This window comes from Balaenoptera borealis (assembly GCF_965194805.1).
Source record: "Balaenoptera borealis genome assembly, chromosome: 7".
NCBI classification, from domain to species: Eukaryota; Metazoa; Chordata; class Mammalia; order Artiodactyla; family Balaenopteridae; genus Balaenoptera; species Balaenoptera borealis.
Window position 1 is genome coordinate 95,055,425 of NC_138864.1, and position 288,358 is coordinate 95,343,782.

At 37.1% G+C, this 288,358-nt stretch overlaps 1 protein-coding gene and 1 long non-coding RNA gene across 2 annotated transcripts; one reads left to right on the top strand and one right to left on the bottom strand.

Annotated features, from left to right (window-relative positions):
* Nucleotides 1-7,283: 7,283 nt before the first annotated feature.
* Nucleotides 7,284-120,325, top strand: MDFIC (MyoD family inhibitor domain containing; the record flags this gene model as incomplete). The annotated part of the gene is given in 7 exon segments (XM_082400190.1): nt 7,284-7,336; nt 7,338-7,365; nt 8,426-8,506; nt 8,509-8,614; nt 29,637-29,759; nt 69,006-69,278; nt 105,832-120,325. Coding segments are annotated over 7 exon segments (912 nt in total). The 3' UTR covers nt 106,080-120,325.
* A 44,194-nt stretch (nt 120,326-164,519) lies between these two features.
* Nucleotides 164,520-206,343, bottom strand: LOC309632540. The gene is made up of 2 exons (XR_014246965.1): nt 180,780-206,343; nt 164,520-173,738 (listed from the first exon to the last, which is right to left on the bottom strand). It is a non-coding gene; the product is annotated as an uncharacterized lncRNA (long non-coding RNA).
* Between the last annotated feature and the right edge of the window lie 82,015 nt (nt 206,344-288,358).

The window sequence follows — 288,358 nt, forward strand, 5'->3', positions numbered from 1 at the left end:
CACACCTGCTGTTGACATGAGGGCCTACCTGGATGATCCAGAATGATCTCTTCATTTCAAAATAATTATGTCTGCAAAGGCCCTTTAACCAAGTTAACCAAGTAATGTAACATTCACAGGTTCTGGGGATTAGAATGTGGGCATATCTTTTTAGGGGCCAATACCAGCAGACTACAACAGTCTATATGAGAGTGAGTAAGAAAACATGGCTTTGTATAGATGGGCTGTTGTAACCAAAGTGTTCTGGTGTTGCTGTGTTATCTTTAACACAGATAAATTAGGTAATCACCTCTGTAGTGATTTTAGAGATATATGTAAGATACGCCTCTTTCAATATATATCCTGTAACATCTTCATTTCTTGTCATTTTATTGCATTGCCTGGTAATAAGACTTGCTTGAATTTTTGTTTGGTAGATTATTATTACTTTATTATTTATTTATTAATTAATTATTGGCAGTAATAGTTGTCATGGTTTTGGACCTCTAGTGCAAAGAATTGAGTTTATCAGCCCCTTGGTACATGGCACATTATCATGGTCTGTCCAAGTCCCTTTTCTTGTCTGTATGCTTGTCTGCCTCTATGTGTTCTCTCCGATTCCTATTCTTTTTTTTTTTTTTAACATATTTATTGTAGTATAATTGCTTTACATTGTGTTAATTCCTGCTGTACAACAGAGTGAATCAGCTATACGTATACTTATATCCCCATATCCCCTGATTCCTATTCTTCACTCTTTTCCTTCCTCCCATTACCATTCTAAGATGTTTATGTAAGTCCTTTTTCTTGTGTGTATTCTTATAAACTGTGCTCTGTTGTTTTGTGTGTATATAATTTTAAGTATTAATTGGTGCTGCACTAAAGTCACATTGTTTCTTACTCTTTTCACTAAATACAGTGTTTTAAAGATCCATTTTGTGGCTAACATGTGCATATAATCTGTTTCTTCTAGTAGCTACACAATACAGCATCCTCTGCCTCCACCCCATAAACTTCCTGCTCTCCCAGGGATGGCTGCCCAGGTTGACTCCGACTCCCTGCCACCAAAATAATGTGGCAACAAATAACCTAGGTCCCTTTATGGGCCTGGATACATTTTAGGGGGACTATGGACATGGGAACAGGTTTGTTGCTCCTAGAATTAGGAAGACTATGAGTTACTAATATCTTCGTGTTTAAGGTTGGAAACCTGGGTCAGCAAGAGAATAGAATGGGGATCCAGGTGCCTGGGGAGGAGGAACTGTTCAACGTAAGAGAGAGGAGAATAATGGGAGGTGGGAGGATATTCAAGAAAACTTTGCCTTTTTCCCAGAATAGATTATAGGTCCCAGGATTGAATGAACAATATAATCAATCTGTAATCCTGCATTTTTTATTTAGCATCTATTTCTTAACAGAAAATTTGGAGAAATAGAGGCATTGGTTTAAATCCCAGAGTTGAAAGTTCCTCTCTTTACCTGAGAGTTTTACCTATAAACGAGTTTAGGGACCCTGGTGACAAAAAGAATCCTCATCTTCTACATTATTTCAAATATCTTTGTCTGGATCATCATGCTAAGATTATTTCTAATTGTGATTTTAACACATCAGTCGTCATTTTCAAGGACCTCTTGTATTTACTACTTTTCCACAATACCTTATATATCCAGGTTCACTATCTACGTACCTTCTTGTTGGCTGCATATGATAGAAGCACATTTTCATTTCTACCTTCACTCCAGTTGTTCTCTGACATGTGCCACTGTCTGCCTTAACCTCTCCCTCCCTCCCTTCCTTCAAAACACAAGCAGGAAAGTACAGTGACAGCAAGGAAATACCCGAAGGCCAGGGCCCCAGGCCATAGGAGTCAGACAACCGAAAGGGGCACTAACTGAGAGCTTGGAGGGAAGGACAAGTCAAGCTAATTCAGCAACAGGAGATTCTATGCTGCATTCTTTGGTCACACATTTACAACAGAAAATCGTTGGAACTCGTGAATGGAAGATCAGATATGCCCTAGCTTCACCATCACTTAGAAGTGATGGATTCATTTACGCAGCTTATCCAGATAATCAATCAGAGCAAGAAGCCTGGACGTTTAGAAACTTAGCTCTATAGCAAACCTACAAAAAGGACCTTTGCCGAGTCATTTAACTTCTCTGGGGCTTTCACACTTCTCTGCTTTGTAGGCATTATCTCTTCAGTCTGGAATTCCCTAAGCATTTTGACAAGCAAACTTTTACTCATCAGCAGTACTCAGCTTGGTATCGTCTTCTTTCTGAAACATCCCCTGGCTCTCCCCGCCCACGCTCGAGCAGTTAGGCGCTGCTGCCTTCAAGTTCCTGCTGTACAGTCATTATTGACGTGAATGGCCCTCTCCCACTCTGCCCTGTGCCCATCTCTTCCCTCACACACTCTGAGCTCCCAGTCTTTCCTCTATCTTTGAACTTCTGATGCCCAGCATGTGGTTTGGCATATAGTAGATTCTAAGTATATGTTTGTTGAACCTAATGAATGAACTTTATGTCTTTATATTTCTTTATATGTTAAATGAAGGAGTTGGGCCTTTCGGTAGTTTTCAAATGTTCAGAAAGTGGAAGAACCAGTTTTCTCAGTTAAATTTAAGGGAAGGGCCTATGCATTATGGAGAAAAAGAACAAAGTGCTCTATTTGAAGTAAGGATGGAATTCCAGAAATCTGTCCACTTGACCTCTCCTCTTCAAACAGAGCACCAGGAGGTGGAGAAATACAGTTACAACAAATTGGCCTAGAATCATGATTGCTCATTTCCCTGGCAGCTATAAAAATGTAATCCTGTGAAAGTTATTCTTTCAAGTAGCAACATTTTCTTATGTGAACTTTTTTTTTTTTTGGTGGAATTTTTCCTAAAACGTAAAAATACTGACCTGCCTCCTTAAAAAACAGAATGCAGCGCTAACATAACTGAATCCTTCCTTAATGACTCAGGCCCTCATTAGGAACAGTCCGTTTCACTGAGTTGAATTCACGAAGGCATTGTTATGACGTGTTTATTTCCCTGTATCTTCTCTGTCTGTCAGCTGTCATTTCTTCTGCTGTCACTTTTTTCTGACCTAATAGCTCCCTGAGCTAATCTCTTTTCCTCAAAGCCCCTGCGCCCTAAATCTTCTGTGAGGTAAGACAATAGAAAATAAAGTTTGTTGAAAAGTATATGTGCACCAAAAAAAAAAATGAGTAGAATTTGAGAAAGTCGACGGCCATTGTGTTGGCATTATGTGAAGGTCATGGAGGTTACCTGAGGGTACTAAGAGACTCAGTTTGTATGTTTGTATGTCCTTGGGTTTGGGGATTGCTAAAGTCATGCTTCTACCTAAATGAGGTAGGTATATATGTTTTGTAGAAAAACTAACCTTGGTACAATCTGGGTGAATGTACTGACTGAATGTACCTTAAATGATATAAAGCATTTAAATCATTTTTTAACCAAGTAAGCAGTAAAATACTTTTAAGCGTGAACCCCTAATTTATATTTATTTATAAATTATACATACTTTTGTACTAATACTTTGTATAAGTTTTAAAACATACTTGAGAATTGAAATGACAAATGATGACATAAAAACAAATATAAATACTCATTCTACTGTTTCCTCCTCACATTCCAGAGAATTGTCTTGTCTACTCCCTGGGAAGTATGCACAATAGCACACCCCAGTTGTAGACTTCTGGCTTAGATAACTATGCAAAGATACTAACTTCAACGTTTGCTAGGCAGATAGGTCTCTACCCAACTGAAAAGTAATTTAGCTGCTTTTCAAGACATTAAATCAAACTAAAAAAAAAAATCTCCAGAAACTAACATGTGGCCTAGAATATAATAGGTGCACAATAAATGTTTGAATGTTGACTGAGTGATGAAGATGTGGTAGTCCACAAGGATGCTTTATAAATCCTTTTAATTAGTTCATTTCATTTGCTTAGCTCATGTCAGATCTCTTTCACAACGTGTTTACGTATCATTACATCATCATCAGTGTGTACATCACTAGGCAGGAATGGTTGTAAGGCACATTGGGATTTCAGTGGCAGAGGGCTTTGAGCCAGGGCTAGGGTATTTAATTCTAAAGGAAGGCTGGTCCCCAGGGAAGGTTTCCATCTATCAAGATGACTATAGTTTGAGACATGATCAAATCCGGTTTAATCAGGACCATCAGGTGATACACCTGGGGCATCTGGGCTGGTGGAGGGGCACAGGCAGTAGTAGTACTAAATAATGGTGATTCTCGAAGCTAGTCAGATAAAAGTATTATCGCATTGAGAACGGTGTGGAGAAATGGAGAGGGGCCAGTAAGGACACATTTGGATTGAGTTTCAGGGCATAGCTGTGTTTTAGGCCTTCTGTTCTTACACAGCATGTTCACCTTGGGTACTCATGACCTCCTTGCCAGTAAATACCATCTATGTGCTTGTATTCCAGACACCTATCCAGCAGCCCACTGGATGGTTCCAATTAGCCACTTCACAGGTTTCTCAGACACTACATCATCCACATGACTAACTCAGCAGCTTTTCCCCAAACCTGCTTCTCCTGAACGTTTCCATCTCTGTAGGTAGTATTACCCCCCTCCATCAAGATGCAGAAAACTGGAAGTCACCCTTGATTCCTCTAGCTTCCTTATCCTTTATCTCAGCCTATTTGGCTCCATTCCCACGTCTATCATCATCCCTTGCCTCCTAATCGGACTTCCGAGCTCCAATCTCAGTGCCTCCAAATCATTTTACATATTATACCAGAGTGGCTTTTATAAATAGAAATTTGGAAAATATATCCTCCTTGTTCAAAGTTGCTAAGAACTCTTCTCTTCATCTTCCATCTCTCTCCCCCTTGCATTGGGTTATCCTCTTATACTGAACTTCTTTCAGTTCTTCATTGATGCTAGGCTACCCTCAAACCTCTGCACTTCCACCCACACTGCCTAGACCGGTCTTTTCTCTCATCAATTTCTTCTTCTGCTTCCAGGAGAGACATAACTTTTTCCAGAAACTTTTCCCTGATTCCTAGACCAGACTGTATCTCCCTGCGAAAAAGAATTATCATGGCATTCCAGAACTTTCCCTGCCATCCCATTCAGCAACTGTTGTTAAGTGGTTGTGTGTCCATATTTCCTTCTAGACTGAGTTCCATGAAGGCAATGGCCATGTTGATCATCTTCACTGCTCCATCCCCAGCACCCATGACAGTGCCTCCCACTTCCATACATATTTGTTGAATAGAAGAATGAGAGGATGAGGGCGCTGGAGTGCTCTTCAGGAACCGAGCTAAGTGATGAGTCAGAAAGACTGAAAGACAGCAAGGGATGGGGTAAATGGACCGCCTGGGGAACACTTAGGAGCCCCCACTTAATTGCTGGTGTATCAAATACTAAGCTTATGGACTTCTAGGTGCTCCTAGAAGGAAGACCTGAGTTTACCTAAAGACACAAGATAGGCTTTCAGTCAGACAGACTTGAGCTATAAATCCTAGCAGTGCAATCCTGGCAAGGTACTGGTAGGGCTGATGTCAGAAGTCTTTGAGATAATTTGTGTAAAGTATAGATTGCGCATGTATACCAGGCATGGTTACCTGGTATTTTGATGTGGCCCTTGTGATATAGTCATTATGCCATGTTCAGCACTACCCATCAAAATGCTTCTGCTGAATAATAATAACAGTTAATATTTTTGAGTACCTTTCCTCATAGCTGATATTCTTCTGAAAATTATCTTATTTGGTCCTTATGGGACCCTGTGAAGAGTTTCTTTTATCATTCTCACTTATGAAGCAACCAAGGCATAGAGGGATTGACTGACTTGCTCAAAGTTTTGCTGAGCAAGATAAAGCATTTGACTGTCTTGGTGATTCTACCACACAGACTCTCATTTGTTCCTAATATTTTTATTTGAATCTTATTTCTTCACTGTTAAAGAGTAAGATGTTTACATTTAATTCAAGGAGTATTTATTGAATCACCTACCATGTGTGCAACATTCAGTACTGTGTGAAATTAAATTAACAAATATTTACCACTGACTATGACTTTCTAGAAGAGTGCTGTAATTTCCTAAATATTCGTGGAGTTTAACATCTTAGTGAGGGTACATTTTTTTAAAAGGCAAGGCAATATATAAAATAGGGATAAAATAGTATCTAGGCGTGAAGCTTCCTCAAATGTTTGCTCTCTAATGGTAATGCAGTTGCCCTCAGAATTGATCAGTTTTCATCAAGCAGATTCCAAATAGTTCAGGCCCCCAGACAAGTTTTCAGAGAGTTAAGGCACTTTTATACACCATTCCTGAAATCGCTAAATTAAAAAAAAAAAAAATAAAAGGCATTTGTTAGTCACAGGTCGTTGGGCAAAATGTCATTCGTCTTTTGGGGCAGAACATGGTCTGAATAACTGTCAGCAGAAACTTCAAAGGCTGTGTTTTTCAGGTTTAATTGAAAGTAAGTTTGGTTGCACCAATTCTTTAAAGGTAAGAAATAGGACTTCTCAGTCAATTGGAATCAATTCCAGTTGGTTTTTTGAAGAGATGCAATTCCTGGGATATTATTGATACCCCTAGAAGGAAGATGTATCCAATGTACATTTTCTCCAATTTTGAGAACATTACTGTCATTACTCTTTTTTATTATTTATTTATTTATTTATTTTAATTAATTAATTTATTTATTTTTGGCTGTGTTGGGTCTTCGTTTCTGTGCCAGGGCTTTCTCTAGTTGTGGCAAGTGGGGGCCACTCTTCATCGCGGTGCGCGGGCCCCTCGCTATCGCGGCCTCTCATTGCGGAGCACAGGCTCCAGACGCGCAGGCTCAGTAATTGTGGCTCACGGGCCTAGTTGCTCCGCGGCATGTGGGATCTTCCCAGACCAGGGATGGAACCCGCGTCCCCTGCATTGGCAGGTAGATTCTCAACCACTGCGCAACCAGGGAAGCCCACTGTCATTACCCTTGTCCTAGAAAGTCAGAGAATGAGTTTGTTCTAGCTTTCTACAAATTTTGCATTTCATTCACAATGAAATAAAGAGCAAAAGTTATCTGAAATACTTTACATCTGCAAATTATTTTATACTTGTTATTCTTGGCTCATCAGATTAAATTGCAATCGGAACGTCTCCTTTATAAATGGAGAGTTGATCAGCTTTTTACTTCCCACCACAAGTTTATCTCACCACAGAAGTCATCTGTGGAGGAGGCATTCCGCCTGTAATAGGCTGGGCCTGAGGCCCTGGGCCAGCGCATCCTCAAGGGTGTGACCCTTGCCTGCCTGGACGCCTCCAGGGTCTTCATGCAACTGCAAAAGGTTTTTCCTTATCCGGGATCCTGTTTGACCAATACAAAGAAAGAAAGAACTGAAAAACAGAATAAAGGTTGCTTTAGAGTCAGAGATGAAGAGATTAAACACTGAGCTAGGGGTCAAGGTTTCAAAACCACCCTGACTGTATTCCCCCAGGAAAGTCTGATACTTTTTTCGTTTTGCATTGTTCACCCTAAAGGCTTCTACTTTCCTCAGGGCACCCCCAGAATGTCAGTGGGTCTGAGGCAGGGCTGGGAAGAGGAGTAGGGAGAGGGGATGCGGTGACTCTCTGGGTGGGGGGCACTCTGGGGCAGCCAAGGAAAAGCCAGCTCCCTCCTTTCCCCCCCCCCCCCCCGGGCGGCGTCCCCCCTGCCTCCCATCCTCCCCAGCGCCAGCCCTGTAGGGCTTTGGCCTCCTGACCCAGACAGAGCCGGGCGCTAGGGAGCCTGCGGCCGAGCCCGGGTCGAGCCGCCCCCAGCCTCGGGGCCGAGAGCCAAGAGTTCGAGGCCTCCCCGATCCGGATATGATGAAAAGGAGCCGCAGAGGGAGAAGTGTTTCTGGAGTATAGGCGCGCTGTAAGGGGGAAAGAGAGGCAGAGGGGAAAGAGTCCCCCTCGGAGGGGAGCCAGCGGGGCTGAGCTGGCTGGAAAGAGGAGGCGGAGAGCGCCGAGCGAGAGGAGCGGCGGCCGCCGCCGTTGCCGCCACTGCGGTGTACGCTGAGCGGGCGGGAGGAGGGGAGGGACACCCAGGGGTGGCCGCCGTCGGGCCAGCGCGACCCACGGCCCCTGCCGGAGCCTCGCTAGCTTTCCGAGGCGGAAGAGGAGGAGGAGGAAGGGGCTTTGAGTGAGTTGGGGGGATGCCGAGGTAGGTGGCGGTGCCCGGGGCGGGAGGAGGACGGGTTCTGATCCTAAATCCGATCTCCCTTCCAGCCTCTCCCACTTGGGTCCCCCCGCCCCACTTCGACCCCCTAGGACTCACTGCTGTCAACTTGCTGGGTAACAGTTTTCCTCCCGGGTTTCAAGTCAAAACTTCCCCGGGGTGGGGTTTGGGGGAGGGAAGCAGAGGGGGAGGGAATGTCCTGCAGGGGTGGTGTGCTCTTCTCTCAAAACACTTTTTTTTTTCAATCCCCGCCAGAAGCGGTCAGTTGCCTGCACCCAACATCTCCGAGCCCTTAGTGCGTCCGCCCCTCAGGGCGGCGAGCTAGGCGGAGGCGCGGCGAGGGCTCCGTGAAGCGGCCCATGTCCGGCGCGGGTGAAGCCCCCGCTCCCGGGCCCCAGCTCGGGGCCGAGGCGGGCGGTGGCCGGCTGGGCGCCGCGGCCCAGGGTGAGTGTCGCTTGCAAGTTGCAAGCTCCTTTGTCATTGTTGCATTTTAAAATGTGTTCGCACATTTGCTGCTTGGGGTCTGTGTGTGGGGAATCGGTGCGAGGACCGAGCCAACCTCGTCCTTGTGAACTTTTGCATAGTTAGCATTACTCGAGCAAGTTCTCCAGCATTGCAGCCCTAGATCAACAACCGGATAAGAGGGCGGGATCCGTTGGTCCCTCCACTCCCCCCTTCCTTTGGCTGCGGAGAAACAGGATGACAGGATCGCTTCTTTCTTAAGCATATGCATATCAGGGCCTAAGACCCGACAGTGTGGGCTCTGAAGCACTTCCCCACTACTTCTCTTCAGTTCCGTGCCTTCATCAGATCAAGGACTGCCGCAGCTTTCTGAACAAGCCTGCACTCTCCCTTCATCGTTCTGTTTCTTGTGGGCTCGTCTGCAACTCTGATAATCCAGGTTTCTGTGACCAATTGCTTTGGGATGGCTCATGCATACGTTTTCAATAACTGTTTTTGTTTTGAAATACACAGGCTTCAAAAGAAATGCTTTTCAAGAATGAATTAGCTCTTTGTGTTCTTCCAAAGCGTAAACACATTCAGACTGTAAAGAAAATACTTCTGTTTCTGGGAAAATTCCACAGTAAGCTTATTAACAAGTCAAACAGTGTCTTTTTTCTCTTGAAGGTAACATACTTCAGGTTTTCATTGCTGACAGAGAGCAGGGATCTTAATCTCCTGATGTATTTTCCTCTTAGGGTGGTTCTGATTTAAAGAGTTCTGACACTGATACAAACTAAATAATTTTCCAGGGCTCCAAAACCTATTTTACTTTTTCTCTTGATTTTAAGCCTATCTGATACACGCCCCCCGCCCCCGCCCCCTTTAGCAATAATGCAATGAGCTTCTTGGGATTCTTTTTGTTAAGGCAGTAAAGAGTGGAAAAGAAGAAGTTAATGTCGAACCCACAGTAGGTAAAAGCAGAAAACATCCATGGCTAAATTAAAATGTGGAATTCAAGGGCTGTTAAATTGAATTATCATTGTTTTTTTTTTTGTTTTTTTTGCTTCTAAACAGTGAGTCATTTTTTCTAAACAGAGAAAATCAGAAAATCAGAACTAGAATGATAAACACGTTTTCCCAGAAGCAGCCCATGTTCCTCACACTGTATTGCCAAGGCAATCATTTTCTTGTCATTAGGCATGCCCTCAGTAGTCATATCGACTCCTTGATGGGATGTTTAGGTTCACACTTGAGGTATTCATCACTATTGTTAACAAATGCTTATGTCAAAAATCAACCTCAAACACACTAGAAAAACGATTTAGAACTAGTGATATCTACAATGTCCAACTTTAATAATACACGTTTTTAAAGTCAGTAGAAGCTGCAGTGATAATGCACTGTACAGATGTAATGCTGTAAGGTATCACATGATCTGACTTTAAGAAACCAGCATCTAGAATGGTCTGAAGGAGAATGTGGACTGCATAAAACACATTATCAGTGTGGAAACTCTTGGGTTATGTTTTACCTGAAAATTGACTTAACCTCAGCAACATTTTTTTTTTTTAGTAGTTTAACTTTGACTCACCACATCCTCTAAGTAGGCATCAATTTAATTGTAAATGTAATATAAAGTTAAGTTTTTAAAAAAGAAAATCCTCAGAATCTTGTTAAAAGATTGTGTCTCGAACAAGCAGATTTCATAAGTTGAAAGAAAAAATGTTTTGGAGCAAGTGGGTAGGGAGAAAGCGTCAATATGTAGCTGCCATGGTTAGGGTGGTTTTATTGGTAAAGACGTTAGCGAAGAACCTTTGCCCGCAAGCCACTCTCCTCTTAAGCTGTTCCTCGAGTTCTTTCATCATCATCCTTCTGTCCTTGGGTTATTGATCATCTTTTCAGAATAATAGTTGAATAGTACTCTGGTAAGATAAGGCTGCTTAGTTAATAGAAACCTAATTTTAAAATTTTATATATTAAAATCAGTGAGAAAAATGGAATGTTCTATGAAAGTTAACAGAAAATGTCTTTTCATGAAGGGGAAGGATAAGATCAAGCCTTCCCCTGCGAACAAAGTACAATATATATGTGTATTAATATGTATGTGCATATATATACATATTATATCACATAAAGACATATGATATAATCTATACATATATTACTGTGTTGTGATGCACTATCTGTACTACTAACCAAAGGCATAGAAAGTTAAAGATGAAAGTAATTTTAGGGGGGTCTCTAGTCTGAACTCCCCATCAAATCTAGAATTTCTTTCTACATTCTTTCAGGTGGTTAGATAGACACCTACAGTGTAGTGCATTCTCCTTATCAGCATTCATAGTTATGAAAGTTTTTCATATTGAGAGCATAGCTCTCTCTCTTTACAGCTTCTCCCCTTTGGCTGTGATTCTGCAAGCACAACTCTGTTGCTCTGAAAGCATTAAAAATCTTATTTGTGCATTCTGAAAATTGTTACAGAGCAAGGACTTAAGCTCATATGCCCCAGGCTGTCAGAGGGAACCAGCATGGGTGTGGGAAGGTAGGGAGCAGTGGGGACTGTGGACTACTGTAGAGCTCAGGCCCAGGAGACGGTACTTCTCAGCTCCAGCTCATTGTTGCCATTTGGGTTAATATCTTCCGGTATTTCAAGAGATACTGGAAATACGGATTTTTATGTATCATTGCTCCCTTTTAAAAAGTTGGCAACTAATTAAATTCAATTTTTATCCAGGCCAAACAAAACAACCACACCTGCAGGCTGGAAATGGCCTGTATGCAGCTGATTTGTGATCTCTATTATAGAAAATAGAAAGTAAACCTGTGATTTAAAACTAGTTCCCTGTTTACGACAAGCTTCTGAAAGATTGACTTGATCTGCCTTCTCAAGCAAAGTACCTGTATAAGTGTCTCGATAAGTGAAGGACAATTTGGGCCAAACTTATTTTTGTTTTAAGAGAGAATGGATCTTGTATATGGGGTTCACCTAATTCTCATTTTTTTCTTTTTTGGATCAAGCATCTTAAAATTCATTGTGTTATCAACCCTGATAGGTATTTGCTTTTTTGTGCAAAAGTTATTAGAATCCATGTGGTCGAAAGAGCCTTTTAATTAAATGCTTCCGTATTTGTGACTTGTAACTAGAAGGTTCTTTAGAAATAACTTAGTCTAACTGGCTCACTTTCTGGAAGGGATGTCCAAGGACTTTAAGTGACTTGCCCAAGGTCTCATACACAGTAGAAATCAGGGTGTTTCGTGGTAAATGTGGTTGAAGTAGAGAATGAATACAGCTTTTTTCCTGTGGATGGATGAATTGAAGATAATCAGCTTTGGATACTGCGAATTGCTTGAGCCTGTTCCGGCCCCTGCAGCCCCCCTCCCTCCCCCATTGCATTTGCCAAGATTTAGACTGTTGGACTGTGTGCTGGAATATTCTTTAATGTGATAATGTGTGATTTAATGCACTCTTCTCTCTTGGGAGAGTCCTCTGAGACTATTAGGCGGACTTTTCATAGCAGGATGCAAAATGCCAGTAAAGTTAATTAAAAATAATTTAAAATAGAAGCTAGGGAGAAGATGTTCAAGTTGAAATTACACAAGAAGAGCTTTGACTTAGAAGCTTAGCTGATTTGTCAGGAATTTATAGTGGCTAATCAGGTTTCCTGTATGGGAAGCCTGTTTATTTCAATTATACCATGTACGCTCGTAATATCCATATTCTTCAACTTTTATCATATCGTTTTATCCTTTTGATTAAGAATGGCATTTCTCAAAGTGTGTCATCTTTGGGCAGCTTCTATCTCTGGTCCTCAATCGGGGACGATAGTGCCTTCCAGGAGACATTTGGCAACCTCTCAAGACGTGTTTGGTGGTCGTAACAGGGGTGGGGTGGCTACTCTGGGGATGTAGTGGGTGGAGGCCGGGGATAACGCTAAACATCTGACCGTGCACAGGACAGGGCAGCTCCTCGCAACAAAGAATTATCTGGCCCAGAATGTCGATGGTGTTGACGTGCTATCCTAGTCTCTCAAGGCTACTGACATCTTTGGCTCCACTCCAGGGTTGCAGAATCAGCATCTTGAGAGTAAGACTCAAGAATCTGCATTTTTAACAAGCTCCAGGTGCTCTTTATCTCTAGTTGAGAATCATTGTTTTTAGAGGCTTTTATCTGTAGAAAGACATACTATATATATATATATATATTTGGTAGAAAGCCTTAAAAAAATCTTGAGGAAAGTCCCCTTTTCAAACTCCAAACTTTAAATCATATCACTCCACGTGTACCGTCTCTTAGAGCTCGCCAGCATTTTTATCCCGTATCCCAATTAAGAAAACTAGGCCTGAGTATTCATCCTCAAAAAAGTTTCCTGTCAAGATTATATGTACTATAGTACAAATATATTGTGAATATTAGAAAAGAAATATATGAATAAAAATTTTAAAGGATGAGGTAAAATTAAGTAAATAAATAGACCTTTTAATACTTTCTTCTGCCACCTCAGTAGATATTTTTGTCCCACCACCCTACACTTCTCTTTGGGGATCCCAGCATTATGCAATAATAAGGAAAGAAGTCTCTAATTTGCATGTGAGCTGTATTCACTTGTAAATTGGATTTTTGGAATCTGAATTATCTTTTCTCATAGAAACAGAATGATAAGTTATGTTTACCTCCATAAGCTCAAAAGATTTTTGAAAATTTTATTACATTTTATATATTTACAATGATAAATTATAGAGAACATACTCTTATGATTCTGGCAACCACATACAAATAACCAAGAACAAAATTGAGTGAAACATTTTGAATACAGATGCTTGAGAAAGAACAGGCTTAACTGGAAAACTATAAGGAAACTTGTCTAGATTTGGAAGAGGATTTGGGGGCATTTTCAAGCACCTTGGACTTTATATTCCCAATTCTTTTTTATGCCTAAAGGAACTAATGTTCATTTTACAAGTTTAGTTAGAGAAGTGCAAGCCTTATCAGCTAGGCATAGTCATTTTCCCTCTGCTAAGTAAAAGAATCAAATGCATAAGAGGAGGATGTAACTGGGAAAAAACTAAGAGGGGAGGGAGGAAGGAAGTGGTTAAAAAAAGTACGACTAAAAAGTGTTTGGAGAGGTTGAAGTGTTTGAGTTGAGAACTCAGATTAAAGTTCTAAGGGATAGCATGGTATGAACTGAGCTGGAGGGGACCATGTTAAGAAACAAGATGATGGCACAAAATCTTGAGAGAGGGAGCACTGCTTACCCTGAAGTAGGCCCTAGTATATATTTGTGGAATAAATGATTGGGTAAATGGAGGGCTTGATTGCTGTCCAGAACAAGTGTGAGTCATGGCAGCAAAAGGGAATGAACAGCATCGGTTTGGGGGTAAGGGTGGAGGATGGGACTAGGGAAAGCTTTTATATGTTTGTGTTTATAATTCAGGATACTTGTATAGAGGATAAATTTTTTTTTAAATTATTTATTTATTTATTTTATTTATTTATGGCTGTGTTGGGTCTTCGTTTCTGTGCGAGGGCTTTCTCTAGTTGTGGCAAGTGGGGGCCACTCTTCATCGCGGTGCGCGGGCCTCTCATTATCGCGGCCTCTCTTGTTGCGGAGCACAGGCTCCAGACGCGCAGGCTCAGTAGTTGTGGCTCACGGGCCTAGTTGCTCCGCGGCATGTGGGATCTTCCCGGACCAGGGCTCGAACCTGTGTCCCCTGCATTGGCAGGCAGATTCTCAACCACTGTGCCACCAGGGAAGCCCACTTATTCATTTTTGAATCTCCTAAAACCAGACACAGTGTCCAAATTTTGTTCAATGGAATTGATGTGGTTGGGCAAAATATTTAATATGGGAGAAGGTGGAAAGGTAGAAATTTAAGGTAATCCACAGGTTTGCTTTTTAGCCTGAGTGGAAACATGGGAGGGGCTGCTGAGTCTTCTTTTGATCATGTTGGTTCCATGGAACTCATCCTTAAGCCATGACAGCCAGTAGGCCACTGAAAAAGAGAATTTGTTACTAGGAGAGTGGTGAGGGTCAGGCGCACAGACTGAGAGTTCACCACCAAGTAGCTGATGGATGGGCACAAGAGTGAGAGAGAGAGGACTGAAGACAGATTTGGGAGAATGGCTGCCCTTTTGGGAGGAGAAGGAAAAGAATACAGAAAGAGAGTCCATAAGGATTGGGCACAGAAGTGTTAGGTGTTTAGAGGTCATGGAAGATGAGAAGAGTTCTGGTTTGTTAAGGGAGAAGCAGGGGATATAGAAGGCTCCTTTTGGATGGGCGGATTTTGAGCATGTCCACCACACACTAATGGAAAGAAAGCCAGGGGATAGAGAGAGAAGAGATGAAAGAGCATGGGGTGGGGCCGTGCTGCAGTGGGTGTTTGTAATTGAAAGAGTAACATTGTAGGAAGGAAGGAGATGATGAGATCAGTCTTAGGAAAGTTGGGAATGTTCCCCTTTGAGATGGGGATGGGAGAAAAGGATGAGTGATCATCTAGAGAAAATTTCATGTGAGAAGGAGATTATTGAAGGCCTAGATGTTCTCAGCAAAATAGATGTAACATTTGCTGAGAGCAAGGGGGGGTGTTAGGATGAGTCAGAAAAGATTGGGAAGAATGAAGAATTCAAGAGGGAGTCAATCTGGGGCAAACAAAAGGACTGCTCAGTAACACTGAGGGCTTAACAAAGAATGAACGGCATGAATTTTTAGTGGACACGGTCAGCATGGTTGATTGCCTTTCTCAGCAAGAAGCATTAGGGACCTTGGGAATAGAAGCAGATAGAATGGATTTTTGGAATTAGCATAGGGTTGGAAGTTGGCAGAATGGAAGCAGTGGAGGGCCTGGGGCAAGGGAGGAGGATTAGGCATGTGTGGGAAGAGTGTCTTTGTACCAACTGATCTTGTGTTCCAGGCTGTATGGGGAGCTGGAGAGACCAGCAATGCAATTAGCAGGCTATGATTTCTGGCCAGCAAGAATCATGCCTGTTGGCCTTGTTTGGTCAGTTCACATACAAGGATTTAATATACATAACTGAGTGACCTTTACAGGGCTGCTGGGGAAGCTGTGGTATTTTTGGGTGTGTAAGAGCCTTTCCTGTTTCTTTGAACCTCATTTCCTGGATCTTGGTGAGGTGATTTCATGGAAAGTTCTAATAACAGTGTGCAATTATTTTACTAGCATTATATTTTTATAATAAAAGATTTTGGGGAGAAGGAAACACATAAATTGTCACAGTCTAAAGTTAGGCCATTTGCAAATGGAAAATTAGTTAGAACAACAACAAACAGAGGAGGGAAACAGTTCAACCAAATTGTTTTTCTGAGTCAATGTAATTATTCTACTGTATAAAGGCATGGGATGTGATTTTTATGTTTCTATTCCGAAAAATCTTTACTCAATTTTTATTAAGAGGGGATTGATCCTGCACTGGCTAGAGTCTAGATGTTTGGATAGTTGAACTTTGGTGATTCATTGGAGCAGATAAAGATGCTGCAGCCCTTCCTGCTATCTTAATCAGTCCTGGGTTTTAGATGATTTTCCCTCTCTGTCTTTACCTTTTTCTCTCTGTGTCTCTCTTTTTCCCCCTCCTCTCCCTCTTGCCATTAACCCTTTACTGAAGTTACTTAAACTTTTCATATTTTCTTTTGACATTAGCATACACATCCTGAAGGAGGTAAGCTTTTTTACTGTAAGTTTTTGAAACTGAGTTGTATTTTATAGATTCTAATCACTTAGTTCACTAAGTAGGAACTATGAAGAGTTATCTTAACATTAATTTCGTTTGTGGTTTCTACTTGAAGTCCACTTCTGTTTTCAGATTCACACCCACATGATCTGAAGTAAGATGATTCATATGCATGTGCTTTTATGCCCGATTTTTAAGTAGTTTCAGGAATAAAGTCTGAAATACATTTTCATGCTAGCATATATATTTTATCAAATATATCGACATATTTGAACAGGAAACCCTGTCAACAAATATGTCTTGTGTGGCTACTAGGTAGAAAATCCCGTGACGATTGAAAATGTATAACACATCGTTCTGCCCAGAAGGAATTTGTAAACTAGGTGAGAGAGAGGATGATGTTTACATGTGTGCCAAATTAAATTGTAATCCCTTGTCTAAATATCAATTCAAGATTACGACAAGTACCATGTGACAGATGAGTTTATGGGCAGTTGCCAGCTTACTGGTACAGTTCTGGCTTCTGGAGGTTGAGAGCGAATCTCAGAATAACGAGTCAGTTTTGTCTGGGTTGGGCTGTGAGTGACCCCAGCTGAAGAAGGCACAGTTTGTAGGTCTTCTTGGTTTGGATTATTCAGAGTTGAGCACCAAAAATAAGGTACCTTGTGGTTGAGCAGGTGACAGGCCCTCTGAAGGCAGGTGGCAGAGGGCAAGGGAACCAGCTTCCTCTCCTCACTTTCTCTACTCCAAGAAATGGTCCTCCTACTCTTTTTCATAGGGGATCAGTCTTTAATCTTCTGGGTCTCTACGAATATAGACCTACCCTGTTCTTATTTTTTCCATCACATCATCCAAGCAACCTGTAGGATTTTAGGAAAATTTTCTGAGGGGTTTTACTCTTTATTTCTTACTGAGATACAAGCTGAAATTATGGAGCATGGGAAAGGTGTAGGAGTTTACAACCTTAAAATATGTACAATGTTAAAATAACTATCAGTTTTTCATCCATATGCAAAATGAATTTAATTCTTACTGAGCCAAGGAGTAGCATGTTCAATCTTTATGTTAGAAAAATATTTCTGATTGGAGCAGAAAAAGATGGGAGGCCCTGGTAGTGGGTATGGGCGAGAAAGTATAGATTTAAGAGAAATTGGGATGCTGTAACTAACAGGATCTGGTAATTGATTGTTGGGGCAGGGGAAATAAGGGGAAGATAGAGAGCTAAAAGTGATTCCATGAATACCATTGACCAATATACAGACTACAGTTGGAGAAATAGGCGGGGACTGAAGAGAAGTGGTGATGAATTTTGGGAAATGTTAAGTTTGAATTGCTAAAGATATAGTCGTGTAGAGTTGAAACTCCAAATCTACAGGTCAGGGCAGGAATCAGGGTGAAGGTAATGGATCTACAAGTTATCCTCCTGGAGGTGACTGAAACTGTGGAAGTTAATGAGATTGCAGAGGTTGTAAAGCCAAAATGGGTTGGTGGCCTTAAAGGAGAATTTAAAGTAGGCAGTGCCCCAAAGAGATGGTCCAGAAGGTCAGAGGCTGTGTTGGTGAATGAAATGAGAGGCTCCTGGTTTTGTCCTTTAGGAGAATTACCAGAGAGGAAGCATCCCCTGACTTCTAATTCATATCCGTCATTCTGAAGTCCAAGAAATCAATTTCAATATACTGCAAATTCTCTTATTATCTTATTTGTGGCTTCACCACTATTTGAAATGCTCTTCTCCATCCTCTCTGATTTATTTCAAGATCAGGCTCAAATCATAGCTTTGAAATGCCTTTACAAATTAAACAACTTCCTTTGGTTCACTTTTGACTTCCATTGGCCTTCCTTCTTGTAATAGTGCCAAATAAGGGTTTATTCCTTAACCAGAGAGATTGGGGCAGAAAGTGTTCTTGATAAAATCACTCAGTTTAACTGAGAAGTAACAGAAAAGTTTTAAAAATTGTGGCACTTAGAATAATGATGATGCTAAAAAACTAAAGATGGGTGTGTACCCTTATTTTAAAAAAGGGGAAGAAGGTAATATCCTCAATTCCTTTTTATATTGTAACAGGGTTAATTGACTGCTGAGTAGGGGAACTGCTATAGATATGGTATCTCTGGATTTCAACAGTCAGTAAGGCAAATTCTTTCATGATAGCTTTTTAGATAAGAGTAAGAAGACTATCGTGCTTATAAAAGTGGATAGAATATGGAAGAGGGAAGATTAGGTTTTGATTGCAAAGAGCAAAATATGATGAATCAGTGAAAATTATAAGTAGATTTTAGACAATTGTGGGGAAGTCTTTGAATAATTAAGGCACCCTAAGTTGAAGTAAGCTGTCTTCTGAGGCTGTTTCCCTATCCCTGGAAGTATTCATGCCTACTCTCCTTGGCTTATTCCTGGCGATGCTGGATGTTGATTGTTTTCAACTGAATTCATGTTTTCAGGTTGGGCTAAGAGATCTTTATGAGCCCATGTCACTCCAAATTCCGTGAGCCTATGAGAGTTTGGCTTTAATATGAGTATATTTGCTGGTAGAAAGAACACAATTGAACTTGTATCTGAGGAGGCAGGAGTCAGGGGTCAGTTATCCTGAAAATACATTTTTAGGATGAGGAACTTTAGATTTAGATGTAAGAGGTGCAGGAGATTAAGATGACTGAGATAATGTGTCCTGGTCCCCTGCCTCACCCTGCCTTTATCTAACCTCCCCACTACTTTTTTCTTAATGGAAAGTGTCTAATTCTTTCTCCCCCCATTTATTTAGAGCCCAGATTATTGAGAGATTATTTGCACTACTGCTGCATTTTGCACCTATTCATTTGCGTATCTGTATTCAATTGCATATTCATGTAATTTTTTTGTAATTGTTTTCCACTTTGCTGTGTATAAAACCTGTTGTTCTCTACCCACCCACAACCTGTAAACTAGTTGAGTCAATGTCATTTTTCTCATTCTTTTGAATCGAAACACACCATAAGCTTCTAAATGTGTAAGAAGCCCTTTGAAGGAGTAAATTTAGATTTTGCTCAGAATCTTATTATTTTTCAAAGTAATGGTAATAACAATTAGTTGATTAAATTGATTTAAGCATTTAATTCGTTCAACAAACATAGTATATCTGATTATATAATAACTTATAAAATTACGAAATTTTGTGCATATGCTCATTCATCTGTTAAAGATGCTTTGGTTATCTTAAAATGTTGTTTTGGACAATGAGATTTTAATCTGTGTTAGAACATTAGGCTAAGCAGGTAGGTTTTGTAGTGTTTCTTAAAGGTCATTAAGCTTGAGGGATTTTTTTTTTTTCCTTTTTTTGTATCAGTGAAGAAGTAAAATTCCAGAGCCTCAGGTCTTCCTGAAAGCTGCCTTATCTTTGGTTTTTAAAGGTTACATTTGGGAAACATTTGTAGATTTCCACATTGTTCTTAGCCTCTGGGAAATAGAGACCCAGATTTTTTTTTTTTTTTTTTTTTTTTTACTTTTCCCAGACATTTTAGTCTCAGATTACTTGAGATTTCATAATCCGGAATACACATAGATGATCTGAAATAATGCTGGTATTTGGAAGAGTAAAAATGAAATGGTTTAAAGTTTACAGATAAAGGAGGTATGAATATAGATTGCATAGCAGTAAGAATATACATATTATATAGATTATAAATGATTTATCATAGATTAAAGTCAAATATTTAATTGAAGTAGATCTAACATGCAACAGTCCCAAATTTTAAGCATGAAGAAAGCGGCTAGCGCTCCTTTCTATAAGAACTGAGTGAATTGTATACTGATTAAGTTTTATGAGGTTTTATAAGGATATCTGCCAAGGACCATCATTTATATTAGTTCTTCGCAAAGTAAGCATATAAAGTACGGATAACAAGTAAACCAATGTACTTGATGATTGGCTCGTGCATTTACACCTACCTCTGCCTAGTTCAAAAGAACATTTGAGGTAACTTATAAGAGTACATTTTTAAAAAGAGATTCAAACAGAATAATGGGAAGTATGGGTAGCCCAGGAGATCCAAACCTGAGGGAAAATAGAAATGTACAGGTATAACTGTAGGGTCCAACCCGGTTACTCAATTTTGTCTGCAAATTTGAGGCAAAAAGAAAACATTTTTCCCTCATATGATTTTCATTGTCCATAAGGAAAAAAAAATAACATATAGCTTCTCAGAGGAAGGAATAGTTTTCCTTATATTCAGTCTGGAAACAGATTTCTAGCACAGTTTCTTACATAGGGATTACTGAATAGATAGATACTGTCCTCAACAGTATCCCTAAGGTTTTAAAAAGGTGCTTATTTTAATGACACTTAACGTAATACTAATAGCAAGTGTGAATGAGCCCTTATGGTATACCAGACATTCTGCTTTCCAGGCATGGTTTCGTTTATTTCCGCATCCACCTTCTGATGTAGGTACTGGTGTTATTCCCATTTTAAAGATTAAGAATCTGACAAAGGTTATGTAATTTGCTCAGGATTCACATAGTTAGTGGTGGACCCAGGCACTCTGATTTTAAATCCTGTGCTCTTAACCATTTCTCCAGTAAAAAGTACAGTTTAAGGATAGTATTTCTGTCCCAGAGAACCTAATGAGAGTCTTTTTTTTTATCAGGAAGGATTCAAATATCTGGACTTTTAGGTGACAATACTGTCTCTATTTCTTGGAAAACCATGGCATGATCAGTATTGTACATGTTTTAAAAGTTCATTAGTAACTTTGACAAACTCATTTCATCCTCATACAACATTACTAAATTCTTCTGTTACTCTTATTTGTTAAAACCATTTAACTATTGAGATAATAAATGTGCTTGACTACAAACTGATGGAAAAAAAATCCCTCTTCAATAGTTTGAATGATTGTCTTATAGAAGTAAGTTTAAGTTTATTATTTCTACCTACAGTGGGCAGAACTAGAACTAGTTAAAGATCACCTGTCGGTGTATTTGTGCTCAAAATAAAGAACAACTTACTACTGAATCAAACTGACGAAGAATAGAGTATGTTCCTTTATGGGATATGATTCCTTGAAATTTTGGAGAAAGACTGAGTATTGCAGGGGGCTTTCTATCCTGGGAGGGATATGATATTAGCTGAGCTGCAAGATGCTTTCCAACTCTGCATTTCATCATTCTATTTCCAATTGAATATCTATTTCTGAGACTTACTCTGTAATCTCATCAGTAAAATTGAGCTAACGTTTTCTTTATTGTATGGTCGATGGGTTCTGAAGATCAAATAAATATTATATATTAAAGTCCTTTGAAAATTGCTAATACTGTAACTATAATAATTCATTAATTCTTTCAAGAAAAGGAAGCATTTTTTCTTTTCTTTTTTTCTTATTTAATAATTACATACCAGCTGAGTGGCTGTTATATGGCACATATAATATTTTACATGTATTATTATCCAATTGATTTATTTTTAATACATTTAGATTTTTCTCTCTTGTTAATCACCATTCACTTATTTTATTCCCCAACTGCCTGAGATAAGTGAAACTCAAAGTTTTAAATTTAGATAATGCCAACTAGGTAAAATATTGTACAATTTTAAATCAAATGGAAATTCTGTTTACCTGAATCTGTCTCATTATCCTTTAGCAAGAAAAATCAAGATTGGAGACAGATTGCTTCTCACCATCATGCCCTTCTTTAGAAAAATAGCAAAAAATAAAGATCCTGTAAGATAGACAGTCATTTCTGAGTAGGACATATTATAAATTGATCCTTTAGAACTCTTACTTTTTTCCTTTGACTCTTTGGTGTAATTCATGCTCATCATTTTCTTTGAAAATTAACTCAAATCCAGTGCTTTATAGAGGGTTTTCTAGGTTTTTCTCCACTTCATTCTAAACACCCTACAGTGTGTATATGAAGTTTTGGCTCTGTTGTTTAGCCCTTGCGCAGACTCAGATTTACAGATTTTTAGAGCCAAAAAAGTTCTCTGCAACCATCCAGCTCAGTGCCTTCATTTCTGGATAAAGAGAATGAGACTCAGCCCCAGTCACACAGCTGGTCAGTTTTTGAGCCAGAATTATGACCCAGGGCAGTTTTCATTCCCTTCTGTTTTGTAGTTGTTTGATTGTTTTGTGTGTATGTTTGGTCTCCCCAGCTAGAGGATTCGTTGTCAGGGGCCAAGCTTTTTTCCCCTCTTCCAAAGATTCTTCTGCATTGTCCCTATTCAGTGGACGCGCAATAGAATGCTGGGAAGCTAGCCTTTTGGTAGCAGATGCCAGTGGTATATGACTATCCTTTGCTCTAGTGCTATTTTTAAACTGTCTTCAATTTTTGTATTAATATTGAAAGCATATTTCTTATATGTTTATCTATTAGTGGGACTGTTTAGTGTTATATGTAATTCAGGTTTGGTATTCTCAGAGTTGTCCTGACACAGAGACAGAACTAAATACCTCTGTATTAATTACTGATTAGATAAAATTGTACTTTCTGATAACTTGGAATACTGTGACAAAGGGGATGAGAAGCAAGGTCCGTGTCTCAGTGTTTGATGGGCTCTTCTAAGTTTTCTCTAAGTTGTATAGTACAGAAGAGCTTACCTAGCACAGTGCCCCTCAAACCTGGCCATATATGATGATGACACCCCCCTCCCCCCATACCACCTGAATTGGGACCCCTGAGGTTGGGACTTGTGTATCTTTATGTTTAAAGTGCTCTGTGGTAGAGAACCATTGGCGTGGAAGAACAGCATCATTGAGATAAGGTCCCCTGTTAAGAGAAAGTTGCTAAGTTGGGAAGGAGTGCTTGTATATATATAGTTGGAGAAGAATGGATGTGTATATAGAAATCTTGTAGAAAGATACAGATTGATTTTTTGCATCATTGAAATTACTTGATTGCTTTTGGGATATGTCTTTTGGGCCCACATAGCAGTTGGATTGCAACTACAAACCTTCATAAAGCCAGAAAGGAATTAACTAAATAAGGACTATGACTTCTGCTGCTGCAATTCAGAAGTGATAGACAATCTACACTGATAACAGAAATCTGTTATAAGAAACTGCTATTTTGTCATCTTAATGAGTAGTGGCTAACCCAAACCTATTGAAAGTTGTAGTAAGATTGGTTCTGTGGCTGGACATCATGGGGCCCATTTTACAGTTATCTGTCAATTAAATCTCACTTTCATTGCATTTATTCAATATTAGATATAACTGCACACCATTTATGAGGCTTCCATATTGGTATTCCATTAAATGTTAAAGAGATGTTAATAAAATAAAAATAGATATGTTAGGAAATCACAGAACAGTCAAGTGGTCACAAAAGTTTATAAAAGTGGAGAATTGGCAGGTCAATTTAAACTTGGAGTTTTTTCTGAGCCTTGCTTTGGGCTGGGTTCTATGGATTATAGCAAAAGCCTGAGACCAACTTTTTTTTGTTTTTTAATTTAATTTTATTTATTTTTTTGTACAGCAGGTTCTTATTAGTTATCCATTTTATACATATTAGTGTATATATGTCAATCCCAGTCTCCCAGTTCATCCCACCACCACCACCACTTTCCCCCCGTGATGTCCATACGTTTGTTCTCTGCATCTGTGTTGCTATTTTTGCCCTGTAAACTGGTTCATCTGTACCATTTTTCTAGGTTCCACATATATGCGTTAATATACGACATGTGTTTTTCTCTTTCTGACTTCACTCTGTATGACAGTCTCTAGATCCATCCACGTCTCTACAAATGACCCAATTTCATTCCTTTTTATGGCTGAGTAATATTCCATTGTATATATGTACCACATCTTCTTTATCCATTCGTCTGTTGATGGGCATTTAGGTTGCTTCCATGACCTGGCTATTGTAAATAGTGCTGCAATGAACATTGGGGTGCATGTGTCTTTTTGAATTATGGATTTTTCTGGGTATATGCCCAGTAGTGGGATTGCTGGGTCATATGGTAATTTTATTTTTTAGTTTTTTAAGGAACCTCCATATTGTTCTCCATAATGGCTGTATCAATTTACATTCCCACCAGCAGTGCAAGAGGGTTCCCTTTTTTCCACACCCTCTCCAGCATTTGTTGTTTGTAGATTTTCTGATGATGCCCATTCTAACTGGTGTGAGGTGATACCTCATTGTAGTTTTGATTTGCATTTCTCTAATAATTAGGGATGTTGAGCAGCTTTTCATGTGCTTCTTGGCTACCTGTATGTCTTCTTTGGAGAAATGTCTAGGTCTTCTGCCCATTTTTGGATTAGGTTGTTTGTTTTTTTAATATTGAGCTGCATGAGCTGTTTATATATTTGGGAGATTAATCCTTTGTTAGTTGATTCATTTGCAAATATTTTCTCCCATTCTGAGGGTTGTCTTTTTGTCTTGTTTGTAGTTTCCTTTGCTTTGCAAAAGCTTTTAAGCTTCATTAGGTCCCATTTGTTTATTTTTGTTTTTATTTCCATTACTCTAGGAGGTGAATCAAAAAAGATCTTGCTGTGATTTATGTCAAAGAGTGTTCTTCCTATGTTTTCCTCTAAGAGTTTTATAGTGTCTGGTCTTACATTTAGGTCTCTAATCCATTTTGAGTTTATTTTTGTGTATGGTGTTAGGGAGTATTCTAATTTCATTCTTTTACATATAGCTGTCCAGGTTTCCCAGCACCACTTATTGAAGAGACTGTCTTTTCTCTATGTATATCCTTGCCTCCTTTGTCATAGATTAGTTGACCATAGGTGTGTGGGTGTATCTCTGGGCTTTCTATCCTGTTCCATTGATCTGTATTTCTGTTTTTGTGTCAGTACCATATTGTCTTGATTACTGTAGCTTTGTAGTATAGTCTGAAGTCAGGGTTTCTGATTCCTCCAGCTCCGTTTTTTCCCCTCAAGACTGCTTTGGCTATTCAGGGTCTTTTGTGTCTCCATACAGATTTTAAGATTTTTTGTTCTAGTTCTGTGAAAAATGCCATTGGTAATTTGATAGGGATTGCATGGAATCTGTAGATTGCTTTGGGTAGTATAGTCATTTTCACGATATTGATTCTTCCAATCCAAGAACATGGTATATCTCTCCATCTGTTTGTATCCTCTTTAATTTCTTTCATCAGTGTCTTATAGTTTTCTGCATACAGGTCTTTTGTCTCCCTAGGTAGGTTTATTCCTAGGTATTTTATTCTTTTTGTTGCAATGGTAAATGGGAGTGTTTCCATAATTTCTCTTTCAGAGTTTTCATCATTAGTGTATAGGAATGCAAGAGATTTCTGTGCATTAATTTTGTATCCTGCAACTTTACCAACTCCATTGATTAGCTCCAGTAGTTTTCTGGTGGCATCTTTAGGATTCTCTATGTATAGTATAATGTCATCTGCAAGCAGTGACAATTTTACTTCTTCTTTTCTGATTTGGATTCCTTTTATTTCTTTTTCTTCTCTGATTTCCATGGCTAGGACTTCCAAAACTATGTTGAATAATAGTGGTGAGAGTGGACATCCTTGTCTTGTTCCTGATCTTAAAGGGAATGGTTTCAGTTTTTCACCATTGAGAATGATGTTTGCTCTGGGTTTGTCATATATGGCCTTTATTATGTTGAGGTAGGTTCCCTCTATGCCCACTTTCTGGAGAGTTTTTTTTATCATAAATGGGTGTTGCATATTGTCAGGAGCTTTTTCTGCATCTATTGAGATGATCATATGGTTTTTATTCTTCAATTTGTTAATATGGTGTATCACATTGATTGATTTGCATATATTGAAGAATCCTTGCATCCCTGGGATAAATCCCATTTGATCGTGGTGTATGATCCTTTTAATGTGTTGTTGGATTCTGTTTGCTAGTATTTTGTTGAGGACTTTTGCATCTATATTCATCAGTGATATTGGTCTGTACTTTTCTTTTTTTGTAGTATCTTTGTCTGGTTTTGGTATCAGGGTGATGGTGCCCTCGTAGAATGAGTTTGGGAGTGTTCCTTCCTCTGCAATTTCTTGGAAGAGTTTGAGAAGGATGCGTGTTAGCTCTTCTCTAAATGTTTGATAGAATTCACCTGTGAAGCCATCTGGTCCTGGGCTTTTGTTTGTTGGAAGATTTTTAATCACAGTTTCAATTTCTTGTGATTGGTGAGACTAACTTTTGAGCCAAGACTTTTAGTTTTCAAAGGAGGCAAAGTTGGATAGACATGATTGTGATTTAATAGTAGTTACGTATTTATAATTTCTTGAATATAATGAGACAGAGGATGATAATTTTTCTTTTCTTTTTCAACTTGAGGACTCCTGGGATCATCTAATTCTAGAATTTCATGGATAAGAAAACTTAAAAAAAAATGTGATAACTGTCTCTTAATAAATATTCAGAGCAGGAAGAACTTTATTTTCCTCTTAGTAGTAGGTCACTACTAAGTTATGTGTGTACAGATCACATGGCATTTTCATTTAGTCAATGGAGAGTTGAGAGGGTCTGTGTTTTAGCACTTGAATATTGGACGTGATTCAAATGTGAGTCAAGTGTGTCTAGAGGCTTTATTCCTACGTATTTTCTTTTAGTCAGCAATGCTTCATAATGCCCTGGTTTCATGAATTAATTTTAATGGAATTAAACTTGAACAGCTCAAAATTATATAATTAATTTCATTCAGCTACAATTAGAGTTACTAATTGAATCAAGCCTACTAGCATGACACCTGGCGGCAGTCAGCTACATGACAGTAGCAGCAAGTACGTAGGACTCTGCGGTGAGAGAGTTCCTGTGTACTAGTGAGTTGGTAGAAAAAATCTTTTCTGTTGATCATCTCAGGAAGGCCTTGGGTTGACTGTAGCGGTGGAAAGATTTCTGGAGTTGTTTAAAAAAGTCAAGATTTTAATTGAAAGTAACACATCTCAGGAAGATTACATTTTCTCTAGGATAATGCTGAGTAAATGTTACATAAATCTAGAACATATTGGTTTAGCATGATTCTAATTTATATTTTACTGCTATCTGAATATGGTTTTGCTTTCTAAAAATACTTAGCGTTGAAGACCCTATTTTTTCAGAAATCTTAGCCTCTGGACTTATTCCTGAGTGTCCGTCTATTTTCATGTGTTGAAATGTGTTTTATGGCAGAACTTTTCAATTGTGAAATCCCCATGGTACATGAGAAATTTCTGCATATGCAGAAATTTTTTCCTTCCACTGGAAATGTTAATACAGTTGACTAACAACTTCTGTTTGAATCTCTTTCCTTTCCTTGCTTCCATGGTCTGACATTATCTAGTTTTTCTGCCTTCTCTGACTCCTTTCTAATTGTACAGACCCCCCCTTGATAGTCTTCTTTTAATATACTCACTCTTTTGGTGAGTGTATTCATTTGAATGGCTTCAGCAATCAGGTTTAGGAAGATGACTGTTTCTCGCTATATGTTGTTTGTGACTTGCAGATTCAAATGTTCAACACTAAACTCATCCACTAGACTGTAAACTCCATGAAGGCCTGGGCTGTGTCTTGTAACTGATTGTATCCCCACTGCATAGTATGATGCCCAGACATCTACCATGTACAAATATATATTTTAAAAATTATTCTCCTGGTCTCTAGGTTTTTCCAGTCAACTGCAGACTAAGAGAACTCAGTCAGCTCCAATCCCATCTTCTCTGATAATCTGTGAATCCTCTAGTTATTTTCTCAAAATTACCGCCTCTCCCATTTTTTATCCAGTTGTTGAAACTCTCATCAACTTCTGCCTGGACTGTGCTAAGTTCCCCTTTTAGTTTCCCTTACTCTGCTCTCCCTCTTAGATGCATCCATACTCCAGTGATTCTCAAGGATGTAAGTATAGTAGAATCACCTAAGCCCCCTTCCCCCAAATTAAATTAGAATTTTAGGTCATGGGGCCCAGGAATCTTTTTTAAAAAGTCCCCTGAGGTATATCTACAATCTATCATTCATCTAGCTATCTTGCTGGAAAAGTACATAACAAACTGTTAACAAAAATTATCCATTAGGAGTAGAGTGGGTTGAGAGTAGAAAATAGCAGGACTATTCCTTTTTCTTTGTAATTTTTGTATTTTTGGAAATTTCTCTCATGAATGTATATTTAAATGAATACATAATTTATTAATAATACATTGGTAATACAAGTGATTCTAGAAAGTCTAAATGTTTTATTCATGAATATGTATTTTAAAACAAATGTGTAATACTTTATTAACATCTTCTGTTACTCTATCCATTGAACTTTGAAATAAAACAACATGCAAGTCAGGTTCTCAGCCCTTCAGTAGACAGATGAGGAAACTACAGTGGAGGTACAGAGCTGAGATTCCAAGGGAAATCTATGCAATGCCAAAGTCTGTATGGCTCCCACTTCTCTATGCTGCCAGGCAATAAAAAATGAGTATATTGTAAAAAAAAAAAAAAAAAAAAAAAAAAAAGTCCCCTGAGTGAGTTAAAGTACAGTCAGGATAGAGAACCACTGGTGTGTACAAGTTCGTTAATTTTTCTTATGTGTGGCTTTGATTAGGCAATTCATAAAGATTCCGTGGCTACTGTCACTTATTTATCTCACTTTGAAATAAGGTTCAGATTTTTCACCTTGGTATTCAAATATCCATAGCATGTCCCCATTCAAACTTTTACCATCTTATTTCCTAATATCCCTCTTTAAGTACTTCACAGTGCAGAAAGTTGGAACTTTTGCACAGGTGTCTGCTTTTTGAGTTCACCCATGCTGTTTTTCCACTTGGAATGGCCTTTCTCCCATCTCTACTTTGAGAATTCCTGCTGATCTTAAAGACCATCCAACGTGCACCATTTTCTATAGCGCCTTTCTTGAGCTCTCAATCCTGATGAGTTTCTTTTTCTTCCTTTGAAACTTTTTTTTAAAGTGCTCTAGACCTCTTATAATGTTAATTTTACCTTATGTTATAATCTGCTTTTTGCCTGAGTTATGTTCCTAATAAGACATTACTTTTCCTTACTTCTTGGCTTCCCCCTTGAGAACCCATAAACCCACATATAAATCTCTCATCTTCTTTGATGCTGCCACCCCTGCCCTCTGCATGTATGGACTCACTTCCATCCTTGATGTAACCGTTCCACATTTTTCTATTATGGCAGATCATTTGCTGTTTCAACGACTTCTTTACAATAATCTTAACATAATTTTTACAGTAAAATCTTCAGTGCTAACCATATAGTAGGTGCTCAGTAAATCTCTGCTATTGAGTCAATAACATATGCAACAGTTGCTAGAGATACTAGTTACTAGAGATACTGTTCCCATTTCTTTAAATTATGGCAGATTTAGAAGCATTTAGAAAAAAATCTATAAAATGAAAAAATAGAGAAAAGTATGTAACATTTAATGATAATAAATATATATGTATTTTTTTTATTTAGAAAAATGTGATAAAGAAAATACTGAGAGAGATATAACTCAAGCCACTGATAGCTGCTTCACACATGGAGAGATGCAAGACCAGTCCATTTGGGGAAATTGTTCGAATGACGAACTCATCAGAAGTAAGTATTTTTGGAGAAAATTGGAGTGCTTTGGGGACATGACTATGATAGTATGCTCTCAGTTAATCGTCTGATATAATTCTGCTAGAAATCTGTAAATCAACAGAGTTCATCTGAAAGTGTTTTTCATGAGTCTTTTAAAATGCAGAGCTAAAAGTAGGGTATAAATAATACTATCTGTCAGCTTTCATCCCATCTTTAAAAAGGAAGAATTGACCTATACATTTTGGACTCCATCCTCAGAGAGATTTAAACAAAACTTAATACCTTCTTGAGCAGTGACTAAGTAGAAGTCAGACAGTTCTAAGTATGAACAGACTGTGAAACTAAAAAGATAAAGACGGAGGTAAAGGACAATGAGTAGTACTTTGGTAATGCCATGTGGTCCCTGTTCTTCTGGCCAAATGATTCCAAACTGTTTTTTACAGTTAACACTTTTATCACTACTTGGCTTCTTTTTATTCTCTTTCTCTTCTTAAAATTGCTCTGTAGAATATATAAGAAGCTTTGGTTTAGTTTTGTTTTACTCTGGGAATGCACTGAAATGTCAGTATCTTTTGAGTGCTATTCAGAATGCCTGTCAATGTCAGGTTTTACTTGTTCTGGTCGCTAAATTCCCCCAGGTGGATTCAAGATGAATTTGCCATATAATGAACAATTTTCTGTAGTGAATGTGTAAGTAGAAAGAACACTACTATGCCACACCTGGAAGGGCATAGGAGTACTACATCTTTTGAAATTCTCATTCATGGTAACAGAATTATCGTGTCACTTCTCAGTTTTCCAGAGAAGAGAGAGAAGAAGTTTTATTCTGGGAATCAAGTGTTGTTTTACTTTATGTTTTAAAATTTAATTCTTCAGTTCAGACAACTTCATAATACAGACCCTTTTTTGTGTTACATATTACATTTACTTTGAATCTTGGAATATTGCCTTTACTCTCTAGAATGCCCAGTATCTGTCCCTAACTGAAACCAAACAGAAAAAAAGCAGATAGAAGGAAAAAGGCAACTTTGTAGAAAACAAAAAATAACAATAGAAACAGTACTGAAGGAGACTTCAAGTTTTCAAACGAAAGTTCTAAAAGTGAGTGTGTGTTAGTTTAATTTTAGAACCATTTTGGTTTTTTACACTTTTCTATTTGGGAAGGGAATAGAAAGGAAATGAAACTCAGGAATTTGTGAGGAGCGAGATTTATATAGCTTTCTCCAAAGCATCAAATAAACATTATTTCAAGTAAACATTTATCGCCGAAACATATATTGGTTGTCTTCTATCTAAATATTGGCTCTACTGTTGTGAAACTTAAGGTTTTGTGAGATACTGGCATATTTTATCTGTGATTTCCCAAACAACCAGAGAGTTAGAGCGAGAAGGGGTCTTAGAGACAATTTTAACTTCACCTTTCGGGAGGCATAATTGTTTGCTCATTTTTTTCCCCCATAGTCACAGAATTTTAAGTGTGTGTGTTTCATTTAATTGATTTATTTCCCTAATCTCCCTTCCCAGGGCCCACACTAGGAAAACGTGAGTAAGAACTCTTAGGACAAAACCCAAAATATAAGTACTGTTGTGTAAGGATGTGGCGAGTCATATTAACATGTTAAAAAATTTTTGTGCTATTTGATGAAGCTCATTTTAGTTGCAGAATTCATACCATTAAAGGGAATGGATTTAAAATGAACTCCTCTCTCTGTTGTCTATACTGGTTACATGGACAGCGATAAAAAGAAAATACTGTAAAGCGCAGGAAATAGATTCTTTATTGAGATGACGATGCAGCCTGTACCAGGGGGCACTGGAGAATTTGGGAACAACTGTCTAGTTGCCTACTAACATGCACTGAAGGAATGCAGAGAGAGAGGTTTATGGCCCCCTCTGAGAGGGCTGCTGGGAAAACTGACAGATGAATGGATATCGAAAGATAATGGCCAAAGACAGTACTGCCGCTCTGGCCCAAAACACGTTGCCAAGAATTTCCAGATATTTGTGGGTGACTTTGAACTGTGAATTCTGATGACAGAGTTCAAAAACTACATTTTTGTTATTTTCCTGGTCATACTTTTCTAGACAAAGGCTACTCTGTTGGGTCTACAGAAAAATTTGATATCTCGATTTGCTGGGATGGAGCATTTTATGTCATCTTTAAAACCGACTTAAGTCTGGATAACATTTGCAAGTTTGATAATCTGATAGCCTCTGCTGTTCCAACTCCCCGATACTGAACTCTACAAACCTAGCCTGACTTTCCATCTTTGGCTTTCCCCGTTGAGTCGTTGGCCATCTCTGCGTCATTTAACGTCTGTCTCTCTTAACCCTGCAGTTAGGGAGATGTGTGTTTTCCTCTTGCTTCATCTAGCCCATTTTGGGGGCCCAGTGAGTCTTTTGTAATAACAATAGGCCCTGGAAAGAAGGCGGTGGCTCAGAGCTGCATGGGGGAGGAGGGGAACATCTGTGGTGAGTCAGGACTCGGCTGGCTCCTGTGCCAGAGTCCTGTGTGGCTCGCTGAGCACCGTGGAAGAGGCGGACAGCTTGCTCTCATGGAATTGATTTTACTTTCCCACTGTAGTGCGAGGTTGGCTGGATGGAGACATCATCAGAAAAATGAGGCCGGCTGGGGTGTGGGAACATTTTCAAATGTGCAACCCACTGTTTTTCCAAGCTTCCATGGGACAGTTCAGCTGCACAAGCAAGAAGTGAAGGGGAGTGACTGTTTAATGAGACTTCTTTTTCTTATCTATTCTTGAGAGTGGCGAGTGAGGGCTGGCCGCTAATGTCTCTGTTGTCCCAGATGCCTGCTGCCTCCTTTGTTGGATGTTTAAGGCATAATTTATAGGGGACTGTTAGCTGTCAGTGTGATTAGGCTGTTTTTACTTTTCTGAGAATAACCGGGCTCTGGAAAGTCAAGGGAGTGGCCGCTTTGGAAATTGTATTCTAATTAAAGGGTGTATTCTCAGACCTCATAAACGAGATCCAAGCTGAGAATAATTTCCAAATTATTCTGTGAACTTTAACCCTGACCTCAGTGGACCACCCACTTGTGGCTCAAAGCTGGTGCAGGCTCTACACAGGCCTTCCAGCTTTGTGTGCCTTCTCTGGTCCTTCTAGAAAACATCACAGGTGGCAGACCTGAGGTGTTAGGCTCTCAGGGCCTGGATTTCAAATTGGTTGCCCTTGAGTTGCTGACTTATTAGAATCCTTTCTGGAAGTTATAAATAAAAGAGAAGAAATCCATATGGAATCAAACATTTCAAATAAATAGGCCATACACAATCTGGTCAGGGAATGTGCATTGTGATTCTCTTTCTTATGAAATTTAAATGAAAAAGATGATTCCAACCACTTAAATTTGTTAAAAAAAAAAATCTAAATCCAATCAGTAAAGAATTAAAAACACATGGAGGTTTTGTGAGGAAATTTTATAATTGGAAAGGTTTTATTTACTTTATAAATTTTTATCCTTTTTACAGTTTAAAAGTCATTCGTATTTGGAGAAAATATTGTGGTGTATAATTTAATTTCTGGAATGGGGCTTACATTTTAGAGTTTGTAAGAGTATCTTTCTATGGTTAAGGCTGGCTTTTCCCCTCAATTAGCATATATGGGACAGTATATAATTTGGAGCTAGGCCTTGTTTTAATAATCACTAGTCCTCTGACTTAGTGGAATAAATGTTGCAGTGAAGTGACTTCCTCAATTAATATTAATTTTTCTATTTAACCCATAATATGCATAAACTGATAACAGGCAATAGGCAACATTTCATATTTTAATTAGACTAGAAAAGGAACAGAAGTAACATTTCATCTCAGTCTTTGGGGGGATTTCTAAGGTAGGAAGGAGTGTGTGTTTGTGTGTGTGTGTGTGTGTGTGTGTCTGTGTGTGTGTGCATGTGTGTGTGGGTGTGTTACTGTGCTTATACTCATAGGCATGAGTAAATTTTCCTTTAATTTAGGTCAAATTCTACTATTCTAATTATTTCCTATGGAGAGAGAGCTTACATTTTTCTTTGTTCTTCTTTCTAAAATGCCTCAGGTCTCTCTCTCTCAGTTTTTTCTAGGTCTTTCTGAAAATTCTTACTACTTAACTTTATCCTTGGACATTGCTTTTTACATAAACGCCTCCTAATTCTAAATGTCATTACTTCACCCTAGAAATTTTCCTTAGCTTCTCTTCCGAAATAAATTTCCCATTAAATGAAACTATTTTGCTCAGCCAGTTCTCTCCTTTGTGATTTTGTAGAATTCCCATGATCTGAAGCAAAGTTAGAATGCTCTACTTAAATGGTAATCCCCATTCTATTTAACCCATTTATTCATTTTGAAGAGGCTTTAGCTCTCATAATAGTAAGCACTTAACTGGTAGGAGAATGCAAGCCCTCGTTCTCTAATTCACACTCGCCTCCTCTTTATGGAGCTGGTGCATCATGCTTTCTCACTCATGCTTCTACTTGAAACCTTCCTCTTGGCGTCCTCTGAGTTTCCTCTCAACAGGCTCTGTTGTTAGGAACTCTGTCATTTCTTTTACTAGCCTTTGCCAACTTACTGCTGATCACCCCTTAATGAATACCATTGCATCACATTAGGGAATGCTTCCTCTATGTAAAATACTGAAAGAAAGGCAGAGACTACTCAGGTGTACTATTTATATACTTAGAGCATTTCTCACTTTGACTATAAGGAAAGAACACTGAGAGGTCGGGATTTAAATCTTTTCAGCGGCTCTCATGTTTTAATGCACATCTCAGTAAGTATTATTTGGTTTTCTTTAGAATTCACTTTATATAAAAGAGGCCATAAACAAGCACCCCACCCCCTTTCCCCCCAGGTAAGTACCACCCAGTAGGACTGGGAGATGTGGCTTTCCTGCTATGTTTCTTGGGTAATCTGGGAGTCTTTCCCTCATATCAATACTTCATGCTCATTCATTTGGGAGCAAGTCATGGTGACTTCTATCTTGCTTAGTGTCTAGTCCTCTGTTTGTCTCTCAGAAAAATTCTCTTTTTTAATATGCTGACCAAATGGTGATGTAGCTACAGTTCAGATGCTTTACTTGTTGCTATAGAGAGGAATCTTTAACCATCAATCAATCCAAAACCCAACTCATGGTTTGATTTTAGGGTTGGGTGGATAATCTTAAGCCGTTTTTGATGGCTACCCATACTTAACACATTGGTCAATGATAGCCATTAGGCTGTGTTCTAGAATGGAGCTCAAGTTCCCTGACACACTTTTTCCTCGTGGTGCGTTACCCCATGCTCATCTGGGTTCTGCCCAAAAAGCTCAGGAGAACCATTGTTCATGTTTTGTTTTCAGCATCTTAGATTCAGGGACCTGGAGACCAATGAAAGCTGACTGCCAGGGTTCAGACCTTGGACGCATCATTAGTACTGGTGTTGAGCAAGTTCCCTAAACTCTATGAGATCCAATTTCTCATTTTTAGAATGGAGGTACTATTTCTGTATACCTCATTGTGTTATTTTAAAGGTTATACAGGAAAACGCATTGTATGCTTAATTAGCACAGAGCTAAGTGGGTAAACACTCAAGTGAATTTATCATTTTTTATTATGATTATTCTTGGGCCCAAGTATCAGTTATAAGGCTTTTTTTTTTTTTTTTTTTTTTCTCTCTCTGTGGTTCCAATGGGTTACACGTCCAGACATCCTGGGTACAGAGGCCAGGTCTTTCTGAGACCATTGATATTTACATCCATAACAGTAGCCAGCATAGTGGCTGCTACATGGTTTATGATTAATAAATGCTTGATTACTTAAGTGTATTGAATTAATGAGAGGAAGGAAGAGATTCTTCACCCGTCTTGCTTCTCTCATTTCAGACTTTAAGGTCCTATAATGAACATTCTAAATCACCGCATTTTTCCTCTTAGTCCTTCTAGCCCCCTTCTTTCTCCCACACCTGGTTCATTCATGTCAAGTTCCATATGGAACTTCCAAGTTCCATAGATACTCTAATGATGTAAAGCTATCAAGTCCTAAGTTTGACTGCTGTTCACTGATAAGGCTCTCCTGAAGTGTTTTCAGTGAACTATGGCAGTGCTCTGGATAACGTTTATTGTCTGCGTAGGTGGGTAGGGATGACGCTTTATGTAGGGCCTTTTTTGGTCCCCTATTCCTTATTTTTCTTGCCTACCTACAAGAAAAAAGTTTGAGACTACTTTAGTTCCCTTCCTCCTTCTTTATCCTTCCTTCCCTTGCTTTCTCCCTACCTCCCCACTCTCCTCCCTTCTTTCCCTCCTTTCTTCTTATATCTTTTGCTGCCTTTCTAAGTTAGTTTTTATGTTTTGTATTCTATAAAATACAATATTTTTATTATTGTTCTTATTATTCCTATTAATATTATCATTTAATCTATTACTTTACCTTTCACCTTTATCAAATACCATGACTCATTCAATTTCCAATCTATATCCTACTACACTTTCGTTAAAGATTTTCAAATATTCCTAAAATCTTCTGCTCTTTACTGGGGGAGGTGAGATGGTATTGAAGTACAAGTGGTGGATGAGGGCTCAGAGAGGGAGACGGATTTATTCCTTTCCCATTTGGGAGTTCTTTGAGCCTCAGGGAGGAGCTGAGGCCTGGGAACTAGCTTAGAGGCCACCCTGAAAATGCTAACCACTGAAGAAATAAATAACCTTTAATGATCAGGACCATAAATACTGCGGTCTAGATAATTTTAGTTCTCAAACCTCAAACTTCCTGGATCTGAACACTGTGAATTTACTCATAGATTATTATTTGTAGAACATGTTACTATAATGAACTTTCAGGATTAGGTATCAAAATATAACTTTGAAAACTGAATAAAAAAATCAGTTACATTACGATGGAGTGCTAATAGTGTGCCGACATTGTGTTGTGTTGGATACAGTGATGAATAATACAGGTGCGGTCTCCACATTCAGAATTTACAGTCTGGTGGAAGAGACAGACATTTCATCTTGAAATGATAGCGTGTGTTTTGAATGCTGTGTTGGGGAAGTGTAGGCGGCTGTGTGTTCACATTTGAGAAACACAAATACTCAGGTAGGGGAGAGTCCAAGAGGGCTTTCCAGAGGAAGTGGTGTCTGTTTTGACACCTGAAAGAGTTGGCCAACTCAAGCAGAGCAGGGGAGGGAGTGGAGCCAGAGTGTTCCAGGCCCAAAGAACAGTACACCCACAGGTCTAGAGGCAAGAGAGAACGTGGCCAGCTTGAGGAGAGTTGGAGAAGTTTTGTGTAAGCTGGGATGTAAAATGTGAGATGAGGGGTGGAAAGATGGAGGGAAAGAATCTGTTAACAAGGGTTGAGGGAAGATGGAAGGTATTGAAGGGAGAAGTGACTTAAATTTATATTTTAGTTTGGCTATATTTTAGGATGATTGCTTTTGTAATAGTTAGAAAATAAATAAGAATGGGAAGGACTGAAGGCATTAGGAGATCAACTGAGCCTGTGGTGTTAATCCAACTGAGAAAAGAAGGTGGCTTGGACTGGGGTAGTGGCAGGTGGATTTGCAAGAAGTAGATGGATTCAGCTTTTTATAGGGTACAATCGGTCAGTAAGACCTCTGGGGAAAGGGAATGGCAGGTGCTGGGAAGGAGGCCAAGGTTTTTAGTTTGGACAAATGATAGTTGTGATGAAAGGACAGTGGGGCAAAGGAGTTAAGGACATTGTCCAACTAGGGCTTGAAGTGATGGGCTGTGCATGGCAGATGGGTAGGGAAAGAAGCGAAGACAGGAAGTATCTTACAGATAAGAAAGAAAAACCAGTGAGACTAATGAATCCCTAAAGATTTCTGTTTTGTTTTTTTTTTTAAGAAACTAAACAAAAGAGGTATAGATGCAGTAAGTGAATGGGATAAGTGGAAAGAGAAGATGGATTATGAGAATGGGAAATAGGAATTTAAGACTTCTGAGGTGGAACAATCCCAGGTGAGGACAAGGACCGAAGTGTGACCCTGAGGATGGGTGATGGAAACAGCTTTTCCTAAACCCAGAGTACTCGATTGGGAAGAGGTTTTGGAAGCTTCATAAAAATTGCCGTATTTGGCAGGTGGGGAAACAGAAATCCAGATGTTTCCTCCAATCAACATGGCAAAGCTGGGGCTTTATCTATGTATTTCTTGCACCTCAATCTCTTGAATTCCTCACCAAACCTTAGTGGTTAAGAAGAAGGCAGCCAGTTTCCATGGTTCTTGAGAACGTGTCTCTGGGTCTTTGCTGCTTTGTGCTAAAGTCAGTCACCTGTCGTAGATCAAAGAGACAGTAGTTTGATATTCTCTAAGCTGAGGACCCTGAAATGAGCAAAAAATAATACACATGGTTTGAAGCTGCTGGTTTTCTTTACTGGAAGATTCTAAAGGATCTTCTCCATCTAGTCCAGTAGACATACAAAATAGGGACTTAAAAAAAAGATGAATATCAATCAGTGTGTGCGTATCAAATTATATGTGTGTGTGTATTTTTTTTTTCCTTAATGGAAGATGTCTCCTCACAATAGTTAGCTCTAGGGAGTAATGTGAAATTGAGTGAGGACATACTGGTGAAGAAGACTTCCATTTAATATTCTGTATGCTATCTTCTGCATTGTATTTTTTCCCCCCATGAGGTGAATTATTTTATTGTATGAAAAGCAATAATATTTGAAAAAGAAAATTCTCCCATATAGCAAAAAATGATCAGGGTGAGGGCCTAGCTTCCCAAAGCTGCATTAGAGCCCAGTTACCTGTAGGAAATGCTCAGGTCACAGGTAAGCCAGGAGATTCTGCTTCCTTCAGGTTCTGCAGAAGACAGGACCAGCTCTATCATTTTGGAGGTGGAGAGCAGTGTAAGATGAGAATGCAGGGCCCCTTGCTGGAAACTTATGAATTTCACCGTGGCAACAGCAGAGCGTTAAACCAAATGCACTGGTCCTTTTAAGCTTGGGGCTCAGTGCTCTTGCACGGGTCACATGCCCATGAAGCTGGGCCTGGCTGGAGCCTTGAGAGAGCAGGGATTTCGTTCTGGTAAGCAAAAAAGGTATACCTTGTACACATTTTATAATTTTTTTAGTATGTTCCTGAAATTCAAGAATGAAGGAGTTTTTCTGGGCTTGTCGAATCAGTTGGTATGTTGTTAGTCAGAAGCATGAGTAGCTCCGACAGCTACGTGAAACAGCTGCCATGCGGCAAGCTCTCAAAGGGAGACAGTGGCTCCCAGCTCTTATCCAGCCATGAAGGGGTGAGATCTGCTTCCAGCTTTACCTAGGCTCAGGACTGAGAGTGAGGGGCTGCGTCGGATTGAGGAGCATTGGTGGATTTCCCTCTCCACTCCTTTCAGGAGTTCCATTGCCCTTCAACTTAGCACAGCTAGGAGTCAATACTGTGACTTGTCCCGTGCTTCCTTCAAGGAGTCCTTCAGGACTTGGTGGTAGATCCGAGCTCCACGGTTCTCCACCGGAAGCTGGATTCTTCCCAAGTCCCTGGGTTCTGTAGCAAGAGACACAAAAGTCAGGGAAATCTCTTTTGAAACCCTCAGATGCTGGTTTAGAGGGTGAAATTGCATTAAGTGAACCAGAGAAGAGAGTGGGTGGAGAAATTTGTTCTGCTTTGGCATATTATATTTAATTAGATACATTTTCCATGGTTCTTGAGAACTTGGGTTGGGAGATTTAAGATTCCCACAATCTCGAATTGTCACAAATAATTGATTCATGCTGGTGTGATCATAATAAGACCATACGTCTCATCTTTGGGTGCTGCCCATACGTTACTTGTCTTTATGAAAAAGATATTCACCTGTCATCTATGTAGAGGCCTGTCTTTGCAGGTTATCTTCTCCATATTCCTTCAACATTACCAAGGTGCTGTCATAATCACAAAGGTGAGTGATAACGTAGGTTGCAGCGGTGACAACAACACACCTAGTGAATAGTGTGACCGTGTGTAATTAACATTGTCTCACTAGTCCTCCTAGTTAGGCTTTTCTCATTGCACTTCTCCCATATGCAGTAAACTTTTTAAAGTCTTACCAAATAGCTCTGAATATGAAAATTTACTACTGGGAATGTAAAATTAAACCCACATTCTTACATATTTAGGGCTTCAATATTTTTCACTTTAGCCAATTTAAGAGGGTCGACTTTAGGTCTGGCTTTTTGAAAGAAACAGAACAAAAGCCATTCGGTATTTTTTATTTAGATACGCATGACTTGCCTTTTAATTTTTTAAACAAAAGATTCCTTTTTAATTTATTAAATTTCAAAGATTATACATATAGTGTATATATAAATATACATATGAGTCTGTTTTTATAGAGGGTTGAACAATACTTTTGCCATGAAGTCCAAATCTGTTTGGACTAATTCAAGGCAGGGCGAACAATTAATTTCAGGCTACAAAATCTTCTCATCATTTCTACTTTAAATTTGAGCCTAGTTGCCAATCTGGTACCTGGAAAGTTGATGTGAAGGGGTGTTGGTAATACATTAATTTCCTGTTAACATTGCAAATCAAATGGCAGAACCATAGTCAGTCGTTGTGTGAACTGGTGTTGGGTGTAATATAGCTGTGACTCTTTATTCATGCCGTCAGCTCCACCTTCTAGCATAATCAATTTTATGCTTAACTAGTATCTTGTGTGTCCTCTAAGTCAAGGCTTCCCAGTGTTTGACTGATATAGAGCTTCTTTTAATTTCTTTGAAATCACATCAATTCTTGCCTTCTTTAACTCTAAAGACTTTATGTCTATTTCACTTTAGCCACCTTACAAATATGGACACACCTTGGACCTTGCTATCAATGAGATCTGCTCTATTCTAAGATTTTGAAATCAGAAATTAACTTTCTCATTTCTTCCTGCACTTTACCTTAATAATAATTATGCCTAACCTGCTAACTATGTTCTTTTCCCCCATAGTATCTCATCTCCTCCTTCACTTCACCTACCATTTTTTCATGGCCATCTGGGACCTGCAGATGATCCTTCATTACCCCCTAAATTCTACAACCTTATGCTGTATCTGCCAAGCTTACACTGAAACTAAGGTAGCCGACCATACCATCAGTCTTCTCACTTCACACTCCAGGGGCTGTGGATCATAGACCAAAAAATGTTGTGTAGCGGACGGAGCAGCTCTGGTATAAATACGTGGTCTCTAATCTCAATTAAGGCATCTCTGCTAGTACTAGAGGTACAGTTTCTGGTTGATTTCCACTTGTGGTCCATTCTTGCCTTTCTATTTTATGACATTTTTTAATAAGGACTCAGATTATGTTCTAATTCCTTCATCACGGAGACATGTTATGTTCTATTTAAACGCCAGCTCCTGGTATTCAAAGCCTGTTCTGGTCTGTATAGCTGATACCTTATCCTTTCTTGATCTGTGTTATGGAAGGGTTAAATACAACTAAAATAGGCTTCTTATAGGTCACTTTTCTCAGTCCAATGGCCTCTTCTCAGTCCTCATTTTTTTCTGTAAAATTTGATAGGACATGTTTCCTTCTTGAAATTCTTCCGCTTCTTGCTAATCTTCCCCCTTTCTGCCTCTGTAGCTATAACTGGCTTCCTTTCAGTCCCTCGGATGCCCTGAGTCCCTTTCTGTCTCTGGGCTTTTGCATTCCAGATCTCACCCCGGGCTTAACTGTCACTTCTAAAGGGAGGCTTTCCCAGACCTCTCAATCTAAAATGGGTTTCCCTGTTTCTCATAGCACCTTTTCCTTCCTAGCCCTTGTCACAATTTGTAATTGATTTTTGCTATTACATGTCTAATATCTGCTGGCTTTACGTTGCATTCCTAGCAATTAGCATTACTCTAGGACCACAAGAAACTTTCAGTAAACTATTTTGGATGAATGACTGTGGGAATAAAATAAATTTTACTTTGTCCTCCACTACTTCCTTTCCTGAACTTTTCCCTTAGTTAAAATATGTTCCTTGCTCTTCCCTCTACCTGTAGAGTATTTTCCTTCTCCCAAGCTTCACTTGTGTTACCTGTCTTTCCACATCTCCAGCCAGACAGCTGTGATTTCTCCCTCATTTGGACTTGCAGAGTATTTATCTTCATCTCTCCTCAAGGACTCATTAATTTCAAAGCTGTAGTGCATGTGTGGATGGCCCTCTTCCCTGTCACTGAGCTGAAGGCTCCTTAAAGGCAGTATCGTCATCTCATTCAGTTTTGTATCCCTCACAGTGTCTAGCCCAGGGCCACGCATGAGAGTTTTGTTCCCAATACGTACATGTTAATTGTTGAATAAATGAAAATCGGTACCTTTTGACTGCACTTAGCTTCTCTGTAGGAGTCTGACGGCTTTGAATTGGTTAAGCTGTAGTAATTTGTCTTAAAATGTGGACTGACTTTCTTTGCTTCTCTTAAGGAGCTAATTTTCTGTCTACAGTTCATGCATATCAAAGGATGCTTTTTATTAGTTATATTAACAATGTTATTACTTAGAGCTTTTTATAGTTAATGAAATTTTTCATATTGATGATCTAACTTGGCCTATCAGCAACTTTATCAGGCAGGTGGGGTAAATATTATTATCCATAGATGAGATTGAGCTCAGAAAAGTCAAGCAGTATGCCTAGGGCTGCACAGCTAATATCCCGATTACCTAGCAGTGATTCTCACGGGGGGGTGGGGGGGTGGAACAGAGGAAAGGGTAAGGACTTTGTGCTGTTTGTGGTCCCCTAGAGAATGCATTAAAATCACAGGGGGAGATGACAATTTTCCCAAATTATAAGCATATTCCAAGCTGAAAATTCTGATCCATTTCCTAGTTGGGATTTATTGCCATTCTACCACTATGAATGATATGACTGCATCCTGCCTTTGTCTTAGGTCAGAAAAAAAGTTGGGAAAATTACAATCATACTCCTTTGGAATGTCATCTTTGTCGTGATAAATTCAAGACAATTCCTGGCCTTAATATATACTTGATATCTTAGAAAAAAAGCCTTCTTTACTTTTCAGAACTATTTACTCATTGCTTCCATGAGAACTTGTTCTCATTTCAGGAGATGGGCAAAGAATCTTGGCATCTGCCATTCTTTTTGTGGTATGAAGATAGGCATTTTCATTCTGTAACAAAAAGAGATCTTACTAATGGAAGCTGAAGATCTGGGGGATGGGGATGGGCAGGAGTTTGATTCTATAGTCATACCCCTTTGTGCAAAGCAATTGTTCTCAACTCTTCACATTAGCTTAAAAACAGGCCCTACCCCAGACCAATGACCTCAGAATCATTTAGGAGTAAGGTCTAGGCAATCTTAATTATTAAAAGCTCCCCAGTTAGTTCTGAGGCGCAGCTCAGACTTAGAACGCGTAAAGTTTTTAATCAACTATGTTGCCCTACAACAAATAAGCTTGTATGATAAGCTGACAACTAGTTTTTTATTTGAACATTTAAAGACTTTTTTTTTTTAAATGGTTCCTTAATAGTTGTGACCATAAGACCCAGAGGAACTGATGGATTTGGCTGCCTACTGGGGAGAGCCCAGGTGCTGGCTACCTGTCTTAGCCCTTAGCCTTTGGGGAAGTTGTTTTCTCAAGAGATGTTTACGTTGTTCAGAATGTGTGTTTCTTTTAATTTTGCTATGTAGCACTTTAAGTTTTATTACATTGGTAAAGAATGATTATAATTTGTACCCCTAGCCTTGTTAAATGAAAAGACTTGAACATCTAAAATTTGATGTGACTATAAGGAATTATGGTGTATCTTAGGATCTTGACATTTATGAAGTCAAAATCGAAGTTTGTTACGTAAGTCAAATGTTTCAAGTATGAAAATGCTTTTGCCTGGTTTTTTTCTGAAGAATTACAAATGCTTGCTTCTTTCATCTGCTTTAGACACTGTGTTCCGAACTAGAGTAAGCTGTCTCTTTCCGTTAAAAATTTCTGGAATAAGCAGCCTTCCAAACACTATATCTAAGTGTCTTGTAGATATATTGGAAAGAATATCTCCCTAACTATTAAAGCTAGAGTTTGTTCTTAGAGTAAAGCAAAGTCTCTTATAATAGAGATACAGTTTACCTAAGAGTCATATTAATAAGTAAAAAAAAAAAAATCAGCTTTTTGAATAATATATGAATTCATATGGTATCAGTGGTATCTAGGCATTTGGGACAAAACATAATTAGTTTCAATTCCCTTTGAGAGGGAGATGTGGATGTTAAAATAAATTGCTGATAAAGCATATACTTTGGAGAACAGTGTATTTCAAAACTTTGTGCAATATCAGCTATTTCTTTCAATGGTATGGAAGCATAGCCCAAGACTGAGAAAATTTATTAGGGGCGGTTTTAAACCATTCTTACTATATAGAAGTTCATAGTTTGCTACTTAGAACTGGATACCGAAAAGAAGAATAATAGCAAATATTTATAGGCCTGCTTGGAAAACATTAATTCTATACAACTTCTGGCACCATTGTTTGTAGCCAATAAACCAAATACTAATCACTTGCTTGTATAAGAATAATCAGTATCACAATATGTAAATATTCAAAAGGGCTTGGTTATATAGTTATTACGAGTTACTCCTTTACAAAACACTGAATAATGGACCTACTCCAGAAAAATCAGCACTTACAGAGTAAGAAGACTTAGATTTGTGCAATAAATATATTCTGAGGGAGGAAAGGAGGAATAGAGTTTGGAATCAATTGACTTTATTAAGTAAAAATGAAGAAACTACCTCTATGGAAGGAACTATTTTGCTACCAGGAATAAATATTCCAAACTTGCACAGTAGAAAATCTAATCATTCTAACCTTGAGGGACTTCTTTCAAAGGTTTCAGTTTTATCATGGAAATTAATCAGGCTATGATATATGTAGTATGTGTAGTGTAAGACCCTATGCAAGCGATTTTCCATCGACTCTTAATTTTTTGAGACACATAAACAAAATACTGTACCTTCTCATTTTTTTGCGCAACTCTTTGAAATTTGCACTCTGGGAAATTAGCACAGGTTATCATCCTTATTTTAAACAAGTTCAAGAGTCTTCCTGAGAAATGGAGCCCATTACTTAGCCAAGGATTCATCACTCTGCTCCTCATCTTTTTCAGGTTTGCTTAGTTTGATAAACACTGGATTCATGATCAGCTCCTTGTCCGCATTAAGCCTCCAGAAAATGAGGGGTTTGTTACAACACTCACTGGGAAGAACTTTTCCATTTAGTTTGTTTTTCTGATGACATCTACAGTGTGAAAGTAAAAATATTTAAACGAAACCGTTCACAGAGTGCATACTTAATGTGCTAAAAGCACAAATGTGTGGGAGTATTCATTTTCTTTCTTTTTTTTTTTTTTTTTTTTTACTAAAAACAAACAAACAAAAGCCCAACCACTACTTCTTGGATCTAAAAAATAAAATAGGATAACCCAGCTGACAGAGTAGGAATCTACCATTCTAGGAGGCTGAATAGCTGCGATTATAGCTTGGTCAGTAATAATGACAGATTTTAGTGTCCATTTTAGTGTATGAAACACTAAATTACGAGTTGAAAAACAGGTAGTTTATAGTCCTAGAATAGCATTTCTTGGAGGCTGTGGATGACGTTAAGTCATTTCAGGGTGGTTTTCTTTTTTTCCCTTTTAATTGCAGGTACAGTGTTGTTTTCACTTCTTTGCATATTAATACAAATATGAAAATATTTGTTGATGGTCTGTTTGGAAAAGAGGCTTATTACTATGTACATAGTATTGTACATAGTAATTGTATCCTTATTTTTTTTTTTTTTTTTTTTTTGGCACACAGTATTAAAACTTAGTCCTTTGGAAAATGTCATAAAGAAGTTTCATTATTCAGATAACTTAATTTAATAAGTCTTCATAAGGGCTGCCTCAACCTAGAGAGTTTCCAGTCAGTTGGGCCTGATGCAATCCACTCTAGTATGCCTTGCAAACTAACTGCTGAAATCGCACATACTGTGAATGATTATGTGTGAAGACTCTGGAAGAACTGGAGGTGTCACTGGCGATGGATACAAACATAGCATAATGCTTTTTTAAAGTAGGGGAAGGTATACATGTGGCAAGCCAATTAGCTTGACTCCCAAATTCTAAATAGACAAAGCATTTGGAGGAAAATGGAATAATGGCCAAAAGCTTGACTGACTTGTTTCCCAGCTCCATTTTGACAGGAGTGAGCCTTCTGGTCAGACATAGTAAGGCAGCAGCATGTAACACTGGTGCTTAGAGTAAGGCTGTGTGTATGTAGAGAAGGTAAGGGGTGGAGTCCTATGATTTGGATTCTAATCCTGCCTAAAACTCATTAGCTGTGGGGCACTGGGTAAGTCACTTGTCATCCAGCTTCAACTTCTGCATCTTTAGAATATAGATGGGAAGAGTACCTTCCCTCACTACCTCATGAGGTTGGTGAAGGGTCAAACATGGAAATCTAAGTGGAAATATTTTAAATCTAAGTTTATAGATGGAAATTAGTTATATATAATGATGAGAATAACTAGTACCTGGGTTAAAGGTCGAAGTGCAGGACCACTTTGAGTTATGCCTTGAAAAGAATGAAATCTCTTCCATAATTGCATTTTTAGGCTGATCCAGAGATACTAAGCAGAGAACCAGGGAAGAAAATGGGGTGTGATTCTCTGAATGCTCTCACTGGTTATCCAGAGTTGGGGGAAGAGTCAAGTACACATATCATGGCCTCTTTCATATGATCTTAAAAATAACCACCCAAAACAGATCATCAAAAAATGTGCACTGAATAGGCCCCTCTTTTATTTAAAGCTGAAAATTAATTTTAAAATAAATGAAGTCTCTCAGTCAGATAAAAATATACAACAGAATATTCTTCTACAGAAAGAATACTCTTTTTGTCCTTGATTTCTGGTAATATCCCACTGTATTAGTGTTTTCAGTATAAAATGATGCTTCTACCTAAGTTACTAATCAATAGGAATTTACTTCTGTGTGGATTTATGTGCTTAACAAATGGAATTCTGACTTTTCTTAACACTAAATTAACTACTTTAAAAATGGAAAACAAAGAATATGCAAATACCAATATACCAACCATGCTCAGATTTAACAAATGTCAACATTTTGCCAAATTTTCTTGTTTTTTCAGTTTGTTTTTTAAAAAAAATAAATTATGTTTTGTTCAACATGGAGATTGAACATATATATTCCTTTCTCTTTGGAAATCTCCCTTAAATGATAGTAAATTAATAATATTAAAAAAGACAAATTTAAATAGAGAGAGAGAGAACAGACAAGGACACAACAGTGGATCAGAAATGTTAAGAATTTTCTGGATGATGGAAAGTAGATGGAAAAATAATAACTGAGTTTGTAGCACTGAAAGCCAGAACTGAAGTGTCAGTATAATGCAATATGGTACTTAATACCCCCTAAAAATTCAAGATTTGGAGACACCTGGGATCTTGGAATCTGGGGTGAAATTTGGACTGAGAAGAAGAGGGCAGGTGGAAAGTTTGCATACACAAGGCTTAGACCATCAGATCCCTTCCACCCACTGAATCTGAGCAGCTGTGCTACTCCCACTCCCACTCCAACCCTCACAAGACACAAAAGAGTGAAGCTCTAGAGAATTTAAGCCAGGAAGGCTCCAGACCTTGGACACCTGGAATAGCAGAGCATGGGAGCAAGTGACATACTGATCACAGGGTGCTTGGTGACAGTTAACTCCCTGCATGACAAGACACAGACACAGTCCCAACCTCCTTTCCCCTTAGTCATTGATGGTCATGAACCAAATATCACAAACCAGAGAAAAGTACTTACTTTTATATTTTTCTTGCTCATTAATTTTCCAATTTTGGAAAAAAAAAAAAAAATGGAAGAGATTTCATCTTACCTCTTGTCGGTTACCATAGTCCCTGGTAGCATTCCTGAGCTCCCAACGACTGGCTGAGAGCAGAGGGGCTATGATCCTAGTTAAATTAGTCATTGTTGGCTGTAGGTGGACAGAAAAGTGCTCACTCCTGAAGGAGTGTCACTCCTTCAGGTTAATCTTGCTCCCAGTGAAGCTCCCTCTATTTAAGGTGTCATACCTTCTCCCCGCCTCATACTTCTTTCTCTAGAAAAAGAAGAAAATTTTAATAACTGTGTTAATAGATATTATCCAGGTGGCTTAGATTTTAAATGACAAGGTCCTAATGAGGTGGGTACTTAAACTGATTCTTTTTGGATTGTTTTCTAGATATCATGTCATATATACATTGTTTTTCTACATGTTGACAGTGAATCATGGATCTATACTCTTGTAATATTAAAATTAAGGAAGGTGCCTTAGAGATCAGTGCGTTCCACCTCTCTTTTTTCAGTAAGCAGAAGGAAGTAAACAGTTTGTCCAAAGATATTCAGGTAGTTAGTGGCAGGAGCAGGGCTATAATTTTTGAAAATGGTCTTTGATTATCAATGAGAATATCTAGTTACCCCTTGCAATTTGTAAACCACAGTGTGGGATTTGAAAGGCCATATTAATAGAAAATAATTACTAGAAATTAATAGGAATTTTAAAGTCCCCAGGTAGATAAATTTATTCATTTCACTGTCCAGTTGCCCATTTTGTTCTCCCTTAAGAGTTTACCTTCATGATAAAAATTGCTTTGGTCAGCATTCTACCCACCTGTGGTTCCGGTATTAGAATTCTGATTCTTTCTCCAGTGGAGTGCACAAGGCAAAAGACAAGGAGAATCCCTGGAGGGAGAGTATGTTTTTTGGAACCTCACCAAGATGTTACTAAAGCATGTGTGTTGCTCAAATAAACCCTGTGGAGTTGGAAAAAGGTTGAGACTTACTGCTAGAGTAATGGAATCTGATTTAGGAAATTGGAATAAAATATGAAGATTAGTACAAATCAGAGTGATAGTGTTATTTCTAAAATCTGAGCAGATTCATAAGAATAGTAGCAAGATTCCCTCACAACCATTCATTTTACTCGTAAAGAACATCAAATAATTCATGCTAGTCTCTTTAGCCTCAGAACAGTTTTCACCCAATTTCAATATAAACAGATTTGTGCATTTCAGGGAAATGGATGTATGTGTTTCTTTCTTGGAAGGTAATTAAAGGATAAGATTTCTATAAATGTTTCCTAATATTCCAAATTGTGATTGTATTTTACATTTATATACAGTTGATGGCCCCTTTATGTAACTTCCTAAGAATGCTTTTATTGAGAGTGTCTTGACACACAGTAAGTATTTAAGCCAATTTCTGGTCAGTTATACCGAGAGTGGTCTCATAAGTGAATAATTTTTTATAATAATGGCTTATATAGTAAAGAAGCATAATATCTGGAAAACTATTGTCAGGAATTGTTTATGGAAGCACAGTCTATGATTTTTCTAATATATTTGTTTATAAGTGGAATTAGGCAATAAATATGTGGTCCAAAGGGCTGTGGAATATTCTCCAGCCAAACTGGCTTCTCATCAGTTTAGCAAATGTGCTGAGCCCTCTTCTGCTTCAGGGCTTGTCATGAGTTGTTAACCTGGCCTGAAACCCTGTTACTCCTCTTTGCAAGGCCCCTTCCCCTTCAGATCTCTGTAGAAATGCCATTCCTAGCTATCCAGACCAAAATAGTTTCCCTTGTTATTCTCTCTGGTAGCAGTACTTTTCCTTTATAGTACTTACCATCATTTTAAATTGCATATTCTATTTATTTTTATTTAATGTTTAAAGTCTTTTTTTCACCTCTATTTAGTCTCAGCACTGTGTCTGATACATAGTAGATGTTCAATAAATATTTGGAAAAAGCATGCATAACACATAAAGAAAACATAATTTCATAGATAATGAGCATTTCCACCCACTCTTTTATCTTCAAGTGCTAAGATAACAATCTTAGTTTTTTTCTACTGGCTCCAGTTATTATTTGTGTGTTTTTGTCTACTATTGGAAAACAGAGCATCGTTCTTTTGATTAAATTAATATGGGGTCAGTGGTGATGAATAAACTTGACATTCTCATTTTTCCAATTCTTTTGAATTACAAATAATAATTGGCCGTTTAAATGTGTGGAATAGTTGTGGAGCTTTGGAGGATGAAGATAGTTGCTACGGGTTCTAAAAGTCATCTGGATTAAGTAGAAGAAGTCATTATATAAGGGAGGTATGGGAGAAGGCAATTGTGCTTATGTTTCCCTTGTTTACTTTTCTAGGTATACAGTATGTACTTATTAAGATTTTATTTAAATGGCTGAAATTGGGAGCTGTAAAATGAGCATTATTTTTTCCTTGTGTCATTCCTTCATTTTTTCTAAGTGACCACTGTTCAAAGTGCTGGAGCAGATATTCTGAAGTGATGGGCACTTCAGCACTTAATAAACGCTCATTGAGTGACTATACAAGTGCATGAATGACATGTTTCTTGCTATAGAGGAGCCTGCAGTCTGGTCGAGAGGGCAGACCTTTAAACAAATTTTGCTCTAGGGGCAGAGAGGAAGGAGATTTGGGGTCAGCATGTGATGCAGTGCTAACCAATGAAACTTGAGGGATGTCTCCTGGAGGGTTTCTGGGAATGCTATTTTTATATTCTTAAAAGGGACAGTTGGAAAGAGCTCCCTCTTTTTTTCAAGGACTGTCATCGTCTCTGGATATGGTGCCTGGATCGGTGTCAGGGAGTCTTGTAACCATGAAGGGAACAGTCAGATGGGAAAGTTGACATGCCAAGGATGGCAGTGAAAATATATCGATAGAACCTGTGAAATTAGTAATACTAGAGCTACCGTGTTTGGATTTCTTTTTATGCCAGATAATGTGTATCTGTAAGCTCTGTGAGGGCAAGGTCTTTGTACATTTTGTTCACTGTAAATCCCTTATGCCTAGAACAAAGGCTGGGACTAGAGTATATACTCAACAAATATTTTATAATAACCTATTTAATTTATCAATAGTATGCAGCCAAAGGTACCTTGATGGATTTTGTATGTGTTAATGACAAAATTAGAGGAAGAAATGTTTGTCTAAATGGTCTCAATCATATTCATCTTTAAATGTGGTTAATGAGTTTGTTCCTCTGTGTTTAGTTATTTCCTGGTGCTTATGTTTGGGAAACATTTTATTCTCACAGAGGCCAAAATTGTCTTGATACATTGGTGAGGACAAGAATCTAAAATTCACATTCCTCCAATCAGTCTCCAAAAATTTAAAGCAGCCCTGTAAGGAGGTGGGGGGAGAGCTTTTATCTCAGGAGGAGACAAGATAATGAGAAAATAGTGTTACTTTCACTTATTCACTTGCATATTGAAACCGTTCCAATATGTTTAAGTTTATAATATGTTCTTCACATATAAGAAAGAATTTTAAATTCATATATGTGAATCTACCTCTATAGGTTTAGAAAACTGTATTGCACCATTATTCTGAATATTGTTGTTAGTTAGTTTCTGCGATAAGCAGCTTATTTATTACTTCCTTATGGAGGAAACTCACAGGATCTCCTATTAGGGTTGGACATGACAGTTAGGGCCATCCCAGTCTTAGAGTCAATTCTGAAAACTTTGCTTGGAGACCTATTTTCAAATTATGTCAGAGACAGCATCATCTATAATGAGAACTGCTATCAAAAGTTAAGTACAAAGGTTTCCTTGTCTTGGGCCATATCTTAAAAGAATTTGTTGAAGAGTGAAAAGCCATACTAATAACAAATACTCACCAATGAACTTTGATGGTTATGTGCTCTATTAAAGCCCTGAGGAATTCATAGTAACAGAATTTACTTTTTTTTCTGATTCACTTGTATAAGCTATTGGAAATAAATGGACTTTTTAAACATTCAGTTAGCAATTCATAGTTTCTTCTCCCTAATTTCATATCTCCTAACTGGAACTTCATTTGCATTGCCACTCCTGTAATCTCAAGGAGATACCAGTTTTACTTGTACATTAAGTTGGATTTACTTTTATTACAGGGAGGGGGAAAAACTTTTAGCTCTATAATTTGGTACTGACTTTTCTTAGGCTGTTTTCAAAAAGGTCACTTAACTAGTATTTTTGATGCATTTCCCTACACATAGTTTGATATCTCTAACTGAATCTTCAATTCCCTTGTTATAACAGAGTTTCTTGAATCCTTGCTATAGCTTCACCATCCTTATATTATGCTTTTACAGCAATTCCCCAGACTCATGAAGGTGAAGGATGAAGTTTATAATGGTATTGAATACCAAACTGTTGCTTGATTTATTCAGGAAGGTTGTTATATACTGGGATCAAGTGACAGCTTAAAAGCTAGTATAATTTATCATCATCAGTTAATTTTCACTGGGTGTCCACTGGGTGCTGAACATTGTACAAGGCTTTTTGTCAGCAGGTATGTGCCTGATAAGGTTGATGGAACTCTGAGAAGACGGAATCTTGCCCTTAAGGCACTTGCTGTATAATCAAAGGCAAGTCAGCAAATGCCTAGAGTTGCCAAGCTCTGTGTACAAAACCTATGTAACTGAAAATATTAGGGTTCTTGTCAGCAAATGGAGGTCCCGCTCTCATTAATACCTATACAGCCACCAGAAGAACGGGGGCATTGGGTGGACCAAGAATAGGTATCTAGTATGGTCCAGTCCCTGATTGACTGGCACACATTTCTGTGTGTGTCTACACAGATACATTTTTTCCCCTACATATCATTTCAAAATACTCCTACCTAATGAGATCCAGTTATCTTTTGAACAAACATTATGTACTCTGCCTCTGCCTAATGAGAGACAAATCAAAGTCACATCCCGATGATATATCTAGAGCTAGTGTCATATGGCTATTCCACAGATCTCTGGGTGATCTTTATTCCTCTGGAATGATCCAGAAATCTGATCTCAATCAAATTGGGATGTAGTGACTCATGATCTTGGAAATTATGGCTTAAAACGTATCTGATTGTATAATGGTGAAGGAAGTATAGGATAGCTGCCATGTAAAGTCAGTTACAGTACTGGTCTAAGGAATATCCATATTCCCCTGATTCAGGATAGTCCAGAAGATGCTGTGGCCAGGGACTATCATAGGCATCTCTATTAAGTTTCTTCCCTAACCTTGGGTTCTGTGGCCAGTGGATGTGTTTACCCGAGGATTATCTGCTAAGAAGTTTTCCCTTGTTGGGTCACCTTCATGGCCATCTCTGAGAAGGGCTTTGGGGAGAATTCCCTTGCAGGGGCCTTAGCAGTTTTTTTTCTTGTTGGTAACAAGGACTTAGATTCAGGGATTGCCTTAGGGTGGAACAAGGCACAGGTCTTTATTTGCTAGGCTAGGGAATTTTTTTTTTTTTCTAGCAATATAAATTCTTAAACATCTTTGTTAGGTGCTTATCAATATCCTTTTTTTGGAGGTAGTGGTGGCATACTTCATTTTCTGGTAACTGGCACAAAAGTTGTGTGTCAAATAATGATCTTTGACTCTGGTCCCTTGCCTTGCCACTTCTGTTCCAGAGTTCAGGGATCCCTCTGTCTCCTTTAGTCTTGATCTAATGGCTTCCTGTCACTAGCTCTACTTACGTGCGTGGTGAAGCTTGACCCAGGCTGTATGCTTCCCCAGGCTCCTTCCCCAGGCTGTATCCCTTGTGAATGAGTTACATGAACTACTTAGTGAGTAGGAAAGGCACTTGAGAGAGCCTGGAGTTTCAGGCTTCTGCAGCTCTTGCACCTCCTTAATATCCCCTTATTCCATTTTCCAGCACTTCACATTTACCCAGTCAGCACACTGCATTCAGACTGTAACAAATAATTTGGCTGCTGAAATTCAGGTAACATATCTGAACTTTAGTGGTCCGACATTACTGGCTACCAGGGCTATTTCTTACGGGTTTATATCTGTGAGTTGCACAAAGGCAAGTGGGGGCCAAAATCTAGCTCTTGCTCTACTCACCAAGGTTTGCATTCAGGCAAGGAAGGCTTTTTGAAATTTGTTTCTACAGAGGGCAGTGCCTTTTTCGGTTTACAGAGTAGCAAATTTATTTGGCTGTGTTGCTTGCAGGTAAAAAAAAGCTTTCTTTAATAAAACTGTCCGCATTTTCTAGTCAGCTTTTATGTTGGCCAGTTAGAATGGAGTTTGTTGTTTTATTGTAGCAGCTACTGAAAGCCAGGAGAAATCCAGTATACCAATATACGGGTAGATTTCTGCAGAGTCCCCTAAAGCTCCAGCCTTCCTGTGCATGCAATCTGTGTCCCAAGGACTGATGACTGCTTATTTTAACTAGCTACTTTGCTACTGTTTCATACTGACAGCTTATTTTCCATCTAGGATGGAGTGATCCTCATTTTCCCCAAACTTGTCTTTACTTAGTTTCCCATTTTAATAAGCTACTCCTGATGCAGGTTTTTATATTATATCACAGTCCTTCGTTTCAAGGTTTTTGACTTGTACCTTGCCTTACCAGAGAGCCTTATCATATAGAGAAGGGCTAAAGGCACCCAAAGGCAGGCTGGGTCGAGGACCTACGTCAGAAAGCAGTCTGCACCTATCCAAGTTTGTCAATGTGTATATTAAGTTAAAACCTAAGAGTGCTGCATGCTTCTTAACGGGATGTCTTCTTACGTGCTTTGTGGTCCTCGAAAGCTGTAATCAGTGTGTAAAGACTCTGGGTGAATTCTGAAGTTTCAAGTGTTTGGGATTTTCAGTATTTGCTTTTTTAGTTGCCAACTACCCTAACTTTACTATAGTATACTTAGCTTAATGTTTGTAAATGGTGACTTGGTTAAGCATTTCTGATGTGTTATTTAAAAAGGTTATACTTGAATATGTTCTATCCCATTGTGATAGATGATCAGGTGCTTTTAAAGTGATTACTTCTAAAAACAAATAATAGTTAAAAAAATCTTTTTCTATAAACCTCATGGTGAAACACTAGCAAGGTCAAAGAAATGTTTAACTAATGGTCTGAAAATTGAAGTGAGGTGTAGCTACTTAATACTTCCTGACTTGCTATTGTTTTGAGAATTCTGAGGAGAACTTCTATTTGTTGAAACATAACACAGTAACAGTAGGACTTTTCAAACTTCTGCTTGCCCACTATTGATCTTAAAAACAATAACAACAAAGGAAATGCCTTTTTATACCTAAAAAAAAGTATATGTGATATATATATATTTGTCCTGAATATGCCCATTATTACCTATTAGAAAACTCAGGAGTCATTCTTCAAAAGAACATGAAGGCATTACGTTCCTTTTAAAGTTACCATATTAAAAAATATTTCAGTATGTAAAATAGGTTTTTGGAAGATTGTGTCTTTGTGCTATTTTTTATTAATATATTTTCAGTCATACAAAAAACACTATTGATTTTCTGCAAAATATAAGCACATATACATTTATTTAGATATTTATTATACAATTATAAATAATTGTGCAGAGGTCACTTTATCAGTTGAATCAAATGAGGGAAATACCTATTGAGTCAGTGAACAAAGGAGACCACAACAACCAGAGGTCTCATCTTCACTGAGGGATTAGATGGGAGGACGATACGCTCTTTTAATATATAAATGAAGCTTGTAGACAGCAATCCATAATGAAAGCTGCTAACTTAAACTGAAAATATTCTATTTTCGAATATATGGGTGGTGGGCTCCTATTATCCAGATAAGTTAACTAGAAACTGATATTCAATAGCTGGCGTAAAGTAAGGCCAAATTTGTCATCCATTTGAGGATAAAAACAAGCATGAGAGAAAAGCTCCACTTGGAGGGGATATAATAAAATTTGTGTTATTCATCGATGTACTGTCTGGGGACTTTTCAGTAATACATGCAAATATTAAAAGAAAGTGTAGCTCGCTTTCTTTAATGTTCTTTATTGTTGAATTTATTTTTCTGTTTGTATATTTATTTGAAGCCTGTTTATTTACAAGAAGGTTTGGGGTTGATTTATAGGGCGGGAAAAAAGCACCTGGTAACAGAGAATAAAAAATAAAAGGCAAGTAATAAATCAGAAAGAAATGGCGGGGGAGGGGATTAAGTAGGGGAAAGTGAAGAGGAAGAAATCAATGGGGTGGAACTGGGAAGATGAACCTCCCCAGGCCCATGAAGATCTGTCATTTTGCCAGTGAAGGTCCTACTGCCCAGGGAGATGAAATACCTTTCTCAAGCTCACAGAACCAGGAAATACTGACTCCAGAATTCAAACCCTAGTGGGTCTTTTTTGTCAAAGCTGGCACGCTTCCCACCATCTGTTGTTGGCAGTATCTGGTTGAAGACACTTGTGTACCAATTGCTCCTGATATAAAGGAGACCGGCTGGTCCTAGCTTGCCTGGGACTGTCCTGCTTTTAAAACCACTGTTCTACCTCTCAGCACCTCCCTCAGTCCTGAGCAAACTGTGGTGGATGGTCACCCTGCTGGCTTTCCTTCCAGGCACCATAAAGGAAGAAATTTGACAGAGTTGTATCACTGTCCTCGAATGGCAGCTGAAGGCTGGGGTACTTTTCCTACAGAACTGCATGATGCATGATTATCCCTCAGTGATAGTCGGCTCCTGTGTTATAAAGCTGAGCTGCTGCTTTCTAAGATCCACAAGAGGCTGTGGATTTGGCCGTGGTCTTTCCACTGCCACTAATATATTGTTTTGTTTCTTTCTTGCTAGGGAAGTGTGGTGTCTTTCGGGTCATTTGGGCTAGGGGCAATTTACATATGTTGTATGTTGATATACTATACATAGTTGTTCATAGGCTTTGATAGAAGCTATGAATGTTTTATAATGAGTCCCAGCATTAATTCCATGGCTAATTCAAAGTTTCTTTCTTTTTTTTTTTTTACTTTTAACATCTTTATTGGAGTATAATTGCTTTACAATGGTGTGTTAGTTTCTGCTTTATAACAAAGTGAATCAGCTATATGTATATATATATATCTCCATATGCCCTCCCTCTTGCGTCTCCTTTCCACCCTCCCTATCCCACTGCTCTAGGTGGTCACAAAGCAACAGCTGATCTCCCTGTGCTACGTGGCTACTTCCCACTAGCTAGCTATTTTACATTTGGCAGTGTATATATGTCCACGCCACTCTCTCACTTCGTCCCAGCTTACCCTTCCCCCTCTCCGTATCCTCAAGTCCATTCTCTACGTCTGCGTCTTTATTCCTGTCCTGCACCAGTTTCTTCAGAAACATTTTTGGTTTTTTTTAGATTCCATATGTATGTGTTAGTATACAGTATTTGTTTTTCTCTTTCTGACTTACTTCACTCTGCATGACAGACTCTAGGTCCATCCGCCTCACTACAAACAACTCAATTTCCGTTCTGTTTATGGCGAGTAATATTCCATTGTATATATGTGCCACATCTTCTTTATCCATTCATCTGCTGATGGACACTTAGGTTGCTTCCATGTCCTGGCTGTTGTAAATAGAGCTGCAATGAACATTGTGGCATATGACTCTTTTTGAACTATGGTTTTCTCAGGGTACATACCCAGTAGTGGGATTGCTGGGTCGTATGGTAGTTCTATTTGTAGTTTTTTAAGGAACCTCCATACTGTTCTCCATAGTGGCTGTATCAATTTACATTCCCACCAACAGTGCAAGAGTGTTCCCTTTCCTCCACACCCTCTCCAGCATTTATTGTTTCTAGATTTTTTGATGATGGCCATTCTGACCGGTGTGAGATGATGTCTCATTGTAGTTTTGATTTGCATGTCTCTAATGATTAATGATGTTGAACATTCTTTCATGTGTTTGTTGGCAATCTGTATATCTTCTTTGGAGAAATGTCTATTTAGGCCTTCTGCCCGTTTTCGGATTGGGTTGTTTGTTTTTTTTGATATTGACCTGCATGAGCTGCTTGTATATTTTGGAGATTAATCCTTTGTCAGTTGCTTCGTTTGCAAATATTTTCTCCTGTTCTGAGGGTTGTCTTTTCGTCTTATTTATGTTTTCCTTTGCTGTGCAAAAGCTTTTAAGTTTCATTAGGTCCCATTTGTTTGTTCTTGTTTTTATTTCCATTTCTCTAGGAGGTGGGTCAAAAAGGATCTTGCTGTGACTTATGTCAAAGAGTGTTCTGCCTATATTTTCCTCTAAGACTTTTATAGTGTCTAGCCTTACATTTAGGTCTTTAATCCATTTTGAGTTTATTTTTGTGTATGGTGTTAGGGAGTGTTCTAATTTCATTCTTTTACATGTAGCTGTCCAGTTTTCCCAGCACCACTTATTGAAGAGGTTGTCTTTTCTCCATTGTATATTCTTGCCTCCTTTATCAAAAATAAGGTGACCATATGTGTGTGGGTTTATCTGTGGGCTTTCTATCCTATTCCATTGATCTATATTTCTGTTTTTTGTGCCTGTACCATACTGTCTTGATTACTGTAGTTTTGTAGTATAGTCTGAAGTCCAGGAGCCTGATTCCTCCAGCTCCCTTTTTCTTTCTCAAGATTGTTTTGGCTATTCGGGGTCTTTTGTGTTTCCATACAAATTGTGCAATTTTTTGTTCTAGTTCTGTGAAAAATGCCATTGGTAGTTTGATAGGGATTGCATTGAATCTGTAGATTGCTTTGGGTAGTATAGTCATTTTCACAGTGTTGATTCTTCCAATCCAAGAACATGGTATATCTCTCCATCTGTTTGTATCCTCTTTAATTTCTTTCATCAGTGTCTTGTAGTTTTCTGCATACAGGTCTTTTGTCTCCTTAGGTAGGTTTAATCCTAGATATTTTATTCTTTTTGTTGCAGTGGTAAGTGGGAGTGTTTCCTTAACTTCTCTTTCAGATTTTTCATCATTAGTGTATAGGAATGCAAGAGATTTCTGTGCATTAATCTTGTATCCTGCTACTTTACCAAATTCATTGATTAGCTCTAGTAGTTTTCTGGTGGCATCTTTAGGATTCTTTATGTATAGTATCATGTCATCTGCAAACAGTGACAGCTTTACTTCTTCTTTTCCGATTTGGATTCCTTTTATTTCTTTTTCTTCTCTGATTGCCGTGGCTAGGACTTCCAAAACTATGTTGAATAATAGTGGTGAGAGTGGACAACCTTGTCTTGTTCCTGATCTTAGAGGAAATGTTTTCAGTTTTTTCCCATTGAGAACGATGTTGGCTGTGGGTTTGTCATATATGGCCTTTATTATGTTGAGGTAGGTTCCCTCCATGCCTACTTTCTGGAGGGTTTTTATCACATATAGGTGTTAAATTTTGTCAAAAGCTTTTTCTGCATCTATTGAGATGATCATATGGTTTTTCTCCTTCAGTTTGTAATATGGTGTATCACATTGATTGATTTGCATATATTGAAGAATCCTTGGATTCCTGGGATAAACCCCACTTGATCATGGTGTATGATCCTTTTAATGTGCTGTTGGAATCTGTTTGCTAGTATTTTGTTGAGGATTTTTGCATCTATGTTCATCAGTGATATTGGCCTGTAGTTTTCTTTCTTTGTGACATCTTTGTCTGGTTTTGGCATCAGGGTGATGGTGGCCTCTTGGAATGAGTTTGGGAGTGTTTCTCCCTCTGCTATATTTTGGAAGAGTTTGAGAAAGATAGCTGTTAGCTCTTCTCTAAATGTTTGATAGAATTCGCGTGTGAAGCCATCTGGTCCTGGGCTTTTGTTTGCTGGAAGATTTTTAATCAGTTTCAATTTCAGTGCTTGTGATTGGTCTGTTCATATTTTCTATTTCTTCCTGGTTTAGTCTCAGAAAGTTGTGCTTTCCTAAGAATTTCTTCATTTCTTCCAGATTGTCCATTGTATTGGCATATAGTTGCTTGTAGTAATCTCTCATGATCCTTTGTATTTCTGCAGTGTCAGTTGTTACTTCTCCTTTTTCATTTCTAATTCTGTTGATTTAGTCTTTTCTCTTTTTTTCTTGATGAGTCTGGCTAATGGTTTATCAATTTTGTTTATCTTCTCAAAGAACCAGCTTTTAGTTTTATTGATCATTGCTATCGTTTCCTTCATTTCTTTTTCATTTATTTCTGATCTGATCTTTATGATTTCTTTCCTTCTGCTAACTTTAGGGTTTTTTGTTCTTCTTTCTCTAATTGCTTTAGGTGTAAGGTTAGGTTGTTTTTCTGAGGTGTTTTTTGTTTCTTGAGGTAGGCTTGTATTGCTATAAACGTCCCTCTTAGAACTGCTTTGCTGCACCCCATACGTTTTGGGTCATTGTGTTTTCATTGTCATTTTTTTCTAGGTGTTTTTTGATTTCCTCTTTGATTTCTTCAGTGATCTCTTGGTTATTTAGTAGTGTATTGTTTAGCCTCCATGTGTTTGTAGTTTTTTACAGATTTTTTTCCTGTAATTGGTATCTAGTCTCATAGCATTGTAGTTGGAAAAGATACTTTCTACGAGTTCAATTTTCTTAAATTTACCAAGGCTTGATTTGTGATCCAAGATATGATCTATCCTGGAGAATGTTCCATGAGCACTTGAGAAGAAAGTGTATTCTGTTGTTTTTGGATGGAATGTCCTATAAGTATCAATTAAGTCCATCTGGTTTAATGTATCATTTAAAGCTTGTGTTTCCTTATTTATTTTCATTGTGGATGATCTGTCCATTGGTGAAAGTGGGGTGTTAAAGTCCCCTACTATGATTGTGTTACTGTCAGTTTCCCCTTTTATGGCTGTTAGCATTTGCCTTATGTATTGAGGTGTTCCTATGTTTATGTTGGGTGCATAAATATTTACAGTTGTTATATCTTCTTCTTGGATTGATCCGTTGATCATTATGTAGTGTCCTTCTTTATCTCTTGTAATAGTCTTTATTTTAAAGTCTATTTTGTCTGATATGAGAATTGCTACTCCAGCTTTCTTTTGATTTGATTTGCATGGAATATCCTTTTCTATCCCCTCACTTTCAGTCTGTATGTGTCCCTAGGTCTGAACTGTGTCTTTTGTAGACAGCATATATATGGGTCTTGTTTTTGTATCCATTCAGCTAGTCTATGTCTTTTGGTTGGAGCATTTAATCCATTTACATTAAGGTAGTTGTCGATATGCATGTTCCTATTACCATTTTCTTAATTGTTTTGGGTTTGTTATTGTAGGTCTTTTCCTTCTCTTGTGTTTCCTGCCTAGAGAAGTTCCTTTAGCATTTGTTGTAAAGCTGGTTTGGTGGTGCTGAATTCTCTTAGCTTTTGCTTGTCTGTAAAGGTTTTAATTTCTCCATCAAATCTGAATGAGCTCCTTTCTGGGTAGACTAATCTTGGTTGTAGGTTTTTCCCTTTCATCACTTTAAATATGTCCTGCCACTCCCTTCTGGCTTGCAGTTTCTGCTGAATGATCAGCTGTTAACCTTATGAGGATTCCCTTGTGTGTTATTTGTTGTTTTTCCCTTGCTGCTTTTAATGTGTTTTCTTTGTATTTAATTTTTGATAGTTTGATTAATATGTGTCTTGGTGTGTTTCTCCTTGGATTTATCCTGTATGGGACTCTCTGTGCTTCCTGGACTTGATTAACTATTTCCTTTCCCATATTAGGGAAGTTTTCAACTATAATGTCTTCAAATATTTTCTCTTTCCCTTTCTTTTTCTCTTCTTTTCTGGGACCCCTGTAATTGGAATGTTGGTGTGTTCAGTGTTGTCCGAGAGGTCTCTGAGACTGTCCTCAATTCTTTTCATTCTTTTTTCTTTATTCTGCTCTGCTGTAGTTACTTACACTCTTTTATCTTCTGGGTCACTTATCCATTTTTCTGCCTCAGTTATTCTGCTGTTGATTCCTTCTAGAGAATTTTTAATTTCATTTATTATGTTTTTCATCATTGTTTGTTTGCTCTTTAGTTCTTCTAGGTCCTTGTTAAATGTTTCCTGTATTTTCTCCATTCAATTTCCAAGATTTTGTATCATCTTTACTATCATTACTCTGAATTCTTTTTCAGGTAGACTGCCTATTTCCTCTTCATTTGTTTGGTCTGGTGGGTTTTTACCTTGCTCCTTCATCTGCTGTGTGTTTCTCTGTCTTCTCATTTTGCTTAACTTACTTTGTTTGGGGTCTCCTTTTCACAGGCTGCAGGTTCGTAGTTCCTGTCGTTTTTGGTGTCTGCCCGCAGTGGCTAAGGTTGGTTCAGTGGGTTGTGTTGGCTTCCTTGTGGAGGGGACTGGTGCCTGTGTTCTGGTGGATGAGGCTGGATCTTGTCTTTTTTGTGGGCAGGACCATGTCCAGAGGTGTGTTTTGGGTGTCTGTGACCTTATTATGATTTTAGGCATCCTCTCTGCTAATGGGTGGGGTTGTGTTCCTGTCTTGCTAGTTGTTTGTCATAGGGTGTCCAGCACTGTAGCTTGCTCATTGTTAAGTGGAGCTGGGTCTTAGCATTGAGGTGGAGATCTCTGGGAAAGCTTTTGCTGTTTGGTATTATGTGGAGCTGGGAGGTCTCTGGTGGACCAGTGTCCTAAACTTGGCTCTCCCACCTCAGAGGCACAGGCCTGACACCCAGCCGGAGCACCAAGACCCTGTCAGCCACATGGCTCAGAAGAAAAGGGAGAAAAAAAGAAAGAAAGAGAAATAAAATAAAATAAAGTTATTAAAATAAAAAATTAAAAAATTATTAAAAATTAAAAAGTAATAAAAAAATTAAAAAGAAAGAGAGAAAGAAGCAACCAAACCAAAAAACAAATCCACCAATGATAACAAGCGCTAAAACTATACAAAAAAATGAAACAAACAAACAAACAAAACGGACAGACAGAACCCAAGACAAATGGTAAAAGCAAAGCTATACAGACAAAATCACACAAAGAAGCATACACATACACACTACAAAAAGAGAAAAAGGAAAAAAAATATATATCTTTTGGGAAGTCTGAGGTCTTCTGCCAGCGTTCAGTAGGTGTTCTGTAGGAGTTGTTCCACATGTAGATCTATTTCTGATGTATTTGTGGGGAGGAAAGTGATCTCCACGTCTTACTCCTCTGCCATCTTGAAGGTCTCTTTTCAAATTACAGGTGTAGGGGCAGGTTTTGTTGAGAGACAGGTGGAGAAGCAGGTTGGCATAGAGCAAGCCAGCTTGCTGCTGCCCACAGTCCAGCCCTCGGTTGCCACGGCCGTCTGTCGGTCCCGTGAGCCTTGGAGGGAGGACAAAAGAGGTGTCCCTGTGGCTGGGACAGGCTCTCAGCGAGGCGATGGGAAGGACCCGAGTGAGGAGCTGAGGTGGCTATGGCCGTTCCTGCCGCGGATGCTGCCGATTCCCCCCAGCTGGAGGTGTCGGAGAGGCCGTGTCCTCAACATTGTGGCGCCCAGAGCACAGCGCTCGCCTCAAGGTTTATTTCTTACGTAACAGTATGAGATGAGTATTCCAGGTCACTGAGAGGCTCTCTTCCCTGCTGCCATGCAGATTCCTTCTGTTCGGTTTCTCCAACATCCCTTAAGATATTTCCCTCAGCTGTGGTCAAAGCTGGGTTGCCCAAGTGCAAGAAAAATAGTATAGGGAGGACACACCCAAGTCTTAAGGCCCCGGCCTAGAAGTGGCAAGAATAATTTCTTCTCTCAGTCCTTCAGAGCGAACATGGACACGTGGCTGAACAGAACTGCAAGGGAGGCTGGGAAATGGGTTAGCCCCATGCCCAGGACAGTGGGGAGGATGGATCTGGTGAACAGCTAGCAATCACCCTCTTCCAGGCTCTACTTAAAGATGTTTAAGTACTTCCTTAATGTTCTTTATGAAATGGAGAAAAGTGCTCAATTCTCCAAACTTCTAAAAGTTGTATTCTGTTGTTTTGGGAAGAAGTACATCTAAGCCCTGACATCTGGTGATTTATTTTGCAATACTTAAAAAGGAATTACTGTTAAAAATGCTAACCATTGTGATAGCATCATAAGACAATCCCCTCCATCCTGTGAGGCCTCAGTCATGTAGTCAGAATTTAATTGGGATTCTCAAATGATCAAGGTTCCAAAAAAATTACAGTTCCAAAATATATCTCAATATGTTAGTATACACATTAAATAAAATGAAGATGGAAAATCAGAACGCCCTTGGAGGGGAACTAAGGACACAGAGATAGAAAATGCCAGGAGCTTCCAGAGTGTGTGTTTGTTAGGATGCTGGGTCCACCCAGGGTCTGCACACTGAGAAAGGCTTGCATCAAGCTGATACCTGGTTGTCTAATAGCACATTTATTTTAGTTGATTTTAGCCTAAATTTACATTATAACAATAAAGTAGTATAGTTGTGTCATATTAGTGCATATTGAAGTAAGAAACTTTTAAAGCTATTATTTTATGTAGATGCATATTTTATGTATATATAATAAAACACTATTTTGTTATAGATATGTATAAATAAAATCTACGTGTGTGTGTGTGTGTGTGTGTGTGTCTGTCTGTCTGTCTGTCTGTCTGTCTCATAGTGACCGTGGAGTAGCATAGTATTTGGTACCCAATAAAAGCTTTGTAACTATCCCTAGGAAGAGTAAATTTGGTTTACACCAAGTCAGTTTCCCCCGTCCATATTCTATTCTGTTCATTCTGTTACTGACAATTTTAAATCCTAAGCATTTAATTTAGATTTTTGTTGTATGTGTACAACAACCATTTAAACTGACTAAATGGCATGAGAATTCTTTTGTAATTTTATTAAATCTGACTTGTGTAAAGAGACCAGCGACTGAAGATGATTTGCACATGCTAATAGATTATACGCTATAGCAGAATGTTGCTTTATATTGCTACTCCAGCAGCTGCAGTTTCAAGTATAGTTATTACTAGCTCCAATATCACCCAGTTTTTAAAAAAAAAATTTTATCAAAAGAAGTTCATGCTATTGACTCATTACTCCCATATTTATTATTATTGAAAATCACTAGATCTAATTCTATTGGTTTCCTTCCTGATTGAAAACATTTGAACCTAGAAAGCACAGTATTTCTTAAGACATTTGTAACTATTCATCATGGATATTAAAATTACAATCATGGTGCATTGTGTGAAAAATGATTTAAAAAAAAAAATTCTTTACACATATGGTAAGCGGGTGACCAATGCTATCCAGGTTTGGAGATGTTGAATGTTCATATGACTGGTATTTGAAATTTTGATGTGTATTGCATTTGTTACTGAATATCAAGAATACATTTTTTTGCTCATATAGAGTAAGTTTAAAATGGGGTCTTTTGTAGAAGCACCCATCCTGTTTAGAATGATATAACAGATGCTGAATGTTCACATATCAAACAAAATGCCAGCCTTCTGTAGAAAAGAGGTGTCAAAAAGTTTCTTTGTACCTTTAACGCATGTGATTATGTAGTACAAAATGCAGAGTTTGTAAAATTTCTTGAATATACAGGCAAAAAAATGAATAATTCAAAACAACTCATAAGTTCTACATTCTATTGTCCCTTTATAACGCAGGCAGAAGATAGCAGTGCACTCCCAATAGAGCTGAATTTGCACAAGTTACACCTCTGAAAATGCCAGATGGTCTATGGTCTACTTTTGAGAGCTGTCACATATGTAAAGATTTGAAAAAAGAAAGACAGCTGAATGAGAGCAGTGGATCATTAAAGGGAGAGTGAGGGTCCCTAGGCATCACTTGTGTTTTAAGAAGCATTGTGTCGTTCCCATATTAGTGTGCTTTTTTTTTTTTTAAGCCATACACAACTTTTACACAATAAGGAAAAGAAATCTGCTTAAAGCCAAGTAGTTATGGTTTAATCAGTCAGACGTTTCTGTTCTTTATTCAAGAATAAAATCACATTCCTGATTTGGTTTTAGCTGTAGTTTTACTGTAAGATTTAATTCACATCTATGAAAAATTATCAATGAAGTTAAATGTCTTTTAAGATAATTCACATATCTAGGGTTTATCCAGTTTTGATTTGACTTATATATTGCATGCATCTGACAAAATCATAATGTTAAGAAACTGGAGTGAAGAGATAATACTTGGTTACTTGACCCATAATACAAACTACACTAAAAATAATTAGGTGGCAGTGAGACAAAAATGAATGTACTATCATTTATCTGCCAACAGAAATAGATATCATTTTGAAGATTGAAATGTAGATAAATCATTAAGGATATGTTTAAATATCACTCTGGCCATACCCAGTAATTTGCAAATAGTCAATTGTGATAGTAGGAAAAGGTCAGACCTGTCGGTTTTAGGATTTGGTGGCAAGACCTGATGTCTTTTGCCACCTTTATTTTTATTTATGGAGAATGTTTATTACATAATAATTTTAAATTGATCTTGGATTATAGAATATGACAGGGCCTTTTTGATTGATAAGTCTCCCCAGCATTGGTCAGTAACATTTCAACTTAACCCAGCTCTCAGATTGCTTGAATTATTCTTTTCAGAGAAGAAGTGGCCCAAAACATTCCGTTTATTTGGTGCGATTACTGGAGGGAGCTCTGAAAAGAACACCAAATTAGGTTTAACTGTCTTCTTTGGCATCCCGTTAAATACATATGCATAACTAGCTTTATGTTCAATAGCAGTCATTAGGATGTCATTCTAGTTGATACAAGAAGTTACAGGAGCAGCAAATTAATCTCTGGATCAAATGATTGCACACCCATAAGAAATAGATCTCCTGCACAAGCCTTGATTGTTGATTTCAGTTTTGAGAAGGGCATATATAGCTAGTAAACAGAGAAGTAACCTTCTTTTTTTCTTTTCACCAGAAGTTAGGAGAAAAACAGAACATTTTGATAAATTTTATAGCTGTTACTTTGTGTTATTCCCAAATAATAAATGTTTAGAAAACTATTCTCCTTTATCACTAAAAAACTGAATAACTCTAAGAGGAGTTCATATATTAGTTTTATAAATTGGGTATTATTGTTAATAGACTTGGTATGAAAGGATGCTTTCATTAAGCAGAAAAAAACCAAACTTTTTTTCTTACAATATGCACATTCATGAGTAAAATATTCTGGTATGTTAAGATGTTTTTCCTTAAGAGACATAGGATATGTGAACAAGAATGGAAGTAAACGATGTGTGCTAAAGACTTACTCAAATGCCAGCTGTCTTCTTTGTCAAAAATATATACCAAGTCTTAGGTAGTCCCCAGATGACAGATAATTAGTCCATTTTAGACTTATCAGTGCCATGTATAACTGTTACAGTTTTTCATGAAATAACTTTTTCTAAGTCAAAGACCTCTTAGTATTCAGATTTAATTTACATTTCCTAACTGTCCATAATCATAAACAGAAAAGACTAAAACAGCAGCTTCAGATTTTAAAATTCCAGGAAATTATATAATAGTAAAATCTGACACCGAACGTTTTTTGTTGTTGCTGTTGTTTTGATGAAATGCTACGATTGGTAACTCTGCTTAGGAGCTACACAAGCAAGGTAAATGTTGATTTTAAGAACCTCCTTACTTAACCAATGTAAACAGATAACATTTTGGGTTGAGATCAGGGCTCTAAGCTGCAAAAACCAGAATCCATGTTAGCTAATTTATAGAAAATAAATGTATTAGTAGCAATAGACTCTCCCAAGAGTTACACAGCCAAGGATCATGCCCATCCAATTCAACGGGGCTTCCCTAAGGAAAACCCCACTAATACTGCACCCTCGGCCCACTGGTTTGCTAGGAAGTGGACACCAGACACTGCACCCACTGCCAAGACCAACAAATGCCTTCTTCGCTGTCTGTGCAAGAGGCTCCACGACCCAGGTGTGGATGCCATCTTGCATTGGTACTTCTGCATCTTCTGCACTTCTGCGTACTTCTCCTTGGTAGAATGTAAGTCACATATGTGCCCTCTAACTCAAGAGGAATGTAGGGAAGAGATAGAGGATGTTACCAAAAGCTATGAGGGTGTTCAGAAATGCTGGGCAGACAGATGATCACTAGTCACCCGCTTGTTTTGTGATTTGTTGTCCAAAGAATCAAAGTAGTTTGCCCTTTTTAGTGTCATGCTAATAAAATGTTCTTTTATAATTTTCTTTTAAGCTCTTCATATATAAACATTTAATACATCTGAAATTTCTTTGTATGAGAGATACATGCATTTGCATGTACATACGTATACATTTTGGGGACTTTCTCTGCTGTTCCATTGGTTTATGTCTATGCCTGGACCACCACCATACTGTCTTAGTTACTGTAGTTTTAAAATAAGACTTTATATCTGGTAAGTCAAGTCCCACATTTGTCTTTTTCTTCCTTAAAATTTCCTTAGTGATTCTTGTACTCTTATAAATTTTGGGATCAGCTCGTCAAGTTCCACAAATAAGCCTTCTGGAAATTTTATGGGAATTACATTAAATAAATTGGGGAGAATTAACATATTATCAGAATTAACATATTTATACTCTCTCCATTTATTAGGGTTTTCTTTTATGTCTTTCAGTAATATTTTGTAATTTTTGCCACGAAGTCTCTGCCGCCTTTTTTCTAGCTTAATTCCTAGATACTTATAGGGTTTTTTGTCTGTTGGCTTGTTTTTCTTTTTTTGTTGCTATGAAGAGTTCAATTTTTCTTGCATATTTGCTAGTTGCTTACTGTTGGCTTGTAGAATTTGGTTGATTTGAATATGGTTCATCGTGTATAAGTCTTGCTAAATTCTTAGTTTTTCAGAATGTATAGTCTCTTAGATTTCCCCTGGAATATTCAATTACGTACCCATCTCAGAAATTTTGTTTCTTCCTTTCCAGGACTCATCCCTGTTTTTTTTTCTTTTTGGCGTTTATTGTTTTTGTCAGTGTAATGTTGCATAAGAGGGTGAAGGTGGGCATTCTTTTCTTGGTCCTGACCAAACAGGAGCACTTCTCCAGTGCTGACTTCTAATTTTGATAGATGCGTTTTGCCAGATTAAGGAAGTTCTTTTCTATTCTTATCTTTCCATAAATGGTTTATTTTAAAATCAAATTAAAGAATATGGAAAAGGTTTTCTTCTTCAGAATTTAAAGTGGAATTAAAAAGAAAAACAACTATCTCGTTCTCTCTTATCCAGCTTTGATACCTGACCTCATAGTTCCTTGCCTCTTATCTCAAAATGTAATTGAGCAGTTTATCATTTTCAGGGATATTGCTATAATACTGCTTGTCTATGGCACCTAAAAAATGACCTGGGACTTAGAAGACAATCCACATTTGCTGTTGAATGAGTTTTGAATGAACGTTTTGCAGATTTGCAACTTAAATTTTTTAAAGAAAAAAAATACCTTTTTTTCTCCTCTTTTTATATCCCTTGTGGAAAGTCACCCTTGATGACCCCCTTCTCATTTTCCCTTTTAGTAATTATGCTTTCTCTGTGTTCATGTTTATTCATGTTTTCCTTTTTTTTTTTCCTCTTCACTTTTAGCATCATGGGTAAGATCCAAGAAAGTCTGTTTTACTGAGTCTATTTTGATTATTTTCAAATATTCGTTTTTTTAACTGGATAAACTTTGCCTGTTTTTTTGACTTAGCCCAACCTCAGCGCTTGCCTCAGCTTCAAACTGCAGCACAGGAAGGTGAGGAGGAAATAAGCAAGATAAAGAGCGGCCACCCAAGTCTGAGCAATGGAAATGGAATCCACCACGGGGCCAAACATGTATCTGCAGAGAATCGAAGACTTTCGGCACCCGTTTCTCAAAAAATGCATAGAAAAATTCAATCCAGCTTGTCTGTAAACAGTGACATCAGTAAGAAGAGTAAAGTAAATGCTGTCTTTTCTCAAAAGACAGGCTCTTCACCTGAAGGTAAGTGTGAAATATATGCATATTTTATTTGACCAGATGTAAAATCATATTCACGAATAATTATTTGATCAAGCAAACATAAATGAAGAATCTTGCTTATCCTCCAAACAGGAATTTTGGTAAAATGCAGCTTCCCCAAAGGAAAGCACAGGCTGGGAACGGAAGCGTTGGCAGCTGACATCCTGCTTTTAGATTGTCTTCTAGAGTGAATAGTCATTACTTTAAATATAACTGCTATACTTCTTTTTTTTAATACCACCTTTAAAAATACAAATACAACGTTTTGGTGGCATATGAATGTATGTAGTTTTTTCGTCCCTGATTCAATATGTTATGCTGTGGTTCAGAGATACCCGCTTGTATTTTTGTCTTGCAAATCAGTTTTTAAATATGCAAAACTAAAGCAAAGATTTGGTAATTTTCATGCTTTTGCCAGGGAGTGGGCTAGGTGATCTCTGTTGCTTGATGGACCAGCATCTTCCAGCTACCAACCAGTGCTGCCCTGACCAGCTCCCCTCCCCCAGCCCTGCCTCATTCCAAGCTCACTGTGGTCTGGCCTTTAGCCCCTTCCCTAGAGGCACTAGGCTGTGTTCTCTGACCTCTCAGGAATTAGTGATTACCTTGTTAATTAAATACTATGAAGCTGGGAAAGCTTTTCTTTATTATAACACAAACCCATCTGGTGACGTTGGGTTTATAACCTACAGATTCCTTTTATAAAAATGGCGCTGGTGTTATGTCAAAAAAAGAATAGCTTTCCCTCAAGTTTAAGGTCCCAGATTTCTCCCAGCATATATGCATGTTCCTCTGCTCTACCTCTTCCCTCCTTTCAGCAGTTCGTGGGCATCAAAAACTCAAATCTTTTTTTGTTTTTAATATATATATATGTATTTTTTCTGGTTCAGGTATTGTGTTTGTGTGTATATATATATATACATTCATATAGATAAAATATAAAATATTTTTCTTATTCCCCTTACCTATTTTAATTGTCATGAAATCTTAAAGAAGGGAAATTCTGGGGATGCTTCTGTGAAGTTGGCCATGCTTATTCATAGAGAGAGAAATTGAGTTGTAAATAGGAAATTGTATTGAGAGTTACCAGTAATGAGTGGGAGAAAGGATATTACATTTTGGCTACAGGTGTCTCAAACTCAACTGAGGTAAAGTGTTAGGTTGATCAAATGATATGATAATAAATGGTCTGCATAGTTCCAGGTCAGTGACACTACTTTCCAAACTAATTAGATTGAAAGGGACATGATTGACACTTTAAAATGAGTTTGACATGTAAGCTGCATGGTCATCTCTGAAGCATAGGTAGGCTGTTAACTAAACTGGCTCTCCAAGGAGTTGGGAAGGCAATGCAATTTTCGATAGAGAATCTTTGCTTCTAGGTGATTGGGTGAAATAATTGAATGCAATTGAAATCTTCTTGTTTTATACATTTGACTTTTCTTATTGTGCCCCTAACCTCTAATTTTCCATTTGATATTTACTGATTTTAAATAATGGTAACATTTGCATATCCAACTTGAAATAGCTTATGGAATTTTTATAAAATTTGTTATTATTCACTTATTTTTAATACCATGTCTGAATTGATTTCTAATGGAAGAATGCAGCTTTGTAAGTAACATATGAAGGAAGAGGAAAACCAGTAGTTATATAAATGAAGTAATATAAATGAAATATAATTCTACTCTCCCTGTCTCTCTCTCCTCTTCCTTGCTTTTTCTTTTCCATCCTCCTCTTCCCCCTCTCACCCACACACACTTATGGCTGACTGCAAAGGTGTGGATAAGGGAAGTCCCTTGTAATCCTTTTCTTATTACAAAATCTGTTCCAGATTGGATCAGGGGTATGAGGAGTAGGAAATGCCAATGAAGTTGTCTAAATATATTGTATAATGTCCTACCCATTTACTTCACTCTTACACTATACAATTTAGCCTGATGGTAGGTTCCTTTTATTGTGATTACTTGAATTTAGATGAAAATTCCATTGTCCTACTACATATTTTCTCAAAGATAGACAGACATCTTCCTGCTTTTTGCTGCTATTTAAGGTTGTGCCTTCAAATTTTATTGTTTCTTCTGACTTTCAGTTTTGAAGGAAAGTTTAAACAAACAAAAAGCACAGAACTGGTAGACGGCAAATTAAAAGGAAAAGGACCTCAGCTCTGCCACCAACTAGCTGGGGCACTTGGGTCTGGGGCTGCTTTTTTCTAGAAAATGCCTTGGATTAGAAATCTAAAAGGTTAGGTTCGATTCCAGGATTCTGTGGTGCTTTCTTTATAGCAAAGCTGCTTCACTCTCAGAACAGGTCTCTTGGTGTATAGAACATGTGAATTCTGGGTGAGTAGAAATCTAATAACTAACTAACTAACTGCTGAACAGAACAGGGCAATAGCAGAAATTTTTAAAAATTATTTCTTTTTATTGAAATATAGTTGATTTACAATGTTGTGTTAGTTTCAGGTGCACAGCAGAGATTCAGTTGTTATATATATATACTTTTTTTTTTACATTCTCTTCCATTATAGGTTATTACAAGATATTGAGTGTAGTTCTCTGCACTATACAGTAGGTCCATTGTGTTTATCTATTTAATATGTAGTAGTGTTTGTTTGTTTGTTTATATTTTAATTGCAAACTCCTAATTTATTTCCCCCCCCCCCCCACTTTCCCCTGTGGTAATTTTAGATTCCACATATAAGCAATATCATATAATATTTGTTGCCTATACATACGATATTTGTCTTTGGCTTATTTCACTTAGATGAACCTAGAGATTATCACACTATGTTGATGCAAGTGGCATTATTTCATTCTTTTTTATGGCTGAGTAATATTCCATTGTGTATATATTCCACATCTTCTTTAGCCATTCATCTGTCGATGGACACTTAGGTTGCTTCCATGTCTTGGCTATTGTAAATAGTTTCGATAAACAGAGATAGCATCTGGATTTCAGGAGGCCTATATGTCAGAACAGTAGGTCTTGAACAGGCTTGATTTGTGATACTATTAAAAATGGATAGAAATTATTTTTTAAAAAACAATGGGGGATTTAATTACTAGACTTTTCTCAGTTTTATGTTTTTCTTTTTGTTTCACATTTTTCTTAAGTCTTCATTGTCTATGCCTGTTCTTATATAGCAAAGTGAGCAAATGCTAGCAAAACAAACAATATCCGCTGAAAACCTTAAAAACAGTTAACCTTGCCCAGTTTGGCAATGTATGTTTTTTTCTGGATAAATGGTGCTTGTGGTTATGATTTTTGTATTGCACATAAACAATATTGATAACCAGAGGGACATTTTTCTGGTTCAGATGGTGGAATTAAATGTATAACTAACTCTTTCACAGTCTTTCACTAAGGGCTACTTTGCTGACCAAGTTTGGAAAACACTGCTATGATGTGTGTCCATTGCTTATACAGAGGTAAGGATGGACCCAGATACATAATTGGGTCAGTGGGTCGGTGACATCTTTTCATATGTCTTTAACTGTGGGTTATTTAAGGCCTCAGTACAAATAGATGACATGTGTTTCATCAGATTCTCTTTTTAAGCTATGTTGAGTCATCGAGTTAGTTATGTAGATTCATTCTGTATACCAGGTACTGTTCCACCTGCTTCACTCACATGAACTCATTTAATCCTCCTAATAAATAGCACTATAATTCTATGAACTGTATGTAATTATTTAATTATAAGTGAGAGAACTGAGGCACAGAAAGGTTAAGTGAACCTGCCAAAGTCAAATTAGTACATGATAGAAATGAGACTCAAACCCAGATCATTCTGGCTCTATAGTCTATGCTCGAAACCACTATGGTATTTTGCCTTAAAGTTCTCTGAGGAAAAGGTAATTTAGTGGCCATTCTAACATCACATGGGATGTTGATATCATTGCAGCTGTGGGTCAGGCAGGGATCTTCTGATTAGTAAACATTTGCCTTCTTTAAATTATTCTGACTAAAATTTTAAAAACAGTTCTCACACCTGTGTTCTGTGTCCATTTTCCTTCCCTACTAGACCATAAATTTCTGAAGAGGCTGGATTGGGTCTGAGTCCATTTTTAAAAAATTTACAGTGGTGTTCAGTACTATAGCTTCACAGAGTTTCCCACGAGTTAATAAGTGATGCAATGTTTTATTCCAAACCACTTCCTTGAAACTAGCACTGGAAAGTTAAAATATGTACTCATATCATTAAGAACAATATTCTTTAAAAAATTCCTTTTATGCAATAGAGGAAAAAAAACACCCATGTGGGAAAATATTGTACATTTTATTTAAAGATTATTAAATTAGTAGATGTCTACTTGTTTTATATAATTAAATATTTTCATACATACATACTTCAATTTCCTGATTGCATCTCCCAGGTAGAAAGTTTTAAGACTAAATGTTTAAGATTCTTGACCTTTGAAATAATTATAGTATAATTTAATTTAGTATCTTATAATATTCAAATTACCAAGGGTTTTCATTAGACTCTAAGATGATTTTTCTTATAGGAATAGTAAATCCTAACACATTTTAGGTGTGCCAGTTATAGCTATACGTTTTTGTAAAAATTAAGTTTCAACGAAGATATTTTTGGAAGAGATTTTAATACTTTTTAGGAATATTTATTTGATAGTTAACATACTTCATATTAAAATATAGATTTAGTACTTATAGAGAAATTGCATATCCCATCCCAGCAGCTCATTGAACATAAATGCTGAACAAAAGTGTCAGGAGCATTGCATACATGGCAATATCTAGGAACAGTCTCGTTTTAAATCATAGAGGGAGCATAGCCTGGTAATTAGAGCACAGACTCTAGAACCAGTCTTCTTGGGTTCAAATATTGGCTTTACCAGTGGCCCATGTTGTATCCTTGGGTAGGTGACTTAATCTCTTTGTGCCTCAGTGTCTTATCTGTAAAATGGGGATAAGATTAGTTACCTAGATCATAGGATGGTTGTGAAGAGGAGTTGAGTTGATGTGGCACTCAGTTGAGTTAGAACAGAGCCTGGCCCGGATGAAGTATATGCTAAGTGTAGCTGCTGTGATCATCATCATCATGAAGGAGCACACAGGGAAGGAAGGGTCAGGAATGTCCGCTTTCTGGACAGGGCCATGCCTGGATGGAGACCTGAAGGATAAGACAAGGTTAGGGAGTTGAAAGAGGCATTCAAGGCTGAAGGGGGCTTGTGACATAATGTGTTTTGTTCAGAGAACCATAAATAGTTTTTTGCTGAGGAGTCAAAGTAGGAGAGATGAGACTGGAAAGGACCAGTCCATAGGCAGCCCTGGGATGCCCTGTTCTTCCAAAACTATGTAGCCAGATACTTACAACTTCTCTGAAGGACATCATTTTATATCATGAAACGTATTTCTTTTTTCTCCATGATGCAGAAATTCTATGGTTGCAAATGTGTAAACCCAGAATACTGCTATAGATTAAGCATCTGTACTCTGATTGCCTTTATAATCTTTTTGTATTTTATAATGAACTATTACCATAGATAAAACGATGAATTGGTTTTAGACTTGTTGAGCTGGGGATGCTAACAAGTTCTTTAGGAAGGCTTTGGACCTACAGGGATGGACTTAAGCCCAGTCCTCCCATTCTACTCGTTCTCTCTGCTTCCCTTTCTTTAAACCAGTCTCTTGGCTTCTTACCTTTTCTCGGTCTTGTTTTTAGACTCCTGTTCCTCTTCTTTTCAGTGTATTTCCCCTTGCATTCATAGTGTAGCCGTATTTCACAACTACCATAGGGACAGGCATGTCATCAGTAGGAGGAGTACAGCCATGACTGGGGGCCAGTTTGGGTGGGGCACACCGCCTTCAAAGGAGACATAGCACAACTGAGCAGGACAGTTTGAAAAGCCCACTGGGTGATTCAGATAGATCCCTCCCCTTCCTTCCTTGACCTCACCATTTCCCCTTCTCTCCTCATCATCTGCAAACCCTGACTTAACTCCTTGCAATTGAAATTGTGCCTTCTCTGCATGCTTGAAGTTCCCTGCACACATGGTTAATGACACAGCTGAATGCCTTTGCTGCTTATCTTCCCTCATCCTGGAATGTTCTTACAACTTACTTCGCCTTCTTGACCTCTACACACTTTTTTCAGAACTCAAGCATCATCTCCTGATGCCCCAGTTGTGGGCTAATTGCTCTTCTCTTGGGGTCCCCATAGTATCCTCCAAATACAAAATGATACTGGAGTTTGTTTCTTTTACTCTCTATCTTCCTGCACTAAAACGTAATCTCATTGAAGGCAAAGATTCTGTTCTTTTCATCTTTTAGCTTCGAGCACACAGCCTAGTGCCTGACTTATCATAAATGTTGAAACATAACATTTTTCAGGTAAGGAACATAAGTTGGAGAACATAGATACTTATTCTTTAACATTTCACAGACATTATGGTTGAAACCTCAGGGATTGCTGAAAGTCTTAAGGGAGATAAAAGGGAGAGCAGATATTTGAGCTAAAAGAAAGGCAAAAAAGAAACTCAGCTGAGGCAGGACAGACTTGGAACTCAGAACTCCTGTCTTCCAACCCCATCAAGTTTTCTCATTATTCCGTATGGTTTTTTTGGTCAACTATACGTGCCCAAATCCTAAAACCAGAAAAAAAAATTAGAAAGGTAAACTTGGAATTGAATGGTTCATTCTTAGTTTTAATAGTATTGTAAAATCTTATTCACTTTTTCCCCCATAAAAAATTCTCTTGTAGAAGTACTAGTATTTTAGTGGAATGATAATAATAGGACTTCATGTAGTGACCATAGTATTATAATCTGAGATTCCAGAAACAAATTTCCTGCGACTTTGGCAAGATATATTGCTGCATCCCTCAAAATACTTAATTTGCTTGGATGATGTTGTATTTTGTTTTGTTCTGTTTTCTCAGGCACAGTGCCTTCCATTCCATGTCAGAATAATTGTGTGGGGAAAAGGTTTAGAATTCTGCTTTCCGAGGCAATATTTGCCAGTCCATTGGAAAACAGGATTTTAATAAATTTCATTGCTCAGCCAGCAAGCTAACTGGAACAACAGTAATACAAAGAGAAGTGTGTGTGAATGTGTGTGTGGAGAGCAGGCATGATCAAAGTTGACTATGTGATTCTGCACATATAAATCACTGCGTCTTATTTACTTGAAATATTGAATCAGCTGTCCTTAAAAAATTAAAACAATTATCTATCAAAGTATTTATAAGTGCTAAGTGTTACTTTAGGACCGAAAGTAAATATTTACGTACACTTCCTTTTGAGTTTAGGAAAATAGGTTAACTTTGTAATCTATGATCTATAGTAAATTATTCTCATATCCATGCATTTGATGAAAAGCAAAGATTTTACAAGGTTCTGAAATATATATATATAAATTTGACATTTGAAACATAGAGACACCTCAAAATATGCCTCAAATCTTGGAGTGCTTCTTTTCTAGTAACTGACAGCTTTGTGGGCCATGTTAAAGAAGAGATAGACACAGCTATCCGCTGTGTGTGGACTGCACCTTTGGTGTTTTGGTTTTGTAGGCACGCTTAGACCACTGCTCTAAGAATTTAAATTAGCTTAGCATTCACTCAGGAGGTGGGTGGGGAGGAAGTAAAACAATGGAGATACAGATAGACTGGCCAGGAAGCATTGGGGTGTGGGGTAGCTGAGTGAAGAGACTATTTAGAAACCCAGCTTCAGAATAATAGGCTAAGTGGAAAGAAGAATTGAATAAATCTAATGACCCTATTAATATATCCAGGTTTTAATTTTTTCTTTATCTGGTGATGGTAAGTTTAGGTGATGTTTTATTAGGTGAAACAGTAACAGCTAGGTGCAGCAACCAGGCTTGTCCCGGATTACTCAGATTACAGTCTGTTTTCAACCCCAAGAGCTGTGCCAGGTGTGGGCAGTGAAGGTTTTCTTTAGGGTTTCAGGATTGAGTTTAGGGGTCCTGGCCCAGGACTAAAGCTGAATAGACCTGAAGCAGCAGTCAGATGTGCATTCTAAGCAGGACTGCCATTCATCGTCTCGTTCAACTAGTTGGGACAATGAATAGAAATTAGGAAATCACGAAGAATAGCTGAATATAGTTTGAGGCTGACCATGAGTTGAGTTTTAGACCTGTTCAATTTCAAATAATGCTATACAATCCAAGAACATTTGGAAATATACCACTGGAGCTTCAGAGAAGGAGATAGGAGCAAGCATACTAAATTTATATTTGTTCTCATAGAGGGGATATTTGAAACGATGCCTCTGGATGAGATTTCTTAAATAGAGATTTAAGAGCAAAGGGCACATGGCTGAGAACTGAGTGACTCAGGGCTCACTGGCAGCTAGCCAGCTTGGTGGGATGGGAGCGTGGATTCAGCTTGAGCGCTTGGGAGACAGTCCCATGGAAAGTTCAGACTTTTCTCCAGAGGTGACGTCAGAGTGAGGCCGTGGCACTGATAAGATAGCCTAGGGGAGGGAGAGGTCAGAAAGAAGAGAAGAGGAAGATGATCTGGCCCAGAGGAATCAGTAAGAAAGGTGAGAGAAGAAATGTTTTAACTCGAGGAAGAGGCCTGCACCCAATATTGCACCAGTTATTGCTGACAGCCTCAGTGGGATGAGAACTGAAATAATTCTGCTGGATTTAACAATGTGGATGTCATTTGGTGACCTAATTAAGAGCCATTTTTATGGAGAAGCCAGAATGATGGGGGTTGTGGATGAAACACACTGATGACAATAGCTCTAGAAAGGCCAGAGTCCACGGAGGGTTGTTTTGTTTTAAGATGGGAAAGGTTTGTGTGTGTTTACATTTGGATGGAAAGGATCCAGGAGAGAGGGAAAGGTTGAAGATTTAAGAAGGTAATAATGATACCCTTATTGAGAAGCCAGCATGTCATTTCTTTAGAGTTTAGATCTAGAGTTCAGTATACTGAATTACGTAAATGCACATCCATTATCAAAGCATGAGAACTGAGCAACCAGAGAAGCATTTACTGAATTGTTAACCTAGGTAACTCCACTCTTTATGGGTTGTACGGTTGATTAATCTTAGAAGCTTTTTGAGTAACTTCTATGGAATACGTTGGTATGAAGAAATGATTAAAAAGTCTATCAAGTCCCCACTCGTACCTCATTCCAGGAGCATTAATTGCATTTGAATGGAAGACATTGACAGGGCAGACATTTATGATTCTGCGTTCCAAATTCCTGACTTGTGTTGTGTTTGGGACCATAAGTTGATGGAAGTTGATAGCTTCTTATACTTTAGATTGCTAAAGCCCTTGATTGAATTTAATCATAGCTTTGACACACAGTATAGTATAAGACAGGAAATAGAACATAAACAAGTAAACACGCAGTTAAAGAGTTAGAAGAAACGTGTAGGAAAGATGAGTAAGGAAACTACTGCAGAATCCAGTAGCTTAATTTTTAAATGTTTTGAAAGTAAATTTGTATTTTAATGTGGTCTACTCTTCACTGAATTGCTATCACCAGCAAAGGCTTTAAAAGGTTAAGACAATCAAAATTCCAATTAATTTAATTGTGATAGTCTCTTAGAGAGTGATTCTGATTATATTTGGTTCATGGGCTTCTTTGAAAATCCAACAACAGTTATGATTCTTTCCCTCAGGTTTCTAAGGTAGTAACAAAATCCTGTTAGATCTTGTGTTATTCCTGAAGGTAACAAAAGACCCTGGATACCTTCAGGTGTCTTATTCTAAAATCAAATATCTCTAAGAACTAAACAGTAAAGCGAGGAGCAGATTATGGGGGACCTAATGAGCCACCGTAAGGATTTTGATTTGAGTGAGGTGGGAAGCCAGTGACAGGGTTTGAGCACATGACTGACATGACCTGACTTACCATTTTTAAGTATCACCTGCCTTCTGTGCTGAGAGTAGACTCCAGGTACCCAGTGGCCAAAAAAGGGGGGGCCTGCTGTGTGACTCTTGCAGTAATTCAGATGGGAGATGATGGGGTTGGATCAGGGTGGCAGTGGTGAGATGTTGTTGTATACGGATGTATTTTGAAGGCAGAGTAAGATTTCTTGAAGGATGATATTTCACTGTGAGAGAAAGACAGGGATTAAGGATGACCCCAGGTTATTTGGCCTGAGCAATTGAAAGTATGGATTTACCATTAACAGAGATGGGAAGAACAGGGTTTGGTTTGAACATGTTGGATTTGAGATGCCCATTGTCTTTCCAAGTGGTGATGTGAAATAAGTGGTTGGATAGAGGAGTTTGGAGGTGAGGGGAAAGCTCTGCATCCTGAGATGTTTTGTGAGTCATCAGGGTACAGAATGTTCAGTGGATGGGATCCCCTAGGATTTTGGTTCTCAATTCCAGCACCTGGGTACCTGGAGTAAGAATTTCTGGGCAAAGGGAGTAGAATGTGCAATATCACTCTGGGTATAGACCCCAGAGGATCTAATTCATTTGTGGTGGAGTGGGGCCAAGGCATCAGCATCCTTTAGAAGCTCCCCACGTGATTCTAATATACATGCAGGGTTAAGAACGACTGCCCAGGAAGTAAAGTTGATTAGTATTCCAAGAACTGAGCTATGGAACCGTCCAATGTGTAGTCGTCAGAAAATGAAGAGGAAATGAAAAAAACGGGATGAGTAGTCAGCAATGGAGAAGGAACCAATAAAGAGGGGGCCGCTTGGAAACCAAATGAAGAATGTATTTCAAGATGGAGGGAGTGATCATGTGTCAAATGGCAACTGAGAAGACCAGTAAGATGAATAAGAAGTGACCATTGACATTGTCCTGTGAAGGTCATTGGTGACCATCATACTTTTGGTGTTGTGATGGGGACAAAAGTCTGATTGAAGTGGGTTCTAGAGAGAATGAAAAGAGAAGAATTAAAGATTGCAAGTCTAGGCTACTCTGTTCAAGGAGTTTTCCTAGAGGAGAATAGTAAAAGGGCTGTGAGCTAAAGGGGAATATTTTTAGAAATGGGATATATTGGTTGAGTGTTGTTGTTAATGAGCTAGTAGAGGAGAAGAAGTTGGTAGATTCTGCAGGACAAGGATGTCCTTGAGTAGGTGAAGCAGAAGAGATCCATTAGAAGGTGCCTATCTTGTAGTTACTGATATCTGTATCTATTTCTTATCAATCACCCCTCTCAGATTTTAAATCATTAGCAGAAAGTGGCCACATTTTGACATTATCTTTTACAGTGCCTTCTTTAATAGGCTTACACATATGAGGCACTTTGTATTTATTTATTTAACTGGTGATCTTTCAAATGACCAGTAGGAGTTGACATTGTGGATTTACAGTTTTGCAAACCTTCCATCTAAGAAACTATTTTATCATTTGTAATGATGCAAAGTATGCTAGAAGTTTCCATTCATTTTAGAAGGATTTCAAAATATTATTTCCTAGTTATAATAATAGCACTAGACACTGCATAATACTACAATTCCCAAAGGAAGAAGTTTTGGGAAGAGATGCAGGATGTTTTGAATCTTCTGACAAAAACTGGCTGGTGACTCATTAGTCTCTTGTAGTTTATGAAGTATATACACAAGAAAAATAGTATCAGAGAGCATTGTTCATTTCATATAATTTGTTGTCAAATATTTGAGGTGACCACCTAGGGTAAAACTTTATCTTAGATGCTCATGACAAATCAAAATATTTTCTTTATATTTTGTGTTTCACCTTAGCCTAAATTTTTACCACTTTAGCGAAAGTGTTTTTTACTTTTTAAAAATTAGTTTCATTTTTAAGGATTTTTTTAAGGATAGAATAATAAAAATATTTACCTCAGCTGATGAACTGAAGGAAATACTGATGTATAATTTGTACCTCAGTTCATGTCTAAATGCCATGTGGTCTGCCCGTTGACAGTCTGGAGGAAAGAGAAAATTCAAAATTTTAAACCTAAATAGATTATTCACATACCTTTGTCTTTAACTAAAACTGTTTCAGTGATACTATATTTTTTTTATTGTTGTCTTTGGTGCTGTTGTAAATTTCCTTCTTTTTCCCCAGTGTTTTATTATTAGATTTTTTTTTTTTTCAATTCCTTCCTTTGTGTGCCTGCCACCGCTCTCTCTATACACTTAAAGGATCTAGTGTTTTATTGGCTAAATAGACACTAAAATGTTTATGAATAGAGAACTGTAATATTGGAGGGAAATTAACTTTGAACAAAGAATTTTTGAAAAAGAAGATTCTTAAGGAACAGGAACACGTCTAGAAATATGTCTGTTTTGTACACTCATCAGAGAAGCTCCCACCTTTAAAGATATGGCCTGCAAGCCCAGAATTTTGGTTGTCTTATTTTGGTTGTTATTCTAAAGCATACCTTCTGTATCTTTGTCCACCTGTCTGTCAGTCTTTCAACACCCTGCCTCCTCATTTCTTTTTCTTACTTTCTGTCTTTCCTCCCGCCTGACTCATTTCAGTTAGAACTTTTGCATGATTTCACTCAACAATTTACTGCAATTTAGAGGAACTCAAATGGCAGTGGGTCATGACATTTTCAATAATAATGTTTTAATACTCTTTTCAGATAAAACTATCTGAAACTATTCTTAGTTTGTATGTTTGTGCGTATCGGTATATAGCTTAAAAGAAGCATCTCCAAAATTCTCTAAGACCCAACACTTTTAATGGTGATTCTTTTCTAGGTTGAATTAGATTCTCATGATATTTGAGTTGATTTCTTTTCTTTCAGAATACATACTTTGCTTTTTTTAAAAAACCTCATTCTTAAATGACCCTGCCTGAGTCCTAAAACTAATTGAGGTAACACAAAAAATACTAGCTTCTCTTAGAAGTTTTCTCATTAATTTTAATACTTACATATAGTGTTAAACTATGACAGTTTTGAGGACCTTTTATAGTTAATTTATATAACTCTCAACTAGTATAGTATGAAATAGGATAGAGGGGAGCTCATGGTATAAAGTTGCCATATTTCTGAAAAACTCTTGTAAGATGAAAAATTTTTTATATAGAAGGGTTCAGTTGAATACACAAGGAAGCTATTTGAAAGATCCACTTACGATCCTCCAGTTGAGGAGTTCTTAGCTTTGGGGGGAGCCCATGACTTTGATGGGGAAAAAAAAAAGTCAACTTAATGTCAGTAACCTCTAAACTTTGAAGGAAATGCTAAATTTTACTTAATTATAAATGAAAGCAATAAACTTAAGTAGAGTTAGTAGTACTTGGGACTTTGATATTTTTACATTACATTACAGTTATTTCAGAAATCATGAAATATTATTTTAGTCACTACTCTAAAATTATAGTAGTTATCAGATCATCTCTAGATCTTGTTTTTAATGTGTTAAGAAAAGAAGCAGATATTTATCTCAACTTTTAATACTATGATAACTATTCCAGCATAATTGGTTTCCATTGAAATCTTTTATATTTCATTTTACACGTTTAAAAATATTATTTTGTGTCCATGGCACTTGGAAATAAACAAGGATCCCTGCTCTAGCTCCCTTTGCATCCTAAGCATTCTTTGTAGTATAACATTCTTCGTAGTATAAATTTCTTTTGTAACATACTTGTTTTGTAAACTTACATTTCTGTGTGCAGTTTTCATAATGCAGAGGACACATTTTTGTAAATAGCTTTTTAATTTTTGCTCATATTAAATTGAGGACGTATTCAAGTTTCTACCTTAAAAATTATAGTAAATAGTAAATTCCTAAGTTACTGCTGTACTTATTTTTACATTTTAATGATATTCTTTTACCAAGGCATTGTCAGCAATACCAGGACACAGAGGCATGGAGAAAATTAACTTCATGGTTTTGCCTGCCACCATTTGAATAATCTTAATGTAACTCTCCATAAATAAGTATGGGAGAAAACAGAGGAAAGAATCAAAGTCAACAACCTGGTGAAAAATGTTTCAGACTAATCAATCTTCTGAAGGGATTTTAATTGATATACAGCAGAGTGTGGTCTCAGGCCCCCTCCCAGCACAGGTCCTTGGTAAGTTGTACAGGCTTCCCTACTTCTTGTACACTTGACAGAAGGGAAAATGGAAGGTGGTAGACCTCTCTCAAGTGGATATAGGAAGCAATTAGAAGAAAAAAAAATCGAAAAATTATAAAAGAAGTTTGCTCAGGGAAATTAATCATTTCCTATTTTGAAGGGAAAAATATTCATACAAATAAATAGTAGTTGTCTCCTAAAGATTGAGAAATCCAGGAGTTTGGGGGAAATGTGAAGATAATTGAAAGAAAAGAGCAAAATGGATTAATAGCCTACTTTTCCAACCATGTATTAAACCTGCCTAAATTTCTACTCTGACTTCTCTTGGGAAATCAAACTGGAGGAACTGGCCCTCTTGGGGAATAACATCCCATAACATAACATAATTTAAAGTTGACACAGGAAGTTGAAGTTTATTATTTTCCTAATAATTATGCTCAGTGAAGGATGCAGAAATTGTATTTTGGAATGACAGAAGAGTAGTTACTTTAGAAAGAACTTTTTAACATCTATGGTAGCTATCTCCTAGAAAATGTGTTCTGTAGAGTGATAGGAGAAGTGAAAGTAAACCCAAAAGGAATCTTTGCCTCAGGCCCTACAAACGAATTTCATCAAGTCAACAGGTATTTATTAAGGGTCTGCCATGTGCCCAGGCTTGTGCACTAAATTCTGTACAGCAGTGCCATTTTATTCTTTAACCTAGTGCCTTTGATTACTGTTGTTACTTTTTTAAAAAATATACTTTTAGCCAGAAATAAATATGAACATACTGGCTCTTGAACCCCAGTTGACCATTTTATTTTATATATATATATATTATATATATATATATATATATATATATATATACACACATAATAACATAATAGTATCTATATAATGGCATTTAATATATATGCAAATAATATACATTTAAACATATTCTAATATATTCTTTTTATATGTATTTGGAATATATATATATATATATATATATATATATTTGGAGCTCTTGACGAATCTCCTAACTTGCTTGAGACCCTGCCATTCTGACATACTTGTCTTTCAGAACCCCAGATCTACACTGTCTTTTCACCTTCTCTCTATACCAAGGAGCTGAGCACTAGTGAAGAAACCTTGATGTCCATAAAAACCGCTGTCACTACCCATGTGTGGTCTTGGGTCTCAACTGGATTCTCCCAGACCCTCAGGTACCAGGATACAGCAGCAAACTGTGCAGACCTGCCCTCTCCCATTTTCCACAATGACTGCTTCATTTTGTTGCTACTCGTTCAACAACAAAGCTCTCTGAAACTTGCCCTCACTCTGCCTGGGGAGAAGAGGCCATCCAGCATTTCCTCAGGATCTCTCCACCTCGAGCCTCTCCCACAAACTTACCTAAATAATCTGAACCTGTTTTTACCTCCCATCTCAAAGGAACAGACGGCTCCCTTCTGCTGCAGCACGTCCTGTTACTGCAGGTCCTGCCATCCACTTAGTCCGCTGAGTACCCCTTCCCATATTGTTTTAACTCTTTCAGTTACACAAGTCTTTCCTGTCTCACGGCATATATGTTGTGAGCGTATGTCTGGTCCTCAATTCTGCGTCCCTTTGTAGTGCTTCCTCAGGTTTTTCTTTCCCTTCACAGATTTCTTGAAAAGCTATCTGCATTTGTAGTCCTTACTTCTCTATTCAGTCGTCACTCCTTATCTCACTGCTATTCATTTCCATCCTTGAAAGTTCTCTGGCTAAACAGAGTTGACACCAGAAATATTTTTCTCTCTTGCTTCCAACGCACATCCCTTCCCTGGAGTTTCTGCTCCTTTGTTAAGTGCTCAGTTTCCTCTGCCTACTCCTCTTCCTCAGTCCTTTCCTTAAATGCTTTTGGGACATTCTCCCTGGGCTACTTGATTTTATTCACTCTTAAGAGTTTCAGCTACATCTTACTCCCTAGCCCAGCTCTATCTATCTCCCAATCTCCAAACCTGTGTCTCCAAGCCACCTCTTGGACATCTCTATTTGAGTGTTCTCAGGCTCAACCTGTCTTACATTCAAAATATTTTAAACAAAACTAGTTTTCTTGCTCTATTTCTTTCTTGGTAAATAGCTCCAGGAAGTCACACTTGACTCTTCTCTTCCCATCACTGCCTCTCCAGGGTCTTATCAACTCTTACTAATCCCACCTTCTTTAATATTGCTCAGCGTCATCCTGCCTGACCCACACTGATCCCATGTTATTACCACTGATGCTGTCCCTGCCTCCTCATTTCTGAAATAGAAAATTTAAGGCTTTCTACCTGGTTTTCCTGCTCCAACAATACTGAGCCACTCTTACCTCTAAAACTATCATATTCTTGTCTGTGTGCCTTTGCATAGCCTCCCCACTACCTGTATCCACCTTTGCTTTCTCTTCACCTAACACACACATGCTATCTGTCTGACCATCTGCTCCTGGGACTTAGCTGGCTTGGAGTCAACTTCTGTTCAGCACTAATTAACTTTCCATTGTGCTTTGACCTTTGTGTTAATCAAGCAATGGCTCTCTTCAAGGCCAAGAAAAGACCCTGAGCTTTAAAATCTACTGTTTGTTTATAGATTAGATAATAGTAGATTGTATCATCATAGAAACTTAGTGCTTGAAAAGAACTTGGAGATCATTTTCCCCCACATTCTATGCATATGGACACTGAGTGAAATGACTTGCTCAAGGTCACTGAGCCTACTAGTGACAGAGTCAAGACTAGAAAACAGGTTTTAATTTTCCAGATCCTGATAAATAGGATAATACTTGGCTGTCTGTGCCACTCATGAAGATGGCAGGGTGATCATAAATGGAAACATCTTTGGTTTTGATGAGGCTTCCAGCAACAGGGAAATAACATTCTTGGGGGCACAAAACCAGACATACAAATAGCAACCACCACCACAGACACTTACAGCATTTCTTTTGGTAGCTCTGCCATTTGCTGCCTGAATTGTCATAGTAGATAATGAGCTGTGACTCAGGGAAACCTCAGCTGGGGGGGGTGGACCTGATGAAGTGCAGAGGATTGGGAAGCAGCTAAGTAAGAGGGTTTTTATCTTCTTTTCCTCAATTTAAAGTATTATAACAACTAACAAGGCTACACAGTTATTTTTTGTATGAGAAAACCAGGTTTATCTGCTGTTGTCAATTCTAGCGTATTGCAAACAACAAGATCATAGATTTTTCTTGGCTCTGGAGTTGTTTGTACGCTAAATTAAGGTGGAGGTATTTATACCTTATAATTTCAATGTCCTGTTCATCTAAGACTTGTAGTGGTGCCTTAAAAAAAAAAAATCAGATGGTATTAACAGATAACATGGGTGGAGAGAGTGCGATGTGGAAAGAAGAACAATGGCATCACTGATTCACAAATTCATTCCATAAGTAACAGGATTTACCTCCTGTGCACAGCTTTGAAATGTGCTTTGGTATCTCATTCCGCCCTAACGTTTTGCTCGGCTTGTTGCCCTTCATCTTTCCTGCAGTGTCTGTTGACTGCTGTGCCTCTTTGGTTGGGGCCTGGCTTTTCTGTCAGGGCCACGGGGCACATCCTGGGCCTTCTCAAGTGAGGCTCCTCCTGCCTGCGTGAGGCCTGCGCGTCCCGCCGGGGATGCCGCCCTGCCTCCGTGGGGGCCCTGCAGGAACAGTCACTGCTGGGGCCGCTCAGCCCTTTGGACTCTTGCTAAGGAACGCTCAAGTGCCTGGAGAGCTGTTGTGCCCGACCCCAGCCTTGTGAGTACTGTCAGCTTCCTCTTAGTGTGTTTGTTTACTCCGACGCTGCCACAAAAACTTCGTGTCACATGGCCAACCCTGGGGGCTCTGTAATAGTCACTGCTATTAGCCTAAAAAATTCTACACGGGGAGTTCCGGTTCAAGAAGGTGACACAGGAAGATCCTGAACTCACCTCCTCCCAAAGGCACACCAAATCTACATAGGGGACAAGTTCCTCTTTAAAAAGAACCCTAAAAACTAGCTGAGCAACTCCTACACATCAGGCAAATGAGAAAAAAAAAAAAAAACCCCATCAAAGAAGATAAGAGAGGCTGAGACACAATCTCACCATAAACCCCACCCCTGGTGCAGTGACCCACAATCAGGAGAGAACTCAAAACCTGGAGTTTCTCCCTGAGGGCGAGGGGTTTAAACCTCATATCAGAGACACCAACTTTTAAGACCTGCAACGGAGAGATGAGCTCCCAAAACATCTAGATTTAAGTACCAGTGGGACTCATTTCTGTGAGATCAACAAGGCTACAGTGACTGAGAAACAGCTCTTAAAGGGCTTGTTTGCTGCGACTCACCTGGGACCAGTGCAAAGACAACCAATTGAGAGGTGCCAAACATTATGTGAAAGAGACTTATTTGCTTAACTTAAAGTATCAACCTGAGGGGCAGGCATCTAATTTAACACACATCTAGGGGCCTACTGAAGTTCTCTCTGGGGACAGAGGTGGGCAGGCCCCATCTCTGTGCCCCCCACTCCCTGCCTCCCTCCAGTTCACTGGGTATCTCCCAGAAAGGAACCTGTACCCTCCTCTAGCACCCTGATTCTTATGGCTGCTGCCCAGGGATATCTCTAGATCACCTAGCTCTGGTGGCCACTGGGGCTTATGCTCAAGGGTCCCAGAAGACCATCACCAAAGGACGAAGAGTTCTTAAATGGCCACCACTGCCCCCTCCGGACACATCAAGAGGCAATAGTCTAAGAAAATCTTTCTGTAAAAGAGGCCTATTAGCCTATCTTCATAGCTATGGCCTGAGGGGCAGGCTTCCAATTAAACACACATCTAAGGGCCTGCTATGTAAACCTGAGGGCAGGCACTGTCTGTGTGCTCTTCCTCCACTGTGCTCTGGAGCACCCATATATCCGCCAGGGGAGCTTTTATACACATCTGGTGGCCAGTTTTTATGGTTGCCACCCAGGGGCCAGGGAATGCTCCACGATCGCCTAGCTCGGGAGGCCAGCAGGTCTTGCATTCCTAGGTCCCACGGTATGTAACAAATGGAGAGACAGTTCTTGGCTAGCTATCACTCCCAGGGCACTTCACAGACGGAAGACTAAAACACACCCCCAGTGTTTTTGTGAAAGATGCCTGTTTGCTTGAACTGAGCTTTGGCCGGAGGGGCAGGCTTCTGATTTGGCACTTATCTAGGGGGCTGCAGAGCCACACTTGGGGATGGAGGTCAATGGATGCCTTCTTTGCGCTGCCTCTCTTCCTTGCTGCAGATCACCAGTATCTCCTGGAAAGGAACTTGTAGACTCGTCTGCCCTGATTTTGTGACTGCTACCCAGGGGATACCTCTAGATTGGTGGCCAGGGGAATTATGCTTGTGGTCCCACAGAAGTGTAATATATTTAAAAGCTGCTAACTGAGGTCTAGCTTCTAATCATCCTGGACCTAGGTGCTGACTGAAATCCTCCTCTTAGGGACACTGTTAGGTCTTGGCACACCCTCAAATACCGGGAGCTGCTAAAAATAAAATAGGCTGCTTCAACAATCACAAAGGTTTGAGAGACAACCAAAAGCTAGGGCAGGATTGAACAGTAAGGTTTATCTCCTATATGAGGCTACTCCTTCAAGACTGGGAGAGGTGGCTGTTTTCTCTAATACACAGAAGTCAACACAGGGTGTCAAAGAAATTGAAGAAAGAGAAATATGTTCCAAATGGCAAAACGAGAAAGAAAAAACTCTCCAAAAAAAGCTCTTAATAAAGAAGAGATGAATGATTACCTGACAACAGTTCAAAATAATGGTCATAAAGATGCTCACCAAACTCAGGAGAAGAATGGATGAACATAGTGAGAACTTCAACAAAGAGATGGAAATATGAGACAGTACCAAATAGAAGTCACGGAGCTGAAGAACACAAAACTGAACTGAAAAATACACTAGAGGGATTCAACAGCAGGCTAGATGAAGTAGAAGAAAGGGTCAGTGAACTCAAAAACAGGCAGTGGAACTCTTTAATCAGAGCAGCAGAATGAAAAAAAAAAAAAAAAAGGGTGAAGATATTATAGGGGTCCCAGGAGGAGAAGAGAGAGGGAAAAGCGTGGAAAATTATTTTGAGAAATAATGGCTGAAAACTCCCCTTACCTGGAGAATGAAACAGATATCCAGATTCAGGAAGCCCCAAAATTTCCAAATAAGAGAACCCAAAGAGACCCACAAGACACGTTATCATGAAAATGTTAAAATTTAAAGACAGGGAGAGAATCTTAAAATAGCAAGAGAAAAACAACTTGTTACTCATAAGGGAATACCCATAAGACCATAAGCAGATTTTTCAGCAGAAACTTTGCAGGCCAGAAGGGAATGGCACAATGTATTCAAAATGCAGAAAGAAAACTTCCAACCAGGACTACTTTACCTAGCAAAGTTGTCCTTCAGAATTGAAGGCAAGATAAAGAGTTTTCCAGAAAAGCTAAAGCAAAACAAGTTCATCATCATTAGACTGGCCTTATAAGAAACATTAAAGGGACTTCTTTAAGCTGAAGAGAAAGGGCACTGATTAGTATCAGGAAAACATATGGAAATATAAATCACAGTGGTAAAGGTCAATATATAGTAAAATTCAGAATAATCTAACATTGTAAATGTGGTAGATTAATCACTTATAAAGCAATTACGAGGTTAAAAGACAAAAGTAGTAAAAATAACTTTAACTACAATAAGTAGGCGACCCAACAAGAGGATATGACATTTGTATATATTTATGCACCCAACATTGGTGCACCTAAATATATAAAGCAAATATTAGCAGATCTAAAGGGAGAAATAGCAGTACAATAATGGTAGGGGACTTTAATATTCTACTTTCATCAATGGATAGCTTATCCAGAAAGAAAATCAGTATGAAAACATTGGCCTTAAACAACATGATGAACTTAACAGATATATTCAAAACATTCCATCCAAGAACAGTATGGAGGCTCCTTAAGAAACTAAAAATAGATCTACCGTATGATCCTGCCATCAGCCATAAAAAAGAATGAATTAATGACATTTGCAGCAACATGGATTGGACCTAGAGATTATCATACTAAGTGAAGTAAATCAGAGAAAGACAAATATCATATGATATCACTTATATATGGAATCTAAAAAAAATGATACAAATGTACTTCTTTATAAAACAGAAACAGACTCACAGAATTAATATTGTTAAAATGGCACTACTACCCAGAGTAACCTACAGACTTAATGGGATCCCTATCAAATTACTCATGGCATTTTTCACAGAACTAGAACAAATTATCCTAAAATGTATATGGAACCATAAAAGACCCAGAATTGCCAAAGCAATCCTGAGGAAAAAGAACAAAGGAGGAGGCATAACCCACTCAGACTTCAGACAATACTACAAAGCTACAGTAATCAAAACAGTGTGGCATTGGCACAAAAACAGACATACAGATCAATTGAACGGAATAGAGAGCCCAGAAATAAACCCATACACCTATGGTCAATTAATCTTCGACAAAGGAGGCAAGAATATAAAATGGGAAAAAGACAGTCTCTTCAGCAACTGGTGCTGGGAAAGTTGGACAGCTGCATGTAAATCAATGAAGTTAGAACACACCCTCACATCATGCACAAAAATAAACTCAAAATGGCTTAAAGATTTAAACGTAAGACACAACACCATAAAACTCCTAGAAGAGATCATAGGCAAAACATTCTTTGATGTAAATCATACCAATGTTTTCTTAGGTCAGTCTCTCAAGGCAATAGAAATAAAAACAGAAATAAACAAATGAGACCTAAACAAACTTACAAGCTTTTGCACATCAAAGGATACCATAAACAAAACAAAAAGACAGCCTACAGAATGGGAGAAAATATTTGCAAACAATGCAACCAACAAGGGCTTAATTTCGAAAATATACAAACAGCTGATGCAACTCAACAATGACAAAAAAAAAAAAACCTAAACCAAAAAAGGGGCAGAAGACCTAAATAGACATTTCTCCAAAGAAGACATACAGATGGCCAATAGACGCATGAAAAGATGCTCAGCATCACTAATTATTAGAGAAATGCAAGTCAAAACTACAATGAGGTACCACCTCACACCAGTCAGAATGGCCATCATTAAAAAGTCTACAAATAACAAATGCTGGAGAGGGTGTGGAGAAAAGGGAACCCTCCTATACTGTTGGTGGGAATGTAAATTGGTGCAGCAACTATGGAAAACAGTATAGAGGTTCCTCAAAAAACTAAAAATAGAGTTGCCATATGATCCAGCAATCCCACTCCTGAGCATTTACCCAGACAAAACTATAATTCGAAAAGATACATGCACCCCTGTGTTCACAGCAGCACTATTTACAATAGCCAAGACATGGAAACAACGTAAATGTCTATCAACAGATGAGTGAATAAAGAAGATGTGGTACATATATACAATGGAATACTACTCAGCCATAAAAAAGGAATGAAATAATGCCATTTGCAGCAACATGGATGGACCTAGAGATTATCATACTAAGTGAACTAAGTCAGAAAGAGGAAGACAGATACTATATGATATAACTTACGTTGATTTGTATCGTATTTTAGATTCCGCATATATCTATGAAACAAAAACAGACTCACAGACATAGAGAACAGACTTATGGTTGCCAAGGGGTAGGGGTGCGGGGATTAGGAGAGGGAAGGAATGGGAGTTTGGGATTAGCAGAGGCAAACTATTACATATAGGATGGATAAACAACAAGGTCCTACTGTATAGCACAGGGAACTATATTCAATATCCTGTGACAAACCATAATGAAAAGCATGAAAAATGTCATTTGCATAACTGAGTCACTTTGCTGTACACAAGAAATTAACACAACATTGTAAATCAACTATATATATGTATATATAAAACTGGAATATTCACAAATGTGTAGTGATTAGACAATATGCTATCAAACACCAGAGGGTCAAAGAAGAAATCAAAAGAGAAATAAAATACCTTGAGACAAATGAAATGGAAATACAACATATCAAAACTTATGGGACAAAGCAAAAGCAGTTCTATATGGAAAATATACAGTAATAAATGCCTACCTCAAGAAACAAGAAAAATCTCTAACAGCCTAACTTATACCTCAAGGAACTAGAAAAAGAAGAACAAACAAAGCCCTAAGTTAGTAGAAGGAAGGAAATAACAAAAATCAGAGTGGAAATAAGTGAAACAGATAAACAAAATTGATAAACCTTTAGCTAGACTCACCAAGAAAAAGAGAGGTGACTCAAATAAAATCAGAAATGAAAGAGGGGACATTATAACTGATACCATAGAAATACAAGGGAACATAAGAGACTAGTACTATGAGCAATTATACACCAACAAATTGGACAACTTAAAAGAAATGGATACATTTCTAGAAATATGCAACCTACTAAGATTGAATCAGGAAGAAATAGAAATCCAAAAAGACCCATTTTTAGGAATGAGATTGAATCAATAATAAAAAACAAAACAAACAAAAAAACCCGAAAAAACCCAAAACCTTCTAATAAACAAGTCAGGACCAGATAGCTTTATTGGTGAATTCTGCCAAACCTTTAAAGAAGAATTAATACCAATCCTTCTCAAAATCTTCCAAAAACTAGAAGAGGAGGGAAAACTTCCAAATTTTTGTGAGGCCAGCATTACTCTGATACCAAAAATAAACAGAGACACCACAAGAAAAGAAATTACTGGACAATATCCTTGATGAACAGAGATGCAAAAATCCTCAACAAAATACCAGCTAACTGAATTCAGCAATACATTAAAAGGATCTTACACCATGATCAACTGGGGTTTATTCCAGGGATGCAAGTATGGTTCAACATCCACAAATCAATCAGTGTGATACACCACATTAACAAAATGGAGGATAAAAATCATCATCATCTCAATAGATGTAGAAAAAGCATTTGACAAAATTCAACATCCATTTGTGATAAAAACCTCAAAGTGGCCAGAGAGGGAGTGTACCTCAACATAATAAAGGCCATATATGACATGCACACAGCTAACATACTCAACAGTAAAAGCTGAAAGATTTTCTTCTAGGATCAGGAACAAAACAAGGATGCCTACTCTCACCACTTTTATTCAGCATAGTACTGGAAGCCCTAGACAGAGCAATTAGGCAAGAAAAAGAAGTAGACATCCAATTTTAAAAGAAGAAGTAAAACTGTCTCTGTTTGCAGATGACATGATCTTGTAGAAAACCGTGTAAAGACACTTCCAAAAACTGTTAGATCTAATCAATGAAGTCAGTAAAGTTGCCGTATCCAATATTAGTATAAAAAAATCTATTCCATTTCTATACACTAATAATAAACTATCAAACTTAAGAAAATAATCCCACCTATTGGCTAAACAGAGGTCGGAATGGGCACGACTACTACGATTACCACCAGCGCCACCACGATGAGGATGCTGCGATCGGTCCCTGGAGCCCCTATGGCTTCAGGCACGGAGCCAGCGTCAACTACGACGACTACTGACCGTCACTCAGGTGGGCTCGGGGCCGTAGGATCCGCACAATGCCTGGGCTGTGTCTGCTGCGCCTGTTCTCAGTTCATCTTTCCTACCCGCTTTCTGTGGCCACAAAGGAAGAGTTAAAGCAAAGAACGTAAATGCCTTTCGAGGTTTCATGCAAGTACCTAACAATGCATTTCATTTAAAAATAGAAATAAAAGCATTTTGTTAAAAAAAAAAAAAAAAACTGCATCAAAATGAATAAAATACCCAGGAATAAATTTAACCAAGGAGATGAAAGACCTCTACACTGAACACTCTAAGACACTGTTGAAAGAAATTGAAGAAAATAAATAAATGGGAAGATACTTGTGCTCATGGATTGGAAGAATTAATATTATTAAAACATCCATACTCTCGAAAGCAATATACAGATTCAATGCAATCCCTATCAAAATTCCAATGGCATTTTTCACAGAAATAGAACAAACAACCCTAAAATTTGTATGGAACTACAAAAGACCCAGAATAGTCAAAGCAATCTTGAGAAAGGAACAAAACTTCAGAAATTACGTGCTCTGCTTTTGACTACATTACAAAACTATAGTAATCAAAGCAGTATGGTATTGGCATAACAAACAGACACATTGACCAATGGAACAGAATAGAGAGCTCAGAAATAAGCCCACAGATATTGGTCAATTTATGACAAAGGAGCCAAGAATATACAATGGGGAAAGGACAGACACTTTATAAATGATGCTGGGAAAACTGGATAGCCACATTCAAAAGAATGAGACTGGACCACTATCTTACACCATACACAAAAATTAATATAGATTGAAGACTTGAATGTAAGACCTGAAACTATAAAACTCCTAGCAGAAAACATAGGTAGTAAGATCCTTGATATAGGTCTTGGTGATGATTTTTTCGATTTGATCCAAAAATCAAAAGCATTGCCTTTAAAGCAAAAATAAACAAGTGAGACTACTTCAGACTAAAAAGCTTATTCGAAGCAAAGGAAACCATCGACAAAATGAAAAGGCAGCCTACTAAATGGGAGAAAGTATATGCAAATTGGGATTAATATCCAAAATATATAAAGAACTCATATAGCTCAATAGCAAAGAAACAATCTGATTTAAAAAACCACAATGAGATATCACCTCACACCTGTTAGAATGGCTGTTTTCAAAAAGACAAGAAATAAGAAGTGTTGGGACTTCCCTGGTGGCTCAGTGTTTGGGAGTCTGCCTGCCAATGCAGGGGACATGGGTTTGATCCCTGGTCCAGGAGGATCCCACATGCCGCAGAGCAACTAAGCCCGCAAGCCACAACTACTGAAGCCCATGCGTGTAGAGCCTGTGCTCCGCAGCAAGAGAAGCCACCACAATGAGAAGCCTGCGCACCGCAATGAAGAGTAGCCCCTGCTCTCCGCACCTAGAGAAAAGCCCACGCACAGCAATGAAGACCCAACGCAGCCAAAAAAAGAAAAAATAAGAAGTGTTGGTGAGATCGTGGAGAAAAGGGAAAACTTGTGCACTGTTGATGGGAATGTAAATTGGTAGTCACTATGGAAAACAGTATGGAGGTTTCTTAAAAAATTAAAATAGAACTACCATGTGTGGGCTTCCCTGGTGGTGCAGTGGTTAAGAATCCACCTGCCAATGCAGGGGACATGGGTTCGAGCCCTGATCTGGGAAGATCCCACATGCTGCGGAGCATCTAAGTCCGTGCGCCACAACTACTGAGCCCACGTGCCACAACTACTGAAGCCCACGCACCTAGAGCCCGTGCTCCACAACAAGAGAAGCCACTGCAATGGGAAGCCCTGAGAAGCTCACGCACGGCAACGAAGAGTAGCACCTGCTCATCGCAACTAGAGAAAGCCCGTGCACAGCAATGAAGACCCAAGGCAGCCAAAAATAAATAAATTAAAAAAAAAAAAAAGATAAGTAATATTAAAAAAAAAAAAAAAGAACTACCATGTAATCCAGCAATTCCACTTCTGGATATTATCTGAAGGAAATAAAAACACTAAGTCGAAAAGGCATATGCAACCCAGTGTTCACTGCAGCGTTATTTACAATAGCCAAGATGTGGAAACAATCTAAGTGTCCATCGATCGATGAATGGTTAAAGAAAATGTGGTGTATATTATACCATGAAATATTATTCAGCCATTAAAAAGAAGGAAATCTTGCCACTTGTGACAACATGGATGGACCTTCAGAGCATTATGCTAAGTGAAATAAATCAGACAAAGACAAATATCATTATGCTCTTATATGTGGCATCTTACAAACAACAACAGCTAGGAGCTATAGATACAAGGACCAGGTTGCTGGTGGCCAGAGGCTAGGGATGGGGGTGGGCAAAATGGTTGCAGGGGGTCAAAAGCTACAAATTTCCAGTTATAAAATAAATAAGTCATATGGATTGACTATAGTTAGTAATACTGTATTACATATTTGAAAGTTTCTCTGACAGACATTAGATCTTTAAAGTTTTCATCACAAGAAAAAAAAAAGTTGTAACTAGGTACAGTGACGGATGTTACTGAGACATATTGTGGTGATCATTTTGCATTATATACATATATGGAATCATTACATTGTACACCTGAAACCAATATGTTGTATGTCAACTATACCTCAGTAAAAGTGAATAAATAGCATCCCATATGGCAAAGGTATTATTTTACTATCATCACCATCATCACCTTTTACATGATCACCCAACTGCGGTACTACATGGCTTTAAAAAAAAAAAAAGGCTGATTTTTCTCGTAATATACCTTGCACAATATTTAAACAAGCACGAATCAGAAGTGAAATTGAAAGGTGAATTGTTAAATAAACACAGTTGCAAAAGTAAAAACAGGAAAATATTAAGTTAAGCTTTTGGGAGAGATTTCTTACATCATTTTTGTACAAATATATATTTTCCTTAAACCTAGAGGATTTACTTATTTTTTGTCCTAACCATAGATGATATTGTGACCAACTTTAGCAGACTGTTTATACAGTGACTCTTTCTAGGAAAATGCTTTTAAGATCTAAAGTAGATTTTGTTATCCAAAAGTTATATTCAACCTTCCTATTAATTAAACTTTTTGGATTAGAGATATTTCAACTGGCCAACTTAATAAAATTACCATTGAGTAGGTTCAAGTATGGTTTTCCTCTGTTTTTGCTTTCTAGCTTTCTGAGAAAATAAATGGATAATAGTTTAAATATGGAAAACGATTATTATTTTTAAATCTTCTGTCATAGCCAAACATAAGATTGACTAAATCTTTCTGGGCAGATTTCTGCTCCACTCTTCTGCAGATTCTGTCTCTTAGAACTACCTTCTTGATTCTCTCTTTTTAAGTATTTGAACTATGAACAGCCTTTTATAAACCTCCTTAGGTTAAAATAGAATGGCCCTATTTTGGTGTGGTAATCAGAGCGAATGAAACATCTTAAGGTAGAGAGTTGTACCCTCTCTAGAATAAATATTTTGCCATTATCTTTGTTGCTATCACAGTGATATTAATAAGTATGTACATGAATTCTTTACTGAGTACTTTATATACATTGTCTCTTTTAATCCTTACCTTAACCCTATGAGGACAGTACTGTTATTACCAGCTATCAAATGTGTGATCTTAAAGTACTGTAGAGATTCAGTAAACTCATATGCATAATACTTGCACCATTGCTATTTTTTCACTTTTCTTTCCCTGCCTCTCTGTCCACATACTAACTTTGCATTTTAAGTGTTTTAAATAAACACCTCTACTAACTGAGTGTTTACTCCCTGGCAGATTTCTGTGTTAAGCTCCTGGGAAACAAAGGCGACCTGATATATATGTTATCTTCCTAGACTTTATAAAGTGTGACTCTTCGGAAAGGAATACTTGAATCAGTGCTATAGTTAAGTCATGACCAACAATTACTGGATCAAATCTCTCTTGAGAGTTTGGAATAGTTAATGAATCAGCAACAGATCAGGCAGCAGGGTAAACAAATAAGAGAATCAAAAAAAATCTGTGCTATCCACTTACTGTAATTTAAAATATGAATGCACTTCCCACAGGAGGAGGATGGATTCTAGGATTTGGACGCGTGTTAGGTATATGATTGAGGAGTCCTTTTGTGGGGTGTGGGAGAATGGTACTGTTTTTTTCTATAGTTCTTTTGAGTTTATTGAGAGGAAAGATAATAGTAAAGGTTATTGTTCAGTTTCTCTAAGTGTGGTCTTCTTTGTGCTGCAGTGGAAAATGTAGCTCCTCTCTTTCTTTTACCTCCTGACCTATCTCACTTTCTTCCCTACTAGGAAAATGTTGACTGTGTTTTGGCTAAGATGCATGGCCTCGCGGGGACAGCAATGTGCCAGAGGGCTCTGTGTGGGAGGCGTACTTCAGGCCAATTTATGCAAGCAGCAGGTCATTCTAGGGCTGTAGGCCAGAATGCTGTGCGTCCTCTGGCTTGGAGACATGCAGCTACTTGGAGCTAAGCTACCGTGCCGTCTTAGTAAATATTTCCTGCCTCCGTGATCACTTGAGGAGTAGAACTCCCTGGAGATGTCTGTGTCTCGTCCCTCACAGCTGGCTTTTCACAGAGGCCAGATCCTGGCTGCGATTCAGGATGACCAAAACCCACTTTTAGCCTGCTTTTTGATTTTGTATTGAGAAACAGTTGCAGCAAAGCAATATCTGGGAAGAGGAATGCCTCTTGCTCTGCATGGTGAGTCCCCCTGTGCCCTCCCAGGGCGGATGTGAGCCTTAGCAGCTAAAGACATGGGGACACCTGTGGTTTCTCTGTGGCTTTGATTATAAAGCTAGAGTCAGGTTTGATCGCAATACAATTTCCTAAATTACTAATTACACATAACTGACTGCTCATGCTTTAACCTGCATTTGCTCTTTGGCATACTGTTGACCTGTTGAAAAAAATAATGAACCCCTGTTTCTTAGTATATAGTCTACATGATGGGGACCTGATTAAGAAAGTATTTTCAAGCATTTTCAGTCATAGGAAATGTTATTAGAGATCAGTCAAGATAAGACACATACAAATCTACCTTCGCTTAAAAAAGGGTTGTGGGTTATTCTCAGAATTCACTGTTCTTTGCCCTTCCCTGTATTCTGCTGTACAGTATCTTTGTTCCAAGAAATTCAAAGCACCTGTCATACCACATCTTAAAAGAAGGAAACTAAAAAAAATAGACTTATTTAGAATACAGCTGAGTTTCCTGTGCAGAGAGTTTTCTGATGGTTCTTAGGGTTCCTTTCACTATAACTGCTTTCCTCACATTTGCCTAGTATTTTGGGCCACCTATGATTGGGTAAAACAATTTGGGATAATTTTATTATTAAATTCGTGTATGCTTATAAAAATAAGTCTTCAGTCTCATTTCAAGAGAACAAAGGCCCTCAGATCAGTCACAGATATTTTCACCAGTCATCGAAGATGCTGTTTAAAAGTAAGTTTCAGTTGTTACCTTCAGGGTGTTGGGAAGCTAGACACTTGCCAGATATGCCAGCTGCATGGATTTAACATTGATGACCTTTCAGAGGACTCAGAGATTTTGTTTGGGTTTGTGTCTGCAAGTAATTCATAACAGTTTGTTTTTTAAGAGTCAAATGTTGTGCTAAAGATTTCCTTTTATGCTTTCTTTTTAGCTCCTTGGCTGCTGGTATGTTTCTTTGTTTTCCTAAATTTACAGTAGCTGTCAGTCTTGTGCTGAGTTCTCCTCTCAGTAATACACTGAATTGTGCAATTCTTTTGGGCCTAGTTTGGAACAGGCATTCTTCCCAGAACCTAGTTGGCTTCTCAAAGGTTAAACACTTTTGGCAAAAAACTGCAAATATGACCGAATAAAACCATAAAAACGAAAAACCACAAGAACAGCAGGAAAAACAATTATTTCTGCCAGTGAACTACAGGCATGCAGAGGACTCGTCTCTTTTCAAGTTTGTTTCTCCGCTTAGGTCCTCTGAGTTTGTTAATTCTTATGATCCTCTCTTTGCTTCAAATAAAACCAACAACATACTGCCTTTTATGATTCTCCATCCCCCTGGGGGTGGGAGGGGTGGTAGTGACAGAAACTGTAACAGCTATTTCTTCTTAGTTTATTTTAACCTTTTCGTTACCCCAAGTCACAATCACACTACTCTTTCTAGAACACAACTGAAAAGAAAAATGCTTTTGGAAAGGAATACAAACCAGATTATTAAATTGAGTTGATAGAATTTAGGGATTCATCGTTTGGTTTCTTTTTTTGTTGTCATGTCTTAAGTATTTTTCTACTTATAAAGTACAGAAAATGAATGTGTTTCTGGTAGATGTTTCTGTAAATGCACCTTGCTTAATATCACTTGAATCTCTAAAATGAATTTTGGTCTGTGGCTTCTTTACGTGCCCTATTCATAGATTTGATTTTTCAGAGCAGCCCAAAGTGCTTGTCTAGTAAATTATGTAGGACCTATGTTTTAAGAGGATGGCTATTTTTGTACGTTTTAATATTTACATAAAGGGCTTCTTCTTTTGAGAACTCTGTCATAACCGTATATTTTACCAGTAGGGTCCCTATGTAATCTCTACAATGCTCCTGTTCATATAAATATGAACCTTAATTTTTAAGTTTTAAATTTAGATTTCTTTTGATTGACACATCACCTCTCTCTTGGCTGCCTACCATCTTATGTCTGTTTCAACAACGTAACTGGAAGTTTATGAGTTCTCCAGCTCATCAACTTTGCTCTTAACTTGTTGAAGGATAACATTTACTATCAAGTCTTCATTAAAACTAAAATTCAGAATCATCTTTGGAAAGGAAATGTGAACCGAGGCTGAAAACAGATCAGCAAGACAAATGAGCAGAAATCAGTTGGATTTATAACTGATCTTCTTCCCCCCAGGAAGATGAACTAAGTGTTAGAAGTGACCCGTCCCTGCATTGGCAGCATAGCATGCCGGATTAGACCATGGATTACAGAGGCAGATTGCGTGGGTTCTGACTCTGCCTCTACTACTTCCTGACTCTGTGACTTTGAGAAGATTTCCTAAGTTTTCTGTAATCTGTCTGTGATAAAATGGGGATAATACCATTACTGCTTCTCAGGGCTGTTATTTGAATCAAATGAATTAATATTTGTAAAGAGCTTAAAACAGAATTTAACAGAATTACAAAGTTTCTTAAATAGTTAAAAAAAAGTGAAAGAGTGATGAAAATATCTCTTCTCCTAAGATAACACATTTCTTAATTAAGAAATGCTTTTTTCTTCATTAATGCCAGGCTTCTTATTCTCTGTAAAACCACCACTTGTATCTATTACACAAATTACACTGTATGACCCAGCAATCCCACTACTGGGCATATACCCAGAGAAAACCATAATTCAAAAAGACACATGTACCCCAATGTTCATTGCAGCACTATTTACAATAGCCAGGTCATGGAAGCAACCTAAATGCCCATCAACAGGCGAATGGATAAAGAAGATGTGGTACATATATACAATGGAATATCACTCAGCCATAAAAAGGAATGAAGTTGGGTCATTTGTAGAGACGTGGATGGACCTAGAGACTGTCATACAGAGTGAAGTAAGTGAGAAAGAAAAACAAATATCGTATATTAACGCATACATGTGGAATCTAGAAAAATGGTACAGATGAACCGGTTTGCAAGGCAGAGATAGAGACACAGATGTAGAGAACAAACGTATGGACACCAAGGGGGGAAAGCGGGGGGATGGGGGTGGGGTGGGGGGTGGGATGAATTGGGAGATTGAGATTGACATACATACACTAATATGTGTAAAATAGATAATAAGAACTTGCTGTATTAAAAATAAATAAAATAAAATTCAAAAAAAAAAAGAAATTACACTATGTTGTTGAAGACAGTCTAGAAAACAAGTGTTCGATGTATTTGCACTAAGAATTTATTTTTTCATGTTCCTTGTTTATTAAAAATACAAAGTTTAACAGACTTAAATTACTTTGTAGATCTTGTTGGCTAAAAGTAGGAGTTTGGAGAGATTCTATTCTTGGCTTAGGGCTTCTGATTTTTGTACAACAACCATCATTATTGTCTAAGATCTGGAAGGGACTTTGATTCTCAAATGAATATGTTCTATGAGCACCAATGAGTTGTTTAGTGGGAAATGTCACTCCCATTCCTCTTCATCCTGAGGGCAGCTGATTTCACACGTTACATTCAGTCCCTCCCTCCTGATTACTTATTGTTTTCTCCTCCCTTTCTGTATATCGGAATGGCTGGACTCCCTTGTTTTGAATCAAACGCTAAAACTTATTTCATTCTGCTACTGAATCTTGTTAATGCCTCCTTTCCTTTTCACTGACTCATTTGCCAAACTTGGCTATCCGCCACTTTACTTCCTCAGCCATGTTATCCCATGTTGTATCTTCAGCTAAAAACAAGATTTGATTTGAATTTCTCTTCATCAGTTCAAACTCTCAAGGTCTAAACGTTAACTCATCTGTATCTTATTTCTTTTAACTACAAAAAGCCATATACTGAGAGAGGACAATCATATTTGACAAAGGACTGATGTCTTGACTATATCAAGAACTTCTACAAATCAATAAGAGAAAAAGGCAGTTCAATAGAAAAATGAGGGGAATACATGAACACCTGTTTCAAAGAAGATGAAACATGAATGGCCAACAACATGATAAGATGTTCAAACTTATTAGTAAACAAGTAAATGCAAAGTAAAACTACCATGAGATGCCATTTCACACTCAATGAATTGGCATATATGAAAATATGACAGTTTCATAGATTGGTGAAGATGTGGAACAATGAGCATTCTCATACTTGGTTGGTGGGAATACATTTTGGAGCAATCACTTTGAAAGCAAATGTGGTATTACCTAACTTGATTAAACATATGCATATCCTGTGGCCCAACAATTCTACTGCTAGTTATTTGGCATGTGTACTCTAGGAGACCTGCACAAAACTGTTTCAAACATTAATGTTTGGAATAGCAAAACACTGGAAAGGACCAAAATATTCCTAAGTAGGATGAATAAATAAATTACAGTGTATTAAATCAATGGAATACTGTACATCTAGAAAACAAGTGAACTTTAGCTACATGAATCAAGAAGGGTAAATCTGAAACACATAATATTGAGGAAAAATGCTACTTATGGGAATTTATATGGTATCATTTCCTTTCTGATAGATTATGTAGGGATATTTACACATTCACTGTTGTATAAAGTACAATGAAAAGCAAGGGAAGAGGAAGATGATTTAGGAAGGGACCAAAGGAGGCTTCAAAGGTATCATTACCCTCTATTTCTAAGGCTGGGTGGGAAGGCCATTCTTTCCCCTTTAAGATTGATAGATTCACTACATACAGTTCAATGTATATTTTATGATTAATACATAAAGAATCTAATGCTCAATAACTATACTTAATGTTTTTCAGTATCAAGTGAGTTTTTGTGGATTCCTCCTCTTAGTCTTGAAATAGAAGCATTCCACAGTGGAATACAAAGTTAAGGTTAGAAGTGTTCTTAGAATTAGTTAATATGGATATTTGTTTGAAGGCATATTGAATAGAACTGGGTTGCTTGCCAGTTAAACACTAGTTTCTTAATAGGAGTAATAATAATAAAGCTAGCTCTTTATAACATTTCAGATATTTTACAAATCACGATGATAACATAATCCTGGAAAAACTCTACTGAACAGATACATATAAGACATTGGGATAAAAATTTATAGAAAGAATGTAGAAAGAGGGAAACTATAGACTCTCTAGAAACAAAGAACTTTCCAAGGCTGTGGACTTGGATCCATGAAGTTGATTTTACTGTTCTCCTAATATGATTGGATATAGTAATCCCCACTTATCTGTGGTTTTGCTTTCCATGGTTTCATTTACCCACAGTCAACAGCAATACCAAAGAATTAAATGAAAGACTTTAGAAATAAACAATTCATAAGTTTTAAATTGCAAGTTGCCCTGAGTAGCATGATGAAATCTCATGCCTTCCCACTCCATCCCACGCGAAACATGAATTATCCCTTTGTCCAGCATGTTTCGCCTGACCATCACTTAGCAGCCCTCTTGGTTATCAGACCGACTGTCACAATATTGCAGTGCTTGTGTTCAAGTAACTTTTATTTTACATAATAATGGCTCCAAAGCACAAGAATAATGATGCTGGCAACTCAGATATGCCAAAGAGATGCTGTAAAGTACTTCTTTAAGTGAAAAGGTGAAAGTTCTCAGTAAGGAAAGAAAAAAAATTATATGCTGAGGTTGCTAAAGTCTACGGTAAGAATGACTCTTCTATCCATGAAATTGTGAAGAAGGAGAAAGAAATTTGTGATAATTTTGCTGTCGTACCTCAAACTGTAAAAATTATGGCCACAGTACCTAATAAGTTTGTAGTTAAGATAGAAAAAGCATTAAATTTGTACAAGGTATTTCAAGAGAGACTACATTCACGTAAATTTTATTACAGAATATTGTTATAATTGTTCTCTTTTACTAGCAGTTATTATTGTTAATCTCTTTGCCTAATTTATAAGTTAAACTTCATCATTGGTGTGTATGCATGGGAAAAAATAGTATATATAGAGCTCAGTATTATCCGTGATTTCATGCATCCACGGGGGGTCTTGGAATGTATCCCCCAGTAATAAAGGAGGACTACTGTACTACTAAACACATTAGGGGAAGATGGAGAGAAACTCACAGACTTACAGTTCTGTGATCTTTTTCCAATTGCTCCATAGACAATTTTACATGAGAGTGGGCTTGGCACTGAGAAGACTGGGAGGAAACATTGGTGTGTTTTTTAGCTTTTTTTTTTTTTTTCCACACTGCGTGGCTTACGGGATCTCAGTTCCCTGACCAGGGATTGAACCCGGACCATGGCAATGAAAGCCAGGAATCCTAACCACTAGGCCACCAGAGAACTCCTAGACTTTTAATTCTACAGCCAACTCTGGAGTTTTCCTTTTTGAGTGTTTTCTGACTCTCTCCCCTTTTTGCCATCTGGCATGTAGAGTATGTATTTCCCACATTTCCCCCTTTTACAAAGTTACAGACTCTCTACAAAGTTAGAGACTACAGAGAAACAGGGGAATGCTCAAGGAGTTGAGGAGTTTATGACGGAATACACAATTTGATGAAACTCCATCAAAGGCACTCAGTCGGTAAAGCCAAGTACAGAAACACACAAGTCATGTGACAGTGGGATGTGGGTAGGGATTGTTCTGTACCGTTGCTGTTGTTGGAAGCAGAATCCCCTCACTAAAGCTTGCATTGTACGAAATTTAAAAAAAAAAAGAAAAAGAAGGAAAGGAACACAAATACAAACCCAGAAATAACCCTGCTAAAAATTCACAAATATTTCTGAAAATACACAAATGTCTTATAACATTGGTCTTAAGTTATTTTATTGCATGTGTTAAAGTCCTCCAGAAATAGAAATTTTCTTCAGTTGCTCCTTTTACTTGCCCCAAAATTCTACAGGAAAGAAGTTTAGAACATGGTGTACTAAATTTATTAGATTGTAATCCATTTGATTTCTCACTTTTTTATATCAGTTCATGAAATTTATTGTTTAGAGAGGCATCACTAGAGATGTCTCAGGAAATAATAGAAATGTAAAGTACTTTGCCACACAGGAAGTGGAAAAGCAATTTCTATTTTCTGAAGGACTATAGTGTCGTGGAGTCATTTAGCAGAGAGCAGTAGATAGGGAAGATGGATGAGACGCATAGAAAAGTGGAACCCAGGACCAAGGACCAGTGCACAGTGTGTGAGTAATACTCTAACCCACATGCACACACACATATACACAAGTACAATCTTTTTTTTTTTTTTTTTTCCAGATCCAGTATCTACTTCTAGAGATTGCTCATCTAGAATTTAACTTGTTTCTTTTTATGCTTCCAGCCCACAAAAGACTACTAGGACTGCATGTCATTAGGTTCTGGATTACTTAATTATTTTCATCAATTCTTATTATTCAGTATATTGATGATTTATATATTTTGTGTTCCTCCTTTTTCTGACTATGTGGCCTCCTCCCAACTGAAAATGAAGATTGCTGTGTCCACTGTATCCTGGCCTGCCTGTTCTGTGAATTCCTGACCCTCTGCAATATTGTCCTGGGACAAGCTTCGTGTGGCATCTGCACCTCAGAAGCCTGCTGCTGTTGCTGCGGAGATGAAATGGGAGATGACTGTAACTGCCCTTGTGACATGGATTGTGGCATCATGGATGCCTGTTGTGAATCATCAGACTGTTTGGAAATCTGTATGGAATGCTGTGGAATTTGTTTTCCTTCGTAAATATTTATCTTCTGTTTGCATTAAAACTGGAGAGTGTTTTAAAATTTTTCTTTTAAGGGGAAAGGAAAGCACATGGTAAGATTCTCATCAAACAATCCAGTATTTGCACTGTTAACTCATTATTTTAGGAAATCTCTGAGAGCCTTTTTTTTCCTCTAACCAAATCTACATGGTTTAATATGTGAAATTTTAACTACTTTTAGACTTCTTAATAGGTTACAATGACTGAGGGACATTTTGACAAAACAGAAAGAAAGGAAGGGAGGGAGGGAGAGAGGGAGGGAGAAAGAAAAAGAAAAAGACAAAATGTCTCCTCCTTTTTATACTTATTTCTATTTCTTTTAACCATTCTTAGGAGCCCCTTGCTCCAAATGTATTATTTCTCAGTGGTTATTTAAATCAGACAATTTATTTGTGATGTTTATTAATGGTTAAAAGTAAGTATTCTTTAAACTTTGGGAAACAAACCCACACAGTTGTTGGGGACCCAGTGTTCATCTCCATGCTGTGTTCTCCACTCGCTCAGCAAACACTGAGTGCCTGCTGTGTGTAATCTCCTGCTGCCACACAGAGATGGATGTCATTCAGCTCCAATCCAGAGGAGCATAGGAAAGTTTAGAAGAGGAAAGAGACCTGTAAAGAATAAACCAGCCCACAAGGCATATTGAAGTGAAGATTATGAGAGAGAGAAACTCAAATGGCTATAGGAATACACAGAAAGGAAAGCTAATGTCTACTGGAATATTCAGAAGGCTTCAAGGAGAATGTGGCATTTGAAGGAGGCCTCTTAGGATGAGTGATTCATCTGCTGCTTGAATGAATTAGATTTAGGGCCAAGTTTTAGGTGACTAGCCCGAGCTGTGTGTGCCCTTGAGCATTTAGAAGAAAAACGCCTTAAGTAGGTATTTTCTTTTTTTAAACTATAAAATTAACTAATAATATGCATTTTTTACATAATTTAGATGTTATGATAAAGTTTTGATTAAAAACAATGCTTTAGTAAAATATCTATATTTTTTAAAGAATGTGGAATACTTTTGAAAAGTTGTACTTAAATTAGGAGATTTTTTAATATTAAAATCTCAGCATTCTGATTTTGATTTATTCAAAAGCTTTTCTTTTTGAGAGCTTTAAGTCTTTTGCGGGGGGGTTGTTAAGAAACAAACCGACCCCCCCCCCACCAATATTTATAAACACAGTTAATCTTAAATGCAAACCATTCCTTCCAATTCAGTGGGAATCTTGACATCCACTACTATGACCGAATTTCAGTACTGCAACTTTATATTAAATTAAACCATTATGGCAGGTTATAAATATCCTTAAGTATAAAGAAATGAGTCAGATACAAGACTACTAAGTGTTAGCGACTTAGTAAGTTACAAAGTTACTAATACATAGAGACTTTGTGTGATGCAGATGAAAGGGAGAGTAAATTTTCATACTACCGGCTCTCCTACTAAGTTTGATGTCCCCAAATTGTAGTTTGGTTTGATTTAATTGTAGTTCCTTGTAGAAATTCTGAAAGTATACCTTTGGATGAATAGTTATTTTTGATTCTTTCAGTTGAATATCAAATTGATAGTGAAAACAAATGCATACTTTTAGGAAGCCTTTTAGCAAATTTAGGCTTTTAAGAAAGATTTTAAACCTAAAGCATGGGTATGAGACCGAGGGTTTTTCCTTTGAGATGAAACTTAGTTTCTACTTATATCATTACTTAAAAGGCTTAAAAAAGGAAAAAAGTTAGCAGACTCTTGAATCCCCCTTTCAGTACTGTTTACACACACACACATACACACATACACACACACACACTGTTAAATTGTCCGGTTTAAATAGAGTTCTAGTAAACAGCTGTCTTTCGGTTCCTTGTCTAAAGAGCGTCTTTGATGTAACAAATGAAATATAAGAACATCTTTCTACTATTTCATAGTAACCAGAGTCTGAGTATTTACATATACCCAAAGTTAACTTATGCATATATATTAGGATGTGAGAGTATCAACTTTATATTGACATATAAAACCTCCTAATGACCTGGAATCATTAAAATATTATACTTTTTGTCCTGCAAAAATTTTCAGCCAAATGGTTTGACTAATATTTAAGTGTATTCTGCTACTATTTGCGATGATGATATTAGCACCTTTAAAATAATGTTTCTCTGTAACAGAGAACATTAGTTGATAGCAGAATTTTATTCTCATATTTATATTCATAGTACTTTTGCTCTATTGTCTATTCTGCAGTCATTCCATAAAGTACCATGTATGATTTTTAAAAAATAAATGAAAAAAACAAAAGTAGGCAAATGTGAAAATAGTTTCAATATGTATTTTAGAATTTCTGTATGTAAAATGTTTTGTTGAATTATATGGCCATCATGACTAAGTGCTCTAGCTTACAGTTATAGATTTGGTCTCTTTTTAAATGTGGAAACTTAATCTTAAATATTTTTAAACTGGATCTGTATTATCCCAAATATATTATTTTGAAATTTAAAAAATGACTTCTCTATTGTTCTTTAGCCTATTTTCAATCTAATTGATACATTGATATTTAAACGAATTCAACTATAATTTAAAACCTTAAGCTTTTCTTTTCTCCTTACATCCCTCTCTAAAGATTTCCTAGTTTCATTTTGTAAATCACATGACTCATGCTCATAAATGAACTATGAAAGATTCAGATCAGTTTATACTGCAAATCATAGTTGACAAATGATTTCAAAACATAGTTTTCTTTTAAAAATTCACAATAGAGCAAAATGCATGTTTTGTACATTTTTTTAGTAAATTGCTTTTACTCATTTGCTTTGGAATTATCTCCCAACTTATAAAAACTGTGGTAGGTTTTTTTTTAATATGTGTACTGAAATTAAACACAAAGTAGCTGTGAAATTGGGTATTAACTTTAATGAATTTCACCCAAGAGTGAATCATCAGAAGTACTTTCAACTAGGGTCTTTAGTGTCACAAATTTTAAGTAACAGGAAATGTTTTACTGTTAGTATTTAACCCCCCAAATCACTTTATTTAGGAGAAGACTTTTTACTTAGGAATATAATAATTTTATTTTTGTGTTCTTATAGTATATCGACTATATCCATTTTCCTCACCTGAAGCAGTCAGTGCTTCTCTGAACAGTTCAAGGAGTAACCAAGGCAACCTTATGTAATAACTTTTCATTCTTTATCCATACAAACTCTATCAGTGCCCTAGATTCTAATGTTATAAACGTCAAACTCACTGCCTAACATAAATAAGACTTGAGTCCAGAGTCTCTGTGGCTTACCTTCTTGAATTCCAGTTTAAATGCCTAGATTTACCCAACCACCTAATGAATAAGTTTATTTATTAATAAGATTATTTTTCACATTACTCAAGACCTTTATGACCTTGCCAATTACTTGTGATTTGTAGGCCTGTAGGTTTATTACATCTAATCTGACAGGCAAGATAAAATTTCATCAGATACTATAATATCCATTTTTCTCTTATTTTAATACTAATATAGGAAAGCATACCATTTTTGTTTTAAACAGCAGTTAATACAGGGATAGGGTTTATTCTACACTATATTTTAAAATCGAGGATTAGGTACTACAAGGCAGTCTTTTTAACCCTTCATCTCCATGTCCCCTATAACCAATACATTTATAGTGACTATTTTCTCTAAGCCCCTCAAGGGAGTCAAAAAACCCTCAGGATGTTTCATCCTAGGGAAGAAGTTTGGCACTTCCCGTGAGAAAACTGTTAGTTCCAACAGTGAGGCTACTGATATTTACTTGCTCATTTCAGATTACTTTTAGAGATTCTGGTTAAAATGGGAGGGGTTGTAGAGAGGGGATACCGTTATGATGCAGCCCTAATGTAGAGGGTGGTTTTTGCAAAAACTGTCATTGGTGACTAAATCCACCATGTATTTTCACTCTGCAAAATTCCCAGGGAACAATGGCTGCTCCTCTACTTTAAAGGACTATGAATCAGTATCATCCGAATGATCAAATTGTAATAAAGTCAACCAGCAATCTGTACGTGAAAAGGATTCTAAGCAAAGCCACATCTGAGCCTCACCTGGAAAGCAGGATCTCTATCTAGGCAAGCAGAAATCTGCACCACCTCATTCTTCATCAAACTGGGACAACCGTGTGACGTCTTCCACTAGGGCAACAACTATAGCCCCTAAGCTGCCAAATGTCAACCTGAGTAGTTCCCTGCCTTCCAACTGAACAGCGGCCACTAGTTCCAATTCTGTTGTTTGTCCATTATGTATGCCCTTGATCCCTCACCTCAGCCCTTGCTAAAAGAGAATCTTGAATTTATTTGTGAGGTGATCATGAAGAAATCACTTCACATAGCCATGTCTGGACATATTACCAACATCGAGTATAGCTATATGTGTTAAAGACAAAGTATAGCTCTGCAATTAAGTGTTCACTTTCAGGCAGGTCTTTGTTTGAGGTTCAGTGGAGAATGTAATTATTAGGAAAATAGTGAAAAGCAAATTCAAACAAATTCTAAGTTTAGCTTGAAAAACTGAAAAGGTTCTTAAGTTCTGTCTGATGCATAAAGGGGTAGAAGCAAAGGAATTACATTCCAAAGCCAAGAAAGAGGGTGTACAAAAGCAGCTGATCCACTTGACATAGTTCATAGCCTTTTGCAAAGGAATAAAAGCCCGTTGAGCAGGGAACCAAAAGATCTCATTATAGGATGAAGCCAAGCCATATTAAAGCTTGTGCACTAGTAACTATGTCTAAAAACAGCCTGCTGTTTTATATTGAACCAATACATTTCTTAACTTGGTAGGTTGCAGTGTAAAGATGTACAGAGCCTGTCTGCTGGATGCTATGCCAATTACAGATGTGGCGGAGTGGTGTCAAACACCTACAAATAGTTAGGATCTCAAGCAATCTTAGAGAGAAACAAAAGAAGTGTTAAAATGTCATCTCAAAACCTAGATAGCACAGTTCATCATATGTGTCTGACTCTCAGAGTCTCGAGATCACCTTTATTATATAATTTAATGTGGACGTCATATGATCCCTCAATCAGAATGCACAATTCTTTCAAGGACATGAATAGTGCCTGAAAGATAAGGAGAATATCTTTTAAAAGTAACACCTTCAGATGACAAGGCACCTGTGATCAGCTCTGCAGGAACTGCGTTTTATTGGTGTTGAGGTGAAGGAGGAGGGAAATGCCCATGAATACATATTATATTAGATTTTGTTAGATCATCAGAAAGAATAATTGGGCATATTTACACAATTACATTTTAGTAAACTATTATGCCAGCTTAACGATAATACATATTCTGGTAAAAGTACATTAAATGGCAATCCTAAAGCAATTTGGCTGCTGAGGACATTATATTTTTTTATCTAATTATTCACAAATTAATGAATAAAATTAAATTCAAATCACTGAAGAAAATGAAGCAATGGTGAGAATCAGAACTACAGATTAGTTAAAGCAAAGATATGCAATGCATAACAGAATTAAAGCATTTCTTTTATTCAAACTCGGTGCTTAAAAAAGAACAAATCCATCATCTTGAAATTTGACTTGTAGCTTGACATTAAAAATAATATGAGTAGAATTTTCAGTGGGGTAAGCACAAAACTAGTTCAAGTTGTGTCACTCTCAATTACTGTACTCAGGTGGTGTGCCCATTAAAATTCCCACTTGTGGGTTCTGCTCACTATGCAAATGGGGTCATTACCTGGAGAATTTAATTGGTTATGACACTGGGAGTAGGACTTCTCCTTTCAAAATAAACCTACTTACACATATTTTCACTAGAAATTTGATTGTTATATATACTTTGGATTGTTTTGCCCTATACATATTTACTAAAATTAAACTGCCTTTGCTTACTTATTTCTTACAAATAATTCAAAGTGGTTCCGAATTACTTTGTGCATGTGGTTTTATTTGTTTCTCTATAAGGCTAGTTAGAATGATCTTTTGTAAATCATATTGCTAACAAAATAGTATTTTAAAAAATCTTTGTATCTTTCACACTACCCATCACATGTGGGTACATTTCCAGTGAAGGTTTTCATCACTGAATAGTATCTGTTTTCTCTTTCATCATAGTTCTAAATATTCACTTTGAGGGGCTTCTTCCATTTTTCTCCTTTTTCGTCACTTACAAAAAAATGTACAGTTAAAGAGTTGACCTGCCCTCTTGGGTGTATAATATACATAGCATGGCCGAGAAGCCATGCCTGTAACACTTGCAAGGCCCTTATATTCACTGATAAGACCGGGTGAAGATATTAAGTTGTTTGTCAGAATTAGTTCTAGAGACAGTTCTAGCAAGAACCACGAGACATTTAAAAATTTAAAAAGAACAAACAATAAATCATCATGAAAAGTACAGTTCTCCATATACCTACCATCTGTTTCCACTAACTGTGGCAATTTCAACTGGAAAAAAACCCGAGTTTACAACTAGATAACAAGAATATTGATAATGGCCTGAATTTACAACAAATGCTGAAATTACAGTGTGGTTTAGTGAAATGTAATATTAAACTGGACACCCAGGAATTTAGTTCCTAGACACTGTCTCAACCAGCAGTTCTCAGAGTGAACTTGAAGTGGGAACAGGATTGCTGTAAGTATTAATGATATACTCTCAGGGAAGTGCTAATAGTTCCTTGGAAGAGAGACGGGTTTGCAGTCTAAATTTGTATTACAATACCAAGTTGTACAACAAGCCCAGATTTTATCACTAGCTTATCTGGACCTAAAGAGAATATTTTTCCTTTAATGTAAAAAACAATATTCTAAAATCGGAGAAAAAATAATTCTAGGGATGATAGAAGAAGAAATACTACAAATTTGTAACTGGACCATTGGGCAGGATTTTTAACATCTGTAACTATGGGAAATTTCCCATAGAATATCAAACATGGATCCAAGTCTCTACATTCATTTTTCTATGATATTTCTAATTGTGCCCAGAGGATAAGAAGGAGTTGGTGCATCCAATAAATATAATCATTTACATGCACGGAGCTCCCTTTGAAGTTAATAGGACCTATGGAAAGGGGAGTTATGCACCACGAAAACGGAGTTCAACCTGAATCTAGTTCTTTCTTTTTAACATGCAGTGGTATTGCCAACACATTTGGATTTTCTTACTGCTTATCTTTTCTTTGTATGTGATGTTTCAGTTGGAGTTGAGTGAAGTGCTCCATGTGTAGAGGAAAGATAGCCCAAAAGAGAGGATGTGATGATTGGCAAGCTTATACTCAGGGACCAGCTTTATAAGATAGTATCCAAAAGTGATGGGGCCTGACGTTTGTAGAGCTTGTTTAAATTTTCAAAAGGAAACCATATACATTTTCTCATTTGATCTTCACAACCCTATGATTTATCCAAGACATACATTTTTACCTCCATTTTACAGATGAAAAAACTGCGACAGACTGCTTAAGTTCACTTCCTAAAGCCACACAGTTCCTGATAGAATGTAGGAAACCTGATTTCTATTCCCAGGTCTTTCCATTAGAAAGGTATTATTTTTTTAAGCAATCTTATCTATAACTTAATATAATAAAGAGATTCAGCTACAACGTCTCTGATTGAAACTGGAGTGAGGAAGTTGGGATCTGAATTCTTACCTGCCTTGTTCCTTGTTTCCCATCTTTCCTACCTTCAGCAGATATCCTGGCATGGGCTCCAAGGGAGACTGAAAATCATAGCTACTTATCTGAAGATACTTATATGTGCTACTTATTTCTTATTATACACATTGACCCCAGAGTCAATCAACTCACAATATTTCACTGTCCTGTTCCTACTTATCAATGAGTCTTTTTTTTTTCCCTAGATGGATGAGGAGTCAAGAGTTAGATGTTCTTCCTAAGACTGTTTGCTGGTCATTCTCCATAGGTCCCTGCAGATCTGTTCTCTGTCTCTGCCTGTATTGTGCCAGGATCCCTTGCTTTCTGATTTCTAATTGGCTTTGGCTGATGGCAAGCACTAAAGGGAAATCAGAAGGTGGGAGGAGAGAGAGGTCAAGGTACTAATTCCCACTGTGCTCCTAGGCCCCCTTCCTGCCAGGCAGTGATTTTTAACAACTCCATTCCTCCATATAAGGTGATCTTGTGCAGTGACCCCTGTCCCATAGTTACAGCTCCGTGATCTTGCCCCCTCCGGCATGGGGAAGTAATATTTCCCACCTCTGCTGGTCCCTGGCACTTCAAAAATCCCTGTTTTGTTACCTTTCAACTGATTGTTCCTCTGCAAACCGTCCCTTTTATTAAATGCTCTTCAATTTAGCCCTTTGAGTGAGCCATCTGTTTCCTGCCAGTACTCTGACTAATGAGTAAAAGTGAGTTTGTGTGTGTGCAAATGCACACGTTGTCTGAATCCAATACTGTTATCATGTGTTTCTAAGATTTATCAAAGTAACGTAAATCCTGGTGGTCTCTTAGATGTCTGTCTCTAACATGGACAGTCTAATCTAATATCGCAAGAACTACACTAGACACTCCAGAAATGTACTTGACAACTTCAGGTTCAAGGATCACACCTCTCCATGCTAATATTTGAGACTATAACAAGCTGAGGGTGGGAGACGGAAAGAAAGAGGGTATCATTACCATGAATGGTCCAAAGTTTATTGAGTTTATAAAGCTTTAGGATCCCTAGAGATAATGAGGTTTTCCTCTTTCCCTACAACCTAAAATTATTCAATATTATTGACATAAGCAGACCCACAATAGAAACCTTAGCCTGGAAATGAATCCCTCCAGAAATGTCCTATCTGGGGACTCTATGTGAATGTAACCAGTGGTAATAAAACAATTGAATATGACATCTGTATGCCTTCAGAGTCAAACAGTTCTAAGCTAAAGTAGGTCCAGTATCAACCTTGGTCCTCCAGTTCAACCCCCAAGTTGGTAAACTGACAACATTTTAATTGATGCCTCAATATTCACCCAGTTAGTCAAGGAGACTTTACTGATAACCTGTTTGTTCCAGACCCTGTGCTGGGCATAGGGATAGCAAGATGTCCATTTACGAATTCTCAGTTTAGAGAGAGAATGCAGATTAATTTGATAGAATTAAAGAGTTATAATAGAGACAGTATAATTGCTAAGAGAGGGGAAAAATGGAGGCTGACTAACGCTCCCCAGGAGAGCCAGGAACTTTTCCTAGAAGAGGTAATTTTGAACTGGGATTCAGAGAAAGTAAATAGTTACTGGTGCATTCTGAAGTTGCAGTAATGTTGGAAAGGATAGAGTTGGTGATTATGGGAAGAAGCAGAACTGAGTCCAACAAGGCAGCACTTTAACTGCTTTGCTGAAGTCTTCTGAACTCTGACCTGTAGGCAAAGTGAAACCTTCTGAGGACTTAAACCAAGGAAATGGCAAGATCAAATTTATATTTTGATATAATTTTATTGGGGCAGCAGAGGAATGATGGGTTAGAGGGGACTGAGGATGAACGTGGGTCGGAAGTTAAAAGATTGTGTGTTCATCTGCACAAAAGATGGTGAGGGCCTGACCTAAGGCATTGACTGTAGAAACGGATTGGTGGGGGTGGGGGGCACCATGGGGAGGGACTGAATTAAACACATTTCTGAAAGAGAATTGAAAGACTATTCCAGGTGAATGAACATGTTAAATGTGCCCTGTGTTTGCATACAAAACCAACTGTATGAATGTTAAATCAAAGTCAAATTCATAGAAATGTTAAAGTACATACATGTTTCAGGCCACCAGTGTCATGTCTTCACTAGTGAGTTAATGAATCTGAAAGTACTTGTAAACAGTTTCACCAATATTAGGAAACTTTGTCAGAATTCCATTTAGGGTTTACATGATGGGAATGGTAGTATACATAGTGTTCAGGTGGGTGAACCAGTGAGAAAAATGCTAGAGTAGAATTTTCCACTTCCCTAGTATGCTAAGGATGTATGCTAATGGATGTAAGCCAGGGGTTGACAGGGAGAAGTGAGAGAAAAACAGAAGCAAAGAGACATGGACAAAGGATCTCCAGAGTGCCTGGCATATAAGAGGTGTTCATTTATATATTTACTGAATTAATATGTGAACAAATGAATAAATAAATGAACATATATGTATATGTATATCATGAATAACAACGTGCAAAATTGGATTTGTATTACTACAACACACTGGATGAAAATTACGAGCATAAAAACTGAAAGAGAGGGGAAATTTTCACTGGGCTACGCACACAAGGGATGGGTCGTTTTTAACTAAATCGACAGATCCCTAACCAGTTACTGATTACTGACTGGTTACATGAATCATTCTTTAATCGGCTTAGTGAGTAAGTCCAGTTCCCATCATGTCTTAGGTCATACATTACCTAATACATTGTTTCCTTAGTTCTAACTAATAAAGTGACCCAAACCTGCTTTAACTATTTTATTCTTCGCAAAAAATTTGCAAAAGGATCATAGAATTAAATTCTGTTTTTTTACAAAATAATTACGTTAAAATGTAAATACTTAAATTCACGTTGCAAATACTAATGAATTTTCAAGGAGGTCTTTAAAATATAGGTGTGTCCTAAGGATCATAAGGGAGAAGGAGAGTCACCAGGGCAAAAGGAAGCCACTTGTCCCTGGTGGTGGAGGCTGGTACTTGAAGGGAATCACAATACAGCTGCTCAGGTGGAAGTTTGACTTGCATCTGGCAACTAGATCATAAAATATGAACTGAGGGCTTTTATCTGTCCATGAAAATATTTATTAATTATTGAAAATATGGAAGACAAGGCAATGTAAATCCAAACCAAAGCTTAAATTGGCTAGATTCTTAAAATGTTTATTTTGATTCCTTGAGTATTTTTGTTTTCAGAGATCACATCATAGAATAAAAGGAGTCATATGCTAAGGCTTTTCATATATTATGACGTCAAAAGGTTGCCATTTATTTAGATTACATTTTCCTTTAAACAAAGCTTTTTGTTGTTTAGGTTCTTTGACCTAAAATATGATAAATTGTACTGAAGTATATGGGTGGTACTAGTAATTAGTCAGAGGCTAGCTCAAAACATATCTATTTTTAAAATATTTCAGTGCATAGTATTGGCATTTTAATCATTTCTTCTTTAAAGAAGAGTATCTGCCTGGGACAAATGACTATTTCCATGGGGAGTAAAGTTCATATTTAATGAGAGAAAACATGTTACTTTTATGCTTTCTTAATTTTCAACAAGTGTCTGATTTTGAAAAGTATCAAATGCCTGCATATATTTGTGACAAAAAAGTTGTATTCTTTCTATATTCACTCAAACTTTCCTGTCATTTGGAAGATGGCAGATTGTCTTCAAAAAGTTTTTCTAAATGAAAAATATGGTGGGATAATACACTGCATAATTACATTCTACGTTTGCATTAATAAAGAATTATACTTGTAAGTTTTACAACTAGAAGTAGCACTGTGGTTGTCATATATTACAGCACACACAATTTGATTGTTACAGAGTAGACATCTGCCAGAAACATTTCAGTTTAGCATGATGAATTTACCTTAGCCCTGTCAAGAATCGCATTACAATGCCAAAGTATTGCTTTGAATATATGTTGAAAAACAGAAATAAATTTGTTGAGGTAGGGTTTCAAATCCCCTCAGAATCATGTCATTACTGGTATTGTGGCTAGGCACACATGAGCTCAAGTTACTCCAGGGGGGATTTGCCAATAGTGAATGTCTCTCATTTAATCAGGACAGCTAAAGAAAAGATATTGTTGACTGTAGATGATAGAGGAGTTTATCAGCATCACAGCAAGGATGCTAGCATACTCAATTTACATAAAGGTATAAGAATATTTAAAACAGAATCCCTTTCTAAGCCATTTAAACACATTTGCATGGGAAGTGGTTTATCTGCAGCCCCCTTTTCAGCTTAATGGTAAACTTCTCTGAAAGGTTTAACTAAACTCTAATAGAGACCATATTTATCTCAAAACACTTAATTGTAGGCATTGTTGGTTCAAATGGTGGAATTTACACTTTCCTTGTGTGTGAGATATAAGATTATAAGGTAGACAGCAGGAGATGCAAACAATTGGTAGATTATTCCCAATCCACTCGAGAACTATTGATAAGTCTATGTCTATGGTCTTTGGGAGCCTAGGTAGACCACAGTCTCCTCTACAGCCAACTTCGGAAATGCCAGGCAAAGTTTTGCTCTAATTTCTTGAAAGGCCTATGAATTCTATCAAAAATTTGCTGCATACTTTGGAAAGATTTTACGGTGTAGACATGACCACATGATAGGTTTCTTATATCCACAGCAACTTTTAAAGTCTAAGATACAAAATAAAGACTACTGCCTTAATAATACCAAAGGGCCACATCCACACAGGCAAGATTGTGTGCAAGTTTCACAGTTTAACTACCATAAAATTTAGCTGCTGCTTTCATTTGAGAAATGTGGCAGATAAGAGCAGTTTCAATATTGCACCACTGCATTAATGTAGATGTAGCACAGATATATTAAATTTTTTCCTCTCAACACCATGCTCTAAGAAAGTAGTAAAAGTATTATGTTTGCATGATACTGATTTGACATGTAGTCTGAGAAATATATGAAATGTTGTATTTTTAAAGGACCGGGCTTATGAAAAGTCTTATTTGAGGGAGTGTGGAATCAATTCGCAGGGATAGTTTATGGTCTAGAAACTCCTACAAGGTAATGGGAGAAACTGGTATATGTGTATTAAAAAAAATCTGACAGAAGAAATAGTAATAACCTATATTGAACTTCATCAAGGAAAAATAAAAATCATACACTATCTAAGTTTATATGTGCAACATATCAATAGTATTCAGTTAGTCTAGAAACAGTTTATATCATTTTTCAGTTTGCCTTTTGTATCTTCTGATTGCTTCCAATTCAGCTACAAATACAAATTTCTATCACAGTCACATAAGCTAAGTATAAAAAGATGATTTAAGTATAAAGTAATCCCAGAAGTAAGCTTTTTATGTTGTGTTGATAAAAATATATGCGTGTGTGTGTGTTTGTGTGTGTGTCTCCTTGTTTGATGTAATCACCTATATATCCTGGAAGAATAACCAGAATAACTGTTTTGAAGGTTTGCTGACTCTTCTCCAGCAAAATCTGACTATATTACAAGCATTAGAATCCTAGTTGTCTCCTTCTAAAAGGAAAAACTCATGGCAAAATAGCCCAGTTAAACAGAAGACATGGATAGGAAGAGAACAGAAAAATACAATCATACTGTATTTAGAAAATAGTAACAGAGACCATTGACAGTGTATCAAAAAAAAAAAAAAAAAAAGGATTCACGGAACATAGTATCGTGGCACAAAGAATATCATGTCACTGCAAGACAGCAACAAAGAATGCTGCACTCATAGGGGAAGTTCTTTTTATTAGAACTATGAGAAATCCTTTTTCATATGAATTCAGAAATCTCGGACAGTCTAATAGGTCTGGTATCTCTCCAACATATCTTCTATATTAAAATCAAAAAAAGTTTCAAATCTTTTCTACTTGCTCGATATAGTCTAGCAAGGGGAATTAACACTATAAATCAAATCAAGTTCTGCTCAACTTATTTGTATGATGAAAGCATATCTAGTTTTACATTTGTGAAAATTTCAGAGACTTTTTGGCAGCCCGATACCACTGCTCATTGGGCTCCACCTCTGGCTTTTACATCAGGAAAAATACGAGATACTCAGAGTGATACTCAACATTCTGATAAAGAAGCCTGGACCATCCAGATTCTCAAAAGGGAAATTCCAGAATGTAAAATATTTTCAAAATAGAAATGATCATTTAAATCATTTAACATTACTTTGTACATGTTGTCTTCACATAGAAAACTTTTAAAGAATAAATTGAAATCTGAAATTAAATTAACCCTGAGAGTACCACAGTTTGTATAAACAATAATAGTACTTAGGAAATTTAGTGCTAATAACCTGTAGGATATTTTTTTAAACTACAGCAACAGCCCTGAACAGCTGTATCATCTGTATCTCTCTTCTCTTTGCATTCTATCTGCAGACGTTTTTCTTCTTCTGACTTTCCTTTTATATTCAAATTCCATTTTCATTCATCATTCTTCACTGCTTCCTCCAAATTGCCTGTTTATAATATCCTCTCCTCAGCCCATCATCCTCTTACCCCTATGCTTCTCTTCAATCTCTCTCGACATTCTTAGTACCATTCAGCTAAGTTCAGCACACCTTTTTTAAAATTAATTAACTAATTAATTTACGGCTGTGTTTTGGGTCTTCGTTGCAGTGCACGGGCTTCTCATTGCAGTGGTTTCTCTTGTTGCGGAGAATGGGTTCTAGGCGCGCAGGTTTCAGTAGTTGTGGCTCGTGGGTTCGAGAGTGCAGCCTCTGTAGTTGTGGCGCACGGGCTTAGTTGCTCCGCAGCACGTGGGATATTCCCCCGACCAGGGCTCGAACCTGTGTCCCCTGCATTGGCAGGCGGATTCTTAACCACTGCGCCACCTGGGAAGTCCCTCGGCACACACCATTACGTGGCCACTTTCTACTAGGCACTGGGAAGACAAGCTAAATCAGAGTTGCCTCCTGCATTTCCAGAGCACACGGTAGACCGAGGGAAACAAAGATGTGAAGACATTATGAAAATGCATTGTGAGATTTAGAGAAATGTGAAAACTGTTTGGGACTGCAGAAGACCAAGGTTTGGGAGGAACGAGAATTAGGTTGGAAATATCATTTGGGCCAGTTCTTGAAAGATGATTTCACATTTCCCAGGCAGACAAGGAGAGGAGGGAGGACAGTTCAAGCAGAAGGAACAGCATCTACAAATAAACGAAGCTGCGAAGAGCATGCATGTCCTAGTGAGACCAGGGGATGTTCAAGTGGCTAAGAAACAACTTACGTGGGAGGGACACGGTGGAAGATGAGACTGAGAATACAAGCTGTGGCTAAATTGTTTTTTATGCTATGCCAAATAATTCAGATCTTACTCTATTTGCCATAACTTTAAGCAGGAAAAGGCAGTTTCAGATTTGTGTTTTAGAGAGGTCATTTAGGCAAATAGATGGGAAGATACTGGAAATGAGGGAGAGAGAAGGAAGAAAGCGAGACCAGATATGCTGGTCTGTTGTTATAGAGAGGTCAACGATGGTCCAATACTTAAGGCTCCTAGGTCTATGGTAGAGGGGTTAAAGGATGGGGGATGAGACATTCAGGAGATAAACTGATGATTGAATATATGGGACTTAGTAAGAGGATATGAGAATGAGGAAGAGGAAAGAGTCAAGGATGACACCAAAGGTTTTATCTTGAACCGCCTTATGATCATGTCAGTAACAAATATAAAGAAAGTTTGATGAATACAATGTGCTAAGAATAAGGGTCGCATACGCATGGAATAACCAGGCAGCCTGACACCGGGAACAGGAGCTCAAAAAAGAAATCAGGACAAGAAAAATAAATTTGAGAGTTATTTTAGTTTGGATAGCATTGCTCTGAAAGCAGAGTCTGAAGCAAGAACTTGTATTTAATTTATTTGGGAGGTGATCCAGAGAGCAGGATTGAGGGATCAGGGGGAGAGACACAGGCGAAGAGGAAAAACCAATTTAAAGGCGCTACTGGGGTTGTCACTGTGGGCAGTGGGTCTCAATTCTGCCAGTACCAGCTAAGAACGGCACAGAATGTTTCCTAGAAATGTGTATCTGAGGACAAGAGGCCAGGGCACTAATCTATAACAGTCTATTCCATTGGCCGACATTCCCCGAGGGTATTGACCCCCACACTTCCAAGCTGTGCTTGCTCTGGCCCACCTAACTCTCACAGGTCTGAACTAGGAACTCTGGTGCAGAAAGCCAGTAAGGGGTTACTTGATGCCAGATTTGGTCAGCATGAGATAGGTAGAAGCCCCGCGGAACTATCAGCCCCATTTGTAGCTGAAAACAGAGGTGTCACTTAGCAAATGTGAGTCAGGGCACCAGATGTATTTGCTATAAGAGATAACCACAAATAGGTGCTAGTTGAAGCTCCTCAACTTAATGAGATCACTAGAGTAAACACACAGACCAGCACCTCTTGACATGGTCAGATTTCACAGTAAACCTATAAAAAGTATGAAGTATATTTGTATTTATTTTTAGATAAACTTTTCTAAGAAATAAGTCCAAAGCTTTCATCAAACTCTCAAAATATTCCTTGACCCAGAAAAGTTTAAGAAACACAAATTTGGAGCAAGAGTGAAAGTACAAGAAAAGAAGTTTTGGAAAATAACATTTAAGGGTTAGAGAGGAGAAGATGGGGAAAGAAGTGTTAGTGCCCAGGCTTTGGGATCATAAAGGCTTGGGTTTAATCTAGGCTCTATTTGAATTTGAGCAGATGATTGCATTCTTTGATTCTCATGAGCTCCTTTGTAAAACAGAGATAACATTTAGATCACAGGGGTGTTATGAGTATTATAAATAGGAAATGTATGCAAAGTACCTAGGATAACGTAAATGCTCATTAAATGATGAGTTACTAGAAAAGTAGAAAAATGCCAGGAAGAAACTATGTAATAGAATTCAAGAAACAGTCACAGAAAAAGAAGCAAATGATAATTTTCATTAGGCAAATATACAAGAGGACTTTGAAAAGAGTTCATTGAATTTTTGATGATTTTTGTCAAGAACAATCAAAATACATTGGGTAGAGAAGGTCAGGAGAATAGTGGGTTGAGGAGTAAAGTACTGGATTATTAAAGCAGACTCATACAAATCTGATATCTCACCAAGTATCAAGCTTTATAAATAATTTTAAGGATGTCCTCGAAAAGAAGCACAGATGAAACTAGAGGCCTGGGACTTCCACATAGCTTTCCAAGTCATTCCTCCTGCAATAGACATCCTATCTCCAGCCCCAAATAACATAAGGCCTCCAAAAAAGGTTTTACAGTGTTACCTGACACAATCAGGAACATATAAGTTATGAAACATCTCCATTTTACACCCAAGAGAATTCTATAATTTATGGGACATTCTCCAAGAGTCATGCCTTATAAATCCATACATAGATCCCGGATTTATTTACTATAGTAATCCTTTAGTCAGGGGTATCTTGCTGAGAGAATTCTGTGAATAAGGTGACTTTCTTCCAGCAAATATGATTAGTCTATTTACATGTAAGTCCAGCTGATAAGGAGATTAGATCAATTCACTTTTCCTCATTTTCTTTTACCCAGGGGTGCTCCCCACTCCAAAGGAGACTGAATAGATCATAAGCCAACTGCTTGAACTTTTCTCCATAGCACCCTATTCATTGCCCTACCCACCTTTAACTCAAACGCCTATCATACTTCTCTTCCAGTAGATAAGTAATCTTTTAAACATTATTTTCTGTATATTCTTCCAGAATTCTCTTTAAATATTTACATTCTATTTGTGTATGTTGGGCTCAAATATGGGCTTATACTCTACGTGGTATGCGTGTATTCGTATATACATTCTTGTTCTGTTTTGTCCTTCACAGTATGTCTCAGAGATCTTTCCACATCATTCTATAGAGACTTAGTTCAACTTTTTAACGATGTCCGCAGCTGTGAAGGGTCTGAGACTTTAGTCTATTTGCAAGTTAAATCTAGCTTGCCACAATTTCATGGATGCTGGTAGACAACAGACACCTTTGTTAGAAACAAAGAACTTTTTAACAGCGAGAGCAACATCCAGAGTATCAGCATTTATACAAATTTCCTGAACTCCAACTCCCACAGGACAGCACAAAGAAGAACAGGCAATGCCTGCATATGCAGAAGATTGAGTGACCCAAGCTTAGTGAACCCAAATCTTTATTAATCAGCTGTGAGCAAACCAGCTATACTTTTTCCCTGGAGGAAGATATTATGTTTATTATACTGGAGAGTAAACAAACATGGCCTAGCTCCAGAGGGAGATACGATCTCTATCTTCCAAGGCTATTCATTACACAAACATTCTTGCAGGACATGCAGAAATGTGAGCGGTGCCATGGAGGATTGTCTCCCAACAAACAAGTTTAAATAATTTCATAGACATTAAATATTTTCCTATTAATGGTCATTAACAGGAAAGGTAGAACAAGTTTTTATTTCTTGAATAATTATTTTCCCGGGGTTACTTATTGAATGAACCAAACTTTTTAAGTTATTGTCAAGTTGTTCAATTATATTTAATTGATGTGAATTCATTTTCTAAATTTGTATTTTGTTTGTGGTCTTTCTTAGTGGCAGTTTCTCATGTGTTTTGAATGTTTATTCTGAATCTTCTTCTTGAATGCACTTTAATTTTTTTTTTCTCTCTAAATTCCAGGTCTTCTTCTCTACTGTCTAAGAATTTTTGAGTTGTTCCATCTGGTCCCCTAGGGCCACCTTGTCAGAATCAGGTCTTAGGCTGATGACTAGCTGCTCCCAACTGGGGATATTTCAAATTGATTAACTGAGCCGATATCTGGTTTGGGTTCAGGCCGGGCTTCAAATCTGAGTTCCCTCCCTCCAGTCTCTCAAAGTATGTGTTATCTTTTAAATCACAGCCCTTAGTGATCCAAAGCAGCTATTTTCATTGTCCTCTCAAAGCACAGTGGGAGCAGGGGGCAAGGATAGGAAACAATATCCCAAACCTTTGTTTTAAGAACTGAGGCTGATGTAATATTCATTACATCACAGTAAGTGAACCTCCTGTTGTCTTGACCTGATCTGGGTGCAGAGCCCAGCACGCCCCCAGCCTCAGCTTTACTTATATTATGTGTACCTGTTCCAGTAGTCTATTCCACAGAGCCATTCAGCTTGCTATGAGCTCAGATACACAAAGGAAGCTATACATGTGTGTGTATAAAAGTGTGTGTGTGTGTGTGTGTGTGGTGTGTGTGTGTGTATATACATATACATATATATATAGTTTCTTTTTCTAAAAATTATATTTTGTTTTCCACATTGTTATGTATTTTGAGCATGGGGAACCTCAAAGGATGAACTTAAAATGCTAACTTGACCGCTTGACTGGAAGCAACTATAACATAATAAAAACTAATTTATACAACTGAAAAGCAAAAAACCAACCAACCAAAGAAAAAAAACCTCAAAATGCAAAAAAGCCCCAAGAATTTGATTAAAACATGGGCAGAGGATCTGAATAAACATTTTCCTGAAGAAGACAAGCAGATGGCCAACGGGTCCATGAAAAGATGCTCAATATCACTAATCATCAGGGAAATCAAAGCTTCAATAACATATTACCTCACACCTGTTAGAATGGCTATAATCAAAAAGATAAATAACAAGTGTTGCTGAGAATGTGGAGAAAAGGGAACGCTGTGCACTCTTGGTGTGAATGTAAATTGCTTCAGCCACTATGGAAAACAGTATGGAGGTTCCCCCCCAAAATTAATAATAGAACTAGCATATGATCCAGCAATTCCAATTCTTAGTATTTATCTGAAGGAAACAAAAATACTAACTTGAAAAGATACCTGCACCTTCATGTTCACTGTAGCATTGTTTACAATAGGTAAGACATGGAAAAAACCTGTGTTCATCAATGAAATAATGGATAAAGAAAATGTGCTATATATATATATATATATATATCACATATATATTTATATGTATATTTTTTTCAAATATATATCTCACACACACACACACACACGTACAAAAACGGAATATTATTTAGCCATCAAACAACATGGGTGGAACTTGAGGGCATTACGCTAAGTGAAATAAGCCAGAAAGAGAAAGACATACTGTATGATCTCACCAGTTTGTGGAATCTGACAAAACGAAACCAAAAAAAAAAGCAAACTTGAATTCATAGATACAGAAGAGAACAGATTGGTGGTAGCCTGAGGCAGGGGGTGGAGAGTGGGCAAAATGGGCAAAGGTGGTCAAAAGGTACAAACTTCCAGTTTAAAAAAAAAAGTAATTTATACAGAATTGTGGAAATGCATATAAGCCTTTTATAAGGTTATAAATTGACACCTAAAGTTTAGGATTATTTTTGAGCTGGGTTTAAATCAATAGAATTTTTCTATTAGAAGAGCAACTATTCAATGTACTTCCAACCTCAGAACTTTCTTCCATGCCCTAATAACCTGATGACCTTAAAATACTTACATACTTGCCATATATAAAATATTATTATCAGGTCTACCAAGTCTACCAATTACCCAGAATCTAGACCCAGTTTTCTGGGAGGTGGGGACCATGGAGGCAGGAGAGATGGGGAATCAGTATGCTTAATTTTTAAATGTATCAGTTCTATAAATATTTAAAAATGAACATTTTTTTCAGACCAATCATAAATATCTGTGGATCCCAAATAAAACAATTAAAAAATAAGAAGTAATGTTTGAATAAAGCTCTGAATCCAGTGAAAGCATTTTACCATTTAGAAATCTGAAAAATATGTAAAAAAATAATTTGTCTCTTAAGAAATACGGTAACTCAAAATAGAATAACATAGCCTTTAATTTCCTATTGTTATTTATAAATGGTGTAAAGCATAATTTTTTTAAAAAAACTTTCAAACTTTCAATAAATTGTTAGGCACAATTAATGAAGGACAATGCAATCAGATTTTGAAGGACTTTTTTTCTCTAATATTGTGTACTTTTTACTTAGATTGTCACTTACCTAGTGACAATGTGAATTAAAATAATGTATATATTTAAAAACAGCAGACCTACATATTCATATGGTAAATAATTAGATAAACCTAAAAAATTACATCCTTTAACTAAATCTTTATCTTAGCAAAAAACCTAAAATCTATCCCCAGCCAATTTCCCTGTTCTACAAATAGATGAAAACAATGCCCTTTGAGAAGATAAGATTTATTGAGAGGTGTTTTTTACCTAATTCTTGAGAGAAGCTACCAGAATTATAAGACATAAAACTTGTGTTGCTATTTCACACATGTAATATTTAAATTAATGATGGTGCTTACTGAAATGCAGTTCCATACCGATATTTGGTACATTTTTTTTCTGAATTTCTCTAGAACTTTGTAGTATATAGAAGTTTAAAATCAGACTTTTGGATTTCTTAGATCAGTAAAACTTCCAGAAACAGTTGTGAGAACAAACATAAGATTTTTCAACTATTTTATTTTGTTAAGAAAAAACATTACAAAAAAAAACCCTGTCAGGGCTTCCCTGGTGGCACAGTGGTTGAGAATCTGCCTGCCAATGCAGGGGACACGGGTTCGAGCCCTGGTCTGGGAAGATCCCACATGCCGCGGAGCAACTAGGCCCGTGAGCCACAATTACTGAGCCTGCGCGTCTGGAGCCTGTGCTCCTCAACAAGAGGGGCCCGCGCACCGCGATGAAGAGTGGCCCCCACTCGCCGCAACTAGAGAAAGCCTTCGCACAGAAACGAAGACCCAACACAGCCATAAATAAATAAATAAATAAAAATTAAACTTAAAAAAAAAAAATCCTGTTAATATCATCAAAGATTTTAACAAACAAAATTAATCAAAGACATAATGTCAAAATAAATCACAAGTTTTCTCAAGAAGTAGTGGTTGGCAGAAACAAATATATATTACTTGCATTTCTTGTTTTGAAGTCAACCCATGAACACTTCATTGTTGACTTATTATTCAAAAAATATTTACTGAGAGCAGTGTGCTAGGTTCTGTTCTAAATGCTAAGGAACAGCAGTGAACAAAACAAAGTCCCTACTTTCAAAAAGATTAAATTCCAGGGAGAAGAATTAATAAACAAATGTACAAGTATAGATTTTCTCCATCTGATGTTATAGCAGATGGAGAAAAATAAAGCAGAGTAAATGGAATAAGGCTTGCCAGAGTGGGACAGGTGGTTATTATTTGATATAAAATGGTCAAAGAAGATCTCTTTAATAGGGTGAAATTTGTGCAGAGGCCTGAAGAAGTCAGGGAATAAATAATGCTGCTATCTGGAAGAAGTAAGTTCTTGGCAGAGAAAAAAGCAGTGCAAAGGCCCTGAGGGAAACACATGCTTAATGTGTTAGGAACAATGGCAGAGAGCTCTGCATGGGTGAAGCAAAGTGAGCCAGGGAAAGACTATAAGGAAAAGATAATAGAAAGTTCACGGGTAGCCAGATTAGATACGGATTGTTAAATACTTCAGCTTTGAGTGAGATGAGTAGCAAATGGAGAATTTTGAGCAGAGGTGTAAAATGATGTGCCTTTTTAAAAATTTTCTCTCCCATTAAACTTTTCACTTTGAAATAATTTTAAATTTACTCAAGATTTGCAGAGATAGCAGTGGGAGTTCCCATACATGTACATCTCACTAGTCTCCCCATTGTTAACATCTTACATGGTTTCTTTGTCAAGGTAAATAACCAACATTTGTGCATTACTATTATCCACATTCCAGACTTATTTGGATTTCATCAGTTCTTCCATTAGTGTCCTCTGTCTGTTCCATGATCCAGGCCATGCTTTGAATGGCTTTAGGTTGGCATGTCCCCATGGTCTCTTCTGGTCCATTATAGTCTCTCCATCTTTATTTTTCATGACCTTGACAGTCTTGAGGAGTAGTGGCTAAATTATTCTGTATAATATGCCCCATTCTGGGTTTGTCTGATGTTTAGCTCATGATTAGAATGAAGTCACCCGTTTTTGGAATGAATTCCCAGAGGTGAAGTGCCCATCCTGTCATGTCATATCAAAGGGTTTATGATATCTGCATGACCTCATTGATGATACTGACCTTCATCATTTGGTTATGGTAGTATTTGCCACATTTCTCCACTTACAGTTACTATTTTTTTCCTTTCTATATGTCATGCTTTGGAAGCATGATTTATGTTTTAAAAGGATAATTTTGATGACTATTTTGAGAATAGAGTAGATGCAAGGAGACAGTTGGGAGGCTGATGCTGTAAACAAGGAGAGAGCGTGATGCTGCCTGCAGTGCATTCAACTGGAATGAACCTCCACGTAAATTAAAAGAAGGTGACTTTTCACTTGAGAATATCTTTGAAGAAGCAGTAATAATGATTAGCAGTATTAAATCTCAACCCTGAGGCACAAGCCTTTTAAAATATACTGCTTGACAAAATTAGAAGAACACTTCTGTCTGCTGCAGGAAAATGATTGTCTTGAGGAAAAACATTTGTATGATTGAATTGTGAGATGAACAAGCCACTTTTTTCATGGTACGCCATTTTTTACATGAAAGAATTACTAGTAGACAAGCTATTGTTATCCAGACTTGGGTATCTGGCAGACAGTGTCTTGAAAATTGATGAACTAAATCTGTCACGTCAAGGAACACAACTGGTGGTATTTGTTGCCAATAACAACATTTGAGCTTTCAAGTGAAAATTAGAGTTTTGAAAACTTGTATCCAATACTCAAAATCTTTTTTTAAAAAGATTTAAAATTAAATAAGCCAAGATAGCAATGAATGTAATTTTTAAAAATATTTTATAATGAAATGTGTCAACATTTGGAAGATCTTATAAACTCAGGGAGCCAAGTTTTCCAAAGACCAATGAACGATGTTTAAAAATCATGTATGGGTCAAAGACCATTCAAAGTGTAAGACAGGTCAATGGATTTTAATGTGGCAGTACAAGAGGTTTATTGATATGGCTTTAGATTTCTCATTGCAACTAATCTTTAAGAAATTACTACTACTTGTAATTTTCTTTTTTTTGGTGAGGCATAAAAAAAAGAATACCCATGATTATATGAAAAGGCTATTATAAGATAAAAGAGTATAAAAGAGATAAAAGAGTATAAGATACTCTTTTTTTCCATTGACATATTCATGTGAGGTTGCATTTTCTTCCTATATTTCAACCAAAGACCATATTGCAACAGACTGAATACAAAAGCAGGTATCAGACTCTTGCTTTCTTCTATTAAGTCAGGCATGAAGGAGATTTGCTAAAGTGTAAATCAATGAAAGTTTTCTTCCTGAATAATTTTCTCTTGGAAAATACTTCACAAAAACATGCTATATGTGTTAATGTATGAAGGCTTACTATTGCTATTTTTGGATGAATTAATAAATAGATTTTTAAAATTTCTTGATTTTAATTTCTAACTTAGAAACTATTGACAGATATAATCAACATAAATACACATTCTTTGGAAGTAAATGTTAGAGAACTGTTGCTCCAAAAGACAGTTCTGAACAGGTCATACCTTTTACGTAAATCTTTAGTGACTTAGGCTTAAAAGCAATGGAGAAATCATTAAGAAAAAGAGCAACTGACGTGAATGCACAAAACAATGAAATGACTACGACTCAAAAACACATATACAATTATTAGGCAAAATGTGTAAGTGAGAAGATTATTACAACAAATATTTACAGGCAAAGTATCACTATCTTTTATATAGGAATACATTGCTTTTTTTCATTTTTAACAGTCAATCCTCAATTTCATAAAATATTCTCTCTCTTGCTCCCCACCCCCATCTTGCTCACACTTTTCCTCTGTCAGGAAAATATATACTTAAGAGTGGTTGTCTCTAATTGGTGAGATTAGGATATTTCTAATGATTTTTTTTCTTCTTTTTGTAATCTGTATTTCCCAAATCTCTAGTTTTTAATGCTGGAAAAAAAATGCTAACAATGTTTAGAAGCCAGATATTTTAAAAATCATTTTTAATCTGATGATTCATTTATACTGGTATTCTTTATGCAAAACCGAAAATCACTTATCCTGAATCATTAAAACTATTTGAATAAAACAGTAAGCTTGCTTAAATTCATTGGTACATGATTTCCTTATGGACACTAATAATTATAGATGTTTTTGATGCTTCCTTCAAGCACTTAGCACTTTGTCAACAGTGAAATATATATAACTTTCAAAAACAGTCCCAGTTGTTAGAAAATTTATAAATGTCATTGATTATTAGCAGTTCTGATATAAAAAAATAAATATACTTGATAAAAGAAGCATGGAAAACATTGGTTTAAATAGGTTTGGGTAATGAATATTGATTTTATTTTTTCTTGTCTTATCAGCCCCCTATTACTAAGACAAGTCAAGAATTGTTACTATCTGGTTGCATATGATTTGAAAGATTGGTCCAATAATCTGAATTGTAGAAGAATTTGAGTAGTTTGTTGTGTTCATTACATTCACTTTCATTTCATTACAAGATAAATAAGGAAGAATATTTTGAATTCTTAAAATTTTATCTTCTTATTTACATGTTTAACATTTTAATATTTCCTTAATTTTTAACAATTAAAAATTTAAAAGTTAAAATGAAAAAAGTAAAACATTTTATTTTATGTCTTCTTTGCAGTGGAGTGAGATTATAACATTTTTGTTCCACAAACCATCAAACCCATCAGCAGAACTTCTGTGTAGTAGCTTAAAAATGTTGGATAATGTACGGTTTTAAGTTTTTTTTATTTCTCCCGAAACACAATAACTAACTAAATTTAACCAAACTTAACCAAAGTCAACCTCTCTCTTCCCCAAATGGTTCATGTTTTTAAAAATGTGCTTTCAGAGGACTTGAAATGAATGGTTTGGCACTATTCTCTGACATCTTCAAGTACTCTAGTATTCTTTGAGAAATTAAATGGTGAGTTTAATAATAGTATCCTCTATTTTGAATTTCTTTTACCTGCTCCAAAGTCTGAAACACAGTTGAGCTTCTAGTGATCATGCCCATGAAATTGCCTTTGTGAGAGTTGTCTTTAGAAAGACTTAAGCTACACTCAACACCCAACAGAATATTCTCTTACGTGATTAAATTTACAATAATTATACTTGCTTCTTTTTGTGTTATCCACTAACTAGTGCTTCCATATTTCCATTTTTACTAGGCAGTAAGGTATCCATTTCTACTGTAGCTTCCTATAGTTATGAGCCAGAAGAAATATCTAACATTTGAATTTCTTCTCTTAATGCTGAAATACAGCCTCCGTTTCTTCCCTTTGTTTCCCACTGTTCTTCCATTTCTCACTTGCTTTTGGTCTCTTTTACTTGTTTGCATCATTATTCATCTCTTCTTTTGAGGAGACTTCCTCAAAATCGATTGCCATTAGGTCAGAAGTCACAGCTTCCTTTAACTTGAGTTCACTTTTCAGCTTCCTTAACCAAGCCCACGAGCAGATGGTCATATTTGTTGTTGAACAAGTTAGACAACAGTACAGAAAAGAACTACTTAGGGGTAGTTCAACCCTTGATGATAATTCTCCTAAAAATAAAAATCTTGAGGCAGTTGAAGGGAAGTTGTTATTTCTCCTTTTATCTTACCGTTTGGTTTGATCAATTTGCCTACTTTTGCAGAGGTATTGAAGAGGTCTCATTTTTGTGTTTATTTCTCCCAAATGGAATAAAACTTTTGGCATGCCTTTATTCAGCTTTGTTCCGACATATATTTTTATTTTAATCGAAAGCTTTCTTGGAGTGAGTGAAGGCCAGCTACGGAGCTAGTTTATGTCTTTTAAAGCTTTGTTTATCACGGAGAGTGATAGTCTATCATAGAGGATTCATTTTGGTTCAAGGACATATTATTGTCTTGATTGGGCTTATACATCAAAGGGAAGAATTAAAGGGTTCTGATGAAAACTTTCCACCTGACACACAGGTGGCTGAAAGTATGTGCTATCCTTTCTTGGGTCCTTTTGTCACCTTTCTTAGCTTTCTTGTTTTGAAACATGATAATAGTAGTATTTGAGTTTTCTGGGGATTTTTGTTCTATATTGCATGCTGTGAAAGGATTTTTCTAGGTTCTGCTTCCGGGCTCCCTCTGATCTTGTGATGTTAAACACACTGCTGTCTTCCCTCGGCATTACTCTCATCATTTTCTTCTCCACTTGTTCCACTTCTGTCCTGTGTATGTGGGAGGGGGTTGTATAGAAGATGTGAGAGGAAATTTAGTAGAATGGCAGAGTAGGGGGATGTCAGGGAATCACACTGCTGAAAAAAAGGCCTCCACAACTTCTAAAAGAAAAAAGGATAGGCTGTACTGGTCTTTGCATTTTTTTTTCCAATATAACCACAAAAGTTAAACTTTTTCCAATGAAGCCTTTAGAAAAGAAATACTGTCACTTATCTTTGAAGTTTGATACCATCTTGTTCCTAGAGTTGTGTCCCAAATTCATGAAAATTCATGGTTTGTTTTCTAAACAGTAGAGAATGATTTATGCAATGCAAATCCCATATTTTCTAGTAAGACCAGTGTCATTTTGACCTTGAAGAACTGTGCGAATTGTTATGAGGATAAATATTTCAATAAAGCATGACATCATATCTTGATTCATTTTGCATTGTGTGTGATTAAGGAAATATTAGAACTTCCTTCTGATAGTTTTAATACCTTGGGTAATGTGTTGACTTTTGCTTTCTGTCTTGACCCAGGTCATGTTTAGAAATTCCACTTGGTATTAGAACCAGATTTAGTCAGTCAACAACAACAGAGGAAAAGAATATTGGGTTTTTTTGGACTAGGTATTACTTTTAAAATATTTTTCTTATGCCAGTCATTTTGGTAAGAAACATATACACAGATGAACGCAAAGGGAAGCAAAATGTTGACAAACACCTTGAAGAATAATTTAATAGGGATCAAATTTCTTGCACATAGGATCTTTCTAGTATCACTTTCTGCTATTCAGGGCTTCAGTTTAATCTTTCTTTGATATCATTTTCTGGAATGACTGGCTAGAATTATAAAATTAAAACAATCTGCATGTGCTACCATAGATTTGATTGTTCTAGATGTTAGGACTAAATTTAGTACTAACCATGATAAGCTTTGATGGTTAAAGAAAAAAATAAAATCAGTTTTGGGGAGTACTTCATACTTCATTATCATCAGAAGTATTTTACATTCATTAAAGAGATTAGCATAGCTTTGGGCACATAGTAGGAGACAGAAATAGATATAGACATAATTTTGATGAATGAATACATGAAGATATACATCAAGTGAATTAAATAGCTAACGACTCTTCAGAAATTTTCATTCTAAGAGAATCAATGCTTAAAAATAAACATGTGGTGGATAACTAAGACAATTGGAAAATAAAATGAGCAAATGGTAAACTGACAAAATTAACTCTTTTCTCAGTTCCCTAGCAAAACGTAAGTGCATTTGTGAGTAATAACAGGAATGTTGCTGAAATCTCAACTTTGGCTCCTACCTCCTTCATTCAGTAATGCACACAGTGTGATGGATTTACATTTTAAAACTTCTGAGGGCAATTACAATTGCTCTTATTAACATATTCAGTATAATGAAAACCATTTGCTGTAATTAACCCATTGTTTTAGTCTCTCTCTCTCTGTATCAGTCTCTCTCTCTCTCCTGTTCTTTCTCCTCTCTCTCCAGGTCCAGGCATATTATAATTAGCTCAACCAAGAGACTTCTTTAGATTCATTTATTGTTCATTCACTCATTCATTCATCCATTCATTTTCATTCATTCATTCAATTTCTTTTACCCACAGCCCCCACTCCCCTCTGCCTCAATCATCTTAATATATATATAAAAATATAAATAAGTATACATATATGTAGTATGTGTGCACATATTTTAAGTGTGTCTTGAGTGTTTTTTTTCACATATAGCTTTTAATTATAAGTGCTTATTTACTATCCAATTATTGCACATTGGATTATTTATATTTTCCACTCAGATCAAGTTTTTAGGATCCAATCATGCTGCTTATACATATCTCATCCATTGCTCCTGCTCTCATACTACCAGTTATATAATAATGAGTAAATGACTTAAACTAAGCCTCATTCTCTTCATCTGTAAAATGGGAGATGATATGTCTACCTCGCAACTTAATTAGAATTAAATACAATTAAAAATTCATTTCCTCTGTTGCACTAGCCATATTTTACCTGCCCAGTCATGTGTGTCTGGTTGCTACTATATTGGACGGTCCAGATATAGGACTTTCCCATCATTGCAGAATGTACCATTGAGACCAGTGTTTTAGGAAGCTCATTCTAGTGGCAGGCATGGAAGATACATTGGAAGGGAACAAGACTAGAGTCTAGAAGAACATCTTGGGAGTCCAGACAAAGGCCTCTATGAAACAGAAGCAGTAAAGATAGAGAAGATGGGATAGATATGAAAGACATTTTTTGTAACTAATTCTTTGAAAAAAATATTTATAAACATATTTTTTCTTGAAATTCTCCTTAAAAAATTAATAGAACTTTAATTGTACTGCCAGTGGGACTTTTAAAAAGCTCTCAGTAGGTATTACCAGATTGCTTTATAGGAAGGTTGGACCCATTTGACCCCCCTCCCCACCAATACCCATTAACAATGAATGTCATCACTGAAAACAACTTTTGATTATGGAAACATGGAATCTCATTTTTAAAAACTTTTACTTTTCCTGGTTTCTGTCTTTCAAAGCTTTTTTGATATGCCATGATATTAATTTTCATACAACCAAAACTACTGACTTTTTCTTTTGCTCTAACAATATTTGTACATTTAATGTTTCTTCTTCTTTAGATGACACGTGTATACATTGTCGACCACTGAAGTGTTCTGCATGTCAATGAAAATAGTGTTTATGAGAGTCTTCGGTAGGATCAAGTAGGATGGAAGGGGTAACACTTGGGAAACCATTACAATAATACAGGGATGAGATGTACTTTGTTTTAGGTGATGGATGTAGGAAAGGGAAGCACAAGATACTCTGAAGGAATCATTAACACCTTTCAAAGATTGCCTAGGTATATGGGATCAAAAGATAGGAACCAGAGTGTCTTCCCATTTTAACCCAGAATAACTGACACATTTGTGGACTCCTGATTAAGACAGTTAAGTTGTGTGGCGACAAGGTAAGTTTAGAAACACTGATTTGGGGAAATGGGCACGTGACCAGGTGGAAACTAGCAGGGTTGGAGGCAAGGAATAATAGCTCAGTTTAGAGGTAAGAACCAGCAAAACGGCATTGGATTCAGAGGAGGAAGAAAGCACTTGAATTAAGAAATGGATGGACTTTCTGAAGCAGATGTTTAAAGAGAGAGCAGTAAAATCTCCTGGTTTGGTCAATTCCTTTCCTCCCTTCCAAAATCCACACTGTTTTTTATGTGTGAAGGAGAAGGAAGGAGAGTCTTCGGTAGGATCAAGCAGGTATAGGTAACATACCACACAACTCTCTCGCTTCCCAGGTGAGCAGCTCAGAGCACATCTTTATGAAGGTGATGCTGCTCTTTTTTTTCTATACTGCCATAGCCTCCAAGCAGGTTACCTTGCCCCACTGCCAGTCTGTTCTCAGCATGGAAGTTCTAAAGCCTCTGAGCCAATCACGGCACTCCTCTGCCTAAAACCCAGAGTGAAAGCCAAAGTGTTTTCCAAGATGTCCTCCAGGTTCAACTTGATTACACAGTGTATGCACACCTACTTGCTCTCTGACCTCATTGGTTGCTTACAGTCTCCACTCATTTTTGCTTTTCCAGCCATTAGGCTCCTTTCTGTCCCACAACATGCCATGCACACTCACATCTTAGGACTTTGGCTCTATCCGTTCCTTCTGCCTGGAACACATCTCTCCCCTTATCACTTGGCTAATGCTCTAAGATTTTAAGTCTTTGCTTCCATTTGAATGAATCTTACCCTGACCGTTCTGTCTGTATCCTCTTTGAGTAAAACTGAAACTTTAGAACCATACTTTATTTCCTCTTTGTATTATTGCATATCCCCTTTTCATGTACAAGTCTAATTTACTATGTTAATTTTCTGTTTTTCTTTCTCCAAAATGTAAGCCCCACCAAGGCATCTGAAGGATCTGAGCACAGTCTGGCCCATAGTCGAGGTTCAATAAATATTTGTTGAATTATTTCTTTCCTCTACACTGAATAACTTCTGTTCTTTCTACTTTTCCTGTTAAGTAACTTGGCCATTTTTACCAGAACTCAGAACCATGTTCTTAAGAATTCTATTTTTAACCTTGTTTTTCTCAAAGTAACCTTACTGAGGCAGTCATCCCAATGCTAAATTTTTTAGCATTTGCATTTTATATAATCCTCTGGCCTGCTTGTCTAAATGACATGTGTCAGGAAAATGGTGCTTACCAGCCACTCACACCTGTCTTGTTAATGTTTGATGACTTGGCTTATTTTGTCTGGTTCACTTCATAATTTCTTGAAAAATTTGGCAGAGCCTTTCCCAATGGTGTGAAAGCATTTTCTAAGGGTTTGCTGATGCTGTGACTATTTCCCTCTGGTGTTTAAGCTTTTGAGTGGCTTAAAATAAAAGACTGAATTATTCCTCTACCTGGCAGTATTTATTGCTGCACTTCATCAACCCAATCCTACTAAATCATGAATTTATTTTACTGACATGCCTACATAGGCATGGTGAAAAGGAATCTGCATAAATGCCACAAAATAAAGTGCCTTCTTTATTTCATCCCTGGAATTTGTATAGAGCAGAAGACTTCTCTTGAAAATTCTCTTCAATTTTTCTATAAAACAAAAGCCTGCCTCCCTAAATTTGAAAATGGCAACAAAATCAAAATAAATTTTTTTTTTTTAAATATTTTAGAAAGGCTTTGAATTGGTATCATGTTTTCAGGCACTTTCACAACATCAGTGGATGAAGAAAGGCTCAAGAACAATTCTGACTCATCTTTTCTTCTTGGATCCAGACCACCATCTCCTCATCTTTCTAGAAATTCAGTCTGCTACTTTTCCTTGATATCTTGTTACACCCATCCTCCTGAAAGTGTCAACTCCATATTGAATTTTGAACTTTAGAATGCAAAAGAAAACTAAAAAATTATTTGTCTAATCCTTGCATCGTTTGAAATAGACTGAATTTCAAAACACTGAATTCCTCATCCAGTGCTTTTTTCCATACTATTTCACTTTCCATTCATATATTTTTTACCTTGAAGACCTACAGTAAGGGGGAAAAGTCTGGCTCAAATTGTTGCTGTCAGACAGACAAAATATTATTTTCTTCAGTTTACAGATAAGGCAACTGAAATCTAGAGACTTTATGAAACTCTCCCAATGTTACAGTTAAATTGTTGCTGGCATTCATGCTGCTCAGTTCTTCAAGCCCTCCAATTTATAATGACATAAACAAAGCTACTTAACATTAAGCATAATTGCAACTCATCTCAATTAATTTTCTACTCAAATGAATTGTTATTTTGTTTATAAATATTTATAGAATTTTCGGCACTGGTGATAGCCTGAGGTTTGTATTTCATATTTTGGAGGAATACCTATTCTTCAAAATATAGGCACTGTAATTTTTGGTTGCTCATGAAATATTTATTAATGTTAATGCCAATAAAAATAATGCCATGGTGATTATGCTCTTCAGTCATTAATGCCCTGAAAGAAGTAATTTGCAAATTGGTATACTGTCACTCAAAGTATTAATTTACCACATGTGGGTAACAAATTACTTCTGGAATCAGGCTAGGCACAATTGTCAAGGCTCTCTGAATGTGAATGCTACAGGGGAGAGAAATTTCAATCAGTTGCCAAATCTCATAGATCTGTTTCCACAATGTGTCTCACATACATTCCCTATTTCCTCTATTGTATTTCAACTGTTAACACCTCAGTTCAGGTGGTTCTTACTGCATTAGCAATAGGTTGCTTTGCTGTCATTTGACATCTACCCCAAGCTATCCTATGCAGCTGCTAGATCAGCCTTCTCAAAAGAGGTACAAAGTATTAGGTATAAAATAAGCTATAAGAATATATTGTACAACACTGGGAATATAGCAACTGTTTCATAACTATAAATGGAGTATAACCTTTAACAATTATGAATCACTATATTGTATACCTGTAACTTATATAATATTATACCCAACTATGCTTCAATTAAAATAAAAATTAAAAAAAAAACACAACATGGCTTCACTTCTTGATTGGTTCCTGAATGAAATCTAAACTCTGGCTCTGACCTTTTGCACCTGCAGGTACACACACACACACACACACAGGTTCTCAATCTTAATGCACTTTGGAATCTTCCAGAGAACTTCAAACATACTGACTCTGAGTAATTGAGGAGTGTGGTCTGAGCCTTCGGGTTTTATAAAACTCCCCTGGTGATTCTAATGTGTACTCAGGGCTGAGAACCACATTAAAAACAACATATTAAGAGAGATAACTTGTTGTAGAGGGAAAATAATACCTCCTAAGAGCCAGGAGACTAGTGCTCAATTCTGGATTTTGCCATTGAACAAAAGATATCTAATATGTCAAATAATTCCACTAAATCTCACTTCTTCCTCTATAAATGCAACATGGAGGAATTGGACCAGGTTAATTTAATGTTAACATAGCACTTATGTACTCAGCTCTGTATTTGAAGCTGAAAATTTAACATTGAACAAGAAAACAAGTCTCTAATCAACTTTATGAAGCATGAGATACAGTGAATATGTTAAAAAAGTAATTACAAGTTACCATAAAAACTGTGAGGGAAATAATTTATGATATTATGAGAAAAACTTAGGGTGGGGATGAGCTATTATAGTAAAAATAGTCAGAAGTCATGATTCTCACTTTTTAGATGATCTTGGTCTCAATTTTGTAAAAATTAACAAGGTAGACCACATCAGTAGAGGAAAACAATAGATTCCTGAAGGTCTTCCTATTTAATGCGTAGCATCTCATAGACTGAAAATTCTCATGCGGCAGCATTAAGAGATTCTGCTTCATTGTTTCTCCTACTTTATACACCCATGTTTTGATAAAATAGATATAATCTACCCTTTCAGACTCTTTAAACATAACAAAAAATTAGATTAGGATGATTAAACTCAAAATAAACAATTGTCCATACTGTACAATAAGGCTCTAATGCAAATATCCAATTCTTTACTGGGGATTGAGGAAAACTGAGTCCCTTGTTCCTGAAGCACAGTCTCTGAGCAAAAATGGTTTTCTCAACATTATAAATTGCCCAGATATTGGTAATCCTTGGGTGTTTGTCCACACTGACAGGGCTGAGATGTCACTTTCCTTTCCTGGGGCCTTCTTTGTCAGATCTCTTATGGTGGGAATTCTAAGGACCCACTTAGGGCTGAGAGAGGCAATACTGAGGGCAGTTTCTAGTGTTAGGATGTCTTGTGCTTTATAAGCTATTCATGAAGTAGACAATCTGGATCCTTGTTAACAAGTCCAAATGGAATAAGACAAGAAGTGTGAGCCAAGATTCCAAGCCAAGTGAGTCTGGAAGCAAGAGTTGGCTGCCATCTGGAAGAATTCCACAAGTCAAGGAGCAAGCAGATTATGGAGGCTGAAGATACAGATGCATCTGAAAGTCTAAGGAAAGGCTGAAACAGTGATACTTTTTATCCAAGAAAATTTATGTAATTTTGCTCTGGTAGTCCCATCCCCTTTAAGTACAAACTTTTTTGATGCTATTCTTAAGGAGATTTGATTTCTCTAATGCCCTTGAAAAATTCTCTGGTTATTTTTTTATGTCCTTGTAAATGGCTACTCTGTCTCTTTAGTCATCATCGTCATCATCATCAAACTACAACTAGCATTTATAGAAGACTTGTCACCTGTCTGGCACTGGGCTAAGATCTTAACTCTTTGGCTTCTGCTCTGCTTCTAATCTGAAAGCTAAGCCTGAACTAGGATTTTAAAAAGGCTTTTTACAGCCAATTGCTTTTGGCAGAGAGAGCAGGTGTGTTCTCTGATGCGTTCTCTCTGTATGTTTTTTGGAAGACTAACAGCCTCCCTGCTCTCAGGGTTTTGCCTGAAGAATTTCATGTCTGTGATTATGCTACATGCCTTATGAGGGTTACACAGTCGAAACACTGTCAAACATTATGGGTAAGAAAACAATAAACTTAGGCTGATTGGTTCTGCTACCCTGAAGCCAGATAACAGGGTCAGGGATGGGTGCTGAGAGAATAACGCAGCAGGGCTCTGGGGTCTGAGGTCTGAGAAATCAGGAGAGGACCGAACTTCACAGTAATTGTTCTGAGAGTCCCACAGAGCAAGTGTAGCCTTCTGAGTTGGAGCAGGAAGTACCGCAGGAGTTACTGTATTCTCATTACTCTTGCCTGTTGTTTTTTGTGGGTCACTTTCTCTGGCCAGAGAAGATCTGAACTACTTGGGGAATCAGGCACCAAATCCCTGATGCTCTCACCTCTGCCACCTTCCTCCACAGACTGAGGAGCAGCCCAAGTCACAGAAATCTTAACACCTATTTGCTTTGTGATTCAGCATGTGAACGCCCTTTCAAGTCCACAGACTCCACTGCTTTAAATATATTTAAACATTATATATAATATCCGGACATTATATATAATAACTGTATAGGGGCCCCAAACATTAGACAAAGGTAGAGGATACGTGTGGCAGCCTCACTAACAAAAGAAATGCAAAAGAGCAGCACTTTCTCTAGGGCAGACACTGTTATACAGACTGTAGATATATTAACTCATTCAATCTTAAGAAGCTTATGGAGTAAGTTCTATTATTATTCCAATTTTACAGATGTGGAAACTGAGACAGAGAGAGATAAAGCAACCACCCAAGGTCACAGAGCTACTTAGGGCAGAAGCAGGACTTGAACATAGGAAAGAAATTTGGCTCTACCAGCTGTGTTCATAACCATTACACTCCGCAGAAAGTTTTATCTGAATGTAATTTATAAATTTCACCCTGTGTTTGTTTTATGTAGAGTGTTTCATAAGGTGGGTGAGGTGAGGTCTTCCACAGCCTGCCACTTAGACACAAGATTAATGTGTTGAAGCAACACCAGGGTCAACTATCATGCTGTTTTGTAAATTAACCTTGGTTGTGCTTTAGTCAGGCTGCATTGGGAAATGAAAGGTTTTTCATCTTGGGTCTTCCTCATTTACTCACAGGCAATGCCAGCTGTGCCCCAAGTGGCTTACTTCTTGACTGTAATATCTAACGGAACATTGCTATAAGATTACAATGATTTTATTCAGAAGATTGAAATGTGATTATATAGGCTTGAGGGGTACAAAAATACAACAGGATCTGGTGATGTTTGGGAGCATAACTTAAAGAAAATGCTCAAAAATATTCAGTGAGAAGGATGTCAGGGTTCTTTAGAAAGCATATGCCTGTAAGACCTTTTGTGCTGTTATTTCCAGGAAAAAATAGGTTGTCTTGGACACAAAGGGCATCGTTGTTGTTAAATTAAATGCCTCAGTAAAAGAATTATGAACTGCTTCACTCCACTGTGCCTCACTCTAACCAAGGGTGGCTACTCTTAATATTAAACAATTTATTATTTTCTAAGGAGTAGCAAGAGAGCAGTTAGCACATATAAGTTAAAGAAGTGCCATCACAAACACAGGGGCAGATAGAGAGGTGTGGAACTCTAGTTTATAAACTGGACATTAAAGAGCTTAATGTATGTCTACATAAATAATTTGCATTAGACTCATGGTGGTCTGCCCTTATTTCAATGAAGAAACTTTACATATGTTTATTACACCCATTAGTCTCACTTTGTAACCTATCTCATGCCCTGCCAAAAGACCCTCAATCTGTGATTATAAATCATATTACCTTTAGAGTGGTTCCAAAATGACTCCCTCAGGATGCCACTTTCCTATGCATGTTTCATAGGGAACTGACATTCTTCTGCTTGAATATGATGATACCTCTTTCCATTGGTAGTATTGTGCCATAGGACAACTGAAAATTGTTCAGCCATGAGAAGTTGAGTTGGAGTCAGTAAGATGCTCAGATTTATGTAGGACTGAATTCATTCTGTAAAGCTACTTTTCATCAATTTTGGATGCTTTCGCCCAATTTGTTTTACCTTAACTCAAAAATTAATACATAAGTAAATAAGAGATTTATAGCATTCAAGTCAAGAAGTTAGACACTAACAAATTAAAACTAAAGAAAGCAGTTGAAAGAGATTGTTTAAAGGTAGAAATTTATGTTTTAGAAAACGGTAAGTTTTTCAAGTAAATACAAGCACTAATTCTCTGAAAAACCAATAATATAGACAAACCATCAATCCACGTTATCAAGAAGTAAACACAGAGAGGGACCATACTATACTGACTATTTGTAATTTACCTCAACACTTTCTCATGACATCAGCCCTGATTTTCACTTAATGAGATACCTTCCCCCACCGCCAGTTCAACAGCTACTACCCAACCCTAAAGAAGGAGCAGGTAACTTAGATCCAAGCCAGTCAGTGCTGCCTATAGTAACCTGGATATTATACAGTCACATGACTGATGTTAGTCCTGAGAGAAGCACTCAGGATATTTGCTGGAGCAAAAGCTCCTGCTGTTGTATGCTTTATTTGAAGCCGGACATATCTCTTCTTGGGAGATACTGGCTTCCATATTGTCACATAAGAAAGCCTATTTGAGTCTAGTCAAAACAGAGGCAGTCGATACAAAAGGACAAAAAACTTTTTTTTTGGTAACATATTTTGAGCCCCAGTATTCAGTAATGCCTGAAGTGAGATCTAACTGAACTTTTAGCAATGAAAATCAATGAATTACCACTTTTGCTTAAGTCAGTTTGAGCTGGGATTTTCTGTCACTTGAAACAAAAAGCATTCTACACTAAATATATACTAAATTAGGCAAAGACACTAAATCAGAAATGAGATGGGAAATAAAACCACAGACTTGGAAGATATTTTTTAAATTAAAAAAGTGAACATGGTGCAAAAAATTGGAAAATCTCAGTAAAATTATTTTCTTAGAAAATATATAATTTGCCAAGATAAACTCAAAGAGTACAAAAATTAGACCAATAACCAAAAAAATAAAAAAACACAATAGAAAATGAAGAGTACAAATAGGAAATTCAAAAAAGAACACAAGTAATTAGTAATTAAGTGAAATCAGTAATAACTAAAATTTAAATGGAAACCATGAAAGTTATTATTTTTATTATTTTATACAAAAAAAGGCATATGTTTGGTGTTAAAGAAAAAGAATGCCCTTCTTCAGTGCTGGTTTGATTATGTAGATATAAGCCCTCTCATTCAGTGTGGAGTATAAATTGATACCACTTTTCTAAAGGACAATGGAGAAAATTGAATCAAGCCCTAAGGAAACATATAGTCCTTTGAAGCTATCCCCCCAAAATATTCAGAGGCACACATAAAGATTATAGAGAGAAGGATGCGTATCACAGGGTTCGTTACATTTATGATGAATTTATAGCAGCCTAATGCTCTGAAGTAGAGGATTGGTTAAGTAAATCATTTTACATTAAAAAAAGATGCAACTTTATGAATCTTAAGTTGCTGATATAGAAGAATATGTACTGGCAAAGGAAAACTGTCTTAAAACTTCTGTCATTAAGCCTGGAAAAACAAACAGAAATGCAAATAGGTTTTATAAAAGGAGAATATAATAATGAATAAACATTTAATTTTCTGTGTTTTCTATATTTCTATTGCGTATGCATTATTTTTTTAAAAAAAGAAAAACACAGGTTAAAACTTAAGGTTCAAAATTTTGGCTTGCTTTTTTATCTTACAGGGTTTAAAAATAGCAGATAGATATAACTGGAGCATCTCTTTGTAAAGTAAACTGACTATATATATACTCTATCTAACAGTGAAGTACTCCAAATTGTGTGCATCTAGTCTGTCAGATTCCAGGGAGGAAAAAAAAAATCTCTGAAATTGACATTGTTGTTGAGTATTGACCACCCTCAGGTGATTCCCACAGGTTCCAGGTTGATAAACTGGGAAGGGTTAAAAAAAAAAAAAAAAAGACCATCCTCTCCAAAGTATTAATTTATCCCTGAAAGTGTTTCAGTGGATGTCACCTGGATAGAGAGCTCTAAAAATGAAAGCTGGCTCTATTTAAATATTTACCACTTCAGGTGAACATCTGCTTTTCCCTTTCTTTTTTGCCTCATTCCTTTTTTTCCCATTTCTTTGCAAACAAAACAAAAGCTTCATGTTACAATTTTTCTAGTCATAAATACAGTTGACCCTTGAACAACACAGGTTTGAACTGTGCCCAACCACTTATATGTGGATTTTTTTCCAATGAATACATACCACAGTACTACACAATCACAGTTGGTTGAATCTGCAGATGCCAAACCACAGACATGGAGGGCCGACTGTAAAGTTATATGTGGATTTTCATACCAGCGCTCCACACCACTGTTACCAACCTTTTCGCTGCCTACTCATAGTTCGCGCATTGAACACCCCCGCCCCCCTTGTTTTTTGTGGGAGAAATACACAAATATTTTCAATATACTGTTGTATTACATTTCAGAAATAAATAGGGTGCTTTGGGAGCCCAGATGAGGGGCACTCAAATTAGTCCGGTAGTTCTGATAAGGCTTCTTGGAGGAAAATGCTTGAGCTGAATCCTAAAAGTGGTAGAGGAGTTCGCTAGTAGGAAAAGACATGGCTGGTGCTGGTATGCTGACCTCACACCCACAGGAGGTGGGTAGGTCATGGATCTGGCCAAGGGAAAGTCCAGCTACATAATTTGCAAAGCCCAGTGCAACTGCATGGGCCGCATACCCATAACGCTTGCCCTGGCAGAGAGCGATGTATGCAAGTTCTCCCACACACACAGCCTGAGAGGCGGGGGCCGAGGCAGCTTGCAGAGCCCACCTGTACCTGAAAGGACAGCGTAGTCCAGTCTGAGGGTAAGCAGGCCCCATGCTGCCAGAACTTCTGCTTCTCCAAGAGAAGCTAGAAACTGAATGGTTAAAGTTTAACTCTTATGATTTGAAAACATTTAGCTCAGTTAAAAACAAATTAAGATACGCTGCGCAAGACAGAACAGCAATGCCGCAGGCCTCATCTGGCAGGCCACTGGTTTGCTCCTCTGATCCCAGAACATTCTTCCAGCCAAAAGTCATTGACAAATCCTAATGAATGGAAACATTGTCCAAGAGAATCTTTTCCAGGTTTATTTTGAGGAATTGTTAGAGTTCATAAATAATAAAGGTTTAGTACAATATTGAGAATGTACTTGCATGTTCTGAATGCTCAGCAATGTTCATAATACTTAAAAAGGTGCTTCCTTTCTTATACATTAGTCCAAAGGACCTTAAAGAATGATGATGCCACCCAGAGTCACCTATGAAACTTTAAAAATATAGATATCAGAGACCCACCTCAAGCCTACTGAATCAGAATACACAGGAACATAGACCTGACATTTGTGCTTAGAAAAGATTCACGCACATAGCTGAGAACTACTTAACTATATTAGTCTTTGGGATGTTTCAGTTATATTTTGCTATTAAGATCACTGATAAGTGTAAATATTTCTATCGAGTTTCTAAGTAATGTGGTGATATTCACTATTTTATAGTTAGTAAACGTTTCACATAGATTAAAGAAATAATACAAATACAAGGATTATGACTAGAAATAGAAATGGGACAACTTATTGACAAATATTAATACACACTACACATATGAATAATGTATTACATAATCATTAAATTTTATACATTAAAATTATATCGTATGTTTGTGATTCCAAGCAGTCAGAGAAAGAGTCACCTAAAATATTGATATCCACCCCTCCACTAAGATCCCACTTAATAAGTATAAGTATAGGTGATAAATAATTTATAGATTCCTGCCTAGCTATACGAGATGCATATTTTTGTCAATATAAGTTTCTAGATATGCATAAGTTACTGGAAAATAAATTTAAATATACTAGATCCAGTGCAATGCTGGAAATAATTTTCTTAATAGTAATAAATAGTTGGCCTGTTAATTTTTAAAAGGATTTGAGGAAGTAATTCTTCTAGAAATCCTTTGGAACATTCTGGGGACAATTATAATCATGTAACAATGAGTGCATTTTAAACAAATGGCATTGTGCATGCATGATTACCAAGTTAGAGTAACTTTTGAAGAACCACCCTCCTCTTAAATGTTTTGCAGCTTTGGTTGCCATAACAACGCAATATTGGTCCTTTACTCCTGAAAAGAAAATTTGCTGTATTTTTTTCTTATCCCTGAAGAAGCTTAAAAAATGATAGGTGAAATATCACATTTAATACTACCAAATTCGGTGCAATGTAGAGAGACACTTGGGGAAACATTATCTATAGAGTTTCATTAACCATGTTAATTCCCATACCAGGGTACTTCAACATGTTTTGTCAATACTGCATCATATTTTAAAGCTGAAAAATTATTTTGCTTACTAGTACCTATATTCTTAACAATATAATCTTTAATCCAAATAATTGTCATGCTAAATTATATTTAGGAAATTTTATATATATAAATACAGTTGACCCTTGAACAACACAGGTTTGAACTGTGCCCAGCCACTTATATGTGGATTTTTTTCCAATGAATACATACCACAGTACTACACAATCACAGCTGGTTGAATCTGCAGATGCCAAACCACAGATACGGAGGGCCGACTGTAAAGTCATATGTGGTTTTTCAATTGTTCAAAGGATCAGTGTCCCTAACCCCTGCATTGGTCAAGGGTCAACTCTATAGTTGTTTGCTTTAAACGAGGTAAACCATCAAAAAGCTGAGACCCAAATGTCTCTCCCATTCAGAATCAATCTTTCTCCTTAGCTGAGTCACTTTAGATTGCTTATGAAGAGAAGGTTGTAGGTTAAATAGCTAAGAACTTAAAGAGCAAAAGATCATTAAAAATTAGGTTTAGTGTTGTGGAAATTTAACTAAAAAAGCTAAAATTCAATAAGTAAGGAGAAAAGGAATATTGAAATAAATAGAAACCCTGACTGAAACCCACATCCCTTCTTTGCAAGTCCCCCTCTCATGGCCCCTGTTGAAAAGGTGAATCCTAGTGACCAGGCAGGCACTGTGTGATCCTGATATGAGGGACTAGGTTTGAATATTCCCACTATCCATATTCAAATTCTCTAAAATGAATCAATTTCCTTGATGCCAATACTACAAAGAAAGATTTTCATGTATGTTTTTGCGGGATAATTACTACTGCTGAATGGTGATGCAGAATAAGGTATAGTGGCCACTCTGAGTCAGTATTCCCCCCGCAGACCTGCATACCACTGAGATCTCCTGGGAAGGGAACTAGGTGTCCAAACCACCATCCACTGGCTCAAAGAAAAAAACCAAAAAACCAACAAACAAAAAACACCCATATGTTAGTTTTGACTCTTCCCCTCCTTACACCTCTGACATACAATTCTTCTACAAGTCTTGCCAAATATATGTCAAATTGTTCCATTTCTTCCAATTTCTGCCACCATCATCCTTTTCCAAGCCACACCATCTCTTTTAGACAATGGCAGTAACTTCCTAACTGACCTTCCTGCATTCATTCTTGTTCCTCTTAAAACCATTATCTACATACCCATCAGAATAATCTACTTAAAACAAATCAGACCATGTTATTCCCTGGCTTTTAACTCTTCAATGATTTCTCATTACTTTTCAAGTAAAATACAAAAGCTTCAGGGTCAGCATCATCGAGAAATAAGGCAAGGATACACCTGATTCTTTCACCACCATGAGAGAGATACTGGGCCAAGGAGTAATGCCGAATATGTAATTTGGGTCTATATTACAGTGGAGAAAACTTGTCCCCTCAGTTCTCTCCCTTTTAATAAGTCAGGCATTAGAGCAACCTTATTAACGAAGGACATCAAGCTGTCTAGACCCAAGAGGGTATCGATTTGAAGGGCCAGTGTTATGAAAATGGGAATTGTCTATGAACTTCAGGTGACAGCAGATGAAGACCCTGGGGCTCAGGTGGAGAAGACTGATTTCTTGTTGAGCTCAGAGTCCGATCCTCCGTTGGAAGAAGGGGCTGGTCCCAGCTATCTTGTCCACGTTCAGGCAATCCAGAATGCACACCCAGGCTATTTGTGGACAGTCCTGCTCATTGCATAACATCCAGATACTCTCCTATAATTTCATTTTCTTCTGAACATTTATCAGAATCAATCTTATCTCATTTATTTAAAAAAGAATTTAAAAGTATTTATTCATGCCTACTCTGTGTCATTATTCTAGATGCATACTTGTTTACTTATTAATTATCTATGTTCTTCCCAAAAAGGTAAACTCCTTGGGCAGGGAGTTTTCTGTCTTGTTCAAAGCTTTATCCTGAAAATAGGCACTACATAATATTTTTTAAATGAACTAATGGATGAATTACGAATTGCCAATAGGAGATTTTTAAGCCTAAAAGAAACATTTTATTTCAACTTATCAGGTAACATTAATTTAAAAAAGAGGTTTAAGTTCTAAACTTAACCATGTCTTTCCAAGTGACACAGTTCTGTCCTCTTGTTTAACGAGTATTCATAACATTTATCATTCAAAATGAATTACTTTTGAGAGTGAAAGGGAGGCTGTTTAAATTATGCCAGGACACAGAGGAACTGAATAGACATTTTTCCAAAGAAGAATCCAAATAGCCAACCAAGTACATGAAAAGATGCTCAACACCACTGATCATTAGGGGGAATGCAAATCAAAACCACAATGAGATATCACCTCACACCTGTTAGAATGGCTATCATCAGGAAGACAAGAGATAAGTGTTTTTGAGGATGAGGGGAAGAGGGAAACCTTGGGCACTATTGGTAGAATGTAAATTGGTGTAGCTATTATGGAAAACATTATTGAGGCTCCTCAAAAAATTCAGAATAGAACTACCATATGATCCAGCAACTCCACTTCTTGATATGTATCCAAAGGAAATGAAAACAGGATTATCAAAAAGATATCTGCACTTCTGTGTTTACTGCAGCATATTCACTACATATTCACTTGGCTATTATTCACAATAGCCAAGATACTGAAACACTTAAGTGTCCATCAAGAGACAAATGCATAAAGAAGATGTAGCATATATATAATGGAATATTATTCAGCCACAAGAAAGAAATCCTGCCATTTGTGACAACACAAATGGACCTTATGGGCATTATGCTAAGTCAGACAGAGAAAGACAAATACTGTATGATATCACTTATATATGGAATCTAAAAAAGCCAAATTCATGAAAACATAGACTAGAATAGTGGTTTCCAGGGGCTGGGGGTGGGGTGAGGGAATTGGGGAGATTTTTTTTTTTTTTTAATACTGCAGATTCTTATTAGTTATCCATTTTATACAAATTAGTGTATATATGTCATTCAGAATTGGGGAGATTTTGTTTAAGGGGATAAACTTGCAACTCATAGGTAAGTTCTGGACACACACAGCATAGTGTTTATAGAGTCAACAACACTGGATTATAAACTTCAAAATTGCCAAGAGACTAGATCCTAGTTGTTCTCACCATAATAAATTATAATTATGTGACGTGACAGAGGTGTTTGCTAACACTATGGTGGTAATCATATTGCAATATACAATGTAGCAAATCAACATGTTGTACACTTTAAACTCACACAATGCTATATGCCAATTATACTTCAATTTTAAAAAAGTGTTCCAGGACAACAAACATACACCGAGATTGTCCTGGGCAATCCCAACTGCATGGTTAGCTGAATAAATTATATTCTACAGTTACAAACTCTGTGTTTCGAGCCACTAAAATAATTTTCAAATTAATACATGACATTCCTAGTAATCACATTATTTCATGTATGCTCTTAAATTTTGGAAGAGTAAATTATATTTTGGTAGTTGTTACCATGATAAAGATAAAAATGAACACATCATGCTTACTATGGACCAGGTGATACCTAAGTGTTTGACTTATTTTAACTCGTTTAATCCTCACAACAACCTTATAAAGTAAGGATTGTTATTATCTTCATTACAGAGATGAGAAATTGAGGCACAGAGAAGTTAAATAATTAGCTCAAGGTCACACAGCTGAGTGTGATCATTAGTAGTGGAGCCAGGATTCAAACTCAACCAGTTTCCTCTGTAGTTCATGATCTTGTTCATCATGGTTTCGGGGCACAGACAGAAGGCAACTTACATTCCGTGTCTAACTGCTCTTCTCCACAGAGTAATTTGTATGGGGGTAGACTATGCAATGGTTTGAGAAATGCTTAAGAACTTGACATAGGCAAAGCACTGACAGGGAATGTCAGGCATGCTGCAAAACATAGTTTACTTGCCAAGAACATTCTCATTCTGGGTAGGTCTTAGTTAAACATAAAGAAAGGGAAAAAAAGAAAGAAGATCCTGTTTTTATGTTAGAAACATATCATCTGTTAATTTTTCAAAGAGTAGGCTAAAAATAAAGAAATTTCAGGTCATAAGCAATGGGAAATGAGAATAGTCTTGAATGAATTTATTAATGGAATAAGAATTTGGTGTCAGGCAAATGAAATTAAAGTCTGAAAGACTTTTAAATCTATTATCACTGACTCAAATATAAAATATTATTCCTGATTAAGAGATTAAAATCTTAGATGTAAGTTGCAGCATGTAGGAAACCAAAAAAAGCCTCAATGTAGACGTTTCATGAAGAAGTGATACGATTTTCACAATTTTTAAGGAAAATTATTTTATAGATTAAAAAATAATATATCCTTACACAATGGTATCAGTTGTAATGTGATTCACTTATAATATATTTTAAACTTCAATAGTTATTTAATTTCTTGTTTCAGAATTACTTTTAAAAATAACATACTAATTTTCCATGTTTTCACGTAAGGCACTTAGAAGTTGCCACTCCATCCTAACACGTGAAGAGCTGCACAGACTGAAGAGTCAATGACTTTTCTTGGGTTCTTAAGAGAGGGGAGGACACAGGGCAAACGGATGCTCCCAAGGTTGCAGGTACAGACAGGAGACTACATGGAGTAAGGACTTAGCAGAGCAGAGACTCAAGAGCAGACGCCACCACAGGAACCAGCGCGAGGGTAGGAAAACCTGAACTGTCATCGACAAATTGCTAGAGGCTCAACATGGGCAACTACTGACAGTTAAAATCTCCAGGGTCACCCAGTCATGGCGAGGGGGGTGCGCAGTATTATAAGATTTACCTCCAGGAGCGTGACCAAGTTCCCACGTTGGAAAAAACTTCTCTCCTGATCCAGCAAGGGGAAGGGGAAAGGAACCATTTTGAAATACACTAGAGCATGCAGGCCTCCTTAATAAAGCCTGCCCTCAGGGGAAACTAATTAACCTGCTGGGGTATTATCAGAGCCTAACTGACCTGGGGGAAGGGAAATACCTAATTTAAGCCAGCTTTAGCCTTCCATGTGACAGAAAGGACAAAAGCAACTCCAGCCAATACTAGCCATCTGGTCCCACCCAAGGAGAGAGAAAAAACTGAGAAACACCTGTGAAGTTCACGGTCCAGAAGCATAGTTCACTAAAAGGCTGAGCCCCAATCACAGGACTATAGAACACTTCTCCCTCCCCCAACAGCACATTACTAAAGGCCTATTTATAGCTGTTCCTTTTACTGGGTATATCTGGTTATCAAGAAAAAAATTACAAGGCATACCAAAAAACAAAAACACAGTTTGAAGAGTATCAGGATTATCAGACAGGGAATCTGAAACAACTTGTTGGGCTGCACACCAGAGGCCTACAAGGCCTGCACCTGCCCAGCTTTAAGACCGAAGAAAGAGCCTGGAGTCAGCAACAGAGATGTCAATGGTTTAATGGATGGGAGAGCCTACACGTTCAGCCTATACGTCTGAAGCTAGGTCCTGGAGTGACACCCCACTGTGTGCGCGGATAGCGGGCAAGACATGGCGGCAGGCTTTGCTCCTGGGGAAAGGGGAGATTACCAGTTTATAGGGGAATTGACGTCAGGTGGGCTCATTAGTTACCAGGGAAACCAGTAGAGGGGCAAGCCCCTCGCCGCCTCTTTGATAAGAACAATCACTAAGCTGGGGCCTGGGGCAAGTACATACGAAGGTCAGTCATGTGTGTAGGGTGTAGGTGAAGCAGGTACTGGTCGAGCAGGGGATGTACAGAGAGCAAGAGAACAGCCATCTTGAGTGACCTGACCATACACAACTATAATTAATATGCCAAGGGCTCTAATGGATAAAATAGATAGCATGCAAGAACTGATGGGCAGTGTAAGTAGAGAGATGGGAATTTCAAGAAAGGATCTAAAAGAAATTCTAGAGATCAAAAGTACTGTAACAGAAATAAAGAATGCCTTTGATGGGCTCATTAGTAGATTGAACAATGCTGAGGAAAGAATCTCTGAGCTTGAGGATATATCAATAGAATCCTGGAAAATGAAAAAGTTAAGAGAACAAAGACTGAAAAAAAAGAACAGAATATCCAAGAACTGTGGGACAACTATAAAAGGCATAAATTACACATGATAGGAATAACAGGAGGTGAAGAAAGAAAAAGAAACAAGAAATATTTGAAACAATAAATGATAGAGAATTTCCCCAAAATAATGTCAGACACTAAATCACAGATCCAGGAAGTTCAGAGAACATCAAGGAGGATAAATGCAAAAAGCCAAAAACCAAAACACACCTATGTATATCATTTTCAAACTACAGAAAATCAAAGATAAAGAAAAAATTCTGAAAGAAACCAGAGGGAAAGAACACCTTACCTGTAGAGGAACAAAACTAAGAATGACATCGAACTTCTCAGAAACCATGAACCATGAAAGCAAGAAAAGAATGGAGTGAAATACTTAAAGTTGAGAGAAAAAGACCAACAACCTAGAATTCAGTACCCTATAAACTTATTCTTCAAAAGTAAAAGAGAAATAAAGACTTTCTCAAACAAAAATTGAAAGAATTTGTTGCCAGTAGACCTACATTGCAAGAATGTTAAAAGAAGTTCTTCAGAGAGAAGGAAAATAATATAGGTCAGAAACTTGGATCTATATAAAGTAAGGAAGAGCACCCAAAAAAGGAATAAGTGAGGGTAAAATTAAACCTTTTATTTTGTTATTTATAATTGATCTAACAGATAACCATTTGTAAAAAATACAAACTGTTTACTGACTATGTATGTATGCTTATCTATCACATATATCTTATGTGTGTGTATATATATATATATATATATATATATATGACTTATACATGCTTATAAATAAGAAAGATATGACAGCAAGGATGCAAGGGATGGAAAGGAGAAATTAGGATTATTTTGTTATTCACTATCTGTAACAAGGTATAGTATTATTTGAATGTGGACTTGGGTTAGCTGTAAATGTATATTGCAAACTCTAGGTAAACAACTAAAAAAAGTAAAAAATGAAGCATAAACAATATGCTAAGAAAGGATAGAAAATGGAATACTATAAAATGCTCAATTAAAATGATAAAAGGCACACAAAAAGTGGAAGACAAATAGGAACAAAGAACAAAGGCAACAAGTAGGAAACAGTAACAAACATGGTAGATATTAATCCAACTATATCAATAATCACTTTGAATTTCAATGGTCTAAATATACTGATTAAAAGACAGATTGTCAGAATGGATCAAAAATTAGGGCTCAACTATATGTTGTCTATAAGAAGCCCATTTTAAATATAAAGACACATTAAAAGTAAATGGATGCAGAAATATATCTCATGCTAACACTAATTAAAAGAAAACTGGAGTAGCTGAATATTAATTTCAGACAGAGTCAACTTCAGAGCATGGAAAGTTATCAGGGATAAAGAATAACATTTTAAAGATAAAGGGATCAATTCTCCAAGAAGACATAATAATCCTTAATGTGTATACACCTAACAACAGAGTGTCAAATTATGTGAGGCAAAAAACTAATAGAATTGCAAAGAGAAATAGAGGACTCCACTATCATAGTAAGAGATTCGGCACCTCTCTATCAAAAATGGACAGATCGCACAGGCAGAAAATCAGTAAGGACATAGTTGAACAACACCATCAATCAACTGGATATAATTGACATTATGGTCAATACTCTATAGATAGACTACTTCATTCAACAACAGAAGAAAACACATTCTCCTCAAGCTCACATGGGACATTCACCAAGATAGAGTACATTCTTGCGTGTAAAACATACTTTAGCAAATTTAAATAAATAGAAATCAAGCACTGTATGCTCTCAGATCCCAATAGAAAATGATAACAGAAAAATAGCGAGAAAATCCCCAAATATGTGGGAATTAAATAACACATCTCTAAATAGCACATGGGTCAAAGAAGACAGCTCAAGAGAAATTAAAGAATATCTCGATCAAGTGAAAATTAAAACACAGCTTATCTAAATTTGTGTGATGCAGTGAAAGCAGTCCTTAAGGGATATTTTGCATATATTAGAAAAGGAAGAATATCTAAAATCAGTAATCTAAGTTTCAACTTTAAGAAACTGAAAAAAGAATAGCAAGTTTAATCCAAAATAAGCAGAACAACAGAAACAATAAGAATTAGAGCAGAAATCAATAAAATTGAAAACAAGATATCAATAGAGAAAATCAATGAAACAAAAATCTGTTTCTTTGAAAAGATCAATAAAGTTGATATGCTTCTTTCCAGGATGACTAAGAAAACAAGAGAGAGGACACAAATTACTAACATCAGAAGTGAAAGAGGTAATATAACTACAGATCCTACGGACATTAAAAAAAAGATAAAGGAATACTTTAAACAACTCTATGCCCATATGTTTGATAATCAGGATGAAACTATCAATCCTTGAAAAAGACAGTATGCCCAAACTCACAAGAGAGTAGACAATCTGAATAGGCCTGTATCTATTAAAGAAATTTAATCAATAATTAATAACTTATCCAAAACAGAAAGTACCAGGCCCAGATAGGTTCATGGGTGAATTCTACCTATCATTTAAGGAAGAAATTTTACCAATTCTCTATGACCTCTTCCAGGGGAAAGAATTAGAGGGAATACTTCCTAACTCATTCTTAAGGCCAGTGTTACCCTTATACCCAAACCAACAAAGACATTACAAGAAAAGAAAATTACAAACAAATATCTCTCATGATTATAGGAATTGCAAAATTCCTCAACAAAATACTATCAAATCAAATCCAACAATGCATTAAAGAATCATATACCACGACCAAGTGGAATTTATCCCAGATATGCAAGGCTAGTTGTTCAACATTCAAAAATCAATTAGTGGGCTTCCCTGGTGGCGCAGTGGTTGAGAATCCACCTGCCAATGCAGAGGACACGGGTTCGAGCCCTGGTCTGGGAAGATCCCACATGCCACGGAGCAACTGGGCCCGTGAGCCACAACTACTGAGCCTGCACGTCTGGAGCCTGTGCTCTGCAACGGGAGAGGCCGCGATGGTGAGAGGCCCGTGCACCACGATGAAGAGTGGCCCCCGCTCGCTGCAACCGGGGAGAGCACGCGCACAGAAACGAAGATCCAACACAGCCAAAAATAAATAAATAAATAAATAAATAAATTTTAAAAATTACCTTTCTCTTCAAAAAAAAAAAAAAAACAATTAGTGTAATCCATCACATCAACAGGCTTAAAAAAATCATATGATTATATCAATAAATGCAGAGAAAGCATTTGACAAAATCCAACACCCATTCATGATAACAATAATTGTAAACTAGAATAAAGGGGAACTTCCTCAAGTTGACAAAGAATACTAACCAAAAACCTACAGCTGACATCATAGTTACTGGTGAGAAACTTGATGATTTTTCACTAAGATCAGGTACAAGGCAAGGGTTTCCTGTGTTACCACCCCTTTTCAACATTGGACTAGAAGTTCTAGCTAACACAATAACGTTAAAAAATGAAATAAAACGTATACAGATTGAGAAGGCAGAATTAAAACCATCTTTGTTCTTAGATGACATTATTGTCCATGTAGAAAATTCAAAAGAATTTTAAAAACCTGGAAAAAACAAGTGATTATAGCAAGAGTGCAGGATACATGGTTAATATACAGAAGTCAATCATTAACCTATAAACCAGCAATGAACAAGTGGAATTTGAAATTAAAACACAATACCACTTACATTAGCACACTACAAATGAAATATTTAGGTATAAATCTAAGAAAATATATGTAAGATCTGTATGAGGAAAACTAAAACTGCTGATGAATGAAATCAAAGAATTAAGTAAATGGAGAGATATTTCATGTTCATGGAAGAGAAGACTCAATATTGTCAAGATGTCAGTGTTTCCCAACTTAATCTACAGATTTAATGTAATCTCAATAATAATCCCAGAAAATTATTTTATGGATATCAGAAACCTGATTCTGAAGTTTTTATGGGGAGGCAAAAGACCCAGAATAGTCAACACAATATTGAAGGAGAAGAACAAAGTTGGAGAACTGACACTATCCAACTTCAAAATTTACTATAGAGCTACAATAATCAAAACTGTGTGATATTGGCAAAGGCTAGACAAAGATCAATGGAACAGAACAGACAGCCCAGAAATATACCAACATAGACAAGTCAGCTGGTGTTTGACCAAGAAGCAAAGGCATAATAATAGAGAAAACTAGGCTTTTCAATAAATGGTGCTGGAACAACTAGACAGCCACATGCAAAAAAATAAATCTAGACACACAATTTACACCTTTTACAAAAAGTAACCCCAAATGGATCACAGACCTAAATGTAAAACACAGAATTATAAACTTCTTATAAGATAATATAGGAGAAAACTTAGATGAGTTTAGGTATAGGGATGACTTTTTGGATATAAGACCAAAGTCACGATCCATAAAAGGAATAATTGATAAGCTAGACTTATTTAAAAATTAAAATATTTTGCTCTGTGAAAGAAAATGTCAAGAGAGTGAGTAGACAAGCCAGACCGGGAAAAAAATATTTGCAAGAGACACATCTGATAAAGGACTGTTATCCAAAATATACAATGAACTCTTAAAACTCAACAAGAAAATAAACAATCCAATTAAAAGATTGGTCAAAGACCTTAACAGATACCTCACTAAGGAAGATATACAGATGGTAAATAAGTATATGAAAAGATGCTACACGTTATCTGTCAGCAGGGAAATGCAAATTAAAACAACAATGAAATACCCCTACATCCCTATTAGAAAAGCCAAAATCCAGAACACTGACATTACCATATATGGGTGACAATGTGGAGCAATAGGAACTCTCATTCATTGCTGATGGGAGTGCAAAACGGTACAGTCACTTTGGAAGACAGTTGGGCAGTTTCTTACAAAACTAAATATACTCTTACCATATGACCTAGCAGTCGTACTCCTTGATATTTTTACCCAAAGGAGTTAAAAACATGTCCACACAAAAACCTGCACATGGATGTTTACAGCAACCTTATTACTAATTGCCCAAACTTGGAAGCAATGAAGATGTCCTTCAGTAGGTGAATGGATAAATAAACTGGGGTATCCAGACAATGGAATAGTATTCGGCACTAAAAAGTAATGAGGCATCAAGCCATGAAAAGACATAAGGGAAACTTAAAGGCATTTTACTAAATGAAAGAAGCCAATCTGAAAAGGCTACATACTGTATGATTCCAGTTATATGACATTCTGGAAAAGGCAAAACTAAGAAGACAGTAAAAAGATCAGTGGTTGCCCAGGGTTGGGAGGGAGGGACAAATAGGCAGAGCACAGAGGATTTTTAAGGCAGTGAAAATACTCTGTATGATATCATAATGATGGATACATGCTGTTAAACATTTGTCCAAACCTATAGAATGTACAACAGCAAGAGTGAATTGTAATGTAAACTATGGACTTCGAGGGATTATGATATGTCAATGTAAATTCATCAATTGTAATAACTGCACCACTCTGGTGAGGGATATGGATAATGGAAGAGGCTATGCAAGTATAGAGGCAGAGGGCATACAAGAAATCTCTGTACCTTAAAGTCTTAATAAAAAAATGACATATTTTAACTATAAATTATTCACTCAAAATAGAAAAGAATGAAGTAAAAATTTGACAATCAAAATCTAACCATCTGAAGTAACCACTGTTAATAAAATTGAATATTATTTAACCTGTGGCACATTTACTTATAGAGGGCTGGATAGATAAATATTTTATAACAAAAACCATACTATTTTTAAAATAAAAATATATAATTTCAATTTAGATTGCATTTAGCAGAATTTAAAAACTGAAGTGGAACTGATGGGATTTCTGAACCCTAGATAAAATTTTATCATCACCAGTGATATAATTTCCCAAATGGTCTGCCTTAGTTTAAGACAAATATGATGAAAAACACTGAATATGGAGTAAAATTTTAAACTACGTTTCAATTTTTTTCTCTTATGGAGTGTGTTCTGTGGAACGGTTAAAAATAAACACTCAAACATGCTCTCACCTGTCCTCTCCTGATCCAAATTACTGGAGAACTGGGAGCTTCCGATCTTGAAAATTCAGCACTAAAAAAAAAAAAAAAGAAGAAAATTCAGCACTGATGACTTCTATATAGGAAACTATCTTGGAGGAGTGGTAAGTGAAAATAGCTAAAGAGCTATTTTCTAGAACATCAATTCTTGTCATATTTTGTAAACCACCTTGTTACATAAGATGTTACGGAAAAACCCAAACAAACTTTTTGGCCAACCCAACACATTATCCAAGTTAAAAATACGATTTTTTTCTGATTTGTACATTTTAAAATCTTTGTTTTATATTTAAGTGCATTCAAACTCGCTGACAGTTCTTTTCCCATTGTCGGTTGCATTGTTTCTCAGTTTTGAAATTCAAAAAAAAAAAAAAATTCACCCCTTGGAACAGGATTTTAGGAAGTAGTTTTTTTGTTTATTTTGCTTGCTTTATTTTGTTTTTGTTTTTTTCTAGAAAGTTCATGCCTGCTGCATTCCCTCCATGAAATTCTGTTTCCCTGGTAGTTGGATGATAACTTGGTTGAGTATGCATTTTTGACTCATGCTTTTTTTTACCTCACTGCTTTGTACTTACGGCTTCACTATCTTTGGGTTTTGACAGATGCCTTTCTTCTTTTACCTCAGCATCTCCCATCAAGCATTGTTAGTTGGCTGGCTTTTTAATATCATTTTAAATATTTAATATTTCTTTATTTTTCAAAAGGGGTTCATGAGATGTATATTCTGAGTATTTTGTCTTTGTTGCCATTTTTTAATTCATAAAATATCTTCATGTTGCCCTAATATTTGTTTGACAACTTGATTGTATGTAATAATCTTTAGTTACACTTTCTTTCCCATTGAATGTTGCTAACATCTGTTCCCTTGTCTTCTGATGTCTTCCTGCATTAGATTAGGTTTGGTATAGGTCTGGAACCAGTCTGACATTTCACCTCTTTTTATTCCTACACGCATATACATCCACATGCATGCACACATGCACGCACGCACACACATGCACACACCACACACACACACACACACACACACACACACACACACACACATTGGTTTTGACTGAAGAATTCTTTCTTTAACCTCCACAGTTTAAAACTTCATCAGGATCTTTCCTAGTGTAGATTGTTGTCAAATATTTTCCTACATATGCTTCGGCTCTGCAATTCAATTCTTCCTTATTTTGCTTGATTATACTTTGAAACCTTTTTCTGTGCCTTTGTTGATTTCCTTACTTTAGGGACACTAATTTAGATAACTGGCGTTAAGTCTGTCTATTCAATTTTAGTCCAAATTTCCCCAAATTGGGGTGGGAAGTACAGTATTAGGAGATAATCTTAGGAATTGTAAAGTTATCTTTTTTTCCTAATACTGGTAAGTCCATTTCAGTATTCTGTTGTATTTCAGTATTCAGGAATTCAATTTTCCAACATAACCAATGCATTTATTTGTCCTATTCCCAATATAGGAATTTATAAATGGTATATGATCTTATTTATTAAATAAGTATGTAAAATGGTACACAGCCGTAGTGTGCAATACAAACAGAAATACAAAAATATTCAATAGATGAACAGAGACAGAAATATTCATGAGTGATATCATTTGATATTTCTTGATTTGCAATGAAATATTCTTACTCTAAACTAAAGACCTAGTTGGAGGCTTTTCCAGGAAAAAAATTTACCCATATTCCTAAAATTCTAAAAATTCTTTACCGTTTTCATTTGTGCTATACGCTGTGATGCACACTACATAATAGTAATTTTATGAACTAGAAAAATATAGCTTTGGAATACTTTGGTGTCTTGAATGATTTTGGTGAATGTTGTGGGTAGAGAACAATAAAACTCTGAAGTGCTTATGCACAGGCACCTCACTTACTTGGTTCTCATTTGAACTTCTCAAATTACTTAATTTTACGTCATTTCAAAATTGCCTTAATTGATTTTCAGATTTTAAGGGTCATCACTGGGATGTATTTTTATTTTACTGCTTTGTCTCTGCTTCATTGTTTTTCTCAAAACTAGCCCATTGAGATCTCTTGATACAGGCATTTTCTTCTCAGCCATATCTTATTGAAATGTCAACTAGTAGTAGAGTTTTCCTTTCCCTGGATTTTTGAAGCTCAGGGTGATCTTGGCTTTTACATGATACTTGAATAATGTTGCCAATCCCCTGATAAGTTGTTCATATCAGCTATTTAACCCTGATACCCATAGCTTGGGAATAGCAATGATTCTCTTCATATTCTCCTTCTGCATTCCAAGAGTTATGAATATTAAGTTTTACTTGCCCCAAAGCAAAAGTATATTCACCAAGATATTTGCTGAGATCAGGAGTCTCCGTGCTTCATTTTAAAACAGTAGCATTAATAAGCATGAATAAGAAAGCAACACAAAATGTATGGCATTTGAAAAGTAAGAGAAACAAGAATTCAGAATTTTTAATAAAGTTAAAAAACATCCATTGGTTGAAAGTTACTCTGTGTAATGTAACAGAGCACCTCACATGAGATGGATGTTGAATTCTCTCTTTTAAGAAACGATTCACAAGAGTGAAAGGATTCTTGGATTTTGACACTTACTACCCTTGGATTGCATTTGTATGAATTTCCACAAATTTTAAACTTTTTAGACAGTAAAAATTTCAGAAACAGATTCTATATGATAAGTTACATTTATATTTTATTTAAATCATATAATAATATTGTTTTCAAAGTAAACACCAACCTAAACATAAAAATTACTTATTCCTGTTGAAAGACCTGGCTAATATAATTACAGCATTATACTAAAATATTGTAAATTTTTTTTTTAAATAAAGAAGAATCGATTTCAATTCCAATTAGAGTTTTTTGATCAGACCCTTTTTTCCTCAGAGACTGTAACAAGATAGCTCATCCAGGAGGTTAAAGGACTCTGGCACTGTGATAGAGGAAACTTTGAATTTTGCTTGCCTTCTTCGAGCTAATGTGCATATTTACCTTATTCAACTTATAAAGGAACAACTGGGACTACGTCTTGCAATTTTTTTGTCCAGCTTTTGAAAGAAAGCAGACTGTTGATTTGGAAGGTTCCCCAGACACAGATGCAGAGACTGAAAGATCTCTAAATTTAAATTCCAAAGCATGCACACTGTGCTGGACAGTGGAATAGCAGCCGCAGTATGCCATAATCAAAATTTTGAGGCAAGTCCAGATCACCTGCTCTCAGGAGCTCTTAACTCTGTAAACCTCCTTCAACAGGAGTGTCTCCCTCGGCCATGGTTTTTTTTCTTTTCTTTTTTTTTTAGTTTTCTCACACTCAGCAGGGAGAAATCTTTAGAGCTTCTGTGCTGCTCTCAAACGACTACTCTCAAGTCTCAGATCGAATCCAAAAGAAGTTCAAAGAACCTATAAATTAGCAAAAACCAAAACAGAATGGAAAAAACTTTTTTTAAAAAGAGAATACCAAAACTCAGCCAACTAAACTGACAATTTGGCTCCAGGTCAACAACAGCAACAGCAAAGAGAAAGCTCATATCTTACCGAAAAGACGTAAGCGGCAGGGACTTTAAAGTGAGGCAATTAAAACATGTTAGGTCCAATAACTGCATTCCACAGTTTTAAAACTTTAATAGTTATGAATTGCCTATGAATTGAATCCAGTCCCTGGTTGGATTGATGTTTAAGGACTTCCAAAAGTTGGCAGCAACCGACTTTTCCAGCCTCATTACACCAAAATGCTTTGTAAAATGTTCCATCCAAGTACCTCTATTGCCAGCGAAAATCATGACATACCCCAAGGGTCTGAGATACCTAATATACTTCTATCTTTGAAATGTGTGCATTTTGTTTTAATAGAAAAAAATGCTTTTACTTACTTGTCATTTGAATGAAATCTATATTCCCAGAAATGGGCCATATTGACCCTGTAGCTGAATCTAATTTCTAGTGCACTGCCCTGTGGATCGGAAGATATTAGCATTCCTGTCTGAGAAGCTGGGACGTGGAAAGAGTCAGAGCCTCAGGTTCTAGTCCTGGGCTGCCATTAACTAGTTATGGGATGCCGGCTGGGCCTCTTGTATCGATCTTGGCACCCGCTTCCCATCTAAAAAATGAAGCCAGATGTGGCTAGTGGATTTCTTTTCCTTTTTTTTTCTTTTTATTTTGTGACCCAAGTATGTACAACAGAAAATGTGGAGTTCTTCGGGAAGTAGAAGCCAAGATAGTCATACAGGCACTTCTGGGCTATGAGGTTTAAAATCACAGGACTGGATGAACTGCCTGGTCCTTCTCTTCTTTTTTTAAAAATTTTTATTCATTTATTTATTTATTTTTGGCTGCATTGGGTCTTCTTGCTGTGCGTGGGCTTTCCCTAGCTGTGGTGAGCGGGGGCTACTCTTCGTTGAGGTGCGCGGGCTTCTCATTGCGGTGGCTTCTCTTGTTGTGGAGCACGGGCTCTAGGCCTGTGAGCTTCAGTAGTTGTGGCACGCGGCCTCAGTAGTTGTGGCACACAGGCTTAGTTGCTCTGTGGCATGTGGGATCTTCCCGGACCAGGGATCAAACCTATGTCCCCTGCATTGGCAGGCGGATTCTTAACCACTGCACCACCAGGAAAGTCCCGGTCCTTCTCTTCTGATTATACTTTAACAGCATTATTTTTCATTGTTTTTTCTCATTCTCCTTGCAATATTTACACTCTCCCTAAAAGCGCTATAGTCTCCCCATATCTCCATGTTTTTCTACCACCTTGCCTTTGGGCTGAATTTCTTCCATACATACTACTCTCCCATTTGCTATTAAGATTCTATCTATCTCTCAATAGTGTGTTTCGTTACTATCTCCTGAACACTTCACTTTCCTCTATCAGAAGAAATCCCTCACCCTAAATTTCAAAAGACTTTGTGCTTCTTCTATTTTACTGTCTTGATCAGTTATATATGTATGGATGGTCCCCAACTTACAATGCTCTGACTTTCCATTTTTTGACTTTATGATGGTGCTAAAGCAATAAAGCATCCAGTAGAAACCACACTTTGAATTTGGATCTTTCCCAGGCAGCTATACAATCACAAGGATAAACAACTGATACACTTACAACCATTCTGTACCCATACAACCATTCTGTTTCCACTTTCAGTACAGTAATTAATAAAATACATGAGGTAGTCAATACTTTGCTATAAAACAGGCTTTGTGTTAAATGATTTTACCCAGTTGTAGACTAATGTAAGTCTGCTGAGCACGTTTAAAGAAGGCCAGGCTAAGCTATGATGTTCAGTAGGTTAAGCGTATTAAATGCATTTTCTTTTTTTTTTTCATGTTTAACAATCTTTAATTCAAATGTGAAAGTTCAATACAAGCTGTTTGTAGGGCTTGGGACTCGTTCTTTAAAAAACAAGAATGGAGGAATGCAGCAAAATGATCTTTCCTCTTTTTCTTCAGAAACTTTCAAGGAAAGGATAGATCACAGGGCCGTAAAAGATCCATTTAAGTCATACCCACCTTCTCCCCCTACCAGTAGTCTTACACCCATTCCATAATCTTAATACACATTCCTGAATGACGATTTACAGTTCAGGTTTGCTTACATAGCCATTTAAAAATACTTAGCACCGGCTTGCTTCCTATAATGCCAAACAAATCAAATCATTAAACTATTCAATATGCATTTCTTCTTTTTAAAACTAGGGGTTACTTAAATGTAGAAAGCAATACTTAGCCTACAAATACATTTCCCAGAAATGGCATATGCCATTCAAAGGCCTAGACACTCTTATGCTTTCCAAGTGGAACACCTAGCCTAATGTGAATAGAAGCATGAATGGCAAAGTTGAAGATCAATATCATAACTATTCTTTCTATTTATTTGAAGCACAGTAAAAAAAAAAAATTGGTAAACTTTGGAAATTCAGTGGCACAAGGTATACTGCCATAACTTGAGGGACATTATACAGTATAAAAAAGAAGGGAAAAAAAGGAAAAAAAATTCCCCTGCTTCAAACACTGCACTACATAATTTTACCTGCCCAAACATAAATGCATTTTCGACTTAGTAATATTTTCAATGCACGATGAGTTTATAAGGGATGTAAACCCATCATAAGTTGAGGAAGTATATGCTTTCTGACCTGCTAGATTGTGACCTCCTTTAGCAACAGAACAGTGTTTTAATCTGTAGCAGGAAATAATAAATTGCTGCTCCTTACCCCCCAAATTGTCAGATCTAACAGAAACTGATGTACATCCCAGAAAACTAAATGAAAGCAATTTATAGTTAATGTAATTGTTTTAATGTAGGTTAGGATCTGGAATGAGTCACACCCTCTACAGGAAACTAAAGCTCACCCTGGTGAGATTTGCTTTAGGGCCACCTCTGGGCCAGATTGTGCCTTTGAGCAAATAAGAGGTGCCCCTGTTGGTGGACATAGCCCAGTTATAAGGCACGTGCTGGAGAAGTCAGGTGCAGGCTGGAGTTCAGCCTCTACCTGCCCTTTCAGCTGGGTGATTGTGCAGAGCGCAGCTGGTATATCTTGCACAAGTTTGTATGTTGACCCTGAAGGCTTCCTAGGTAAGTAGTGAGAAATTTAACTGGTAGAGTGAACTTGAATCGTACTTGCTCTGCTACTGTGCAATAGTAAATTCTCAATTCCAAGAGAACCTCTTAGAGCTTCCAGATAAAGCTTGAGTTCCTCAATTTGCAAATTATAATTAGGGCAGAGTTGGGGTAGAAGAAGAGAACGGAGTGGGACATTGGTTTGTGAGGTGGGGCAGGTTGAAAGAGAAAACTAAGTAAGGGAATTGAAGCAAGCAGCCATGAGCCAGGGAACAGTGAAGGAGTGTGCCAGCCTTTTCTAGAAGGCCCCAGTCTTAAGCTTGAAAGACGAAAAATGACCCACATACTTGACTGCTCTGGTAAATTTTACTCTGCTCTGCTATAAATGAAATTTGTATTCTTCTACTAGACCAGCATTTGGTCCTGGAAACTTGGTGAAGGAGGACTCATTTGGGTATAGTAATCTCCTATTAGAAACCAGGTGAACTGGACATGTTCTCACTCCTATGACTACTTGGCTCAGTAACCATTGGTTATTTAAATGGACTTGGAGACCCAAGAACTAAGAGTAGCAGAGATGACTCCACTGGATAAAAAGGTCAGATGTTACTGTGAACATCTTTTGTTGAAGGTAAGAATCGGCACCTCTCACACTTCCTGGTTCAATAAACTTTTCTTCAGTGAATTAATGAGCCAAGGTAAATTACATATCTTATTCATTCTTAGTGTTTGTAAATTATAGCATGATTGAACTTTGATTTCTTCTAGAACTGAGGCGACAACTCCAAACTTAAACTGAATCTTTTACCTTACAATTTAAAATTTTCTCAGGATACATTTCTGGTCTAGGGTAATAGCCCCATCTACTCAGTCACCCTAGCCAGAAAACCTTGTCATTGATATTTATCCTTCTTTTTTCTCCAAATTAAATTCTTAATTTAAATTCTTGCTTTTGAACTTGCTTTAAATTCTTTAAAGGCTTCTCATCACCCAGAACAGAGAATCCCAACCTGGCATTTACAACTACCTATATAAGAATTACTTGGTCATTGCTTAAAAAATAAGCCAATTAAATCCCCACAGCCCTGCTCTAGAGGCATCATGAATCAGAATCCCTGGAGTCTTGGGATCAGGAGTCTGAGGGTCATTGCTTATTTTCCCACCCTCATAGCCCTCATCCTCCTCCCCTTCCTAGCTTCCATCCCTTTCACATCCTCTGTTCCAATGTTTGCAGCCTTAGTTTCCTAGAAATTTACCAATTTAGAACATTTACCACTCTCCTCTTTGTCATATTCTTGGTACACTCCTACTTATTTTTTAAACTCAGCAAAAATATTGTTCAGAAATGCTTATAAACCCATTCCTCACATTTTCATAGAAAGCAAGGGACTTCCTCTCCACCTGCCAGGAGGAGACAGTATTAGAAAGAAAGATTTTAATCCCTCATCATACCATAAGAAAGATGGAGTGATATACAGCCATGAACAAGTGTTTCAGGCCTTTTGGAGCTATAGTGCTTTGTTTTAGACCTACCTGGCTAAAGTATGTGTGGCTTCTTCTTCTCCTTTTGGATCCCAGTTCTCTGAGGTCCATGAGAGCTAGGACCCTCTATGTTGCAGCCTGGGTTGGTATCCACTTTGTAGGTCCTATTTTCCTATAGGGAGGAAGCCAAGGTCAAATATTAAGGAAGAAGGTAAGGAAGTTGATTCTGGCTATAGTTGTAAGCCATGATCTACAATCCACCTTTAGCAAATAAGTCATCAACTTGATCTCTCTCTCTGACTTCCCACTCATGGATATCTTACTTAGCAAGCATTTAATATACATTTTTTTGATGAATAAATGAATGAATGATGTTGATTTGTTCCAATGCTTCAGAGCAGCATACAGAAAACACTCTTAGAAGCAGCTCTTCTGATATTCTAACCTAAATTTTCTCAGTCATAATCACACTAACCTGACAGAATTAAATAAAGGAAACATCTTCTAATGCCTGTTTCCTTTCCTCTTATCATGAACCCAGTAAGCAGTTTCTTCTATAATCAAAGGACCACATCTACTCGATAAACTGTCTCAAGCTTTCTTCTTTTAATAGAGCTTACCAGCTCTTGGATTTGCTCATTTCTTTAAATGCAATGATTGGTAACTTTCCTAGAGCTCCACATATATTATCCACTTATATCCCCAGACAATCACTTTTAGTAAGAGTTTGTTTGGGATTGCCAAAAAAACAGAACAAAACAAAACAAAAAAACAAAAACAAAAAAACACAATGAATACCTCAGAACATCAAAAATAAAGCAAAAAACGTTATTTTATAATAATATATGTATATAACTTATTTATTCTTAACAACAGGTAATTTTAAGCAAAACTATTATGCACTTTTGCTATGTTCCCTTTTCTAAATGATAAACATTCAACAACATTTTATGGCCATTACTTTATTATGACAATGATTGTGGATTCCTGGTAAGTCTTAGATTATCAAATTCTAAATTTGAAGTTGAGCTGTAAACCATGACACCACTTCAACATTTCCTCTGACCCAATCCAGATAACATTCCAATATCATGAAGCACTTTGGCAGTGTTTTGACTGTTGCCTTTTCTCAATTGCATTCCCAGCCTAAAGTACTTTTATTTGACCAATCCAAACTTTTCAACTTTCACTTGCTAACAATAGATGATTGTTCTTGTCAAAAAATCATGTCACAATAACTAGGCATTAAATTCTTAACCTGGCTGATAGTTGCATATGAAGAGCTGTTGGAACTGAAACAATCCTGCTGTGGAATAGAAGTATTTAAAAAATTAGCTTAAAATAGGTGAAAAACATCTGCTTGTTAGCTCTCCTTTTTTTCTCAGAAAGTAATGTTTCCTGTTGTATTTCTAGCTGAGGTATCATCTTGTGAGTGGATTAGCTGTGAGATAATCTGCATTTCCACCAACACTTAACTACTGATGGACAATCTTAGAGGTCACAAATAAGGTTCTTTATCAAATGAAGGAGCAAAATAAGTTTTACGTGGTTCCGAAGAAGCAGGGAAGGTAATCACTATTCTTGGCAACAATATTAATTATTGTTACAGGAACTATGTTTTAGTACCTGTTTCTCTGTGTACCATCCTGAGTGCATTACCTAATCTAATTCTCATGACAACACTGTGAAATAGAAATTATTCTTCTCAATGTACCGATAAGAAAATCTTGCAGAGAAAAAATATTTTTCCCATTTTTACACAGTCAATAAATGAAAAGATTACAGATGGAATATCGTGCTTTAACTACTGCTCCTTTCCTGAACAGTTTCTATAGTTTTTTGTTTTAATTTTTCTAAACAGTTCTGACGTTGGGACCGAAAGAGTTTTCCCCTGTTCTGAGATGCAATAAAAAAACTCCTGCATTAAGAACAATGACCTATTTTATGACCAAAAGAGTACTTTAGGCAAAACTGTTTTAGTTAACTTTGGATTTAGTGAGTTTGGCATCAAATATCCTCTCCTACTGCTAGATCCTCTGAAGGGCTATCCCAACTGTTAGTTTGGAAAAAATGGCTTCCATAATCATAACCCTAGAATACTCAGCGAATTTGTCGAATTGAACAGAAGTAAACTCATCTCCAGCAGAGGTACTTTAGTGGATATTTTGGGATGTGTTTCATGGGGGCTATTTGTAGATCCATAAATTATACTTTGTAGGTGGCTATCAACTCTGCTCCTGGCCCCAAAGCTATAGTTTTTCTGAAAAAATTAAAGAGTTTCTGGAGAGTAGAAAGGGGAGGATTTGGGCTCTTGAGAAGTGAGAGAAACCAAACAAGAACCCTGCTCACAGGACAAGGGGCATATGTCGAGTCAAAGCGTTTCAAAGCTTTTTTAGATCCCATATGTAAGTGATATATAGTGGTAATCGTACTGCAATATATAAATGTATCAAAGGAACACACTGTACACCTTAAACTTACACAGTGTCATATGTCAATTATAGCTCAATACAAATAAAATTAATTAATTAACTTAAAAAAGTGTTTCAAAGCAAAGATTTACACATGCAGGGACAAGACAGAAATCCATTTCCTGGATCCAGAGACCAAAGGCACGTGGGGATAGCATGGAGCTGAGCTTCTGAGTTATAGGTTCAGGTTTCTTAAACACTTCTTGAAAGGGAGAAAGGAAAGTGCTTAAGGTTGTATTTCTGTGTGTGTGTGTGTGTGTGTGCTGGTATGTCAAGCAGAAATGGAATGGATTTGTTATATTACTTAAAAGTGGTTTTTCATGAAAAAGAAACCCTTTTTATTTTCATAAATTAAGATTATAAGGTAGATATCCTGAAATTTCTCTTCTTCCTCATAGTCATCGTCGTATCATCACGTATAACAGTGGTTCTCAATCTTAGCTGCTCACTAGAACTACTTGGAGAGATTTAAAAAATCTCAGTGCCCAGGCCACACCCCAGACCAATTAGCACAGAATTGCTGTGGAAACCAGGCAACAGTATTTTTTAAGATCCCCAGGTGATGCTGCAGTCAAGCCAAGGCTGACAACAATAATCATTAATTCGTCGTTTTCCATCATCATTATCGCCTAATTTTTTTTGATGTTTAATTGTCCAAGACATCAAGGTACAGGACACATAAGGAAAATTTCTTAAAATGGATGCCTGCTTTGTAGCTCCTCATAATTCAGAAGTTACCATTCCTTTCTTCATTTATTCAATAATAAACATATTCAATAAATATTGACTAAAGGCTGGATGCAATGCTAGATGTTAAAACCAACAGTGGTAAACAGAGTAGAAATAGCTTCTGACCTCTCAGAACTTCAGCAGAATAGACATAGAACATAGAGGGGACCATAGGAAATTTTCTAGCTATATTCCTGATGCTGGCCGAAAGCAACCACCAACACCACCGCCAAAAACACTTCTGCCTAATACGTTAAATAAATTTGTACCTCTTGACGAAAATCTTGGGCAGTCATGATGTATCTTTATTCAATGCAGTAACAATCATAGGAAAAAGACTAATAAAAACCTGAATTCTTTGTTAGCTGACTGTCTACGGTTCTGTATCCTTCAAAACATAAGTGGTCATTTTAGACATGTTAAAAAAGTCACTTCAGGTGAAAAATACGTTAAATTGATCTATTAAACAGATGCACAGAACATAATTAAATTAGCAAAAATGTTAGAAGAACTTATACTGAACATAAAGCTTTTTTTAATGATGAAATTGTTCTAACCGATTTTTTATAAAGTTTTGATTATGTTTCCTGGTCAAATATCATTAGCATATAATAAAGGTATCATGTGGCATACATCTGTGTCAAAATTACTGTGGGCTTTGGGGTTTCCTCGCTGGGACTAATACATAGTTGAGCTAATTAGTCTTCTATTGTTCTTTTAACAGCAAGGCCAATGAGATATTCTTATTTAAAATGGCAACATAAGAATTCTTTTTTTTCTCCGGTGGTCATATTTCATAGGAGGTATTTTTTTGAGCATGATATTTTAAAATCAGGTATCTTTTAATAAAGCTAATTTGTAGGTAATTGTAGGACTATATATGTACATGGTAAATTATGAATGCTAGAATATTAATGAACAAATTATAACAAGTTTCTCTTCCTTTTATTAAGCATTAAAATGAGGAAAAAAATCCATAACAATTGTGATGGTTATGGCTGATGCACTTTTGACTGTTGCAATTTTGAAGATAACTTTAGTCAGCTGCAAAGCATATGTTAAAAGGGAATAGCTCAAGTGAAACAAATTCTTCTTGCTTTTGTCTCCAGGTGAACTGCACTGTGAAAGGACACAAAATGCGTATGCATTGCCTGAGAGAATTGCAGTATGAGATAAGGTGTATCTGTCGGGTAACTGAAAACCTCTTTCTACTACCAGAAATATTAAAAAATTGGAAAAGCCTGTTAATTTTTTTTTTTTAACAAGTGAAACAAGTCATTTGGTTAAAAAAAAAAAAAAGGAATGTATATTCCTTCTTTGTAGGAATATACATTTTTCATGTGAGTTGTCCTGGTAGATTTCCTAAAAGCTGATGCTAGAAGGCAAATATTGCTACATGAAGGAATGTATGACTACTCAGGTATGTGAAGTGAAGTGCAGCTAAAGCACATTTTTAAAGAAAAACCGGAATCTAAGAAATGAAGTTCTTCATTATTTTTTATCTTATCTATTAAAAGTTTTCATTACAGAATGAAAATGGTTCATTGCTTCGCTTTTTGCATTGCTTTTCAATGTAGTTTCTCTAACATGATTTGGTGACCCTTCTTCCACATTCTCCCCTTAGCTTGAAAGATTCTACTTTATATTACATATATATATATATATATATATATATATATATATATATATATATATATATGTGAAATATATACATATATTTATTAGAGTAGAGACAGGTCACTGCTTTCAATTTGTTAAGAAATGTTTTCATGAATTGAGATATCAAAGTATCTGTACATAATGCCAGCTTTCAGTAAAGGTCACATTTTACAGTCAGATTCTGAGAGGAAATGTACAGCATAACTTCACATATTATCTGTTTTCACACAGTAGAACGTGATATTACATTGCTTAGGTAGAAAACACATCTTTGGTAAAAATTGCTTTTGTTGATGAAAAATGCAATAGTCCAGGAACTTGGGATGTATATGTTTCTTCATTGGATGAGCATTAAAATATGAATTACTGGCTATTGGGGGAAAATGTATTTTGAATATTCTGAATTTTTAAAATTAAAAACAATGCAATAAAGGGCTTCTCCATGTTCGAGGTAGGTAATCATGCTCTGGTTCTGGTGCTTTAAAATTTTAATACTGATTTCCAACACCTGACAACTAAATTTAGTGTTCCTTTCTTATTATCTTTCCTTTCACTGTTCATTTTCCTCTTCCCCTTGGCCATGATTTATTTCTACTCTTCTTCCATCTTATATAGTCTTTCCTCTTTTCCCTCTAACTACATAAACAAAAGCAAGGTTAAAATTGTTTAGGGAAAACTTTACTTTTACTTCATATTTTCCTACACAAGACATAAACATTTCTAAGCAGTTAAAGGGCCTCTTCTGTCTTAAATCCAGAGAAAAACTGGGTCCATTTATGTATTTTAAAGCAGAGTGTATGTACCTAGGTTTATTTTGCTACACTGGAATGCTGAACAAAGAAACCTATGAATTTTTTTTAGACTATAAATACATATTTCAAATGATTGACAATGTGATCATAGGGTAAAACTTAATTTGCACAATTCGCTTTCCACCAGTACTTGAAAAATAACTCAGAACCACTGTCCTACCCTTGTGGATCAGTATCACTACCTTTTCTTGTGCAAGATGATATATAATCATTAAAGAGAGAAAATTTCATAATTATTTTTCTTGACTGATAGTCTTCCAAATGGTAGTAACTTAATACCATTATATATTAAACACTTTTAACACAGGACATATTTTAGTTTATCTAGTTCTCTGAATTCTAAATCATGATTTGTACACTCACAGGTGACATGTTAACATGAAAATTTCTCATTCATTTTTTTTTAAGAAAGCAGCCAGAACCACAAAGTAATTTTATAGTCTATCTTGATACCGCTTATTAGCTTTCTGTATTTTATCAAAATCAGCCAACTTTCTCAAAAGAACATATAAGCAGAAAATGTGACATGTCAAATACTAGATGTTCAAGCAGAGAATAAATCCTTTTTAACTTTGAAAAAGGAATTAAACAATGTCAACTAATAAATTAGAGTTCACGTTTTATTAAAAATAAATCAGCTAGAGTAATTTTACAAATTGACATACTGATAATTATAAGGTACATATAGAGAGATGAAGCTTACTTTTCCTTGAAATATTCATGCATATCTCAAAAGTTACTCTCACACCTAGCCATCAGCTATTGATACCAATTTTCTACTAGACTCCCACTAAAAACTCTCACTTAAAAAGCCTGAGCTCAAGATTGAGAGAAGATGGCGGAAGAGTAAGACGCGGAGATCACCTTCCTTCCCACAGATACAGTAGAAATACATCTACACGTGGAACTGCTCCTACAGAACACCCACTGAACGCTGGCAGAAAACGTCCGACCTCCAAAAAGGCAAGAAACTCCCCCCGTACTTGGGTAGGGCAAAAGAAAAAAGAAATAACAGAGACAAAAGAATAGGGACGGCACCTGCACCAGTGGGAGGGAGCTGTGAAGGAGGAAAGATTTCCACGCACTAGGAAGCCCCTTCGCGGGCAGAGACTGCAGGTGGCAGAGGGGGGAAGCTTCGGAGCCACGGAGGAGAGTGCAGCCACAGGGGTGCGGAGGGCAAAGCAGAGAGACTCCCACACGGAGGATCAGTGCCGACCAGCACTCACCAGCCCGAGAGGCTTGTCTGCTCACCCGCCGGGGCGGGCGGGGCTGGGAGCTGAGGCTCATCTTCGGTCGGATCGCAGGGAGAGGACTGGGGTTGGCGGCGTGAACACAGCCTGAAGGGGTTAGCGCACCACAGCTGGCTGGGAGGGAGACCGGGAAAAGGTCTGCAGCTGCCGAAGAGGCAAGAGACTTTTTCTTGCCTCTTTGTTTCCTGGTGCGCAAGGAGAGGGGATTCAGAGCGCCGCCTAAACGAACTCCAGAGACGGGCGTGAGCCGCGGCGATCAGCGCGGACCCCAGAGACGGGCGTGAGATGCTGGGGCTGCTGCTGCCGCCTCCAAAAATCCTGTGTGCGAGCACAGGTCACTCTCCACACCGCCCCTCCCGGTAGCCTGTGCAGCCCGCCACTGCCAGGGTCCCGTGATCCAGGGACAACTTCCCCGGGAGAACGCACGGCGCGCCTCAGGCTGGTGCAACGTCACGCCGGCCTCTGACGCTGCAGGCTCGCCCTGCCTCCTCTGTACCCCTCCCTCCCCGCGGCCTGGGTGAGCCAGAGCCCCCAAAGCAGCTGCTCCTTTAACCCCGTCCTGTCTGGGCGGGGAACAGATGCACTCAGGCGACCTACACGCAGAGGCGGGTCCAAATCCAAAGCTGATCCCCAGGAGCTGTGCGAACAGAGAAGAGAAGGGGAAATCTCTCCCAGCAGCCTCAGAAGCAGCGGATTAAAACTCCACAAACAGCATGATGTGATGCATCTGTTGAATACCTGAATAGACAACGAATCATCCCAAATTCAAGAGGTGGACTTTGGGAGCAGGATATATTAATTTTTCCCCTTTTCCTTTTTTTGTGAGTGTATATGTATATGCTTCTGGGTGAGATTTTGTCGGTATAGCTTTGCTTTATAATAGCTTTATTTTACTTCACTATATTATAGCCTCTTTCTTTCTTTCTATTTTTTCTCCCTTTTACTCTGAGCCATGTGGACGAAAGGCTCTTGGTGCTCCAGCCAGGCATCAGGGCCGTACCTCTGAGGTGGGAGAGCCAACTTCAGGACACTGGTCCACAAGAGACCTCCCAGCTCCACGTAATACCAAACAGCAAAAATCTCTCAGAGATCTCCATCTCAACATCAAGACCCAGCATCACTCAATGACAAGCAAGCTACAGTGCTGGACACCCTATGCCAAACAACTAGCAAGACAGGAACACAGCCCCATCCATTAGCCTAGAGGCTGCCTAAAATCATAATAAGGCCACAGACACCCCAAAATACACCACCAGATGTGGACGTGCTCACCAGAAAGACAAGATCCAGCCTCATCCACCAGAACTCAGGCACTAGTTCCCTCCACCAGGAAGCCTACACAACCCACTGAACCAACCTTACCCACTGGGGACAGATACCAAAAACAACGGGAACTACGAACCTGCAGCCTGTGAAAAGGAGACCCCAAACACAGTAAGATAAGCAAAATGAGACGACAGAAAAACACACAGCAGATGAAGGATCAGGGTCAAAACACACCAGACTTAACAAATGAAGAGGAAATAGGTAGTCTACCTGAAAAAGAATTCAGAATAATGATAGTAAGGATGATCCAAAATCTGGGAAATAGAATAGACAAAATGCAAGAAACATTTAACAAGGATGTAGAAGAACTAAAGAGGAACCAAGCAACGATGAAAAACACAATAAATGAAATTAAAAATACTCTAGATGGGATCAATAGCAGAATAACTGAGGCAGAAGAAAGGATAAATGACCTGGAAGATAAAATAGTGGAAGTAACTACTGCAGAGCAGGATAAAGAAAAAAGAATGAAAAGAACTGAGGACAGTCTCAGAGACCTCTGGGACAACATTAAACGCACCAACATTCGAATTATAGGGGTCCCAGAAGAAGAAGAGAAAAAGAAAGGGACTGAGAAAATATTTGAAGAGATTATAGTTGAAAACTTCCCTAATATGGGAAAGGAGATAGTTAATCAAGTCCAGGAAGCACAGAGAGTTCCATACAGGATACATCCAAGGAGAAACACGCCAAGACACATATTAATCAAACTGTCAAAAATTAAATATAAGGAAAACATATTAAAAGCAGCAAGGGAAAAACAACAAATAACACACAAGGGAATCCCCATAAGGTTAACAGTTGATCTTTCAGCAGAAACTCTGCAAGCCAGAAGGGAGTGGCAGGATATACTTAAAGTGATGAAGGAGAAAAACCTACAGCCAAGATTACTCTACTCAGCAAGGATCTCATTCAGATGTGATGGAGAAATTAAAACCTTTACAGACAAGCAAAAGCTGAGAGAGTTCAGCACCACCAAACCAGCTTTACAACAAATACTAAAGGAACTTCTCTAGGCAAGAAACACAAGAGAAGGAAAACACCTACAATAACAAACCCAAAACATTTAAGAAAATGGGAATAGGAACATACATATCGATAATTACCTTGAATGTAAATGGATTAAATGCTCCCACCAAAAGACACAGGCTGGCTGAATGGATACAAAAACAAGACCCATATATATGCTGTCTACAAGAGACCCACTTCAGACCTAGAGACACATACAGACTGAAAGTGAGGGGATGGAAAAAGATATTCCATGCAAATGGAAATCAAAAGAAAGCTGGAGTAGCAATTCTCATATCAGACAAAATAGACTTTAAAATAAAGACTATTACAAGAGACAAAGAAGGACACTATATAATGATCAAGGGATCGATCCAAGAGGAAGGTATAACAATTGTAAATATTTATGCACCCAACATAGGAGGACCTCAATACATAAGGCAAATACTAACAGCCATAAAAGGGGAAATCGACAGCAACACAATCATAGTAGGGGACTTTAACACCCCACTTTCACCAATGGACAGATCATCCAAAATGAAAATAAATAAGGAAACACAAGCTTTAAATGATACATTAAACAAGATGGACTTAATTGATATTTATAGGACATTCCACCCAAAAACAACAGAATACACATTTTTCTCAAGTGCTCATGGAACATTCTCCAGGATAGATCATATCTTGGGTCACAAATCAAGCCTTGGTAAATTTAAGAAAATTGAAATCCTATCAAATATCTTTTCCGACCACAATGCTATGAGACTAGATATCAATTACAGGAAAAGATCTGTAAAAAATACAAACACATGGAGGCTACACAATACACTACTTAATAACGAAGTGATCACTGAAGAAATCAAAGGGGAAATCAAAAAATACCTAGAAACAAATGACAATGGAGACACGACGACCCAAAACCTATGGAACGCAGCAAAAGCAGTGCAAAGAGGGAAGTTTATAGCAATACAAGCCTACCTCAAGAAACAGGAAACATCTCGAATAAACAACCTAACCTTGCCCCTAAAGCAATTAGAAAAAGAAGAACAAAAAAACCCCAAAGCTAGCAGAAGGAAAGAAATCATAAAGATCAGGTCAGAAATAAATGAAAAAGAAATGAAGGAAACAATAACAAAAATCAATGAAACTAAAAGCTGGTTCTTTGAGAAGATAAACAAAATTGATAAACCATTAGCCAGACTCATCAAGAGAAAAAGGGAGAAGACTCAAATCAATAGAATTAGAAATGAAAAAGGAGAAGTAACCACTGACACTGCAGAAATACAAAAGATCATGAGAGATTACTACAAGCAACTCTATGCCAATAAAATGGACAACCTGGAAGAAATGGACAGATTCTTAGAAATGCACAAACTGCCGAGACTGAACCAGGAAGAAATAGAAAATATGAACAGACCAATCACAAGCACTGAAATTGAAACTGTGATTAAAAACCTTCCAACAAACAAAAGCCCAGGACCAGATGGCTTCACAGGCGAATTCTATCAAACATTTAGAGAAGAGCTAACACCTATCCTTCTCAAACTCTTCCAAAATATTGCAGAGGGAGGAACACTCCCAAACTCATTCTACGAGGCCACCATCACCCTGATACCAAAACCAGACGAAGATGTCACAAAGAAAGAAAACTACAGGCCAATATCACTGATGAACATAGATGCAAAAATCCTCAGCAAAATACTAGCAAACAGAATCCAACAGCACATTAAAAGGATCATACACCATGATCAAGTGGGGTTTATCCCAGGAATGCAAGGATTCTTCAATATACGCAAATCAATCAACGTGATACACCATATTAACAAATTGAAGGAGAAAAACCATAGGATCATCTCAATAGATGCAGAGAAAGCTTTCGACAAAATTCAACACCCATTTATGATAAAAGCCCTGCAGAAAGTAGGCATAGAGGGAACTTTCCTCAACATAATAAAGGCTATATATGACAAACCCACAGCCAACATTGTCCTCAATGGTGAAAAACTGAAACCATTTCCACTAAGATCACGAACAAGACAAGGTTGCCCACTCTCACCACTATTATTCAACATAGTTTTGGAAGTGTTAGCCACAGCAATCAGAAAAGACAAAGAAATAAAAGGAATCCAAATCGGAAAAGAAGAAGTAAAGCTGTCACTATTTGCAGATGACATGATACTATACATAGAGAATCCTAAAGATGCTACCAGAAAACTCCTAGAGCTAATCAATGAATTTGGTAAAGTAGCAGGATAGAAAATTAATGCACAGAAATCTCTTGCATTTCTATACACTAATGACGAAAAATCTGAAAGTGAAATTAAGAAAACACTCCCGTTTACCATTGCAACAAAAAGAATAAAATATCTAGGAATAAACCTACCTAAGGAGACAAAAGACCTGTATGCAGAAAATTATAAGACACTGATGAAAGAAATTAAAGATGATACAAATAGATGGAGAGATATACCATGTTCCTGGATTGGAAGAATCAATATTGTGAAAATGACTCTACTACCCAAAGCAATCTACAGATTCAATGCAATCCCTATCAAACTACCACTGGCATTTTTCACAGAACTAGAACAAAAAATTTCACAATCTGTATGGAAACACAAAAGACCCCGAATAGCCAAAGCAATCTTGAGAACGAAAAATGGAGCTGGGGGAATCAGGCTCCCTGACTTCAGACTATATTACAAAGCTTCAGTAATCAAGACAGTTTGGTACTGGCACAAAAACAGAAATATAGATCAATGGAACAGGATAGAAAGCCCAGAGATAAACCCACACACATACGGTCACCTTATCTTTGATAAAGGAGACAAGCATATACAGTGGAGAAAAGACAGCCTCTTCAATAAGTGGTGCTGGGAAAATTGGACAGGTACATGTAAAAGTATGAAATTAGAACACTCCCTGACACCATGCACAAAAATAAACTCAAAATGGATTAAAGACCTAAGTGTAAGACCAGACACTATCAAACTCTTAGAGGAAAACATAGGCAGAACACTCTATGACATACATCACAGCAAGATTCTTTTTGACCCAGCTCCCAGAGAAATGGAAATAAGAACACAAATAAACAAATGGGACCTAATGAAACTTAAAAGCTTTTGCACAGCAAAGGAAACCATAAACAAGACCAAAAGACAACCATCAGAATGGGAGAAAATATTTGCCAATGAAGCAACTGACAAAGGATTAATCTCCAAGATTTACAAGCAGCTCATGCAGCTCAATAACAAAAAAACGAACAACCCAATCCAAAAATGGGCAGAAGACCTAAATAGACATTTCTCCAAAGAAGATATACAGATGGCCTACAGACACATGAAAGAATGCTCAACATCATTAATCATTAGAGAAATGTAAATCAAAACTACAATGAGATATCATCTCACACCGGTCAGAATGGCCATCATCAAAAAATCTACAAACAATAAATGCTGGAGAGGGTGTGGAGAAAAGGGGACCCTCCTACACTGTTGGTGGGAATGTAAATTGATACAGCCACTATGGAGAACAGTATGGAGGTTCCTTAAAAAACTACAAATAGAACTACCATACGACCCAGCAATCCCACTACTGGGCATATACCCTGAGAAAACCATAGGTCAAAAAGAGTCATGTACCAAAATGTTCATTGCAGCTCTATTTACAATAGCCAGGACATGGAAGCAACCTAAATGTCCATCGACAGATGAATGGATAAAGAAGATGTGGCACATATATACAATGGAATATTACTCAGCCATAAAAAGAAATGAAATGGAGGTATTTGTAATGAGGTGGATGGAGTTAGAGTCTGTCATACAGAGTGAAGTAAGTCAGAAAGAGAAAAACAAATACAGTATGCTAACACATATATACGGAATCTAAGGAAAAAAAAAAAAAGGCCATGAAGAACCTAGTGGCAAGACGGGAATAAAGACACAGACCTAGTAGAGAATGGACTTGAGGATATGGGGAGGGGGAAGGGTAAGTTGGGACAAAGTGAGAGAGTGGCATGGACATATATACACTACCAAATGTAAAATAGATAGCTAGTGGGAAGCAGCCGCATAGCACAGGGAGATCAGCTCGGTGCTTTGTGACCACCTAGAGGGGTTGGATGGGGAGGGTGGGAGGGAGGGAGATGCAAGAGGGAAGAGAAATGGGAACATATTGTATATGTATAACTGATTCACTTTGTTATAAAGCAGAAGCTAACACACCGTTGTAAGGCAATTATACTTCAATAAAGATGTTTAAAAAAAAAAAAAGCCTGAGCTCAGTTGCTAAAAAGCAATAACAACATTGAAAATAAAGTCTGATGGGTGCCCTAAAACCAGATTCTATAAGAGTTTATTATTAATTATAAACAAAGTATCATATAAATCATATTCATCACCCCACACTGCCTTGACCCTCCGTCTTCCTGGACCACATCATCTCCACCTGGGGCAGCCAACAAGTCACTGGCCACTTCTGTGGAACCAGGCAGACCAGTCCTACATGCCAGACTTTTGGTTTCACCTGCAATTCCTGGATCTGAATAAAATACACACTTCAGGCATTCTAAACAGCTGCTAAAGGATCCAGATGATGAAACCTGGAAGTGGGGGACAGTTAATTTTCCCATGAGTAAACTTTGTTCAATGGAAAGTGAAATACAAGGAAGAGTATGCAAATAAAACCCACCTTCTCCCTCCATTTCATGAACTTCTCTGAGGATGTTTGTCCATAAAGCTCTCCTGAGACCTTGAACGTGCCCAGCAGAGGCACCTGTTGAGGGGCTGTTGTGAAGCAGTTGTCAGTGTGAGAATGTATGACTTTGCACTACTTGGCCTCCTTCATTACCTCACTTTCCTTATACCTCACTCTTGCTGTCCTGGGTTCATGCAACCCAAATAATCCTTGCCTTGGGCTCTGATTTATAGGGAATCTGGGATGAACCACACATGTGGCTGGATTGAGAAAGACACAATTAGACATTCCTAATTTGATACTCCTGGCTTCATATTATGTAGCAATTTTTTTTTTTCTTGAAGAAAAGGTATGTCTACAACCAGATTCAAATATTCAGAAAATGTATTAACTGGGTAGTTGGGGAAGTGTTCTGCTTAATGTGGGTCAATCAGACTTAGTATCTACTCTTACTATACATTCTATTGAAGAAGAGAGAAAGAGAGAGAGCAAATCCATGAATACACCTGGACTGGTGTGGAAGGAGGTAGGAGGGTGAGAAGTACTGACAGTAGCAGTACTGTGGAATAATCACCACAAGTAAAATTGGAAAGATAGAAGAGGAAACATGAATAACTTTGATAGAAGAACATGCTGGCAGGAAATTCTAAGTTTTCATGTACACTTTACGTTCAGAAGGACAGATACCAGGAAGTAGGAACACTGAAATATTTCATCATAGAAGACAACTAATAGAAATCTTTTTGGAAACTGAGAAATAGACTGGGAGCTGAGAAAATAAATTTACCCTTGAGATGTAGCAGAGAGAAGTATATTTGTTACAGAAGAAGAAAACAAGAAGATTCAAAACAACCCATACACTATATCTAATGGGAGATATGGAATTTGAATATAGTACACTATTTTGGGAGATGTCTTAAAAGAAAATGAAATCTCACTATTGAAATGAGGAACAAGGTAATGAAAATGATACTTATAAGACTTAAAAGCAGAAAATATCTCTGAAAATTATCTAATAAATGGCCAGAAGAAAATTTCAGGAAAAAAGCATGTCATCTGCAACAGATTGCCAGGAGGCATGGCGTTTATGAAACAGGAGCTGGGATTCATAAAAAGAAAATCGAATAATATTAAAAGGCAACAAGATAAGAGGGAAAGACAAGTTGTGATCAGGAAGGACTGCAAGGAAATAAAAATGGAATAGCAGCCCTGAGCAGAAGTCATATTGCAGAAAATAGAATCAGTGATATCAAGGATATATTTTAACAGCTCTCCCAGACATCAAAGGAAAATGAAAAAAATACACAAAACAATAAGAAATAAAATGATAGATATCTAAGAGAAAGACTGGAAAGCCAGCATATAGATAATTGCTGTGTTTGAAGAAGAAACTAGACCAAACAAAAGTGATGCAGTAATTGATGACAAAATATGAGAATAAATCTCCAAGCCAAAGAGAAACTGTGGTACAGATTGAAAGAGGGTCACTTCATTCCAAACCAAATGAATGCAGAGACCCCCAGGCATATCCTAGTTAATGTTTTGATCATTAAGAATAAAACCAATTCAATCACCATTCAAGAGGAAAATGGACTACCTACAAAGAAACAAAAAATTTTAGCCTTCAAACTCTCCTCTACAACACTAAATTCCTGAATATTATAGAATAACAGCTAAGGAATTTTTAGTAGAAAAACTATATAACCCAAGATTTTAAAAAATACTAAAGTTGTAATTTGTTAGCAAAGGCAAGAGAATAATATTCTTGGAATTCAAATGCATAAAAAGTATGCAAAAATATGATGTTGAAATTATGTGAAGATTAATTCCAACCTACCAGGAGATTAATCAAAATTAAGAGCTTAAGAATTGTGAGGACATTGTGTCAAATATTAACCTTGTCTCTCAGCTCTAAGCCCAGCTTCTATAACCAGCTTTATAATTCTGAAGCTGGGACTCTGCAGACTACATTTCTCCTTTACCAGGTGGCAATGCCAATAGGGGGCGCTTGAGGGAGACTAGGAAGCTGGAGCAAAGAGGAGGGACTTGTTTCTTCCTGTTTGCTTATTGTTCCTGTCAGCGCCTCTCAGAAACATCCCTTCACCTCAGAAAGGGCAGATGGTTCTAGTAGGCTGTTTCATTCCACATTCCCAGACCAGCCTCATTTGGCCACAGAGGGACCCTCCTCAGAGGTCTGAATCCCATCTTTGGTGGGATCCCTTCTCTGAGAAAATGGAGTGTTGGCAGTAGTCGAGAGTGCCATCTCTTCAGAGGTCAGGGTCCTAGCTCTGCAGGTTCAGATGTTTCCAACATCTTTCTTTTGTTCTTCTGGCTTAGAGTTGGTTGCTGCTTCCTGCCATTACTAATTTACATTGCTTCGGTGTTCTTGTTTGCCTTTTTAGTCCTCCAGTGCCTGTGTAACAACTTTTCCTATATTACAGTCTTTCAGTTAAAATAGCTAGTGTGATTTCTATGTTCCTGACTTGACTCTGACTAATATAGTACTTGCTATCACATCAGAATGGGATTGGTTTGTTGTATCCTTGATCTTGAATTCAGTGCTGAGCTCCTGCCAACTGGACATGGGTATACCATGGCACAAGGACTAATCAAATTATGACCTATCACTGGTGGTAATGGAATGCTTGCTGACAAAGTATTTTGGGGAATCAAGTAGCTGCTGAACTTGACTGTTACAGAAATAATATGGCTATAGGACGAAGGAGTTGGAGAGTTCCTTTTGGTTATATTAGAGAACCTACAGAAAGAAAATGTCAATCTCAGAACTTTAAGTTCCCAGTTCAAGCCAACGTCACAGAACCAAGGAGATTCTGTGATGACCCTAAAAGAAGCTTTATTTCTTATAGCTACAAGCCCATCCTCATTGAAAATTAGACTCAAGATTTAATTGGGTATGTTGCATAATTACAACATAGAATGAATTCAAACTTGCTAAGATTTTCATACAAAAGTTTGGGCAATTATATTTGGAATATCAAAGTTGAGGACACATTGGGGGACTCAGAGGAAGATGAGACTCTTGAACATCCCAAGGCTCTCTCGGTTTCCCTTAACAGTAGAAGCTATCTGTCCTCCTGTATCTTATCTGAGGATACAAGCTTTTGTTGCTTGAAGACCCAGTAATAAGTTCCTTTGGGGAAGTTGCTCTGCAAGGGGAATCATGATTTTCTTAAGATCCATTCCAACCCTCTTTGTTGTTTCTAGATATAAAACTAGAGTCCCATGTTGGTTATTCCAGGGGGAAAAATGCAAAGGTTAACCTGGGGGGAATATGTATGGGGATGGATTCTAAGGGTCTTAGACCGAACGGAGGAAGGAATATAATGCTGGATTGGACCAAATTTCTTGATATGGGTGCATTTACTGACATTTTGAATTTAATGGATTAGCTTATGCAGCTGAAAATGGCTTCAACAGTTTACTTGTTTAGATAACCAAGACTTGGATTCAATACTGACCAAAGACCTAAATGTAAGGCTGGGCACTAAAAAACTCTTAGAGGAAGACATAGGCAGAACACTCTTTGACATAGATTACAGCAATATCTTTTTTTATCCACCTCCTAGAGTAATCAAAATAAAAACAAAAATAAACAAATGGGACCTAATTAAACTTAAAAGCTTCTGCACAGGAAAGAAACCATAAATAAAAGGAAAAGACAACCTGTGGAATGGGAGAAAATATTTGCAAATGAAGCGACAGACAAGGGATTAATCTCCAAGATATACAAACAGCTTGTGCAGCTCCATGTCAAAAAAACAAACAACCCAAACAAAAAATGGGCAGATCTAAATAGACATTTCTCCAAAGAAGACATACAGGTGGCCAAAAAGCATGTGAAAAGGTGCTCAACATCACTAATGATCAGAGAAATGCAAATCAAAACTACAATGAGCTATCACCTCACACCAGTCAGAATGGCCATCATCAAAAAGTCTACAAACAGTAAATGCTGGAGAGGGTGTGGAGAAAGGGAACCTTCCTACACTGTTAGTGGGAATGTAAATTGGAACAACCACTATGGAGAACAGTATAGAGGTTCTTTAAAAACTAAAAATAGAACTACCATATGATCCAGCAATCCCACTCCTGGGCATATATCCAGAGAAAACCATAATTAGAAAAGATACATGCACCCCAATGTTCATTGCAGTACTATTTACAATAGCCAAGACATGGAAGCAACCTAAATGTCCATCAACAGATGAATGGATAAAGAAGATGTGGTACATACATACAATGGAATGTTACTCTGCTGTAAAAAAGAACAAAATAATGCCATTTGCAGCAACATGGATGGACCTAGAGATTATCATACTAAGTGAAGTAAGTCAGACAGAGAAAGACAACTATCATATGATATCGCTTGTATGTGAAATCTAATTTTAAAATGATACAAATGAACTTATTTACAAAACAGAAATAGACTTACAAATATTGAAAACAAATTTATGGTTACCAAAGGTGAAACATGGGGGAAAGGATAAATCAGGGGCTTGGGATTAACATACACACACTACTATATATAAGATAGATAACCAACAAGGACCTACTGTATAGCACAGGTAACTCCACTCAATACTCTTGTGATAACCTATATGAAAAAAGAATCTGAAAAAGAATGAATATATGTATATGTATAACTGAATCACTTTGCTGTACAGCTGAAACTAACACAACATTGTAAATCAACTATACTCCAATAAAATTTAAGAAAACACAAATGTTTAGGGATATAGGAATATTAGAATAAATTCATCATGGGAAGGAGGAGAGGGGGATGGCTAGGAGTGGAAAAGTATTGAGTCAGGGTGAAAAAAATGGCTCAACCAAGATACCCCCCCATAAGGAGGCCTCCTAACTGTGACCCCTGTGCTAGGAATACAGATATACACACGAGCATGTTCTGGTCTTGAGGGGTCTGGGGGCCAGCAACTCTCTCCAGAAAACTGTAATGCACTGACAGTGCACCAAGTCTGGTGTGGGGAAGGAACATTTCCCCCATGTGGTCAGACAGAGCCTTTGTAATTGCCTATGGTTGGGCCTAAAAGATCACATATAAGATTCTGACCTGGAACTGAGCTTCTCAGAGACCAGTGTTGATCCTCCCAATAGAGATGAGCCAGACACCTGGCTGTAGGTTTATTGTACACCTTCTGTCTTGGCTGGGGCAGAGATCTGCCCTCATTAGAATACACCCTTATTTTGGATGTGGATTTTTTTCCTTGTCCACAAGGCTTCTACAAGCCCCATTATTCATGAGCTTATAAATGCCTTATTCATTGCCATGGCATAAGCAACACTGCTCCTGGCCAAGGAACTCATTTCGTAGCAAAATAAATGTGGCAATGACTCATGTATATGGAATTCACCAGCATTATCATAAGCCCTGTAATCCAAAAGCATCTGGTTAGATAGTCACCCAATGATCAAGTCATGGCACTAGAGGGGTGATAGTAACCTGACATTTTTGAAGATTAATCTTACACGATGTAGTATATACTCAGAAACAAAGACCAATAGCATCGTTTCTCTCAAAGCCATAATATGTGAATCTAGGAATTTAGGGATAGAAGTGGAAGTGGAGCCTCTCATTATTAAAACTAACAATACAATTGCAGAATTTTTGCTTCCTCTTCTTCAATTTTGATCTCTGCTGATTAGAGATCTTAGCTTCAAATGGAGAAATGTTTTTCACCAAAGGACACAGCAAAGGCATTGACTGGAGGTTGGAAATAGTAATGAGTATTAGTAGCAATTAAAGGGTTGAAATGATTAGATTATATATAAATCTGGGTTTAAAACTAAATGTAATACAGTAATTACTCTTAAATGAAAATCTATATTATTAAAAATACGTAATACCTATAATCAGTACCAGAAATACCAGTAATATTGTCAAAGCTTGAGTAGTGTGTATGTGTGGGGAATTATCGGGAAGGGAGTAAAATTTTCCTGATTAAAGAAGACTCAAACAGGGGCTTCCCTGGTGGCACAGTGGTTAAGAATCCACCTGCCAATGCAGGGGACAGGGGTTTGAGCCCTGGTCCGGGAAGATCCCACATGCTACAGAGCAATTAAGCCCGTGTGCCAAAACTACTGAGCCTGCGCTCTAGAGCTCGCGAGCCACATCTACTGAGCCTGTATGCTGCAACTACTGAAGTCTGCGTGCCTACAGCCTGTGCTCCACAACAAGAGAAGCCACCGCAATGAGAAGCCCATGCACCGCAACAAAGAACAGCCTCTGCTCCCGGCAACTAGAGAAAGCCCGTGTGCAGCAACGAAGACCCAACGCAGCCAGAAATAAAATAAATAAATCTATTATAAAAAAAAGAAGACTCAAACAATTAAATAAACTTTAAAATGCTCTTGAGAACTTTGATATCTTTTATAAGGATTATAAACTGTACACATTTTCTAAAGCATTGGAGAAAATTTTTTAAAACGAATATAAAAGATATATATAATATATACTCATGTATATATATAATTATTTTCCTCACATAAAATGAGAGAAATAATAGGAAATAAATATATTTACAAATTAAGAATATAAATGATTAACCTAGTAAATGTATATCCCTTTAAATTACAAATGAAATTGGACTTGACTCATCAAATTTGTTCTAAGATTTGATTTTAAAAATTAAATTCAACTACATGTTGTTCTTGAGACATTCTAAAACAGACACACAAAAATTCAAAGTAACACAATAGTCAAATTATGTCAGTCAAGTGTAATCAAAAACATAACATGTATTCATATTACATTGAGTGTATAATATGTAAAATGAGAAAAAGTCACTTTATCTTATAAGGAGTATAATTCAAAATTATGATATGACTATCATGATGGACCACTGCATGTGAAAGAAAATTAACATATACATACTATCAACATACATTCTTGTAATGATATATATCATATATCCATTTATATAATATGAACATTATAACAATATTAACATAACATAGTATATTATGTCATATTTATTCCAGTCACTTTAGCTGCTTCAAACTCCTATCTTTGCCTCCTCATCTCATAGAGGACCACGATGCTCTGCTTGAACTCAAGTTCCCTATGCTGGGAAATAAGGAAATTATCCCTTAGACCAGCGGTCCCCAACCTTTTTGGCACCAGGGACTGGTTTTGTGGAAGACAATTTTTCCATGGACCGGGGGTGGATGGATGGTTTCGGGATAGTTCAAACGCATTACGTTTATTGTGCACTTCATTTCTCTTATTATTACATTGTAATATATAATGAAATAACAACACAACTCACCATAAGTAGAATCAGTGGCAGCCCTGAGCTTGTTTTCACTTGCCACTCACTGATAGGGTTTTGATATGAGTCTGCAAGCAATTGATTTATTATGGTCTCTGTGCAGTCAGACCTCTCTGCTAATGATAATGTGTATTTGCAGCCGCTCCCCAGCGCTAGCGTCACCGCCTCAGCTCCACCTCAGATCATCAGGCATTAGATTCTCATAAGGAGCCACAACCTAGATCCGTCACATGCGTAGTTCACGGTAGGGTTTGAGCTCCTATGAGAATCTAATACCACCACTGATCTGACAGGAGGTGGAGCTCAGGCAGTAATGCGAGCCATGGGGAGCGGCTGTAAATGCAGATGAAGCTTCGCTCGCTTGCCCAGCGCTCACCTCCTGCTGTGTAGCCCGGTTCCTAACAGGCCATGGACTTGTACTGGTCTGTGGCCTGGGGGCTGCGGACACCTGCCTTAGACAGAGAACTGGAACAAGCATGTGTTCACCTTGTGAATTTCTCTGCTTCAGAGATTGTGCTCTTGTGCTGCCTACTGTCCAGTGCTTAAAGGAGTTGGTTCGTGTGTTTTGTCTAGTTTCATAGTTGTTGTTTTTTTGGTGAACAAGTTCAGTACCAGTTCCTCTGTTCTAGCTAAAGCAGATAATTACCACAAGTGATTTTTAGTTTCTTCCTTTTCTTTCTTATTGATATTTTCTTCCTGAATATATATATTTGTAATTATATGTTTTAAATTACCTCAAAAATGTTATGCAAATCAGAAGAAGGAAACAACATCCTACTAAATTTCACAGAAATTAAAAAACACATTTTCTGAGATAATATTGTACTTCATTAGGATATGTTTTTATTTTTCAGCTTTGAATTTTGCTAAACGAGAAAAGAACTAGAAAGGTGATTAAAAGGAAAAAAACAAAAACTTGGAAAGGAATAAGGAATATTTCAAATCCCCAGAATAAAATATACTAATGTTTAACAAGTAGCTAATCTATAAAACTTATTTTTCTAACTCCTTGAATTGAGGACTACAGATTTTAAGAATTTGTACGTAATGTTAAATATACTCTGAAATACTAATAGGCATAATGATTTCTGTGTTGATATACATCATTCACTTAGTACTCGCCATATGTCAGGCACTGTGCTATATATACTATAGGTGCATCATTTTATTAATCCTCATCACAACTACAAAATGTAGGCAAAATTATATCCATTTTAATCCCATGAGGAAACAAGCATAACACAGTTAAGGAAGTTACTAAAAGTCATTTCCTTTGATAAAGTAATTATGTCCTTCTGGAGATATATCAGAATTAATATCTTTATGTGCACATGCACCTGAGGAGGCTAGTGGGAAGGTTACTTACAAGACCTCTAACTCCCTCTCCAGATGGTCCTGTTATTCAATGGATTTCCATATTCCAAATAATACTAATGGAAGCTTCTTTATATTTATACTTAGCAAAAGTACAAAACGTTCAAAGTGATTCTAAGACTTAGGCATTAAAGCGGTGACTACATCCATTCTCCTATTACGTTATTCTCAATATACTTTACAGGTGGCCTTGATTATTTTATCTGTTACAAGCTACACAGTATGTGACTCTGTCTCAGGATGAAGAACATGCTTTGGATTCTAAAACCACATTAGAAACAGAACAGAAGCACCAGTCTTCTGGTGCTAAATTTATTGTCCAGCCTATATGGATAAATATCTCCACATGTGCAAAAGTCAACAATTATTTGGACCAGGATAAGTTGAAAAGGAGTTTCAGAGATGATTGTGGAGAAAAAAAAAAAAAAGAGAGAGAGATGATTGTAGAGAAACTTGAGTGAGATGATTGTAGAGAAACTTGAGTGAATAAAACCTTCGCAGTCAGTGGGAAACCTTAAATATCCAGTTCCCAGATGAAGATTTATTAAAATTCTTTCTGACTTTGGCTGATAGAATGAAAAACAGATTAGAGAAAATAATTGTAGGTATTTTTAGAGCCTACATTAATTGGACATAGTCTCATAACTCTGTGACATACTATTATTGTCAGCCGCATTTTACTGGTGGAAAAAATGAGAATTAAATGGTATATGATGTATCCAGGGTTATACACATTGTAGGAAATGAAGCTAAAAGCTGGGTCCAGGTAGCATGTAGTACTCTTAACCACTACACTGTACGGCCCTGAAACTCATTAAATACAGGAATTGATAGATTAAAAATTTTATGTCTTTTTCGTTGTTTATGTTATCAACTGAGATAAATTCCAACAATGTTGGGTAGCCACTCTGGTGATAAGCTTTTAACTCTCGGTAAATGTTTTCTTAGGCAATTATTTGCTAATCCTTTCTTCCCCACTGGTACCCTGCCCTTATTTCTAGCCTCATTTCTTACTACACTGTCCTACTTTGAGCCGTCTGAGAGCTTCCTGGAACCTATTCTCCAAAAAGCATAGAGAGGAACCCTACTTAGTCTTGATTTATTCCTTTTTTAAAGGTGTTTTAGGTTTGAAAACTTTCAATTATGTCATGAATGGGGAAACCTCTCTTAGGACTAGAAGAGAAAAAATACAGTGATTTTAATTTTTTTGCCTCTTAAAACAAGAAAGAAAGAATAAAATTATTTTTCAATTAAAGTCTCTATCTTGGCCTAAGGAGTTGAGACGTTCAATCTCTGAAGAATTCGGCTTCCCAAGAGTGGGAATGTCAAATTTAGGTTATAGAATTCACTTGAATTAAAGCAAATTAGAAAATTCATAATTTCACTGGATTTATGTCATTTTGTTTTGACAGAAACTTAGTTATATGCAACTGCACGCTTTCTTTGCACCACAGTCACACAATCATTTCTCATTAAAGTAACTGGATAGTCAACAATTTTTTTTTTTTTTTGCATCATGGTAACAGTTATTTTAATTAAATTAATCCAATCCCAATCACTGATTCATTTAGGAAACAGTAGAGTCACTTGCCAAACAGAAAACAAAAAAGTGGGAGAAGCATTATATAATTAACTAGGGCATTAGTATTGGTGTTGTTAAAAGAAAAACAACAAAAGAGAACTATACTGGGATATCAGAGTACATGTTTCTCTGCCTAGGTAGGTGGTCTTTGATCACTTTTTTCCCTCATTCAGCCATAACGTATGCACCTTCTCTCGGCTTCTCATGTCTCACCTGTTGTTCCCAAGCCAATTCTGGCAGAGGTGGGTAAAAATTAAGCCTCCTTAGTAATCAGCTTTCCCATTCTCCAAGTCATGTGACCAGATAATACGTCATTCAAAATTGGATGTTTTGTCTAGGACGATTCTAAATGGAATGGGACTCTGAGATAATAGGCAAAACGAGGACAAATCCAGACTGTCTCAGGCAAACCCTAGAGAGAATTTTAGCTGCAATTTTGTACTGTACAATTTTGCATTGCATGGGACCTACCATGTGCTGTTAAAAGTCCCTCACTGATCCCTCTGGTATTTGGTTCCTTCAGTCTCAGTGACTAGATATTTATGTTGCTTCCAAGTCTCAGTTCTTTTCATCTCCATTTTGTCAGCTTAAGCCATTAATACTGAGTTTTTGCCTTGACCTTTACCCTCAGATTGGGTCCAGGCACTTTATGTTCAGTGACAAAATCTTGCTGGGAACCTCAGCCTAAGAACTTGCCATCTTGCCTTAAACTCAGTAATCTGCTTTTGCACTAGAACTTTATACTTAAGTACCAACCCAGAGGCTGAGACCTGTCCCCTCTGACTAGTCACTTGCCTGAGACTTGAAGCACTGTGTATCCTGGTTTGTTGTTATTGTACTTTCTTTTTTTTTTTTTTTTAACACCTTTATTGGAGTGTAATTGCTTTACAATGGTGTGTTAGTTTCTGCTTTATAACAAAGGGAATCAGCTATACATATACATATATCCCCAATCTCCTCCCTCTTGCAACTCCCTCCTACCCTCCCCATCCCACCCCTCTAGGTGGTCACAAAGCACCGAGCTGATCTCCCTGTGCTATGTGGCTGCTTCCCACTAGTTATCTATTTTACATTTGGTAGTGTATATATGTCCATGCCACTCTCTCACTTCGTCCCAGCTTACTCTTCTCCCTTCCCATGTCCTCAAGTCCATTCTCTATGTCTGCATTTTTATTCCTTTCCTGCCCCTAGGTTTTTCAGAACCTTTTTTTTCTTTCTGACTTACTTCACTCTGTATGACAGACTCCGGGTCCATCCACCTCACTACAAATAACTCAATTTCGTTTCTTTTTATGGCTAAATAATACTCGATTGTATATATGTGCAACATCTTTTTTATCCATTCATCTGCTGATGGACACTTAGGTTGCTTCCATGTCCTGGCTATTGTAAATAGAGCTGCAATGAACATTGTGGTACATGACTCTTTTTGAATTATGGTTTTCTCAAGGTATATGCCCAGTAGTGGGATTGCTGGGTCGTATGGTAGTTCTATTTTTAGGTTTTTAAGGAACCTCCATACTGTTCTCCATAGTGGCTGCATCAATTTACATTCCCACCAACAGTGCAAGAGGATTCCCTTTTCTCCACACCCTCTCCAGCATTTATTGTTTGTAGATTTTTTGATGATGACCATTCTGACTGGTGTGAGGTGATACCTCATTGTAGTTTTGATTTGCATTTCTCTAATGATTAGTGACGTTAAGCATCCTTTCATGTGTTTGTCGGCAATCTGTATATCTTCTTTGGAAACATGTCTATTTAGGTCTTCTGCCCCTTTTTGGATTGGGTTATTTGTTTTTTTGATATTGAGCTGCATGAGCTGCTTGTAAATTTTGGAGATTAATCCTTCGACAGTTGCTTCATTTGCAAATATTTTCTCCCATTCTGAGGGTTGTCTTTTTGTCTTGTTTATGGTTTCCTTTGCTGTGCAAAAGCTTTGAAGTTTCATTAGGTCCCATTTGTTTATTTTTGCTTTTATTTCCATTTCTCTAGGAGGTGGGTCAAAAAGGATCTTGCTGTGACTTATGTCATAGAGTGTTCTGCCTATATTTTCCTCTAAGACTTTTATAGTGTCTAGCCTTACATTTAGGTCTTTAATCCATTTTGAGTTTATTTTTGTGTATGGTGTTAGGGAGTGTTCTAATTTCATTCTTTTACATGTAGCTGTCCAGTTTTCCCAGCACCACTTACTGAAGAGGCTGTCTTTTCTCCATTGTATAGTCTTGCCTCCTTTATCAAAGATAAGGTGACCCTATGTGCGTGGGTTTATCTCTGGGCTTTCTATCCTGTTCCATTGATCTATATTTCTGTTTTTGTGCCAGTACCATACTGTCTTGAATACTGTAGCTTTGTAGTATAGTCTGAAGTCCAGGAGCCTGATTCCTCCAGCTCCATTTTTCTTTCTCAAGGTTGCTTTGGCTATTCGGGGTCTTTTGTGTTTCCATACAAATTGTGAAATTTTTTGTTCTAGTGCTGTGAAAAATGCCATTGGTAATTTGATAGGGATTGCATTGAATCTGTAGATTGCTTTGGGTAGTATAGTCATTTTTACAATGTTGATTCTTCCAATCCAAGAACATGGTATATCTCTTATTCTGCTTGTATCCTTTTGAATTATACTTTTAATGCGCTGTTGGATTCTGTTTGCTAGTATTTTGTTGAGGATTTTTGCATCTATGTTCATCAGTGATATTGACCTGTAGTTTTCTTTCTTTGTGACATCTTTGTCTGTTTTTGGTATCAGGGTGATGGTGCCCTTGTAGAATGAGTTTGGGAGTGTTCCTCTGCTATATTTTTGAAGAGCTTGAGAAGGATAGGTGTTAGCTGTTATCTAAATGTTTGACAGAATTCGCCTGTGAAGCCATGTGGTCCTGGGCTTTTGTTTGTTGGAAGATTTTAAATCACAGTCTCAATTTCAGTGCTTGTGATTGGTCTGTTTATAGTTTCTATTTCTTCCTGGTTCAGTCTTAGAAGGTTGTGCTTTTCTAAGAATTTGTCCATTTCTTCCAGGTTGTCCAATTTATTGGCATATAGTTGCTTGTAGTAATCTCTCACGATCCTTTGTATTTCTGCAGTGTCAGTTGTTACTTCTCCTTTTTCATTTCTAATTCTATTCATCTGAGTCTTCTTCCGTTTTTTCTTGATGAGTCTGGCTAATGGTGTATCAATTTTGTTTATCTTCTCAAGGAACCAGCTTTTAGTTTTATTGATCTTTGCTATTGTTTCCTTCATTTCTTTTTCATTTATTTCTGATCTGATCTTTATGATTTCTTTCCTTCTGCTAACTTAGGGGGTTTTTTGTTCTTCTTTCTCTAATTGCTTTAGGTATAAGGTTAGGTTGTTTATTTGAGATGTTTCTTGTTTCTTGAGGTAGGATTGTATTGCTATAAACTTCCGTCTTAGAACTGCTTTTGCTGTATCCCATAGGTTTTGGGTAGTCATGTTTTCACTGTCATTTGTTTCTAGGTATATTTTGATTTCCTCACTGAAATCTTCAGTGATCTCTTGGTTATTTAGTAGTGTATTGTTTAGCCTCCATGTGTTTGTACTGTTTACAGATTTTTTCCTGTAATTGATATCTAGTCTCATAGTGTTGTGGTCAGAAAAGATACTTGATATGATTTCAATTTTCTTAAATTTACCAAGGCTTGATTTGTGACCCAAGATATGATCTATCCTGGAGAATGTTCCATGAGCACTTGAGAAGAAAGTGTGTTCTGTTGTTTTTGGATGGAATATCCTATAAATATCAATTAAGTCCATCTTGTTTAATGTATCATTTAAAGCTTGTGTTTCCTTATTTATTTTCATTTTGGATGATCTGTCCATTGGTGAAAGTGGGGTGTTAAAGTCCTCTACTATGATTGTGTTACTGTCGATTTCCCCTTTTATGGCTGCTAGCATTTGCCTTATGTATTGTGGTACTCCTATGTTGGGTGCATAAATATTTACAATTGTTATATCTTCTTCTTGGATTGATCACTTGATCATTATGTAGTGGCCTTCTTTGTCTCTTGTAATAGTCTTTGTTTTAAAGTCTATTTTGTCTGGTATGAGAATTGCTACTCCAGCTTTCTTTTGATTTCCATTTGCATGGAATATCTTTTTCCATCCCCTCACTTTCAGTCTGTATGTGTCCCTAGGTCTGAAGTGAGTCTCTTGTAGACAGCATATATAGGGTCTAATTTTTGTATCCATTCAGCCAGTCTGTGTCTTTTGGTTGGAGCATTTAATCCATTTACATTTAAGGTAGTTATCCATATGTATGTTCCTATTACCATTTTCTTAATTGTTTTGGGTTTGTAATTGTAGGTCTTTTCCTTCTCTCTTGTTTCCTGCCTAGAGAAGTTCCTTTAGCATTTGTTGTATAGCTGGTTTGGTGGTGCTGAATTCTCTTAGCTTTTGCTTGTCTGTAAAAGTTTTAATTTCTCTGTCAAATCAGAATGAGATCGTTGCTGGATAGAGTAATCTTGGTTGTAGGTTTTTCTCCTTCATCACTTTTTATATGTCCTACTGTAATTCTTACCCATCATTTTTTTAGTAAGTTTCTATCAAATATTTCTCTCTCTCTCTCTCTCTCTCTTACACACACACACTTCATCCATGGCATAGGTATCCTTGTGGGGGCCATCATTCGACTCACAGAGTGACAACTTTTACTAACAACTTTCTAAGGTTATGGTAGGCATAGTTGGGAATATAGAGATAAATATAGATTCACTCATGGCAGGATGAAACTTCCCTGACAACACCCAGGGTCAGTTTTTTTGTTTGTTGATGGTTTCTAAATGTTTTAACTGGTTAAACAGCCTGGTTTAACTGCATGAGCAGAAGGGCATAAAATCCTCATTGGGAACTTCTGCTTTGAGTTTTCCTAAAGACAACATTTCTCCCACAGATCTTTTTCAATTTAGATCCAAAGTACAGTGCTTGTGTGTAGAAGGACACTTGGGAGCTAGCGTCTGGATGTCTTTCTTACCCCAATGCTTGCTTGTACTTTCTCTTATAGCACTTTATCTTTTGCCTTTATATTAAGGCCTTACATGAGTATGCTCTGCAGAGTCTGCAAGTTATTTAAAAACCTATAGATGGAAAATCTTTGCATCTTTAATCCTTAAGAAAACTTCCCATATGCAGATCTTAGTCTCAGAGTCTGTTTCACAGGAAACCCTGATCTATGAATGTAACAAAGTTTGCAAAGTATAGTAATCAGATCAGCTCTGAAGTTTTTGACAGCAGGGAAGTGGAGATTGTTTATCTAGGGTTCTCTAATCTTTTTTCATCTTCTCATCTTTGTTATCGGTTGAATTGTGTATCTCCCCCCAATTCATATGTTGAAGTTCTAACCCACAGAACCTCAAAATGGGGCTGTATTTGGAAACAGGGCCACTGCAGTTATAATAAGTTAAGATGAGGTCATACAGGAGTAGAGTGGACCCTTAATCCAACATGACTGGTGTTCTTATATAAATGGAAAATTTGGGCACATGCACATTCAATCACACACACAAAAACACACATAAATACTTACACACAGAATGCTATGTGAAGATAAAAGTAGAGATCAGGGTGATGCAGCAGAAGCCAAGGAATACCAAAGATTGACAGCAAACCACCAGAAGCTAAGAGAGAGGCATGAAACAGATTTCTCCCTCACAGACCTCAGAAGGAGCTAACCCTGCATGACACTGATCTTGGACATCTAGCTTTTAGAACTCTGAGACAATAAATTTCTTCTGTTTAAGCCACTCAGTCCATGGTACTTTGTTACAGCAGCCCTAGCAAACTAACACAGCCTTTGCTGAAGATTTGAATTCACAGTAAGGTAATTCTGATTTGTTTACTGGTCACACAAACAAAAAAGTAGCTATACCAGAAGCCAAGGTAGCAAAGTGTCAGAAATGACTTTGAGATTTCAGGCCTATTGATTAGGATAATGATGATTCCCTTAACTGGAAAATGGAACACTGGAATTGAAACAAGTTTTATAGATAACACAAGTTTTGTATATTTGAGTTTGAGGTAGTGATGGGATGCCATTCAGAGGATTCGAAATTTAGGTTTAGAGAAGGGCTGAACTTAGAGAGGTACATATGAGAATAATTTTTATAGAGGCAACTTTTGAAGAAATCAGATTGTTAATCATTAACTGTGGGCTGGACCAGGAGTGAGCCCAACTATAATTTAGAGGCAGTATAGTAGCAGGTTGTAATGGTTTCTGTGGGTAGTGCTAGAGGAGTTGGGGAGATGCAACCACTGCCAGTCAGCAGCTATAGTTTTCCAGCCATTAAGGAAGAGAGTGATTTACCCAAAAATGTCCAAGAACCAAATTTCATAGTGAGAAATAATGTAGGTACTAAGAACTTGGAGCTAAGGTCAAAAGCATAGTATGAAAAGTTCAATAGAAAACTCAGGTTAAAATTAGTTGGTGCCAAGACAGTTCAGTGGAGGAAAGAATAATCTTTTCAACAAATGGTGCTAGAACAACTGGATATCTATATGCAAAAGAATAAAGTTGGGCCCATATATTACACCATATGTAAGCATTAACTCAAAATGGATCAAAGACCTAAATATAAAAGCTAAAACTATTAAACTCTTAGAAGAAAATATAGGCATAAATTTTTATGACCTTGGATTAAGCAATTTTCTCTTAAATATGATAGTAAAAGGATAAGCAACAATAACAAAAATAGATAAATAGACAAAAATTTAAAACCTTTTGTAGTTTAAAGGATACCATCAAAAAAGTGAAATGACAACCTACAGAATGGGAAAAAAAACTTTGCAAACCATATATTTCATAAGGAACTTGTATCTAGAATATATAGGGAGCTATTACAACTGAGTAATAAAAAGACATAATTAAAATATGGGCAAAAAATCTGAATAGACATTTCTACAACAAAGAGATACAAATGGCTAATAGGCACATAAAAAGATGCTCACATAATTAGCCCACATAATTTCCATCAGGGAAATGGAAATCAAAATCAGAAGATACTTTTGCATAAATTAGAATGAATATAATGAAAAAGAAAAGTGATAGTAAGTGTTGTTAAGAATTGGAGAGGGCTTCCCTGGTGGCACAGTGGTTGAGAATCTGCCTGCTAATGCAGGGGACACGGGTTCGAGCCCTGGTCTGGGAAGATTCCACATGCCGCAGAGCAACTGGGCCCGTGAGCCACAACTACTCAGCCTGCACGTCTGGAGCCTGTGCTCCGCAACAAGAGAGGCCGCAACAGTGAGAGGCCCGCACAACGCAATGAAGAGTGGCCCCCGCTTGCCACAACTAGAGAAAGCCCTCGCACAGAAACGAAGACCCAACACAGCCCAAAAATAATAATAATAATAAATAAATAAATAAAATTTAAAAAATAGAAAACAGTAACATTAAGAAAAAAAAAAGAATTGGAGATATTAAAACTATTACACACTGATAGAAAAAAAAGTAAGATGGTACAGTCACTTTGGAAAACAGTCTGGTATTACCTCTAAGGGTTAAATATAGAGTTACCATATACTCAACAATTCTACTACTAGGCATATAACTGAGAGAAACAAAAACATAGTTAACATAAAAACTTACACAAATATTAATAGTAGCATTATTCATAAAAACCAAAAGTGGAAACATTCCAAATGTCCACTAACTGATGAATGGATAAACAAAATGTGGTATATCCTTACAATCAATGCATTTGACAATAAAAAGAAATCAAATACTAGTTCTTGCTACAACTTTGATGGACCTTTAAACATTGTGGTAAGTGAAAAAGTCATTCAGAAAGGACCACATATTCCATTTATATAAAATGTCCAAAATAGGAAGATATATGGAGATAGAAAGTAGATTGCTTAGGGTTGGTTGCCTGTGGGGGGCGATGGGGATGGGAAATTATGAGTAAGGAGTGTGGTATTTCTTTTTGGGGTGATGAAAATGTTATAAAATTGCTTGTGCTAATATAAAATTGTATACAACTCTGTGTTATACTAAGAACCATTGAATAATAAATTTTGGGTGAATTGTATGGTATGTGAATTATATCTCAATAAAAACGTTTTTAAAATTTAGTCAAGAATGGAGTTATAGTGAATGTAGACACAGAGAGCAGGTTTCAGGAAGGGGGTCTGTGAAACAACAGGATCAGATAGACACCAAAGACATAGTATCATGCTGCTAATTGACAAGGAATGTGTAAGAAAATATCTCTTCACTAGCAAAGATACACTGCTTGTTTTAGTCCATTCAAGCTGCTATAACAAAAATACCATAGACTGGGTAACTAATAAACAACAGGAATTTATGGGCAGATTTGGGGTCTGGTGAGGGCCACTTCCTGGTTCTCAGACAACTATCTTCTCCCTGTGTCCTCACATGGTGGAAGGGGGAAGAGAGCTCTCTGAGATCTCTTTTAGAAAGGCACTAATTCCTTTCATGAGGGCTCCATCCTCATGACGTTATCACTTCCCAAAGGCCCCATCTCCTAATACCATCACCTTGGGGATGAGGATTTCAACTTACACATTTTAGGGGGACACAAACATTCAGTCCATAGCACTGTTTTAGTGAGTAGTCTCAATAAACATGAAAATTATATCTTTTAAAATAAATGTCAACTGTTCTATATTGAATCTCCTCCCTCTTGTCTTTCCTAAACAGGGTTTTAGCCAGATTCTATAACTTTTCTGCAATTTTTGGCTATTAGAACAGTCTATTTCTGGCGTTCAAGAATTAGCCGCTTAAGTTTAAAATGTAAATCTCACACCCAATGCCAAGCTATTCTCCTCCCTTCTCCCCAGAACAGGCTGGAGCTGGGAAGGAAGAAGCTGTTGTCTGGTTCTTAGAATTTTCTCTTCCTCTTCCCCTTTGACCAGTTTTCTACTCCTCCTCACTTCTCCCCTACCTCTTCCCTCCACGTTTTAGTTGTGGCTGTCTTTGGGGTGGTGATGAAGGAAATGAAGAAGGAGCAACTGTGCCATGTTTCAAAGAAGATTCCTAGGTGCAGAAATGAAGAGCCTCAGAGGCTTGCCCTTAGCACCTTGATGAGGACTTGACCTGCAGAAAGGTTGGGTCATTTCCTGCCCATGTGAACTGGCCTTTATTTACCTTTTCTCTGGTCTCTTCCCAAATACTGGTATTGACTTCTATGCCCAAAGGGTCACAATCTTCCTCGCCTGCTGCTGAGCCTTGACCCTTATTCCTTACGTTATTTTACTCAACTCTTTGGGAAAAATGTTTTATTTAAGCAATCTCCACTCTACTCCCAATCCTACGACTTAGATATAAGCTGTTAGTTGTTACAGGTTGTTAACTCTAGCAATTTATTGTGAGGTTGTTACACAGAAAGTATTGTACTTGCAGAGTTGACTTTTCCTCTTCCTGTTTTGTCTTAATTTGGGGGGTGTAGAAACTGAATTGTCAAAGACATCAGCAGTTACTGTCACTCCTAGCTCCCATCCTCTTCTTTGCTCCTCCTTCTTCTTAATCTGCTATTTTCTCCTGTTTTTCATTGCTTTCTTCAAAATATTAGATTCCAGCTGAAACCCTATTCAAATCCAATGAAATCACTGGCAGCTGGAAACTGTGTTTCTGTGTGTGTGTATTTTCTGATTAATTGCTTCTTTCAGTAGAGGTCAACCACTTTATCCTGGTGGTGGCATGTTGAATACAAAGGCACGCTAAGTACTAAATAATTTATTTCTAGCTCTTTCAAACACTACCATGTTCTCTGGTGACTTGGGCAGCAATGGTGATTATATTTGTAGACTTGTCTTCTTTGTCAAAACTGGCAGTGGCTTTTTTGACACCACTAAAAATGACACTGACAGTACAGAGTCCTTGGAGTGGCCCACAAGTGTTTTGTTTTGTTTTGTTCTGTTTTTTTAAGAAAATAAATGTCACAGTACTGTGGAAACAATCACACTACTGGCACTTAAAATCATACCTCAAAATGCCAAGGTAAAAATAACTTGGGACAACAGATCTGACTTTAATTAAGAATACTGTGGGAAACAGTGAGATTGAAAATATACATTTGTAAATTCTTCCACCTAATTCTCCCAGGCTGCCTATATAGGGTGTAGCTACTCAATTTACGAGCTGGACAGGCATGAAAAATTCTTGTTTCTCCATGCCCTCTTTTAGTAGACAACTTTGGATCCACAATTGGTAACTTCTCCAGATGCCAGCCAACACAGATTTCTGGACAAATTTCAGAGCTACAGAGGAAAAGTAGGAACCCACAAAGTGGGAAGGGACCCTTCAATACCATTTGTCTTAAGATTCTGAAGTATGATTCTCAATAACTACCAGCCAGAGAAGGCCACATGTTGGAAGAGGCACACAAATGAAAAATGAAAAGACTTTTACTTATTTGCATTCCATATACATGTGGGCAAAAACACTTTATTTAACCATTCTTGAGTTTACCTGACCATGATAGACATAACTGGAAGGAGGAAACTGAATCTTATTTTTATAATTTAGTACTAAATATTTTTATCAAAGTAAAACAAGGAGAATGCCAACCCAGATGAAGAAATTACACCACAGCATGAAATATACTAAGCCCTTGAAATTGGGTTGCACCTTCAACTATTGACCATGTTTTCCAACTAACTGCCCTTCTAAGTGCATGAAAAGAACAGACCTGCATGCACTCTGAGGAAGTAAGGTTAAGAGTGTGGGCATGGTTACAATAAATCTTTTATTTTCCTTAAGGGAAAGTGAGAACACAATCACCCACCACCACAAACTATGAAGTAGAGTTTCCCACATTTGGAGAAATTGCAGGGTTCGGTATATCTGGAGTGTAATGCATAAACCTCACCCTGGGAAAATCACCCTCATGATCAGGTAAGTATCAATAAGTCCTTTTAGTTTTCCAGACTTGAAGTCATACCTTTATATCTTCTTTGGGACAGAAGAAAGTCTACTACCTCACTTTATCCCCAACCCTGGCTCATCATGGCTAAATATCCCAGATGTTTCTAACTCATCTATCTTCTTCCACTTTCTTCTCTCTCAATCTTTCATTTTCACCCTGTGTATCTATGTCAGGTAGACTAGCTTTCCTGAACTCCACCCATCTTAACACTCCTATGCTTAAGAATCAAATATGGCTCTTTGTTGTCCATCAAATCAAGTACAGTCATGTTAGCCTGGCACTTTATTTTTCAATGGTCTCTCTATCTACCAGCACCCCTTTCCACTCCCATATCTTCACCTTATTCCACACATTTCAAGGTCTTTTCCACTTTCTCTCTCTCTCTCCTCATCCCCACTGGGAATGCATCTCCATCTACTTTGCTCCCTCCTCCAGTGTTTCTCAACCATGGTACCAAAATTTCTGTTGCCTGGAGAGATTCTGATATGCCCCTCTTTCCCTCACCCCATTAAGAATCATAGTTTTTGTTTATCCTACTAGATAGGGATTTGTAAAGCTTTACTTTCCTTGATTTGCATCATGAAAGCCAAAGTCACTGGTTTTGATCTCTTCTTAAATATAAAATTGTTGTAATATCGAAGATGTTTTTTTTTCATATAACACCCTTCCTCTCCACTTCGAAAAGGCTGATATTCTCCCTCTTTTGAAAATCACAAACATATTTAAGTCCTTGCATGTCAGCATAATCTCAATCTTCCCTAAATACCATCTTTATTCTCCCTTCTTTGAACTTTTATAGCACTTATAAATGACACATACTTATTATTTATTTTAGGTGTGTTATTTTTAATTCTTCAATGAAATGAGTAAACTTCTTAAAAACAGCAGTCATGTCATATTTCTCAATATTTCCTTCTAGCCTAATGACAAGCATATGATAAATATTAAAGTTCATATTATCGATTATTCTGCTCAATAATTGGAAATAGCTATCATAAAAATGTGCCTGTCTGAATTATGACTGCTCACTAGTGTTTGTAAAAACCAAACACACAGATAATCCATGTATTTATGAAAGGAAAATTACAGTCTTCAGGCTCTGGGCAAATTTTTTACACATGCAAAAATACTCAGAAAAATAACATTAGGGATAATGAACTGTATGTTTCTGAGTTGGATGAGGTTTTCAAGGTAATCACTACCATATATTTAGTGACAAGTTCTCTCAGTGCCTAACAGTTTCTGGGAATCTGTGGATGGTTTACTCATTAAACTGTTGCTTACAATCTATTCCCAACTTGTTTTTCCTACACTAATTTATCCCTTCACAAATTATCCCTTGTTCAGAAAAAAACGTTTATGAGAAATACTTTCCACTCATCTTGCCAAACCTGTTAAGAAACATTCCATTTGTTCTTCCAAAGCTAATGTTTACCTTTTCTAATAGACATGACTTTCATCTGAAGTCTGATATTTTACAAGTTTTCATTTACCATTTTAGAAGTAATATTTTGCCCATGTTATATAGGTATTCACCACCATTACTTTCACTGAATTCTGTATCAAATATGATTATGAAACAAATCACTGGAATATACTGATAAGAAACAAATTATTTTCAAACTACTTTAGCATGCACTTAGAGTACCCTGCATTTTTACAGGTATGTGGAAAATTCTACACTGTTGGAAGAATTTTTTTTTTTTTTGAGAAAACAAGCTTTGTTTTCTAAATAAAGTTTAATAACATATTCAGAAATGATATTCTCCTGTCCTTGGTTTTCAAGTACTTAAGGAAAAACAAATGAGTTCTGGAATTTTGTTTACTCACATGGGTTTTGAAATATATTACTCAGTAGGGTCTTTTTTCCTTTTTTAGGAAAAAAAGTAAAAATTTTTCATTTCTTGATAATTCAAGCACACCTAAAACACATTCACTTGTTCTTTCATAGAGCACCAGGTTTGACCTCATATATGTGTAACACATGATCTTCCAAGATAATGAATGTTTTTAAGCATTTTTTTGATTTATGTTGTTGGCTCACCAACCATTCCCAGGGAAAATGAGGTGGAATACCTCCAAATATGCCCTTCTCACCTTCCTCCTCACACCTCTCTTTCCTGCCAAAATCTTGTTTTCACAGTTGTATTTTTGTTACTGATGTTCACTCTGTGTGGTCCCTTTCTAACAAGAAAATAGAGAAACACCCTGATTGATTTTCTTTCTTACTGTAATTCGAGACCCTTGGGAATTTGGAGGGCCAGTGATTTGCTCTCCATGGCCCTCTTTCTTTCTTTCTTCCATAGAGCTCAGCTTATTGGATGGATATAGAACATCAGGTGCCCATGACTTGGGGATGGAGCAGATGCTTACCCCAGTGCTTTTCTCTAGGTGTGTCCACATGTGCAGTCCAACCATTATGGATGAATTGTCAGATTAGTCAGTGAAACAATTTGTTCTTTCTAATGAATTAATTGGCCGGTTAGTTAAAGTAGCAAGCCACAGTCCTCAACTGATAGGGTAAAAGGGTGATTTGTATAAGGATAACCTAAATTATTTATCAAAAAATGTAGAGCAGTGTCATGCTCTGGATGCATCCTGGAAAATACAAACATAATGTCATCTGGCTCTGCCACTGCACAGAGAGCATGTTAAGTGGATGACATTCTTGCTTTTAATTTATCACTCAGACATACTGTATGAGTGAAGCTTTAAGTGAATACTTCTAAAATGTTACTGTGTTGAAATACAGATCATTGGAACAGGATAGAAAGCCCAGAGATAAACCCACGCACCTATGGTCACCCTATCTTTGATAAAGGAAGCAAGAATATAAAATGGAGAAAGACAGCCTCTTCAATAAGTGGTGCTGGGAAAATTGGACAGGTACATGTAAAAGAATGAAATTAGAACACTCCCTAACACCATACACAAAAATAAACCCAAAACGGATTAAAGACCTAAATGTAAGGCCAGACACTGTAAAACTCTTAGAGGAAAACATAGGCAGAACATTCTATGACATAAATCACAGCAAGATCCTTTTGGACCCACCTCCTAGAGAAATGGAAATAAAAACAAAAGTAAACAAATGGGACCTAATGAAACTTAAAAGCTTTTGCACAGTAAAGGAAACCATAAACAAGACAACCCTCAGAATGGGAGAAAATATTTGCAGATGAAGCAACTGACAAAGGATTAACCTCCAAAATATATAAGCAGCTCATGCAGCTCAATATCAAAAAAACAAACAACTCAATCCAAAAATGGGCAGAAGACCTAAATAGACATTTCTCCAAAGAAGATATACAGATTGCTAACAAACACGTGAAAGGATGTTCAACATCACTAATCATTAGAGAAGTGCAAATCAAAACTACAATGGGGTATCACCTCGCACTGGTCAGAATGGCCAGCATCAAAAAATCTACACACAATAAATGCTGTAGAGGGTGTGGAGAAAAGGGAACCCTCTTGCACTGTTGGTGGGAATGTAAATTGATACAGCCACTATGGAGAACAATATGAAGGTTCCTTATAAAACTAAAAATAGAACTACCATATGACCCAGCAATCCCACTACTAGGCATATACCCCAAGAAAACCATAATTCAGAAAGAGTCATGTACCACAATGTTCAATGCAGCACTATTTACAATAGCCAGGACATGGAAGCAACCTAAATGTCCATCGACAGATGAATGGATAAAGAAGATGTGGCACATATATACAATGGAATATTACTCAGCCATAAAAAGAAATTGAGTTATTTGTAACTCAATTACAAATTAATTGAGTTTATTGAGGTGGATGGACCTAGAGTCTGTCATACAGAGTGAAGTAAGTCAGAAAGAGAAAAACAAATACTGTATGCTAACACATATATATGGAATCTAAAAAAAAAAAAAAAAGGTTCTGAAAAATGTAGGGGTAGGACAGGAATAAAGACACAGACGTAGAGAATGGACTTGAGGACACGGGGAGGTGGACGGGTAAGCTGGATGAAGTGAGAGAGTGGCATTGACATATATACACTACCAAATGTAAAACAGATAGCTAGGGGGAACGAGCCGCATAGCACAGGGAGATCAGCTCTGTGCTTTGTGACCACCTAGATGGGTGGGATAGGGAGCATGGGAGGGAGATGCAAGAGGGAAGGGATACGGGGATATATGTATACATATAGCTGATTCACTTTGATATACAGCAGAAACCAACACAACATTGTAAAGCAATTATATTCCAATAAAGATGTTAAAAATAAATAAAATAAAATATTACTGTGTTGAATGAGATTCAAATTTGGAAAAAAATCAATTCTTTTAAAGGAGCAGGAACATTGGAAGTTAAAAAAAACAAAACCCTAGAAATTATGAGCTTAGCTTAAAACTTGGTCATTAAAACATCCCTTTGGAATATAACAGAGAACAATACATTCTCACATCGCTACAGTGCCCTTGGTTCTGCAATCCTAGAGCGCTTAATAACAAATACAGTTCAAATTAGCAGCAGAGCAATAGATTTCCTAAAGGAATTACTGTAGACAAATTAAAGGAAAACAAATCAGCTTAAAGTTTAGATTGAAGAAATGAACCATGGGGCTTTCTTTATTTAATTTGACAATGTCTTCCCAGTCAGAGGCCATGTGACTACAGATATACAACTGAGTTAGAGGCCGGCTGCTAAGAACAACCACAACATAACTGATCTTCATATTATGCACTATGTACAGGCACCAAGAGCTTAGTGTACATTAACTTCTTCAGTCCTCACAACGATCCTGTGACACAGCGTACTAGCTTCTTTGTGATGCTATAACAAATTGCCACAAGTTGAAAGCTTAAAAAACAGAAACCCATTTTCAAAATTTTGGAGGCTAGAGCCCTCAAATCCAGCAAAGATGCACGACCTCTGAAGACTCTTGGGGAGAATCCCTTCTAAGGATACTTGTCATTGGATTTAGGGCTTACCTTGATATTCCAGGACTATCTCCTCATCTCAAGATCTTTAGCTTAATTATATCTGCAAAGACCGTTTTCCAAATTAAAGTAACATTCACAGGATCCAGGGATTAGGACCTGGACATATTTTTTGGAGGCCACCATTGAATGCACTACAGGTAGGTAGTATTACTACCTCCATTTTGCAAATGAAGAAAATGAAGCACACTAGCCAACATTTACTGGACTACATGCCAGGCATGATATTGTTTTATATACACTATACTGTCTATTTAATGTTCATAAACATCCCACGAGGCAGGTGCAATTCTTATTATTGGCATTTTACAGATAAGGAAACTGGGGCTGAGGGAATTCGCTTAATATCTCACAGCTTATAAATGATGAAGCCAGGATTCAAATGCAGGAATGCATGATTCTAGAGCCTACAACACTCCAACACTGAGCAACCCTATTCCTGCAACTTCTACCATGTACATTAGGAGGATCAAAGCAGGTGGGAATATCACAGGGTATTGAGATAAATTATGAGACTTCAAATTGCTACTCTGCTACTTACTTGCAAGCACAATGACCTTTTGGAATTAGTTTCCTTAAACATAAAACAGAAATGTTAATTATAATAATTTATCTATCTCACAAGTTACCCCTTCCACCCCATGAGTGCTGAATATTTTTTATTAATGTTATTGAGGAATAACTTAGGTACAGTAGACAGTGCCCACTTAAATTGAATATATTGTTCAATTCAATATGCTTTGAAAGTTGTATATACTTGTGAAACCACTACCATAGTCAAGACACAGATTTCCACCACTCCTAAAAGATGATTCCTGACCCTTTGAAGTCTATCCCTTTTTCCATCCACGACTCCAGGCAACCACTGATCTGCTTTTCCATTTCATTAAAATTCAATCGTATGATCTATATTCTGGGTCTGGCTTCTTTCACTCAGCATGTTTTCAAGGCTCATCTGTGTTGTTGCACGTATCAAAAAATCTATGCCCTTTTATTGCTGAGTAGTATTCCATTGTGTGGATACAACACATTTTGTTTATCCATTCACCTGCTGATGGACATTTGGAGTATTTCCAGTTGTTAGCTATTGTGAATAAAGCAGCTAGTTATAAGAATCTGTTTACAAATTTTTGTGAAAACATATGTTTTTACTTCTCTTGGGTAAATAGCTAGGAGAAGAGTGTCTGAGTCGTATGATAGGTAGAGGTTTAAATGTTAAAATGCCAAACAGTTCTTCAAATCAACTGCACCAACTTACATTCTGACCTAATTTGTTAAACTTGGCATTTTTGGCAATCAAGAATGTATAAGAAGATACCAAAGTAGTTCAGGTAGATGATGGTAAGGGCCAAACTAATGTGGAGGTTTTTAAGGGTGGAGGATCTGTCTTTAAGAACTATCTTCCTTGGAGAAAAATATGTATAAAACCTGGTGATTTACTGTTTATTGAATGTATACCATGAGGAATGAGTAAGGAAGGCTCCCAGTTTGCTAGTAAAGCCAGTGGTCTCAACTTGAGCTTATACTGTATCCATACTTGGTATCCATACTTGGTTTTAAGACAAGCCCATGATTGTTTTGTATACAAGTAACTCACCAGAAATCTATCTGTGGAAGAGACATGGAGACCTCTTACTAGTTAGAGAGTCAAAAGGGAAGTACATCACAGTAAGACTCACAAATTTGATTCACTAACAAAGACTTATTTGTTAGAGAGAGGAAAACAGCTTATTTTCTGTCTCTCAGATGTATCTTTGGCCCCTTTTCCTTTGGACTATTCTACAAGTTCTAGGGGGAAAGATCGTTTAAATAAAAGCTCTGCAAAACCTGTAAAGGATCAAGAGCCATTGCCATTTGGCCCTCTTTGCATTGTGTCATCTGATTTTTGTTTCTCTGTTTCCCCTTTCCTACCTTCTTTTGAGCTGATAGACGTTGGGAATTCAATGTTAATTCTTCTTCTGACTTTTAGCTATACCTCCATGCATTTTTTAATGGTTGCTCTAGGGATTATATTGTGCATCATCAATTTATCAGAATCAACTTAGAATTAATATTCTACTTCTCATAAATTATAGGAAACCTGAAATAGCATAGTCCCATTTACCTTCTGTTCTTTGTGCTAGTGTTCTACATATTTACAGGTGTAAAAACCTCACAACATAAGTTACGTTTCCTTTAAAGAGTCTTATGAAGTTTAAATTGAGAGAAGAAAAACAGATATGATATTTTGTAATCTCCCACATATATGCCATTACTGGGGGTCTTCATTACTTTCTGAAGATCAGAACTTCCATTTGGTATCTTCACCCTTCTGCCTGAAGAACTTTAGCATTTCTCATAGTACAGATCTGCTGGTTTCAGATTCTCTCCGTTATCTTGAATATAATCTTAAAGTTATCTCAAAATATCTTCATTCCTTTTCATTTTTGAGGGGTATTTTCACTGGAAATAAAATTCTAGGTTAACAGATTTTTACGTTCCTTTCATTACTTTGAAGATCATCCAATTGCTTTCTGGCCTCCTTTTTTTCTTTTTCTGATTAGAAGACAGATATCATTTGTATCATTAGCTCCATGTGTGTAATGTGTTTATTTTTCTCTGGATGGTTTCAAATTTTTCTTTTTGTCTTCATATTCAGCAGTTTGACTATAGGTACTCAGTGTGCTTTTCTTGGTATTAATCCTGCCTGGGTCTGCTGAGCTTCTTGAATCTGTAAATTAATGGTTTTCATCAACTTCAAGAGGTTTTTGGTCATTATTTCTTCAAACAGTTTTTTTTTTCTACTCCATTCTCTCCTCTTCTGGGACTCTAATACCATGTATTTCCAATAACTGCTTGATTTTATCCCACAATTCACTAATACACATTAATTTTTCTTCAATTTTTTCTGTTCTTCAGATTGTATAATTTCTATTGATCTGTCTTTCTGTTTACTGACTTCCATCTGCTATCATTAATCTGATGAGTCAATTCAGTATTTTTTTTATTTCAGTTATTGCACTTTTTCAGTTCTAAAATTTCAATTTCAGTTTGGGTTCTTCTTTATAGTTTTCTTTTCTCTGCCAAGATTTAACATCACTTCACTTATTATAGCTATAATTTTAAGTCCTGAACATATTTATACTAGTTGTTTGCCTGCTGATTCCAAATTTAGGTCATCTTGGGTTCAATATCTATTCACTGCTCTTTTTCCTGAGTATAAATAACTTTTTTCTGTTTCTCCATATTTCTATCAGTTTTTGACTGTGTGCATTTGTCCATGAATACAAGCAGTTTATATTATACATATCGATAACATAATATATAAAGATATTATATAACATTTATATAATACATTACAGAAATACTTGATCCTCTTATATTTCTCTGAAGTGTGTTTATTTTGTTCTAGCTGGCAGTTAACTTGGCTGAAGCCAAACTTTGTGGTCTTTCAACGACTGATTACCCTCTAGCTTTCACCTAACTTTGGTTCTTCTCCAATGTCTTCAAGTATATTTTTTAAAAATATTTTGTCTAAATTTTATATTGTTATTTGTGGAAGGATTAGTCCAATTAACCTACGATACCATTACCAAAAGATTGATGATTCATCTAGTACCATTTTAACAGTTTATAATATGAAAGACAGATATTTGCTCCCCATTTGCCCTAGAACCTCATGGAATTTTAGTGCATTTGTAGTACTATTTATGTTGCTGCATCAGGATCACCAGCAATGTGATGGTGATCCTGAGCACATCCTATTAGCATCTCACAGAACATACTTTGGGAAAAACATGTTATTTTTTCACTTGAATATTATGTTGCCATTTTTGGGTTTTGGTGTCATCTGTCTACTCCATTAGATAAGCCTCTCTTTTGCCCTTTTCCTCTTTAGCAAAGATTAAAGCATCTGACACCTAATAAGGCCTTAATAAAAGCTCCTTGAGGCAAGAAATCATCTGCTATAATAGAGATATGATTGAAGTACTAGGAGTCCAAGTGATGTAACTCTCCCTGGAGAAGCTAGGGATTTTTCTGAGATGATATGGGTCTTAGAGGAAGAATAGAGTTTGATAGACAATGTGGTAGGGCTTTACCCATTAGGTAATGGTGAACCAACAAAATCTAAAACCTAGACAGTGACAACTTTAATTTAATTAGCTTTAATTTTAGGAAGTTAGGTCTGCCAACTGTTTATAGGACCGATAAGAGACAGAGGGAGGTACATGAACAGTAGGAGATTATTCCAATTGTTGAAGGAAAACAATGATTACGGTAGTGATCAAACAAAGAAAAAGTAATGGTGATATTTGAGAATCATTTCTCAGCTACTTTCAAGTAGGATTTGGTGACCAGTCATATCTGGATGGTGAAGGAGAACAGAGTCAAGATTGAATCGAGGATTTTAGCTTGGAGGATTAAGAGAAATGTGATTTACTCATTCATTCAACAAACATTCAGTGACTACGGTATTCCAGACATCACTGTCCTAGGTCCTGGGGGTGTAGCAGTTAATAAAATAGACAAAAATACTCCCTCTCTGAAGGGAAGTTGTTTGACAAAAATAAATAAGGAAAAATGTGTAGTATGTCAGATAGTGTTAGGGATATTGAAAAAAATAAAGGAGGGGAGGAGGATAGGGGATGCTGCTAGTGGATTACGTTTTTAAATAGGTGGCCAGGGAAGATCTTACTTAGAAGAGATCAAAAAAAGAGGAAGGTGAGAGAGTTAGCCATGTAGATATCTGGGAGGAGAGCGTTACAGGCAGGAAAAACAGCAAGTGTAAATACCTTGAGATGTGTTCAGTAACTGCAGTAAAGAGTCTTAGTAACAGATGTCTGTGTGAGTAAGTATATGTGTACAATAATGAGAGATGTTGGCCTCTCTTTTAGACAAGCTAGGTGTGGAGTACCTAAAGGAACACTCAAATGTATCCAGACTAACTTATAAGGCTCTATCTAGATCAGGAACAAGATCTGTTTAGGAGAAAAAATTTGGAAGTCATTGTCAAATACAGTAAGTACTCCAAATCCAGGGCTCATTCCTCCATACCAGGAGGAAGCAATTTAAATAAATAGTACTTTTGTGTGAAAAGTGCTAATTTGTGCCATGTTGACAATTGCACTTAAAAAAGAAAGGTTTGGATTTTAGAGTTAGTCCTGAGGTTGGCACACTCCATGGACTTCCTAAAATGAAAACACATGGTCACAGAACTATAAAGAAAGCTCATATGGCCTAACCCTTACATACTAAAATCATGGGCTCAGATGTGGGTTACGCTCATCATCGAAATGTCACTTATCCTATGTCATTAGTGTAGTTGACATGAGGGTGCTACTTTAGCTTCAACTGTGGTAGGAAAGCAGGCCTAATGCCCAGGGACATCTGGTTTAGCAGTGCGTTGGAACTCCAGAAGTTTCACTCCAGATTTGCACAGCCTAATATGCTCCTAGAACTGGAAATGGGACATTTTTTTCACTACCATTTTGACATCTAAGAAAATAGGAACTTGCTAAGAACAGGAACAAAAAAAGTCTTCTCAATTTATTACCTCATTCTTGACAGTTATAATTATTTGACTATGTGTAATAAACATTCAGTGCAAACAAAACCAAGTGCCTGATGAAACACCATGCAGTTTATGCATTCTTACCCTTTTTTTCCTGCCATTCATTGAATAGAGACTTTGCTACAGAGAAATTCTTGCAGGGTTTCTGTACACATGCATGTTACAAGAAGAATTGTGTTTGGGGCAGCCCAATAATTGCTTCAGAATCTCATTAAATTTGAATATATATTTATTTGAATCTCTTTGCTGCAGGAGGAGAGTGGGGATGGGGTAGAGGAGTGGGTGGCCTACTTTGGAGTCTCCCACAAAGGGGTGGGAGAATTACGTTCAGGGCTGAAGCAGAAGCAAAGAGTGTACCTGAGCAAAGGATTTGCCAAACCAGCCCTGGATAATGGACAAAACCAAAATCTTAGCAGGGAAATTGAAACTCACTCTGCCCAGAAGGGAGTCAGAAAGACCAGAGGTGGGACAAGGGCAAGTGCAAAACTGGGGCACAGAGTCAAGAGTTTGCATCCTGGGAGAGGAGACAGAGCACGAACAGGTCAGGACCAATGAGGAGTTACTGGGATTGGAACCCAACAATAAGGTAGATATCAGCTGTCACTTGTGATTTTCTATTAGGGAGCATAGCACTTAACCAGGCTGTTAAGATTTGTTAGTATATGTGAGCTATTCATTTGTAAGAGACATTGGGATAGTTATGATCTTTTGTATAGATTATTCTTTTCAGTTTTTTTTAGTTTCATCTCAGAACCCTTTGCTCTAGGTTTTTCCTTTATCTAGAATGTCCTTAGTACCTAGCCATCCCATGAATGGCATTCCTACCTTCCATTCAAACCTCACCTAAAATATCACTTTGAGAAGCTAGACTACACAGTCTAAAAAAGCCATCTAGAACCTCCTGTGTAACATCTCTTTATAGGATCTACCAACACTAGCTGCCTTTCCTTTTTCTATTCATCTCTTCTTCATTTCCTTCCTTTGTCCACTTCCTCACAGTAGACTGCAAGTTCCATGAGAGTGTGGACCTTGGCTGACTCATTTACTATGGTAGCTTCAGCACACAGAAGAGTATGTGATTTTAGCTGAATTCTGAAACAAGACAAGGATGTCAACTCTCACCACTTCTATTCAACATAGAACTGGAAGTCCTAGCCACAACAATCAGACAAGAAAAGGAAATAAAAGGTATTCAAATTGGAAGGGAAGAGGTAAAATTGTCATTATATGCAGATGACATGATACTATATATAGAAAACAGTAAAGACTCCACACAAAAACTTCTAGAACTGAAAAATGAATTCAGCAAGGTAACAGAATACAAAATTAACATACAGAAATGAGTTACATTTTTTTACACTAACAATGAAATATCAGAAAGGGAATATAAAAGAAAAAATTCCTTTTAAAATTGCACCCAAACCCCCCCCCCCCAAAAAACCAAACCTTTGAAATAAACCTGACCAAGGAGGTGAAAGACTTCTATGCTGAGAACTATAAAACATTAATAGAAGAAATTAAGGATGATACAAAAAATGGAAAGATATCCCATGCTCTTGGATTGAAAGAATTAATACTGATAAAGTGGCCATACTACCCAAAGCAATCTACACATTTAATGTGATCCCTATCAAATTACCCATGACATTTTTCACAGAACTAGAGCAAATAATCCTAAAATATATATGGAACCATAAAAGACCCAGAATTGCCAAAGCAATCCTGAGGAAAAAGAACAAAGCAAGAGGCATAACCCTCCCAGACTTCAGACAATACTACAAAGCTACAGTAATCAAAACAGTGTGGCATATGCACAAAAACAGACATACGGATCAATGGAACAGAACAGACAGCCCAGAAATAAACCCACACACCTAAGGTCAATTAATCTTTGACAAAGGAGGCAAGACTATAAAATGGGAAAAAGACAGTCTCTTCAGCAAGTCGTGGTGGGAAAGTTGGACAGCTGCATGTAAATCAATGAAGTTAGAACATACCCTCATACGATACACAAAAATAAACTCAAATGGCTTAAAGACTTAAACATAAGACATTACAGCATAAAACTCCTGGAAAAGATCATAGGCAAAACATTCTCTGACATAAATCATACCAATGTTGTCTTAGGTCAGTCTCCCAAGGCAATAGAAATAAAAACAAAAATGAACAAATGGGACCTAATCAAACTAACAAGCTTTTGCACATCAAAGGAAACTATAACAAAACAAAAAGTCAACCTACAGAATGGGAGAAAATATTTGCAAACGATGCAACTGACAAGGGTTTAATTTCCAAAATATACAAACAGCTTATACAACTTAACAACAAAAAAACAAACAAGCCAATCAAAAAGTGGGCAGAAGACCTAAATAGACATTATTCCAAAGAAGACATACAGATGGCCAGCAGGCACATGAAAAGATGTTCAACGTTGCTAATTGTTAGAGAAATGCAAATCAAAACTACAATGAGGTACCACCTCACACTGGTCAGAATGGCCATCATTAAGAAGTCTACAAAAAACAAATACTGGAGAGGGTGTGGAGAAAAGGGAAACCTCCTGTACTGTTGGTGGGAATGTAAGTTCATGCAGCCAGTATGGAAAACAGTATGGAGGTTCCTCAGAAAACTAAAAATAGAATTACCATATGATCCACCAATGCCTCTCCTGGGCATATACCCAGACAAAATTATAATTCAAAAATTTACATGCACCCCTATGTTCATAGCAGCACTATTCACAATAGACAAACATGGAAAAAACCTAAATGTCCATCAACAGATGAGTGGGTAAAGAAGATGTGGTACACATATACAATGGAATACTAATCAGTCATAAAAAAAAAAGAATGAAATAATGCAGCAATATGGATGCAACTAGAGATTATCATACTAAGTGAAGTAAAACAGAAAGAGAAAGATATCACTTATCTGTGGAATCTAAAATATGACACAAACGAACATATCTACAAAGCAGGAACAGACTCACAGACATAGAGAACAGACTTGTGGTTGCCAAGGGGGAGAGGGGTTAGGGGAGGGATGTGTTGGGAATTTGGGGTTAGTAGATGCAAACTATTACATGTAGAATGGATAACAACAAGGTCTTATTGTATAGCACGAGGAACTATATTCAATATCCTGAGATAAACCATAATGGAAAAGAATATTAAAAAGATATACACACATATATATATAACTGAGTGTCTTTGCTGTACAGCAGAAATTAACATAACATTGTAAATCAACTATACTTCAATTTAAAAAAAGAAGAGTATGTGATTCTTAATATTCCTCAATAAAGATTTTAATCAAAGCACACATGAATGGATTATTGCTAGACTAACGAATGTTCCTTAAATTTGCTTAAGTTTTTTGCATACTATAAAAAGAAGCTACCAAAGGATTCTGCTGCCCTATCCTAGGAGAATGGACCAATATTAATATTCTGCCAAATTGTCAGTTGTCCCTTAAAGGTATCTGTATTTTATATCATAGGAAATAAGTTGTGTTAGTCATGCATTTCTTAGTAGTAAAAAGCTACATGAAAGACCACTCCTAACTCTTCTTATTTATTCTAACCCTCCAGCATTATATGACTTTAAGATTCTTCTAAGAAAGGGGAAAGCAGACAACAACTGGACGGTCTTGGGAAAGCATCTCCTTCATCCTGTATCTGATATTTAAGTGGTTGATATGAAGAATACCGATGAAAGAAATGTTAGTTAGGATTCTCATACACAGAAGAGATTTAATTTTATTTCTAAATAAAAAGGATTAAAATCTTTTAAAAAATTTATGTGTACCTGACCATTTAAAGAATCTAAACCTAAAGTCAAAATTAGTAGTAAACTCTTTTGTAGCCTCTGCTTTACCTGTTTACAAATTCTCCACCCTAACCCTGAGATTCTCCACTACAATCACCTGGGGGCACTTTTGCATATTTCAGATGCCAGCCCAGGCTCACAGATTGAACTGATCTGGGTGAGGCTAAGGCATTTACACAGAGCCTTAAATTCTTGACATAGCTAACTTTTAGAAACAATAATTATTGTTTATGATAGGGAGATATTGAAAATCATATAAATATCTTTAAAATGTTGGCACAGCAGATTTAATGATATAAAAAATGTTGATGACCTATAGTGTGAAAAGCTTAGGTTCACATTAAAGAACAAAAAGCAAAGGGTCCTGCTTAAAACAGATGTATTATTTTTAAAGTTTCCATAGCATGCTCTTTACTTTTCACTCAAAAATAAAGTTAGCAGAATTTGACTTCTCTGCGACTCTTAATTCGTTTTTGTTTACGGACTGTGTGTGAACCATAATACAAAAGAGAGAGAGAGAGAAAGTTCTCAGGGCAAGTATCATTGTCTGGGATTCCTCTTAGGATGGATTTGGATGCTGAATTTGGAGGAGGCTCGCCTTAGCCAGCTTTCTCGAGGTGCAGAGCTCTCGGAACACAGACCCGCTGACTGGAGAGGAAGTGGACAATGGGCATGTGTCACCATTATCTTAAACTCTGGGGTACAAAAGTTTTTAAGTTCTAAAACCTCAAATGCTACTAAAAATGGAACAAATGATAATCCAGCACCTCAGGCACCTTGATCCAAGGAAGAACAAGGAGTAATTAAATTTGCCAAATAAAACTGAGGAGACTCTTTCTTCCCATATTTAAGAGGGTACAGGGAGAGAGAAGCCCTCAGTCTTTTGTCATCCTTTCTTGGGTCTGGGTCTGGGTCTGATTCCACAGGACAGGAGTTCTGCTTTTGCCTATTAAGGTCTGTCATCACTTGTGTTTTTAGACTGAATTCAGAGAAAAACAAAACTTCATCCCTGGCAATTTAGTGATGATTCGCTCTGACTGACCATATTTTAAAGGTGAAATAGTTCAGGCCCTGGGAGATTCTGGGACCAAATAGAACCTGATATGGTTCCAGTTGAGTCCATCACCACCACCACGTACTGCGTCCTCACCTCAGACATGTCTCAGAGTGATTGTCTCCCAACCAAGCCAAGTCAAGAGGGGCCAAGTCAAAACACTAAGGGAGGGAACCTATGAACAGAGGACAAACTCTGTCATGTGAGTTCTAGAGACCTGTAGTGAGAAGGTCCTGGGTGCCAGGCTTTGCTCCCTCAAGGTTGAATACAAGGTTGAATACTGACCCTAGGTCTGGCCCAGCCTAGCTTACTAATGTCCTAAGATTTTTAGGAATCCAGAAAAGAACCTAATCTAATCTAAACTAATATAAACCGCACAGAGCCGATGAGGTTGAATTTTAATTATCTCCATTAGCGTTTCGTCAGGACTCAGAATTTTAGTGTCATAGTCCCAATTGATGGAAAGCAAGTGTTTGCAAAGACTGAGGCAGGAAGACAAAAGTTTAAATCTTTCATTAAAAAACAAAGACACTTTAAACAGTGCAAGTCCTCAATACTGGGCAGTAGGGTAGTGTATGTTGGGAGAATTTAGACCTTAGAGGGAATAGGAATACATATGAAATAACCAACACAAGACTTCTCACATCTGCATTTTCTTTGGAGGACTTCTACTCAGTAAAAAAACAGGTATTGCTTTTCTATTCTATTCTAAATTTGGTCAAAGTTTACAAAGGGTGAAGCTGCAGTTGAAAATTCATTTTTCCAAGAGTAATGTCATTAGCAGAATGACTTTCCTATAAGGAAAGGAACCAGGAAGCGACACGTTAATTTTAACTTTCTAAATTACAGTTTAAAAAAAAAAACAGAAAGAAAAAGTGGCTGAAACATTAATGCTATATGCAAAAGACAGCAAACAAGAAAGAGAAATTTATTTCCCGTTTTGAATGGGTAATAAGACTGAGAGGAGGGGAAAAATAACATTATACGGTAGGTGGCAATTTCTTTCAAACTAGTTGTATACTAAGGTGTAAAATTGTACACGGTTTGGAGAAGTCTGCTGATTCTCAGATACTTGATTGGTTGTGCGCAAACAGGTTAGTATAAACCGACTGAACAAAAGATGTCATTGTTTTTCCTCATCAAATTAAAGAGGGTTGTAAAAGTAAACTTTTTAAAAAACATCTTGGCAAGCGTGTCTCACCTGCTGTCAAGTTGGATCATTGTGATAGAACTTGCTGGTAAACATCAGGCTACATTATGTATTTAAATGGATATCACTTCTTTTTTTTCATTTGGCTAGAAGATGGTAATCAGCAGACAAGTGCTCTCCTGATGCTATAGGAGGGAGCAAAATAGGAGATCAAATGCTTCTCACCCTCTACAAATAACTGTCTGCAAATGTGTGGGTCTGTCAGAATTCCAGAAAATAGTGAACATTTCCCAGCTGGTGAGGCACTGCTCCTTTGACTCTGATGTCTGCCTCTTACCACGGTGTGCAAATTATTTAGCAACTGCCACATTATTTATAGGTATGAATTGTACAAATTAATCTCATAAATAATTCATTTGGGGGGCTGTGAATTAACAGTGTAGCACAGTAAAATAAAAATCTATTTTTGCAAAGCAGATATCCATTGCTATTATGAGTTAGATATGACTTTTTCCCCCAAACAATACTTTTAGAACACTGCATGTGGCCTTTTAAAGTTTAGAACCAAGATTCTGCAGAGTGAGAAGAATACAAGTATCCAGAAAATCCAGGGGAATGCTCTAAAAGATAGAGAATTGTGGCAAAAAAGGGAATTTCTGGGGCTTCCCTGGTGGCGCAGTGGTTGAGAATCTGCCTGCCAATGCAGGGGACACGGGTTCGAGCCCTGGTCTGGGAAGATCCCACATGCCGTGGAGCAACTAGGCCCGTGCGCCACAACTACTGAGCCTCCGCATCTGGAGCCTGTGCTCCCAACAAGAGAGGCCGCGATAGTGAGAGGCCCGCGCACCGCGATGAAGAGTGGCCCCCGCTTGCCGCAACTAGAGAAAGCCCTCGCACAGAAACGAAGACCCAACACAGCCAAAAAAAAAAAAAAAAAGGGAATTTCTGGTGAAATTGTCCAGATAACTGTCTCACTTTTCCAATTCATTTTGGGTGTATAGGTAGACACTCCCATAATAAGTAGAACTTTTTAATGTGGACAAATAAAAATGTCTTTTTTCTTAGTGAGAGCTCTGAAATATCTAGACTCATAGGTAGAACTACTTTGGTAGGGAAGATAGTACAGAGTGACAAGTTGTCAAACTATTTCACCAATCAAAAAATAAGAATCTGACTCAGGTACCCCATAGATCATTTTTAAAACTTGAGACAGAAGGAAGAATCTCACTTCTCCACAGTAAGACATAAGAATGTCACCGCGGACCTAAGAGAAAGACAGTCACAAGTTTGTTTGCTAGTAGACTCCTAGGGAGCTGAACACAAAAATCCAATAAATAATTAGCTCTCCTGTGACAGGCTTCTGAATTACTGTGATACATTAATTGGACAAAATTAGCATGAATTAAGGCAAATAAGTATAACATGTAATTTATTACTTACTAAGCATGGTGCTGCAGTGGAAGCTTCAGATTTCCCTTAAGATTGCTTTAACAGCTATAATGCATTCCTTAATTTACTCTGTGGAAAATCAATTTTTTCAGAGTTCATTAAGCACCAATATGTTACAATGCAACTCTCTAGAGCATAGAGCCTCAATACATTATGCAAATCCATGCCAGTGTGGTACCAATATGTAAATAGCAGTAATATTGTCAGCCTCCTATTGATAAGTCTGACCAGAATGAGAAAACTTAGAACTTCTTGAATCTGTTGACTTTGTGTGTGATGGGGCTATGACATGCTGTCCTTTGCTGACTATCATGCCAATATTTCTCTGCAAGAAGCATCAAAGCTTTTGTCAATGGCTGGTAGCAGTGTCATTTCTTTTTAATTACATGTCTTCTTGTCTATGCCAAACAACAAGTCAACAAGTGTTTAGTAAGTATATAGTTTGGGCTGAGTGCAGTCATTTTTAAATTTTAATTGATTATATATACATGCCTCATATACCTCATTTGAGCCAGAGAAATAAGTGAGGCTAACAAAGCCACAATTTCCTAGAAATATATATCAATTCCCCAATTTATATACCACTAGTCTATATAGGTTACATTACTAACAATAAAAAAATGCAACACATGATTTGACTGAAAATAAATTTGTGAAAAGCAGTGTGTTCAAGACAAATGTAATCTAATGCAATTTGTTTGGCTCGAAAAATTATTATATTATAAAAATGCGTATCTGCAATGTCTGGTTTTCAAAGGGTTGATGATTTTTGTGCCCCGGTAGATAACAGTTCTATAACCCTTTATGACTTTTTTCAAAAAATTTTTCTAGTTTAATTTCTAATTAATTTTCCAATATTTATTTCTCTGGATTATTCATAGCATTTAAAAAGTCAGCTAAATCTCAGTGTTCAGAGGTAGGATGCTACAGACTGAATTATGTCCTTCTCAAATTTGTATGTTGAAGCCCTAACCACCAACGTGATGATATATGGAGATGAGGCCTTTGGGAGGTGATTAGGTTTAGATGAGGTCATGAGGGTGGGGCTTTCATGATGCAATTAGTGTCCTTATAAGAATATAAGAGACAACAGAGAGCATACTTGTGCTCTTTCTCTCTCCACCATGTGAGAACACAGTGAAAATGTAGTCATCGGCAAGCCAGGAAGACAGCTTTCACCAGAACCCAACCATGCTGGTACCCTGATCTCAGGATTCTAGTCTCCAGAACTGAGATAAATAAATTGTTGTTGTTGAAGCCACCCAGTCTATAGTACTTTGTTTTGGCAGCCTGAGCTGACCATGATATAGAGTAACATTTGGAACAATCTAAATGCATAAATAAATTATGTTTATTAAAAAAATATTATATAGAGTATTATTCCTTTTGTTTTTTGTTTGTTGGTTGGTTTTTTTTTAATTGAAGTATAGTTGATTTACAATATTCTGTTAGTTTCAAGTGTACAGCATAGTGATTTATTTTTTTGCAGATTATATTCTATTATAGGTTATTACAAGATATTGGGTATAATTCCCTGTGCTCTACAGTAAATCCTTGCTGCTTCTCTATTTAGTGTATAGTAGTTTGTATCTGTTAATCCCATACTCCTAATTTGTTCCCGCCACCCCCGCTTTGGTAACCATAAGTTTGTTTTCTATGTTTGTGAGTCTGTTTCTATTTTGTATATAAATTCATTCATATTATTTTTTAGATTCCACATATGAGTAATACCATATAGGATTTGTCTTTCTCTGGCTGACTTATTTCAATAAGCTAATATTCTCTAGGTCCATCTATGTTGCTGCAAATGGCAATATTTCATTGATTTTTATGGCTAATATTCCATTTTGTGTGTGTGCGTGCATGTGGGTGGGTGGCTATGTGTGTATAACATATCTCCACATCTTCTTAAGCCAATCGTCTGTCAGTGGGCACTTGGGTTGTTTCCATGTCCTGGCTATCATAAATAGTGCTGCTATGAACATTGGGGTGCATGTATCTTTTCGGATTAGAGTTTTGTTTTCTGGATATATACTCAGGAGTGGGATTGCTGGATCATATGATAGCTCTATTTTTAGTTTTTTGAGGAACCTCCATACTGTTTTCCACAGTGGCTGCACAAATTTACATTCCAGCAGTATAGGAGGGCTCCCTTTTCTCCACATCCTCTCCAGCATTTATTGTTTGTAGACTTTTTAATGATGGCCATTCTGACTGGTGTGAGATGATATCTCATTGTGGTTTCGACTTGCATTTCTCTGACGATTAGCAATGTTGAAAATCCTTTTCATGTGCCTGTTGGCCATCTGTATGTCTTCTTTGGAAAAAAAAAATTTTGTTTTTGGTTGAAGAATACCATACATATACATAGAAAATCTTCACAGAGCACATAAATCTAGGAGTCAGTGTTTGACTGACTCCTTGGTTTTCTGTAATGAACTTGCTTTGTATTATAAGGTCTAAATATTATTTAAACAAAAAGGAATACTATAAGAACATATAGAATTTTTTCCTACTGAATTTATTTCTACTTCCTCCACTGCTCACTTGTTCCCAGCCAAACTATCCCTGCTCTTTCATAGTACACACCACTCAAGATCAAACACAGGCCTTTACACTTGCTGTTCTCTCTGCCTAGAGTTCTCTGTCTCCAGGCAGACTCTTGCCAACTACCTTACCACTTCCATGTCACCTCAATTAAATGTCACCTCAGTTGGGCCCACCCTTCTCCTATATATAAAATTGAAGCATCTCCCACCGACTGCAACCTCATCTCCTTAACCTGCCCTGATATTTTCCCCTAACAAACCATGCATTTTTCCTTACTATAATGTTACCATGCTACACAATTTACTTTTCATCACCTTTGTTTATTATCTATTTATGTTTACAAGAATGTAAACTCCATGAGGGCAAGGATATTTGTTTGTTTTGTTCACTAATGTATCCCAAAAGTCTAGAATAGTATGTGGCACATAGTAGGTGTTTAATAAATATTTTTTTTCTGAATGAATAAATACATTTTTAGTCAAATATGCTGACTCTGGTTGTTTGGTTGTGTGTGTGTGTGTGTGTGTGTGTGTACACACTCAGGGAGAAAAGATATTTAAGTCCTGCTAAATCTGTAAAATGAGAGAAATAATGCTTGCTTTACTGGGGCTGTTATGAAGATCAACTTACATAAGGGATGCAAAGTGGTTAGCACAAAATGTGTAACACAATAAGCATTCAATTAATGTTATTTCAGTTTATTTATCAACTGGTTGTCTATTGTTCGAAGTAGGCTCTTTAGTATTGTGCAAATTACCCACATATCATTTATGTTGCATTTAGTTTTTTTTTCTAATTAATATCCCTTTCTGGACAGTTAAATTGTCCCACTTTTTTACTAATATAAATATCTACATCATTTGTACTTGTTATTTTTTCATATGCTCTTTACCTTCACAGCACTTAACAGTTTATAATTACGTATTTATTAAAATGCTTAATGTTCATTTTCATAGTGCCTATAATTTTAGTGAAGATAGGTACCCATGTAATTTGGTCACCTTTTATGTTTAGAGCCTGGCAGTGTGCTTGGCACACAGTAGGTAATATCTTTGAACTGAGAGAAACACTAAAAATCTAAAAATGAATTAGGAAGTACAGGCAGTAAACTCCTTAACATCAGTCTTGGCAGTAATTTTTTGGATGTGACACGAAAAGAAAAAGCAACAAAAGCAAAAATAAATAAGTGAGACTACGTAAATGAAAAAGCTTCTCACAGCAAAGAAAACCATGTACAAAATGAAGAGATAACCTACGGAATAGGAGAAGATATTTACAAACCATACATCTGATAAGGAGTTAATATCTAAAGTACGTAAAAAATCTCATATAACATGATAGAAAAGAAACAATCTAATTAAAAAATGGGTAGAGGACCTGAACAGACATTTTTCCAAAGAAGACATATAGATGGTCAATAGGTATGTGAAAAGTGCTCAATATCACTAATCATCAGTGAAATGCAAATAAAAACCACAATGAGATACCACCTTATATCTGTTAGGATGGCTATTATCAAAAATAGCAAGTGTTGGCAAGGTTATGGAGAAAAGGGAATGTAAATTATGCACTGCTGGTGAGAATGTAAATTGGTTCAGTCACTATGGAAAACAGTATGGAAGTTTCTCAAAAAATTAAAAAGAGAACTACCATATGATCCAGCAACTCCACTTCTGAGTGTTTATCCAAAGAAAACAAACAACACTACCTGAAAAAATATGCACTCCCATGTTTATTGCAGTATTATTTACAGTCACCAAGATCTAGAAACAACCAAAGCATCTATCGATGGATGAACAGACAAAGGAAATGTGATCTATATCTGTATCTTTATCTATATAACAGAATATTATTCAGCCATTAAAAAGAATAAAATATTGTCATTTCAACAACATGGACAGACCTTGAGGGCATTATGCTAAGTGAAATAAATCAGACAAAGGAAGACAAATACTGTGTGATTTGACTTACATGTGAAATCTAAAAAACAAACAGAAAACAAAACCAACCTCATTGATACAGATTGGTGGTTGACAGAGGCAAGAGCTGGGGTTGGGCAAAATGTGTGAAGGGGGTTCAAAAGGTACAAACCTCCATTTATAGAATAAGTAAGTCCTGGGGATGTAATGTACATCATGGTAACTAGAGTTAATAATACTATATTGTGTATTTGAAAGTTGCTAAAAGAGTAGATCTTAAACATTCTCATCTCAAGATAAAAAATTTTTTGTAACTATATACGGTGACAGAGGTTAACTAAACTTATTATGGTGATTACTTTGCCATATATATAAATATCAAATCATTATGCTATACTCCTGCAACTAATGTAATATTGTGTGTCAACTGTATGTCAGTAAATAAAAAAGAAAGCAAAAAGTGAAGCAAAAATTAAAAAATCTAAAACTTTGAGAAAATTAAAGATTCTTAAAAGATTATAAAATGTTTTCATGTTATACCATTATAATCAATATTTTCCCCACATATATTATTATTAATTTTTTTAAAAAATAAACTAGCTACTCCACTTAAAGGTGGTGTGGACTTTCTTGTTTTCTGCCAATTTGCTTTCAGCCAATTAGTCTGAAATAAAAAGATTCAAATTCTGTATAATTCATTGGATTGGTAACAATATTTTCTACACTGTAAAACACTACCTGATTGTAAAGTATACTGAAAGTGATTAGCTACTTAATTGTTCACAAACTGGTCATCGTGAGAGTCACTGAAAAAGATCAACATTTTTGGGGAAAAAATCCTTTCCTTATCTTATGTGATAAATAACTTTCCCAACGGTTTTAGTAAATAAGTGCTGGCTGCGGCAGTGAACACGAGGTAAGGTAGTCTATCCTTTAACTGATGGAAAAATTGGGATGAGGACTTCAAAATTGTTGCATTTCTCAGCTAGATAGAGTTCATTAGAGTATGCTATAATTTTGCCTAGAAATGAGGCAAGTTTGGGGGCAGGTGAAATTTTTATTATTGAACAGTTATGTAGCTTTTATTTTATTAATTTTGAAAGGGAAAATGATGGCAAGCATGTAGAGATTAAAACTGATGAGAATTAGAAGAAGTTCATAACTCAAAAAAGTTTGAGAACAGAAAAAAAAATACTAGACTTAGTAAAAGTAAAAAAAAAAGACTGTTAACTAAAAAACAAACAAAACAAACAAAAAACAAGAAAAAACCTCTTCTGAAACAAGAAGTTAAAAACTACAGAAGTAAAAGTAAAAAAAAATTTCTGCTAAACTCCATATAATGTACTTGCCTTGAAGAAACTACTAGCATATTATCTCAATGACTAGTAGACGTCATGTTTTCATGAATGAATGCTTAGTACCTCAAGGAGGGGTGGGTCAGGAAGCTGGCTGGAGAACTAATCTTTAAAGAGTGTCACAACACTATTAGGGCACCAAACTATCTATGGAAACACACCAAGATGGTTAAAATCATATCTCCATATTTCCTCTCAGGAAGAATATTCTATGAGGCAGAAAGAAATATTTACGATGGACTGAAGGATGGAATAAAACATAGTGGACTATCTTAGGCAGTGAGCATAGCTCTCTTGGGGCTTTGGCTTTGCTGAATGAGATGTTCATCTATGGAACCAAACTGATTCACCTGGACGATGAGGGTGAACTGAGCTCCATCTCAGTCTAACCATCCAGAATGATGGTCCCTTTCCCTTTTCCCTCATGAAATTCTCAGCCTCTACTCTAAATAAATGGTGAACAAATGTTTTAAAAGTATTCACTTTTAAAAGACCTCCTAGTGACAATGACTTGCTCTAGCATCCCACTACTCTTTTGTCCCCACAACACGTAAACACTGTTAAACTGATGTTTTCTGGTATAGTCACCATCACACTGGAATGACTGAGGCAGTTTTCAAATCATCTGGGAAGAAACCAGGTGTTAAAGAGGCTGAGGGAAATGACATTTGCTTGTGAAAGGTGTGATTCTATGACTTCGTGACTTTATATGGACATAGATTATGTGGGAATATCCTGACACCTCTAGAATGTTTTAACCACAGCTAGTTAAATTTTGGCAATAAGAGCCCATAAATATTTATTTTACAATGTAGGCTTTGTGAATGTGTTTGGTAAACAAATATGATGATACGTGTAACAAAGCATGACTCAAAAAGTATTTATAGGACAGACTGTTAGGATATATCGTATCAGATCTCTGATTTATAAGGAGCAGCTAGAAATGAATTTATATGATAAAATACAGCATTTACTGCCTGTGGAGTATATAAAATACTAACCCAATCTGTACTGGAGAAGTTTATGTGACTTTTATTACAGGTACTTGGTTGTTTCTGTGTGCTTGACAGTTATTTTTTAGGGTCCTTGTAATATTCATTTTAAAAATTAATCCTCTCAGATTGGATTAAAATCTAAGTATCAGGTAAATAACATATATTGTGAAAGATTACACTGTGAATGAGAACGTTTTTATAAGAGTGTAATAGCTATGAAATCTTTTTATGATTTGTCATCTAAGTAGTGCTGTTAGAATGAAACCTTTTAAAGATGCCTAATTTCTTGCTTTCCAAGCAAACTTTTTCTTTTTATGTAACTATGCATTCTGAAAGTGTTTTGAATAGTAGAATCTTTTGATCTAAGATTAATAACCACATCTGTTATTTGTTTACTTATGTGTTTAATAATAATAATGTTATATTTGTATAGTATTTTTAATGTTGTGCTTTCACATCTATTATGACACACTGTGCTTACAAAAGTCATACAAATAAATCACTTCTTAGTTAGGATCATTTTATATAGGCTTTTAAAAATATAAACATTGAGTCAAATGTCTGGATTCAAATACAGTCTTTGCTTTCCACCTACACAGAAGACGTATTAGAATACGTAACATTTATTGAGCACTTAAAACTCCTAGCCATTGTGCTTTACGTAGCTTATTCAATTTAATCCTCCTGATGACCCCTGGCATGGGCACCTTTACCGTTTTTTTCTTTATAAGTTAGGAAATTGAGGTTTAAAGAGATTAAGTAATTTGTCCAAGGTTACACAGCTTGTAAATGACAAAGCTAGTGATGGAACCCTGGCCTGCCTGATCCCAACCCTGATTATACTCGAAACACTCCACTACATCTCTTTAACCGTAGTGACTAGGGACATGGTTCCCACAGAATCACACTTTGTTGTCAATGATCCTGCCTACCTGAAATCTACGTTGTGGACTTTATGGGAAGCCACATGGGGAGCTTCACATTTAGTTTCTTTCTTATGACCATCACTTGCCTTTGCAAGAAGATTTGCCACAGGGTTTTGTCATGATCTCCATTCTAACACTACCCAATCAAAGAGAAAGTAAAAGTGCTAAAAAGAAAATTTTCAATTTCTCAGTGTTAACGTTACTGATTTTGCACCCTTAGGGATTATTTCCGGTTCTAAATGAGGGAAGTCAGATTCAGACGTATTCAACCACAGTGTGATAAAAAAGGAGTCCTAGGGTAAACTAAATAGGGCAGCCCAAGGAAGTACAGTGTGACAGAGACATTCAAAGGTGCTGGGTGGAGAGCCATGAAGACAGAGCTGACTGACAAGTCTGAATGGGAAATAAGAAAAGTATCAGGACTGGAGGAAAGCTCTGGGAAAAGGGCTTGGATGAGCAATTTAGTTCTAAGGAGGCAGTGGTAAACGTGGTGAGGAATGAAGGTGAGCAGAGAGTAATTAACATGACCAGGTCCAACAATGTCCTAGGAACTTTATATGTGTGTCCTGTGTGAGTCACGCAATAACCTTGTTAGGTATGAGTAAGCGTCCCCTTTTTGTAAAGAAGGAATAGACTCAGAGAATGACAAAGTCATTATGGCTAGCATGGGGTATTATATTTAGGCCAATGACTGACAAGACCCTACAACCCATTCCTTTTCCACTGCCCTGAACATAAGACAGTAGTTATATAGTGCCTGTAATTAACAAATAAGTATGTAACTGCTTAAAGGAAACATGCAGGGCTGAACATTAATATAGTTAAATAAATGGTCCAAAATGTTCATGCCTTAATAGAAATAAAAGCAAAAATAAACAAGTGGGACCCAATTAAGCTTACAAGCTTTTGTACAGCAAAGGAAACCATAAACAAAACGAAAAGACAACCTATGGAATGGGAGAAAATATTTACAAATGATGTGCCCGACAAGGGCTTAATTTCCAAAATATACAAACAGCTCATACAACTCAAAAACATAAAAAACAACTCAATTGAAAACTGGGCAGAAGATCTAAATAGACATTTCTCCAAAGAAGACATACAGATAGCCAGCAGGCACATGAAAAGATGCTCAACATTGCTAATTGTTAGAGAAATGCAAATCAAAACTACAATGAGGTATCACTTCACACTGGTCAGAATGGCCATCATTAAGACGTCTACAAATAATAAATGCTGGAGACGGTGTGGAGAAAAAGGAACCCACTAACCAATGTAAGTTGGTGCAGTGAGTATGGAAAACAGTATGGAGGTTCCTCAAAAAACTAAAGACAGAGTTGCCATATGATCCTGTAATCCCACTCCTGGGCATATATCTAGACAAAACTATAATTTAAAAAGATACATGCACCCCTATGTTCATAACACTTCATATTCACAATAGCCAAGACATGGAAACAACCTAAATGTCCAGCAACAGATGAATGGATAAAGAAGATGTGATACATATATACAATGGAATATTACTCAGCCATTTAAAATAATGAAATAATGCCAGTTGCAGGAACATGGATGGACCTAGAGATTACCATACTAAGTAAGTCAGAAAGAGAAAGACAAATACCATATGATATCACTTATATCTAAGTGAAATTAAAGTAAAACCGTAGATCTTAAAGTAGAATCTAAAATATGACACAAATGAATTTATCTATGAAACAGAAATAGATTCACAGACATAGAGAACAGACTTGTGGTTGTCAAGGGGGAGGAGGAGTGGAGGAGGGAATGATTGGGATTTGGGGATTAGGGGATGCAAACTATTATATACAGACTGGATAAACAATACGTTCTTACCATATAGCACAGGGAACTGTATTCAATATCCTGTGAGAAACCAGAATGGAAAAGAATATGAAGAAGAAGGTATATATATGTATAACTGAATCACTTTGCTGTACAGCAGAAATTAACACAACACTGTAAATCAACTATACTTCAATTTTTAAAAAGTTCATGCCTTTAAAATTTTAGGCAACTATTTTAAGTCATTCTTCCTAGCAATCATTTTCATGAGTTTTAACTTTTGTTCTTTGACCACCATACATTATAAATCCAACTTGTTTGTAAATCTAGACAGACCCATAACTAAAAACTTCATAGTTATACTAGAATCCTCCTTTACTTCATCTCTCACATTCAGTTGGAAGCCAAGTTACATGAGCTTACTTCTAAAATGGCTCTTGAAAGGTTCTGCTCCTTTCCATTCCCATATCTAATATTCTTGGAAATGTCATTGTCATCTCTTATCTAGACTGTCAGATGCCTGCTAACAAGTTTCTGAGCACCAGTCTTCCTTTACCCAATCTCTCCTAACTGCCAGTCTACTGAACAATATATTCATGACGCCCTCTTACTTACAGAAAAATTCCAAACACCATAGCATGGAAAGTAAGGCTTTCACAATCCAGCTCTAATCTTTTTTACCAGCCTCATGCCTTGCTACTTTGTTCCTAAATAGTAATGCTTCTGTCCACCTGGATTTAGGTACTGTCAAGAGCTTTGAAATTTTGAGGTTTTACCCTATTTGTAAGCTAACAAGTTTACCTATAGTAGTTTCATGAGTTTTGTCGAAAGACAAGAGATTCATGGGTCAGAGACAAAGGAGTTTATTACTCACAGAGGAGCAGTAGTCAGAATATGAGTGTGTTTTGTTTTATTTTGTTTGTGTGTTTCTTGTGTTGGTTCCCAAAGCCCCAATTACCACATAGTAACTTATAGGACTGGGTGACAACTGCACATGCAATGGGTTGCACTTATAGGGAAACAAAGCTTGCTTCTCTAAAATGTCTCTTTGGCATGAAGATTATTTTGAGCTAAAAATAATCAAGGCCTGAAAGACTCAGGAAGAAACTTTGACCTTCCTCCTAAATGCCTGAAGAATTTAGACAGAGGGTCTATTGCAGGAATATAACAAGCGCCAGAGATATTTGCAGTCAATCTGCACGAGGTGTGGTGGGGTTAACTCGTGGAGATGAGTCCACTCTCTGTCCCACTGTCTCTGCTTAGCCCAGCAAATCTTTGTTTACCAAACATTTGCTTTTCCATCTCCATGTGAATTGCCTCCCTCCCCTTTGAAGTCCCAACCTCCTCTTTTGTCTTTAGCTGAATATGATATTTAAGGTGAGGGTCTCAGCCATTTTGGCAAGTTACTCAGTTTTCCTGGGTCTCTGTCACATATACATGTTATTAAACTTTTGCTTGTTTTTTTCTTTTCCGGTTATCTGTCTCATGTCAATTTAATTCTTAGACCAGCCACAAGAACCTAGAAGGGGAGAGGAAAGTTTCTTCCTCCATGTCACATTACAGGAGAAAAACTCTGGGCTTAGGGTTATTAGTATTTTATAATGGACAGTTTTTGCTCTGGAGGGAGATATAAATTACTGTGCGCAGGCTTTCTCTAGTTGTGGCGAGCGGGGGCTGCTTTTTGTTGCGGTGTTTGGGCTTCTCATTGCGGCAGCTTCTCTTGTTGTGGAACACGGGCTCTAGGCACGCAGGCTTCAGTAGTTGTGGCACACGGGCTCTAGAGCGCAGGCTCAGTAGTTGTGGCACACGGGCTTAGTTGCTCCGCAGCATGTGGGATCTTCCCAGACCACGGCTCGACCCCGTGTCCCCTGTACTGGCAGGCGGATTCTTAACCACGGCGCCACCAGGGAAGCCCTCACCAGCTTCTTTGACCTGCTCATTACTCATGAAGCAGATGAGCAGAAAAGATCCCTTTCTGAGACAACCAGCTTCAATGACCAAACTGCCTTGCTAACAGTGTAGACAAAGGCAGTAAAGGGGGCAGAGTTAGAAATTCTTTTGACTTGACATTTGAGGAAGTCTTTCCAATGCTCAATAATATCAGATCCTGTGGATGAATGGAAGGTCTTTCAAATATCTGGAATATAAGCCCACTGTTGGGTATTTTTTCTAATAAAAGGTAAAGCACTGTCAAAATGTAAATTGTTTGAAAAGCAAAAAATATGACACAGATGATTTCAAGGACCATATGGTAGAGGCAGAATCAAGTGATCTGACAAGCACATCAGTACCATAACTAAAAAAGCGTCGACAATGGTGCGGTAGCAACAATAGCCCCAAGAGGGCAATTAGAGTTGTGATGAAGTAATCTGCTAGCAATGAGAGCGCGCAATGCCCCTTGCAATGTGTCCTCTCTCACCATGAGACAATTGGATCAACTCTGGGCAAGAGCCACAGTCTGCTATGCTGTGGGAGCACCTGTGTCTGAAAATAGCATCTTTCACTTTGTGCTTAGTCTATGACTGTGGACGTTTCCATTCCCATTAAGATGATGGATCCATTGCAGTCATGATAATCTAGGTCTTTCAGGCTCTATCAGCAACTTGATTCCAGTCGGTCTCAGAGAACTAGTACTTCTGGTAAGCATCTACAGGAATGGCACAGACAGTTTGATCAAAAGCCACAATTTTTGTCCACAGTTCACAACCTCAAAGAGGAGTATCTTTTATCTGCTAGTCTGTAGTTTTCCAACTGGCAGACCAAATATTGGCAACAACCCAAGAATCAGTAAAAATATATTAACAAGATTCATCAAGGGGAGTAGTGATGAGAACAGCTTTGCATTGTGCCTGCTGAGCGGAATGACCAAATCTATTTCAGTTCTGCAATCACTGGTGATGAGCTGAACAGCTCCAGCAGTTCGGTGGGCAAATGAAGATCCAGGCTAGCCAAACCACCAGGGAAGCAGGCTTCGGCATTTAGGACGATCTCTGTGAATCGAGAGACCCACTGAGTCAGCAGCTGTGGTTCAGGTGGCAGAGTGGGAAAGAAGTATCCCCCAAAAGAGGGAGAGTTGCCACTGTTTCATCTAAAGCTGATATGCTATAGCCAGACTGCTCTGTTCTTGGCTAAAACACTTCTATTTGACAAAGAAGGCCTGTTGGGTTCTTTCCATCTTGTGAGTCATTGAACCTAAGCTGGTCCACTCCCAAAAGCTAATATCAGACCAGGGAGTTATAAGGCCTCCTCAGGTTAGGCGATCAGTTTCAATAGGAACCTAGTGGAAAGTAATATCTGATTTTTAACAGGCTATATCTGCTAGTCACGTCAGGGAGTTTACCACACTTTGCCAGAGGCTCTCATTGGCTAAATCATCAGTCACAGAGACTTAAAGCTCAAAGAGATCATGAGATCTGCGGGGCTCCAGAGATAACAGCATTTCTCTACTTACAGCTCTTCCTAATCAGAAGACTCCCCACAGGCACTTTGGGATGGAGAAGCACAAGCTTATATCCTATCAACTCCCACTATACGTTCAGATGTAGAAGCAACAGAAATACTGAATTAGCTCAAATGGTCCCACTCACAATGTCATACTTCCCTCCACATCTGTGAAAGCTGCTCAAATCTCATTAGCTTGCAGGTCGTGCAGAAAAGGGAGACCCGTGGAAAGTCTGTCACTTACTATTTTCCCCAAACACCATCTACCATCATGCTCTGTGCTATGGTTCATGCAATTCCCTCTTCCTGATCCATCCTTCTCATCTCTCTCCATCTGGCAAGTTTCGTCTCTTTTAGAGCCCAGCTCAGGTGCAGCCTTCTCTGTGAAGGCTTTGCTAACCGCATCCACTGAGTTGCGTATACTGTTTTCCCTTGTGTGTCCCCATGGCCCATTTCTGTTATGGCCAGAGTCCCATCGTGTTCTCATTATTTGTTTACATGTCTCTCTACCCAACTAGCCTGTGAGTTTTCAGGACAGGGGCCCCGTCTAACTTATTTTTTTTATCCTCAGTGGCTGGTACTGGGTTTTTTTCACTGAGCACTCTTCTGAGGGTTGGGATGAGTACTGAAAAGTCAGTTAGCGTCTACTGGAGTAGCACCTAACTTAACTACTTTCCGCTACTCTTCAACATCAAACAAAAATAGGTCTTGATTCTGTCCTGTTATCAAAATGAATATGTTTCCTTATCAAAGCTGAGTACAATAAAATAATAATACTAGGAAGACAAAGTTAAGGTTTATAGATCAGATTGTTGATACGAGACTGAAAAGAACAGGATTTAAGTCAATGCTGCATGTACTACCTTTCTCACAGTTGTGCTTTAGGATCAATAAGATAATATACATTAAAAACATAAAACGCTATAAAAAGGTTACTAGTACCACTGATACAAATGTTACATAATAAGTGCCCACTTTTCCTGGGTCCCCATCCTGACTCAGTTACATGCTGTGTGGTTTTTGGGGGCACATATTGTTACCAGACACTGTTTTAAGCTCCTTATATGTATTGTACTAACCCATTTAAATTCTTCATAACGATCTTCTAAGGTGGATGCCATTACTATTCACCAGATAAAGAGGGAAACACTGAGACAGAGAAGACACCTCGACCATAGCTAATAGGTAATAGAATCAGGAAGCAAACTTAGTCTGGCCCTGGATTCAACTCAGTGACTCACAAATACATTCTGCTTATAATATTGTAAATGCTCAATGAATGTTTATACAGCATGGTTATTATTAATTTGCCTATCAGACCTAATTCTTGCCAAATGAGGTCTGCAACAGGTTTGATTTCCAGTTGCAATTTTTGATGCCATTGTCTATACTCATCGCATGTGAGTATCTATCTCCATTTATACTGTCTCCACCAGAATAGGATCACCAGAATAAGTGATCAATGAGCCTGATCACCGCAGATATGTCACCTTCAAACAATTCCTGAAGCTTTAAATGGAAAGGAATGATCATTAACTACCTCAATGCGCAGAATATTTTAACCAGATTTTACAGCTCAATTTAAAATCTAAAACAAACTACAAATAATTGTGGTAAAATTTATATGTGTTGAGTTTTAGTGGCACCAAATCCTTTTGGAAATAGGACATTTGTAAATAGTAAAAATGAATTTTTTTATCAGTATTTTCTTCCCTGAGTGTTTATAATGTTTTACTAGTTTTGGTCAGTGTGTGTCTCAGTCTATCTTTAAACTCCTTTTGTCTGTGTTCTGTCATCTTCTTCTAAAGTTCCCCAGGCTGTCTATGTTGAAGGTCTAACTTAGCTGCTGCTTCTTTGGGGAATAGTTCAGTCCGTGTTGCTTTGCATATTGCAGAGGCTTCCAGACTTCCTTCAGCAGTAACTCAATGTTTGCTTGTTCCTTTTATTACTAGGGCTTCCTGTCCTACTGGAAAACTTGTTCACTCGCTCATATTTCATGATTTTCTAATGGTCTTTTTTTTTTTCCACTGCGATTTTTGTTTTTTTCTGCTGTCTTCAAATAGTACCTCACGGTAGATACTTCTCCTTCATGAGCTTAACTACTTTGTTTCTCTCCTGGCCAAATACCTACTTGGTATTTGCACAAGCTCCACTGGCTGACAGAACCTTCTTTTACTGATTCTACAGCATGGGACGGACTCTCACCCACCCTTCCCTCTGGAAATTCTCAGTTTTGAACTGGAAAAAACTATTGTTGAGCAGAATCCCCTGAAAGTCAGCTGCCCTCAGGAAACAGCAAAAGTGCGCCTGCTGGATGCTTCCCTTTCCTTTATTTTGTCAGTACACTCTGGCTAAAATAAAATGGCTATACATCCAAAGTGTGTGGTGATATGTCTAATTTCTTTTATGTGTAACTCTTTGCCATACATTACTATGGTTTAAAAAATATATAAATTCAAATAAATTTATTTTTAAAAATTTACCTCATAAATGAAACATCTCTGTATGTTATTGACATAAATATGCAGTATGTTTTTATTCCACAGTAGGTATATCTTTGTGAAACACAGTGAGGGTCACTTTGGTCTTAAAAGTAGGGAAAGAAGGTAACATGAATGACCTGTGTCTGTAGTTCTCTTCAGTCCTTCTCCACTTTATTGAGGGAAGTGGAAGGGGAAAATGTATAACTAGAGAAGGGAGCCTGGAATGTTTGCATCTTCTCAAAGATTAACAGTAATTATGATCAACAAAGTAGGCTTATTTTATTTGGCCTACATGCACTTTTTTTTTTTTTCCGTTTAGGCTTATCTTCAAAGGATTGTTTTAATAGTTGTGAAAGTTCAAATTCTCACACCTTAAATAAATAAAACATTGAAATTACTGATGTGTACACAATGGTTTTATGGAAAACAAATCTAACCAAAAATTGGCACCGAATGCAGAAAGTTCCATCATCTTGAGCACTGCACACAGAGGGTCTGGGAGGGATAGGGCAGGAAAGGGTGGAACTGTGATATCCACAGCTACAGAAATTAGCTCTTTCTGATCTCCACAAGGGGTGGCAAAGATCTGTTCTACTAGTTTCTTCAAACATGCTCCTGAGGCCTTCCCATGTGAGGGTCTAGCCTTCCACTAATTCCCTTTGTCATAATTAAGCCCTGGATATACTACAGAATCAGCTTTTTATTTTCTTTCTTTTCAGTTTCTAAATTACATCCTTATCATTTCAAAGGTCAAGCTTATTTCCCATTAGAATGCAGGCACTGTTGAGACAATAATGACACTTGACAATATCCTTTTGTATGATAACCCTTTGAATAATATTTCCAAATGACACAAAATTTACAAAAAAATAAATTAAAAACACAGCTCTTTGTGGGTAGCATGGGGTGCCATCTAGTGTCACCTGTCATGTCTTCTCGTCCAGCAGTAGCTCACAAGCCTAGGTACAAAGATTTTCCATTTATCATAATACTGGCAGAGCTATTGACAAAGAGATTGGGCAATATTCTCCAGGAAATTGGTTGTATAACTGATCACTGGGGGCTATTACCTTGACTCCCCATTTTTGCTACATCATGCTTGATGGCTTGTACCTCAGGACCGATTCTCAGTGCTGAAAATGCTGAGTTCAAGAACAACTAGCCTCCTTGCCCCTGAGAGCTTTATGGAGCTTTAAACATTTTGAATGGTTGCTTACATTTAAAAGCAGTGATTTTCCAAATGCAAATTCTAAATTTGCATCTTTTCTTGAAAGTCTGGCACAACAGGGCCTCTGAGTTCCAGCTGCCACAAAGGATGGGGCTGAATAATATGTCCCTTTAGATGGGACATTCATTTATTCATTCAAAGGAGGCCAGCCCATCCTGCATATTCGTGTGTATGTCTGGACTAGCCCCTGTAGGCATTTGAGTTTGACACAATTGACATTAACCATGTTTTTAAGAAAAATTTAACTGAAAAATAATCAAGATAAAATATGCATGCTTTTGTGTACACTGCACTGAATCTTTACAAACTAAATAAACGCATGTAATTGTCATCAAGATTTAAAAAAAAAAAAGAATGTTGTAAGCACCTAGAAATTCTTGCATGCCCCTTCCAGTGACTACTCATCCCCCAAGAACACTATTCTGATGTCTAACCGGCTCTGGTTTTGACCATATTTCCAGAATGTTTCCTAAGTGTTTGAATATATTGTTTCATTTGATCCTTACAACGACACTGGATAGGAGGTAGCTTTGGGTAGTCGATCAGATAAAGAATACTACTCTGTTTATTCTGTGCCATTTTTGTTTGCCTTCATCATGACATTCCATATTTTGGGCAGTATATTTTGTGAATAACCTGAATAAAATCCACCTGTAAATCCTCCTCTCTTACTGAAATAACTAAACTTGAGACGTTATGTAACAGATAATAAAACCCGACGCACTGAAAGCGCCTGTTATTTCAAGCAGTGGGAGATTCCACTGTGGTCGAACTTCTCTTTCTCCTCAAGCTTTTATTCACGTTGCTTGTTTGGAGGGCTCCTGGGTGCCGCTCTGATTAGAAGTGAAGAATACACTTGTTAGAACATTTGCTGCAGCTGTAGGCTTGGCTCTCAAAGTTCATATATTACTGGGGGATTGCCATGCCTCTGAAAATGCACAAAGCATTATTGTTACGCTTAGCATGAGCCTTGTAATACTTCCATTTGGGGAATTTGTTTTGATGGAAATAGCTCATTAGACCAGAAAATACCTATTTTGTTTTCATTTCATTAAAAAAAAATCTGTGCATGTTTGCATAGCAGGTAGAGTTAAAACCCAGTATAGCAAGACGTTAGCTGTTTTTTCTTCCCTTTCAAAAACAATAACAGCAAGGGGAATTTATATATAATATGCTGTAATTTACTTGAATATAATGAATGCATACAATTCTGCATCCTCAAGTATTAATTATAGAGGAATTTATAGTAATTTATAGTACATTAGAGGATTATTTTTTTAAGAGAACTTGGCCAAAGCCAATGGTAACTCTAGCTCTCATTTATAATAATGGAATAACTGCACTGAAACTTGATTTTTTATTCTAATCAAATAATTGAAAAATAACATTTAACATACCCCAAACATGAAGAACTCATTAAAAAGCTTTTTATTTGTTATTTTACAATATTTAAAATAATTACTTTGTTTTAAACAAAATTTTAGCCATTATTTTCCTTAGTTCTTTATAGACTAACATATAGTACTGGAGTTGTTTCTTCCATTATGTTACTGTATATGTCCAAATAAACTGGAAATATATTGAATTACAGTGCCCTGGTGTTTCTATTTAAGAAACTTTCTATAATTGTAAACTTACATGGTATTGTGGCTCTAGAAGTAATAGGTATTTTTTCCTTCTATGTAAAAGAAGACGAAAATTTTCCAGGGTTGGTATAAGGAAACTGAATCATTTGTTGAATAGGAGCAGGTAGATTTTATGGTCTTCTTTTGGGTGATTTTACCCTATTTATCCCTACTATATTTGTAACTCTCACCCTGATCCTAATTTTGTTCTAAGATGTGGGTGTATTTCTTTTCTGCCTATTCCACTCTGATCATAGTCTTTACCTTTGTAACCTGCAGTGCAGCTGAAGTCAGACATTCAGACAGGAACTGATTAAAGGAAAACAAAACAAATAAATTAGGAGAAGTATTGATAGATAAACTAGACTATTCGGCTTATGGGGTAGAACTTAATTTCAGCTTGTAACATTTTATTACCAGGATACCATAGCCCTTTTCTGGGTCCCCACTTGCCTGTCCTTATAGGACAGAAGCCATGACTGATCACTGCCCCTTGGAAGCACCTTCAAAAGCATCTGGAAGTCTCAAAGTCAATAGGAAGATCTAGAGGGAGAAATAGAGTTGTTTCTTTCTTTCTTTCACATCTCTTATCTAAGGACAAGAAATCACTCTTTTGTGAGTGATTGATCGACAGGCCTCAGGAGAGACCTCATCTACCCATAGAAGCAGGCCCTTGGCTTGCAGCCTCCACAGGATAAACATTTAATAATATCACCCCGGGGTCCCTCAGGCAGCCACTTCAGTGGGCACACACCCAGGAGCTGCTCCTGCCCTGTGCTCCCTACCTCTGCCTTTCACTTCCCAGCTGCCAAGATCTTGGAAGCTTTGAAGCTCAGCAAAGAAGGGAAATCCATTGAGAACAGTCTGTAAAGTGTCAAGCAATATTCAGATATTACCTGTACTCTGCCTGTCCCCTCCCTGAACCTGGGATTCCTTCCACCAAGTGAGTGGTCCTGGGTCCCAAATTGGCTTTGCTCATTTGGTTGATGAAGACATACTGAGAGAGCTATTGTTGCCGTGTGGCTGACAGGGTCTTGGTGCTCCGGCCGGGTGTCAGGTCTGAGCCTCTGAGGTGTGAGAGCCAAGGTCAGGACATTGGTCCACCAGAGGCCTCCCAGCCCCACGTAATGTCAAACAGCAAAAACTCTCTCAGAGATCTCCATCTCAACGCAAAGACCCAGCTCCACTCAACGACCAGCAAGCTACAGTGCTGGACACCCTATGCCAAACAACTAGCAAGACAGGAACACAACCCCACCCATTAGCAGAGAGGCTGCTTAAAATCATAATAAGTTCACAGACACCACCAAACGCACCACTGGACGTGGTCCTGCCCACCAGAAAGAAAAGATCCAGCCTCATCCACTGAGCACAGGCACCAGTCCCCTGCACCAGGAAGCCTACACAACCCATGGAACCAACCTTACCCACTGTGGGCAGACACCATAAACAACAGGAACTACAAACCTGCAGCCTACAGAAAGGAGACCCCAAACACAGTAGGTTAAGAAAAATGAGAAGACAGAGAAATACACAGCAGATGAAGGAACAAGGTAAAAACCCACCAGACCAAACAAATGAAGAGGAAATAGGCAGTCTACCTGAAAAAGAATTCAGAGTAATGATAGTAAAGATGATCCAAAATCATGGAAATACAATGGAGAAAATACAACAAAACGTTTAACAAGGACCTAGAACAACTAAAGAGCAAACAAATAATGATGAAAGACACAATAAATGAAATTAAAAATTCTCTGGAAGGAATCAATAGCAGAATAACTAAGGCAGAAAAACGGATAAGTGGCCAGGAAGATAAAAGAGCGGAAATAACTACCACAGAGCAGAATAAAGAAAAATGAATGAAAAGAATTGAGGACAGTCTCAGAGACCTCTGGGACAACATTAAATACACCAACATTCGAATTATAGGGGTCCCAGAAGAAGAGAAAAAGAATGGGACTGAGAAAATATTTGAAGAGATGATAGTTGAAAACTTTCCTAATATGGGAAAGGAAATAGTCAATGAAGTCCAGGAAGAAGAGAGAGTCCCATATAGGATAAATCCAAGGATAAACAAGCCAAGACACATAATAATCAAACTATCAAAAATTAAATAAAAAGAAAAAATATTAAAAGCAGCAAGGGAAAAGCAACAAATAACATACAAGGGAATCCCCATAAGGTTAACAGTTGATCTTTCAGCAGAAACTCTGCAAGCCAGAAGGGAGTGGCAGGACACACTTAAAGTGATGAAAGAGAAAAACCTACAACCAAGATTACTCTACCCAGCAAGGATTTCATTCAGATTCGACAGAGAAATTAAAACCTTTACAGACAAGCAAAAGCTAAGAGAATTCAGCACCACCAAACCAGCTTTACAACAAATGCTAAAGGAACTTCCCTAGGCAGGAAGCACAAGACAAGGAAAAGACCTACAATAACAAACCCAAAACAATTAAGAAAATGGTAATAGGAACATACATATCGATAATTACCTTAAATGTAAATGGATTAAATGCTCCAACCAAAAGACACAGACTGGCTGAATGGATACAAACACAAGAACCATATATATGCTGTCTACAAGACACCCACTTCAGACCTAGGGACACATAAAGATTGAAAGTGAGGGGATATTAAAAGATATTCCATGCAAATGGAAATCAAAAGAAAGCTGGAGTAGCAACTCTCATACCAGACAAAACAGACTTTAAACAAAGACTATTACAAGAGACAAAGAAGGACTTTACATAATGATCAAGGAATCAATCCAAGACGAAGATATAACAATTGTAAATATTTATGCACTCAACATAGGAGCACCTCAATACATAAGGCAAGTGCTAACAGCCATAAAAGGAGAAATCGACAGTAACACAATCATAGTAGGGGACTTAAGCACTTCACTTTCACCAATGGACAGATCATCCAAAATGAAAATAAATAAGGAAACACAAGTTTTAAATGACACATTAAACACGATGGACTTAATTGATATTTACAGGACATTCCACCCCAAAACAACAGAATACACATTTTTCTCAAGTGCTCATGGAACATTCTCCAGGATAGATCATATCTTGGGTCACAAATCAAGCCTTGGTAAACTTAAGAAAATTGAAATCGTATCAAGTATCTTTTCTGACCACAACACTAGGAGACTAGATATCAATTACAGGAAAAAACCTGTGAAAAATACAAAGACATGGAGGCTAAACAATACACTACTAAATAACCAAGAGATCACTGAAGAAATCAAAGAGGAAATCAAAAAATACCTAGAAACAAATGACAATGAAAACACGACGACCCAAAACCTATGGGATGCAGCAAAAGCAGTTCTAAGAGGGAAGTTTACAGCAATACAATCCTACCTGAAGAAACAAGAAAGATCTCAAATAAACAACCTAACCTTACACCTAAAGCAATTAGAGAAAGAACAAAAAAGCCCCAAAGTTAGCAGAAGGAAAGAAATCATAAAGATCAGATCAGAAATAAATGAAAAAGAAATGAAGAAAACAATAGCAAAGATCAATAGAACTAAAAGCTGGTTCTTTGAGAAGATAAACAAAATTGATAAACCATTAGCCAGACTCATCAAGAAAAAAAGGGAGTAGACTCAAATTAACAGAATTAGAAATGAAAAAGTAGAAGAAACAACTGACACTGCAGAAATACAAAGGATCATGAGAGATTACTACAAGCAACTATAGGCCAGAAAATTGACAACCTGGAAGAAATGGACAAATTCTTAGAAAAGCACAACCTCTCACTCCCAAATGCATTCTATGAGGCCACCATCACCCTGATACCAAAACCAGACAAAGTTGTCACAAAAAAAGGAAATTACAGACCAATATCACTGATGAACATAGATGGAAAAATCCTCAACAAAATACTAGCAAACAGAATCCAACGCACATTAAAAGGATCATACACCATGATCAACGGGGGTTTATCCCAGGAATGCAAGGATTCTTCAAAATATGCAAATCAATCAATGTGATACACCGTATTAAAAAACTGAAGGAGAAAAACCATATTATCATCTCAGTAGATGCAGAAAAAGATTTTGACAAAATTCAGCACCCATTTATGATAATAACTCTCCAGAAAGTAGGTATAGAGGGAACTTACCTCAACATAATAAAGGCCATATATGACAAAACCACAGCCAACATCATTCTGAATGGTGAAAAACTGAAACCATTTCCACTAAGATCAGGAATAAGACAAGGTTGCCCTCTCTCACCACTATTATTCAACATAGTTTTAGAAGTTTTAGCCATAGCAATCAGAGAAGAAAATGAAATAAAATGAATCCAAATCGGAAAACAAGAAGTAAAGCTGTCACTGTTTGCAGATGACATGATACTATACATAGAGAATCCTAAAGATGCTACCAGAAAACTACTAGAGGTAATCAATGAATTTGGTAAAGTAGCAGGATACAAAATTAATGCACAGAAGTCTCTTGCATTCCTATACACTAATGATGAAAAATCTGAAAGAGAAATTAAGGAAACACTCCCATTTACCACTGCAACAAAAAGAATAAAATACCTAGGAATAAACCTACCTAAGGACACAAAAAACCTGTATGCAGAAAACTATAAGACACTGATGAAAGAAATTCAAGATGATACAAACAGATGGAGAGATATCCTATGTCCTTGGATTGGAAAAATCAACATTGTGAAAATGACTATACTACCCAAAGCAATCTACAGATTCAATGCAATCCCTATCAAACTACCAATGGCATTTTTCACAGAACTAGAACAAAAAATTTCACAATTTGTATGGAAACACAAAAGACCCCGAATAGCCAAAGCAATCTTGAGAGAGAAAAATGGAGCTGGAGGAATCAGGCTCCTGGACTTCAGACTATACTCCAAAGCCACAGTAATCAAGAGAGTATGGTACTGGCACAAAAACAGAAATATAGATCAATGGAACAGGATAGAAAGCCCAGAGATAAACCCACACACTTTATCTTGGTCACCTTATCTTTGATAAATGAGGCAAGAATATACAATGGAGAAAAGACAGCCTCTTCAATAAGTGGTGCCGGGAAAGTGGACAGGTACATGTAAAAGTATGAAATTAGAACACTCCCTAACACCATACACAAAAATAAACTCAAAATGGATTAAAGACCTAAATGTAAGGCCAGACACTATAAAACTCTCAGAGGAAAACATAGGCAGAACACTCTATGACATAAATCACAGCAAGATCCTTTTTGACCCACCTCCTAGAGAAATGGAAATAAAAACAAAAATAAACAAATGGGACCTAATGAAACTTAAAAGCTTTTGCACAGCAAAGGAAACCATAAACAAGATGAAAAGACGACCCTCAGAATGGGAGAAAATATTTACAAATGAAGCAACTGAGGAAGATTTAATCTCCAAAATATACAAGCAGCTCATGCAGCTCAATATCAAAAAAACAAAAAATCCAATCCAAAAATGGGCAGAAGACCTAAATAGACATTTCTCCAAAGAAGACATATAGATTGCCAACAAACACATGAAAGGATGCTTAACATCACTAATCATTAGAGAAATACAAATCAAAACTACAATGAGGTATCACCTCACACCAGTCAGAATGGCCATCATCAAAAAATCTACAAACAATAAATGCTGGAGAGGGTGTGCAGAAAAGGGAACCCTCTTGCACTGTTGGTGGGAATGTAAATTGATACAGTCACTATGGAGAACAATATGGAGGTTCCTTATAAAACTAAAAATAGAACTACCATATGACCTAGCAATCCCACTACTGGGCATATACCCTGAGAAAACCATAATTCAAAAAGAGTCATGTACCACAATGTTCGTTGCAGCTCTATTTACAATAGCCTGGACATGTAAGCCAGCTAATTGTCCACCGACAGATGAATGGATAAAGAAGATGTGGCACATATATACAATGGAACATTACTCAGCCATAAAAAGAAACGAAATTGAGTTATTTGTAGTGAGGTGGATGGACCTAGAGTTTGTCATACAGAGTGAAGTAAGTCAGAAAGAGAAAAACAAATACCATATTCTAACACATATATATGGAATCTAAAAAAAAAAAAAATGTTTCTGAAGAACCTAGCGGTAGGACAGGAATAAAGACACAGAATGGAGTTGAGGACAAGGGGAAGGGTATGGTCGGACGAAGTGATAGAGTGGCATGGACATATATACACTACCAAATGTAAAATAGATAGCTAGTGGGAAACAGCCACATAGCACAGAGAGATCAGCTCTGTGCTTTGTGTCCACCTAGAGGGGTGGGATAGGGAGGGTGGGAGAGAGACGCAAGAGGGAGGAGATATGGGGATATATGTATATGTATAGCTGATTCACTTTGTTATAAAGCAGAAACTAACACACCATTGTAAAGCAATTATACTCCAATAAAGATGCTAAAGTAAATAAATAAATAATATCACTCCTCCCCTCCACAATCATGCAAAAGATGCACATATACAGAAAAGGGGGCTTGTGTTGTAATTTTAACCCATGTAGGAAAACCCTTCACTTTTATCCTACAGAGAACTACCTGTGTGCTCCTTGCTCTCCTCTGGCAGAGAAGGAACAGATTTAGCTTAGCAAGGGATAAAAACTTCACTGGCCTCCATTTAAGGCTGATCAGCTAAAAATCTTGACAAAATATGTGTACAGCTATGCAACAAAGTCAACTCTGGTCCATCCAGATCATGGAAGTTGGTTCTTTGCACCAACTTTCTCTCCTCTCTGGGGAGGGTGCTTGGTTCAATCTCTGCCCCATGGTAGGAGCGGGTATTTCTGTGACCAGGTTTCTACCAACTTTGTAAGGGGTGGGTAGGCTCTGGTTCCTTAGATTAAGGTAGTATGTGTTAATTAGGTCTCTTTTGATTGCAATTTACAGACACCCAATTCAACCAGATGAAGAAAGAGAAAATCCATTGGTTTAGGTAGCTGGGAACAATACAGCGTAGTTCACACTTTCATAGAAGAATATACAATAACGACTGGAACCTGAGACCCAACCTAAACTTGTTTCTATTAGTCTCTCATTTCTGCAGCTCTCTGCTTGGTTGCATTCTACATACAGTCTCTGTCAGTTCTGCTACTGAAAAAGAGCTCATTTGCCGCTACATCCATTTACTTATTCTAGGACAGGACTGCTGGTTTTCATCATGTCGTTTTCAGGAGAAAAAAAATCAAGTACCAATTTATTATTTAATGCTCTCTGAGGGAATGGCCTATCTGGATTGATTAAATATTCTATTAAAAATAATTACATGTATTCCACATTTGTAGAGATATATAATAACATAAAAATACATAATCCTACATCTATATGAGAAAGAATGGACCTTTATTATTTATCGAAAGTTGAGTCAAAAGATGCTGCTGAAATCCCACTCCTGGGCACATACCCAGACAAAACTATAATTCAAAAAGATACATGCACTCCTATGTTCATAGCAACACTACTTATAATAGCCAAGACATGGAAACAACCTGAATGTCCATCAACAGATGAATGGAAAAAGAAGATGTAGTATATATATATACAGTGGAATATTACTCAGCCATATAAAAGAATGAAATAATGCCATTTGCATCAACATGGTTGCAACTAGAGATTATTATACTAAATGAAGTAAGTCAGACAAAGACAAATACCATGTGATATCACTTATATGTGGAATCTAAAATACGACATGAATGAACCTATCTACAAAACAGACACAGACTCAAAGATGTAGAGACCAGACTTGTGGTTGCCAAGGGGGAGGGGGTTGGGAGGGAAGGATTGGGAGTTTGGGATTAGCAGATGCAAACTAGTATATATAGAACGGATAAACAACAAAGTCCTACTTTACAGCACAGGAAACTATACTCAATATCCTGTGATAAACCACAATGGAAAAGAATATGAAAAAGAATATATATATCTACAACTGAATCACGTTGCTGTACAACAGAAATTAACACAATATTGTAAATCAACTATACTTCAATAAAATAAAAAGATACAAAAAGGATACTGCCGAGCTTGGAGTCATTGTTCTGATCAAGAGGAGGCTGAATTAAGAATTTACTTGGAACCAAGTTCCAACAGATATTTAGAATACTGAGAGAACAAAGTTATATATTCACTTGACAAATTGAATCACCCATGAAACAAAATTGTTACTAATAAAATTTTGGGAGAAGCTCCTGGCAGCTGGAGTGAGTAGGGTTATCTTTAGAATAGCAGCTCCTTAACAAAGCGTCACCTTCCATCAGGCAAAGGAGGTAGCTGTACCTGCCCACAGAGTAAGGCTCCCAGATATGTATAGTTCAGTGACCTGAGGTTAGCAGCTAAACTGAGGCTAAGTTGGTACAGATGTAATACGCTGAGGCATCTGTGAGCCCAGGCAAACTCATGTCATTTTTTCCCCAGGAAGTACAGTAGGAAAGAAGCAGGTTTCTCTGTTCACATACTCGGATTTAATGCCTTCTCTTTTGCAAGGGCAGATCTTTTCTGACTAAGCATTTATTGGCTCTTTAGCAAAAGAGAGGATTTTAAAAACTCTCTTCTGGAATTTAGGTGGGAAACAGGACCACTGCACTGTACATTGCATTATGTATATTACATTCTGTGTACCTTTGCATGAATTAGAAAATGGAGCTCCATCAGGGAAAGGGGATGCTTACACTTTGCCCAGAGCAATCTAGGCTAGATCCAGCTCCCCTACTGCTTTGGCTGAGAGTCTTTGTGCAGTGCACAAACTGCTCAACCATATGTTTTCTTCCCCTACGCAAAAATTGTGACCAAGAACCACACTAATTACAATTTAGTTTCCCAAATACCACTCTTCAAGTCAATTCCACCTACTCATCAAATATTTTATAATATCATTAAGTTCTAATTACTTTCTAATTCTAATTGCTGGTTGTCTATTCTTTTTTGTTTCTTCTGGTTTAAAGTAAAAAATGTATTTTAAAGAAAGGTCTTTGACATAAAATGGGCCCCATTCTCAAAATAACTATCAAGTAACACTACTTATATAAAAAATAACAGTATAGAAAAGGACAAAGAAGAAAGGAAAATCTCTTCCCACCCCTGTCCCATCTTCTAGAAACATCCACTGCAGGACTAGACACTGGAGTTAAATAATTTGTCCAAGCTCTAACCACAGTGAGTAAGGGTTTAACTCCAATAACTTTAACTCAGAAAGTTGCTAAAACTCTACACTCCATTACTTCTTAAGCACCTTCCATCTCTTCATTTTTTTCTTTGGACTTTTTTTTAGTTATTGCCTCAGGAAAAAAAACTCATCTCTCTTATTCTCTCTTCCTTTTGCTGATTGAGAATCCCAGATGATACCGGTCAAGTCACGCAAATATAAGACTAAAGCTAATGAAATATCTTCATTAAATAAAATGAAAGTTTTACCTTTTGCAGTGAAATTAGACAATATCAGGAAGAAATGGTATCAACCTTAAAATATCTTGAATCCTCTTCAGAATCTATGACATCTTCTACTTTCTCTTATAATTAAAATTTTAATTTAATTTACTTAAGCACCAATGTTCAAGGGAAATTTCTTATTAAATTTTACTGTACCTCTTATTTTCCAAATGTATAGCAACTTTTACCTCACTTTGTATGAATGAACTTGAACACTGCTTCAGACTTCTTTCTTAAACTCAAGTAATCTTTTTAGACTACATAAAGTACATAAAGTATGGGACAGAATCATAGAAGCAGCTTTACTTCTACGTAATTGATTGATTTACAGAAGGAGTTTCATTGCATTGTAATCAACATCATATGCATTTCAGGATTATATTGTACTTATTTAAATGCTTTCTCTCTATGTGCCTTCTAATGCTTTTACGTATTTAATTTTCTTACTGCATTTTGAAATTCTCAAGAGCAGAACCTCTTTCTACTTGCTTGGTTTACAATATAGATTATTTTGGCTTATTTTTATACAAGTTCAATAAATTTTAATAAATTTTGTTATAGCATTAGCCATCAATGTGAAGAGCTTTTCTGTAAGACTTATTTTTAATAAAGTGATGTGACATATTAGAGATTTATTTAGGATGAGTATTTAGTAAGTTTTACTAATTTTCTTCAAAAAAATTTAGTGATAAATTTTGGGAGGAAGTTGGGTGGAAGCTTCAGTCCAACTCTTAACATCCTGTTCCTGATTCAGATCATGTCTAGCCTTTGTTTTCCTGCAGCATGATTAAGAAAAGTGGGACCCAGGAAATCCTGGTCTGCAGAGCGAAGGCTCCTTCCTTGAGGTAGAATGCGCTCTATGAACCGACGTAGCTTACTTTTCCATATTCAGCTATGAAGTAAGGATGTTATTCATTGTAATTATTACTAAGTTGTTTTCAGATTAAATGTGGACTTAACCTCTATATAATTATGATTTTTAAGTTCTGAATTTTTTAAGGTACTTGATCATCCCCATAGGTATCACTTTTTCTCTTTTATACACTGTATTTTATGTATTTATGCATTTTTAACTTGCATAAACACTGTTACTTTAGATCTTGTATTGTTTCCTTTTTTCTTTCTTAACACTGCATTTTTAAGATCTGTCCATGTTTGCTCTTTGCATTTCTAGTTCATTGCTTCTATGCAAGGCAAAACTTTTTCAAGTTTGCATTCACCGTATTTTACTTATCTACTCCGTTACTGATGAACATCTTATTCGATGCCAACTCTGCCACCACCACTAATGTGACATGTTCTTCTAAATGTCCCCTTAAGCAGTTGTGTAAGAGATCCTCCAGGGATATACCCCAGAGAGGGACTGCTGGGCTATTGGTTACACCACTCAGATTTTCACTAAGTACTTCCAGATTGCTCTTCAGAATGACTGTACTAGTTTTATTTCCATATTTTGGCTAACTCTTGGTATTACTCCACTTTCTAATTTTTACACATCTAATAAATCTGAAGTGGCACTTTAATTTGCATTTTTTCTAGTAATTAGGTTGAGCCTTTACAAACACTTCTTAGCTATTAATGTTCCCATCTGTGAATTCCTCTTCCTGTCTTTTGCTCAATTTTTTTCTATCAGGTTTCCTGTCTTTTCTTGCACTTTTGTAGGAGTTTCTTTTAGAATGGAGATATTCATCCCTAATTAATTTTTGTTTTTAAAAGGTCTTCAACCTTCTTGGTCTGTCAATCATAAGTCTATGGTAACTGATGAAAAGAAATCCCAAATTTTAGTTTGGTTTTCTCCTTGCTGAGCTTTTTGGATCTTGATTAAAAAGTCCCTTCTCATTCCAAAGTTACAAAGATTTCCACCTACAATTTCTTTTATTCTCTTTACATTTCCACTAATTTTTCATATGAAAACATTATTTTATTGAACTTGAGCAGATGTGACAATCTTTCCTCAGACTGAGTGGTCTGAACACCTCCATGATGGGGTAAACCAAGTTCTGTCCTTGGGTAAAAAGCCCATCCTGGAGTGAACCAGTTTTGCTTATTTAACTTGAATTTAGACTTTAAGAAACAGAAATGTGAGGAAGATCTTTAAAAATATCTGCTCTTTCTTAACATAGGCAAGAAAACAATTGTGAAAAGAGTTCATAATTCTTGATCTGATTTTGTGCCAGGAGCCAGGAGAGAAAAGACGGTCTTTAGTGCAATCAAACAGGTAGCCTCAGAGAGAAGTTCTTAAGGTAAATGTTTGTATTTGCTTGGATTAGAGGAACCCCATTACGGAGCAACAGTTTAAGTAGCTTCCCTGTTGTGTGAAGAGCATTATAGTTTTCAAACATTTTCCATTCCTTCCTAGCCCCTTTTCATTTTGTGCCTTTCAAACAGTAAAACAAGCAAATATTTCAGAGTTGTTGCAGTATTCAAGTTGTGGCTTCACAGAAACTCCGAGCATAAGTTTTTGCCCTACATTTTGATTTTCTGTGCATTTGTTGTCTCTTTTGGTTCTTAAATTAACCTAATTTATGAATGGAGTCCTATTTGTCCCTACTTATTTTTTATTGCCTGAAATTTGTGTCAAAAAACTCAGAGGATATGGCCCCAGAGGAAACAACCTATTTCCCAATTTTAGATGTTAATTCGCTACTAAATTTCTTGGATTCTTATTTATTTATTTTATTTTCTGGATCCTACAACTCACCTTGGAATTGAGGTCTGGGAAGAGTGTCTCCTGGGAGTATGAGCCCATGCCCTGGAGAAAATATATACATACATGGAAAATTTTCACAGCTCATCTGACCTTTTGTCTTCTGGGGAGTTTGATTCTTTCATGCACCTGCCACTCCCGATAGAGCCAGAACCCAGGGAGCAGAGCCCAGAAGAGGAATAGGGGTACTGACACAGCGACCTCCCGAGCCAGCTGTGCGGTCACCCCTTATCTTCCAGCTGTGAGGAAGAAGCTCTGTAGCAGCTGCTTGGCACTGAGTGCTGTGTCCAGACTGGCTCGGGCAGGTGGCCTCTTTACTTGTCTGCTCTTTTTTTCTTTCTCCTTCTGTAAGCACAGATGTGTGCTCAGATGTGAGACAGCTGCTCAAAGCACATCTCCGAACGAAAAGCAACTTTTATTCAGTCATTAGAGTCAGTTCCTCAGATTTCATTAGTCTAGTAAATAGTTATGGCATCACTCAAAAAAATCCTTTTGTTACTAACCTGGGTATTTTCTCAATAAGGTTACTGTGAACAAGACTTTTAAAAAAATTAATATCTTAAAACTATTCTTATGTTTAAATATACATTTTTAATCATCTCTCTCCTGCCAGGGCTGGCCCTATAACTAATTTGTATTATTTAAGGGGTGGAGAAAGGCCATTCTGTTCATAAATATTTCACCATCTTGTTATGAAACCTGAAATTCCTTCCAGAGGCACTCCTTTAGTTAAGGTGTGCTTAACAAAATTCACATGCATGGATTTTCTTACCACTTAGTTATCTTATCTCAACCCTATAATGGGACAGCATCGTGCTGTGAGCTAAGGGGGCAGGAGGCATGGGTTAAGTAAGGTTCCTGCCCTTGAGATGCTTACTGTCCGGACAGGAAAGCACATATACTGAAGATAAAATAACAAGAGAAGGGAGCATCTCTGTAGATCATTGCATCTATTTGTGTAAATCATTGCAGCTGTGTAAATCATCACATCTATAGGAGTTTAGAAAAATCTCCCAGGGCTGGTCCTCAGAGAAGGGTTTTTGAATGCCTAGGCGCTGGAGCCTGACCCTGATGGAAGGTAGGGCTTGGATAAAGAGAGAGAAGATAAAGGATATTCTAGGCAAGGAACAAAGGAAGAGGTACAAAAGTTAATAATATGCCCTGGAAACAGAGGACAGACCAGGGTGACTGGAACGGATGAGTTCACGTAAGAGGTTCCCGACAGGGAGAGTATGCTGCTGAGGACTGTGTAACAGGGTCAGATAAGTGGACATTTCTCATCGTCTATTTTCGCTCTAACCTATGAGAGCCTGACTTTTTTAAAATACATGTAAATCAAAGAGAATCATTCTATTTATTATTTGAGCCACAGAAAGAATTAACAAAGCTGCGTATGGATGACAACCAGGGCTGCTCCAAGCAAAATTGTGAACACATCAATCTGTCCTCGATTCCCTGCTACCCTCTTTTTCTAGGAACCTAATTTATTTCTCTATCTGCTGACTCTTCCACTGGAGATGGTCTGTCTGAATGCCTTTTGGGGTTAGCCCACTGTTTGTCCATCCACAGGGTTTTTAGCAGAGGAATTTTGGGAAAAATAAGCTCACTCCCCCATGCATCCCTGTGGTCACTGGATTCTCTTAAATTTAAACCATTTACTGTGACTCTGGTACCTTCATCCCAGACTGCTCTGTGCTTCACCTTGCCTGACCTGTATTCTACCGCATGCATTTCCCTGAACATTCACTATGCCACTTGAACCCTCAGTTACTCCTGTACTCTCAAATCCCTCATGTAAATTTTCCTTTCCTTCCTGGTCTTACTAGAGACCTAGAAATCTCTACAGCTACAGTTTCCATAGCTGCTCATTATACAGAGGTTACTCATCCCTCATACCCCACGTACTTTAGGGTGGGGTAAGCGCCCTTCTCCCTTCCCAATGCCCTTTTTATGTCATTTTTTCCAGTCAAATAAAAACCCTCAGTCCTTTGAAGCTCTTTATTTCCTTCTACCAACTTACAGACTACCAGTCAGCCAGGTGTTTAGACCTGATTTACTAGTTTCCCTTCCAATCCAAGTCTTTCCATCATCCACAATGGCTTTGTTGTTCACTTGGATGTTTTAATCCAACATTTTAGCTCATTTTCTCTATGTCTTTCTTCCAGTGGCATTTATCCCCAGTTTTAGGTACCCAATCCTATGCCCACACTCTGGACATTGGAATCATTTGTAAGGGTTCCTTCTCTGGAAGAATACCCTGAAACCTTCCCCCTATCATTACAACTTCCTGTCTTCCTTAACTCTTCATCCAATTACTAGCACTCTTCACAACCTTCACTCTCTTAGGGAGATCCAGTCTTTTCTCTGTTCTACTGGTTTTCCATATATCAGCCTACACTTCTCTTTCCTTTCTTCCTATCCCGGTTGGATGCCAGAGTCCATTATTTTAACCACACTGTTGTCTATATGCTCAGAACCCTTAACCCATTGTCCTCTGGTCTCATCCACCAGGTAAAATTCCAATGCTGGATCAATCCAACTATGTGCTTTCTTCATAAAGCACATCAGTTGATGAAGTGTTGGAAAGTTGCTCTCAAATTATGGCTCCATCACTCTCTTCCTCATTGGGAGAATTCTCTGAAGAGTTGCCTGTACTCACCCTATGCCATATTCACTTCCCCTTCCACTCACTTTATGCTCTCCCTTTCACTCCTACCACAGTGTGAATCTGCCCTGTTGCAAAGATGAAATTGTTGATCCCAAAAGACATTCCTGAGCCCTCACCTTCCTGGTCTTCTCTGCAACATTGACATTTCTGCCTTCTCCCACTTTTCTGACATAGTGCCCTCCTGTACTGCGATTCCCCTCATAAGAGATTCACCATTGGATGTGGGAACCCTTCAACTCGACAACAAAATCCTCACCCATACATCCACGCTCAAGCTTCCTTCCTCCCTCCTGTTGTAAAAGAAGAGGTGTTTCCTTCCTGCCTGAGGCTAATCCTGCCTTCTACAGGTCTGAATCCACTCAGCCAGAAACCCAGGCATCTTCCTTGACTACTCCTCTCTTACCCTTGACATTGTGGGGCATCATGTCCCACTGAGTCTGTCCCCCCATCTCTTGATGGTCCTCATCCCCACTGTGAATGCTCTGAGTCAGTTTACCATTATCACATCCATATTGCTATTCTAGCACCCTCCTCAGAGGCCAATTTATTGCTGAGCTAACTGAAGATTTAGCTTTAGGGTTCTATACTTCCACAGGCCTTTGCAAATGGCCTCATCTTAGAATGCTGTAGTCTTTGTCTTATAGAGAAGCTACAAAAGGCCTCAGTTTCAGTACTTACCACACTTGGATCTGACCCCCAGGCCCTACATGCTTTGTCATCTCTGGTATTGCTCTGGACCAACCCATTGCCCACACTGCCGATAGTGTGATTTTTTTGCAAATGAAAATCATATCAGGCCACCCTCTTGCTTAAAAACCCTTCAACAGTTTCCTATTGCTTTTAGGTTTCAGGGAAAAATTCCTAAAAATAGCTTTCAGGTCCATTGTGACCTGACCTCTAGTTTTCTCTCTGGTGACACCTTTCATGACACATTTTACACGTTTTGGGGGCATTTTTACATCTACAGTGAGGTAAGCAGGGCAAGTGCTGTCTTTGTTTAAAGATGAGGAAAATAAAGCTCAGAGAGGAAAAACAATCTTCCCAAGTCTATGGAACAAATGACATACGTCGCTGAGATTTGGGCTGAGTTCTTAAGATTCCATCTGCAATTTATTTTTCCGTTATAACATGTACAGATGTGCTCATTCTGGGACTCGGCTAAAAACAGTGAAGTCTTTGTAATTTTGGGTTCACATATTAGTTGATAAGATTTTCACAATTTGAGTTATATGTAAACAAAATTTATTATTGAATGTGAAAAACTAATCTTCTAATTATTATATTTTAGTTACTACAGTAATCTAAATTTTCATATTAAGTCTTTTCAGGCTGGCATATTTTAGGGCATGTGTTTCCCAAAGAGAAGCATTTATAAAGGGGACTGTTCAGCCGGGATGCTTTCAGTTCTGTGTGAGGCCACCCTAATTTCAGAACACTGTACTGACCAAGACGGTCTAAAGCTTGCCTGAACTTTTGCCATGTTTCTGCCTGATAATGGCCCCTGACCGCTCTTTTCTTTTACTTAAAAATATTGCAATTGTAAATTCTTTTCTCTGCCCCTTCGAGATGTCAATCTTCTCCCCAAATATAATAATGTCATAATCTTGAATAAAGTCTTTCTCGCCATTTTTAACAAGTGTTCCGTATAGTTTTTCTTTTATAGTGTTCACTTTTAACAGCACTTATAAAAATATGGAAAAATATATCTGCAAATAGAACACAGATACTGATCTTGGACCATTTCATTTAAGTTCACGTGCCAATACGATTTTATCCTACTTGCACACAGAAACAAAATTAATGAGTAATTCTCAAAGATCATATACAATATTCCAAAGCTCACTGATTTGTTTAGAACCCCTCCTATAAATGGGTTCTGACATAGCACATCACTTTGTTCATGCACCTCTTTACCTTCTGCCGAGCATAGATTATTGTCTTGGTGACGTTTTCCTTAGTATAAGAGCAGACAGCATTATTTTCCTTGCTGATAATGCCTTGAGTTATTTTATGACATGGTTTCATTTGTCTCCATAAAAGCAGGAGAATATTGATAAGGCTGGAACATAAGAAGAGGCCGTTCAGCCCACCAGGCTCTTTTCCTTTTAATGCACCCTGGAGAACATTTAATTGCTTCTTGAATGACCCCCAAGGTCTTCCTAGAATGAGCTTGTTGTCTTCTTTGTGGAGGAGACCATCCCCATTTCATTCGAATTCATTGTGACTTAATTATAGGATACATATAATAAATTGGAGGCAATCAGTAATCCTTAATCAAACAGGGTAAATTTGTTTCACATGCAAGACACAATGGGCCCTTGTGAAATAGATGGCACATTTTCATTTACTGAAAGATACCCAGATTAATTAACTCACCTGATAGCTGTGGTTCCAATTTCCCAATTGCAACTCGAGTCTAACGCTTGCCCTTCTTTCTTCTCTTTCTTGTTATCATTCCATAAAACTGCTCTTAATAGACTTTCAGGTTCAGAGATTATTTATCATTTCTCTCCACAGATTTTTTTTTGTTATATAAAATAAAGCCTATGTTTATCTATGAATAACACTTAGTATATGGGTATATGTATGTGTGTACATGTATGTATATATGCATGCACACACACATACACATGCATGCAAATACACATTAGCTGGAGAAGATACTGGACTTTATTCTGTTATGGCATTTCTTTAGTTACAGCTCTATTACGAATCTGAGTTCAATGGGTCTATATCCAGAATGTTACAGTGATTTCCGCAAGCTTCCAGCAGAGCCTAATCACTCTCTAGAGCAGAGCTTTTAGCTGTTTGGTTTCTGGTGGCTGTTTTCCCTGAAAATTACTGTAAGAGATTTAATTGATTTATATTCATTTATCTTGCAAAAAGTTGAGGTTTTTATTAGACTTAAGTGTCTGTTTAGTGCCTCTCATTTTGTATCCTGATTACTTTTGGTGACTCAGTGTAACATTTAATAACTATATAGTTTTCTTTTGAAGAGTTCTTAACCAGGAAACAAGAGTTCTTACAACTACATAGATAATTAACTTGAAGCTTGTCTGTCTCCTGAGAGACATCAAATATGTAAATGAGGAAGTTAAGCCTTAACCAGACATGGTAAGGAAATCACTAAAAGTTTTATCACATGAAAGCTAAAATCCACAGTTAAAAAATATATCAATATGCTTTGAAGAGCTAATATATGCTTCTTGCTTAGGATTTGTGAAAGTTACGGGCTTTAAATTCTTTTTCAAAGCTGCAGGAGCTAATCAGATCTATTAACAAAAAACCAAAGCAGTTAATAAGGAAACAAGGGCAGGAACCACATTTAAATGCCTCACAATGCCTGTCGAATTATTGGAGCTCAACATTGAATAAGCTTGTATCAAATTTTTCTCTTCTATTTTATAAAATCCTCGTTTGCAATATCTAACACTGTTTCACACTTATAATGATAATGCCTCTCAGAGCAAACCAATACATATCTTTAGTCTGTTCTTATTACTGAAGACTTAAAAAAGAAGGAAGAACAATTCACATTTGATGTTTTAAACTGATTAACCAATCCTCTTCATTTTTCTATACATGCCTGTACTATATAATGTCTCAAAGAAAATATGGAGGAAAAGACCTCTTAAATTTCTGTGCTTATTTTTAATCTGAAGAGAAAACATTCTATCATTACAAAAACTTTCAGCAACTTGGATAATGTATTTTTTGTTATAATTGGTGGATTATGTTTTCTTGAGACATAGTTGGAACTAATGAATGGAATGAGTGAAATTGAGAAACTATTCGTAAATTCACAAGAGAATGATTTTCTTGAAAACTGAATAGGTTTTTTTGATTTTGGGGGAAAAGGCAAATCGTTTGAAGCTTTTAAAGACATTTACTTGGCTCTCAGTGGGTCCTGCACTTTCACTGGAATGTGCTTCTAATTCTTTCTTCAAATCTTCAGTTGTGTGTGCACATTGCATACTGGATAGTTAGAGCTATAGGAATGACATCTAACCTGGGTACAGACCTTTCCCTAACTCACACCTGACTGGATGTTCCTGTGGTTGATGCAGTGGCATGTGTCTCGCTGGGGCAGGTATCTGCTTACATTCACACAGGGCCACTGCTGCTGTGGCTTTTCCCTCTGCAAGTCTGGGCCACGTCACCAGGCTTCACCTTGGGCTAGAATAAGGATTAGTATAGAATGTGCATGATTTCCTTAAGGAAATTGTCTGACTCTTATGTAAACACATTAAAATAGCACCTGGTCAGGAATAAAGGGTATTTGTATGCTTGATCAATTCTCTTCAGCCAGAATTTAGTGAGTGCTTCCCATATCAACGGAGGTGAATCTGATCCAGGGTAAAATGTCCAAGTGAGGAAAGGCAGCATTGAGAAAAGGCCACAATCATGTTTTCTTTAAGATGCGAAAGCCGGATTCACCTCCTTTTTACCCATCACACTGGTTTGCTACAATGCAAGCATGTGTTTCCCTACATCATAATGTTTCTCCACTTTCCAAGGGATATTACCAGGATTCTAATCATAATATCAATACAAATTTTAATGGCAATTAGTTTGTTTCTTTAAGCTTGTTTCAAGGGTCTCCTAAGTACGATGTCCTGAAGAGCTCTGAGTGGCCCCAGGCCTTGGAAGGGTTATCACTGCCATGCACACTCTAAAGCACTGCAGAGGGTGTGAGATGTTTCTCAGCTCACAGGAAGTTTACAGCCTCACAGGGGAGATCAAGTTCAAATGATTCATATTTACCAGCTTGTGTGGCATGTATTTAGTTTCCTCTTCCAACCTCTCCTCAACATCTTTTAGATTTCAAATTTTCATAAAAACAACATCTTGCATTGGTATTGTACTTGCCTGTTCATAAAGCTTTGTCATGTTCATAATCTCACTTGATCCTTTTGTAGCACAACTATCTCACTGGCTACTTATTCTTTTGCCTCATTAGCAGAAGTTAATTTCTAAACCCATTAAACGCATCCCCTAGAAGTAAGATGAACAAAGCTCATACTAAAAACAACAAAAACACCATGCTTTTGTAGACAAAAAGAGGACTGCTTCTGTCCTGGAGTGGCAGTTGTGTGATTATTGCATTTTGACTACGTGAGTTGATCTAAGAAAGCTTTGACTGTCCACTCATAAGTTGATTTGTAAAGAACTAGACCCTTTATTTTAATTCTTACTTCTTTGCATTTCACTTTTCAGGGCCATTCTAGAAAATGCATCATGGAGTGGCTTACTCCCTCTGAAGGAGAAAAAAAAATCAAATGAATAAAATAAAGATTTGCCAGGCTTACTGCTTAATTCATTCCTTAAAACATTCCTTCCATATTAATGATTTCAAATTTTGCTACAAATATTTCTAATTAAAACTAAACAAGGGATCATTTTAGGGATAGAAAAAGAAGTTTATGGTTCAACATTTGGTCTTTTAAAAAGGTAATTTGTTTCCCTTTACAGGAAAGATTTCCAAGCTTTGAATTATTAGAATACTTGGCTTTTGGGAATATAGTAAGAGGATTATTTTTGGTTAAATTACTGGGACCATCCTTAATAATTCATAACAGCTACATCATTCATGATTTAAGATTGCTTTAATTAGAGAGAATTTTATCTATCTTACTTTTTAGTTTGAGCACATACTACTGGGTCACAGTTTTCTCTTTGACACTATTGACATCATAACCAGCTTTTCATGTGTCAGATACATAACTCTTATTTCTATTTAGATTTATGATGTTTAGAAAAAACACACAATGCAAACATATAAAATCTAAAAGAAGGCAATAGAAATGAAAACAAAAATAAACAAATGTGACCTAATCAAACTTACAAGCTTTTGCACATTAAAGGAAACCATAAACAAAATGAAAAGACAATATATCCAATGGCAGAAAATATATGCAAACAATGCAACCAACAAGGGCTTAATTTCCAAAATATACAAACAGCTCATGCAACTCAACAACAAAAAAACAAAAAACCCAATTGAAAAATAGGCAGAAGATCTAAAAAGACATTTCTCCAAAGAAGACATACAGGTGGCCCACAGGCACAGGAAAAGATGCTCAACATTGCTAATTATTAGAGAAATCCAAATCAAAACTACAATGAGATACCACCTCACAACGGTCAGAATGGACATCATTAAAAAGTCTACAAATAACAAATGCTGGAGAGGGTGTGAAGAAAAGAAAACCCTCCTACACTATCGGTGGGAATGTAAATTGGTGCAGCCACTATGGAGAACAGTATGGGGGTTCCTTAAAAAACTAAAAATAGAACTACCATATGATCCAGCAATCCCACTCCTGGGCATATATCTGGAGAAATCCATAATTAGAAAAGACACATGCACCCCAATGTTCATTGCAGCACTATTTACAATAGCCAAGACATGGAAGCAACCTAAATGTCCATAGACAGATGAATAGATAAAGAAGATGTGGTACATGTTTACAATGGAATACTACTCAGCCATAAAAAAGAACAAAATAATGCCATTTGCAGCAACATGTTGCAACTAGAGATTATCATACTAAGTGAAGTAAGTCAGAAAGACAAATACAGTATGATATCACGTATATGTGGAATCTAAAATAGGGCACAAAAGAACCTACTACAAAACAGAAACAGACTCACAGACATAGAGAACAGACTGGTGGTTGCCAAGGGGGAGGGAGGGTGGGGGAGAGATAGGGAGTTTGGGGTTAGTAGATGCAAACTATTATATACAGAATGGATAAACAACAAGGTTCTACTGTATAGCACAGGGAACTATATTCAATATCCTGGGATAAACCATAATATAAAAGAATATAAAAAAATGTATATATGTGTATAACTGAGTCACTTTGCTATACAGCAGAAACTAATACAACATTGTAAATCAACTACACTTCAATAAAAAAATAAAATAAAATATAAAAATGGTATTTTTTCCTGAAATCCACAAAAATGCATCAATTCTAGAATATTGGGGGTGTTGTAATTTAGGTTTTATTTGGCTATCTAAAGAAGAATGTGCTTTGCAACTATTCTCTTTAATTAAAGAGACACAGAAAATCATCGATTTGGGAAGAGATATATTTTAGAATATTTCCAGGAAATTTTTAATTTGTAGCTCTTCAGTGAATTGTTTACAATTGCTAGACATAAGGCTAATTAGGCAATAAATACTAACTCCATCCTTAAGAAAAATTATAGCTGTCATTGGCTATCCTCAGTCTCTTCCCTTGTATTTCTTGCTCAGGATAATCATTTGCAAAGGTATTTGTATTTTGATAAATGGACAAATGAAATATATTTTCCAACTCCTTTTAACATGACCAAGTCAACTGTGAAAAAGGTGAATATAACTATTCACGTGGTTGTAAATGATTTTATGATAGAGAACAATAAAGTGCTACAGGTTTCAAATGTTAAATAGATTGCAAAAATTTTAAATGCAACCAAACATATTTTGGCAAACATTTATTTATTGTTGTAGTAACCAAATTAACTATCAGGGAACACACTTGTTTCAGGATTCTAAAAATGGAATAAGGCAAACAGGAACCTAGTAATCAAGTATTGAACACACACTGTTTTGGCTACAAAGAGCCAAGGCAACACTACAATGGATGCCGTCCTGTTTTGTAGGGTTGGGTTCTCATGGACGTCTTCTATACACACTCAATGTTGTGTATTAGTCAAACAGTATTTTTTTTAATGCACTATGATTTTAACTGGGGATTTGTTTAATAATTTTGGTTTTAGAGCTTGTTTTGTGTACAAACATACTATCTTTGATTTAATTTTTTCTGACACCATGCCCACTGCACAGTAGGAAAAAAAAGTGTAATTGTAGTTTCGTCCTTTATAGCACAGGACAAATAAATGTCAAAATCAAATGGTGGTGTCCCCCAAGGGAACACACACTTCAGTGATGAAATATTCTTCCTTACTTCCCAGTGCTATTCCTCTGAACAGGTGAAGCTGCCTCAGGACCTAATCAAATGCTGTTAATTTGCATATAATAAAAACCCTGCCACGAGATTTTAGAATGTTCTGAGAAAAAGTGCATAATGTCTCTAAGATGGTAAATTAGGAAGATATGTATACATCTGCTCTGAATCTACAGTTTATAAATACTCAGAATAGTTTGACTGGACTGAATCTGATATGAGCATCTACTTATGTTGATGATGGGTTAATTGTCAGTTTAATTCTCTGCCTAATAAAGATCCTTGGAAGTGGCTCACTGCTAATTCTTGTGTTCCTTGAAAATACTGTGATATTGATAAAATGTCAGACTCCTTCTTGGGAATGATGATAACAATCAACTTTGCAAAGCAATCATTAAGGCAGCTTTAAAAGATAGCTATAGGAGCAAATGGTTTTCCTGGGAATTACTTGCACTTACATTATAATAGTACTTTTGTTTTTCAAAAAGAACAATTCACATAGTAAATACAGGATTTTCTCACCAGACTCATCTCCTCCCCAGATTATTTTAAAGAATGTATTTTTCAGGCATATAAATTATTTTTGGAGTAAATTCTTTGAACTTTAGGACCCTGGTTATTTTGATAATTTCTGCAAATTTATCAGGGGGTTTAAAAAAACTCATTTTGCAATATTCTTTTTGAATCTACAGAGTGAAACTGAACCTTTTTTTCATTACAGTTAACATCAAATTCACAAATAAGAAGTATTAAATACTGTTCCCTAATCCTGACATTATACACAGAATTTTGAAAAATGTCTTCTAGAAATTGTAGAAGCTACCTAGACATTTGAAATACTCTGTTCTATATATATATTTTTTTACATTATGAAAAAGCTAAACCCCCTTTCTATGAAACTGAAATATTCAACTAGTAAAGGAATATACCCGAATTCTGAGGTAATCTCGTTATTCAGTATTTTAGAGATACTAATTATCATCGCATTTGGCATGGGCACAGTAAATATTATTTGATTTTATGCAGTCACATAAGTATTATTGTTTTTAAGGACACAATAAATTACAGAGAATGATTTGCTGTTCGAAGGCCATATGGTAAGAAGGAAGAAGGCTTAACTGAAACACAAGGAGTTGAGGTTAGCCAGAAATTTCCTGTCTAGGTTAGAATTAGCGAAGTTACTCAGGGTCATTTTGGAATTTCTTAAACTGAAATTTTTGAAAGTACAATTGGTTCTCCTTTGCCAATGACACCCTATCTGGAGGGAGAAGAACGGACTAATATTTAACAGTGTGTCAGGGGACTTTCAAGCAAGAAATTTCATGTTACAGGAACTCAGTGTTCTGGAGCTCAAGTTATATCTTCTGTAAAGTAATAATTATGTAGACTAAGATGTTGCGTGAAAGCAAAAATAACAATTATGACAAGAAGAAGAAAGATTTGTCTCTCACCCAATAGCAAGTTTATAAGGACTGTTGGACTATTTTCATTGAATGCCATCATTTGATCACTCTTCTTTAGTCAAAAGAAAAAGAATGCATGGATCTGGGGAATGAAGTCACTGTCTTTGACTGTAACATAGAGAGAAAGTAGAGAGAGAAAGGAGTGAAATATGCTGGGGGATTTTAATTCTTAAATTATAGGATTGGCTGGCAAAGACTTATGCTCTGGGGCCTGATGGTCCCCCAGAGCACACTAGAGTCTCTATTGGGTAGAGATGATGTCCAATTCAACTTTTTGCTCCCAAAGCCTGCACAAGGCCTGTAGTATATCAGTCCTTTCATCAACACTTATGGATGAATGAACAAAGTAAACATCAATTGGTCAGGGTTCCTGATCTTTCGGAGGCTGAGTGCCCTCTTTCAAGGATAGAAGTTGTAGTTTTATTTATTAAGCTACAGAAAGAACTTGGTGTACACATGGATTTAAGGATTTCTTATCATGATCCTACAGCCATCCAATCTCCTGGATGGAAAGTCCTCTCAGGTGGTCAGAAGCCAGATGGTTTTTCTGTGGTTGCCATCTTCCTTTCATCCTGGAACACTGGCAGGTGTTGTACTGCTGATATAGAGAGGAAGGGGCGTTCAGAAGGGACTGATCACTTTTTTCTCCTTTCTCCAAATGAAATGATGGAGCGTACCTGCTGACAGTACTGGCTTCCCATCAGGATGTGGTGATCTAGTGTCTTGATGACCTTCCTTCTCCCTGAGGCTAAAAGTAGGCAGTCTCTTGTTCTATGCATCTTGACATGAAGAAAAAGTTTGGAATTCATGAAAGTGCTATTACATAGAGACCAAAAGTTAACAGACTCATTTATTTTAAGCTCTTTTTAATAAATCTAACTTCGAGTTTAGGCTTTTCTCCCTGCTTCATTATTTTCAATCCTTTCTGTCTTCCTCTCTTTCTCATCCCATTTCTACTGTTATCCAGGTTGAAGTAATTTTTTCATATGATTTAATCTTAAAATATTATTTTACATTTATCTTGACTAATAGAATTCCATGAAAAACCTAGTGAGATGTATACAACTTATTCTGCTGAAATGTTGCCTTTATATACTATAAACATATTTGAGTATATTCTTTTGAAATTGGATTTGATATATCTGAGATGTCTACATTTGAAAGCCACTATCTGGCTTTGATTCTTTTCCTGATGCTTCCATAGTTTCCACCCTTGTTTAAGCTTTTATTTTTATTCTATGGGTTTATTATTTATTTTCTTCCTCTAACTTTTTGATGGAATTGTCTCAAAATTCATGAGGAAAATTTTCTTGGATATTATCAAGGGTTTCAGCTTTTTCCTATTCATGAAAGTTTCTGCCCTTTTTAGAATAACTTAAAATTCTTGACAACTTTAAAATCCATGGTTTTACAATCATTCCAGAGTATGTTTTCTCCTTGACACTTTTCTCCATATGGAGGAAAAGTAGGGCAGTAATAAATAATGAGAAAGCATAACTGCAAACATGCAAGGTTTTATTTATTTATTTATTTTATTTATTGGTGTCTGAGGCTTATTATTTTCTAAACTAACATTTTTGACCAATGCATCTTTTGATTATTTCATCAGTCGATGAATCAATTACCTCTTTAAAATGCCTAAACCCTTTTCCCTAATCTACTCCTTTAAATGTCATATTATTTTCCTAGAGATAAAATGTCTGTATCTCATAGTGTTTATACCAAATTAGCCAGGACTCAGTTAACAATGCTCAGTATATATATCCAACCAACGGTGGCTTTACTACACTGCTATTTATTTGGCATTATCTAAACTCTTGAGACAAGTTTCCTTGTGATAAGAACTGAAAAATGTGTTCTTAAATGTTTCCATATACATTACCAATGCTTTTCAGGACAAGGACTACTCTTAAAGGGGAAAAAAATCAAAGGTTTATATTAAAGAGTAGTTGTAACTTCCATTTGAATTATTTGAAAAAAAACACATGGTGACAAAGTGGCTTTAATTCAATGATACTTCTAACTTTATTATCACAACAGCATTTACATATATTTGAAAAATGTTAGTATGTAACAATATTTATATACATGTATTTATGTATGCGTGTACGTATATATGTATATGTACATATATATGTACATGAATGTATATATGTATATACATATATACAGACACACACACATAGTGGATCCTTAAACAACATGGGTTTGAACTACGTGGGTCCACTTATAAGTGGATCTTTTTTTTTCAATAAATGCTGCAGTGCTACACCATCCTCAGTTGGTTGAATTGGTGGATGCGGAACAGTGGGTATGGAGGACGAACTGTAAAGTTAGAGGTGGATTTTTGCCTGCGCCATGGGTGGGCACCCCTAACTCCCACATTGTTCAAGGGTCAACTGCGCATACACACACGCACACACACACACACATGATTACTTTATTATGCTATCTATGGGTCATGCTTGGAAGACCTTTGGCTAAAGGGATCCCTTGCAATCATTTCACAGTTTTCCCCCACTCCAAGAGGATCGTAGCTCACAGGACGGACACTGCAGGTTCAGGAAGGACCAGAGCAGTCAACTCATCCCATCCTACCTCAGCCAAGAGAATAGGCCACTGGGCAGTTTCTTGGTGCTCATTTGATTAGACAAATCCTACAGAAAAAAAAATTAAAAGCAATGGCTTGGAGAAAATCTGGCTATAGGAGAAGATGGTAGCCAGAATTCCTGGACATTATGGAAGATGATTTTCACAATCTTCAGAGGCTTGCTTTTCTCCACAGGGAAAAATCTCATTATTTCTTTTTCCCTTAAACCAGTCCAATTCTGGTATTCAGAATACAAAAGAACTTGTAGCACTTTATATTCTGGTCCAGTAATTATTTAAGAGTTGGACATGAATGTTCTTTATTTGATGAGGATGATGGCAGCAGACACTTCTGGACTTTTGAGACTACTTTCTCTTGGGTTACCACTTGGCAGCTGGGACTGATGCCACTTAACTATTGCTTGGAGGGAGAAATTGTAAGTTGAAAGTGTCACTTGATTTTTGCCATGTGCACTGACAATACAGGAGAGGGCCTTTTAATTCTTTCACTACATACTTGTTGAGTACATGGCAATTCCAAGCATTGTTAGATCATGGAGATTTGGGGTTTTCAAAAGGTATGGCACCCTCTTCAAGGAACATAAGTCTAATGGGGATATAGATGTGGAAACAGGCAACTACAATCACTTGGAAGCTTTCAACAGAGAGGTATACAAAATTTGGTGGGAAAATAAAGGAAGTAATCTTATGACTTATTCCATCTACTGACAAACTGAGAAATTAAAGATGAAGAAATAATTATCTGCCATTTCAGGTCTCTTTCCAGGATATGTAGGTGGCAGGAAGTGCCTGTTGGCTCACTTATAGTGTCCCTTGAGTTGAAAGTTGAGTTTACCCTCCTGCCAAGGACTAAGTGTCAAAAGCATTCCCGAGTCACATCAGTGACTTTTTTGGGCTAAAGTTGTCTTTATTACAAAATACTGGGTGAAAATATTTACAACTCACACCTCTGATAAAAATACTAGTCTCCAGAATATATAAAAAACTTCAAACTCAGTAAGAAGAAAACAAACAACTCCATTAAAAAAAATGGGCAAAAGATTGGAACAGAAATTTCATCAAAGAAGATATATAGACAGCAAACAAGCAGATGAAAAATGCCCAACATAGTCATTAGGGAAATGTAAATTAACACCACACTGGGATACCACTATACAACCTATTAGAGTACCTAAAATTAAAAATCTGACCGTACCGAGTATTGGTGAGAATGTAGAGGAACTGAATCTTTCACATACTTCTGGGGAGAACATAAAATATCTCAACCACTTTGGAAAATAGCTCAGCAATTTCTTAGATAGTTAAACACGTACGTACCGTATGGTCCATCTATTCTATGTTTAGGCAATTTTCAGAAGGAATATGAAAGCATATGGCTATACAACGACTTATACATGAATGCACATGGCAGCTTGATTTAGCTGCCCCAAACTGGAAGCAACCCAAATGTCCAACAAGAGGAGAATGGATAATGTGGTACACCCAGAAAATGGAATACTACACAGCAATAAAAAGAATACATTGGTGATATATGCTACATCATGAATAAGTCTCAAATTATTACACAAAGTGAGAGAAACCAGACAAAAAAGGAACACATAGTATATAATTTATATAAAATTTATATAAAATCCTAAAAAATGCAAACTAATATGTAGTGACAGATGTTTGTGCAGAGCATTTTATTTATGGCATCTAAGAGGCACACTTTGGGAATATTTCGCTCCTTAGACCCCTGCGAACAGGGGGGCGTCTGCAGTGAGCGGTGGGAGAGAGGAACTATAAGGGGCACAGGGAGACTTTAGGGGCTGACCAGCATGTTCATCATCTTGATTGTGAGAATGGATTCACCAAACTATACGTATGCAAAAACTTATCAAGTTGTGCCCTTTAAGTATATGCAGTATATTCTTTGTCAACTATAACTCACTAAATCTATTTTTTTTAAAAGAGCAGTTGGAGCCTTGCTGTATATTGACTGCTAATGTTTGAAAATCAGAAATAAACAAAAAGGATTTTGTAGGAAAAAAATAAGGAGTTTTCTTTCCTGGTCTCTGTTTTCAGTCTAATATGTCAATGGAATCACATCATTGGTGACATTGGTCAGTTAGATTTATTGAAATGCATGAGGGTAAATGAGAGATTAATATATTTCTTAAGGGGAGCCTCTATGGTCTTTGGCTGCCTGGGAAATCCATTTTTATGGAAGGTTTCATTGCACTCAATACATCAGAGATTAGAAGCCTTAGCTACCTTTTATTTAAAACATGTTTGCTTAAATTACAACAAGTTATTTCACAGCTAGACATATGAATGCCACGTGCTAAGTAAATTGTACATTATGTAGAAAGTGTTTAAAAATACCCTGAAGTTGTGGAAATATGAGATGCATATAGAGAATGATAATTTAAGCAGTTTCAGTCATATCACTGATGTTAAACCAAGCTTTCTGTAGTTCTTGCAGCAGAAGAGACATATGTCTTAAATGTATTTTAAATATATGCCAAAGCTAACCCTTTTAAGGGCATCATTGAATTGATAATTTCAAACAGTTTGTCAAACTTAGATATGTTCCAGAGAGGGAAGAGAAATCTTGAATTCATCATTTAGTATATTTTATAATGTCATTTTTGAGGATTCATGTTTACTTTGACTGCCTGTCCCACTGTACCCAAAATATGAATAAGTAAAGAGAAACACTTGATTTCTACGTCCTGTTCTTGCACAGCGTTGAATGAGTGTTAAAGCTAATATAGTTCGATACAAGTCATATCCTCCAGTCATCACTTTGTTAATTTGATAATTGCTAAATACTGATCTTAATGAAGTTAATGCGCCTGTTATCTGTAACCATAAAACGTTCCTGATATAAAACAGTTCCACTGTAAATCAAAGAAAAATGATGTGGTCACACATATTAACATGTAAGGTGGTGAACAAATTTAGTTGAATTACATGACACTGTCAGCTCTGTACAGAAAATTCTAATTTTGTGTAAAAGGTCTTGATTTCCAAGCTCTTTACGTGAACAAGAAGATTTAATTTATCTGTTATTTTATGAAGCATTTTTATGTGTAGAAAACGTGCTACTTGTTTGCACATGCTGGTTATGTGGCATTCTTACATGATTTCATGCTTTGCTGATAGAAAATTAGACCCTTGTGTATTATAAAAGAATAGAAGATAGCTATAGAATCAGGATGCAATTGCCTGAGGACATTCTGTTGACAGCTAGAAATATATACAGACAAAGCAATGTCACTGGATGCTAATGTGAACTATACCACTGATGAGTACTGTAAATCCCTCTAAAAGGAGAAGCCCAAGCCCTTTTATTGAACTGGGGCTTTTCCCTTAAACTTTGACTATGAAGGTAATTTCTATACTTTTGTACAATGAAACAATAATGAATATTTTATAATTACATTATGTCCGTGAATTCATAAATACGATCCCAGAGGCTGATCTATGCAGATAAAGCCACATATAGACATAATTCATTTCTGTTATTTATGTATTAGACTAATAATATGGTGTCTTTCATGCATACTGAAGATGAATCATTCATTTCTTGGATTAGTTTGTACCACACAAGTCCTTACATAATAATTTCCTTGTCTGTTAGAAGTTTTCAATTTTCTCTGATGTGAAATTGAATGAGAGGTATACTGTAATTTAACAATAATATGTATAAGTAATAATATCTCTAATACTACCTTATAAGAAACTCTAGAAAGAGACCTCACCACAGCCCTAGAAGACACAGTGTCTCTGTTGGTCTTTTTAACCTTCCAAGTCAACTTTAATAACCAGCACAAACACTCTATAGAGTAAACCTTAGAGCAAAGGTGTGAATCTGAGTCCAGTGAGCCAAATTCTAAAAGAATTTCCTTGCTTCATTCCCATGTGAAACTATTTACCTTACATTTCAGAAAGTATCTTGTTGCCTATCAGCGTAGAGTGAGGATAAATTGATTTTGACTGCTTCAGCTCTACTTCCAGAAGCTTGTTATACTCTATAACTTGTGGCTGAAATATTGGAAGAAAAAATGTACAGTAGTCAAGTCTAGAGGTCTTCTCTGGTGCTGTTAACATTCTTGGTGGGTTTGGCACCCGGAGCAATTTTCCATTACAATGCAGCTATAATGTGAGCGGAAACATTTTCTTTAACCAAACAACTGTGTAGGGAGTCTGTGTGTAGTGTTCCTTGAAATGAGTCTGGAAAAACAAAACAAAGCCCTTCCTTGTTTCTTCTAATTGTCACACTCTGAAATGAACTGTAAGTGAAACCTGGTAAGTAGAAATGTCAGGACTATTTGGTTTTCCTACAGCAACTGCTTCTTGGTACTCAGTATCAAAGAGCAGTATTCTTCCAGGTTTAAGAATTGACTGAAAAGAATACAGAACAGTCCTTGAAAATCATGGCAATTATTCTGAGCAAAAAGACTCTGGCCTAGAAATCCTGTTGCCAGTAGATGGTTTTGGAATTTTTGTTTGGGGCGTGAGTAAAACGGATGAGCTAGGAGCAGCTCTTTACAAGAAAATTTCTTTGTTGCTATCCTAGGCTGACCCCACTTTGTAAGACCGCCATAGACAACTGCGGGAACACGAATTGAGCGAAATGATCAATGAACCACAAAACCTCCAGGGAAAGAAGATCAAGGGCCCCAGTGAGCATTATTCCCCATTTTAAATCAAATGATGTACTAAAATAGAGTAAGGGCTAAATGTACAAAACATCCTCAATATGACACAGTGGAGTGCTTAACAGTAAATAAAATTCACATGGTTTGTTTCTATTTCAAATAAATTGCCTTTTCTAGATTAATTCAGCAACTAATCGCCCTAGTTTTAAAGTGGGAAAACAGTTTTACTAAAAGTCATGAAAATCACTTTGTATATAACTAAGCTGGAAGGAGCCAGGCTCATTAACAGTTAGGTAGAATGATTTTACCTGTGAAAATATCTTGACACAGAAGGAACATATTTGCAAACAAAAATGAAAGAAAGGTGACGCTGAAGAGTTGGCACATTATCTCCCGAATCCCTCAGTGCTACTGTTTTTAACTAATGAGGAGGTTAAGCAGGCTCAGCTGAAGAAAACTTCTCCAGTTTTCTCTAAACTGAGTCTTCTTTCCATGATTACTGACTCGACCATCTTGTGGGTCTTCTCATCTCATGGCAGTATTATCAGTTTTTAATCCCAACTAGTATCCTGTTCTATTTGAGCTCTCCAACTCTTACCCCACTATGTTGTATTCTTCCCTCTTAATTTTCTTAAAAGAGTGTATTATTATGTCAACCTCGTTAAAAACATTCCTGTTACCTCCAGGCAAAAGTAAAATCATCTCGTCTAAAGGTCAAAGCCCTCCACAATCAAGCGTAAAGTTCCCATCACAAAATCTCTTTTCCTCCTGACACTGCTTTGATCACTGGAGCTTAAAGCATTTTTCTTGCTTTCCAGTTTTTGATTTAGCCATAGTCTCTTCAAACTGCCTTCCGTCTTCTCTGCCTAAACAAACAGTACTTATTCATTCATTCAACGAAGAACAATACACGCACTGTGTGTCAGGCCCTGCGTGAGGCAGAGAGGATACAGTAGTGAACAAGACCAACACAGTGCCTACTCTCAAAGAACCACGTTCTCGTGAGTAATTTGAAGGGGCAGCAGATACCCTGCTACTCTTCAAAAAGTGATTGTGACAAGTGCTGTAAAAGAAATAAAACAGATTCATGTATGGTGACCAGTAGAGTTACTTAGACTGGGTGATCAGGGAGACCCTTCCTGAAGAAGTGACATTTGAACTGAGAACTGATTGCAAGAAGAGCCAGCCACACAGAGCCTGGAAGCAGAGTTTTTCAGGGAATGACAAATGCCCTAAAACAGAGAATAATCTGGAATGTGCATGGAAGGAAGAGAAAGCAGTGAAACCCAAGAGGAATGAACTGAACTTCAGAGAACTCTTAATTTTCTGTGTCAAGTGTCTGGAACTTACCCTGAACTCTTGAAATATTCTGGCATGCTACTACTGAACTCTTGTTTTCTTTTTATTTGGATGTGTCACTGCCTTGATTAGACTTTGAGCTTACCTTATGATAAAATAAAGTCACATTATGAATGATTATGCAGCCTCACAGGATATTCCAGAGTATTATACACAGGGTAGGTTTTTAAACATAGTAAAGATGCCAAATCTTCCTAAGCCAATGTACACATTTAACATTATTCCTATCAATATCCAAGCAAGACTTTTTGTAGATATAGAAAAAGTTATTCTAATATTTATGGGGATAAACAAAGGAACTAGAATAGCCAAAATAAGAAGAGGTTGGGAGGAATCCAATTACCCAATTTTTAAGACATATATCTACAGTAATCAGCACTATGTGGTATTGGTGGAGGGATAGACACATAGATCAATGGGACAGAATAAAAATCTCAGAAATAGACCTACACACATTTGGCCAACTGATTTTTTGACAAAAGTACAAAAGCAAATCAATGTAGGAAGGACAGTCTTTCAACAGATGGTGATGGAGCAACTGGACATCCTAGGCAAAACAAAATGAACCTTGACCTAAACCTCACACCTCCTGCAAAAATTAACTGAAAATAGTGCTTCCCTGATGACGCAGTGGTTGAGAATCCACCTGCCAATGCAGGGGACACGGGTTCGATCCCTGGTCTGGGAAGATCCCACATGCCGCGGAGCAACTAAGCCCGTGTGCCACAACTACTGAGCCTGCGCTCTAGAGCCTGTGAGCCACAACTACTGAGCCTTCGTGCCGCAACTACTGAAGCCCGTGCGCCTAGAGCCCGTGCTCCACAACAAGAGAAGCCACTGCGATGAGAAGCCCATGCACCACGACGAAGAGTAGCCCCCGCTCACCACAACTAGAGAAAGCCCGCACACAGCAACAGCAATGAAGACCCAACACAGCCAAAAATAAATAAATAAAATAAATAAATTTATATATATAAAAAAAATTAACTGATAATATATCACAGGCTTAAATGTAAAATATAAAATTATAAAACTTTTAGAAAAAAATTGGCGAAAATCTTTAATATCTAGGGCCAGGCAAAGAGTTCTTAGACTTGACACCAAAAGCACAGTCCATAAAAGGAAAAACTGATAAATTAGATTTCATTAATATTTAAAGCCTTTGCTCTGTGAAAGACTGTTTTAAGAGGATGAAAAAACAAGCTATAGACAAAGAAAATATTGGCAAACCACTTATCCAGTTAAGGGCTGGTAGGTCGAATATAGACAGAACACTCTAAACTCAGCAGTAAAAAACAACCAATGACCAAAAGGCATTGACAGACATTTCACTGAAGCAGGTATGTAGATGGGAAATAAGCACCTGAGAAGATATTCAACATCATTCGCCATTAAGGAAATTCAAATTAAAACCACAATGAGATATCATTACATACCTATCAGAATAGATAAAATATAAAATAGTAATAACACAAAATATGAGAAATGTAGAGAAGCTTAATCATTCATATGGTCCTGGTTGGAATGTAAAATGACACAGGCATTTTGAAAACAGTTTGGCAGCTTCTTAAAGAATGAAGAATGCTACAACCAAATGACCCAGTCCCATAAAATACTCTCCTAGGCATTAATCCCAGAAAAACAAATACTTATGTTCACACAAAAATCTATGTTTATAAAAGGTTTATTTTTAATAGCCCCAAACTAAAATCAACCCGGATATCCTTCCAGGGTGAATGGTTAAAAAAACAAAAAACAAAAAACAAAACTGTAGTACACTCATACCATGGAGTACTACTCAGCAATAAAAAGGAACAAACTATTTATATGTGCAACAACTTGGATAAATCTTGAGAGAATTATATGAGTGATAAAAGCCAATCCTGAAAGGCTTATATTTATATAAAGGTTATACGTACTGTACTATTCCACTTATATAACCTTGAAATGACACATTTCTAGAAATAGAGAATATATGGTTATCATGAGTTAAGGAGGGCATGGGGATGGGATGGAAGTGTTTGTATTTATAAAAGGGCAACATGAGATATCCTTGTGGTGATGGAATTGTTCTGTATCTTGACTGTATCAATGTCAGTATCCTGACTGTGATATTGTTATATTTTGTTCTATCGCCATTTTTCTTTCTACCAATTTGACTTTTCTCCATCCATGTGTGAATGTATCTTCTTCCTGCTTCCTGGATTTTTTTCTCAGCTTGTTTCTCATTTTATGGTACATCCTCTGCCTAAATAAGTGCATTCATGCACATGATCAGAGCATGATTGAGAAACAGTAAGCATATTCAAAAGGCTTTAACCAGACAGAGTTAAATAAAGGGACAATTTACAGAGCTTCATCAAGAGTTAAAGGAACCAATGAAAGACAGTGAACAGGTTGCAATCAGAAAATATTACCATCCCTAGGCCTGCAGGTGCAAAGAGAAGGAATAATGATACTGAGGCCTAGAGAGAGCTGGAGGTTGTGTCGGTGGACGTACTGCAATCAGGGAATGTATAATTGCACATAAAACATGACAAATTACCATCTGCATCTGAAAGAAGAGGTTCAATTCAACCAGCCACTGGGTGGCCAAACTGTCCTCCTTATGCCCAAGAATGGTATAAATCTGTTCAATCAGGGATTTAATTAGTGCTGCCCTTTGTTTTGGGTGGATTCCAGGTGTGCTAGATCAGCCTTTGTGAGGAAAAGACTATGTCATTGGTATGATACCTAGTTCCCATCCCCGCTGAGATGGACAGCATATGGCCCACTGATGAAGCTTCAGGGTGGATGGGAAAAGAGTTGACTTACATGCAAAGGATGGGTCATGTAAGTCTATACCTGATTATTAAGAGCCTCCTCTACTGTGGTTGTCTTCTGCTGAATATATGGTCAGTCAAAATTCTTCACTCTGCTTACTGTGCAAGGTTTATTCACATGAATCTCCCCCAGATATATGCTGTCAATCTTCCAATCTTGTCAGATCATGGTAGACATACATTTCTAACTTTAAATTTCAGGTACTATTTTTCTGGGCACCCTTTACCTTAATATTTTCCTCAGTTTTCGGCCTATTATTTTTCTCCTTTGTAAAGTGTCATGTTTTTATGGGTACTCTTTCTGACTACTAAAATACTAAAGGAAGAAAACTGCTTTAGTGCAAGGAAGTGAGTTCAAGCATTTACCAAGAAAGACTTGGTCAGGCTAATTTAATGTATAACTCTTATCTATATGATGTTTCTATGCTTTATACATTTCATTCAATATAGAGAATGGCAAAAGACATTTCAAGGGTCCCAGGATAATGAGTGGTTCATGCTTTTCATAAAGATGTCTAAATGATATAAAATGCCAAATACGTAAATGCTGTATTTTTTCAGGAATAAAGGTAGAAGATGAAGACAGAAAATATGTTAATTATGTATTAATTGATATATTCATAATGTTTGCTTTAATCAGTTTGTATTGAGGAAATCATGGCAGGCTTGTGATCTCAATATTAAGCTCATTAGCATCTGTCTTTGACTTAGAAGGCATTGGAGTGATGACTTCTACGATTTCATATGACACATATGATAGTGCTACTGTAGACTCTTGCTGTTTTATTCTCTTCCAGGATTATCTTGCACAGAACTCAGAAACCAAATTTCAGATGGCAAACTGTTTAGTGAGAAGTCTAATTTTATCCACAAGAATGGAGATAGGTCATTGCTCTACTAGACTGGCCAAATATTGTTGAATTTTATATTGGATCTAAAAATCTTTTAATATTATGTCACTAATCAGCATTAACCCTAACCCTAACTCCAGGGTTAATATCTTAATAATAGTGATTACTTCACAATCCTCTAATACTGATTTATCATTCCATGGTCAATTATTTTCTTTTACACTTACACTGGGTCTTATACAATTAGGAATTGAAAACTTTTGAGCTAGAAAACTCAAAATCCATCATATACAATGACTTTTTGGATACTAGACATAGATATGTTTATAAGATGATCTAAATTCACACAATAAAATGCAGGCATTTTTCTTACATTAAACCTATCAGATACAAAAATAAGAAACACTCTGACAAACAAAATAGAGACATTGTCACTAGCAAACTTCCATATACGTGGTTCCACCTTATCCCTGGTTCTGTATCTTTGGATTCAACCAACTGCAAATTGTGTGGTACTATAGTATTTACTATTGGAAAAAAATCCAGGTATGAGTGGACCTGTGCTGTTCAAACCCATGTAGTTCAAGTGTCACCTGTCACCTGTGACATTTACCAAAATGTGACACAGAGGCACAAAGTGAGCAAATGTTGGGAAAATGGCACACTAGCTTGATAGACTTGCCTGATGCCATAAACCAGCAATTTTAAAAAAATGAAATATCAATGAAGTGCAATAAAGTGAAGCACAATAAAACGAGCTATACCTATATTTCCCTTCAGTTCTATCAATGTTTTATATACAGTTATTATAAAGTTGGGTGCATATATATTTAGAATTGTTATATCTTCCTGTTAAATTGACCCCTTTGTTACTATATAATACCCTTTGTCTCCTATGGATGATCTAGAAAAAATTTGATAAATTCCTAGAAACATACAGCCCACCAAGACTGAATCCCGAAGAAATAGAAAGTCTGAACAGACCTACATATGGTAAAAAGATTTAATCAATAATAAAAACCTCCCAACAACAAAAAATCTCAGGACCAGATAGCTTCACTTGTGAATTTTACTAAACATTTAAGGAAAAATTAATGCCAATCTTTCTTAAACTCTGCCAAAAAATAAAGGAGGAGGATACACTTAGCTTTTTTTTTTTTTTTTTTTTTAATGAGGCCAGTATAACTCAGACAAAGACACCACAAGAAGGGAAAATTACAGGCCAATATCTTTGATGAATACAGATGCAAAAACTCTCAACAAAATGCTGACAATCCAAATTCAACAGCACATGAAAAGGATCATGCAGCATGACCAAGTGGGATTTACCTGGGGTGCAAATATGGCTCAACATATGAAAATCAATTAATGTGATATATCAGAATGAAGGCTAGAAAAACCACATGATCATCTCAATAGATGCAGAAAAAACATTTGACAAAATTCAACACCTTTTCATGATAAAAGCTCTCAACAAACTAGGAATAGAAGAAACTTCCTCAACATAATGAATGCCATCTGTAAAAGTCCACAACTAGTATATTCAATGGCTAAAAACGGAAAGCTTTTCCTCTAAGATCAAGAAAAAGGTGAGGAGGCTCACTCTTGCTACTTCTATTCAACATATTTACTGGAAGTCCTAGCCAGAGCTATTAGGCAGAAAAAGAAAAGAAAAGAAATACAAGGTATCCAAATTGGAAAGGAAGAAATAAAATTGTTACTGTTTGTAGATCACATGATCTTATACACAGAAAACTCTGAAGACTTCACAAAAAACTGTTGGAACTAATAAATGAATTCAGTGAAGTTGCAGGATAAAAAACCAACATATAAAAATCAATTTTGTTTCTATACTAATAATGAACTACCTGAAAAGGAAATTAGGAAAACAAACTTACAATAGCACAAAAAAGAGTAAAATATTTATAAAGAAAACAACTAAGGAGGTGAAAGATTTGCACACTGAAAATTACAAAATGTTGATGAAAGAAATTAAAGAAGATAGAAACAAATGGAAAGATATCCCGCGTTCGTGAATTAGCAGACTTAATACTGAAAATGTCCATACTAGCCAAAGTGATCTACAGATTCAGTGCAATCCCTATCAAAATCCCATTGACATTTTTTTACAGAAATAGAACAAACAATTATAAATTTAACATGTAACCACAAAAGACTCCAGATACCAAAAATGATTTTGAAAAAGAAGAACAAAGCTGGAGGCATCACACTTTCTGATTTCAAAATATATTACAAAGATACAGTAATTACAACAGTATGGTACTGGCATAAAGACCCACAAATAAACCAATGGAACAGAAAAAAGAGCCCAGAAATCAATTCATGAATATATGGTCAACTGATCTTCAACAAGGGTGTCAAGAATACACAATGAGGAAAGGACAGTCTCTTCAACAAATGGTATTGGGAAAACTGTATGTCCACACGCAAAAGAATAAAATCGGACCCTTATTTTATACCATACACAAAAATCAACTCAAAAAGTCAAAAAGATTTAAACGCAAATTTGCAACTGTAAAATTCCTAGATGAAAACATAGGGAAAATCTTCATCATATTGGGCTTGGAACTGATTTCTTAAACATGACATGGGCAAGAAAAGAAAAATAGACAAGTGGGACTACATCAAACTAAAAAGCTTCTGCACAGCAAAGTTAACAATCAACAGAGTTAAAAAACATCCTATGGAATTGGAGAAAATATTTGAAGAATATATATCAGATAAGGCATTAATATCCAAATATATAAGGAAATCCTATAATTTCCTGCCATATTCGGCAACATGGACATGTTTTCCTATAATCCTACCATATATGTGACAGCATGGATGAACCTTGAGGACATTATGTTAAGTTAAATAAGCCAGCCATAAAAGAACACATACTGCAAGATTCCACTTATATTAGGTATCTTAAACAGTAACTCAGAATCAGAGAGAGTGGCGGATGCCACGGGCTGAGGGAAAGGGGAAATGGAGGGTTGCTAATCAACAGGTATGAAGTCTCCAGTATGCAAGAATGGTAAGTTCTAAAGATCTGCTGTACAATTTATCCATATTCTTACTATGTCTGGTGCTCTTCATTCTTTTGTGTAAATCCAAATACTAATTTCCATCTGGTATAACATTCTTTCTGCTTGAAAACATTTCTTTAATATTTTTTTGTAGTACAGAAGTGATGGTGTTGAAATTTCTTTCCTTTTTCTGTCTGAAAAAGTCTTCATTTTGCCTTTACTTTTGAAATATTTTTGATGGGGTTAAAATCCTAGGTTGACAGATTTATTGTCATTTTAAAGATGTTATACCATTGCATTACGTATTGTATAGTTTCAGCCAAGAAGTCTGCTACAATTCTATCTGGGTTCCATTGTATGTATGTGCCTTTCACCTGGCTAATTTAAATAATTTCTCTTCACTATATTTTAAAAGCACTTTGATTGTGACGTAATTTTCTTTGTCTCTAACTCTGCTTGGAGTTCACTGAGCTTCTTGGATCTATATGTTTATTATTTTAATCAAATTTGGAAAAATTTCAGCCATTAATCCTTCAAATATTTATTCTCTCTTCCGTCCCCTTTGTGGGACTCCCAGTACATGTTAGACCACTTGGTGTTATCTCAGGGATCACTAATCCTTTGCACATTTTTTTTGTTTTCAGTCTGCTTTCTGTTTCTGGTTTATTTGTTAGTTGTCTTGCTATACCTTCAAGTGGTCATTACTGCTGCAAGGTCTGTTCTGCTCTTAAATTTTTCATTTCAGATATTTCATTTTTCATTCATAGAACTTCCACTTGTTTCTCTTTTATGCTTCATATTTCTCTCCTCATTATGTTCTTGTTTGCCTCAATTCTTGGGCATAATGGGTATATTTATCATAGATCTTCCAATATCTCTTTAATTTAGTCCTCTCAGTCTTTTCTGGGTTTGTTTCTAATGATTAAGTTTACTCCAAACTTGGGCAATATTTTCCTGCTTCTTTGCATGTGAAGTAATTTTTAATTGTATGCTGGATGTTGTAAATTTTATGTTGAAGGTACTAGATTTTAAAGAGTAATGTCATTGTTCTGGCTGGACATTAACATGCTTGAAGATTAATTTGATTCTTTCTAAGCTTTGTTTGAAGCCTTCTGAAGACAGCTCTACAGTAACTTTTCTCTATATTTAGTTTATATTCTTCTTAAATCTCTACTTAATGTCCCATACATTCACTTTGCTGGATTGGAACTCAAATGATTCCTTTGTGTAACCTCTAGGAACTGTTTGGCTTCTAGATCCCCAGAAATTGTTCTTCTCCCGGATTTTGTTCTTTTGCTTGGCCTTGTAAAATTTCTCCCAATGCATGTACAGATCGGTATACAGACAAAGACTCAAAGGGACCCATTTTCCTATTCCTGTAACTCTTTCTCTCCTTACCTCTATTCTCTAGGATACTGGGTTCCACCATTTGTAGCTACCTTATCCTTCCTGAAATCCAGTCTCTGTCTTCTCAATTCAGAGGGACCACTGGACTTTGATTTTCTCTCCCCTGCGATTGAATCTGAACACTGCCTCTAGGCAGAAAGCTAGGATGATCTCAGAGCTTACCTCATGGATACCCTTTTCCAGAAATCTTAGCCCTGCACTGCCTGCTTATTGTCTGAAATAGTTGTCTCACATATTTTTCCAGTGTTCTAGTTTTTTTTATGATGAGAAGATAAGCCCTGTTACTTTCTCAGGGCTGGAAGCAAAAGTTCAGAAGTATGTTCTTATAGTTATTGTTACACACCATCCAATTTTTTTCCAAAAGGATCAAACCAATTTATATCACCACTACAATGACTACTTCCTTTACTAGAACAGCTTCACTGAATTTTCATTAGTGGATTTCTATTTTAATAGCACATTTTTACATGAAAATATGTATATATGTGATATATGTGTTTCCTTTATGACTCATACTTCATGAATAAGTACAGAGTATATGCTAACTGGGATTAGCATCAAAGTTCATGTGGTTCTGTCTGTTTTTTTAGGTATGGTTGTTATCATCTCTGGGAAAAATTATAGAAACATACAGTTGGTTATGGAACCCAGAGGCATTTTACTAATGTGCATCAACACAGAATGAGGCAAATATTGTTACAGATTTGCAGAATGTGATATTTGCTTGAGTAATTAAAACATATGGTTTATTTCATGTTCTATATTGTATTAATAAAATATATTAAAATCATCTACCTTGTTATGGTCCTTTACTCATTAAAAGTAAATTTTAAAGTTTCAGAAATATTTCAGACATTGTAGAGAGTAGAAAAAGGAAAACAAGGAAAAGGTATTACCCTCAATAGCCATAATTATATTAATAGTTATATGAAAGATAACTACTGCCAAAACTTGGAGCATTATTTTTTTATATATTTCTTATACAGCCGCAATCAGACTTCATAAATAATTTTATATTCTGCTTTTTCATTTAATAAATAGTATAGTTTAAAAGTTTTAATAATTACCTTCCAGAATCACAGTATTTTATTTTATTTTTTAACATCTTTATTGGAGTATAATTGCTTTACACTGTTGTGTTAGTTGCTGCTGCATAACAAAGTGAATCAGCTATACGTATACCTATATCCCCATATCCCCTCCCTCTTCCATCTCCCTCCCACCCTCCCTAACCCACCCCTCTAGGTGGTCACAAAGCACCTAGCTGACCTCCCTGTGCTATGCGGCTGCTTCCCACTAGCTAGCTATTTTACATTGGGTAGTGTATATATGTCAATGCCACTCTCTAACTTCGTCCCAGCTTACCCTTCCCCCTCCCTGTGTCCTCAAGTCCATTCTCTACGCCTGTGTCTTTATTCCTGTCTTGCCCCTAGGTTCCTCAGAACAGTTTTTTTTTTTTTTTAGATTCCATATATACGTGTTAGCATATGGTATTTGTTTTCCTCTTTCTGACTTACTTCACTCTGTATGACAGTCTCTAAGTCCATCCACCTCACTACACGTAACTCAATTTCATTTCTTTTTATGACTGAGTAATATTCCGTTGTATATATGTGCCACATCTTCTTTATCCATTCATCTGTCGATGGACAATTAGCTGGCTTCCATGTCCTGGCTATTGTAAATAGTGCTGCAATAAACATTGTGGTATATGACTCTTTTTGAATTATGGTTTTCTCAGGGTATATGCCCAGTAGTGGGATTGCTGGGTCATATGGTAGTTCTATTTTTAGTTTTTTAAGGAACTTCCATACTGTTCTCCATAGTGGCTGTATGAATTTACATTCCCACCAACAGTGCAAGAGGGTTCCCTTTTCTCCACACCTTCTCCAGAATTTATTGATTGTAGATTTTTTGATGATGGCCATTCTGACTGGTGTGAGGTGATACCTCATTGTAGTTTTGATTTGCATTTCTCTAATGATTAGTGATGTTGATCATCCTTTTATATTTTTGTTGGCAATCTGTATATCTTCTTTGGAGAAATGTCTATTTAGGTCTTCTGCCCATTTTTGGATTGGGCTGTTTGTTTTTTTGATATTGAGCTGCATGAGCTGCTTGTATATTTTGGAGATTAATCCTTTGTCAGTTGCTTCGTTTGCAAAGATTTTCTCCCATTGTGAAGATTCTCTTTTCATCTTGTTTATGGTTTCCTTTGCTGTACAAAAGCTTTTAAGTTTCATTGGGTCCCATTTGTATATTTTTGTTTTTATTTCCATTTCTCTAGGAGGTGGGTCAAAAAGGATCTTGCTGTGATTTATGTCATAGAGTGTTCTGCCTATGTTTTCCTCTGAGAGATTTATAGTGTCTGGCCTTACATTTAGGTCTTTAATCCGCTTTGAGTTTATTTTTGTGTATGGTGTTAGGGAGTGTTCTAATTTCATTCTTTTACATGTACCTGTCCACTTTCCCGGCACCACTTATTGAAGAGGCTGTCTTTTCTCCATTGTATATTCTTGCCTCCTTTATCAAAGATAAGGTGACCATATGTGCATGGGTTTATCTCTGGGCTTTCTATCCTGTTCCATTGATCTATATTTCTGTTTTTGTGCCAGTACCATACTGTCCTGATTACTGTAGCTTTGTAGTATAGTCTGAAGTCAGGGAGCCTGATTCCCCCAGCTCCGTTTTTCTTTCTCAAGATTGCTTTGGCTATTTGGGGTCTTTTGTGTTTCCCTACAAATTGTAGAATCACAGTATTTAATATAAATATACTATTGTTGGGTCATTAACCATTTATGGCATTTTCAAATGATTTCAAATATAAGTACTTTTAGTACTATCTTTTTGAGTTAAAATGTTATTTGTGATTTCAAATCACTACTACAGGAGGTATAATTAAATGCTCAGAGGTGTAAACTTTTAAAAAGATATTCAATACACAATGCAAATTTCTTTCTCAAAGTGATAAAACAATATATACTTCTACAAATAGTACTGGTTCATTCTCTGCATTCAAATTAGCTTTCATTGTTACCTTTTAAAAAAAAAAATCCAGGTTGAAATTGCATTTCTTACCTTACTCTGGTGAGTGTACATTCTAATCAGTGCTGTATATTGGGATTCTGAATTGTTCAGATCCAGGTGGACAATTCTGAAAGGTCTGGGTGTTTTCCATTCTCCAGTGCAATTGATGCAGCCCCACTTGAACCTATTTTGTTCAAGGGGGTCTAAGTATGTAAACTGACTTAAGCCTGTAATATGGGTGAGGGACTCTGGCACTTTATTATCCTGGTGGGCCTCTATGTTTCTACATCTAAAGTTCTTATGATTATACAGATTAGTAGCCTCTTAGGGGCCTGCTGGTCCATTTCAGTCTTAGGACTCAGTGATCAATTAGCCAACACCATAGATTCTTGCAGTTCGCCCAGGCTGATACTAAGCAGGCCTCGTTTCCTATCATGGCGATACATGGAATATGAAGCCTGTGGAGATTTTTTCTCTTACTCCAAATTTAACTTCTGCCTCAAAAGATTAAGTGGAGGGTAAGTGGACATAGTTTATAGCTGAGAATAAAAGGCTTGACTGCTTCAGCTTCTAATTTTAGAGGAATATCAGAGGATTTCTAATTTTAGAGGAGAACTATCCACTGCAATGCAAAATAACCTAATAAAGTGAGTGTAGAGTAAGTGTTCCCACAAAACAGGTAGAGCCAATATTTCACCATCCTACTACGAAGCAAATGAGAGAGGGAGAAAGGGCTGTGCCTTCAGGTAAGGAAAAGTTATTGTGTCAGATTTTGGGTCCCTCCTTCATTTCTCTCTTTCCTCATGAAGAGGTGGAGGATCCCCAACTCAGAGGTGTAACAATAGAGATGTTTGTGAAATTGGGAGATGCTTCCAGAAAGGGTAGCAAAGACAATTGGCTTGGTGTGAGAAGCTAGGAATACACAGAAGTGTTCTGTGCCAAATTATGATTTAAAAAACCAAACCAGGGACTTCCCTGGTGGTGCAGTGGTTAAGAATCCACCTGCCAATGCAGGGGACACAGGTTCAAGCCCTGGTCTGGTAAGATCCCACAAGCTGCGGAGCAACTAAGCCCGTGTGCCACAACTACTGAGCCCACGAGCCACAACAACTGAGGCTGCGTGCCACAACTACTGAAGCCCATACACCTAGAGCCCATGCTCCGCAACAAGAGAAGTCACCGCAATGAGAAGTCTGTGCACTGCGATGAAGAGTAGCCCCCACTCGCCGCAACTAGAGAAAGCCTGCGTGCAGCAATGAAGACCCCATGCAGCCAAACAATAAATAAATAGATGAATAAAAATTAAATAAGTAAGTAAATAAATAAATAAACCAACCAACCACCCACCCACCCACCGACCAAACAAAACCCCTGTGATACGGAAAACCTAGCAATGGAGAAGATGGATGGCAAAACCCAAACCCAGGGCCACTTAGCTATAGGTAAAGATGGTATTCTAGAAGGTTTGGGTATCCTCTCTAAAAATAATAATGGAGGGATATTTTATAATCTATGAAAGAAGACATAATATAAAAGGGAATATGTGTGTTCTGCTAGATGGGGCTCAGGGAAGAAGTAACAACCCCCTGTGAAGTTTTACTAAAGCCTAGAAGTCAAGTAAAATGGAGGACTGCTCACAAATGCACATTGTCTATGCCAAGACACCCACAGTGGACAGAACACTTACGTAGTAAATAGATTACAAACAGTGATGACTAATCAACCATTTATCTCCATTATTTCATTCAGAATCAAAAATGACCAATAGAAGGTGACTCCCTATTTCCCTTCTCCAATGTGTGCCAAAAATAATTTTTTCCTTCTTGAGAATAGTGAGGAGTGATCTTGGTAAAGAGGGCATGCTTGCCTTCAAATCCGACAAAAAACACATCTAAATTTTCTTTGTGAAAATAGAAAGAGCTGACCAAGTGATGTTGAATATCTTTTGTTTACACATGGGTCCCTTTCAAAATCAGTAGAGATATTACAATTAATATCTAACAGTACAGTACCTCTTCCAAGTTATTCCAACTGTAGTGTTGCATTTGTGCTCTCTTACAAATCATTCAGGAATTTATTCGAGGTTCCACTTTGGGACTGTAGTTACTATAGATATCTGTCCTAAATCAGATCATTTTTTTTCAAGTAGATCCTCTTTTCTAATCATGAATGGCAAAAATGAAAACATTTACCACTTCATCTGTCAAATCAGATAAATCAACGATGAATAGAGTGGTAACAGATGTCAAAGTCAGATTGCTCTTATTTTCAGTGATTTATGCTCTCACCTATTCCCTCACTCATTAACAACATGCCTTGTGTTTATCAAACTACTAACTATCTGAAGATTCAGTCTCTGAGGATGGAACTAACTTCCTGATGTTAACTGTTCCATGACTGTTAATACTATTCTACAAAAAAAGTGATCCTAAAAATGGCAGGTTTGAAATGTACTATGTAGACCATCTATTTTAACAATTTTATTTCAAGGAGGAGGAAACTGAAGCTAAAAGATTTGCCCATTATCATTTACTATAAATGCTCTCATTTTTCTTCTTAAATGTGTTTATCCCTGTAATTAGGTTACCAGCTTTGAAGCTAACTGAATCCGTCACATAATTAGCTTTTCTATACCTGTCTTACTTTTCTATGAAATGGGAATAATAATATCTACTTTCTTTCACAGAGGAATTTTATGAAGTGTTTCAAATGTATGCAAAGAATATAATTCCATAATACAATTGTTACTTGGATTTTACATGAGGATTATTACTTGAGGTTATGTCTGTCTTTAGGTGGTAGAATATTGGATAAAGCAAAAGGAACTAGTGTTAGGTAATGGAAGACATATGACAAGAATCTGTACATCTGCAAGATCACAATAGGGCCCTTAGGCTACAATTTGAATGACAGCCATGGGATTTGGTGTCTAATCTAGCACCCCAAATTGAGTTGTCACCTGAATTTGGGTGGGGGACTAAATGCGGGAAAATCAGCAATTATGAATACCTTACTGCCCAATGCTTGGTCTGTCAACTACGTTAGGAGGCATTTTGCTTAATCATGTCTGTAAGCCTTTTCTGAGTCTATCATTTTGGAAAAAATAACTTTTGAAACAAATTGTTTCTTCCAACAGTTGCTCCTAGATATTAGACTTTTTCTGATCATGGCACACTTTTTTCTTACCATTGAATCATTTGAACACACAACCACCGAATGGGTTCTGTCTTAAAGTGATGAATTGTGATTGGCCTTGGCAGTTGTATACTTTAAAGGGACCGTTGAATACATATAACCTATCTGACTTAGCTGAAACCACTATTAGTGTTGAAAACTGCCAACTTTGTCTTCTTTAAGCAGAAAGGAAGGAAGGAAGGAAGGAAGGAAGGAAGGAAGGAAGGAAGGAAGGAAGGAAGGAAGGAAGGGAGGAAGGAAGGAAGGAAGAGAAAGAAAGGAAAGAAAAGAAAGAAAGGAAAGAAAGAAAGAAAGAAAAGGAAGAGAAAGAAAGAAAGAAAGGGGTCAGTTTTTCTTTGCAACAAAGACTTTTTATAAAAGCAGTAAGGTAAAGGCATGAAGTGTGCTTATCGTGCTGTAATCACACCCCACGGGGAATGAGGGGTGCGCCACAGCACCTCTTGCTTTGTAATGACCCAGGGGTGTGATTATCTTATGATAACCACACTCCCTGTCATGCCTTACTGCTTATATTTTCCACATGTCATAATGAATCCTGAAGCACTTTTTAGGTCTCATAGCAAAGGCAACGACTTTGAAGTACAGGAAGTAGCCAGCTTTCCTAGGTACACATAGATTAATACTGTATACATTAGGGGGAATTATGAATGACTACTTTAAGGTGCCGACCAAGCCACGAATATTGGGGAACTTTGTGCTTTATGCCTTTAAAAAAATCTTATTTGGGCTACCTTTAAAAAAGTTTTTATCCCCCTGCAATTTTGATGACTATTAAATTATTCTGTTTTTACAAGGAACATTGTCCGTCTCCAAACCCACCAGGGAAATAACATCTATGACATAATTATCTTGCAGTTACTTCATATGATGTTTTACTGTGAAAACTCGAGAATGGCAAGCTTTCCAACACAAAAGTTAGTTTCACTGGATTTTAAGTGTCCAATATTCAAGAATTACAACCATTTCTGCTACAGATATCTAGATCTTCAATTGTACCATTTAAGGGAGGGATATTGAGGGAAGATTTTAATTTATTCCATATGATTAAGGTTCTTTCTTTATTTTTTTTCTGATGTTAGATTTGTAACATTAGCACTAGTCATTGTGTAGATTTCATCTTACTTGGAGATAATTTAGCTTTGAGATTCTCCATTGCAACTGTTAATATAGTCAAATTAAAATGAGTAGGGTTGAGCTTCCCTGGTGGCGCAGTGGTTAAGAATCCGCCTGCCAATGCAGGGGACACAGGTTCAACCCCTGGTCCGGGAAGATCCCACATGCCCCGGAGCAACTAAGCCCGTGCGCCACAACTACTGAGCCTGCGCTCTAGAGCCCACGAGCCACAACTACTGAAGCCCTTGCGCCTAGAACCTGTGCTCCACAACAAGAGAAGCCACTGCAACAAGAAGACTGCACATCACAACAAAGAGTAGCCCCCACTCACTGCAACTAAAAAGAAAGCCCGCGCTCAGCAACAAAGACCAGACGTGGCCAAAAAATAATTAATTAATTAAAAAAAAAACAAAACCCACCACCTTTAAAAGAGAAAATGAATAGGGTTAATAGTAGACCTATAGGGAAGAAGAGACATCAAGAGTAAGAGATTTCTGAATTTATCATGAGGCGCTAATATATATAATAAGACAACAAGGTAATAAACGAAGCAATTATTTTTGATGCAACTTGCATGACTATCATACCACAGAGTGAATCTGCACATCAGGGAGAGGTTTCCAAGTAATTTTGTAACCTTTGAAATGTACAGAGCAGTCAACATTTAAGTCCTACTGTCTCTTGCCCAGAAAAATCTGCAACACTCTTTTTATCCTGTCACTGTAACCTAGGTGATGAAGATGGTAGCCTTTCACTGTGACCGCTGATGAGTTGATTCAATGTCTGTGTCAGCTTCAGGATCAACCCTGTTAACCTTAGGTCACTTCAAGGAAAACTGTGTGTCGAAAGTGACGATTATTTAGCCGCCTACTGCATAAGCAGAGAGTCATCTGATTACCATAAAGGTCAAATATGCACATTTTGACTGGTGGTAATGAGTAGTTTTAAAGATGTTTTAGCCTTTTCTTAATCTTGCAGTGTCACTAGACTTCTATTGTTATGCACCAAAGAATGTGCCTCTAATTGTACCATTTGCCCTACTGTAGCTTGTACATAGAGCCAGTAGGGTGAAGTTACTTGTGATAACCGCCTACTACATGTCCTAATAATTATTAGCCTTCAATAAATTGTATAATAAGGTAACTCAAGTCTGTAGAAACCAAAGGTTCTTAAAAAGTTGAAAGCACTATTTGAGTCTCGTGTACCAAATTCTAATAATAGTGGAGAACAAAACAGAAAGTAAAAATACTTTTCAAGGTGTGAAAACCTTTTAAGAATTAGGAAGTATAGGATACTTCAAACACTAGAAGTGTGTGCATGGGTATTTCATATATGTTTGTGTATATTTATTTT